We start from the raw sequence: 288,358 nt of genomic DNA, 5'->3' as shown, positions 1-288,358 counted from the left end.
TAAATACACAAAGCTCCAGGTGAGTTTATCTTTTCACACAGATTTGTCATGTTGCTCACCACTTGCCTGTTCCCACTGAAAGGAAGAAGTTAAAAGCCTGTGGCACGTTTCCTAATAAACGACTACATAGAGCTCTGCCCAGTCAAGGTGACTATTAGTTGTTTACCAGTTTTCAATGCCACATGAACAATTTTTCTACTAGTCCTTGTCTGACGTCATCCTTCTAGCCCCTGATGTCCAAAACGTCAGTAGAAAGGTGGTAGATTGGCTGCAGTGGGGAATATAGGGGATTACCTATCTAGGGGAAAATGGAAACCGGTGTCTCCAGGCTGAGGTAAGTTTTATAGGCACTCCACTATTTAGGGTCACAATTAGAGTGTCACTTGGATACTTTGCTGGTTGAATTCTAAAAAGTTTCTAGATATGAGGCAAAACGCTGAACAGTAGCTCCAGCACTGTAACCTCTTTTAGCTACATTTTCCTAGATTTGAAATTAAATCGGACTGTCATGGCAAACAAATTGTGCAGACTGTGTAATACTGGTGTCAGTGCTTCACTTGCTACCATAGGGATGAGATCTTGGGATTTTCCAATGTGCGGACATAATTCCAAAATCATTATACCATTGGTTTTCAAATTAAATTGGAGAGATTTTTCAAATGTTATTTTGTGCTGATATAAATGCCCTGATGATGAAATGTAATAGAACCATAGTTTCACTTTTTTGTTTTTATAGTTTATCCCCTGGTAATCCTGCCTGTGGCTCAGAAGTCCCTTTGATATGAAGCAGCGTACAAGCATGGAAGAGAGATCTGGTTGTTCGACCCAACATTTTGCGTGGTTTCCTACATTTGAAAAATGAGGAACATTAGCGGTTCTCTTTGCTAGAAGTTAAGGAGGAACTTTAGTGGCCTTTGGTAGTGAATGCTTGTTTTGGAAATAGCTCAGCCATCAGAGAGATCAAATGCATTATTATTGAAACCATGCTTTCCTCAAAAGTAGGAAAATGGAGCCTCCATTCGGAGGTATGTACATTTCTCTATACACACATTAATGTATAGACTGATAATGGACTCCGGTCCAAATAATGTAGATGACATTTCCTGTTAGACTGCTATATTGCATCTGTGTCTGAAGGATTAATTTTTATGACTTGTTCTCAAAAGTACATAAATCTCTTAAGCATGGCTTTCTCTCCAATTTTTTTCTAATTAATTAATCTATTCTACACTGCATTTCTAAGGTATTTAGTAGTGTGAGACTGGTGCACCAAACAAATGCAGATTTTTGTGACGCAGACAATACCAGACAAAAGGAGTGATAGGGATGGGCAGTGCCGCTTCCTGTAGCCCTGCACGACAGAGTGACTAGGCATTCCTGACAGCACTGCTACAGGCAATGGCTACCTGGTGTTTCATGGATGGAAATGCCGTACTTCTCACCAGGGCAGAACCTGGGCAGGGGGAGGGTCTATTTCTATCGGCCCCCATACATGTAACTGCATCTCCAGTGCTTAAAGACTGACCAGATGTTCTTTGTTTGGTAAATCAGGTGAAAACTGAAGACTTGAATGTTGCTTTGCATTGAAGCATATAATAAATTGTGTTTTAAAAATACCTCGAATAGCTCATCTTTTCCCCAGACCCTGACTCATTGCACAAGTTAGCACGATCAGGAGTTGTTTAATTCTTACTGGGTGCTGAGATTCTCCTGAATGGCACAGTCTTCCCTCTGCTTCTGGCCCAGCTTCCGTAGTTACAATCATTCCAGGTGTGCAAAATAACTGCTATTTCTCTTCCATGCTCTCCACCGCTGATCACTGAAGGCTGCCAGATTTTGTGCTTATAGTTTGGCTCACCTGACAACTTCCAAACAAGAACTGCTGGCATTAGACAGTGGTGTTCCAGACTGCAGTTTGATGGTGAGGATGGAGATGCATGGCTCGTTAATGAGGATTTTTCCCTTCTTCACAAACATGTGGGTGATCTCGACCAGCTACCATAGGGGGAGTTTCCTATTTTTTTTTCCTGGTGCCACATTTTTATTAGCTTTGCTTATAGAAATATAACAAAACAGAAAAGGCCACACTGGCTTTGCTCTCTAAATATTTAAGTATATACTGTGTGAACACATGGCAGGTATAAACCAGACTCAAGTGGTCTCCAGTTCAGTGATGGTCTGTCTAATCTAATCTAATCTAAGTATTACTGAATGTGGTACACGGTGCCTCTGAATTTATGTGTAGTCATGGCATGATGAGCCTCTCATGACACTATTTTCCTAGTTATACTGTAAAACAAGCTCACACTTGGCATAACAGAAATGCTTGGCGGGAATGCTGTAATATTCACGGTATATGAGACAATGACCGATACCTTGTTTAATCGTCTCACAGCATTAGCAAGGAGGCTGAATCGTATGCGCTCTCTCCACCCGCGGGCACACAAAGGGACAGACAGATTAACTCAGCCTGCTACGCTTCACTGTCTTTTCCCCCACTACCTGTAGCTGGCCCCTTACAGAGCTATTAAAACAGATTTTCTGATATGTTTTTTTTTTTCCTCTCACTCTCTTGAGCTTTTTGCCAGTCTGCCTCTCTCTGACTTGTGAATTTCTTTTGCGTGTAGCGTTATGCTGCCTTCACTTAGATGGTATCAAATTCTCTGCTGTGTAAATTGGCATGGCTATGCAGCGCTCAGAGGCGCTTTGCCAGCTTACACTGAGAATCTATCCCTAAACAATTATACTCAGCAGTACCAAAAAACCACTTAAATCAACAGAAAATGTAGGAGAACTTTTGGGCCCAAATCCCACTGCCTTCAGTTTCTTAAATTGGAGAAACGACAAGAAAACAAGGACACGGAAAGGAGCTGGGGGAGAACTCGGGGCACAGTCAGTCTGTTCTCTCAGCAATCAGCAGAAAAAATAACAATACAAGTCCCTTGCTATCAATTCCATCAGCAAGAAGTAACCAAGAATGAGCAAATCAGTTAGCAATTAAAATGAAAGTATTCTGAGTTTTTCTTTTTTTCTCACCTTGGTTGTAAATCATGTAACCCTGCAGATACTGTGCTTGACAGAAAGACAAACATAGATATCAACATTTTATCATAATTCCATAAAAATAGTAAAAATAAAGGGTTAGCAACTACATTAATGTGCACCTGACATAACATTCTTGAAGATGGTGAGTTATGCAGGTAGATGATGAAACATGTAGGTGTGCGAATCCATTAAAGGGAGGGTACGATGTCTGGCCTTTCATCTGAAAGTCCTGGGTTTGCTGGTTTGCAAAGCCAAAGCACAGGATATTGAGGACATGTTGCACAGCAGCTTTCTTCTTCTGCTCACCAGTCAAGTTCTGTTCATTGCATTCATGCAAATTGCCCCACTAACTTCAGCAGCTACATTAGCATGGTTATTGTGAGCAAGCTTTGGCTTCAACACTAACTGGGTCTTCAGCAAAACTAGACTTTTGTAGTCATGGAACAGGAAATGGTTCTGTGCAAATATTTACCAGTGCTAGAAACTATGAATTTCACATTTACAATTACACTAACGTCTGCCTAGGTTAGAATGAATCATGTCTTTTGCTAACAGAATGATTTATCCTATAAATATTTGTTGTAAAAGCAGGACACATTATGCAAGGGAGCAAGGAAATAATTTCATCTCTTCAACTAGCAGAAGTACTCTAATTGACTTTTGACCTTGATAGTCCTATAAGGACTAACAGAAACTCTCTTACCCACTTTACACTCTGTCTGTTGTGTAAAGTTTAAATAAGACTGTAATTCAGAGAGATGCTTCCCCTTGTTAAAGTGTCAATAAAGTTCTTATTGTTTAAGGAAACTCCTGGTAGAATGTCTTGTGCTTCAGCTGCGAATATTTCTTCTTTCAAAAAAAAGATCCTGCTGGCTCTCTTTTAATTTTTCTTCTTTCCTTGAATGTTCTGTACAAATCTAAATTGTACCTGGCTGACTGTTGCGTGTGCATGTGCATGTGCACACTGCAGACCAAATCATCATACCACGGCCAGATTCTCCTGCGGGATGTGACCTTGCGCTTACCCTATCTCTACCTTTTGCTGTTGCTGATGGAATTCTTCTTTAATGGTTTCCAGTTATTCCTTCCCATTTTGTGACTATACTGGGGCAATGTACAAAGAAACCAGAATATATACTTTCATTCTGGTTTCATGTTTATTCAGATTTATTTTCTATTGAGGAAGAAACACATAATCAAGACAAAGGTAAGAGTGACAAAAGACTTGTAATCTATGTAGCCCAATATACAGCAAACCGAGAACTGAACACTTGTCAATCTCTGCAGAGAAAGTCTTAAGTGATAATCAGTCTCACAGTGGCCCAGAGAATATTTTTTCCTACTGATTCATGCTGTTTGACTGTCCTGAATGTGAAGAAAACACACTTGTGTTTGCTACATTTCACAAGCTGACCAGCAACTGCCATGTGGCCATGTGGCCGTTTTCAGGGTTTTGGCCAGGTGAAGGAGACCCAGAGAGACACATTTCCTCTCTACACATATATGCCAAAAATATTTGTTTCACAAAGGTCATGTACAACTGTCTGCTGTGTTATGTTTAAATGAAGATGCTCAGAACTGTATTTATTGCAATTTTGATACAATTCTTTCCAGAAAGTACACTATACAGTTGTACGCTCAACTGTCTTTGCCTCAGTCGTGGAGATAACGTCATGAGATGGTTAGTTTTAGATGCTCTGTAATCCCAGGACCTGCCAGACTGAGAAATGGGAAGAATGCCAAACCCTGGAGTTTGCTGGGCTCTGCAGCAGCCAGGAGGAGCTGAGGGAGCTGAGCCTTTCCTGCGAGCATTCCTTGGGAATGGGAAAAATCCTTCCCCCTGTGTGTGGAGTCTGAGAGGCATCTGAAGCTCTCTGGATATGAAGAGTGAGGAGGAAAATGGCTAACGCATTCAGATCTCGACTGGAGAGAAAGGTAACAGCATGTATACGAGCTGGGTTGTGAAATCAGGTGAAGAAAGAAGAGCATCACATGCCACGAGTGAGAAACCATTACATGAAACTGGATACACTGGTGAAATCGGTTGAAGAAGGGAACTTAAGACAAAATCATGAAGTTACCACTTCAGGTCAATTGTACGCAGGCAAGCAGCAATCTCAGGAAGTAACTGTGTTACTGTGAGGGCAAATATATTAGCCCTATGTAAAAGGCTGCTGAATTAGTGCACATTTCCTTCACTTGTGAAATAATCTTACGACTTTTTCTCATGGGGCTAATGATCTTATGATCTTACAACTTCTTTTTCTCAAGGCTTCCTAACATAGCCAATTTTCATGTCTATGCATAAGATTAACTTTTCATTCCCTTAGCTCACCCATTTGCATATTATTTGTTTCTGTATTTTTTTATTTCAGTCCAAGATGAATTTTAGAAAAAAAAAGAACAACTTTTTTTTTTTTTTTTTTTTAAGGCTTGCACTTTGCTTGGTTTCATATTTCTGACTAGATCTATGCACGCAGGTCTATGCAATCAGTTCCGGTGTTATGCACAAGAAATTTAGGAAACAGGCTTGCAGTTAGATTGAGACAACAAATGTACAGAGCGTTGAGTATTACACAGTCAGGTCTCTGAGGTGCATGCAGTGAACTTAATCTGAAAAAGTATAGTTGTCACTAGTTGTAAAAGATTTTCCTGAGCTAATATAATAAAAATACTATGGATGAAGTGAATGAATGCAGGTACATCTTGCAGGGAAAGTCACCTCCAAGCTGTTAGCTTTCTACAGCCAAAGTTTTTCTGAGACCCACAGGAAAGTTCTGCCTGCACCAGGAAATCACCATTGCTGGCACCTCAACCAGTATCGACACAGATACTGAAGAATGTAATAAAGGAGATGGGTGTATCTAGGAGAAGACAATTCAAGAAGTAAAATCAGTATTTTGCATGAAATTCTATTGATTGCACAACTTTCCTATATCCATGGGGAGAGATGTAAAAGCAGACATACAATTCTTGATTGACAGTGCTTCCATTACTAATGCGAATGAATAAGCTATTACAAAATAGGATCAAAAGATTTTGGAGGCCTTCAGGGCAAAAACCTGCAGCAACAAGTATCAAGTCTGTGCTTTTTATTCATGAAAATAAAATATAGTAAATCTCCCTTCCTGCTGTGTTTCTTGCCTGCAGGATGGAGTGGGATGAAGGAGTCCTTTGGAACACAGGTTCATTTATGCACGTCTGGTCTGCCCGAGTCAGACAAGTGAGAGACACACTTACAGCAAAGCAAGATCTCCAGGTACCTATGTTTTGGGAAATTTTCTATTCTAGCTGGCTAAAATCAGTACCAAGCAACCCTGTCTGCTGCAAATGAGAAAGCTGTGGACAACCAGTGAGCAGTTCCTGATCTGCTACCCAAAAGGCAAAAACTCTGTTCTCCAGTTGGTAAGTCTGGAATCAATACAAATTTCTGATTGCATTATGTCCTGTTAAGAAATAATTAACCTGCTCTCATTTTAACCAGGTCAAAAATACACTTTCAGATTTTGACTGCTCACTTATTTTTGTTTGTTTTCATTTTATCTGTTCATGGCAAGTGTAATGGAGGCTTCTAAACTAAACTAGCAGCAGTCTGACATTATAATTAGCATGTTATATTCATTTCATAACCCATACCTTGCTTTTTTTTCTTCTTCTCCCCCCCCCCCCCCCCCCGAACAAAAAAGGAAACATTCCTGGACTTGCTTTCTTGTCTAGCATACATACTAGGGAAGAAATGCTCTGGTTTTCAAATTTTTCTCACTGTTACTTTAAGGGGCAAAAGTAGATGCATGTCCAAAACACTTTACTGCTTGTAAAGTCCTTCTGTATTTTAATGTGCCTCAGTATGACAAAATAAGAGGATATCTTTAAGTTTAGTAAGTCTCCTTTTCCTGTGTATTTTAATTTATTTTTCAGTCATTTCAAAGTGACTGTGTGGCACTCTATACATTGTAAAAAAATAAAAAAGCCTCTAGAAATGCTAGTCATGTCTAAAGTGAGAATAATTGGCCCTGACAGAGAGGAAAGTAGTAATTGGAATGAGACTTGTTTAAATAACAGTTTAAATTTTCTTTCCTTACTTTTCCGATTATATGCACTATAAAGCAGGATTTCTTTGCCTTGGGTGTTTCACAGAGTCGTTTCTGTATGCAGCATGCCCAGTAGTATAACTCAAGTAATAAGCCCAGCTATAATTTGGATTAGACTTTGAGTGTAGCTCCCTTACATACAAATGCACCATTCAATTGCTATTAACACTGTATCATCAAAATATTCGGCAGGCTGAAGCAGGACAGGCTAATTGCGTCCTCTAATTCTTCTAAGTTATCATCACTCCTTCATTCTGAATGGTTAAATGGAAATTCAGATGCAACACTACAGGAGGAAAAACATGCTTAAAAACTTGAGGTATGAATACACTTCATGTTCTGCTAAACACTCTCCTCACTGTTAGTATCCAAGGAAGAGTAAAGTTACTATGTTTTTCGGCCCTTCCTCTATGTGACTTGTGTTGTTCTTAAACATAGCTTTGCTCAGAGCTATGCAGAACAGGTGTTTTAGAAAGCTTTGGAGTATGTCAAGGTTTAGTACTGTAACATGGCTGAGATTATTTTCCTACTGAGCACATCTGTCTCCAGCAGTGGATGTAGCCCCCATCTAAATAGTAGTGGGGGTCTGTGTGGTCACATCTGCCCTCCTTCAAAATATTTATGGCACATATAAATCAAGGCAGGGATTGACTTGAGAATCTGGAAGGATCAAGTGACATCTGCAGTGGAACAAATGAAAATTAAATGTGTCCTGATTTGCAGAATAATAGTGAAAAATATTGTACGAACTGGGTAACTTCCCACTGCAGCTGTGACGGACGCAGCCAGCGTGTATCAGCCCTGCTAATCTCAGGGATCAGTTGTCCTTCCGACAACCTTTGATGTTTCTCTCCTGAACCTTTAGCTAAAACCTTCAAAGTGACTGAGATGATCTCAGTTTGGTATTTGTTTTTCTGTTTTTGTTTGGTTTGGTGGGTTGGGTTGTTTCGGTTTTTTTGTTTGTTTGTTTGTTTGTTTTGTTTTTTGTTGGTTGTACGGTTGTTGGGTTTTTTTGTTTAAAGGAAACAAGGTCACAGGTGAAATTTGGCTCCATTAAAGTGAATGATAAACTTCTACTTACTTCAGTAACAAAGAATTTAATTCTTCTAAAGCAGTGGCTGGTCTGTGTTTTGAACAGTGGATCTGAAGGGTCTGAAATTCAGGATTTAGAATCATTCGGATCCTTGATGCTGTCCGAGCTGTAAAATGGAGACCAATAGTTATAATAGTTTATGAATTATGAGGGCTGCTTTCCAGTTGCATCCATTTGACTAAAAAAATCTGAACTCTTAGCAGTTCTATCTGCATGAAAAATAAAACTACCTGGGAATTTCATAATACAGAGATAACAATATGACATCAGGCTTTTTGATTCATCAATATCCATATTTTGCTCTATCTACCTTTTGCAATATAGATGACGTTACATCACCCATTAGTGCTTTTTCACCTGATTTTCTTTCATCTTCCCAAAGGTATTCAGTTTTGGGTTTTTTTTTTAATATTTGGTTACCCAGAAACTATTTATATGTGGAAAATGCTAAAATTTCTGACTTCAGTAGCTAAATGAAAACTTTCGTCATAAAAAATGTTTCAATTTGATATCAATTTCTGTTCAGCTGTATTAACAATATGCCTTACAAGAGGCTTAGTTCAGCTGCTCATGTCTTTTTCTGTCTGACGAATCAGGCCTCTTCTGCTGAGCTGCAGCTCCCACGAGACACCAGTGGCTTTTCAGTCTCGGAGAGCTGCACGCTCTCTGCAGAGGTGCAGCGGGGTGGGACAAGCGCAAGAAGCACTCTGACTATAACTGCTGTGAGCATCGGCCTCTCGAGCATCACGATGCTTTTTTTGCAAGAAGCAGCTCTAGAGCTGGCAGTAATCTTGGACAAAGTCGGTGGTTTCAGTACGTTTGGAGGCTGAAGAGCCTTCATACACAAGGGCAAAACTGGGGTTGCATCAGACCGGTTCCTGTCTGGGTTAAATACGCCTGGCCCTTCTGTACTGCGGATCAAGAGTTCAAGTATAAAATGACACTATGTTTTAAATGAGTAGTTTCAGTGTAAGCAGCAGCTGTAAGTGCAAAAAGCAATGATATTGCCATCACACCCCTAACAGTCAAAACTGTTTGGAAATCTCATTTGTTTTTCATTAGTTACCGCAACAGTTTGAATAAAATCCTGTTCAATCTCAGCAAAGAGTACTTTGGAAATGTTAGTCTGTTATTCTTTAAACAAAGTTCAACAGCTATTAACAGAGTACTTGTTTATGATCTTCTATAAATATTATGTTTCTGTACTTCTTTGAAAATGTGGACTTTTTAATTTCATTTTTATTTTAGTAAAAACTGTAAAATTATGACTCACCAGCTGCAGAGTGCCAAGACAGGATATTTCCCAATATATGGGGCAAACAACATTTTTATGTATTTTTGTTACCAATCATATAAAACCCAGCTTATTTTTATAAATGGCTCCATAGGCCTGCACCATAAAAGTTGCATATAATTTTATCCAAGTTTTCAGGGATTTTGGTGGCCATTACCTAGGAAATGTAAACTCTCATGTTCCTGAGCAAAGTCGACATTTTAGTGATCAAGCCCACTCATTTTCATGTGGAAGCGGCCACCTTTCTTCTGCTCAGCCACGATCTCACAACCCAGACAGAGAGTTGAACTGGACAAAAAGAGAAGCACATGCTGCTATGAGGTTTCAATGCAACAGCTTAAAAGGAAGTTGCAAAATTAGCAAGGGATGAGTGGTGAAACTTTTTTCTTATTCCTTGAGTGCATATTCTCGTGGCATAGCCACACAGATATCACCACTTAACTGTAAATCATCCAGAAAAAAAATCATGTCTTAAATTAATGGAGTAAGCTTCATTATATTATGATGCTTATAAAGCTTGCTGTAATAATACCTGTAGTGGTTTACCTCCAGAGCACTGAATGTGCCTGACCAAAAGGAGTTCTATTGAGCTATTTGGATAATTAACGTGGGGACATTAGTGGGTAGTTTAATCCCCAGATGTATATTTTATAATAGCTTAACCTTCTCCCCTATGACTACTGCTATTAGAAGCAGTAGATTTAGATTTAAATCCAAATTGAATGGGTTGTGGCACTGCTTTCACTGGTGTCTAAACCTTCCAGTGGCTTTCCTCAAAACTAAGATAAAATTAGATGTAGCTTTGTGGTTTAGGACACAAAAATGCATTCTAATTTCACAGAACACCTTTGGTTTTATCACTACTTGAACTATTTGATTTTTAACCTAGGGCTAGATCCATGCTGTTAATTGGGGAAAAAAAAAAAAAAAAAGGACATGCCAGATTTTATCTAAAAGAATAAGCAATCAATTTAATTTTTGAAATTGAGTTTATGCTTTTTGTTCCAACTTGTTTTCAAGTGGTGTCAAGGCACAATATGAAAACCCCAAATCTAACCTGAGTAGAAGGCAAATGAAATCCCTAGGAAGTTTTTTCTTAAATGCTAAGAGCCTGAGGAATAAACAGGAAAAGCAGTAAGAGTAGTAAACAAACTCAGAGGAGAGCAGGTTAAGTAACTAACAAGCTAAACATGAATGTGGAATTTATCTCAGGAAAAAGGAAGGAGGCTTACTTTAAAGGTTGATTGACTTTTTATTATCTTCTGTAAGGAAATCCTTTGATGGCTCTGAAGAGGTGGTGTTTAAAGAAAATGAGACCTTCAAATACAGTAGCATGTGCAACATCACCACATGTTGTAGAACAGGAGTACATCTTTAACAGGCAATTAGCAGGGGCCAATGAGATGCAAAGAGTGATTTGGAAATTTACCTTGGGTATTAGCCAAAGAAAACCTAGCCAGAGGAAGGTAGGATGGCTGCTAAAGGCTTAACATTAGAAAGAGCCAGTATCTGATCAAAGGGACATGCAGACTTGGAAAGTGTTAGAAGCTTGGGCAGGCTTAGTAAGACAACGGAGTGGATTAGACTTGAAGACTCTGACAGTAAGTCATAAAAAGTTTACGGAAGGAAAAACTATGACCACCATTGCTTGTGACTTTTGTCACAAGCCGTTCCTTGGCTATGCACCTCCATAAAGAGCCTGACTCCCTCTCCCTGATGCCATCCTCGTAGATACTGGGTGCTGCTGTTGGGTCTCCCAAGCTGAACAAGCCAAGCTCCCCAGCCTCTCCTCTCAGGTCAAGTGCTCCAGCCCCGCTCCCCATTGTGGCTGTCCTCTCCAAAACACATCCTAGGGTTGCAACACCTTTCTTGTATTAGAGAAGCCATAACTGGAAGAGAACCCATAACTGGAAGCAGCATCGAGATGCAATCTAGTGAGTGCTGACTGAGCAGGGACAATCACTTCCCTTGACCTACTGGCTGTGCCCCTGTTGATACAGTCCTGTACCCTGCTGGCTTCACTGCTGCTTGTGTTTATCTGCTGCCCACCAGCACCCCCAGGTCTTTGCTAGCAGAGCTGCTCCCCAGCCAGTCAGTCCTCAGCCTGTCTCGGTGCAGGGATGCCGGTCTCTCCCAGCTCCAGGATGTTGCATTTGTCCTGGCTGGATTTGATGAAGTTCCTGTCGGCCCATTCCTCCAGCCTGGCTGGGTCCTTCTGGACGGCAGCCCTGCACGTCTCCTGCTCCCCCCTCTGCCTGGTGGTGTCCACAAAGGTGCTGAGGGCATGTTCAGTCTCCTGCTCATCGACACTGAGATTCAGCAAGGAAAGGGAGAAGGCAGAGAGCACTGCACACCCAGCAGTTTAGAGACTGGAACCAGGTAATTACTTTTTCAAGATCTTTTTAGACAAAATATATTCATAAAAAAAACATAGTGTCCTGAAATTATGTGAAATTGTATGGTGTAAGAAGCTGCTGAAAACCCACATTCAGTAGGACTGAGTGGTGTACAGGCTGTGCAGACTCTGTCCTTTTCAGCCACAAGTATTACAATAAACCAAGTTAATTTACTTCTGAAATGAAAATAATTCTCTGACATTCTTCTCACTTTCAGGATGCGGTATTTACCTAAATCTATTAGGTCTGTCATAAACTGTCTTTTCAAACAGCACCAAAGTGTTGCTGTATCTGGCAGCGCCTCTCGTGTGACGCTGGGTTATCATTCTCCAGGCCAGGTATGACAGAGTCATGGCCTCTCTGAAATACACAAGGTATAATTCTCCTTTTTTCCTTTTGCACAGATTAGAAAAACAGGATGTGAAAGGAAAGAAGTTCAGACACAAAACCAAAATGAAATAAAAAAAACCTCTTTGCAGTTCATGAAGTGACCATTCGCAGGCTCTCAGTAATTTATGGTTATTCCACAGTACTGTATAAGATTAGTTCAAGTTACATAAGGCTACAGTGCTTGACTCTCATTCTGGATAATTTGACATCCAGCTCTGGGACTAATCTTGGTGCGATAACAAATTAAATATGTTTTTTTCTTTCCCTATTTTTTTTTTTTTCCCTCTTGGATTAAGTTGTAGTGTTATCCTTTTAATAATGCTCAACATTACTTCCTGGGCACATGATGTTACTGAAGTTTTTGACTCTTTTTTTCCCCAGTTGCAAGCTTTTTATTTTGTTTCACTTTATGCATTGCATACTCCTATACTTGTCTTACATTATAAAACCCAATGTCAAAGCAAGATTTGAGCCAGTGGGAGCATGTAAAAGTCTGTTCACAATTAATTTGCTGAATTAGAAACCAGATTTTTATTCAGATTGTTTGGATTTATTAGTCAGACTTTGGGCAACAGCAGAAGTCAGGTTAGGTGAAATTCAGTGTGAATTGGGAAGGAGATACATACCTAAGCAAGACTTAAAATCACACAGAATGGGTTTAATTTTAATCACATTTATATCAGACCAGTTTATAACAGCTCTGTCCAATCAGGGAACTGAACTGTGGTATGTGATTCAATACATTAGTCATAAAACATGGAAAACAAACATCTCGTGAAACAATCAGCTAAAAATAACAGTTCATAGCTCAAATCAGATGTGAAAAATTAGCATTTGAACACAGAATTTATAAATTAAGGACTAAAATTACAAGTGAAGCTTGTAGAGAACATATATAGGAGACCAATAGTTTCTTTAAATATTAATATCCAGCTTTTAGGTTCCATCCCCATGAAGAATCCCCCATGCAGCTGCCCTCTTACTTTACAGAACCTGAAATATTTAATAATAAAGAGCCCCTATTCCTGCATTTCTGAAGGACTTTTGCACAATCACATCAGAGCCAAGAGCTGTTCGGTGTCAGTATATATTTTAAGCATATACTCTGACAGGATAAACAGTTTTTCTCTCACTTTGCTTGCCATGGTCCCTAATTTGATAGGTTGTTGGAGTGGCTCCTCTCAGCTTGGTGGCTGCTGAGGCACTTTGTTCTCGTCATGTGTTGTATGAGAGAGTCTGAGTAAGTCTATTAGGTGACGGGGTGCCTGAGGCTTTGTTACAAAACTCAGTATCCCTCTGTCTAAATCCCTGTTCTCAACCTAATGTTTTACTTTTGCGCTTGCTTTTATAAATGACTTTAAAATCCTGCTACAAGTTTCTCTAATAATAAATGCTGAATGGTCCACATATGGTAGACTTTCTCTTGTTTTTGTTTTTCTACTTAATATTTACTGAATACTTGAGGTATGTATGGTTTAAGAGATTTTTATTGTATGTGGCATAGTTTAAGCAGTAGTGGTAGTTTCCAAGTTGTTAGAGAAGGACGTTCTGTTTGATCAAGAACATCTGTTTGTTCACCAGCTGTGCAACTGCGGTCATCCAGAAACCCTGATTCAACTCATCATCTTTCTACTGACAATTAAAGGCGGAGAATCAGAAAGAGAGAGGAGGAAATACAGTCTGCTTGGAGAAGATATTAGGTCTTCTAAAAATGTTTCCTTTTCTAAGATGGGGAAAATCTTATGATCATTCTAGCAATTACCTCTCCACTTCACGAATGGAGGCTAAATCTTGCCATAAATTGAGAAATAAGTGATTTATTTTGTGCAGTCATACTTACCCTCAAGAAATGTCTTCCAGGTTCAAGGAAGTGACATGTTGCTGGTTCTGTCTCAAACTATAGAAACCAAATAATTTCCAGTGGAAAATGCATTTTCATGAGTGGTGACTGTTTTCCTGCCTGAGGACCCTCTGACCAGGTTGGTCAGCAAAGCATCGCTGCCTTGGACCTGTGAGCAGCACCCATGAAAGAATGAATGCCTTAAGAACAAGTCTCTATGCGCTCATTTGAAATACCATCTTTTAAAAGTGGAATTCCTCTCTGAGTTCAGCCTTAATCTGTGAGTTAATGGTTATTCTAAACTATTTGTTTCTCTCCATCTATGAGCCATGCATGCTTTACTCATCATTCTAGCTATACCTGGCTGGCCTGGAGGAAGGTATAAAAATGCCATATATCCATTTGTATATTGATGTAGCATTTCATTTTTTAAGTAAAAACTTTAGTTTGAATTCCAAAAGCTGAAATGACTGTTGATGGTCAGTAGTAGTAATTTGCAAGGCTCTGCTTCTGAAGACGCAGCTTTATGCTTGGAAATTATTTTTGGCTAAGTTCTGGTCTGAGTTGATACCTGATCTGTGATACAATGAAGTCCTAAGTGGTGGAATCCACTTCATAGATTCGCACCTTCTCAAGTCACCCACTTTCTTCTCTTCAACCTTCATTTCGGTCCTTCCTCAACAGTTTCTTATTCATTCTTTTATATATATATATATGTATATTTTTATTTTGTACTGAGTATAAAAAATAATATGTCATCCCTATGCTTCTCTTGGATGAAAATTCAGACTAGTGAGAATCAGCTATAAGAAACCAGAGTTATGTCTTCATTCTCTGCAATGAGAAAAATGCCACACTGTAAATCTTCCACCAAGTTTTACCACATCATAGTTCTAGAAGACCAATTTTGTTCCCAGATGATACTCCTCAGCAAATACTTCCCTTGAAATCAGAGGAAAATTAGAATGACATAAGTATTCCTGTAATATCAGAAAAGAAACAAAATAACTGACGTGGTTCAACCCTGGCCAGCAACTAAGTGCCACGCAGCCACTTGCTCATCCCTCCTCACAGTGGGATGGGGGAGAGAATCGGAAGAGTAAAAGGGAGAAAACTCGGGGGTTGAGATAAAGACAGTTTAACGGGTAAAGCAAAAGCCATGCACGCAAGCAAAGCAAACCAAGGAATTCATTCCCCACGTCCCATGGGCAGGCAGGTGTTCAGCCATCCCCAGGAAAGCAGGGCTCCATCACGGGTAACAGTGACTTGGGAAGACAAACGCCATCACTCCGAATGTGTCCCCCACTTCCTTCTTCTTCCCCCAGCTTTACATGCTGAGCATGACATCATATGGTATGGAATATCCCTTTGGTCAACTGGGGTCAGCTGTCGCGGCTGTGTCCCCTCCCAACTCCTTGTGCACCCCCAGCTACTCGCTGGTGGGGTGGGGTGAGAAGCAGAAAAGGCCTTGGCTCTGTGTGAGCACTGCTGAGCAATGGCTAAAACATCCCTGTGTTATCAACACTGTTTCCAGCACAAATCCAAACCACAGCCCCATACCAGCTACTATGAAGAAAATTAACTCTATCCCAGCCTAAACCATCTCAATAACAAACTCTGTAATTTTTCTGTTGCAGTTGCATGACTCTATTTATCCTTTCCATTGTAGCTTTGAATGAGTTTTCAAGACATCTTTTCACTCAAGCTTTTTCACCATCATCCTTCATTAGAAGTCCTCACAGGTCCTATTCTCTTTGAACAAATAGTCCACAGAAATGATTAGCCAAGTGTAATGTTGAGACAGTGTTGTTGTATCTTCTTCAGGTCCATGAGACCTAAGAAAACATATATCTATTAAGAAAACTCTTATGGGAAGATGTTTACCCATGGTTCCCTGTCAAAACTGATTTAGATATCAACTGGATTTCTGCACTTGCCTGTTTAGGGTCCAGGGTGTTCATCCTTTTCCTTAATGAATTGGAGGAAAAAATAGGCAATCATAGGGTTAGAATTAAAAAGCTAGTAGGTCCATTTGAAAAATGGTCTGATAATGTACACTGAAAATCATTAAGGGCAATACAAAGTATAGGGAAAACTAGCTGGAGAAACGTAGGATAGGGATGGACTGGGTTGACAGGGATACTGCAAAAGAGATGAGGATTTTAAAGAAGCCTAAAATGAGTCTGCAGAATCATCCAGTTGTGAAACAGTCAAGTTCACTCTGAAATATATGACCAGAAATGTTGTACACAAAATCTGTGATGTAAAACTTAAACTACTGGAACTGGTGTGTCCTCAGCTGGAGTACGGTAGCTTGGCTTTGGCACTACAATTCAAGAAGGATGTAGACCCATTAAGAAAACACAAAAAACAACAAGTAGAAACAGCACTAGGAAGGGTACAAGGAATTAGGATTGCTTCTTTAGGGAAGATAAAGCCGAGAGTAGATATAACAGGGGTATTTGAATATAAATGACAACTATAAAGAGCAAGTGATTAAACTCTGCTACATATTTGGTGTGGGTAGGACAAAAAACAATGGACTTAAATTACAGCACAGGAAGCTTAAAAGATGTATCAGGAGAAACTTTTCGATAGTAAAGGTACTGAAATACTGAAAAAGGTTGCCTGAGGAGATGAAACAGTACCTACTACTAATAAAAGTTTTTTTTCTGAAAGAGTAGATAAACATCTTCAGAAAATGGCACAGGCATAGTTGATACTGCCTCCTGAAATCTCTTTCAGGTCTTTTATATGATTTCAGATTATACAGTTAGTATTGGCTATACGACCTCTGCTGATATTTTAGCTTTTATAAGAGCCAGTGCTTTGCTGAGTGGAGAGCTATATTCTTTAATCAGGCATGAGGCTAACCTCCCATGTCTAGCAGAAACTACACAAGTCCACAGTTTTCCTTTTCTGGTTTCAGCTGCTTATCTTAGGTTTTAGAAAATATAATTATGGATGGTGATCATTTGTTTCCTGGAAAGCATAATTCTGCTACTGTATCAAAGCTGACTCAGCAACTCACATCTGGTTTTAATGTACTCATGCAAAACAAAGTGGCCACATAATGATTTATCTTAAAGCTTGCAAAGTCACGCAAACTGATTATGAACCTAAGATCCCTAATCTTCTGGAGAACATTTACTTTGACTAAGTTGCCCAATATTCAGAGGAGAGTATGATTGAGAAGTATTTTGACGACACCAAAAAGAAAAAAAAAAAGACGACTATTTTTTCTTAGAAAGAGAGACTTTCAATGATGTAAAACACTGGAATGAAAAATTATTTTCATGGGAAAACTTCCAAGAAAGAACTGTCCCTTAAATAAGAATACATATGACTTCATACATATTATTTCAGAACTCTTCAGATCTTCCAAAGTCCCCATGTCAAGAATGACAGTAGTCTGAAAAGTATCTCACTAAAAAGACCATTATGAGGTTCTATGTTTATTGTATTCTTATGCTTGTTCTACCTAATGTGCTCAGTTTAACTTGATGGATAACTCCCAAAATTCAGCCTCAAATCAGAGTTAAATTGGCAGGGCTGAATCAGACTCACAGAGTCAAAAGATAATGCAGGTGGGAAGGGATCTTGCAAGGTCTCTACTTCGCAGATCTCCAGTTCAACTTCCTGCTCAAAGCAGGGTCAGCTCCTGCTCAGGCAGACTGCTCAGGACTGCATCAGATGGGTCTTGAAAGCCTCCAAAGATAGGGCCTACACAACCTGTCTGAGCAACCTGCTCCACTGCTTAGCTGCTCTCATGTGGAAATATTTTTCCTCTTATCAAGTCTGAACCTGTCCTATTCCAGTTTATGACCTCTGTTTGTTGTTCCCCAGCTGTGCACCTCCATAAAGAGCCCAGCTCCATCTCCTTCAAGACCTCCCTGCAGGCACTGGTGGGGGCTGCTGTTGGGTCCCCCTGAAGCTGCCCTTCTCCAGGCTGAATAAGCCCAACTCCCTAGCTTCTCTTCCTAGGGCAAGTGCCCACCATTGTGGCTGTCTTCTGCTGGATGTTTCTCAGACTATCTACTTCTGCCTTGTATTGGGAGACCTAAAACTGCGTGCAGCATCCAGATTCAACCCAATGAGTGCTGAGCGAAAAGGGTTTCAGCAGGGTAAAGCCGGTAGCAATAACAGGTAGATAAAATAGGAAGAAAAAAAATTTGTCATTGAAATAAAGCACCTGCCACTGTCTAGACACAGTGATGGTATGTGTTCAGGCAAAATAAGGTTAGAGAAGTATCCCACTGCAGGTTTGCTTTGCTATTTGACAGACTGGATATGGGCTGAATCTTCTGATTAGCTGCTATATTTTAATGATGCTGCTAATTCCTTGTTCTCTGAAGTATTACCACGTGGAGAAGGTTAGAAGGAGTGTTTGAAGACAAAAGTGATGTTACTGTCACATAACTTGTCTAGAAATCCTGTAGCCATTCCCAAGAGCCAGTCAGTAAGTTAATCCCTCAAAACTGAAATAGCAAAAATGCAGCCTACACTTGGCCAGCCATTTTTATTTTAGAAGTTAACAGTCATAGAAAGAGTGAAAATACATCTACATATTCAAGGACAAAACCCATCAATAATTTTTTTTTTACTATTTTTTTTTAATAGAGCTGTCTCTGGAGCACTGTGGTTCAGAAGAGCACCTGAAAGTGGAAAGAATGTACATTATAAGTATGGTCTTTTGAGACAAATTCAGTGCTAACGATTCATTTCTAAAGAAACAAGTTATCGCTGCGGGAGGCAGTAAATACTTAAGAACACTGAGAAGGAGAGGAAGTAGAAAGCAAAAATTAGTCACTGCTTGTACCCAGTTTGCTTCAGTATACGTACTGTGATTTAGGCATATCTCTTGGTTGTTTAGTTTAAAAGAGACAGGCTCTGTGGTTTTGAATTTTGACTTAAGAGATTTAGCACTTGCTGAAAGGAGGGTGGAATTAAGTACTTGCATGAGAGGACAAGACATGATTGCATCCATCTGTCCTGTTTTCATGTATGTAAGCAAAGGGCGCAGGTGCCCAGACCGTCAGCCTGTGGCTGGGAGACTGAAGCAAAAGCAGGAGCATTTGTAAGGGTTTTGTACACGAAGCTTGGGCAGACAGCGAGTTGCTTACCGTGCCATAACAAACTACGCTCATATGCTTGTGTTTGGACAAATGGTTATGAGTGCTACTGTGTGTGTACAAATTTAGAAGCTGTTTTTTGAAACTTTGGTCCCAAATTGTTGTTTTAAATGTACCATATAGGTAATGGCAGCCTCACAAACCGTCAGCGATCATCACCGGCTAATCCATCTTGTCTACGTGCCAGCCGACCAGTAAGCAGCACCCATGACTGAAGCAGTTTTATTCCTTCCTTGCCTGCCAGTAAGGGTTTATGGGATGGAGAGAAAATAAGTAATGATCTTTACTTTGCATTTCATTTTAACCACAGAACGTTTTCTAGTGCTTTATTCAATCAGATTTTAAAATACTCCAGAGATAGGGCTACAACCAAAAATCCAAATCTAGCGGGTGGCTACTCCACAGCCTATTAGAACTTGCTATATTTTTTTTATTTTCTAGATTTTCAAGACTTTTTTTTTGAATTCTCTGAAGACTTCATTAGACCTAATTGTACCTTTCTCTCACTTGTAACTGTGGTTGAAGTTCAATTCCTTTGTAACATAAGAGAATCTGAGATGTATACTTACAACCCAATATTTAAATCAGAAAATATTAACTCACAGCAAAACATATCTAAAAGACTATGAACATGTACATTATATGTCAACTGTCAATGTAAGTCTCTCATTTCCCATTCGCAGTGTCAGAAGGCCATATCAATCAGTACTTCAAGTCTGTGGACAGTAGACATTTCTCTAAATATGGTATTTCAAGAAATATTAAGTATTAAAAGGTTAAAAACTAAGAAAACAGTAGCAAAAGAGAGAGAAAAAAGTTCTCCCATCAGGCCAATTGATTCTAAGGGCAGGGTCACTGAATGTAGCATTATTTCTCCTGGTCATGTTTCTTTCCTACCAGAGCTCCAAAGTAAGCTAACTGTGTAAGCAGGATTGAAATACACAACCCCCTTGTGACTGGAAGCAGTAAAGCATTCTCCACTTGCGGTTTTCTTCAAATGAGCCTGCATGGAATATGTGTTTGAAAACAGTGAAACTCTTTATTAATCAAGTACTTCACTTGCCATGCCAGCATAAAGTTTCATTTATGTCAAAACTCCCTTAAAATGGTTTGGAGTAGTGTCTTGTACACAGACCTTCAACAGAAGAAATATTTTTGGAATTGTAAATACAATAATCGAGGCAAATATTTGCACCGTTTGAGGAGCTGCTGTAAAATCTTCGATCATAGGTTACAATGCCGACATTTTGCTTTGGTTTCCTACTGTATGGAAATAAGGGTATTATATAGCTCTGCATCCAAAATACAATGTCAGAGAAGCTATCCTAATTACTAGAGAAGGGCTTTTGCTAACCATATCTTGTTTTCATAAGAAATACGTCACAATAAATGGAATAACACCCATAAGAAGTGGTATCTAAAAGGAAACTAAAATTTTAGTACGTGCTCAATGTTAACTCAAGGGTCTAAACTGTTATCTGGTGTGCAAAATATCTTTGAAACTATGGGTAACTACATAACCGAAGAGAGCTTTAAAAAGACATACTTTCTTGAAATAGAGACCCTTAACACTGTTGAGTTAGCAATCACAACACCCCACTTTCCAGAGCAAAGGCTCACACAATGCATATGCAAGTGAATGGTATTTTACTGGATGCTTTTTTTGTGATTCTGTGAGACAAATCCATGGGAGAAGCTGAAGAGGGCGTAAGGAGAGTACTGTGTCTATCCAGCACAGGTACACTGAGCAAGGAGAAAAGCCTGGAGAGAAAGGATTTAACATCTCTGTAAATAACACTGAATTAAAGAGATGCTTGACTTCATTACCTCCCATTTCTTCTCCTAAGTGGAAAAAACCTGAATGACCTTGTATATTTGGCCAAGCACTGGGATAAGAAGTGCTATTGACAGATAGCCCCACCAGACCCACTAGCGCGGACTCTGCTCTCAGTACCATCGCCTTCCTGTTCAGCACCCACAAGGGACCGTGAAGCTGCTCTGTCCTGTGAGACACCAGGGACTAAACTGTAATTCGGACAGTCGCAATCAGTCTGCTTTTTATGTAAAAGCAGCAGCAGTGGGGCATGCGTGTGTCAGCTAAGCCATGAAAGTTTGGTGCTAAAGTCATGAGCACTGAGCAGCTGTGGGGAGCCCAGCTCCATGGAGATGGAAAGGGTGCAAAAGCCTGTTCAGTTCTCTACGCACACACAATTTCATTGGGTCCTCAGCATGTTCTCTGTGAATATCCTATAGAAGAACCATGGCTCATATCTTCTGTAAAATGCTGTTTAGCTGGCATAAGGAGAGCAAAGTCTAGCCCTGTGTTATATAGATTTACTTGCATGAACTGTTTTCTTTCTTCAGTGGCTTAAAAAAGACCAGCCACTGCTCATTCATTCACTAGAAAAGACCCACTGATCCTTTGACAGGTACAGCAGAAGTTATTTTTCATCGTGGCATGAATAGTTTGTTTTGTTTTACAAAAAAGCACTTCACACCAAAGCACAGCCAGGAATTATCATTCTTCTTATGCTTGTACAGGTGCACTTTCTGAATTAGGCACACAGACCCAGGCGGGCTCCTAATGGAGTGATGACACTAACACTGCAACAATAGAAGGGGCCTCCAGGGATGCTGGTAGGAATGTGCTTGTTAAGAGGGCTACAACTTAAAGCATTCTGTGAAGCTGACAACACTTTATACCCTCTGTAGACTTCTCGCTGCGCAAATAAACACGAGTACAGTAAGCCATATCAGACTGTGGGATTTAAATCTCAGCAGCTTGTGTGGGAAGAGCTTGTAAGAAGTAAATTTTCAACACAGTTCACCTCAAGGTGTGTGCTGAGACATCCAATCCACGGCGCAGGTCTTCAGCTCATGTTCTGTATCACCGATTCTTTTGTTGTTTTCATCTATCCGTCTATACAGCTATTTATTTATTGAAGAAGGGATCTGGACTCTACACACAAGCTGTGTGTGTGTTTATGCATGCATGTGTTTGAACAGGGTCAAGTACAGCCATGTGAAAGAAGGAGTCATGGCAAAACTGTTTATTGTGACGTATGAACGAAAGAGTTGAAGTATAAATAGTAGCGTGAGTGGCAGGGGCAATGAAGCCTGGTTTCCTGCAGAGTTAATGCTGAAGGCTGAGATCCCGTGCGGATTCATTGGTGTCTAGCAAATGCCGAAGACAACATTGTGTTGTGTGAGTGGGATCAATCTGGTCTCTCTCTTCTACTCAGAAGCTTATTTTAGCAAAACTTTCAGGAACTGGAAAGCTTGGAGAAGAGAACCCCTCTGACGAATTTATATGGCTACTGCGTTCAAATGCTGTTAGGAGGAGCCCAGCAGCAGCAATACCATATATGGCTCATTTGTTTAGAAAACCAAAATAATTTAATATCTAATTTAATATCACAAAAGTTTACGGTAATAACGAAGATGAAAGTCTCTGTTAGAGTATCTGAAAGTTCACTGTTCACTGCTGATCCTGATGTCTGGGACTCATTTCTTGTTCATTGTTTCTGCTTATATTCCTGTAGAGCCAGGGGCCATGGCTGGTGCTCAAGTCTATTGTTGCACTGAAATGCCTCTGTAACATCAGTTTTTTATTCACGTCTTCAGCCCACTCAGCAGCCTGATCAACAAGCTACCTGTACTTCAATGTAACTGTGTAGGCCATTGACTTGCATAGAGCCACCAACATGCGTGGACTGCAGATTTTAGTAACTTGCAGAACTGCAGCCTTCAATAGGAAGTATGTGTGGAAGTACGTGGATCATGGCCATTTGAGGTTCAGAGGTACTGCACAGGAAAGTTTGGAGCTAGTTTAGGTTCTCCAGTGAAAATAAGGATTCGTACTTTTAGGATGAAACTTGTCTCTGGCATTTGTTATCTTTGCAGAACACTCTGTATGTTTGAAAGCATGGGAAAAAGGTCATCTACCAGATATTTCTGATATGGATTCCAGACAGGCAGATGGAAATTGCCATTACTGACCACATTCAGGTACTGTTTCTTAGACCGTTGTTCTTTGGGGGACATTTTGCCTAGCGCCAGTTACCAGAAAGATCTAGTTTTAAAATACTGCAGGACACACCATCCAAAACATCCATTTCCTCTGCAGCTTCTACATTGCATTTCCACTGATAATTGAGACTAGGGCACATTAATCATACAGAATGACAATTTGGTCTCCTGTGCTTTTAACTCCAGTCCCAGCAACCTATTTAGCAGTAAGCACCATTGGTTATGCTTTTGTGTGTCTCATGCCATTCAGGCATCTTCCTGCAGAGCAAAGATAGCAAGAGGTAGATGTATGTGGTAACGTGATGGTCCCCAGTGGGATTTCACCCAAAGTAAATGTCTTTTTGTTTCTTGCTGGAAAGTTCTGTGGGTAAGAGATTTTTACTCCATATGTATCTGCCTAGCTCTTGCATTTTTCTCTCTTTTCTTAATCCTTAATGTCCTCAGTTATTGCAGAGAAGATCATTTTATACATGTGGGGGAATGCCATTAGAGTGATGTGTTGAAAGCATGATTTGAGAGGAAGTTGCTCTTAGTAGTTTCTGAAAGAATGATTTGAGAGATTAAAAAAAAATATTTACAGCTAATCTGCACAGCTCAGTAGATCACTGAAGTGCTGCTTTGTTTGTCTGAGCTGATAGTCAGATGTCTGCAGCTAACTTTTTCACCATAGTTAAATGTTATGATTTGAAACATACAGCAGATCTTATCGCTGACAGGGTACGGCTGTTTTCAAGAGATAGTGCTAATGCAGTGACACAAGAGAGATTCTGTTTTAGAGCTATCCAGCATTTTGGCCAATAGTGGCATCATTTCATGGAGGATTCATGAGCTCCTCTCCTGGAATAGTCTGCCTTCCTTAAGATAAAATGACAATGTAGGGTCTTCAGTCTACGTCTTCTTTGAGACACAGAGCATTACCCATTCCTCCTTGCGTTGTACAGCCACCTTAGTTGAAACTGTCATGGGAAACCAAAGCAGCAAGTGGTCACCAGAATTCATGCTGCCAATCAGCAAATTGCAAAAATTAGTTTAAGTACTTCTGCTATGATGGCAAGGGAGTTTAAATGTCATCTCATGAAAGCCCAGATGTAACTTTTGAAAGAAAACAACATGATGACTTTGTTTTTCTGGGCCATCTCAAACTTAGTTCAGTCCAAAAGCAGCAAGTATAATTTTTTGGTGTGACTTCTTCCTTGAGGACCCACTCAAGGTATTCAGTGCGACACTGTGGGAATTCTTGTGTTCTTTACGTGTTCCACATATTAACATCTTAAAGTCAATTGTGTGGATCACTGGATTTCTTTGTTTTAATTGGTTCAATCCTCATAACTAACAGAAACCTCAATCCTGCTCTTTATAGTGATCAAGAAATGCAGTGTCCAACCAAGTCCACGGTAAATTCTCTATGAGCGTTGTGTATTCCCACGTGTCTGTCCTCAGTAGGGCAGCTCAGCGAATTGCCGGGCCAGATTCAGGTGAAGCTGGTCAGGCAGTGTGAGGTGTGTCAGCAGTTGTGTCACTCCCTGGAGCTTCAAGGGCAGATTTTGTTTTGGGGGTTCATAGTTACAATGGCTCTCCAGAAGCATTTTGAGAAGAGCAACTCTTTGCTCCAAACGCAGTATTTGGCACTCTGCCTGTGCTGTTTTACAGGGACAGATGTACAATGTTAGGGCTATGCTTATATTCCCAATGGCCATAAATCCCTGAGAAGAATATGCTGATACAATGGAAACACTGCAGATTTAATGGAATATGAATAGGAAATATATATAACATGTACACATATATACATACAAAGAGAGAGATTAATATAACTTTCATTAATATTTAACACTAATATGCAAATAAAGGAACACATATAAAGTAGACCTCTTGATTCTATGAACATTCTTGTGAATATATGTTAAGTTTAAATATATTTTAGAGGAGTCTGTAGGAGCAAAGTTCCTCCAGCACAAATTCAACTCTATTTTTAGTAGAGTTGAAAAATTTCCTGCGGCTGAAAATGACCTAAAATTTTTACAATACAAGTTTGAGGGCCTATGTGTGAGTTATTCAAAAGTGTCTGGGTGATTTTTGATTATAGATTCATTGAAAGTCACACAGAATTTTGCTCCTAAAATACTTTTGTATTTTCCAAAATTCTGCCATAAACCCCTAACTCTAATTTTTAAATTAAGCTGTAATGCATACTTTGCAAAAATAAGATTATGATGTCCTGTCCATTTTGCTGTCTCTTGAATCTACTTATTAAATGTGTTTAAAGATTTCTTTTTGAATTGCTGGTCCTGGAGGCTCATGAAGAAATCTGAAAATCAGCAAGTTTGTTTGGCTCAGTCACCACTAAAAAAGTGTATAGATCAGAACATAATGATTTTGTTGATGCACACAGGAAAGTATGGTAGACTCAACATAGCATCCATATGGAATGGCTTTCATGTCTCTCTATGAGATACAGCAATGGAGAGATATGACAGAGGTCAGCAGAATTGTAAGAGAAGAACCCTTTATGAAGCCAAAATCTTAAAACAAACAGAAGTATCCTTTTCACACATTAGTATAATTAGCCATCAGATTCAATGTCACATGACATTACAGTGGTCAAAAGCATAAGAGAGCTCCAAAAGGGATTAGAGCAATATGGAGGATGGTCTTATTGGTGACTGTTACAAACATTGAACCATCTAGAAGGATGTGCCCATTAAGATCCAGAGCTATGCCTTGCTGGAAGCCAGGAAAAGAAATGGTGGAGAGGACTAACTTATACAGGAAAGTTTTTAATACTTCTTTCACAGTCTGTACTAATGATCACAATGGAGAGAAGATTAGATGCAGTATAATTAGATGCAGTCCTTACTTGAACGCTATTGTTGCGTAGATATTCACGTGTAACAGAAGTGGAGAAGTGCAAACCTTTTCCATAGAGTTCTGATTCATGAATACTGACAAAGATAAAGGCTATTTAGGAATCTGAAATTATTGAATTTTGCAAGAGCAGAAATGTTGGCACCATGTGTTCTTCAGGAGCTTTTGGTCCATGGGAAGATGAAGAAGTATTTTGGGCTTTCTATGAAAAGTAGGGTATGTTCCTAAGGTTCAGTGTAGTATGACTGTCTCATCCCAAGGCCTCTGAGGTTTGTTGGAGTTATAAAACTGGTTTAGAGAACTCCTGCAAACTCCTCACTCCGTTTGGATTCCTATATATCAGCCTGGACAGGTGCACATATACATTTGCTGTGAGTGCACAGTGAATCCAAAGCCTCTGGATATATTGGACCTACTGTCTACCTACTGAACAGAGGTCGAGCCCATATAACATATGTAAAACATATTCCTGATGTGTCACAGGTGCAGAATGGTTTTGCTGCACACACAGTAAGCTCAGCCTACTTGGGATGCACTGACCTCACTGCCCCTGCATGTGTGGACTTGACCTGAGCATCTACAGCTCTGTCTGAGCTGTCAGATAACTATTGGCTGACCAGTTGGCCATTTAAAACTAGGACAAATGCATGAAACTCACTTTCACCCTAGACAGAACAGCAGGACAACAGAGATCATGGTTGGCCCCATGTTCTGACATTTCTGAAGCAGTCATGGCAGACATCTCATCTTCTTTCACCTAGCAACCCTCTTTGAAATAAATAGCATTTTTAGTTAACACATGTCTTGCTAAGGCGTAGTGCTTAGATGTTGAAATTAACGCTACAGACTCAATTTTACTTCTCATTTGGGAAATTACAGCTTTCTTCTTCACCTACCAGGCTTCTAGTGAGGCTTCCTGATATTTATAAAGTGCTGGGCGTGTAATTGATAAAACAAAGTTCAAAGTACTTTATCATCAGTGATAGAAAGGTAGCTTAGAGGAGCACTTTGTGGGTTTCTATCGTGACCTTGAGAAGCACAGGAAGGATCCATACTACTGTACATCCTCAGTAGCTGGGACACAACGGTCATCTCTCTGATCCTGTTCTTAACTCCTGAAACAAATTTCCTTGCTATTGTGTAGGGGCTGAAAATAGGACAAAACTCATTCTTTTGGTCTCAGTGAAGTGAAGAAAGTTGAAGCTGAAAGTTTCCAAGTGCAGAATGCTGATGTCATTTTCAACACCTCCTAGATGAGTTGGAACAGTCCTCTACCCAAGCACCATGTTGTTTGCTGATCATAATTCCTTTTTTTCCAGAGATTTTAGATGAGCTTCTCCATCTTAGCAGCTTGTACAGGTTGCAGAGGCATAATGATTCCTCTCCTGAAGCACTAGGACCATATTATGCCAGCCCCATGTTCGTTAATGGGCATGCATTTAACTCATTAAGGGCAGATCTTCAGTACATTTAAGACAAATCTTCTGTAGGCTATTGTACTTTACACTTGTGTAGAAAATGTCTAAAAAAAAGTCTTTGACAAACGCCTATTTTGAATGAAATTTAGCCATCCTAGATCATTACAATTAATTTTGAATCGGGCATGTCTTTACCTCCCCCAGAAAATCATGAATACACCATGGCCAGATTCATCACCACACAGACTGGCTTAACTTGAATGTGAGCTCTCTAACTTGAAGTGAATTACCGCTATTCTGTGTTATGAAAGGAAGGTAACTTTTCTAGTCATTTGTGCAATTGCTGAAGTTGTCAGCTACTCCTACGTATAATGAGATGTTAGCTTTTCTCCTTGGTTTGAGAACTTCAGGCAGGTTTTTTTTTTTTTTTTCCACTAGACTCTATAATTGATTTATATATTCCTATTTCTTCATATCCAGACACAGAGCTTATGAATGGATATACAAAAGGTAGGTGCACTCTGCGTGTTTCTCCTTCCAGGCAAAAGATTTCCTTCTGACCTCTCAGTCATACTGAAACAGAGTTTAAATTTTGCCTGTGGAGTACACCTGCATGGAACTTTAGGTGCGTAAGCTGCCTGGCATTTGGTCATCTTATGTTTTAAAACACTTGGCTTTTAAGGTTTTGGCTCAGAAGGAGGGATTTTGATCCCTACACATTTTATAACAGACTTCAAATATGGTCTAGGGAAAATTAAAATGTTACCCATATATGGAAGAAAGCTGTCAGTCTCAAAGCATGTTCTAGATGACTGCTTTGCAATGTCCAGGGAAAAGAGCTGGGAGTAGCTCATTTTATAGCTAAAGCGAAAAATGTGGGTTTTGTAATATGAACAGCCCACTGAAAACATGATCAAATATTCCCTTCGATGATATTACATTTTAGTTTATTTCCCATTGCCTAACACCAGGCATTTAGATGATGATGGCTGTCTTTCAGGGAACTAGTTGGATGGATCAAACTTATATTGAAAATTTTCAACAGGAAATCAGGTAGCATAATTTAATGCTGTGCACGGTACATTTTTGTTATCTCAAATATCCCAAGCTAAAGAACATAATTTTTGAATGTTTTCTTGTAAACAAACTGTTTACAACCTATTCTCAGTTGTTTAACTTAGTTTGCAATGTTAATTAAAACATGATCACTTCTGCTTATGCAGATATGGATACAGTGGAGACCAACCCATAAGTGGTTTGATTCACTGCCTGAGCCAACCCAGCATAGAAAGGTCCTTTTGAATTGGAGTGTTAACACAAAAATCTTGAAGTGTTAATCTGAACTATGTGTAGGAAGGAACAGTGTTCAAATGTTTGAACACATTTGAATACATCAGCTTCTGATAATGCTTGCTGTGTCATGCTACCTGTATGATTTACAAGATTCACTTCTTTTTTTCCCACTATTATTGCTATTTGGCAGTCTATCGGATATTATTTATGCACCAAGTAATACTATGTTGACTTCCTTCTTTCCCAAGAAAAAACAAAATGCCTCCTGTAGTCCGGATTTCCCAGCTGTATAAAGACTGTTAGATGACTTTATTCATAGAAATTCTCGAATATTAATTATTGTGTTTAGATTTCTTGATACAAAAAGTACACACTCTGTAGCTGAGCTTTAGACCAGAAACAAGCTTTACTGAATTTGTACTGAAAATTGTGCTTGTTTCTTGACAGAGATGTTAATACACCAGACCCATACAAGCAATAAATGACACAGATAAGAAGAAAAGTTTAGTAACAATATAGTTTTATTGTGGAACAAATTGAAGCTGTTATCCTTATAGCTATTTAAATAACACGCACTAGGAGTACTGCTTTTTAATCTGTCTGTCGATTTTAGTGTTTGTACTGTGCCCATCAGAACAGTGTAAAAAGTGTCTCCAGGGTATGTAAGTGCCTAAAAGCATTTAAGATCCAAACTCAGGAAATGAAAGACCAAACCCCCCCACTGTGATGGAGCCACTTATTTCAGTATGATTTTCTCCAGAAACTACCTGCAATGTGAATAATAAGCCTATGAAAATCAAGGTATTGACACTTCTCAAATATGCTGCAGAAGAGATTTATTTCGTCTCTTTAAAAGGACCGGTGTGGTCTGACTGTCCCCTGGACCTGGCAGCCTGATGGAAGCAAGGCAGGGGCTCACACAGGGTAGGAGAGGAGGCACCATCCAGAAAGCAGTTTTGATCGATGGTGTGAATTCCTGTGCTAACATTTAACTTTTCACTCCATCTCTCCTGGAAGATTGGTTAATCCTGCATATTCTTAAAACAAGTATTTATCATAGTGACCAGCAGTAACATTTTCAAGGTGAGAAGCAATGGAAATTTCATGCGGTTGTTATTTTGCATGCATATTCAGCCAATAATAAATATGAGCTATTCATCATATAAAACAAATTTAATAAAGCTCCTCCACCTTTTTTCGTTACAACTGATAATTAACAGCTTCCATCATCTCACATTAGTCGTTACTGAGTGATCAACACTTACTACTGTCTGTTATAACGATATTTACTTAGTGTTGGTAAACACTAAGTTTCATAAATTTTATTCAGTGGCATCTTGGATGAATCTGGCACAAAATACTGCAACAAATAAAATCTGGGCTTTCATAAGTTGTGGATGTTGCATCCAAAACGTCTCATTATACCTGGCAGTAACTTGGCATAACATAACCTAGGAAGGCTTTATTGTAGCATTAGGAAAGCTCAGAAATTGTGGCAAGATGATTTAGGGCTGTTGTCTGAGTGAGATCAGAAAACATACGAATGCCTTACAGGGGTCGACAAAACAGAAAATAATAAAAGCACAGTCTTAATTTAAAGTCAAACTAGAAAAAAAAAATTATATATAATAAGTATTAAAAACCCCCAACAACAAACCTTAAGCACTTTGAAGTTATCTGCTCGTGTTATGTTTACTCATTCTTTGTGTGATGACTAAGGCAACTCAATACTGTCTGTGAAAATGTTTTAAGAACAATAGTTTGTTCTGAAAAGCTTCTTCTCATTATGAAACACCTTGAATAATTTTCAGATCATATTTTTTTAAAAAGCCCAAAATATTAGCAGATACTTCTCTGTAGTCTTAGCACTTACCACTTATAAAAAATATTTACACAGACATTGCAATACAATCTCCTGATTGTATTTTGTGTTTCATGTGAAGGAACTCTTTTGTTAATGTCTTCGTCTTGTTTCTGGGATGCCTAATATTATTGCTGTTCTCTGGATACTTTATTGCTGACCATACTTTTTGTTAGAGTTTAGCCAATCCATCTCACTACTCTGGGCACTCAAACACGAGGTGCTTGCAGTACACAAGCAACAGGAGAATATAGGCATGTGTTTATTTAAAAATGTAGACACAGCATATCAGGAAGTCATGCACTCCAAAGTGCTTAATGACTGTATACACTGGAACATCATGGTATGATTTATTATTGTGGTATGATTTATTATTGTGGTATGATTCAATGAATAACTTAATGACTTAGAGACAGGGGCTGCAGCACTTAATAAAAACCCCCTATAATTTAATTAATGGAAGTCTTTCTCAGTCTGGGGCCATAACATTTTTACCTGGGAAAACAGGAAAGATAAGTATTTAATTACTTTCAACCTATCCAGAAGAGAGAGGGGTAACTGAACGTATATTCCTTTTGTAAACCTTTAGCAAAAAAACAAATCAGATTGCAAAAGGTGTTTAGTCATTACCTAGAGGGAAAAGACAGATTCATGCACTTTGGACAGTGAGCTTAATTCTAGTTTTACTCTCTCTGTTTTAAGAAAACGAATATTTAAGTCTGAATTTTTCTCTTATAAAAAGCACAGAACAAATGATTGAAAAGTAGAGCATACATTTTACATACTTCCTCTAAAAATAAATTTTTTTAAAAAATGGGTAAAAATGTGGTAAAATCACTCCCAAACGGTCTTGTTAACAGAGCAACATTTCCCTCTAGTGGTCACCCAAACGCGGTGAGCGATTCCTACGGTTATACCCCAGAACGAAGAGTAAAATGTGCGGTTGGCTTTCGGAGTGTACGTGCAGGTGGCCTTGCGTGTCTGCTTTCAGAGCCCCCCGCCCCGGAGGGAAGAGGCCATGAGCTGCGCCGGGCTCTCGCCTTCGGCCCCTCCTCGCCACCCTCTGCCACGGGCGAGCCCGTGGGTGCTGTCACTCGGGCCATGGCATGGTGGGAGCGGGGCACCTCTGGGCAGTCGCTGGAGATGTGAGCGATGGCCAGATGGAGATGTGGAGCAGTTGCACAGAAATGAAAGAACCTTCTGCCGTAATTTCTGCATGTATCCAGTTTCTACTTTTAATTCAAGATACATATATATATATATATTTAAAAATCCATATTTGAAATCATAGGGGTTTGTTGGTTTTGTTTTGTTTTGTTTTTTTATATTGTGGTTCAAGTTATTGAGGAGAAACTATACTGCTTTGGAACATTTATAAAGCATAATATCCAGCGTGCACCCAACTGGAAGGGGCAGAGAAGGACATAGTCATATTATAAAAAGCACTCAGGAGACAGAAGAAGCTGAAAAACAAGATAGACACCTTGAAGTCACAGGTCATGCAATGAAGGCACCTCAGCGTAATGCAGCCATGGTGGAAATAGCAGCAAACTCTAATTGTGATGAGTCCATATGGAACATTTTAGAGGTGTTAAGTTCCTAATTAGAGATATTCAGGCTTCAGCACGCTGTGGTGCACAGATGTACGGCTGCTCAGAACCAAATTGAAGCTAGGTAATGTGGGCGGTCATGATAAAAAGTAGAGTTGATTGAAAACATTTACAAATACCAGACAGCCAGGTCAAGGAGAGGCTGTGCCAAAGTAGGAAGGTTTCTTGTGTACTTTTAACTTCATATTTCCCTCCAGTCCTCCATTTCATTTAGACAACCGTTGCATTCCTGAACATTAGGTCCTGTATAGCATTCAGAATGGTGAGTTTTATTAATTTTATTCACAATGAGTTTACCTCAGAACTTTATGCTGAGAGGATTTTAAGTGAAAATGAGACGTGCTCATTTCTGAGATTTTTTTGTTCCTGAAGGCATAGGAAATGGTTGGAGAGAGAGTGGAAGAATGTTCATGTTTGCAAAGACACAGATAAATGTTCACACATTCCTGTTCTGATGGGGAAAGGAAGAGCCGGAAAGAGATTAAAGGAGCAGCGGAGCACAGAGGAGGAGGAGGAAGGAGATTAAAGGAGCCTGTAGATGGTGGTGGAAAAAGGAGGGAAACATCTCAAGCTTGGATATGTTCAGCTTTGTAATGAATCTGTAATATTTGGCAAATGTGCTATGCCAGGGTTTCAGTAAAGAATTTAAGAGCTTTTCAGTACCTCCAAAACTGATATGCAGACACACCTCCAGCTAATAAGATATATTCAGCAGACAGGAGCGAAGGCTGAGCATATATAACATGACATGATGAAAGGAGAAATTGCAAATATATTTTATCAGGCATAGTTTTACAAATATTTTTTCAGGCTTTTGTCTATTTATGAATTAAGAGTTAGACAAGAATTAACAAGTTAGACTGCACTCCATCTCCTTGTTGTAGACCTTGGCATTGGAAATAATATGTCTGGTCATGAGGCTGGAGAAGTTAGGTAATATCTCATTAAACTGAATCCTCCCTGGAAAGAAACACAAGTTACACTGCTTGAAAAATTGAAATTAAACATGATGAATTACTTCTTAAATATCTGCAGTTCTCAGATAGACAGGTCCAAGCCTCGAAAGCTGGTTCCAGATCCTGTAGGGGAGTTGGTTTAGCCAATTCCAGAGCTAAGCCAGGTGGGGCCTCTGTGAAGTTCACCAGTGGATCCACACTTTACTGGATTTTGGGTAGATTTTGTCAGGACATAAACATATAATGTATACACAATCCATCATGGGAGAGAGCAGATAACTACATGATTTTGTGACTCAGTGATGCATGCTGACATTTTTATATACTTTCTCTTAGCCACTGTAATTAAAGCTACTTTCTGTTAAACGCTGCTATGCACTTGTTTCGTAGACCATTGGCTAGTCTCAGGCTCCTAAACTATTTCTTCATCTATTCCTCTTACTCAAATATAAGACCCCGTAAATCTGTCATCTTTAATGTAGTCAGAACTTGTCAAACTTAGAGCTGCATATGCTTTTCCATATTTCTGAACAGTGCTATGATGAGGCTGAAGTTACGAGATTAACTGCTCATCGTCTTGACAAGCACTGATGCACACCTGGCCCGCACGCTGTAAGCACTGGAAAACCTACTGTATTTTTTGATGGGTTAATCATGGTAGCCTGCAGTCCACAAAGCAAAGATTTGGCTTGTAGACAGTGTTTGTGATCTGAGTTTTTTAGTTCTCAGATTTATGCCTCACTCTTTGCTAGAAGTGCTGGGAATCCTAGAGTGGTGTTTTTTTTCCCCCTTTCCTTTTTTTTTTTTCCTTTCGGCATTTGAATATTTTCATGACCCTTAAGTCATTAAATGGAGTTCATAGTTTTTCTTCAGAATTCAAGCCTGTTCAACAAAGATTGGGTATACTGAAAATCTCAAGAATATAGCACTGATTTTTCAAATTATTTGAACTGTAATAATAATTCATTCACTGCAAGATGATTATTATGAATGCATATCCCTTAAATGTGAACATTTCTATGCCTGTGAAGGCAGTGTCTTTAAACTTCTTATGTTATCTGCTTATTGTTTACAACAGTTAAAAACCCAGAAAATGAACCTTTTCTGGATTTTTCTGTCCTTTGATAAGCTATTTACTTTTTTACAGATTCTCTGTGTTGATTCCTGCCACATACAGTAAGTTCTCTTGTAAGTTGTTCTTCAGGGGCTCTGTTCCCTTTAGATCTGCAAGACAAAAGATGATACCGTGTATACCTAATGCTGGAAAAACACAGTGAAAGAATGCAGAAATGTGTGACCATCTGGCTGCTTGTCCACTTGAGCACAGGCTATAGGGGTCACTGAGACCCCTCAGAGTGCTATTGATACCGGACCCTGACAGGAAGCACTTCAGCTGGTCCCCACAGGACAGAGGCCAGGGCACTCAGAGGTGTGTTACATCTTCAAACGCTGGAGCTGGTGACAAACCAAAGGAAACTTCTAGCCATTTCCAAATGCTCTTCTCCTTGGTAATATGCTGAACGGTTCCTATCCCCTCCTGATAATCTGTGGCTTGGAGAAATAAGTACCTCTCAGAGGCTTTCTTCTTTGCCACACTAACTTCTTTGCCCATTAGTGTGAAAGGCAAGTAAAAGTATAACTTGGGGGAATAACTTGTTAAAAATGTTGAAGTCATGATGAAGCAGCGTAAGGAAAACATGAGCAGTGCAGGGACAAAATGAGCGCCGGGGATGGAGGCAGGAAAGGGACAGTGCAGCGATGCGGGTGCAAACCTCACGCTTGATGTGGACCACGCGCACTTTTGCTTGTGCTTATGACAACTTCAGGGGTAGTTTAAAGATCTTTACCCTCCTACCAGAAAACAAGTTCCCAGACGTTGCTAGGCCCAAATGAAGGACAAGACAATAATCTGGAGGGCAGAGAGAAAGGATTTGCAATGGAAAAATCCATTCCTGGGCCTCACTCGAGTGCCAGGGAAGTGATTATAGAAATAAGAGAATGGAAGATGCTGCCTGTAAGAATGTAAAGGTTTCCCAAAAGTTTTCCCAGTTTTATACTGTCACAATTGTGAACGCAAACAGACCTCATATAGGAGGTCAATAGGTCTTCCACAGTATTACGCATGCACTGCCAAGAAATGCCCTGAGGTATTGGTATCCAGACTGCCACTTATGGTCTATAAGTAATGCACATGTTCATAAAACCACAAAGGAAATACTGTACACACATAATAGTTTGAAGAGACAAAGATGCCAAGGCAAAAGACTTTGCTTCGTTGCTGGGTAGTTTGTTTGGCTTTACTTTTCATGCTAGTCCTTCCAAAAGGCAAAGTCTTTATCAATCTTGTTAGTCATTCTCTTCTGTACTTGCCTGTGCCTCAAAATCCCTTGTGCTTTTTTTTTCCTCTCTTCTGATTCTATACTAGTGTCATATATTCTTCTTATATATACCTATTGTCTATATAGGTGTATACAAATGTATATATATATGTGCCGTTGGAGGATTATTGTAAAAAATTTGAAAAATATTGCGTGGTATTCCTTTTATTACTTAGGATACTGCATTTAATTGCAAGTTGTTGAAGCAAAAATATTTTATAATTCTTATCATTTTAAGCATGACTGTAACTTGGGATTGTTAAAGAAGTGAAAATGGTAGGTAAAATCCTCTCAAACATGACAGGAGTTTAAACTTGCTTCTTATGTCCTTAGCAGAGCCCCAAAACTTTTGCAACATTGCGCAAAAGAGAAAACCCACAGTAATACTTCATCTTCTGCTGAGGCTTGTGAGAAGGGTTTGACATTTTATATGGGTTGAAGTTTTCATGTAGGTTCCTTGGAGGAACATGTGGCTGCCAGGTGAGGCTGTGCTACTTGATCCTTAATGGGACAGCGCTGCCACAAAGGTTCCTGGGTAAGCTGAGTCTTGGAGGAAATGGAGCTGTAAGTGCTGCTGAGTTGATGCAGCAGGCTAAGATAACCTGGACATCCCACCAAGACCAGTGGTGCTTCACAGCAGACCAGAGGGACTGGAGGAACCCAGTCACCTTCTGCCTATGAAATGGTCTAGGAGCTCCTTTGCCCCTCAGCTGTGCAGGTGTCAACAGCAGCAACTAGAACAACCACACAGCCGTTCACTCACTCCCCCTCCCTCCCCGCCGCAGTGGGATGGGGGAAAGAATCGAAAAAAAAAAAAAGGTAAAACTTGTGGGTTGAGATAAAGACAGTTTAATAGGACAGGAAAGGAAGACAACAACAACAATAATAAATAATAATAGAATATACAAAATATTCACAACACAACTGCTCACGAACCGAAGTCAATACTCAGCTAGTTCTTGAGCCGAACTGCCCCCCAGTTACATAGGGAGCATGATGTCATACGATATGGAATATCCCTTTGGCCAGTTTGGGTCAGCTGTCCTGGCTGTGCCCCCTCCCAGCTTCATAGGTGCCCCCCGCCTTCTCGTTGGCAGGGCAGTATGAGAAGCTGAAAAGTCCTTGACTGCTTGGCAGCAATTAAAATATCAGTGTGTTATCAACGTTATTCTCATCCTAAATCTAAAACACAGCACTATACCAGCTGCTAGGAAGAAAATGAACTCTCTCAGCCAAAACCAGGATGGCAGGGTAGGTGATTTGTGTCTCATGGCACTCAGCTGCACAATAACTTTAGTCTGTCATAGGTAAGATCAGGCAGCTTAAACACCCTCCATCTAGAACAGGAAGAAAAGCAAGGCAACAAACACTATGAATTTAAAATGAATCAACTACCATAGGTAAACTTGATATCCTTCTTTTTCATGATACAATAATCAACCAGTAGATAAAGTGGATGCAGCAGAAAGAGTCTGGATAGATGAAAATGACTAATGAAAGTATGCTACATTGGAAAGTAGTTTGGAGCAACAGTATAAAAATAGAAAAGAAAAAATATAGTCTGCATAGTATAAAAAGCACCTTTGCTTCCAGGTCTACTTAGCTGTGGAAGTGGTGTCAATGAAATAAAACATAACATTGCAAATTCTGCAGCTGTTTTTAAAAGGTAGATGGGCAAGGAATTAGGGTAAATTTGTCTGAACATTTTTTCACTGTGTGAAAAATTTTTTTTCATTGTTTCTAATTAATATAAGAGGTATCTCCTATTTAAAGTTAGTTTTAATATGAAAGGTGATTTCTACCAGCTATTTTAAGATCATAGAATCATAGAATGGTTTGGGTTGGAAGGGACCTCAAAGATCATCCAGTTCCACCCCCCCTGCCATGGGCAGGGACACGCTCCACTAGACCAGGTTGCCCAAAGCCCCATCCAACCTGGCCTTGAACACTTCCAGGGATGGGGCATCCACAGCTTCTCTGGGCAACCTGTTCCAGTGCCTCACCACCCTCACAGTGAAGAATTTCTTTCTAACATCTCATCTAAATCTACCCTCCTTCAGCTTAAGGCCATTACCCCTTGTCCTATCACTCCATGCCCTTGTAAACAGTCCCTCTGCAGCTTTCCTGTAGGCCCCTTCAGGCACTGGAAGGCTGCTATAAGGTCTCCCCGGAGCCTTCTCTTCTCCAGGCTGAACAACCCCAACTCTCTCAGCCTGTCCTCATAGGAGAGGTGCTCCAGCCCTCTGATCACCCCTGTGGCCCTCCTCTGGACTCACTCCAACAGCTCCATGTCTTTCTTGTACTGGGGCCCCCAGAGCTGGACGCAGTACTCCAGGTGGGGTCTCACGAGAGTGAAGTAGAGGGGCAGAATCACATCCCTCAATCTTTGTAAAATTATTATTATTAAATCATTGAGGACTCAATTAGTGTGAAAAGAAACAGAAGGGTTTTTTTTCTTTTGTCCTAACTGTTAATGCCATTTAACAAAAGTAGTCCATTTTCAATAGCATTATATCCTAAATTCATCTGAATGCTCTAAAATGTCATTTTTCTGGTGTAAATTTATGTATGGGCTTAGATTTAAAATATAATTCTAATACTTTAATTGCGGGAAGCAACTTTTCACCTATAAAGAAACATATTACAACTTTTCAGGTGTCAAAGATTTTATCCTGAACTATACCTCTAAGGCCTAAGCATGCAAGCAAGTAGTCCTGCATACAAAATATATAGGTGTAGTTATGGTTGCACTTTTAAAAATTTATTGTCCGTGTAATTGCACAGTTATTACAGTAAATCACGTAATGTTCAGTGTTACGGAATGGCTTGAGCCTCTCTCCCTGGCCCCTCAGCACCAAACAGATATCTGGAAGTTAATATGCATAATAATTTAGAGGAAAAATTGAACATGTACCAGAGTTCTCTTATTTAATTAAAAAAATGGATAATGAAAGAAAAAAGCAGCATACAAGAACAATGTTTTTTTCTGTGATAAGTTACATTCTGTTCAGATTGCTACAAATCACCAAGCGTATCCCAGCCAGCCTAGTGATGTGTTCAGACAAACTTCTCTGGCAAAGGTGATCCTAGATCCCTATCACCCCTTGTTAAAAAGGCATAAAAAGAAGATTAGCATACAGGCAGCAGGGCTCGTGCGGTGGATTCTCTTGGCTCATCTTGAAGTGCTCCAGTGAGGTCTGGCTTGTTTTGCACTGTTCAGGATCATTTCTTTTGCCACTCATGGAAGTCTCAATGATTTAAAAATAATAATAGCACAAATAGAACACATGACCTCTAACCCGTTCCTCTTTGATTAAGTCTCATTTTATAACAAAACTATGACTAATGTCTCTTCCTTTGCCTTCAATAAACTATCATATAATCTGTCTATTATTCTTAATATCCTCTTGCCCCAATAAGACATTTGTGTTTTGTTTGGATTCCCCTGAATGGGGTGAATATTATATCTATAACCTACTGGAAAGCATTTCTTCTTAGACATATTGGCAGGGCTAATTTTGTTTTTACAGGTGTTTGTACTTGGAAAGGGGTTAGCCACAGTCTTGAAGGCTCTACCGCACTGGTACATCACAGGAGCACAGTGTGCTGTGGGTCCTTGAGCTGTTAACGGGAGGCAGGGAGGGAAGGTTAAATTAATCATTTATGCTTTATTTATACTTTCTCTTACTTGTGGAGTTGGACAAGCGGATGCCAGTTTTCCTCAGCTAAGGGCTGTCTGTGTGACATGATGTTTGATATCTGGCAAAGCATAATTTATGCAATTTATATTATATTATAAATCAAAAAAGAAGGAAATACATAGGAATTACTGCTGTGCTGCACTGTTGTCCGTCAGCTGGACAAGCTAACAAAAGCCCCAAAACTTCTCTTGAGAAATTTTGCTTTGAATCAGACAGGAGTACCAGCTCAATACTCTTTTCTTCTTGCCTTTGCTAAGATTTCTCTTTTCATTGTGCTGTGAAAACTCACTCATGACTCAGTTTAGTAGATTTCTTGTGGAATAATCTGAGGGAGATCTTTCTGGAATGGATGATGCTTAACTTCTTGATCCAAGCCAGCAAGCAAGAGTAGACAAAATTTGCTTGCTTCCCCTCCCTCCCCTTTTATTTTTGGGGTTCTAAATATACAATTCCAAAATTCAAATTATCATAATTTAAAGAAAGCGTACCTATTCAACAAATTAAAAAAAAAAATAATCCCATGGACCTAAAAAATATGCTTACATTCCATCAAGGGAAATAGGCTCAATATTGTGCTGAATAGGAAAGCATTTAAACATAGGCTGAAGTGTTTGCCTGCACTGTGGTCCCAGGCTGATAACGCCTCCTGAAAACTCCGTACTTGAGTTAACTGAGCTCACCAAACAAACTCATCATGCCGAAGAGATTCATGAAACACTGCTGGATGAACAAAGTATCAGTCAAATATACTGCAACTGCACGAGAAATGCTTTTCTGGAGCAGGAGAGCAGAGACAAGCTGAGGCAGCCACAGGCTCAGCCACAACCTAAGTTCAAAAGGGAAGTATTTGCATAGCTCCTGCTAATCCTGTGAGATTTTTCTCACCAGAGGCTCTTCAACAAGGAGTTTATAATGATTTGTTTTGTCTTTTACTGACCACAGTACAATCAGCCATGGGCATGTACCAGAGTCTGGTCACTGAAGATGACAATCCTTTCTAAGAGGTCCTCCTGCTGATCTCGGACAAGGTGAGTGCAAAGCAAGACCGACTGCCCTGCAGTGTAATAGCACTGCAAAACTAGTGATATCACAGCCAGGAGTACTAAGCATGACTCCCAAAACGGATCTACGTGTGGAGCTAATGTGGATCCAGTTTTTGCCTGGCAGTGCTTTGATTAAGGCAGAAAGTACATGTGTTTATTAGTAAAATCATTGCTGTGGCAGAAGTAGAGTTCATTATCATCTCTTCATTCTTTTTTGGGGGGGATTTACGCTTTCCTTTGATACATCTAGTACCTATTTCAGGCATCAAATCTGACAAGATATTAGATTTGTATATCAATTCCCTTATTCCTTGGCAAGATACAATAGTAGAAAATCTTCATTTTCTTCATGTCCAGTGATTGGAGCACAAACCCACCGTATTTGCATGTATAATGACTATACTTTTAAGCTAAAACTGGTTTGTTGCATGTACTCAGAAGCCAATAAATGCTGAAGTAGCCATGTATATACCAGTGTGACTTAATTGCACAAATGTTATGAGAGGCACCTAAAAGGCATTTGATAGACAAAGAAGCAGTTAGCTGAATTTCAAGGGGTCTCACGCTGAAGACCTCTGGATTCCTCTGTTCTCTGACGGAAATGAATGGTCTTTGCGGGCCACGTGGGAGAAACATGTGGGCTTTATTGTACAGGTGTACAGGCTAAATGTAATATTTACAAAACAATTTCACAAAGGGAGTGATAGGCAATTCATAGGAATATACACCTGGGGTACAGAATATGTGGTGAACATATCTGCAGAAGGTGACACTGTGCATAGTGTGCACCACTTTCAGAGGCAGCTTTTCTAGGCTTCCTAATTATATCTGATCTATTAGTCTCAGAATCTATCAATGGTGGATGCTTCTGAGAGGTTAGATTGCATAAAAATATTGTTGCCTACCTGGAGAACAATGGGAAATATATAAATAAAAGCAAATCCAGAATTGTTCTGAGAAATCATTTCTCACAAACTCATTGTTTACCTATTCTGAATCAGCTCACGTTTAAGGAAGATTTAAGAGAAGATACTATTCCATTGCACGCCACCAAATATGTGTATTCTACATGACATTACTAAGAAAAATAATTGAATGATGTTAACAGATTTAAGTCTGCCATCAAGGACAACTTCTTACAGATGCTGATATAAAATCATGGAATAATATTTAAAGGTAAATAATGTAATCTACCAGGATTTCAGACTTTAAAATGAGTGTAAATAAAAGGAATGGGAAAGTCTTCTAAGGTGTCTTTTCACTTTGGCTTGGTCCGCAATGTGTTACTTTAGGCTATTAAACACAGTGATGTGGTGCATGTTACCCACCGATATGCTGAATTTGAGGGACACAGATGGGAAACAACACTTTATATTTATAATCACATTTCTTACGGTCTTTCCTTATTTCTCTATTGCTAGCCACGGTTAGAAGTAGCATACTGCAAAGTGTGTTTTGAAATGGCTGCATTCATGCTGTTACCCAAAAGCACATTTTTTCTAGATGAGAAACCCAATTTTTAATGTTCTCTTTTAATTTCCTTTCAACACATGTAAGTTAAGCCTCTCTCAAAATGTTCAAATTTACAGCAACTACAATTAAAATATTTCTACATAACTCCCTGCCTGGAGATTTCTACTGCTGATATTCAGCTGCTAAGGGATAAGGCTGCCCGGTGTTTTCTTAACAAAGTTATGCAGGGAACAAGAAATCTCTGTCCCTCTTAAAGCTGTTTCATCCTCATACTTGGTGTTTTTTCTTTGTTAATCTAAAATGCAACCTCAGGTGAAACTGGTGCAACCATTATGCGTATCTCCACCACCATCACCTTGCTCATGCACTCATACATCCTGCAAAGTCATGGATACACAGATCTGACAAATCATGGAGTACAAAAGTCATAGATATTTTAAAAGCAAACAAACAAGGGGATCAGAAACCCAGGACTCCAGTAACATCTGCAACACACATGCAGCCTTATTTTTATTCATCTCTTTTGACCCTACTTCCTGGATGTTCATCTGCAACACCATTCCCATTTCTCCATTGTCAAGGGGTGGTCAGACACAGATCCTGAGTGGGAAAATACCTTGGCATCTAACCTGCACTTGTAAAATGTTCAGATTTTGCCCTGCAGTACAAGTGACCAGCCATGTGTTCTTGAACAATGTTTGGTTTTGGTTTTTACCCTGTGTATCCTAATCACGTAGAAAAGAAGCATCCAGGTATGGATGCTGTTTTGTTTGTAAAATAAAGCTCTTCAACATAATTTTGCAAGAAGCTTTGACTCTGCTCTGCTGTGTGTCAGTCCCTTCTAGTGAATGTGGAGAGATCCCGTGGAGAAGCAGTCTGTGATCATGTATTGATATACCACAGCGTAATTGTGAGCTGCCATTTCCTAACTTCCAAGTACTTGATTTTTCCAGCTAAAACTCTTTTAACACAGGTTTCTGCTTGGTGGGTATCTTTTGTGATTTTTTTTCTTTAATTTCCTAGGTTTGTGGTGTTTGAGACTTTTTTTTTTTTTAAAGAACTGCAAGTATAACATGATCTTGGGCTACAACAGAGATTTTTGCCATTTACACTACAAAGCATATTACTACATCAGCTGGCAACAGATGGTCATTATCCTTAGAGTGAAAATGATCTGTTGGGGGTATGTACAGTTTGAGAGTGGCTGAAAATGGGATAGTTATGGGTTTTTTTCCTGAAGAATCCAAATAAAAGCAGGAAAATTGTAAATTTTTTTATTTTTTTTTTTAGAAACAATCTTTCACTGCAGTCAGGAATAGTCTGAATTTTGTCTGGTAAAGAGAAAACATCTTTAATCTAAGTTTAATCTCTGACAAATATCAAGAAGGGAAGGTGATGAGACCTCTTGAAAACCACTGGCAAGCATCTGACAATGGGAAATATCAGGCAAGCTAAAAGGTGAGGCCATCATCAGTAATCACTGACTTGAATTATTCTCCTGAAATCTGCTTGCTTGAGAAGAATGCAGATGATTGAAATGAGGGATGCACAGTGAAACTCCTACATTCAGAAAACGAGAAATGAGAGGGGGCCATGTAAATGAGATAGGCAAAATGCTCCAATAAAAAGCTTAAAAAAATAGTCATGTTTTCCTATGAACTCCTCTTGGGAGCTCTGTGCAAATCACAAAGGAGGACAGAGGATTGTAATCTAGAAATACGAAGCAGTTTTTTCAGACTTACAGGCTTCCTTTGATGCTGTGACTTACAGAATAGCAATAGAGCATCCCCTGCATAAGAGATGGAAGTACGTCTGTTTATCCCACTGAACTGCTACTATTTTCCCCACTGTTTGATTATTATGAATGTTCATTTTAGTGCTAGCGATATGTTTGACCCTGCATTAGACACAAGAATAAAAGGCAAAACCTATGTAATTTGCATTTTAAAAATATACTTTTAGGTCTGTGGGAACCAGAGATGGAGAGACATTATACAGTATGAAATTATTTGAAGTTGCAACTAAATCTCTGGGGCTCTTACAGGAGAAAATATATTGTTCAGACAGGTCTGAACATGAGATAAGTCTGTTATAACCTCATTTCTCGTTGTTACATGATGTAGTTCACTTCTTGCTATTTCCAGTAGTCTCACATGAAATGCAAAATATAATAGCTATACAGTGTAATTGCTCTGCAGTGTAACACATTGTTCATAATAATGTCCCAGACTACTTCTTTTAAAAACAACACTCAGCTTAGGGGGTCTACCAAATCAGAAATTAATTTAGTGTCCTCTCAAAATTTAAATAATATCCAAAATTTAAATAATATGCCGTCAAAACTGGCTACTCCGCTGGGTACAGTAGAATAACGCCGGATCCGCACTCTCCAGAGTAAGGCCTCCTATTGTCACAGTGAAAGTTATATGCACAGTGTGATTTTGCAGTACTTATAAAAGCCCATAAACTGGCCAAAACAAACGCACTAAACGAGAATGAGAATCAGCTTCTCAATGTGTAAGAACTATAATCCATTATATTTAAAGCCAAGATATAAAAAAAGATGCTTGGCCAGAAACTGTGCAGTTAAGAATCTGTCAGCATGTCCATTAGGAAGTCCTGCTATTGATCCTTAATAGAAAATTAATGTTAAGCACTTGGTACATGTGGCCAATAGCTGGTTTTACAGCTCCAGCATATATTACCAAACAGTAATCCCCCCCAATTAGGGGATGTTGTAGTCTTGTCCTTATTAACCAAATGCATCTACTAACTGCAGGAGCAGAAAAAAACACTTCAGTAAGATGTGTTTTTTTCCACCTGCAATGCAATCATTCCCAATTATGGTGTTACATCAATTAAAAATAAATTGCTGCTGTTTGAGTTCCTGAATACCAAGTCTCACATTGAAAGGTTTTTTTCTTTTTCTTATTTTCTAATGAATCATATTATAGAATAGAATCATAGAATGGTTTGGGTTGGAAGGGACCTCAAAGATCATCCAGTTCCAACCCCCCCTGCCATGGGCAGGGACACCCTCCACTAGACCAGGTTGCCCGAAGCCCCATCCAACCTGGCCTTGAACACTTCCAGGGAGGGGGCATCCACAACTTCTCTGGGCACCCTGTTCCAGTGCCTCACCACTCTAACAGTAAAGAATTTCTCCCTAATATCCAATCTAAATCTACCCTGTTTTAGTTTAAACCCATTACCCCTTGTCCTGTCACTACACTCCCTGATAAACAGTCCATCTCCATCTCTGAATGATTTAAAATCTCTGAAATCAGGAAGCTATGACAGAAACTCATGTTGATCCTTAACACCACTAGCAATAGTGGCTGAATTTCTATAAAATGTGCTGTTGCAAGTACTCCAGGGAAAAAAACAGGTGTGGGAAGGAATAAGGCCATGTTTCTGGTGATACAGAGAACGCCTGTAGGACAAGAACAGAAGACCATTGGCACAACTGCCCTGTGCTGCATGGTGGAGTCCAGCTCCAGCCATGGGCAGGGAGTCACCAGTGAAAGGCAATCGAGTGAGGCACAAGAAGGGTGAAAGCTGCCAAACAGCCTTTGGGTCTTATCCTAGCAGAGTGCTGCATATATGCCCGGAAAAGCCAACCGTGCCTCAGTCCTGTGGCTACACAGGTCCTCAGGCCATGGAAGTGGTGGGATTCATTGCTCAGATGAAGGAGGTGTGAGTCCTGCTGCAGAAGTCCCCAGGAAGGGCGGTGACACCCACGGAGCCGCTCCCAGCTTGCAGGCCTCCTCACTTGGCCCTGACTCACCCCAGACCAAGGGCTTGAGCCATTTCTTGGAGAAAGAGTAGGTGTCTGCCATTGCAGATTGGTGTCTCACGGCAGGATTGGAAAGCAAAGGAGAATTACTTATGAGAAGTTATATTGCCTTGAGTACGATCAGTCCCTTCATTTGCAGCCAGATTCAAAAATCTTTCAGCTAAAGACCAATTCACATTGGCATCAGAGGAGTTGAAAATTAATTATGTCCACAGTGAGAAACCGTAGAACTAGTGGGAAGAAAACCAGTAAAGTTGTTTTCCAAGTGGCCTTGGGGAAAACAGTGGGAAGTTGCTGGTGAGTGGAGCTTTTCAAGAATCAAAAGGACACTCAAAATCCCTAATTAGCTTTAAAGTGAATAGCCCTGCCAGTGCCACAGTTTCCTTCTAAAAAAATGAATGATCCAAACACTTTGTCAGGTACTTGCCATTGATTTTGTTAGGACACAGAAAATTTAATACAGGGACAGATGTGCTTCAGGGAGTTTTTACATCAGGCACACCTTTAATATGTTGATGGGAATTATTATTTACTTCCTGGGAATAAGAAGTGTAATAAAGTCTGATTTCTGCCTATAATGGGCATAGTGGCCCTTTACAGCCTGGCCCAGGCTCAGGTTTTCAATGCTCTTGGGCTGAGGCTAAGCCTGAGCTCGAAGAATTGCTGTCAGGCCTTGCAGGCACCAGAGCAAGAAATGCTGGGAAATACTTTCTCTTTTCTCCTTACTCCCAGTTAGGGAAGTGAAATATATTCAAAGGACACCATACGTAAGAATTTAAAAGACGTTTGAAAACTGAAGCTCTCTGCCTCCTCCTTAGCTTCAGTAAGCAGTAATTTCCCATGCCATCTTCTTTTGCAGATCAGATATTTTTATTATGAACTAACCTCATACACTGAAGGAAACTTCACACACGCAGTAGAAGAGGGAGATGTTAATCTGTGTCCTTTAATGTGTCTTGCTGAGAGCTGTTCCAGTTTGTGAAATCGAAGTTTCCCACAGCACTGGGAAGAGGGCAGAGTACAAACCTTTTGAAATTAAGAAGTCCTTGTTGTGCTGCTAATCAGTTTTCAAACTATTTTTGCTGCATGCAGGCATTATATTTAGCCATTCAACTTTGAACCTGAGGGATGAACAAATCTATGAAAGGTTAAAACAGTATAGCTTTACAGCCGTTTTATGTTTTTTTATAGTCCTGCTGCCAATGTTGGGTGTTACAGAGGCTACATCTTTGATCAACTGTGCAACAGGAACAAGCTGAGCTTTTGGAAAACTTTGCCTGACTTGTCTGAAAAGCTTTGGTTTCTTGTACTGTTTTGAAATGTATTTAGTATCACAGATACATCATTTTCAGCACATCTGCCATTTTGGAAATCTTACCTCAAATTCTCCAAAATATTCAAATGAGAACTGAAATTCCAGCCGAATTTAGTGGTAAGCCTCAAAACATACCTGAGTTCAGACACAGTAAAAACAGGAACCTCGTATGACAGTAAATCCTCAAACTAGGCTATAGCTCAGTGGGGCTTTATCTGTGCACGTAGGGTCTAGATGAATGTGTTTGCTCTTAAATGGCTCTTGCCAATTACAGAAGCTCTGGATTGGAAGTGCTAGGCTCTAGAAGTATCAAATGTCTGTGATACATTATCAAATTAATGACGCGCAATTAATGATGATGGGAGAAAGCTGTTTCAAGTATCCCTACTGGGAATTCTTATAGACTGCCAGGATCTGACAGGTATAAATTGACTTTAATAAAAGTCACAACAGGAGAGCCGAGACCTTAATTACCAACATGCCAATACTCAGTGAGTTTGAAAGATTTGGGTCTGAATACAATTATTATTAGCTTTCCTATTTTTAAAAATTAAAAAAAAAGAAAGGAAAAGGCATTAAAAATAGAAACAGAGACTGTGGGAAACAGAGATGGGCATTAATTCTAATATACATGTTTATGCTCTTATGTACATTTTTTTTGATAAATGCCTGAAGAACATGACCTCCTGTGACCATTTTAAAAGACTTTACAAATCTCTCTCGTCTAGTTTAGCCTCCCTTGCTCAGCTTTGCATCCCTGTCATGTTCCATCAATTCTATGAGATATGACAAACAAACAGCATCTTGCACTTTGACACTTCATTTCAAACTTACTGAGCTTAGCTTTGAACACATCCAGTTAACCTGAATTAAAATCACCTATGATTTTCATATTTTCATTTAGTTTTCTCCTGTTGTCTGGTCATCTATTCTCAGGTTGTGCTCCCTGCATAGGAAGGGCAGGCTTCCTGAGATGTTTGAGAAGTACCTGCCACAAATTCAGTCCTAAAAGAATGACTAGTGAGTTCAGGAATCTGTTAAACAAAACAACACAAGCAAGGGTTAAAACAGTTGTTCAGTACTGCATTTGTATGCTAAACGCATCATATATGAGCCAGGGAAGTGACTTGACCCAAGTGTTAGAGAGTTGTTGATTTTTTTCCTTGCTGCAGTTATTTTTAAAATTTCTGAATTGTAGAACCTGTAGATCTCTGAGTTACTCTAACTCTGGCTTTATAGGGTAGCATATTGCTACGAAATCTCTCTGTGGCTGGTAGCACCATTTCCCAAATCCTTAGCCCTGTGAGGATAAGAAATCTTATCTGAGTGCAGATGTCGAGTATGCTGGGATCCTGCCGCTTCGATGGGTTTTCTCCAGCTAATACAACCACATAGGAATAACACTGAGGTCTGAGTTTTTAAATAAATTAATTCCTTTTGTTGAACTGATTTCAAAAGGGCTTACAGAACTGTAGCACGTGCCTAGTGAGACTTGGGAAAATATTTATGGAGATAGAAGAGGTGGTGGTGACAGTCACTCAGCGGTCTGAACAGCTTCCACATCACAGTCCCAAGAAAATACGTAAAAGAGAACCACGAATATAGAAACTGTGATTACATAGCAAACTTCAGACACTTTTTTTCTGTTTTGTCATTTGCAATCTATACATGTAGTTATGTAACTATGCCATAATCAGTCCAAAGGCTTGTGTCCTTAATTCATATTAGCTCTTCATCATAGGTGTATGGACATGTTTGAAATGATAGAAAGACACTGCTGAAGGAATCTGGAGATACGACATAGTGTGGACAAGTACTGAAATTAGTATTTGTTAGAAAGGATGCTCATTCTTTAGCAATTAACAACATGAAGTCCTTTTGCATTCACCAAGATCTCTCTGAACACCTATGTAAAATTTCCATTTAAAAAGGCTTTCAATTGCCTGTTGTTTATGCTGTAAAGCACCGACAAATGAATTTTGGCCATGCCTTTGTGCCAAGAGTACAGACTTGTGGTTGGATTTTCCTTTTTCTAGCTAGAATTTTCATTACTGCTTCTATGCTGACTTCTGGTAGTCATTTTCCCCTGCTAATTTAAAGGCTCAAACACATCTAGGAGATGTTGTATTAAAGAGGGATTTTTTTTTTTTTTCTAGACAGCTACAGGATTTTCTTGATGAAGAGAAAAGTAAATCTGTATGTCATCAACCCAGAATAGCAATTTAATGAATGGCTTTCCCCAGTGGCAAGGTGCGCATGCTAAAAAATATACAAAGTACCAACCAACCTAGTTCAGGTCCCTTTGGGACTTCACAAAGCGTAAAGTGTAAAAGCTAAACAAGGACCCTGCTTGTACCAAAAAGTGTCTTGAAATAAATACCAATTTTTAAAAAGGCTTACAAAAGAGAAATTCATCTTTTCCTTTGTTTATACCCTTCTCTATACCCCCACCCCCAGCACTTTTATTCCGAGAGCAGGTTATACTTGCTATTGACAATGAGATAGATACTCTTTTAGACTTTTCTTCAGAGAAGCACTGAAAATCAGCCACTGATATGTTTATTTGAGAGCTGAGGCTGGGGCAGAGAAAATAAACACTGTCAATATGTTTGGTGTTAAGGTGAATGGCATCAGGTCCTCCCAGTTTGACTTGTAAAGTCTCAGCAACTACGTTGCTGTGCGCTGGCTTTTTAGCATGCCGTAGACTGGCCTCTAAAAGGAAGGGAAAAGTACATGATGTTTGTACAGCTGAAAACAAGATGAAAAACCACAGGCCCCCTCTCACACTCCATTAGACCCTAAAGTCCACGGAGTACTGCACTCAACACATAAACACTCAGTTTGTGGAAAACTTTCTCAATGTGTGAAAGAAGGGAACAAAGCCTGGAGTCAGAACAATGAACATCTATGTATGAAGTGAGCAGCCAGTGCAAAACGCAACGGCAATGCTCAGTTAAACAAACAGCTGATACAGGAACACATTAATCACATTAATAACTCCCAATAAGAACTCTTGGGAATGTGTCTTAATATTCCAAGTGGACTACTATGTGCACAGTCTGCAGATGATGCAGTTATTCTTTTCTTCTCACTTTTTATGAATGGAAATACGAAATAACGCCTCTGACCTATGGTGGCAGAGACCTTGGCACAGGCAAGAGGAGCGCCTGGTTGTACGTGTACTTTACTGGCAACTCTTCTGCTGCAATATTTTGTAAGAGTATAGTTAAAGAAAATCAATAAATAAACATGCAAACTTGATACACAGTTGTGTATACTGGAGCTCTGCTCCAAACTGTCTTCATTCCACTATCTTGTGCAATAACAAGACAGTACTGTCCTGTGTCACTACTTTGCAATAGGAAACATAGGATATGGGGAAAATGGTAAACAGGAGTGTTAACATTCTGCTGTAAAAACCTCTCCTATTTTGCAACAAGCAGTAAGAACTGTTTTTATCTTGCTCTTTGAATTCTCCGGTGATATCTAGCTACAAATTTCCAGAACCTCTGCAGGTTATGAGTCAGATGTGCAATCAAAATCATGATATTAAGAATTATGCTGTACAAAGCCTTGACCTTAGGACTAGCAGGAAGGTGACAGAAGCAGTGTTTGCAGTATTTGCAGCTGGATGAGCAGTCTGACCAAATTAGCTTTGCTTTTCCAGATTTCAGAAAAGATAAAAAACCTTATTTCTATTCAAGCATTTGGGTTCTTTCAATACTGTACTTGCCAGTACTCCAGAGCACTGTATGTCTGCAAACAAGTAAGATCAGCTGTTTAACTTGCATGGTTAGATTGTGTCAGCGGAGGGTTCCATAATGTATGGCCTCTTGTTCAATTACAGCACTTTGCCACTACTCTGTCGCCCTTTAATCTGGGTGTAAGAGTTAGAGCTGCGGCAAAGGCAGGGTGAAAGCAGCATGACAAAAGGGAGAAAATATGCCTAAGCCCTACCAGCTGCGGTGAAGAAAGAGGCGCTGAGGGTTAATGGGAGTAGACAGGGCAGGAAGCAGCCACAGTTGGGAGGAATCTGAGAAAGAGATCCAAGGAAGAGATCACTTTGGGTTTCAAAATGCTTCTCTATTACCCCCCCGGGCTCCATTAATAACAGTATAGCTTCTGATTAGTTTGTGACCAATTAAAACCTATACGGAGAGAGAATGGGACTTTTAAACCTGCCTGTTTGTAGTCAATCAGAGAGGAAATTGAATTGTAGGTCATGAGCTGAACTTCAGCTGAGATTTTTCAAAGATCAATGATTACTTTGCTGGTATCTTGAATCAGTTTTTCAAAGCTGTACAGTACCTCCTTTTAACAGGATAATTTCATGAATGGTTTAAGGTTTGCTCTTGAATACAACATGACTCGGTCTTCCAATGATTAACTCCAAAAGTCAGATATCTAAATATATTTCCTGACTTCCAGAAGTACTGAAACACACATATTCCAGAGACTTTAGTAAGCTTTGCAGAGTGCTACCATGAACTCTCAAAATCAAGCTGATTTTCACTGCCGTGTGTGTGGAGAGGAGGATTTAAAGACCCTGACTGTAGAAAATCAAATGTGCTTCTATGACTCCTGGTCATGATCTTCATGCAGGTCTTCTAATTTCTAAGGCTGAATTAATTTTGGTTTGGACTTGATTCTGGAGGTGAGCTTGTCTACACCCCTTTCTTCAGTTTCACACATCAAAAAAGCCAACATGCAAAAATGCACATTTTTAAAATTTTACACTTTTCCCTGGCTGGAAGCTCAGCTCAGCCTTTCATTAATATCAAACAGGGAAATACAAAATTACTATTGTTGTGTCCTACTGCATTAATTTAGGATCGATGTTATTGTAGACCAGTTAGAATTATCTTTTTACAGACATCCCTTTCTTGAAACGCTCCAGTGAGCCATCCCCGAGGAAAATCCTAAGCATGATTCAGGGGATAGTTCACCCTAAAAATCCATCCCAGGCAGCAGTATGGACAAGGCTGCATCAGGATTAGTTTCCTCCATCTCACACATTAGGCTATGTACCCTAAACAGCCTAACACTTCTGGGCATATGGCACATACCTTGAGTTTTATGTCATGCAAGCACCACGTTGGTGGGCTGCAGCCTGACCCTCACGTTATTTCAGATGCACTGAAATAGGACCGCCTCCCCCATCCTGCCAACAAATCAGGTAAGTACCGCGTAGGGCCAGATGGGCCCAGGGGAACCCAAGGGCCAAGTAATAGGTAGTGAGGACATGGCCAGTGAGCACTGGAGGGATCCTGCGCTAAGCAACGCGAGCATGGGCCACTCGTGCCACCCATCACACCAGCTAATGATCGCTCCCTGGGTACCCTGCCTATCGAGACAGAGATGTTGCTTTATGGGCCAGTGACCACTGGAAATGACCATTTGAATGGCCCTTAGAGCAGGCAAGGTCCAGCATGCTCCCGTCCCGCCCCAAGCCTGCTCTGGCGCGGGGCTCTGCTTCACTGTCTTACGGAGCTGCTAATTTTTGTGACTTTATTGCAAGTCTATTCATATCGTTTGTTTTGTTAATATTGCAGCAACTGCAATTATGACAGGGTTTCTAGCTGTCAGGTTTTCAGAGAAGTTTTAAAGCATGAGAATTTAATGCTTAAAGATGCAAAACCCAAATGTGAAGTATATTCATTTTGATGCTGAAATCTCATGATTTAAAAACCAGTCTCCCTATTTGGAGATGACTCCAGAAACAAAGCATTATAAATGTAATAAAAAGAAGAACATTACAAAGGTTTTACATAGCCCTTTGGTTTTTTCTCTTCTATTTAGTACTTCCAGTTCATTATGTAAAAGACAAATTAGCAGCAGACCTCTGAAAGGTTACCTTAATTTCCTAAGGTACTACAAGTCTTGAAACAGAGAAAGATGTAAAACAAATATTATCTGAGATAATATACGTGAATTCACATCTCAACCTCTATTTTTACATTTTGCAATTTAAGATACATATTTTTGTTTAGGTTCTCTGTAGAAAAAATGTAAAGAAATGAGTGGCATTTGCTGAATAATGTTTAAACATTTTTGTAACGTACCTCCCTTGCCGCTCCCCCCCACTTCTTTCCCTGACAGTATTAAGTCTGTAACACAGAAATCCTCACATTCTCCAGATGGTAGCATAAATTTTCAGGTCAAGTGATATTAAAAATAGATAATAACCCAGACCTCATGAGTCTCTACAGAAAGACTAAACAGTCACAATAGGGAATATCATTGTTTTGGTTTTCTTTATGAGGTTTTATGTACTCAGCTGTTTCTTCGCTGTGCTCTCAGTGCAGAGAGGCCCTGATCATTCTGAATTCCAGTTCCACCTCACTTCCTACCCTTTATACTTTCTAAGCCCCATGCCACACAAGTCAAGGGAAATATATCCACACAACTGCACCATCAGCTCCTAATGTGCTCTCCACTGCTGATACTCCCGCTCTGCACTTCAGAGTATTTATAACCAGCAAATGAGTTCTTGAATAACCTGCTCTTACAGCTCCTTTGGAGGAATAGGGTCCACTCCGGGGCATTTCACTGTTCTGATTAATGGATGGGACCTCTCTAAAAATCCATTGACAATAAACTGGTTTAAGCACAGGAAGTTTTGAAAGTGTGTCATAATAAAATGTATTTTGAATAATTGTAACTCGTAGGCAGACAGTAGCTGCCAGCTAAGGGATTGAGCTTGTCCCAGATGGTTCCCTAGCAAGTCTGTGAGGGACTATTGAAAAATGAAAGTAGCTTCAGGGGTGACACAGAACCCCACCAGCTATTTCGTCTTTTATGTCTGGTTCTACTTGGGCCAGATCTTAAATAGATGTCTCTCACATGGCCATGGCCATTTGCGGTTCAGAAAAATAGCTTTTCAATCATGAAGGCTGCTTTTCACACCCAAGTGGAACTGGCAAATAGCCAAACCATGTGCATGGTTCATATTTACACAGTAATAACATTTTGGGAGAGAAAGAAGCTCTGTGGCTTATCAGTTTCCTTTGACCTGTATGCCTAGTACTTAGATTTTTTTTTGTCAGTCCACATTTGGTGCTTTTTACTTTTTCTTCAAAAGAGAAAAGATAATGAAGATAATGGTCATTCTTCCATAATGTCCCCCTCCAGTCGGATGGATATGCCATTCATAGCTCAACCTTGATGTCTACTTCGTAGTTATGGCCACTCCAGGAGATAAACACTGCTGGGCAAAACACCAAAGTGTGCTCAGGAATTGCAGCGAGGAGCTGTTTTTAAGAAATAGAGATAGGCTGTGTCTACATTAGCAACCACTGTAGCCCAGCAGGAGCAAATCTGGTGAGCAAAACGGTGGGTGCTTGAGGCCTGACATCCATACTGTTCTCATTTCAGGGGGTTTTACTTCAGCTTCAGTAAAGGCTCTGACCCCTGGAACAAAAGCCTGTGAGCAGTTGGAGATTTGATATCGGTCTCAACATTTAATTTCATCTGAAAGGAATTCAGTTTGTGTGCCTGAGGTTGCTCCACAATGTGACCCATGTGTGGTAAGTGGGGCCATTAGATGATTCCCTTCTAAAATATTCTCCTGATCTAAACCACGACGGTAATATAGACATGGCCAGCATGTAACAGAATCGAAGCAGAGTTCCCTCCTGAAATATTGCTTTTCCAATTTCAATATTACATGCAGAAATTTTAAAATACCCAATCTGCAACTTCCAGGGAGTGGGTGAGGGAGAGCACGTGAGCCTTCAGAGGCGCAGGTGCAGGCTTTGAACAGCAGAAAGTTACCCGCAATGCATCCGAACTGGCTCGGCAAGGGCAGGACTACACCTCTGAGCAGTGGTAGGTGCTGTGGCCCCGTAGGCATGGCGTACAATTTCACATCCATGAGCCACATGGTAATGCCAAAATGCTCTCAATAAATTATGCCGTGCTCCCAGCCACAGTATTAGCTGCAGCTCTGCAGAAATGCAGTTGCAGGATTTGTCTGTATACGTTCTATATGTTACCACGGTATAGCACTGTGTCACCTATGCTGAATTGTCTTGTGTTCCCTTAAATTTCCCTCCATTTAAAGCTATTCGAGTTGGTATTTGCCCTTAAATGCTTTTTTTGCCGGGCAGCTTTTCTTTACTGTTGGTTTTCCTGTATCGGTGATGCTCCCAGTTGTAAGGGCCTGCTCCTAATCTCATGTTTTCGTTCGCTTCCTTTGTACCTACAGTGTAGTTCCTGTTAGGCGATGCCCAAAGCAGCATGCAGTGCTCCAGGTGTGGTCACAGCAGCCCTTTGTGCCAGGATGCAGTTATCTGTTGAGATCTGTGCTCTGTTCCTCTATTTACACTTCCCCATGTTTTGTTTGCTTTCCTAACTGCTACCAGACATCAGGTTGCTGTTTTTAAGTGTCTGTCAACAGTCATCACCAAATCCTTTCCCTGATCAGTGTTTTGCAGTCTGTGACTGCAGAACATACTTTCTACTGTTTTTGTCAACACTCCTCTTGTTATATTCTGTTTATTTAATAGCCTCGTTAATCTCCTGTATCCATGCCCGCCTTTTATTCTAGGTTTGATTCATATCCTTCCCCAGGGTAGAAGCAGCCCTTCCTGTCTGATAGCTGTCTTATATACCTAACTAGTTCATCTGTTCATCCTTTTAGGATATACAGACTAGGCTTAACGTTGAAATGCAGTGTCAGTGACTATTATACAAATAACCTCTGTCTTATCAATACTATTTTCATCTTATTTTAAGTTTTCATTAACCCGAGTTGGATATTTCTATGCCTGCTGGTACTATTTTTTGCTATCCAATCAAATGTTTGAAATCACCTTTGGCATATTTAGTGCTTTGTTATCTCTTGCTCTTAAGTAATGGGATTAGCAAAGGAAAATAGCTCCAGGTGACCTCTATACAGGGGTAGAGAAAAGGCATCTGAAAAAGGATTTGATTTGTGTGGTGCTGAGGAAACACAAGGTTTGGTGAGAGCCTCTGTAGCATTAAGAGGTTTTGAGACGCACCTAAGGTTTCTCATTACAGCTGCTTCAAGTTCTTTAGTAATTAAATTTTGCATAGATTAACAGTTCAGGACCAATTGGAGTCTTCTCAGAAAATAGCAGAACTGTTTACAAGTGGACATCAATATTTTCTCTGTAAAAGAAAATTGTATGTGGGAGGCAGCTGGAAATTTGTAACAGAAGTTTATCATTAGCATAGTATATATATCTCTTGATCATTATACTTCTTGTTACATGGAAATGAATAAATCAGAATTCATCATATGGCAAATAAGCTACCTTAAAGATTCTCTCTCGGACTCTTCCCTTAATGACATCGGAAGTTTAGTGCATGTCTGAGAAGCTGCTGGAGGAGCAATTTGAGTAAAGGAGGAAGAAAAATGCAGATATTCAGTTTAGGATGGACTTTCAAATGTGAGTAGTACCCAGTTTTGAAAACAGACTCCTTTATCAGTATTAAGCTCAGCATTTAGAGCAATGTGGTTCCCCTACTAACCAGGCCTCATGTTTTTGTAATCTCCAGTTACTTGATTTTGTTGCAAAGAAACAGAATTTTGTTTTGCAAAGGGGTTTGACATTTAGTTGTGTATTAAACTGGCACAAAACATGGAACATTTAACATTTTCCAGAAACCAGACTTCCCAAATATCTTCTTGTTTTGGATTGATGGTTCTTCATTTGACAAAATGGAAACATTTAATTTTCTTATGGTTTTTGTGGGCTGGATTTTGATCATATGTTATATGAGTATGAGGTAAACTAAGAAAAAAGTAAATGAAAAGTTATTTCAGAATAAAAATTGAAATATTAAATTGTGAATATATCCTCCAGGCATGTTTTGAAATTGTCAGAAGTCCTGTTTTCTTCAGAGTGAAATTCCAGTAAAACAAGCTGTTTCTGTCAAAATTGCATATTCTTACAAACAGGATTTACATCAGAGTTTTTACTAATAAGCTTTGCAAGCTTTAAGTAATTTTCATTCATCCTGAACCTTAGGCGAAAAAAGGCAGTCTGGCTTTTGAGACAGCCCCTAAACACAATGCCCCCCCCTTGCATGCCTTGCATAATTATTTCTTCTGATTGTGTTAGTATCCAAATAAAAAAAAAAAACAAACAACAAACAACAAACAAAAAAACCCCAAAGAAACCCCAAAACAAGTTGCTTTTCCATATGCTTGACAATTTGGTCAAACAGACTCAGACAGACAGACATGCAAAACAGAAATAACCTGGTAAGGAAGGCAGGAGAAAAAAAAAGTGGAAAAGTTTGGTTTGTTTTTTTTTTTCTTCTGTCTGAGCCTTTCCCTTTTTGTTTATGTGTATCTCATCTCTCATAATTGATGTCACCTGTCACTTTCATACCTTCTCTAAGCTTTATTTTCAGTCCCCTAAACATGGCCAGATTTTTCTTCTAACTTCACTAAGGTCTACAAGGTTATAATATTCAGGCTACTTAACTGGAAGCCTAAATATAGATTTAAAGGATTGTCTTTAAGTTGAAAATGCAGACTGCAGTGAGGAGAAACACAATAGTCATGTAGAGTTTAGGAAATACTTGCTGACCCTGACAGGTACAGCCCCACAGATAGGAAGAGAATGTCTTATGGCATATTCACAGAAAAGTCAGATGAACCTCAAGAAGACATAAGAATTTATTTCAGAAATGGATTTTAGTTGTTTAGTAACTAATAATTAATGCAAGAATTGATAGCCAGCTAGGAAAATGCCAACCATCATAAAAGTCTCAAAAATAAATTCTCAAAGTCCTGGGACCAAAGGATGACAGCAAAAGACAAAGAAAAGGATGGGGGGGAGGGCAAAAAGATGGAAAGCAGAAGCCCAGAAAGAGCCTGTGACTGGAGCAAGGCACAGCCCTGCAGTGACAGCACTTGGCACAGAGTGCTCCTGCACAGCTCCTTCAGAGCACGCTGCGTACGTCAAATTGAATTGAAAATACTTATCTGAGGACTGAACTTCTTAGAAAGACTGTGGTTTAACTTGGAATCATTTCCACTTGGAGCTTCATTTAGTCTAGTCCGCCCTGGTTCCTCGACGACTTCTGAGGATGGAGAGTTGAAGAGAAAGATTTAAGAGACTCCAGAGTGCAAACATCAGTTGCCGAATAGGACAGGACAAAATTTAGCACGCTCACAACACCTGAAATATAACCGTGCACTAGGGGGTGACCAATCATTTAAACAGTTACTCCCTATTAAATAAATGTGCACATTTCCCAGCCTAGCTTAACATTTTAAAAGCCTTGGCTGCCATACCAAGGCAGCTATGAAGCATGTACACCTCCCTTTAAAGACAGTGAACTACAGGCTTTGTATTATTCCATATGCACATGATCTATATACTTACATCTAGTTTAAAATAAAACAAAAAAAAAGGAAGGAAAAAAAAAGCTGTGGTACAAGCAAATACCACCTACAATATATACACGGAAAAAGTTTTCATCTGCTTTATGTTTTGATACGATAGTCTATATTTTGACTCCAGAGTGTGATGACTGTATAACTTTTCACGTGAATTTCATTTTTCCTGTCAAGGTACATTATTTTAAGGGTGACAATGACTTGGCTTCAAATGAGGTGAAACCATCACAGTGATAAATGAGTTTCTTGAGGAGGGAGGTTATACCCTGGGAATACACTTTGAAAGACCACACACCTCTGCTTAACCAAGCTTGTTAGCTTTACAACACATTACAAATACTCCTTCTAATACGCATGGCAGTGAAGAGACCTGAGCACTTGACTTCTGAAAATACAGTGTATGTTGCATGGGGAGATTAGTCTTGGTTTTCACACTGGCCTTTTGTGCAAGTCTGTTGTTTAACAGCTGAACGCTGCCTTTGGTCCCTTCCTTGTTCTCTGGATATTTTTTTAGGTTTTCATTATTATTTTTTTATATGTTAGATTCAGAAAGATAGGTCAGGCTTTGACACGCAACTTCTAGCTGCAGCCATGAGGGACAGCCTCACTTAATTGCTGTGTAATTCATATTGTGATGCAGGGGAAAAACAGTCATGCCAAATAGCATCAAATTTTTAGAAGCATTTCTAGGCATTATTTTAATAGTTAATGAAACAAGCTGCTGAACTTCACGGGGTGTGTGATTATCTTGCTAAGTCATTTTTGTATTGCTACCCTGACGTTGTATGTAATATAACTGAAACAGAGAGAAAAAAGCCCTGGCATAAGCCCTGGATGTTCAAGAACACAACTGCCATCCACCATGGAAAATACACATCATGCTGCAAAGTTTACTTCTGCTCTCCGGCAGCTTTTTTGCACTTGTCAAAGTAATGGCTCGGGAATCTTTGAGAGTTGCATCAAAGAATACCTATGTGACGCTTTACTCCATTATACGCTTCACGCAATGACTTTAAATAAGTAACAGCCTAGCCAAAAAATAGATTAATTTTTTTTAACATTAATTTTCTTCTTCAAGGACTTGACTGAGAGACAAACAGACTTGATTTTTCTTGTGATTAGATGCTGAAAGGATGTCAGAGCTGGTGTGTTTGGTAATGTATTTTCTGTACTGTTCTTCTAGACAGAAATACTGAAGTAACTGACTTGACTGAGATACCCAAATCCCTATTCCCACAGTGCAACCTCTGATAAATATCTTTCTTCTTTTCTTGTTCACTTAGTCTCTATTTTCCTGTCTTAGGAGAGTGCTTTCAGGGCTAAGCAGACCTAAATATAATGTAAATGGAACTCAACTGTCAGGTGTGGTTTTTCAGTGAAACTCAGTCTCCTGAGCTGCTCAAAAACTTTTTCAAATATTAACTACGGTGGAGCCAGAGCCTCACAGGTACTCACTTCTCCATGGCAAATGAATATGTTAACCCAGCATTGAGGCACCGGAGCTGTCTCTGTGCTAGCCAGCGTGAGCCCGAGGGACTCGCCAGCCTGACCCTGTAGCGCTGGGACCCTGGACACGCTGCCAGCCTGCGATGGGAGCTGCGGGGGCACCCAGCTCTTGCATGGCGGAGCTGTGAGGCCTGTCCAGGAGCATCAGGAGTCAGCTGGGATCTGGAGGCAGTTGCATCATCAGAGGTTTGTCTCTGTCTGGTCCCAAACCCCCATTATCCTGGATGGTAGTGAACCGGTCATATTGGGAACAGGGGTCCCACTGCTGGGGGGCGGGAAGGTGAGGAGGAGCAGTTTTCTCAGTGGGGCCTCTCCCTTCTGAATTGGAGTATGTCACCACTTCCAGGAGTAAATGCAAACCCTCTCGGCTACACAGGTCACCCCAAACCCTTCCCGTACGTTTTGACAGATATTTGGGAAACTGATGGCATTGAGAGAAGGGCAAGGAAAAGAAACCGATCTCACACAAAATCTTGGACTGAACGAGATCATCCTCCCCTGCGTGCCTTCCCTCCGTGACGGGCCCTCCCCGGCACCCCCTGAAGTCGGTGCGGGCCGGGGAAGGCTCCCCGCGGGCCGGTGAAGGCTCCCCGCGTCCCGGCTCAGCGCGGCCGGCGGTGCGGGCGTTTCCCGGCCTGGCCTGCCCCCTCCCGGCCGCGAGGAACAGCCGGGCTGTGCCTCGTCAGCTGGAAGTGTGCACCGGCGGCTTCAGGCACCCGCCCCCACTGCGGCTCGGGCTTGCTGGGCCGAGCGGCAGAGCCCTGCCTGCCCGCAGGAGGGAGGAGACACTTTCGAGGAGGCAGAAGTGGGAAGTCAGGATTAGCCCAAACTCTTGCTTCTCCTTTTACACAAGCTATATATATATATAAATTAATTTCTTTTTTTTTTTTCCTGTGAAAGATGGGGCCTACCCGTGGCAATGCGTGCCAGATACAACACATGCAGGTGCTGTGCAAACTTCCCTCTGCGGCTCAGTCAATGCCCCTCAGTCCAGGCTGGTTATAATCTCGGGGCTCTCATGATGGACGGAGTGGTGTTTTTATGAAGTGCATAAATGCCGACTGCCGCTCGCTCCTGCTCTCTGTACGCCAGGAGGTGGGAGAGCAGAACACTGAGCCATTCTGCCCTGAGCGTCTGCACTAACCCCAATCAATTAGCACCTGCTTTTCGGGGCCCGGCCTCTCTTGCTGCCCAGATGTACCTACGCAAGCACTTCTGGGCCACTCACACCTGCTAATGCATGCCCCGCGTGCCACACACAGGCAGCGGGTGAAGCTGGGTCGAAAGTTAATTGTAAATCAGGCCCTTATTTTACTTAGTTTCATCCCACTCTTGCTGAATAACAATTTTTACATTGGCAGGAAAGGTGGGCTGATGGCCGCCAATATTTGGACTGAAGGTGGCATTCATAAGGGCTGAGCTCCTGGTCGGAAAGGCTGCTCCAGCACCGCAGCCGGCTGCTGCGAGGGAAATGCTGCCGCCTCTGCCAGGATGCGCTGGGCTCAGAATGAAAGCTGAAATCTAGAGCTGCTCTGCAACTATTTGCTCTTTAAGTGTTGGATTTTTTTTTTTTTTGGTAAAGATGTGACAGGTGTCTTTTTTAGAGTGATGCCATCAATACTGACTGGAAAGCATCCAGATGTTTTCAGGATGAGGACTTTTCCAGGAGTTAGGTCTCAATCTTTTTTGCAACAGCACATCCCAAGGTGCAGCGGTGCCTGGAGCATATGTTCAGTTAGTTCATCCAAAAGAAATGCAGTTTGTGTGCTCTGATGCTGCTCCGTAATGTGAACCGAAGTGCAGTTAATGGGTAGCACCAAAAGATTTGCTTCAAAAATGTACATTCCTGACCTGAACTAAACCACCCTTCAGAATATCTCTAAGGCTCTTAGGAAGATTAACTTTCTATATTTAGGTCATGTTGAGTACCCCATCTGTGCCTCAGTTTGGCCTGTTTGTGCTTTGAACACCTTGAGCTTTCCATTATAGCCTAAAAATTCTTAAATGTATATGATGTGCCCTTTATCCAACCTTCAGTGGTCGTGCCAACACTCCGTCCTCCTTTGGTGGGATGACTTTGCCGCTCTATCCATCTTCTTTTTTCAACTGATCTACGTCTTTTCCTCCCCTTCCATATTTTCCTTATTTCTCCCTTTCCATTCTCTTGATCACTTTTTCCTTGTCCTTCCTGATCTTCAATCTAACCTTTTGTTCAGGACTGACCTTTCCAGGTACATAAAGGATATATCCATGCCTGATGTAAGCGGCCTTAATATTAACTTCCTACTATTTATCACAGCTGCTTTTTTGAGGTGTTCTTAATTTTTTTTTTAACCCATGCTTAAATAATTTAATTTTTTGCACAGATTTGTCATTTTATTTTACTTTTTTTTAAAGTGCTTGGACTGACAATAAATGCAAAATACTATGCTGGCAGTAATATACCTGAAACTGTGAGTTTATATTTGCAAGTCTAGTTCAAGAGAACGCTTGGAAATATTGAATGAAGACACTTAGTTGCATCTGGTCAGGAAATATTTTTTTTTTGCTCTTTCAGGAGAGAGCTAAAAACAATAAGGCTTTTTAATCATCTAAGTACTTCTTTGGTTATGCTGGGAAAAAAAAAATCAAGACCTCATCAAAACAACATGTTAGCATTTACAGGTGTTGTTTTCATAGAGAACTTCCTCAATAATTTTGTCAAAATGGATACTATTCATGGAGGTTTCCATTTCAGCAAAAAGCTCCTTTCCATTAAAACCTCTGGTGGAAATTCTTGACCAGCTTCAGCCAAAAAGTTCAGCCCTTTTTAACACAGCTGCCAATGTGCTGCTTCGTCATTGTGATTTTACAATTTGGTCATTAGATGGTGCTCAAGAGATTAAATTCAGTCTTTAGATTGTCTTTTCAGTTTTTATTTTAAGAAGCTGCAGACTAGACATAGTTTCTGTTTCCTTCTTAACAAAATATGTAACATGTAGCTCTGTTCTAAGTATTGGAAGATTTACTATTCATTTTGATGGGAACAAGGTCTTTACCGCCTAACTGGTATGATGGACAACAGGTACTGAGACTTACTATATTGTTAAATCCAAACTGAAAATGTAGCCACTGTTTTGGCAATATTAATAAATCTGTAAACTTTCAGTGTTAACACTACTGAGCTATTGACAAAGATTTAGCGAGTGCTTTTGTAATGAAGTAATTAAAGTTGTGAGACACGTCTGAGGCTTACTTCTATTGTGTTAAAAGCATAAAAGCGTTTAATGATAAGAAATTTTTCACTATGAACTGATGACTTCAATGAAGATTTTTATTGGAAGTAAAACTGGAAAAAGGGGTTATTTCTGAAAAGCTATCATATTTGTAATTAACACACAAAAGTGAATACACCATGAAGATGGGTCCCTTTGCATAATGTAACTAAGTACTCATACGTGGGTTTCATTACTATCAGTATGTGAGTGAATGGTTGTTTTCGCAGCCTTCGTTCTCAGTGCTGCTCGTAACCATGTTGTAGTGTGTTGCATGCAGACTTCGGATATCATTATGGCTCTTCCTTGAGCTGGAGATTCCCAAGGTGGGAGTGCACCATCTGCCACACAGACTCTGAAGGAGAAGGTATAGATGGGGAGTGTTAGAGTGGTACCACAAGGGTCTATGCAACCTCAGAATGTATTAAGATGGATATGCCAAGCAGGGAAATATATCCTGCTTATTTCCTCTTCGGATCTTGATTAAGCCGTTCTTGGACCAAAGGGCATTTTTCCCCCCAGTATAGTGTCATTGTCACTGTTCTGAACTGTGCCCATGAGGAGGAAAGCCAAATTCACCTGGTTTTTATTTCCCTTTTTCTGTACCTGTGAAGCCCAAGCTCTAGGCTGTGCATTTGAGCAGTACAATGCTGGAAGACGGCCGTATATGCATTTGTTTGCCATGTAGTTTGGTAGGTTTTGTTGAAAGTGTCAGTGCTTTCACTGCTGAATCAGCAGAGATTTGGCAGATTATTTCACTAGGAATCTCACACAGCAAATTACCACTGCTTTGCCAGGCTTTTTTTTTTTTTCAATTATTATTTTTTTTACTTTCACCTGTTTCATGTTATAGATCTAAAATAATGTTGGTATCAAAGTACCGATGACATAGTTGTCTTTGCAGTTGCCATGAAAAGGTGTTGAGGGGATATTGCCCATAGTCTTTTGTTAGCATCCATGAAAGATCAAAAAGTTACCTGATAAAGACCTTTCATGGCGCTAAATGAAGATTAGAAGGTAATTAACACCTGGTATGAGGATGCTTTACACTGTTGACCACCTTAATTTGCTGGCAGAAAAGATTAACAAGTCTTGAATGTGTTTTCATGCTGACGTGTTGAACACAAAGCTATCCAGATAAAACCTCAAATTACTGCTAAGGTAGAGTAATAGGAATGTGTTAGTGATTCTGTGGAGGATATATCTAACATTTCAGTGGACAAATATTCCATAGTGAAGCTTATCCTGAAACCACATCTGAACATTCCCAGTTAGTGCCATCAGTAAGCTGGCTGTTCCCTGTAGTGTTGTTTGCAAATTTAATGTTGGAGAGAACAAAAACTACAATGCTGGCATTTCTTATTTTGCCGCTTACCACGACTCTATCCGAGAAACTTCCAGGTAAAAATCAATGGAAGAAAGATGTGGCATGTTTCTTTAACTGGGAACTAGAACTGAGGTCACGTTTGGGGGTGAGGGATAGAGGTCTGTCAGATATCTGTAATGTTCTTATCATGTCTATTCATATTGTATACATTGGTTATGATGAAAAGGTTTTCCAAAAGAAGGCGTCTTTGAAACACTTCCTAAAGATGTTTAGATTCTCAACTAACCTTATTTCCTTCTGGAGACTGATTATGAACATGAATTTCATTATCTACATTATTCTAGATGAACCTAGTGGACTTGGTTCATAACTTGGTGTTCAGCTTCTAGTGTCACTGGGGCTTAGTCCATTAATGGCCTTGAAACTTAGGACAAAAGCCTAAAGAAAATGTGTTCATGGTTTCTGACTGTGGTTGTTTAAGCCATGGCGAAGGCAGGCAGATGTATTACATATTAGCTAGAACCTGCAGCTCCTCTTCACGTTCAACATCAACTGGTGTGAATAACTGTAATCCAGACTGGCAATGATAAATGTAAGAGTTAGACTGACTTGTCCTAACTTGGAAATGAAGATGAACATTTCTTAGGGGTCTAAAGGTGAAGTGCTTTTTCATCCTGATCAGCACTCATTTCCAGCTTCTTGTGGTTTGTCATCCAGAAGTGTATGTAGATATTCTGACATTTGAAGAGTAACAGCTGCATAAACTGAGAAGAAAATATGTAACTGAGTGCAGAAGACGTGTGTTTGGCAACTAAATCCACACTCTCATTCCCTCTCCCTTGGGTATTAAAGACCAAAAGGTGCAATGAGCATCTCTGTGGGAACTCTACAGATGAAGATACTTGTAGGGAAGGATTTGTAATTCATCTCTGCTCTCAGCTCTGTTGGCGAAAGGAAAGACTGCTTATTAAGAGGCCTATCCTGATCCATCAGTCGCTCCCACTGCGTCACACAAGCATGTTAGCAAAACCTTATGGCTCACTGTCAAACGATACAGAGAAGGCAGGATTTCTGGACTCATGTTCTTAGGGTTCAATCACTTCTTGTATTCATCCACTCCAACTTTAGCCCCTTATCTGAACTGTCTGATTCCCCAAGGCAGCCTGTGGAATTGCAAGGAACAGTTACCTCCAGGTGACAGCTCAAAGGACAGATATGTAGTCAGGCAAATTAACCCAAAAGTAATCAGTGTCTGTTTCTATCCATGATGCAAGATGGTTGCTGTTGAATATCATTACTTAGTGTCAAACCCTGCTATGTCTGCAGCCCATTATACCAAGAACAAGTTATTAAACTAAAGGCTTAGGGAAAGGACTGTGTTTATATAGACATGGGTGAAAGACCACAGTTCCAATATATGCAAGAATAAGAAATTGCTCAATAATATTAAAGAGAAGGTGGCTGCGTTTTGTTTGCAGCCTTCACAAGGAAATTAAATCAAAAAGGTCTGGGTAATGGAGAAGTCAATGAGAGTTTTACCATAGTTGTTATTGTTGAGAGGATGATATATATTCGTGTTGCCAGATATGGATTTACAGAAGGTGTTAGGAAACATTAAAATTGTTGCTTTTTCTCTCCTCTCCTGCACTTCTGTCATTAAATGAGCACTGTCCATTGTGGAACATAAAGCCCAGGACCCTGCTGCAGTTGCAGCTACACTTGTACAATAGCACAGCTGTGTGTGACCTTATGTTTCAAGGTCATTCACAAGTAATTACAATATCATATTGACAGAACTTTTTTCTTTTTTTTTGGAGGGTGAGGAAGGAACAGAATAACTTGAGAAAGTCAAATTACATAAATCACCAGGAACCAGCAACTCTCATTTGAGGGATTTTGGAGGAAATGTAATGCCAAGGAAAAGAAATAGTGGTGAGAACTTGCAATAAATAATTGAAAGTGGAAAGTTTTTCTGTAGTCTAGAAAGATAACTAGTTGAGCAAATATAAAATAATGCTAAGGGGAATTTTGGAAGTTATAGGCTGAATGCCTTACTGCTGTGTATGCAGTATATAGACGTTACTGTAAATAAAGTCAAGGTAATGCCAAGACAAATCCTGCCTTGCGAGCTTTTAGATTTTTCACATTATAAGAGAACAATATTAGGTTCCACTTCCAAAAAATATTCCCATTCTTATTTGCTGACAGACACTGGACAAACTCTCTTGTGGTTCATATTCCTCCATTCCTGTAAAAGTACTCACAGGCAGGAATGACCTTTTCCTAGATCAAAACGTACTGACACGGGAAGCTAGCACACAACAGCAAAAAGCCTCTCAGCCAACCATCACTTGGAAAGACAGTACTGTCAATTCCACATCTATCTACAATGTCTTCATATCAAAATGCTTCCAGACTTGGATTGTCTTTATTAAATGATAACTCAGAAGGAGTAAAAGACTTACATTATTTCTCAGCAGACTATATCCAATTGTGTGTTCAGAGTAACCCAAACCAAGTGAACTACTATTAAAAATGCAAGCCAAGCTGATCTAAATGCAGGGGGTTTGGAACAGATGAAAGAAGGACATGAAAATAAGATCCTTTCAAAGGAAACAAGACAATCGAAATGTACCCTGCCAATTAAAACACCTTGTCCTGATCCAAAACAAATTAAAGAAAACACCCAATTAAGCATTGTACATTAATGCTTGTTTAGCTCTATCAAGATGCGTTGTCTCTCAACTCCTGGTCAACATCCAGTCAGAACAGGCGTGGCAGCACAGATTCCTGGATTAATTTTTAAAGAATGAACTGGCACTTAATTTGAACTGGCACTAAAGATTGGCCCAGAAAAATGCTTCTCTGTGGCATGTTGGAAAGGAGAACAAGAAAACAATAGTTGAAAGAAAGTGTGGGAAAAGAGCAAAAGTATCACTTTCAGCTTTAGTGTTTAATGGCAGTTGGTGGTAAAGTCAGCATGGATGATAAAACACCAAGTTGAGCTTTTCAGACGTGGAAGCTGGAGTCTGTTCTGTCCCCCTTCAGACGCCTTTTGGGTTCTTGCTTCTTAGGTGGTTCCAGTTGTACTTTATTGTCCCTTACATGCTTACTGTTACCCATTTCAGTTTACTGCTGCAGCGACCTTTGTTTTTATTTTTTTGACAGTCTGCCATTTATGATAATGAAACAGTTCACTTTCTCCCCTGAAATTTTATAAATTCAGTTTTGCCTGCAAAATGTGTAGCTCCTTTTTTTAAATAAAATACCACAAATACTTTTGCTCTTGCTTTGATACTTCTTACTTGCCATTTTTATAAATGCTTCCAAAAAGACTACTGATGCAATGTAGGTCTTCATTTTTTTTTTACAGGAGCAAAACAAAAATCCTACTGTTTGTGTGTGAAACATTTCTACATTCCATGCAAGGTGCCCCAGATCGTATTTTTGAAGTCTTTCACTAATGAAAGAGAGTAACTTTTTTTTTCTTTTTCAGACTAAAGTCTGACCTTGCCTTTCAACCAATAAAGTACATATAGCTAACTCTGCTTCTGTTGACTCTCTACTTCACACGCTGTGCTGTATTGATTTTTTTTGAATGACAGTGGAATGCGTACATTGCTCTGGTATATCTGGCAAGATGTAAATGGTGTGCTAGGAAGTAGACCTGCTAAAATTGTCAGGATTTCTCAGAGTTAGCAGCTGAAAAGGAGTCTAGAGATCTCTAATGAAATCTTGCTTGGGTAGAAATAGGTGGAACAATTGCACTTTATGTTGACATTTCTGATTTCTTTTCAGCGTTAGAAAGCAGCACTTTTAAAGTGACAACTTCAGATCTGTCTCATTTTCTGGTCTCCCACGATAACTGCCCTTGAGATATGGAAATGCATGTTTTTCCCATCTTGATTGTTTAATGAAAGGAACAACATCAGTGTTACCTGTGTTGGGAATGGGCTTGCTTTGTTTCATCTAGCCAGCAGGATCCCACACCTCAGCTTGCTTTTCCCAGGCAACTGGTGAGTTTGAGGGACTCCCCCTTTTTTCAGTCTTGCTGCAGTTGTTTAATTCTGCTCAATTTTTTTCCTGTTCTGGTAACTAAAAGGCAGCTTTTGGGTTGCCTGGAGATGTTGGCATGACTCTTAAAACTGATAGTTGAGAGTTTTAACAAGAGAATGCCAGAAGAGTATTTTGAGAGGGGGCAAATTAACAATTTCTTTTCTTTCCTGTTTCGCCAAGTTGGCCCCATAGTGACTTCACCATCATAGCAGTTCATAAATTATCATATTGTCATTCCAAATCCATCAGAGCAGGCTCCTTAGAATTATTTCCTTTGACATTATAGATTTCTGTATCAGGAAAAGCTTGTTAACACTCAGAGTGATTGCCCATGTCAAACAGGCTATCTACAAATGAAGAAGGACTACTATAATCAAAATGACTGAAAAATTAAATGTGTCAAAATAGGTGAGGATAATATCAGATGATCATTCTCCTTGCTAAAAAGGCATTTGATGCAAATATTTAGAAAACATTCCTGTTTCATCTTGGATTTAGATTAGCATTTGCAATCATGTAGACACTGTCATTGAGATAGAGATTATTTTCTTCTTCTTGTGGCTTTTTTAACTTTAGATTATCATAAACTGATGAAAGCAAAGAATATTAAAGCTATACATTATAAACTTAGTGCTCCATTTTACAAATACATAGGAACCTTCATACCCCAAATTCTCTGTAGGCACGTGACAAAAAATTAATACATTGTATTAGATAAGTGTCTATTATTCATTTAGTTATTGCTGTCAGGGCTGAATTAAAAGAACTTACATTGACTTTTCAGGGAAATAACATCCTTGGAATATTTTCTTTACATATAAGAAATAAAGTTTCTTTGTCAGTTCTGTGACTGATGATCTTTTAAAAGATGAACTATGCATGTTCCAGACAGAAAAGTCTAGTAAATATTTCTGGGAATTATGAGACTTAGTTTAAAACAAAAGAAATTGTAAAATGGCAAAACACCTTGAAAATTACTAATATCCTTAAAGTGATAATTTATTTTTGGCTTACAATGCCTTTTTTATTTATTTTGAATATTCTTTTTCATGGGGAAAGCTGGCAAATGGATCCCTTTTACCCTTTGACTGTGTGATATGTTGCAAGACTACAGTATATGGAGAACACTGCCATTGAACAAGGTACAGAACACAATTGGTCTCTGCCTGCACCTAAAAGAAAGGGAAATAAAGAATAATGGGGAGTTAGGGATTATGATGTGGCTTTGGCCTTATTATTTTACAGAGTGATTTACAGAACAGAAAAAATTCTGTGGAGTTTGTGTGTCTGTGTGGTCCAGCTCCCAGCTGTGGTCTGAGTCAACTGGTTTCATGCTGGAATGAGCTGCCTGTTTCATGTTCATGCAAGAGGAAAAAAGCCCAACCCAGAAATATGGCACAACATTGTGTTGTGACATCTCTCAGGTCGCACCAGCTGTGTTTTCAGGCAAGTGAAATAGCATAAATTTCTTACAATGAAGGAATATTTTGACTTGTGGAAGGAAGAATTTGTAGTTGAAATGAGCTGAAAAGGCCTGTTTGAATGAATGTTTCAGAGTATCTGTTTCTTCCTGAAACTATTGACATTGAAGAAATTTCCACAGACTCTACCCACTAGGTTCTGACATACTGTACTCCACATTCAGCTTTTTTTGCAGGAATTGCTTCAAATCCACATGAATTGTTTAGGTCAAAGGTACTTACCTGGGACAAAACTTTGCCATCATTAACAGCAGTGCAACTTCCACTGAAGCCACGGTGGTGTGGAAACAATTATTTTGCACTAATGAAATATCACTTGCAAATTTCTGAGGTTCTACCCTCCTTCCTGATTGCTCCCCAACCAAGCCTTACATGCTTGATTTGGCATGTGGGAGACACTTAGCAGCATGTGTTCCGCTCTCCAAGAACCCAAATGCACATGCAATTTGTTGTCAGGAATAGCTCTTGTTGTCACCTCTTGCAAAGAGGTGTGAACTACTTTGATCCTCTCTGAAAAAAAATAAAATAATAGAATTTGAGGGAAACTGTGCTTGCTTCCCATACAGTTGTCTATGGTTTTGTCCCTTTAAAATAATCTAGGAATGTAGTAATGCTCCATATGACTTGCAGTGACCGTCATGAAGGCTTGATTCAAGGAGCTGCCTGTGACTCCATTAATTTTTATCCACCATTTACTTAGACGAAAGATCCACCGTTAATCACTGACCCTTAACAGCCCCTATTGCTCTGATTTAACCTGTTGGATTTCACAATATGCCTAGTCTACTAGCAATAAGAAACTGCCAAGTCGCCAGTCAGTCTGGCTTTTGCCTCGATCTTTCTCTCTAGAGTTTTCCTCTATATAAAAAAAAAAAAAAAAAAATTTCTTACTAAAAAGCTAGCAATGCATATAGCTTCTGTAATAACTCTAGGGAATGCTGGGTATCAAGGACTGCCATTTTTGTAGCTTGTCTCCAGTATTCTGTTTCATATCTGTTTTACAGCCACAGAGTTGGAAATCCAGAGGCTGTGGCTGAAAAAAGGTGATGAAAGCTTGGGCTTAAGATAAAAGCCAAAAATTAAACAAAAGGAATAGCTCCTTACCACAAGTAGCTTTTCAGCTTAGAAATAAGGAGGTGCTGACCAGGGATACTGCTTACCCAGCTCCTCACGTTGCTCAGGAATTAGGTGGTTTGTGCTGCATGAGCCATCTATGTCTGGTCTCCCCAGGCTTTCTTACGGTACTCACTATAGTAATAGTTGGGAACTGGAAGAGGTTGGTGGTTCATTTCTGTGGCTAGATAAAAGCTGGATCAAGCCTTTCCTGTGCTGTAAGCAAACATGAGTTTGGTTATGGCCAAGATGAGGAAAAAGTCCCATGAAAGGAAAACTCAGTGTTGCATCAAAGTGAGATCTCAGCAGAAGATGGTAGGGAGGGATGGGAACGGTTGATTGGGACATCATCTGGGAAGAATTAGCAGAGGTGGACTTGGAGGATGGCCCTGGGCTCTTGGAGGTGGAGGGCTGTAACTTTTCTTGGAATAATTTCCTTTTTTTACTTCCTTCTTGCCCACCAGTGAGTTCAGCCATCCCTTCTTTACCCTGTGATAGTAGGACAAGAGGGTGCTGATGTACACCTGCCACCCATCAAGGTGCTAGTGTGTATCTCCAGCTTATGGGCCCTATTCCACTGCTTTCAACACCATCTTCTTCAAGCAGGTGTGGCCTTTTTTGAGCCAGTAGCTGTGGATGAGGGCAACGTGGTCTAGTGGAGGGTGTCCCTGCCTGCAGCAGGGGGGTTGCAACTAGATGATCTTTGAGGTCCCTTCCAACCCAAACCATTCTATGATTCTATGATTCTATGATTCTTTTTCTTCCTCTGTCTTCCCCTGTTCCCTCCCCAGCTGGCTTGTATTCCCAGTGATGGCAGAGGTAGACAGAGCAGATCTGGCCCAGAGGTAAACTCCAGGATTTAAACTGCTCTGCCTCTGTCCAGAACTGGTCTTACAGAAATGGCACAAACGGCTGCACTGAAATGCAATTCAGATTTAATTTAATGCCGGGCTCCTGTTGCTCTTTGAAGGAACTGTCTGCAAAAGTCTGTTTACTACATTTTTGAAGGTAAAGGCACAGAGCCAAATTTGTGTGTGGCTTTTATTATCAATTATATTTTATTATTTTTTTTTAAATATTTAAGTTTTTTCTCATAGCCTGCTAATATCCAGTTGAGAGCTGACTGAATTAAAAAAAAATATAATAATTGATCATTAGATACAATGAGAGAGGAAAGCAGTTGACTAGTAAGAAAATCAACTTTGGCAGGGTTTACAAAGGCAAAAAAAGTCAGGACTGTAAATCAGAAGTGCTACTCAACAAGGCCAAGCGCAAGGTCCTGCACATGGGTTGGGGTAATCTCAATCACAACTACAGGCTGGGAGGAGAATGGATTGAGAGCAGCCCTGAGGAGAAGGACTTGGGGGTGTTGGTGGATGAGAAGCTCAACATCACCCGGCAATGTGCGCTTGCAGCCCAGAAAGCCAACCATGTCCTGGTTGCATCAAAAAAAGCGCGACTAGCAGGACAGGGGAGGGGATTCTGACCCTCTACTCTGCTCTCATGAGACCCCACCTGGGGTACTGCGTCCAGCTCTGGGGGCCCCAGTACAGGAGAGACATGGAGCTGTTGGAGCGAGTCCAGAGGAGGGCCACGAAGATGATCAGAGGGCTGGAGCACCTCTCCTGTGAAGACAGGCTGGGGGAGTTGGGGTTGTTCAGCCTGGAGAAGAGAAGGCTCCAGGGAGACCTTATAGCAGCCTTCCAGTACCTAAAGGGGCCTACAGGAAAGCTGCAGAGGGACTGTTTACAAGGGCATGGAGTGATAGGACAAGGGGTAATGGCTTTAAACTGAAAAAGGGTAGATTTAGATTCAATATTAGGAAGAAATTATTCACTGTGATGGTAGTGAAGCACTGGAACAGGTTGCCCAGAGAAATTGATCTTTGAGGTCCCTTCCAACCCAAACCATTCTATGGTTCTATGATTCTATGATACTCAACCCACAGTAGGTCCCAAAGGGACTGGTAGGAAGGAGATTAAAATGGATGCCCTGAAAAAGGAGAGACAAATGGAGCACGGAAAATATAAAACACAGTAATTAAGAATAAAAAGAGTACCCTGAAGACCAAAATAAAAAGCTCGAATGTATTGGGGAATGGAAGGTGGTGGAGAAATCTGAGATCAGTCAAATAACCTTTCTGCGAAGTCTTTTCAATTTGACAATGCTGTCATTCCTTGCCTATTGTGAGAAGCTGTCTGTGGTAATCTAAGGGAGAATACATGTGAGGAAACTGTGCATCTGGTGTGTAAAAGCCTGCTTTTCTCAAGAAGCTTCTTTGTTAAATAATGTGTTAAATAATGTATCGCTGTGAGCAGCAGGAGGAGCTGTGGAATTCCACTGAGTGCAGCTGGGAAGATTTTTATGCTTCTAAAATCCAAAACCTTCTGAGCCTTGTAAACCCTCTTAAAGATTTATTTTTTCTTTTTTTTTTTTTTTTCCTAAAATCATCCACACCAGGCTATTTATCCATCACTGTCTCATGAACTAGTTACAACTACCGTGTAGCAACTGCTCTGGGAACTGCCAGATACAGCTGGATTTACTAGCTTTGTTTTCAAACACAGAGGCGACTGAACTCAGGAAAAATGCTTTTTGCTTTCTGTGATGCAATTCTTTCATAAGCTAATCGTAGTACTGGGACATACTTTCATGATGTAGTGTCTTCTAACTATTTGATACCGACGAGCTGTACCTCAGATAGAAACAAACCATTGCATGGTGCTAAAATGTGATTTTCTGATTTTTATATATATATATATAAAAGGATGACCTTTAGGCATAGTCACTACATAGAGCAGGGCAGTAGTTTTCAAAGCCAGCAGCCGTTACACACTATTTCAGTAGGCTCAGGGTTAAGTCAATGGTACATGTAGGAACTTTTTGAAAATTCTGTTCTTTGTTTTTCTATGGGTGAAATAGTTGGTAAATGCTTAGCTATTGAGATGTCTGTGGCAGATTTTGTTTCAATATTTTGTAGTGATTTTTTTAGCCCATGTTGCTTTGTGTAGAAGGATGAGAGTGCAGAAAGATTAGACAGTGCATGATCATGTTATTGTCTGACACAATCAGTATATGTGTTTTCTGTAGTCATTGCTTCTTTTGAGCTTGCCAGCACTTATTATGCCTCAGGAAACATCATCTTGCTAAAGAGTACCCTTGTGTCAGTGAATATAAAGCAGCAGAAAATATTCAAGAGAATATGCCTTTCAAGTCTGGTATATTTTAGAATTAGTTGGACAGGTTAGATTTGGATCTTTATCCATAACCATACTTTCTGTTAAGAGTCTTTTATCTTTTTTTCATTTTAAAAATATGCCTGAGAATGCAGATTTGTTTAAGATTTAATTGGAGAGATGAGAAAACTAATTTTACTTTGAGATAATATATTAGATAAAAGTTATGAACATTTGAAATGAGAAGGTTATGTTTGGAGTGCTTTCTTTATCCTAAATTAAATTAGCATCCAATATCCTTGACAGTACAATTACTGTAAGGTCTAATCCAAGCATAGCTGAGTCTAAAATTTATCAGGGAAAAACTATTTCCTTGCAGTAATTCATATATTCAGTCAAATATTTTTAAGAGTAACAGCTATCAGACTAACATAGGTTTCATCCCCTGATAGTCAGTAGTTTTTGCAAAAATTCCGTGTGAAGTTCTGTGTGTGTACAAATGTAGCAATTACAGGGATGGAGGCTTGTTTGGAGGGAGAGGATGGAAATGCACTTAGGTTGACAGGCATACAAATGTGTGCACACTTCACAAATACTTTAGTGTAAGACTCCAAGAAGCTTATCCGTTTGTCCATTACCCTAGAAGATGCTGAGATTTTCACCCAACTAAAAATAAAATTTGTCCTCAAACGACAGTGTTCATGTGAGAAAAGCAGCTATGCAGAAGGATGATACTCTGGAGATTATGACCCATGAGATATTGTTATCCCTTGATTTGCTTTAAAATATTTTTAAAGAAAATAAAAAAATCCTACAGAACACTGTGATCATTAAAAATATAAATGCCCTTACAGTTAATTACTTTGCTGGCTATTCCATAGTTTTACACTAAGATGAAACTGCACCATAAAAATATTTTAATACATTTATCATTGAAATATGATTACGGGTTTTTTTTTTTAAGAAAACAACAACAGAAGCACAAAGCTATATTTAAAACAGGCTTTGCTTGTCACCCAGAAATTTTCCCTGTTTCTCATAATTTTACTTGAAGACCTCTTAAATAATGAACCATTTCTAGCAATTAATGATTCCCTGAGGTGAGTGAAAATGTAAATCATAGCCTGCTCAAACTTCTGTGTTCTATAATTTGTCTCAGAGCTAAAGAATATTTCTTCTCTGTAAATATTTCAAAAGATTTAATGTTACAATAAAATCTACACTGCAATATTATTGGCTTAGAGATCTCATTTTAATCCTCTTGGTATTCCCTGCATTTACTTAAATTACTGTTTTACAGCTTCATTCTTATACCTGATGAATTCCAAGAGATCTATTGCTAATCCATTTGGAAAATGTAAATCCATAGAGTATTCTCTTTAATCATGTTAAATTACTTGTATGTGAAAGAAGTTAATGATAATTTAATTTAAATTAAAAAAAAAGACCAGAATATTTTTTAACTTTGTATTAATTTTCTGTACATGAAGAATGAGATACTTTAAGATCAGATGCAAATGGATGTTTCTACCTTAACTAAAATATTGAATTTTCTTTATCTGCATTTGTGACTTAAATACTGAATTTGTTTTCCAGTGAATGAGTTGATGGCTAGTGATGTTCTCAAACATACATTATAAGCAGGAATATATACAGAAAATATAATTGATGTATAAGAAAAATAATTTGCATAAAAAACCTGATTCAACAAAGTATATGAGTATATAGAGTCAGGCAGCAAAGACTGGATATACCAAAAATAACCAATTCATTAAATTTCATGTAATAAATATTCTGAATAAACTTTCCATGAACAGCCCATAAACCAATAAATATTTATGGGAATTATTTAACCAGTGTAGAATAACAAGTAACTCAGAAAAAAAAATTATACATTGTGGGTGAATAACATTCAAAGGGAAAGGAGTTCATGTCACTGCATAAATTATTCATCGTGAATTATTCTCTTGACTGTAAATGCTAGGAAAGAAAAAATTTCGGCTTATTTTGCATATTTTCTTCACTGTTTTTAGAAGTGTTTTACAGTCATTAAAGTAGTGTTATCCCCGTTTCATAGGTGGATAAAACTGAGCCACTTGGAATTTGTGATTTAGCTAAAGCCACAGATTAAGTCAAATGCCAGGATTAGGAACAGAAACGTGATTTGCTGACTTAATTTTTTTAATCTCTGCTCAGTAAATTCTTCCAAATTGATCATCCACTGTAAGAAACAGGAAGACAAGGAGGCAAAGATTTTGGCTCAAGCACCAGGAATAAGAATGGGGTCAGCTCATACCTTGTTCCTGGCCTTGCCACCGAGTCGTAAGGAGATTTCATTTCAGACTGATTAAACCTATCTTTGGGCTACCTCTCTCCTCATGAATGGCATTCACAACCCATGTTGGTGGGTTTAGGATGCTGAGAGTATCCTAAACCCCTTGGTGATGGGATATGGTGGAGACCATCATAGTCTTTCTGTTTATTCTCCTTCCTCCACCACCATAGCTCTCTCATTTCTCCTGAGGAAGTGTGAGGAAGTGCTGCTGATGGTGGCATCCCCCGGCCTACAGTGGCCATGAAGGGCAGCCTTGCAGTGAGTGGGGAATTACAGGTGCCAGTGGCCAGCGGGGTCGCCTCCTGTTCTGTAGGTGCATCTGATGGTGAAGCCAGTAGAGTCACTGCAGGAGGAAGGGGAGAGCTTTGTAATCTCAGTACAGGATCCATTGCCTCTAGTCCCCAGCACCCAATTAAAAGGATTGCTTTTGAGCCTGGGGGCTCAGTTGTACCAGACAGGCTGTTTTATATTCTTCAAGAGAACGACTATTACTTTCCTTAAGGCCTTGAGGCCATAGATATCCTAGAAGTCAACTCCTAGAGAGTATTTAGTATGGCATGCTATAGAAACTCACTTCATTCCTGCTCCATCATTTACATTCATGTGCTGCCTGCTCATCCATTCCACAGTGCAATGCTTGCTGGTCTGAATTCACATGCCTCGTCCCCATCTTTCTTCAGGACTTCTTTAACTGGCACACTCTTCCAACCCATCTCCCTCTGTTTTGTCCTGGTGCCTACTCTAGCCTAACCTGAATGGCCCCAGGCAGACAAAGAAATCTCACTTGCCTCTTTGCTCAGACACGTGACCAACTTCTAGGCCAGGAGAGGTGTGAAACATCTTCGTGCTTCCCTACTTGTGAAAGACCCTTGATGCTCATATGAGAACTATTTGGTTCAGACCCACCTAACCACGCAAGCCTTGGTCTTAGGTATGACCACAGTGAGTCTTCTCCTTTGCCTGTGCAGGACTCCTACAGCTAACAAGAAATGGGTGAATCTTGATAGCTCTTGAGCAAAGGTTTAGACAGCCATGTTGTTAGTGAGGTGAATTTTGAGCAGGATATGATCACATTTAGACATCTAGGTATGGACTGGTGTGTTTAGGTGTGTGGTTAGTAGGTAGGCAGCAGCTCAGAGCAAGACTTAGGTCCATAATGCTCCCCTCATAACCTTTTCCTTCTGTGTTTGTATGGGTAATTTGGAACTTGTAGAGCACTCTGTCTTACAACTGGTGGATTCAAAGCCCATGTGTGATGCAGTGATTGGAGCTGGTGGCCATAGAGCATGTGAGTGCTTTAAACTCTAGGGTTTTTTGATTAAATGGTGTGCAGCTCACCCCTGCTTAGCTGTGTTTTCTTTGAAGCTGGGTGTGATCAATCATATGAAGATACTCAGGATATGCCTTCCAGTGAATTAAAAGCAGAGTTTTCTCAGTTGCTAAGACCTGAGCGGTCCTACACAGAAGCAGAGGTGGCTATAAAATCCTCCTATTCACTGCAAAGTTGGTATTTAGGGGACACAAAATGAGGTAAGAGATTAAGAATCAATAAGTTACTATAATTATTTTTCTTAAAAGGCTGCTCTCAAATTCTATATAATTTGCTTATTTGTCTCTATTATTTTTTCTAATTGCTATGAGTAAATGTAGCTTTATTTTTTTGTGATTATATTCACTTTCACTTTCCAATTTGGATAAACAGCCCTAGTTTTCTAATAATATGTTTTAAGAAGATTTAAGAAAATGTAAAGAAAATTCAGGGGAAGTTGTGCCTTCTTGCCTCAAAGACAGACATTATCAACCTGAAATCTTGCAAATTTTAAGATTAAACACTGAAAAAGCAGTATAGTATGGCATTCCTACCTTTTACTAAGCTTGTGAGATCGCATTAAATGTGTTTTCTCTTCTGTTTTGCTCTTGAAAGATCCCCCCAGACATCAGGAAAACCCGACCAACTCGGAGACGCTCTGGGTGAAAGTTTAAAGGAGTATATGTAAAGAACTGTCAAACCCCAAAAAGTAAATAGAGAAAGTAGTTTGCTGTCCTGCTGAGTGTAGTCCAGAAAGAATTTTCTTCCATGTAACTGCTTCTGTTTGATCACATATATTCCAGTCTGGATAAAATGAAGAGAAGGGAATGATCCATAGCTAATTAATTGAATCTGATCTTAAACTGTTCTATTTTCTCCAGTGCACCTTCTACTTTGCTTCTTATATCTTGCCTATTGCTGTGGCATCTGAGTACATTTGTTAAGCCATTAAAATAAATAAATAACCGAAAACCCACAAAGCCCTGAGGAGCCATGGAGAAATTGCTTTTCATGGAGCACTTGTTTATACAATGATGTGGAGTTTTGCTGCATAGTTGTGGGTGGTTTGGATACTAGTTATACTGAGCTGCCTAGAAAAATCTGTGTATGAGTAAACCATGTAGACTTCTGTTGTGGTAAGTATTTAGATACTTAAATACCTCTAAGTAATATATGAAGCTTATATATCCCTCAACGGCCCCAGGTGAGCATGATTCAGAAGGGTACTTTGCTTGTAACTATTTGTTTTCCCTGTTTTACTGCAAAGAGTGATGCAGATTCTCTTGTACCTAACAACCGCAGAGAAAGCGCAGATGTCTGGAGAAAAAAAGAGAACTGGGAATTGAAGAATGCAAAAGAAAAGGAAAAAAATGGTAAAGCAGAACATCTGAAGATGAATGAGAAAAGAAGGGTGTAATAATGCAAGGTATTTATTACAGTCCTGTTCCTCTGACTGCTGTAGCTTTGAGGGTTATTTGCATTTGCAGAGAGGTCATTGTACCACTCATCCTGTCTGGGATCTTTTAGTTGATTTTGAAACTTAGGAGAACCCCAGGGTTGTTGAGAAAAGAGGTGGTAGAGATAAAAATGGATTGAACAATAGTCTTGCCCTCAACTTCAGTTTAAATAAAGATGAGATTGTAACTAGAGGCTTTAAAGACTGTAGGAATTTACCCCATTGTAATGCCTATATTCTTTCCATGTTCGGAGCTCCAGGGGCTCCAGACCCCGTATCTTACTCCTGAGAGCGTGCAGAAGGGAGACTGGCCAAATACTTGAGTCTCAGTTATTAACTGCAAGTCTTTAGCACTTTACAGCACTGAACCTCATGGAGTTAATTTCCCTCTCCCTCTAGCCTCTTCATTTAAGTTTGGGGGTAGGGGGGGAAGTATCACTTTTGATAATTTACTTTGTTTGCACACCCAGACACAATGAAATGTTCCTAAGGACACATTGAAGGAGAATTTTTAAAGTAGAGTTACAGGTAGCTGTAAATGTAAAAGTTTGTGTAAATATACCTGATATTTCTATAAGGACAGCCTTTTTCTCTCTCTTTCATCAAAGAGCAGGAGGAAGGAAGCCCATGAACTCCTGTACTAGAGGAGGAAACTTCTGCTCGGCTCACCGGCAGCGAGCGCTCCCTCGGCGATGCCTCCCGTCCCGTCCCTGCTGGTTGCCAGCTCCCTGTTGCTCTGCGGGACAGCAGCTCCCAGCTTTGAACCATGCTGCTGCAGCCCGACAGTGTTTCTTAGGAAATATCTGTTTTGGTGTAAAGCACATTTTGGTAGGTTTTTAAGGATAGGAAAGATTTTGGTGCCCTTTCCCATAGCACTGCTTCTATGATTCACCAGGCGCCTCCCTCCTCAGGACTGTAACCAGAGCCAGAGTACAGCGTATCTTCTAGGAAGACATCAAGTTTCATGTCAAGATTCCTCATGATGGAGAATCAATAATATCCCTATGTAAATGGTGTCTGTGTTTAACTACCGTTTTTCTCAAAAAAAAAAAATAAAATTCACACATCTTCTTGGGAGACAGGATATTAATGTATGCATTCTCCCGTCAAAAGCAGTGTAGAGAATTTGGGAATTAGAAGAAAACTAGCTACCCTGAAGCCCCCAACCATATTAACAGCACTTTTCTCACTCAGACAGTTTTTATTTAAGAGACCTCAGAATATCTCAATGGCAAGTTTCCCAACAGAGGTTGCTGTCAGCCTATAATTTTTACTTTATGGACCCATTAACAAAACCTGACAGATAAATTATAGGTTCCACCTCTGGTCACCCCAATAGTGTTTGTGAGTGGGCATGAATGACTGCAGGCATTTTATTTGTGGATCCAGATGATCTCTTTGGCTTCAAATACATATTGAAATGAATATGCACAGCAAACAGAAACGTCTGCTTTTTAAACAGACATCCAGAAAATGGAGAGTCTGTGCAGCCACAACAGAATTTCAAAGCACAGTGTCCCAGCATGAAAAACATATTTTGCGAATCAGTACAGTTTGGTTTTAATTCACTTGAATCCACAGAGCTATCCAGTTTACAGTGACTGGTGGTCTGGCCTCTTTTGCTATCCGTCCTTCATCAAGTTTTTTAGGGGCATTGAAAAATATATAAACCAGACGAGGCACTTTTACTTACTAATGTAAAGTAAGACAGCCAGGGACTGCTGCAGCCATAAACAAAATAGCTGAGTGCCCAGAGCATAACAGGGAGGGACAAAATAGCTAAGAGACTGCTGAGAAGAGAGGAGAGGGAAATTGCTGCTGCATCAAGAATTTACCCAGTATCTGAGATGCAAAAGGGAGTGACCCTGCTTTCACTCAGGTAGGTGTCTAGGTTAGGTTCATCAGAATACATGGTGAATTCTCTTTTACATTAGAGTGATGCAGTCAATAGTGGATACAGCTTAAGTGGCCGTATTTGAGTGTGAAAGCAGATCCCTAAATGATTACATAGATCTCCTAAATAAAACTTACTTTCAGAAATAGAGAGCAACTCTGCCTTCTGTTGATTTTCCAGATGAGCTACAGAGCTCAGTACTTTTAATAATCAACCCTGCTAGCATGTGAATAAAAGAATATGGCTTTGGTTGTCAATGCTTAGGGAGCTAAGCTTTAATATGTTTGTTTTTATTCTCAGAGTAGAATCAAAATCATCCAGACAACAGTATTGTTACTCCTGTAAAGTGTTAGACAGAAAGTTGCAACCCTTTATGTATAGTGAGATTTGTCTTTAGTTAACTGACAGTAATCAGATTGACCCATCTCTTCTAACGTTGCAGTAGAGCGCTTGTGTATAAGAGTATGGGTTTTGTTTCCAGTCTGTCTTCTACGCACTAGAAATTTGGTAAATAATTTGGTACAGATACTGGGTCTTCTAAACTAGCTATAATTAATCATTTAAAGGACATCTGTCTTTCTCTGTTTAATTCACAATCTTGAACTTAATGATGACTTCAAAACAGTAATTACATGATTTGCAAACAGATTAGTCATCCTTCAACTTGGCCCTAAATTGTTTATCATGTTCCATTTTCCTAAGCAGTCTTCTCTGTCGTGGGAAAAAATTACTGTCTTGTGATAACAAAAGACATTACAGCTAATTGAGTCCCCCTCATCTTTTTTCCTCAAGAGATGGCTTCTCCACAGTAATTATGAATCCACTTTGGTTTGATAACATGGCATTACAAAAGATTATCTTTGGTAGGATTACTCTCAATTTCCAGCAGCAGAACTGAGTTCAGCAGCCAAACCCAGTGGAGTATTTACCACTAGTAAACTTGGCCGAGGACTTTCCATCGGTCCTGGGTTTGGCCCTGCCAGTGCTGCAGACTGTGTCCTTCTGAAGGGTAGTGGTATGCACTGTCCAGAACATGGCTGGTCTTTAAAACAGAAGCCATATCGTGGCGTATTATAAAAAAGAGCAAATGAGAAGCAATCTTTGGGAGGCTCAGTGCTGGTGACTGCACATCAAAACAATTCTATTATAAAAAAATGCAATATGCTTATATAATAAAAGTAGAAAAATAGTTATTTCCACTTACTTCAATAAGTGTCTGAATGTAAAATTTTGTCTGATAAGTATCGATGTTTTATATTCTTGTCTTGAAAAATGTCCTCTCCTACTATTAGTCATCACATGGACTGTTTTCTTCATATTTAAACTGAGAAATGAATTACTGCTTTAGCTGTACTTTTATAAGCAGCATCAGTAATTGTTAGCACTCCTGTAGATGGTTTCCTTCTTGCAGAGTTCTACGACACAGAACGGTATTTCAATTATTTGTTTTGGAAATTGTTTAGCTATTCAATTTTTTTCATTTTTCAAGTGGGCTGACCAGGAAATTTCTTTGTAGGGTCTCATTTCTCCTGCCCACAGGTGAGCTGCTGTTCTCCGGTATGGGTAAAAGAATCAGTCACTTAGAGCCGCTGCTGCACTGACACACTGGCCTGAATTCTCCTATGGCAGAATTACAGCTGTGTGGAGTTTGACCCAGTTAACATCCAATTTACCTCTAGATAATGTAATACCTCCAGACAGATTCGCTTCCATCCTGCACCTCCAGCAAAGCTCTTTCATGTAAGGGATGCAGAATAATCCTTAATCTCTCTCCGTCACTTTGCCTTTTCAAATTCTCTCAAACTTCCCTTTACATGAATTTACAGAGCCTGAAAGTAGGATATTTTCGTCTTGAGTAAAGTCTACAGCATGTGCTGTAAAAAAAGACTGACTGAATCCATGTCCCTGGGAAAGTATGTATCCAGTAGTAAATCATTTCACATTATACTGTTCTCTCTATCAATTCCTTTACTTTCCGGTAAGAAAGAACCCAAGTTTTCATAGATTGACAGTAAAAATAACTAGTCTGTGTTTTTGAAGTAGAACAAGACTGTGGTTGATGACTTTTTCTTTTTTTATATAGCTTCTCAATATTCTATAAGCATCTATCTCCAAGTGGAGGCAGAGTACATGAAGAAAAAAAGTTCTTTCTAGGCCTCAGGGCAAACCCAAAGCATTCAGGTTGGATTTGGCTTCATATTCATCCTCTAAAGCTCAGTGCATACTAAAATCTCCCAAAGACACCAAGATTTTTGGGGTTTTTTTTCTGCTCTATTTTCCTTGGCAACTAAAACACATTTTACATAACCACATTATGTGCTTCACAGTAATATATGAGATTTCATAAATGATACAAATGGCCTCATACAAATTCAAAACAGCACAAGAGTCAATAAACTTATATTGCAAGAACTCCAGACCGCAGCAGAGAAATATCTGAGCCTTTCAAAATTGGTTCATTTTTTCCTTTAAAAAAACCCCTTCCCTCTAACTCCCCTAAAACATTGAAATTTGGGTGTACTCAATTTCTTCACTGAATGAGTTTCCTAGCTTTTTTTTTTTTTTGATATCTTAATCAAATTATTTTTTCCCTCGTTTAACATTATTACTTATACACATACATATCCAAATAGATCTCAAATTGGTTTTATAGGGCAAGAGATATGCTATAAAGCATATTATTAAGGAAGGTACAAGCTTTGGCTCTACTGGTCTGCAGATAATTTATGGGGAAATATTCAAACCTAATTAATGTAATTCAAGTGGTGCTGAAAGAAAATCTTTGTACCATGATCATATTTATTATAAGTATACATTACGGAATTATCTTCACGTTTATCTTTGATGGCCCAGTTGCCAATAAGGTATTGGGTGGTCTGTTTATTACAACTTCTGTTTTAAAAAATACAAATTCAATTATAATTTATAATACATATGAACTATGGTTGAAAACTTTTTAGTGCTTTGTTTTTCTGAAAGTTTTTTGTAACTCTCATCCAGAAGCTGGTTCATTTGAGATTTATCCTCTTCTGTGTTCCTTGGCTCTCCTGCTATTCATTGTATTCCAAGTGATTGTGTTCTTAGAAAAGGCCTCCTGAATATGAGAAAACTAGATTTTTTTTCTTACTGACTCCCTTTAGAACTGTACATAAGAAACATGTGACATTTTGTGGCCTGATTCCGTGCCCAAAGTGGTAATGAAAAGACTCTTATTAGCCTCAACAAGCGTTGGATCATGGTCTTCAGTTTCTTGGTTTTAGACTTCATGAAGCAGCCTGAAGTCAAGCTGTAATTTTACTTAATTGAGCAATTTAAAAACTGATAAGCCTCACATTTTTCCTTTTCTTCAAGATCCCACATGCATGTAATTCGATAATTTGTTCCTTTCCTAATAAATAATTGAGTAATAATAATATTTTTTAACAAAACCACACTGAAAAGTTATCTATCATTTTTCATTTGAAAGGAAATGGAAGTAAACATTGGTGAGCAGTACTCTCACTGGGAATCAGTGCTGTACATGAAAAAGAAAGGGGCGGAAGTAACTTATATCAGCTTCAGATTTTCAGATCTGATGAAAATATGTGAAAATTTTTTGACAAATATTCTTTACCTGTGAATCAACCAGACTTGAATAAAGGAGAGGCAAAAGAAATGTATGGAACCAGTTGTCTAAACCATCCAGGTAGTATTTGGTTTGTCTTTGACTTTTTATTTGAGGCAGAAGGGTTGTAAAAGCACCAGGACTTCTGTTATTTTTTCAAAATTCTCCTTAAAGAGAGCTGCAGAGTGAGGGGTAAACCAGGCATTTCTTTGTCTGGAAGCAACAAGTGTATCAGGCGTTGTCCATTGTTTTCATTTGCTCATCAGGCTGCCCCAAATTCCAGCTAGGCCTCTTCACTTCAGGTGTACTGTCTCTTTAAGATATATTTTCTGAAGCAGCTGGAAAATAAAGATTGTTTATGAATTTACCAAAAGGAAGGTGCAGATGCAGGTGAACATCATAAAAACTTTGGACAAAATATTAGATAAAATTATCAGATTCTCAGGAGATTCTGTTTCTTTTTGGCACTACCTTTAGCTTCACCTGTAATTACTGCCTTACTCATCCTTCTTTGCTAATCTCCGACTTGCTGAGCTTTGTCACAATAGATGTATGGCTCTGCAGCACGTGCCTTTGCTAACATCCAAGGAGACGGTGTGACATTTTCTTTGACTAGCATAAGATGAAGAAAATTCAAAGGCTAGTACTTTTGTAGAAAAATCTGCCTTTTGGTTTGGTTTGTGGAGAATTAAATTTGTATAGGCACTTGGAAGAAATGGAAAGAGAGAGAGAGAGAGAGAGAGAGAGAATATATAAGCTTGACATTCAAACAAATTCAAGCAACCTAATTCCTTTTAGAAACTCCTTACCACAAGTTGCAATTGTGCTGAACTGGAGAGAAGGAAAACTCTTTGTGAAATTATTTTGCCTCTGCTGAAGAATTTCAATGTGTGCTGTAATGCTTCATATTTTACTAGCATACTCATTTTTGTTATAACAGCAAAAATACAGACATTTCAAAGCAATTTTATTCCTAACATTTTATATATATTTATATCTGTATGTGTATGGATGTGTGTATTCAATGCAGTATTGAAATGCTGCTAAGAGACCAGGAATGGAATTGAATGCACTAATATACAGGCATGCCCTTTGAAGGTGTCAAAGTTAATTTAGCAATACCATACAACTTTGGCATAGTAGTGCAATTACATGATAACTTTTTAAAAAGTAAGTCTCTATCTTTTATTACCTCAAGATATTTGATTTTTCCATTGAAAACATGCAGTTTTCTGACTGAATCTGCCATTTAGATATTTCTTGTGATGTATTCTATGCAGTTAGGGAGCTGGCAGTTGCTACTTTCCAAACGCCACAGAGCATTTTGCGTGCTGGGTTCCTGCTTGCCCTGTGGCTGCTCTGCACATCTCTGATACGAGTGCAGAATCCTCCACCAGGTGTTTGCAGCCCCATGCTCCTCTTCACTCTCGGGATAGAAATAGAGATTTAATGAAAGGAAGTTGCCCAAAAGGGCTTGGAGGGGTCGGTCCTTTGACAATAATGACAGTATTGATCTTTTAGGGTTAATAACAGCAGTGTTTTTTCCTCTGTATAGCTTCAAGAAATTGCATCCCAGTTTTATTTCTGGCACTATGGCATTATTTTTGATTTGAAACCTAATTTAATTAAAAGCCAAAAGGGTGCTTCTTGGAAAGCTGGATTGGACTCACAAACCTGTTTTTACTGAGATGAAAACTAAGCGAAGATGGATTTATGCATGCATTTAGACCACCCTAATATACAGATTAAGGTATTTAATATGGTTTACAAAGTACCATTCTGCTGGTAATTTTCTAATTCTTATCAGGTACTTATGTGGATTTTTAGTTACCAGCATGCCTTTTTATTTATTTTGTAATACTATTTTTACATTGAATATATATGATTTTTAAGTCTCATGGTAAACCAGGAGAGAAGCTTTGCAGTTAAAGGAAACAAGATGCATAACAACAGACAATTTTGTAATCTATAAGCATGTTCCTGCAAGACAAAGCGTGTGAATAACTTCTGAAGTTAATTGGCTTATTCGCATAATTAAAGTGACTTAGGTGCTTAAGCTTTGCAAGATTAGATTTGCCACTGGTGATAGTCATTATAATAACTATTGAAGGCAGCTCAGTTGAGAAGTTAAACAATAAAAAGTGAAATGACTCAGTAATGGTGTTTGTTATGCAGTGTGTTAAACCAATGACCACTGCTGGGTTACTTTAAACAAGGGTGTACTAAAGTCAGTTCACAGGATTACTGAAAGGAATATTAAATTGCTCTGTTATAGGTTAAAGTCTTCATTTGTGCTAAATTGTTTCTTAGAAAAGCTGGGAGAGAATGAGCAGATCTGAGTAATTTTTTCTATTATTTTTTCTATTTTTTAGATTCATATTTTCTACAGGGACATGTAGTGACAGGACAAGGGGTAATGGGTTTAAACTAAAACAGGGTAGATTTAGATTAGATATTAGGGAGAAATTCTTCCCTGTGAGGGTGGTGAGGCAGTGGAACAGGTTGCCCAGAGAAGCTGTGGATGCCCCATCCCTGGAAGTGTTCAAGGCCAGGTTGGATGGGGCTTTGGGCAACCTGGTCTAGTGGAGGATGTCCCTGCCCGCAGCAGGGGGGTTGGAACTAGATGGTCTTTAAGGTCCCTTCCAACCTAAACCATTCTATGATTCTGTGATACTGTAGGTTGGCCTTTGCTTTGTTTGATATCTTTGGTTTGATGAGCCTATGTTATTTTTCCTATTATTTTTCAATATTAAATTCTGTCTATAGATGGCACTAACTTCTTGCTGTTTCAGAGAATCCAGGAAAGAGCTTCTTGACATACCCAAAACGTTTCTTGGCAGTTTGTATCCCATAATCCAGCAGTAAGAGCATAAAATCAGTGGTTTGTAATTTGCTCTAAAAACATAAAAAAGAGCATGTTTCCTTTTATTTTATTTAAGATTATAATGACTGTCAATGGAAAAGAGGATCAGAATGTCAGCTGTAGATATGTAAAAAAAAATTTTGAATATCTTTCATACATTTAAAGACTCAACCTTTTGAAAATAAGTGAAATCCACTTACAGAATGCTGTAAAATACCGTCTTGTGCTCGCAGTGTGAATGTAATAATAGAAAATGTTAATTCAAATACCTCCTTTTCAAAATTTAGATTACATCATCATATATCTCTTCTGTTTCTATTTCTGCATCCATTAGATGAAAAAAGCAGTATGGTTTCTGTATTTGTCTGGAAAATGGTATTTAGATGCTTACTTCAGTACAGTTCTACTGAAGTTAGTGTGTTTATGTATGTAAAACTAAACATATATATAAGCATTAAAATATGTCCTTTATAAATTATATGCAATAAATAACAAATACCAGGCATTTAAAATATTTTTCACAGTTATGAAGCATTATGACACTGTAATTCACATCATTAGCACACTGATTTCCGATATTAATCCCGATTTAATTTAAGACTGTTTACGTGAATCACAGTAGAATGAGGCACAGAGCTCTCAAGTTATCATCTTTTTATTGTAAAAACAGTTATTGATTCAGAAATAATCTGTCTTGTTTTGGAAATTATTAATAATAAACAAGAATGTTATTTATTTCTTGACATTTGATAAAATCCTTACGTATCATTCCTTTTATCTAATCTGGAAAGATCACAAACTGGTCAATAACATTGAATTTAAGCATGTGCTGCCCATGTTAGATTGTTACCTTAAGTAAAAAGTTTCTTATGAAAACAAAGAAAACAGAGAAAAGAAAAAGTAATTTCCTTTGTGTCTCTAGAATTATCCTAGCACTGACTTTTATTTGCAAAAAAGACTGTTTAATTCAGTATTCTACCACCACTTTCTGTGTGAGGTAGCTAAACCAATCCTCCCTGAACTCTTGTAAAATATAGTGTAGAAAACTTGTTATAGTTAATATTCAACAAAAAAGACCTCACTACTCACACATTATTAACCTCGTGTGGTCTGAATTGCAATAAACAGCTGTGGTTGGGAATATAAGACCCAGGCTTCTTCAGCATAGACTAGAGGGTATTTCTGGCAAAGCAAAGCTATTAGGGCTAAGACAAATTAAAATATATTGAAAGTATTCATTTGTGTGCTGATGTAGAGACCTCCAAGACATATCACGAATACAACGAAAGTGCATGTCATACATATTTTTTTCAGATTTTAACCAAAATATCTGCTTCTGCAACCTTTTCATCTTTATTAGGAATACAGCCTCCAAACCAGCCCACACGCAAGCCACACCGAAATTTCAAATCCAGATTTGTACACAAAATTTGGAGATCATGTCTAGCCCTTCTGCCTTCAGCTATGGTTTATGGTTTAAGGAAACATACTGTGGTAGAATTTCCATTGAAAGCCTATTGCTTCCTGAGTAAGCTTTTTTAGAACTCGTTCAATACGATATTACATTATTTAATATTTCATTTTCAGGTCAGAAACTTCAATAATGCCATTTGCTTTAATATTCCAGTAGGAAGAACTAAAACAAATGAATAATGTATTACTATAACTAAGACAAATGAAATAATTCAAATGATATGGAGCCAGAGAATAAAGGGGAATAGAGATGATTAGCAAAGAAGGTCTTTGGGATCAGGAAGTACTGGGCTACCTCAAGAACTGTTTAAAGCAAAAAACAAACAAAAGCTTATTTAGACTTTTCCAGGAAATGAACATGAGCATCAAGAGATCCTTTGTCCACTGAAGTAAAAAGAGAACAAGAAAAGAAGTGGGACAACTGATCAATGAAGATGGAGTCAAGATTGAAAAGAACCTAATGCTGACCCCAGAAGTGGAGAAATTCTGCCTCAAATTAATGATGATGATAGAAACGGTGCAAGGGCAGAATGGCTGATGGAAATAAAAACTTTGGTGAGGAACTAAGGTGCAAAGTTTAAGGCACTTAAACAAGGAAGTGGTGAGCAGGTATCTCCATCCTAGAAGACTGAAAGATTTAGCACGTGAAACCACAAGTCAGGCTGCAAGGGTTTTAAATAACTCCAGTCATTTATTTAAATTGGTACCATATGACTGAAGTGTGACAAATAGAGCATTTGTGTTAAAAGCAAGGTAAGGAAGCCATCAAGGCACTACAGACCCATTAGTCTAAACTCAGTAGATACAGGCTACTGTTTAAATGAAAGAATCTTTAGGGATATGGATATAAATGAAAATATGGAGACAAAATGCATTATGGATTTACCAGGTTAAGCTGATGAGTATCCTTAGCAAAAATGACCTTCTGCTTTACAGAAATGCTGATCTGAACCTAAGCCTGAACTTTATATAATAAAAAGAAATAACTTCATACAATAATAAGAAATAAATGATTAAGAACAGCATGGAGGTTAGATGACAAACCAGGACAATTGTGACACTGAGGAACTATTAGGCTCATGGAGTTCCTTGAAGTTAATTTTTGATGCTGATCTTATGCAATATTTTCAAAAGTGAAATTGGTATGAGGAGTAAGTTTAAACCTGATGTTCAGGAACACATCTAAGTTACAAACAGGACTGGAATATTGATGATGGTAAAGACTGGAGAGATGAAGACCAGCATTGTGAGACAAGGTATTTGGAGAGCAGTTTGTGATATAAACTGAGGGCTCCTGAGTGATATAAGACAGAGAAGAACCTTGCTGTAGTAGTTTTTAAATGGATGGAGGTAATTTTTTAATGTCCTATGGACACAAAAAGAGATTTGATGCTACAAAATATCAGGTAAAGTATGTTTAGTATTCAGTGTATGAGGCCTTGGATATGACATCTATAATACTGTATAGTGTTCTTTTCATACTGAGATATATGCACTAAATGGGAACAAATACTGGGAGGGACCACTAGAGAACTCTGGGGAATGGAGTAACTATCATTAGTTACTATCTAATTAGTTACTAACTATATTAGTTAACTATCTAACTTCATTGCCTTAGCATAGGATACCAGAAATTATAAAGCTGTTCCTGATAACATGTTTAGGACAAAAAATAAGAGAAATGGTGATTTAAAAAAGAGGACATATTAGCATAAAACCTAACAGAATTTAATTTGCCATTGTATGTTTATTGTGGAAATTATAAGAAGGTTTTTAATCATAGTTGCAGAGAAATTATAGATCAACTTTTTAATAGATACTGTGTACAAAAATCCTAAATCACTTTAGGATGGACCTTTGAAGGTTTATAAGAGGTTATATTACAAGTAATTAACCATGGTGGACTGAGCTCGATGACCCAGGAAGCTGCTTCTCTCTGTGTACACTAATACTTTGAGGAATCTATACGTGCTACTTTTCCTCCAGGTCCACTGAACTTAGTCATGTGTATTCATTGGAGTACCCCCGCTCTGTTCAGCAAAGCACAAAAGACTGTTATCTTCTGATGTATGACAAATCTAATTAATTTCAAATGCTTTTCGACAGAACTTACAGCGAGGTTTCAATGCCAGCTCCTTCTGTGCCTGTATGTGTGCACACTAAATGCACGCAAACATCATTCTTGCAAATTCTGAAAAAAAATATAGATGATGCTACTAAAATAAACTACCAACTTGTGAAAATGATTGTGATGTTCTTCAATGGTTATGGTATTAGACATATTTGGTCAAAAAAGTCATTTTAAACTATCTTCAAAACAATGAGAAATAGCAATGAGTGTGAGTGATATACCAAAAGTATTTATTGAAAGTGTAAAGTAAATATTCAAAAAGTTTTGCAGTGCTGTAAACACAATTCAGCTGATCTTGATATCTTGATGAATTTTCATTTTCAAGAGATAGGAACACTGTGTTCCAGGCCACTTTCTTTCATGTTTCTTTGGGTGTAATTAGATAGTTCTCTTTTTCAGAAGAAAATAATAATTTGAAATAATGTCCGTGAAAGACACAATGCTCCTAATGTGTTCTCAGAATCTGAAGCATGTATTGATAAAATGGAAATGCTCTGGGGAAAATTTATTTCACTTGCAATTCATTTGGTTCCTGCCATAATTGGACAAAGGAGTTGAGTAGCTGCCAGAGAAAATGAGAAGTTGAGCACTCAATCACCACCTCTGCAATTCCAAAATTTTAATTGCATCGTTCACTGCGAGACTTTGGGGGGAAAAGTTCTGAAGATGGAACATGTCATGAGTATTGTATTGCTGACAGAGTCTTTTTTTCTTATTCCAAACGTCTCAATCACTGCCAAACAGCGCAATCCAGCTCCGAGGAACGTGCCTGTGGTACGGACAGCTCCTGCGTCAGTCACTGGGGAAATGCGGGCAAATTATGCAGATGAAGAATGTGATCATGTGGATCTTCAGGGGAAAAGTAGAACAATAACATTTCTGAGTTATGTTTTAGTATTTAAATGGAGCTGAACCTTTCATGTGCACAAATTGCAGTAGCGGTGTCCTACTGTCTCATTTGTAAGTACTTGATTGAGATGTTGGGAGCCAGATTGACAAGGCAGCTAGTTAATTTTGTAGACACCCACTGTTGTGAACAAGATTTGTGCCTAACTCTCCCTGCAGGTGCCTAAAACTTCCTCTGCATCAGCTTTCCTGTGGGAAAGCTGTTGGTGCATTGTTATAGCCGCCGAAGTCTTCACAGCATTGAGATACTTGGCAGGTGACTAAGGCCTAAGCCCTGCCAAGGTTCACAAAATATTCACCTACTTTACCTGGAAGTCCCAAGCCAACAGATGTGCTCAGGCATGAAATAATTAACAGTGCATTGGCCTAGAAAAAGAAAATGAAAATGCACATGAGTCTATGGCTTTCAGCTCAGGATAATCACTTGGAGGTGCGAAAGCTGGCTTCCCGCCTCTGTGCCAATTAATTTTCTAATCACTAAATCAGTATTTTCCAAACTGGCAGGGAATATCAGGAGGGTATAGGCAGGAAGGGGAAAGGCGCAAATGAGGAAAATGTATTATTTCCATTTGTGATGACGAAGGAGGGCTAGCTGGGTTGTTTCCATTTGCGATGATGGAGGAGGGCTAGCCGGCTTAGGGCTCACCTGCGAGAGGTCAGCATTTTAAAGGAGAAAGGTACTCCACAGAAGTAATTTCTGCATGTCTGCCTTTCTGGCGAGTCCTTAGCCTGTGTTCTGGGTGCAGTGGAATACCTCTGAAAAGCGCGAGTGAGAAATTGCCCCCAGTGCTGCTTGGCTCGGTTTGCAGCATTCTGCTCCTGCGCTCCTGGCGAGTCATCCCAGTGCTGAACTATTGACTATCAGCTCCTCTTGTGTTTGAAACAGCTTGACGGGTTCCTGGCATTTGAAAGAAAGAGCTTAGTGTTGTGAATCTCTGACAACATTAGGATACTGACAAGAAATGCAGCTTAAATTACCCTCTCCTTCAGCGATATCTACCACACTGACAATCTAAATCCCTGTTCAAGGAATTTTGAGCCCTCAGTTGTTGAGCACTTAACTGTCCTCACGCTGAGGTGGCTAATTTGAATGGTCAGCATTTCACAACGCGGAAGATCATCTAAAATTTAGGTCTCTGAAATCCCCAAGGTTCTCCTATGAATTTATTCTTCTGTGGTATTTTAGGAATGGCACTCAGCACACTGAGAATGTTAACAGATGCAAATTTAAGTGCCACTGAGTAAATTTTTTAAGCCAAATGAGTGTTCTTCAGAATAATTTTCAGTCGAAGTTGGAGAAGTTCCGCAACAAACTGAGATGAAATTTAGTGAGCTGCAGCATGACAGACACAGAAGCATCCTAGAATTTTGCTAGCACATGACAGATGTGTTAAACCTTCCACGGTCTAGTCGGTGCTTGTAACAACTTAGCAAAGAGCCATTCCTATTAGTGCTGTGCAAAACCCCACATTTAGATTCAAAGCTGATGAATACCTGTGATAATTATTACATCAAACAGACATTCAGAGGCACTTGAATCAGCTATCAGTACTCAGTGCTGAAATGGTAAGGTAGAAAACTACTTCGAGGTTTGTTAAAAATAAGCAATCGAATTGGGCACATTGCCTTACAAGAGCAGCTATCAACAGGAATGTGTATTTTTCAAATAAACAATTCTTACCTCAAAATTCAGCATTATAGTTACATTAGAACTTTATTACCGTTGCTGCCTTCCCATTATTGTCTTAGAACACTGGTTTTTAAATAAATGCAATGACAGACCTGCTTGAGAATGTTCCTTAGGTTTATAAAAGAAGGAGCATGGAAAAAAATCTGTTTAAAGTGAATAGCAAAGCAATAAACTGGTCTGTGAAGTAGCAGCTTCTAAATTTCTCATGAAATGCTTCCTCTGTTTTTCTGATAGTTCAGATTTGAAGGCATTTGGCAACAGACTCAACAGCTTAGAGCTGCATTGTAATCTGGACACAATATGTAGCTTTTATTTCCATCTTTTCCCCCTGAAAGATGATGTACAGTTGGTATGAAATCTCACAGGGAATTAATTTGTGTAAAGTGCTTAATCTGAAGTTCAGTTGTGTAAAGTCCTTATTCTCTGGTCAGTCTTTGTTTGACTTCTCTTATTTTTTAATGGAAGATCTTGGAATTAAGACCTTAGCTGAAATATTTGGGTGTCGGTCCTACTTCTTGCTTGTAGTTGTCATTTGGCTGACATTATGAGGGTCTATGACAGGTGATAAAGAGGTGGTGCCTGATGCAAACTAGTAGAGCACAGCGATTTACTTTTTTAATTGCTGGCATAGAACCATTTTTAGCTGTTGTGTGTATTATAAGTAGAAGGCCATGTATTCTGCATGCCTCTACATGTAATTTGATGAATGTGGAACTCTTACTAAAACCCCTGATTAGCTGAAAGATCTGTGATTTATCTCATTCAGTAAATGAATGAGGTGGGCTCATTTGAGCCTGCCGAACTGTCATTCTACCATGTTTAAATACTCCTTTTGTAGGTGAAAGAGGAAATAGTATGAACTATCATGTGGACTGATGTTTTCTTTCACTGCAGCTTTGTTTTGTGCAGCAAAACTAACTGCTTCCCATTTGAGTAATGATAAGTAACAAAGGACAAAGTTTTGGTGTAATTAGAGTTTAAATGGACTGTAATAAATTATTTCCTTGTTAGTCTGATTTAATCTATATTACTTTTTTTTTTTTTGTAATTGGCTTGCTTCTAATGGTTTGTTGCCATGCTTTGAAATACTATGCAAAGTATATTCAGCCCTCTAGTCAACAGAAGTGAATAAAATTTAAAAATATACTTCATATTTAAAATGTATGGCCTGTCTATTGTTCCTCAGAAAGCTGGAAAAGCTTTATTTTTTCTGCGTATGTTTTGTATATAAATATAGAGGAGGGAGTCACACAAATGGCATATGAAACACACAGCTTATGAAACTTGCTAAAATGATCAATGCTTTTTATCCCACAGGATTAGGGTTTTTTCTGTTCTCTTGGGTGAACATTGCAAAAGTAATTTTGTCAACATGAATTCTTATCTGTCATAAAGTTACTTATTCTGTTAGTCTGTGTTTTACTTAAGAAATGTGACTGTGGTCTGCATTACAAGTGTTTTCCCTCAAGCTCATTTCAAACAGGTTTTGGTACTGGGGATGGCTGATGCATGGTTCTTCCAGTTTTACAAGTCTGCTCTTACTGGTGGCATAGTGTTGTTACAAAGCTCTTAAGAATAAAGAAAAGGTAAGCCATAGGGTTAAAAATGACCAAGACCTCAGTGAGGTCACACATATCTCTTTTTTTTTATTATTTATTCATTCTAGCAGCCTTTGTTGGGGGGTGTGTGTGTGCAATTGCATAAATAACGTATGGATTTAATCATTCACCTGGATGCTCAGCTTGACATTTGGGTCTCAGCAATTTGCTTTCCTCATGCAGTTCTATCAGGATATTGAAAGAGTTAAATACACAAAAAGGGGGGGGGGTGGGGATCGGGACAGACACACGGACAGACTATTGCTGTAGCATTTAAAGTCTGGCAAAAAGGAGGAGAATGAAGAAGTAAGGCTTCTTCTAGGTCCTTTTTACTGCATATTTTCTTGAGGATTGCCTCCTCCTACCTGCCTTTTGTGATGGTTGCTCCCCCATCTGACCTTATTCCCTGAATGCGGCCGGTCGGATGTAGGCTGTTGGCTCTGTGGTCAATCTGTGTGGTGCGAGGGGAGAGACGCTTAAGAATACCTGCAACTGCTGAGTCAGCTAATGGAGAGCTAAAAGTACAACGGGGACCGAGTTCCTCATGCCTTGCCTAGCCAGTCTTTGCCCGAGCAAGTTCAGTGATGCTGGAAGCTGTGCCCTCCTGGGAGAATGGCAGTGCTATGGCAGCCGCCCCTGTCCTGGCAGTGCCTCCATGGGGCAGGTAAGACTTTTTGGCTCCCAAAATCTATTCCTAAGCCTTGGTTATAACACCAGTGATACACAAACAAGTTATTCTACCCATAACATGGATGTAGGTATTGGTACCCTGTTGGTCTTCGGCTGGTCAGCAATTCTTGGGGATTTGCCTCGTGGCAGAACAATTGAAGTTATTGTGGATTTGCTGTACACCCCAAGAAACAGGTTGTGGCTATTAACCAGTGAGAATATCTTAGTGTTTTAGTGCTGTACAGGAAAGTTCCCTGGCTGTTCTGGGCAGTAACAGAAGATCTTTGTTGTGAAATCACAAGAAACCTCTTTCTGGCACCCAAGAATCTTGTGCTGCAACTGCTTTACATGCCAAATATGTCTCCCATGTGAACATATTATAAATCATCTGTGTTTTATTAGAAAAGCACTACCAAGCTCTGACAAAGGGTACTCTCAGTAGGTTCAGTTGTTTGTTCCCGTCTTAAAAGAGGAATGTTGAAATCCGTTGTGTGTGCAGGAATTCTTGGCAAAACAAACCCCCGAGAATGCTGGAGACATGACTGTTTCTCTCGGCTAATAAACACTGCGGGCTCTTATTAAACTAGTCCAGCCAGCACCAGGGCAACTGCCCCAAACTTTGCCCTAATTGCCAAAAAGGAAGAATAGATGCACTTCATGCAGAAGGGGTAGCACAGCGCTTTCTCTCTGAGATGCACGTATCTGCAGGGAGATGGGCTGTGCCCAGCACTCATGGGAGCCAGGAGAAAGGCTGCTCTTGGATTCAGCGGTTTTGGAGAGGCTCCCTTATCCCCTCAACAGTTCTTTACTGTAATGAAAATATTGGACTCCCACAACACTGGCATTACTTTGGAGAAAGTCTCTAAAGTAGCACCTAATCCTGAGCTGTTTGGAAGTTAAGTGTCTCATGGAAATAGGTACTTAGCACCTAGGGAGTGCAGAAGGCTGGTCTTTGCTCTGAGTTAGTCTGGACTAATTTATATTGGTGTTCGTGAGCTCAGTGTCTGCATTTTTTTTTTTTTAACCTTTTTTTCCCTGCCCCTTAACCTGAACACTTTGTTCAGAAACTAGATCTATTCGAACTACTGGCAGATGCACACAGCTGTCAGAGGGACTGAAGTCAATGGAAGAGGTAGAAGCAATCTGCTCAATGCCAGTGCAGCCTTTAATCACAGTTATGGAAAAATTTGGTTATATTTTGGCAGTATAGATCTAGGCTGATTCCATTGAATCCAGGGAGATTACACTGAATCCTTGAGCTCAGCAGTGGTGCTGTGAATTTATGAGGGAGATGTCAAGCGAGAAGCCTGTACCACAGGATTTGAGAGCGCCTTTGGTTTGAAAAGGACCAAAGATACTGAGGAGATGCTGAGATTAAAAAGGGGGATTTTTTTTTCTTCTTTTTTTTCAGATAAGACTGCACAGTGAATTCGAATGGAATTTTTCATAGTAAAAATGACTTTCGAGGGGCAGATATTGTATAAATCCCAACACACTCTCCTAAAAATCACTTGTGAGAAATAGGAGTCCTCGTCTTTCAGTGAAGCATGTGGCTTTCTGGCTTTAATGCATTTAGTAGGTAAGATGAAAGAGCAATTCCACTGCAAAATACAGGAAAAACAAGGGGCTTTCAGTTTACAATGTACAGTAGGTGCAGTCAATTCTTACTGGAGTACAGAACTAACCTTTGCAAGACCATCTTATTGGGTTGCTACAATGGCTTTTTTTTTTTTTTAAACTGGAACTGTCCAGAGAACAGTTATTCTTTCAACAAAAAAGCAAATATTTTAGAAAATTGTTTTCATTTTGCAAAAAAAAAGTTAAAATAATTTTGGGAAAAATTTCTGTAAACAAAGCTGGAAGGTACTTCCTAGGTTAAAGCATAAGATGCTGAGGTGGGAAATTTGGCCTCAAAGTCTTGTTCTGAACCAAACAAAGCGGGGCTTTTGGATACAGTTTTCTACCTACTTCTATGTGATGCAAAAATTTGGCAACAGACTTCCTGATTTTTTATAAGAAACTTCATTCCGGATCTGATAATATCACTTTTGCAAATGTTTTCTTGTACTTGATTTATTTAGGCTGAGAGAAAAAATTTTAAGAAATGACGTTTTCCAATGGAAAATTGCTTCCAAAATATCTCAGGAAAGGTCTTACCTGAGTTAAAAAGCTATAATCAAAAAACGCAGGTATCTAGCAGTTGAAGGCAAATCTTTCGTTTAAAATATAGTGCATGTTGTTTTTTATTGCCAGGAGTTGTGTGTATAAATCATATGTGAGTAGAAAGCCATAAATGCAACTACTTCATCAACATGTAAAAGTTAGAAATCTAAAATTGCCTTGGGAAAGCAGAGCAGTGTTTGGAAAAAAAAGAAAAAAGAAAACAAACACTTATTTTTACTTCTGAAAGTATGAATAAAACCCTTTTAGATTTGCTGGACTAAATCACTGCCCATGGCCTTATGCTCCATGGAGCAGAGTTTACACCAGAACCCCAAGAAGCATAGAGATGTCAAATTCTATTTTTCCAGAGGAAAAGGATGTTTTTGTGGAGTGTTTAAATTTTCACAGCCTGTCACTCAAACGATGCTATTGGCAAGCTTGGCCTGCTTTTCCAGTGCTAACGGAAGAGTGCCAGGTGGCAGCTAAGGATGGGAAAGAGCTAGAAGAAACTTAAAAAGACCACTAGAGAAGGTAACTAGAGAAGCCTGTGGCTGAAATTCTTCCATTGTGCACATTATTTTCCATAGCACTTAAAACTCTGATAGTTGTTAGTGGATGGAAGAAAAGATCTTTTTAAAAAATGTGACTTAATAGAGGAACACATACATGCAACATATCCTCTAATTTGCACTTAGTTTGCAGCTTGGCATGGAATTTCTGCAGGGGAAGTGTATACTTTACTGTCACATGTTTAAATTTTGTTTCTAAAAATGTTTTTACACATGGTTTAAGCTCTCTCTGAAACTGGGAATCATGCTATTTTGAAATTATGAGATACTCACAATGTGTTTTTGAAATTTCCTTAGCCGGCTTCTTAGTTTTTGATATGGTAACTCTAGTAACATGTTTTGTACAAGAATAAAAATGAAGGTATCAAGATGCTGCTACAAAGGGGAAAGAGTCAACAAAGCCAGTAGCGATGTTTCCCCTGAGTAAGCAGACATGGGGAATATCCTGCTGTCCCTGCTTGACATATAGCTTTTTGCTTATTAAATGAAGGATGCTCCTGGTAGCAAGTGACAGGACTGTCACAGAATATCTCATGTCGGAGCAAGGTAGTGGTAGTAATATCTCAAGTCCAAGTTAGCTCTTTGGACAGTGTGTCTACACACGTGCTCACGGTCATGGCAAATCTACAGCTGCGCCAAAGTCAGGAAAAATTAAGCAAATAGTAGACTGTTTAAACAGTCTGTGAAATATATGTGTCCATAGTGCTTCTCTGTGGTGTTTTTTTTTTTTTTTTTTTAACTCAGCTAAGAACATTTTATTGGCAAGAATGTTCAAAGAGATAAAGTGTTTTGGCTACATCTGTGAATAGCCACTTGCTAAGAGTCATTCCAGAAATGTTTGCACAGGCATCTTCAGTGCCTCTTACATGTTCAGAAGTTGGTTATTCAGAGAGGATAAGCAGATTGGTGAGAAATATATAAACAAGAAGTACTGGCTTTTCTGAATACATTGTGAAGAAACTGTAGGTTGAAATTTCCTTGCTTTTTTTTTTTTTTTTTTTTTAATATTTCAACAGTTTCATTCAGGAAATGACCTGACAATAGGTAATTTAAAAATAGGTATAATATCTCCAACATAAAGCTTAGGGTCTAAAAGTTTAATATAATTATAGAAAAAGGCCTAAAAAGAGCTGAAGATTCAATGTTGATGCTGCATAAATTCAGCTGAGAAATCAAGGACATAATTTAGCCGTGGGAACAAGTCATAAGTGGAATACATATCAAGTGAAGTTGTAGCTCTTCTGTCTATGGATGTTTTCAGCTCCAGAAAGGATTTCCCCCCCACTCCCCCCCCCAGATATTTATTCACAAAGCACAAACTATTGAGCTTACTGGGGGAGTTACTAGATGAAGTTTTATAGCTGGTATAATACAAGTGGACAGGCTAGATGATCTAATGGTCCATAGTCTTAAAAGATATTAATGCAGAGGTCTGAACTTACTGAATACATTTATTAAATAAATAGTTTTCAAAGACACCTATGGGAATTAGGCACCTAAATCCCCATAAAAATAAATCTAATTCAGAGTATTTTCCAGTCACTTCTGTCCAACTTCTCTGTCTCTTCTTGCTATAAATGCAGTATAAAAGTCTCCTGAGAAAAAACAGAATAACATTCTAAGTATTTTACACTTTCTGAAAGTCAGTGAATTTCTTTATGAACTCAAAAATAAATGCTTCTTAATAGAGGATCAGCAAAGTGAAATCTGGTCATGTTTCCTGACATACAATGTAAAACATATTTGGTTTGTAAATATTAGAGTATCTTTTCTTCAGCTTTCAATCTAATCAAATCCTGACACTATTTACAGAAAAAGACATTACTGATTCCCTTGTTTCTTTTCCTGTTTTTTTTTTTCTTGAGACTTGACAATTTGGTGAAAATGCTGTAAAATCACAACCTGCAAGTAGCATACTCCATCATTTCTCTGCAGCTAGATAATATTTCTGCATCAATGTATTTGAAGTGAGGGAGAGATTTTTTCATATCATTTCACCTGATATGACTGGTGTCACCTGGATGTCACCTTTTGTCCATTCAGCCACCATAGGGTATCATTTAATGGAACAAGTGTGAGGCTAGAGCAACCAGAGATTCTTTAATAAGTGGTTTAAATGCTCTGACTGAAAAAGAAGCTTATATGCTGGGATTTTGACCAAAAGATTCAGTTCTGAAATTATCTTCTGTACTAATACCTACTCCTGAAAGCTTTTGTCCCTCAGCTCCTCAGGTTCTTAAATATCTGCTTTGGCCCATACCCAGGAACGCCTCCGTCAGAGTATTTAGCTCACGTAAAAGCACTCTCACAATTCATGCACTAAGGTCCATCCTTATCTGTCTGTCCTGCTTCCAGAGCTTGACTCTGCAGATGTTCTCAGAGCGCATTAGCTAGACTGGGCTCTGAAAAAAACCAACCAAGCAAACCCCAAACCCCCAAAGCAGTGGGACTTACCACCTTTCTGAAAGACATCAGGTAGAAGTGCTTTGCTGTGAGGTATGGTCAGTAGGGTCAGGGCAGTACACTGTCTATTGCTGAGCCTAAATTGACTGAATGGACATTGACTGCTACAGACAACATGGGCTTAGACACATACCACAAGGTCTTAATGACTTACCAATGCAATGTTTTGGAAAATATTTCCTTCCTTAAGAGCCCAGCTGCTGAGCATGCACCTGCTGCCTAGGAGGCAACGCTTCAATTTTATCAGCTATTCTAGCTATTCTACCTCTGTTTTTAAGCGAAGTGAGAAGATTTAGATACCACAACTCGTAAAACTTCTTGAAGAGCATGTCATCGCCTGTAAAGGGAAGTTTCCATGCCATTTTACTCTGGACTTTAACTGTGATTCCCCAGTTAAAGACTGAATGGGTTTCTCGGCACTCTGCCTTTCACATCATCATTATTTGCCGGTTTGGTTCTTTCTTGAGGGTTTTGCTTCCCAGCCACACAGCTAGGATCACGTCTCTGAAGACTGCACACCTGCTCAGGCTGTAGCCACCTGAACTGAAGGTATTGTGCTAGTGTATTGTCACCTCTATGGCCCAGGACAAATCCCTGGAGCATTATGGCGAGACAAATTACACAGGGGCTGTGTAAAATTAGCTGGTGAGGTTTCAGTGAAGAGTTTTGTAGTACAAAAAGTAGTAACAATGATTCAATTGGTAGCACTGCTCCCTCCGTCACAAGTCCAACACGACATTGAGAGCATTGTACTATTGGAGAGTTTTCTGTGTTGTTAAATGGACACCCGCATCGTACGCATGCATGGGAGCTCAAATGTCTGAAGGAATATTTTTCAGACATAGTAGAGGGTGGTGTTCTTCCTAAATTCCAGTGTGAATAATTACCTTCTACTAATGTAAAATGCCTTATGCTTTCATTCAGATGTGGTTTGCCACTTTTTCCCCCATGCTACATGTTTCTAGAGCATTGCCCTTTGATCAAGAAGTTGGAAGTACTGTCTCTTAGTATCTGTAAAGTTTTTACCTCAGTTTGTAAGGCCACTTTATTAATGTAAATTATAATTACCACTAAATTAAAGAAAAATCAGCATTCTATTTATGCCAAAGATAATCAGTTAAAAATAAACATCTGAGCGCCTCCATTCAGTTTTTCTCCTGACCTTATTAGGTCAGACCTGAAACAAATTCAATGATTCATGAGTTCATCCTGGCTGGATATCAGTATTTTTTCTGATACAAAAAGGTTAATGAGCTGGAAAGTGGTGATGAAAATATTCTAAATGCTAAGTCTGTTTCCAGCAGAAGTAACTTACGTGCTGGTAATTTCCCTTCAGAGCCGCTGCACTCTATGGTGTCAACTGTTACGCAGGGACTGATTAGCACATGGATTATCGACACAACAGGCTGTGTTGTAATGCTCTTTCAAGGGTATTATTAGGACTTTCCAGAGCATACATTTCCACATACTTTGCCTAAAAAAGACCTTTTGGGTTTTTCAAGTGTCTCTGGTGTCACAATTCCTCTTTACAGCAGAGCTAAGACAAGTACAGAGACTCAAAGGGTAACAACTTTGGCCAACTAGGAATTAAATAGTAGAGAAAGCCTACAGCAGTTGGCACAGCCTGCCTGTCCCAAGTGTGTGAACAACACCTGAATCCAAGACAATTCCTGCTACAGGGGTAGTTCCAGAATAGTCCTCACAGGTGCTTTCTGGTCTTTTGTGAGAGATGCTACTGGGCGCCGAAATGCTTCGGCTGAGACTGTGGGATGCTTCATGCACTCCTGAACTACCCTTCAATGCCTTGCTTCAACTGCTAAGATAGTAATCGGTGTGGTTTTCCATGAATGTTATTTTTTTATAATATAGCTGTGGTTACAATATTGTAATATGTGGGTCTCTATTTTAACGTCACCTTCTCATGCTGTGAATGTGCAGGAGAAGAGAAGAAAATTACTGCTAGAAGAGATTTCATGGTTGGTTTTGTGTTTTTTTTTCCTTCTCAAATTGAATACAAGAGATAACATTTCAATGCTAAACAATGTCTTAAATCAGATACAATTTTGTGCATAAGTATATGAAAATCAGTAACAGCTGACCAAGTGTAATGTTTGACTTTCATACTATATTACTCTTGTATTACTATTTCTTGAGCACTGAAGTGTGTAAGGCACCTCTGAAAACAAAAGAACAAACTTATAGTGAGTAATTATGCCATTTATGACTTCCACTGGGTATCATGGCTGAAAATAACTGTTATGAAACACCTTTGAAGATTGTACTGTAAGTGTGAGTGTAAAGACATGAGATTGAAAATGTTTGAAATGTAGGTGACTGTTGCCTAGGCAATAAGAAGGCCTTTTTCCATCTTCCTTATGTAGCTTTGCCTACAGAATCTCTTTCTTCTCACAAAAGTCCAACCATGCCAGAATGAGAAAATGGCAGTGAAAAATAGATGTTCTCTCAAGGCAGAGTGATCAGTTACAAGTTTAGCTTTTAGAGGAGAAATATTAGATATGGATCCCAAACCAGCTCTCTCAGACCCTGGCACACTGGGATGCACGTCTAGAGGGAATACGCTGCAAGAGGAAACAGCACCTGCACAGAGACCTTATTATAAACCAGTGGTGTCTGAGCTGTTGTCAGGAAAGGACTAAAAGTCCTTGATCAATACTTTAATCCCGTTAGTTCCAGAAGAGCCATCAGACACAATTTCTCTCTCTCTCTTTTTTTTCCCTCTCCCTGGCCCAAGTAAGGAGAAAAGAGCAACCTGAACTGTGTTTTCCTCTTACACTGGCATTTCTGAAGCGTGCTTAAAATTAGCTCAGCACCTGCAATGTAGTAATAGCTTTGTGTCACTAGCTCCTTGTAGAGGAATCATAGACCATCCTCATGATAAGACCTGGATACATATAAATATTCTTCTTAGTTCCCTGAGAAGGACAGACATTTATGCAGGCCAGAAATGATCTGTGGGCTATTCCAGCTGTGTTCCTCATCTGGATTCTTACAGGATCAGGACTCCTTAGAAGCCCTCATGGAGTTCAGTTGCCCTTTAGCTTAAATACAATTTTACAAAATTTGTCATTATCCTGCAGTAACAAATATCCTCTCTTCCCCATAGCATTGTTTTACCTGAGTGCTCTACTATTAATAGCTTATCATAGTTGCAAGGACTTTACGCTAATTAGTGACAAAGATTACGCAGCATGGGTATAAAGTGCGAGGCACACACAGTGAACTCAGTCCTGCAAACATTTCAGGCAGGGTTTGGATCTGACAATATTGATCATTAGCTGTGACTCTGTCTGCAGGCTTGCGGACATCTTCATTATTTAACACTTATTACTGCACTTGATAACAAGTCTTTTGTTCATTTCAAGATGTTAATAATTCATTTCACATGTCCTAACCCTTAAAGAATTCACCACCTTTGAGGATCAGTTTCAGTATTCACATAGCAATACGTGGGTTCACTGTGGAGCCACCTATGGAATATTTAGATCCAAAAGAACAGGAACAACAACAAAAGCAGCTTAGTTTGTCAACTTCTTTTTCATCACTCCCTATCATCCCTTACAAAAATTACCTGCCAGTGTCACAGGGCTCTCCTTTGATAGACACAATTTATAAAATAACAGCAATTAAGCATCACCTGGGACATTAAGTGAATTCTTCAGTTTTTGTATTGTAAGCAATACTGCAGGCAGTACGTAAAAAATGCATAATTCAATCGTATCTGTTGTCATTGGATGTAAAGAAAAATAAGTAAGAAGCGGAGTTGTGTATATCATTATCAGAAGACTGAAAGGAATCACAGTATAATGTCACCTGCATCTAAGTTCATATATTCCACATTTACAGTAGCTGCATATAGTGAGTTCTTATGATATGGCGAACTTTCAGCTAACTTGGCAGAATATATTTTCTTTGCCATAATTGAAAAATAAAACAAAATTTGCAGTAATTTTACTTTGACATCAGTATCCAGTTCCCTCCCAAATGTCTGCATCGTGGGATTAATAGATGAGTAACACGTGAAGATTATAAAGTGTTTATCGATGTGTCTGTTAGTATCAAAATTTAAGATTCTCAGAGGATGGAAATACAAAATACTTTCCGATTGATTGAGAGACAGCTGTGAAGCAGAAAATATCTTAAACAGTGACAAAATGAAGAGCCCAATACTAAAAGTGGGTCTCAAGTGGCCAAATTGTTGCCACTGTGAAATAGCATGGCTGCTTTTTTCTTGTTCTTTTACTAATGGCATTAGCAACAAGAATACATTGACCTTATAATCATGTATTGACTTTCCTTGTGTCAATATTTGGAGAGAAAAGAAAAACAGTAATCAAGGGCTCACTCCCGTGAGGTGCTAAGCGCTCGGGGTCTGACGATGCAGAACCCTGAAGGCTGGTGGTTTAACATCAGCTGTCCCTGTGACTGTCATGGTAACAAAACAGGACTATGACATTCCTTTCAATTAAGCGTGTGCTTTCCTGTTTGTCTGGATTATAGAAAACAGTTCTAGAAACCAAACCCTAAATGCATAAATTGATTGGATTTATAAGCCTGCATCCCTTTGACCTGTTGTCAGTAATATTAATGTATTAATTTAAATTTCTATCTGTGTGATTTTGTTGGCAACAGCTTTTTTTTTTTCTCTCTCTCTATATTTATATACATTATTAATAAAGGAATTATATGTTAATTAGGCAGTTGCCGGTTACCTAGGCTTGCGTATAGGCTATATCAGTCCTGGGAACTTCAGTGCACATCTAATTTAGTTGGTTTCATACTGCTGTTCACTATGAGACTTTAAAAGTATAAATTATGTCCTTGGAGAGATTAGACTGTTACTGTTGATGCCTCAAGGGTTTGGCTTGAATAGACATTCTAAAAAACAAACGCACACCAAACAATAAACAAATTATTCAAATTAATGAGCAGCAATCATGGTGGAGACTGTTGTCAATTTATATTACGTTTGTCCTTGACTTTCAACATGAATTTGCAATTTGCCAATGACACAGCTTTTAAAAGAGAGATCTCATTTAGAAATTTCACGTTAATAATGGAGCATTGCCAGGTTCCCACAGTGCAGGAGGGTGTCTTGAAATGCACCTGTTTCTTTTGATCAATTGTACAACAACTTGCAGGTGCAGGGAGGTGTGCGTGTGTTTTAGGAGGATGCTGAGCATTTGTGGTTAATCCTCTACCTTGTAATTAGGGTCATGCATCCAACTAGTGGAAGATGTGATATAAAATCAAACCTTACCTACTCCATCGTATGAACCAAAATTCTTCCTTTTACATGTTTTGATTCTTTGCTCCATAATTGTAGCTAGAATTAGAAAATAATATCATGGAATTTTCACAGAAATGATTGTTGATATGTTTGTATACTGCACTTTTGTGCAAACAATTAATAAACCTATGAAAAATTTGTCATATAATGATGGTACTTTTTATTAGCTCTAATAGTCCTTACTTAATGTTTTGCATCTGCATGTATCCTCCTTAAACATAGGGAGGCTGAGACGCAGAGAAATTAGAATAAAAATTTCTAAGTCAGCACAACCTGAATGCATACGAGAGACTTGATTACAGGAGGAACCTTTGATAATATCTGTCTCGGTGATTTGTTCAGTGCTACTGTCAGCTGTGCCACATTGTCATAAAAGGCAGGAGCCTTTCAAATTCTTCCTGTGGCAGCTCAGGCAGGATTTCAGGGCACCCCAGGAAGGGTATCTTAAGCACAGGAGGTCCTTGCACCAAGGCCAGAGCTCTCATGCATGTGGCAGGGAACTTGAAGTTTTTTTCAGTAAGAATTTTCAACAAAAGCAGAAGCTACAGGACCTTAAAAAATTAAAATAAAGAAGGCTTACAACCTCTGAAACTAAATGGAGTGGTAAAGGCAGTCTGGCTGTTCCATCTGGAAGAGGTAATGTTGAAGGCTGAAGTGCCTTTATCACAGTCTTCCCCGCATCTCCCAGGTGTCTCTGGAGGAGCTCTCAAAGTCTCAGAGGAAAGTGTCAATGTAGACGATGGCACTCTGAAGTGCTATTGCGCGAGATCAATTCTGTGACACTTTCCATATAAAATATTCTGTCTTTGTTGTATCATATGGTAAAATAGCAGGGGAAAATGTCCTTGCTCTAGGAAGGCATCTTATCAGGAGAAGTGATTCAGTCAAGAGGTTAGCAGGGAACAGAAAACTGTGGCATTAGCTCCTGTGGATCTGTCAGTCTGCAGAGGATTGGAGAACTGAAAGGGGGAATTTCATGTCTAAAAATGTGTGTTGTTTCTCTGCCCTCAGGGTTTGATGAGGTAGTTGGAACAGCATACCGTATTCACAGAAAAGTCAGCTAAACTGATATTTTATGAAGATATGACATAGCTTTAGACAAAACTGGAGCAGATTATGTGCGCAGAGTGTGGACCCCATACCAAGAACGGATTTCTGAATCGGTATTTGTCACTACTGGTGATACAATGGCAAAAAAAATGGTTTTCTTTCCAAGTGGTATCCCATTCTTTCATGTAATGTTTCCTCCCAAAGGTATAGTTAGCTAATCACGTGAATGTCATTTCTTGAAGTGTGAGTAATAAAGCCCCTAATGAGATACTTCATTGCAAAGCGTGGCTGCTACAACATGAAAGTTTTATGAGTGGTATAGCACTGGGCACGTTGCCCACATGAAAAGTCACCAAAGGGGTAAAAGAAAGTTCTTTAACAGGTTGTTAACTTGTTCCTTAAGTGAGTGAATCATTAAATGGTGGAAACTTTGGCCTCTGCAGGAGTTCAGTCATTTTGATGACCATTAGAAATATGCTGGTTTAGCTGAGATTTAAGGTGTCTTCCAGGAAATAACAAAAATAAAGTAAACAAACAAACATTTTCAAAGTGTAGTTTTAATTAGCAGTAAGATCTCTTTCTAAAGTCTTATCTTGACTAGACTTTATGTTAGCTAACATACTGACTTACACGCTTTAGCAATCTGAAGAAAAGATACTCAGCCTCGTGCATCTGTTAAGTTGGACCAGAAGTCTCTCATCAAGCAGATTCATCAAAACCTAATTAACATAATACTGTCATCACACTTTAAACTTAATTTAGCAAGACCAAAGAGTTCATAAGATTTTCATATAGAATATATCGTTCACATGTTTGTTCTTCAAAAGCTATTAGTGTTTCTACTAGAAAACAGCATAGTAAATTTTCAATCCTTACATGTCTTTCTCTAGCAGAAGCAACCGTAGCAATGCAGGGCAGAAGAAGGAGCAGAGCAAAAGGGGCTGACAGTGGCATGCACTTCTGCTTTAGACCTGGAGAGTGTAACAGGGTTCTGCAATGTCGTTTATGTAAACTTCACAGACAGGTACGGGGCTGCAAGTCTGTCAGCTTGCTCCTGATTGAATCCCTTCCAGTCCGGGCTTGGATGTAGCTGAGCAGGGTTGCCACCACACGTGATATGCCATGTGCTCCACCAAGCTCTGGTAATGAACAGGCATTTCTGCATTTCTGTCAGCTCCTCTTCTCCCTCTGCCACACTCCTTTACGTAACTCAGAGGAAGATTTAGCTGGAAGCCACTTGAAACACCACATCGACAGAAAGTTTCACACTTTACCATGAATGCCATAACATCAGCACAGCAATGGCATCGCGCTTTCTGCTGTCATCTCTCACCTACTCCTCCACCTGCTGCAAACAGCAGACTGAAGTAATTTGTGAAGAAAAACTTTTGCTTGCTGCATAGAAATCTATTGCATTTTTCAGGCTGGTGCAGCCAGTCCTATTGCAATGCCGTTACGAGCTACGATTTTCACGTGATGGGCAAGGGTGAGTCACAGTGTCTTACACCTGCCCTCAGGCACTTTCTCAAGAAAAAAAATAAATCATCTAACAGTACTTTTCTCTGGCATTTTGATACACTCCTCTCATACACATCACACTAATGAGTGATTAGTTCCCACTGAATGAACAGTCTGTTGTTACTTGTCTTTTAAAAATGGTATACATGGATAAAATGATGTTTAAAACACAAATAAAGGGATATTATTATTTGAAATACTTTTATTTGCCAAGTTATGGTGTTAGATATTATACCTACTTTATGTCTTTTTTTATTTCATTTTATGTAAATGTTTCTCTCCCCTGCCGCTGTATTACACATATCATAGAGCAAGGTGACTGAATACAGTGGGAAAATGCTTGGGAAAATCAGGGAAACGGCAAAAACTTTCTTCCTTCCTCTCACCTCTCCACAGACCTCTAAATATAGGCAGCTTCATGGCTTGTTAGGAGGAAACTTGACAGACTTAAAGACAGGGAAGGGAAAGAGAGAAGAAAAGGAGTAGCATACTCTCACATTAGAAAAAGCGATGCATATTTTCATGCCCCGTCATGTCAGGCCTACATCAAAACCGCTGTCCACTCATTTGAGATGAACATGATCTCTACCCCAACGTACAAGCAGGAGCTGTAGAGTAATTGGAGTGGCCAAAAATCTTGGGCTGTGTGAACATAGTAGCTGATCCTCAGCAGTGTGGTACAAGCCACTGTGATGTTCAAGGTTGGACATCACCTGCTTAAATTAGCGGTTTATCTGAGTCTAAAAGGATGGAAACAGCTGCAGGGATAAGGATGATGAATCACATGACACAGAGCAAATGTAGCTGTGATTAATGGGACATCACAAAACAAAAAAGAGAACCAACTGTGGAAAGAGATAACTACCACCACAAAGAGCAAATTATTGTCTAAGGTGATGCAATTAACTCCAAGCCTCCTCATGGCTTGGATGGCCAATTCCAATGAGGCTCGCTATTGTGCCCACGATAATGACAAGGCTGTAGGTTCTTAGTTTAAACACTGGGCTATTAAGCTTCATTTTTACCCATTGCAGGGAACTGATAGAGTGTCAAAGTTGAAGATGCGGCAATTTGTAATAGTACAGTTACAATATACTGTTGTGACTCATTCAACTAACATTCCCTGTGAGAGGACAATTGGAAGAAAAGCTTAAACATGTTGCACCGTGATTTATGGGGTCCTTTAAATGTTTAAATTCAAGACTTACCCATTGATTATACTTTTTGTCACTGGATGAAGTCAAAGCATCTCCCCAAAAGTGTTTTGTTATAGTAGGTGTGATTAAAAGTGGGTTTTGTTCTTTATCCTTATTAGTTATGTTCTGGATGGACAAGCGGTATTTTTCTTGTTCTTTCCAAAGAACAGTTTTAGCCCTGGGAATCTGTCACTGGATTACTTGCTCAAAGATACATTGATTCACAGTATATCATTTTCATCTATTTAGCAGGACAAAAGCTTTATTCAGATCATTTGCTAGCAATTCCTGCTGCTTCCTTTCTTCAACTTAGAAATGAAGATTTATACACACCTGAAGGGAATTTGCTGACAACCTAAAAAATGGAAGTATTTCTAAAAACTTAATACCTGAAAACTGGAAAGTGGAGCCAGAATTTTAATTTTCTCCACTGGCTGTGACACTTCAATGGTTATTCTAAGCTGTCCTAAAGATAAATAAGTTAAATAAATAAGGCACTCCCTATAATTTGCCATCCTAGTGTAGAAAGGAGAAGGTTTAAATTGTTTGTAATTTTACCATAAAATATATGTTGGACTCGATTCACTAGAATCTTGCATTAAATCCTGCTGTGGTGACAGATTAACTTCATGCTGGCAGCTGTGTCTATTCATGTCTGAGAACTGTAGAATGATCACTGAACTGTAGATCAAAACTGCCAAAATTGGAAAGATTTCTAGATCAAAACCGAGAGAGTCCAAACTACTTGATGGTTGCATGCTTTCTGGATACTTTGGTTTCTCACTGTATTTTCCTTCTGACTTGTTATTCCTTTGTGTCTAATTAAGCATATATACGTGTCTATTGTGGCTCTACCGACAGAGTGCTTGCTGTGCCCTGCACGAAACCTTCTAAAAGTCTCTTGATCTCTAAAAACATAACTTTGATTAGTTTTATTAAACTTCCTGGTTTCAAAATAAGACTTCCTGGTTTATTTAATATTAATTTCTTCTAAATGTTTTGCAGCTTTTACAAATCTGAGATGCACTTGGGATAGGCTAAAAGATGATGCATAGGCATTTCTGCAGTCTTTGCTCAGATAGCTTTGAAATAACACTGTGGGCTACTGGTTACACACAGCTTTCTGACCACCAGAGCCGACAATTTACTGTCAGCTGTCAAGGTTCAAGATCGTGAGAGTCTTGAGACAGATCTGTCATGGTTCCATTTGTTTATCAAATATGTTGCACAGCAGAGCCCAATCTCTTATTTGACCTATAGGTATTATAGCTGTATAAACAGAAAATAAGGTGCAATCGGTCTGTGTAATCAAAACTATGAACTGATGTAGCTTTTAAAACAATTCTTAGGGAAGGGAAGGTTTCATTCTTGCCATTCATATCATTCTTTCCTTTCTCTACTTCATGCCACATATGTAGTATTAGTATATTGTTTAAACTGTAGTATACACAAGAAGATATTTTATTGTTAAAATAACTAAGAAAAGCTGACAATTGCTACTGGTTTTAGAGCCACTACCGCATGATTATTTTTATATGATATTATATATTACCTGTTTCAGTGAAACAGATACTGATAGAAATCAGGCTGGGATTTTACTGGTATTCAGGCATATTCGTGCAAGCCAGAATCAGAAATATCCCAATATCTGTTTTGCAGAAGTAGAAAACTGATAGCTCAATACTCACACTTTTAAAATTATTCATGTAAAAATTCTGGTGGTGTAAGAAATCATTACATAACATTTGAGCGAAGCTTTTACATTGCAAAATTAAATGTGGACATTCTGAAGGTAAATATTTCTGATTTGTGCTTTACACAAACTTTTGAACCAGCTAAACTTGATACAAATGCCAAGTTTTCAAAAGCTCTTAGGATTGTATCAGTGAAACTGCAGTCATCCATGGTGAACTTGAGTTTGGTGTCCAGTGTTGAATGGGAAGGAAGTGCTTACACAGGCCATTGTTTAGTTTTGCTTATAGTTGCAGGATTCTCATTAGGAGAAAAATCCATTACAGTAAACAGTTTACTTGCACTGGTTCTTCACTTTAGTTTTCTGAATTATTAATAAGCAGTAGATAATAAATGTGATTTATGAAGGACTAAAACAGCAAGTCCGTAGCAAAATGGTGTAGGTAATATTATGGCAGGTAGCCATCAAGTTTAGAATATGGAACTGTGATAAGTATTCTTCCTTAAGTAAAAGTGAAATATGATTTCCCATTACAGGATTAACCTGGTACAGATACTTAAAGGAATTAAAAGGAAACAATGCTAGCTGCAAGTCCAGTGCACTATTAGCTGGTGAAAACCCAGCAAGCTCAATGATTCATCATGGAAAAAAAGTTAAGAAGGCTTCTTTATTTTTCAAATGATGGATTGGATGGTTTAATAAATTCCTGTGTTTCATACAGTACTTGCCTAACAGAAAGACAAATTGTGGCAGGTCCATATAGGAAGCAGGCAGAAGAGAGAAAAAATGTGCAGATACAGATGCTGCAGTCCACATTAAAAGCTGAGAACAAAATCATTCTTGGAGCAAAATCTGTACCCTGCTGAAGGCAGAGACAAACACCCCATTGCCTTTAATGTGGCCAGTATTGCACCTCCTGCATTTGGAAGCTTTCATGGATAGTTGCTTCACTTTCTTCGGGCATATTAGCATCCTTGACTACGTATACCGAGCAGACCAGTGTGTGGCTTTGTTATTGATTTTACAGGACTTCTGATGGTTATTTCCTACAGATTATGTTATCTGGGAAAGGTTGGAGGCAGTGTGAAGTATAAGCTGCTCCCTTCCTCCTCAATTTAGGGTTATTATTGCCATAAATTATCTTTCAAACATCTTTAAAAATAGGTTCCAGACACCATTCTTCAAAGCTTTCCCAGTGTTAAGTCCCCAAACTAAAACCCTGGCTCAGTGGTAATTACTATTTAGCATCCATTCTGTGTTTTGCAAGAAATACTGACAACCTGCTAAAAGTGCTCTTAATTTTCTCCTCTGGAGGAAATACACTGTGTAAATTAATCTTACAGAATGACCTCTGAACAAGCCCTGACTTCATGACCCCAGCAGTACAAAGCTGCATGTTTGTATCCGATCAAGTTAATAACAAGGTAGACAGGGTGAAATCTGCAGCTCCCTTCTCTGTAGACAGAGCTGTTTGTTACCCTGGGATTCACTCAAGGCATGGAAGCGATGCACGTATCACCCATAGTCCTTGTAAGACCAGCATCCTCAAATTTTCTTTCCCAACACGATGGTTTCTGCAGTCAGGGCTCTGTCAGCATGGCACTTCAGAAACATTTTAGGAGAGGAAGAAAACGGCTTCTGGACCACATCCATCTATAGATGGTATTTCAGCATCCTAGCAATTCTGCATGGGTTATCAAAGTTTTCAGAAGGGAACCTAATCTTACGCTCATCAGCATGTGTGACTGACACATGTTTTCTAAGTAGTTAGATGTGGAGATCTCACTTGTGAAGCTTCCTCCTGTCCCCCGCAGATAGTGCCCATTGCAGCCAGAGATCACGCAGAAGGTCATGCAGGAGGTCTGGGACAGCTGTACCAGAGATAGGATGTAACAGCAGTACGTTTGTCACCTAGCTTAATCCCCAAGCAATTTTTCTCTAACTGAAGCTGTTTGGCTGCTTATCTAGTAATTTCCCATTCCCAGAGTAGTGGAACCTAATTAATTTTTTTTTAACATTAGGAAAACGGCAGAACTTTGTATTTTTTTTTCTTTTATATTAGAGCTAGTAACAAAACATAAAAAAAAATCAGACAGTAGTTATCTTCAGATGAAAGACACAACTCACTTGGATATCGGCTGTGTCTCAGAGAAAGTGTTCTTTTTTTTAACCCCAAAAAGGAGTACTAACCCTTTTAATCTTATTTAATCTAAAACCATTCAAAGCCTTCTCAGTTCTCTCACTGGTGTCACTTGTAGTCTTACATATGACTCATTAGCTTTTGTACTACAAATATTTCTGGTTAAAAGATGTAGAAGGTTTTTTTTAGTTGGTTTTCTTTTTTTTTTTTTTCAAATAGACAGTAATGCTGAGTGCTTCTCACAACAGCACGCCAGGCTTGTATGTCACGTCTAATGAATGGTGGTGTTAATCCTTAATTGTGTATTTATAGTTTAGTTTATGGTTAAACGGGAAGAAAATAATTTGAAAGTACTTACAGGAATGACAGTAGCTTTCCTCAGGGATTGAAAGTTGCCAAGATTAATGTCTCTTACAGAAATGGATTGTTGGAAAAAAGAGCTACCAGATCAAGGTTTAGTCTATATATACATATAGTTGTTCTTGGTTTAGTTATTACTGAATAAGCTATTGCCATCCTCATTGTGTGACCAATCTTATTCAAGAAGAAAAGTGATTTGTTCCTGTTTATTTTAAACCATTTTGGGAATTCATTTCACTTGTTCTAAAATATGAACATGAACAACAAAGTTGTTCGGCTGTCATTATTCAGATTAAATCGGGGCATTATATTAAATTATCTTTCAAATACAGAAATATATATCGACTGTAGATTCCCTTTTTTCCACAAGTGCACTGAATGTCAACTGCCAGCTTCCACTTTTGTCAGGGAATGATTACGGATAGGAATACTAGAATAACTAGTGATTTAACGCCTTAGAGAGCACATGGTGTTGTGCCCCTAATAAACAGGGAAATCCACAGCGCGACAGTCTGTCCTTTGTTCGGTGCCTTGTTTTCTGGTAGGTCTGTGCCGTCTGCAGCGACCCTTAGGTCGCTTTCAAGTTTATTGCGTTTGGTTTAGAGCCTAGCAACATGAAAGGATATTTCATTTTTTTTTATTCCCGTATATATCAGCTTGTGGTTCTCCATCACTAATTTAATTTATGGATAGAACTGTCCAATTAGGACCGGAGGTACACATTTCATAAGTACAGCAATATGGTTATTGGATTTAAGAAGCACGGAATGAAAGGTACATAACCTGTGGCATTCACATTTTTCCAATGTTGTTGCTTTCATAACATATTGCAGGAAAACAGTAAATAAATTGAATGAAAAATAAAAAGAAAAAAAAAAGACCTTCAGTTCCCCCTCTCTTGTACTGGCCTTAGAAATCACTGCAGAGCTGGCATTCCTTCATCCACGAGCCTTTTGCAGGTCATGCCTTGTGCCTTAGCACATTACACGCTTTAGGAGTCCCATCTGAAATTGATTTATCTCTTTATTTTCAGTTTTTCACACGTTCTCCTGCAGTCAGAGTTTCTAAGACTCTAACTGAATGATGGTAAAATTATAATTTGAAGTGGGGTAACACATCACAGGGCTGAAGTTCAAAGCCACTGTGCTGGGTGAAAATCGCTTCTCTGCGTTCCTGCTTTAAAAATGTTTTCAGTGGTTCTAGAAGGCTGTGCCACAGTTGAGGGGAGCTAACAGTGAGCGCCAAGCAAAGCAAGCAGCAATTTCACCTTTCTGGAATTGTTGGCCATTTGTGATATGTCCAAGACGTGGGTTTAGGTTTTCATCTACTGACTGTATTCTAGACCCTTTTAGAATTTAGAAGTTTTGATTTGATGGAAAACAAAAATATTTTTTAATATACCAATTGCCAGCTCAATTTTAGTTCCCACAAATACAAATTCTTAATGGGGAATGCCCTTAGTAGGCAGCACACAGGTAGTTTACCAAGCTGCAGCTACTCAAGATCTTCTTTAGTAATTGGATTGAAAGGTGTCCAGTTACAATTAAGTGCAATCTACTTGTGTGTTGTCCCCACTAGGATTTTACCACCCTAGTATATAAACAAACGTTTCTGCAGCAATAACCCAAGCCCAGAGGATGTCTTTTTTATACCCACATACTTTGTCCTCAAGTTTTGCAACAGAATAGTGATTGCATCTCAGTAATGTGCAGTGTGTTTAGCAGGTAAGCGGTGTGCTGGAGCTGGGGAGTTAAGGACCACTATCTGATAAAGCTTCTGGGACTCGCTTAGTAGGTGAGATTGGACAAGTTATTTCCTTTTTTTTCTTTTTTTTTTTTTTTTTTTCTCCCCCTTGTATGCTTCAGGTGCTTTATCTTTCTGCTGGGACTAACAATAGTGTCTTCTGTTGTACCGTGCTTTCACAGCAGCTCCTAAGTAGCACTATAAATAAAGAAGGTTATTATTATTTCCTAGAGGAGGCACAGACTTTGAAGCTTAAGTTCAAAGCCTCTGTATTGAGGTGAAAAAATCACTTTCTGTGCATTGCTTTCCCTTTCTTGTCCGAAAAGGTGGTTCCAACAACGGGATGGAGAACATCTCAAAAGGCTGAGGCATGTATTTTCTTGACCAGCAAGATGTACTAAAATGGATTTAACCTATCTCCTAAGAAAGCGGTTTTATGAACAACCAGCAGAGCATTACAATTAAGCATTATAAGCAGCAGCAAGCTTGTAGTTCAGCCAAACATTGTGGAACTTGAGGTAAGCATATCATAAATAGTTTCAACAATCAGTGGGAAAAACAAGTTACCATCCACGTCCTAGAAAAACAAAGCAGAATAATGGAAGGGGAATAGAGAATAATTTATCAGAAGCTTTAAAGAAGGAGGTGGAGTCTTGCTCTTCATGCTGAGATAGTTTTCATTAATTTCTTCACACCGACATACTTTACAGACAGTCACAGTTGTGTCAGGTTGTTCCCACCTTTACCTGCTCAAACATACTGTTAAATTCTTATGACTCATATGCTGTATGGGGTGTCTTTTTTCTTCTTGCATCAAATTTGTCGAGATTGTCTAGCCTGAAGAAAACAGGATTTATTGATTTATTTCCACATGGGCTTGGAGTGCCTCAACATCACAGTTTTGCTTCATTTCTCATAGGGTTTTTTTTTAAGCTCTGGTCATTTGGAGCAAATTAAATGTTGCTTTAGTTTATTTCAGCTGTCAGGCACACCTAGAAGCTGAAATTCCCTCCATGTGAAGATGGCCTGGGAACGTCTTAGGCACTGAAAGCTTAGGAAGGCATTTTTTTGTAAGAGTTGCTGTGTCAGCTCTCTGCTGCCTGTTTGACAAATCTCTTGTGTAAGGACATTCTCAGAAGGCTGGTTAAGCTAGTTTACAGCTGTTTTGTGCCACTGGAGAGGGCCTAAGGATTTCTGGGATTAGCTCCAAGTGGACTTGAATGTAAACATGTGCAATGCTCTTCCTTGCCCCCCCCCCCCCCCCCAGTTTCTAACTATGTTAATGAAGACTAAATAACTTTTAGAAAACAAAACAATATTTCAGTAATGCATAAATATACAATGATAGCTCTGAATGCTTTCTTGAACACCTAAAATGGAGAAAATAAATGCCACATCCATGCCCAGAGCTTAAATCCCCAATAAGCTGTCACGCAGCATTGCATCACAATCCATGTTGTCACCTACTTTGCCCACTGACTTCAAACAAATAACTGTATGGTCCAAAAATGTGCTATTACAGTACTCAAGCAAAGTTGAAAGCTCGTCAGGATGGATTTGATTTTTCTCCCTCCTTAAAATTTGGGCACTAAAAGCAGAGCAAACGTTGTCCTATGTAACTGCTGTCCTGTCCTAATTATTTCTTGATCTTCCTCCCAGTGTTTGTCCACCCTAACAATTAACTTTTCTCCCTAATGTTTATCCTAAACCCTTTTTCCTGTTAATTAAGCTGGCTGTCTTGTTGTCTTATACATAGTGAATAAGGCAAAATGATCTTTCACAAGTGCTCCCCATGCAGAGCCCCCCTTTTTGTCACTTACAGCCTGGTGTTGAGAGTGACTTTCTGCACTGGTGAATATTCTTTATAATCTGGCTCACAGTCCCTGTGTGAGGCAACTGTTGATTGACAATTTAAGAATGAGTGAAGCAAAGTATTAGAAAAAAATGTGTACAGATAGAATTGTTTTAAAAGGAAAGATGAATTTGCAAAAGCTTTGTCTCCTTGCACAGATGCTGAGGCTATCCTATACAACAGAAACGCTTTTTCAAAGGTGCGGTTTGCAGGCTATTCTACACTGTCCCTTTTCATTGCAGAAAATTATGGCTATCCTGGGCAGTGTATTAAAAGAGAACGGTGTTCTGAATGTTGTTCCTTTTATGGGACTAATTGATACCATTGTTAGTCATCCACCTCGTTAAAATATCTGCTGTATCGGAACTCAATGTATATTCACAGGACTGGAAAATTAAACATGACATATTATTAATGTCATAAACAATAAAAATGTGGGAATAATTTAATTGTCACTAGCTGCCCAAGTATAAAATTTAAATCCTCAGAATCTCCGGTGGGTTTTTAGACCTGGGAGGACACACGTGTTCCCCATGGGCCAAGTATGCAAACACAAAAATCCCGACTCTGCCAGGCTAGGATTTGACCCTGGTTAGTGAGACTGGCCATCGAGGGACTTGCTGGAAAACATAATACAACATTGGCTAATCGATTTAAGGTAGCCATCCTCCTTCACATGTGGAAAGGAGTTTGTATTTATCACTAGAGAAATGTATTCCAGGAGATGAAGTGTTTTTCAGAGCTCAGCACTGGTGGGTGGTTCAAGATGGGCTGGCTGGAATGGTCCTCTGGCAATGTCTTACCCTACCTAGGTCACGGCGGCAAAATGAGCTGCCCTGTTCCCTGTGTAGTCTTGGACATCAAAGGAGGAAGAATTGCACAAATGAGACAGAGACTTGCAAAGGAGTAGGATGGGCAGCTGAGGCATGCCACATTTTCAACGTCCCAGCTAAATCTTATTGAGCTTCTGTCAGGATTTTCAGCAATCATCTGAGTCATTCCCCTTGTGGATCTAGTCTGAGACCTTCAGCATTTCATCTGCTCCAGTGCAGAAAACTGAGTGAGGTGGGTTTGTCGTGAATCCAGCTTCACAGATTTCAGGAGAATTACCTCAGGTCAGGATCAGAGCAGCGCAGGAGTGAGGCTTAGTGAGGGGATCACAGGTCGCAATACGCAGTGATGCGATTTCGGTAGGCACGGCATTTATGTCAGTGTGCTGCATTAGAACTACATGCAGGATCAGATTAAAAAGTTTACACTTCATTTCCCTGTTAAAATTTAATAGAAAATCACAGACTGCAGAAAGCCAGCATGGAAACTCAGACTCTCATAACTTTACTGCTGTAGAAAAGTTGCCTATTTTAAATAAAACCTTGTTGATCGTAACAGATAACTAGACATCTAGAAATGTTTTGTACACTTAGCAATGGCCAAAATGTTCTTCTAGCTGGGTGCATCTGGGTCACCAAATCTCATCTGAATTTGTCCTTCTCTGCTTATATCATCCACATGCTCTCGAGACATTTGCAGACACATGCAGACAAGTATTTTGACTGTTTAATGCTCATTTCACAAACAAGTCCTTTAATTTATCATGCACATCAATGTGTTTATTCCTCTAAGCAGTTAGAATCCCTCATGCATTTTCTTCTCCATGTTCTTCTCTTAAAAATGTCCCTTTTGTGCTTTTTGAAACAGTTCGACTTGCACACTACCTGTATGAAGAAACTCATCTGACGTGATGAGTGAAGTGAATGTGAGGTGAAAATAAGCTTGCCAACATGATGCATTTAATAAATACTAATTTTTTACTGTTGTAAAGTGTTTTCATGGCTACTTGCACGTAATATTGAAGAGGACAATTGAGAAGCAGTGGCGTTTAGCAGTTAGCACTGTCACTTCAAAAAAGTCTCATTTTTAACACAGCTGTCTGAAGTAGGTATCCTGTAACACTCCCTCACATATCCATTTCTTAAGTGTATTTACTTGAACCTCAACCTCAGGGAGAAGAAAAGACTCATATGTAAAAGACTAGCTAATCACAGAATTTCAATTAGCTGAAAAGTCTGTAAAATCCATAAACAAACATTTAACAGTACAATGAACGTTTAACTGAACAGTGGTTTTCCTTGAACACAGGGTATATCGAGAACCCAAACACAAACCAAAAATACTCAGTCTGGGTAAGAAGGCTTCGTCTCTGAGGGCTGTGAGTCAGGGAACTGAACAGCACTCATTTTACAGCAGCTGAAATATTGGTGAATTTTTTTTTGATTTTGGTGTTCAAAAATAGTTGCAGCATTTGTACAAAGACTGAAGTTACTAAACAACATTTCTTCGTTACATTTGCTAACTTAAAGGTCAACTGGCACATGCCATTGATTTCTTTTTTTTAGATACTGTAGTTAAACAAGTTCTACAAACAAATTTATTACAGGTGATTCATTGAATGCTTGCAGCAGCACTGTAGAGTTTAATTTTGAATGCAATCAATAGGCCTCCATATTTCCAAAACAATGCACAGCTAAAATAGCTTTGATACATACAGAGTGAGACTCATGGTCACTGACATTTTCAGTCAATAATGTTTTTGAAAAACAACAAACAATGTGTTTTAAATAAACTACAAAGTCATTGTTCTTGTGGTACAAAGGTAGCTACTTCAGAAATGAAAAACATGCAGGAAAACAAACGCTCCTACCTTACCCTCATAACAAAAAAAGCTGTTACAATAATGTTTATTTCTTGTGGAGGAAGTAATTATCAGCAGTAAAAAGCAGCAAAGGATGATGGCCAAAATCTCTTATGATATATCTTGAAAGCACTCTGCTCATTTCCTTTCTGGTTTTCTTCAGCTACATAGGATTTTTTCCCTTGTTACAAAAGTTATTCAAGGGTCAATCAACTGAGTAAATTTTAAAAAACTGTTCCTTGAAAAAAACCATATATATATATAGTATGAGTATTTTTCTTCTAATTGAAGGAAGTTGATATAATACCGTTATTTTAGCTTCTACTTTGATCTTCTACTGCAAGGCTGCAAACCAGAGCTGCCTTTTTATAGAAATTGGTTTAAAGGGGAAAGGTAAAAAACTTCTGAATACACCATTGAAAATATTTAGGGATTCCTTGAAGTTTGATCTAACTTAAAAGTTGGCTTTGCTTCAAGTAAGAGGTTGGACTAGATGATCTCCAAAGCTTCCTTCTAGCCTAAATTATTTTATGATTCTGAATTATGCTCTTCAGCTGAAGGTCTCCAATACTCTAAAGTAAAGGTGATATCAAAGAAGGACCAGGAGTGCAGTATTTAAAAGTTAATCTTGTTTCTCCAGATATTATTTAAAAGACAGTAGCTGACTCTTTAGTTGCCTTTATGCATAAAAAAGGGACATAATACCAAATCCCTCTGGCTCTTTTACAAGTGAAGAAAGGAAAGTTGGTTTCAATTTAATAAAACTATTGGAAAACCTCCCCCTCCAGCTCTGCTCTCATGACACCCCACCTGGAGCACCGCATCCAGCTCTGGGGCCCCCAACATCAGAAGGACATGGAGCTGTTGGAGCAAGTCCAGAAGAAGGCCATGAAGATGATGAGCAGGCTGGAGCACCTCTCCTATGAAGACAGGCTGAGAGAGTTGGGGTTGTTCAGCCTGGAGAAGAGAAGGCTCCAGGGAGACCTTATAGCAGCCTTCCAGTGCCTGAAGGGGCCTACAGGAAAGCTGGAGAGGGACTGTTTACAAGGGCATGGAGTGATAGGACAAGGGGGAATGGCTTTAGTCTGAAAGACAGTAGATTTAGGTTAGGAAGAAATTCTTCATGATAAGTGTGGTGAGGCACTGGAACAGGTTGCCCAGAGAGGTTGTGGATGCCCCCTCCCTGGAAGTGTTCAAGGCCAGGTTGGATGGGGCTTTGGGCTGCCTGGTCTAGTGGAGGGTGTCCCTGCCCATGGCAGGGGGGTTGGAGCTAGATGATCTTTAAAGTGCCTTCCAGCAAAAACTGGTCTAGGATTCTATGATTCTATGCAGAATACACCTGAAAACTCCAGTTTTGCTTTAATACCATGGTCTGTCCTTGCCATATAAATTTTAATATAGGAAATATCAACAATTTCCACTGTTTGTTAATCTCATGGGGAATGCTACAGAGGGCTTTCTTCCAGATCTCATCACCTACTGTGAGTTCTGCGACTTCAGATATGAAATGTTTCTTGTCATAAATTGTCAGTTCTTGTTCTACCCTAATCCCATGAGGCTCTTCTAAAGAAAAAGGAAATGTAACAATCAAATTGCATGATAGGAAGTGACAGGTTGATTTGTAGCATTTAAAAGACGGCTCTATTGTTATTAGACAATTTGATAGAATGGAAAAATGTAATTCTCTATTCTACAAACACTTTAGTGCAGTTTCAGTAACCCAGTTGTATTTTACTTATCTTTTATTCATTGAGAATTTTGTCCCTACTTCCAGGAAAATAACAAATGCCTTATGTCAGAATATTTTTGTAGCTTTTTCTTACAACCCTCCAAATTTTCATACTATGTTGCCATTCAGGCAAATATGTGGGGAAGCCCTGTTTTAGATTAAATGTTAAATGGTGTATACTTAATTACTGTCCTCTCAAATCCATGTGCCTGTGTCACAACTCATTCAGTTCCATTCATCATAATCTAACGCCTTTCCCATTATGAGGTGTTTGGTCCCCTGAGCCTGCATAAGTAGATGAAAAGTGTCTCCTTGGCATATTCTGCAGATAACCAGGTGAAGAATTTCAGTGCTAAATTAACCTTCTGATTTTAACTTTTTTTTTTTTTCCCCCCAATTCCTAGGAAACACCCTTTCAATTTTTAGTACTTAGAGACAACAGATGGCATGAGGACAACTCCTGAATTTCCATGATTTTGGGGAACTGACCTGCTGCCAGCTGTGGGATAAGACACATCAACAAAAGAAGATATGGGCCATTCAGCACATGCAACATCCTCCTAAATGCTTTCCCTAAAAAGATTAAACTGAATCTATTTAAAATCTATTTAAATAAGTTACTTGTGATCCGTGAATCAGTCCAAGCCACCCACAGCAGTGATGGATGCCACCTCCACTTCACTAAAGTCAGTAAAGAAAACAAATCAGGAAGAACGAACCACCTGGCTTTATGTGCTGTGCATCTCTTTCCTCAGAAATTAGAGTTATTAATATACAGTGAATTGAATTCACGTTTATGGACATCTTTCTTGACTGCAGTTGAAGTCTGAGTTTATGGTTTACTTACACTTTGTTTAATTGATTTAATTAGAATTACATTGAGTTAGCCTTGAATGCAGTTTCCATCAAAATATATCTGGTTTACCCTCGTTGGTTAAGTACAGACAACTTAATGGTGAGCAAGGGGCACCAAGGTGCACGGCTGGTCCTCTAGTTTCTCTGCTCTTCTGATTCTGCCTTCATCAGACCCTTTTAGAATAAACTGAACTGCACAAAAACAACGTGGACAGTCAGTTCTCAGGCTTCAATTTCACTTTAAAAAATGAGCAAAAAATGCCAAAAGATATGACAAATAGAGGGAACAAGCTTTTAGCCATTTTTAATACAATAGAGGACTTTGAATCACCACATAACTAAAATCGTGAAGGATGACTGAAGTTACATTTTCCAAATCAATCATTTTCCTGTATAGGTTAAAAAAGACAATCTCTTGTCTCACTGATAAATGGCCAAATATCACCCAGAACTTATAACATTTCCCAATGTTCAATTAATCTTCTTGTACTGAATGTATTTACTCTAATGGACAGCAAAAGAGAAAGAAGCAAGACCTGGGAACAGAAAAATATAAAACACTATCATTTGAAGAAAGGGCACATTCCTGCAAAGTGCAACATCCGCCAAAAGTAACATGCTGTCACATTTCCACGACATGAAAAACTGCAGTTTTGGAGTCGCCAAATAGATTTTTCCACATTTCTTCAAATGAATTAACTCGTATTCCATATGTACATAATAAATACATGTCAGTTATCAGTCTGTAGAATCTGTTGTTACCAATTACTACACAAAACCAACCAAGAGCTGAGGCCCCAAATCCATATGCAATGTATGTGCACATTATCTCTCCGCTTATGACCTGGAGAGACAGCACACCTTGAGAAAGCAAGCCCCTAAGAAAGGGAACCTCGACAGCAGACCAACTATTGCCAGCAGCTGGCTTGGATGTCGTAACTACCTCTCTTCTTTGACTGTACAACGTGTCTGGGGACCCTGGAGAGTAGGTGGCTTGAATTTCTCATTAATCCATTGTACGCGGGACAACAGTAAGAGTTAAGCCGCAGCTAGCTGAATGTGGCTCTTCATCTCTTCCTGCCATCCACAGGCAGTCTGCAGGAAAGCTGAGAACTGCATTCACTTCTCCTAAGTGCTAATTACATTTCTCAGTTGCAAGGCAAATGTCTTGCAAAACCCAAATAAACTTATTTGTGATGCTTTCCAAATGTGTAGTATAAATGCCCAATAAATCAGGGAACTTTTAGATATATTCGCAGAAGTCTGCAAAGTTTGACTATGAAAAAATACATTATTCAACAGCTGTGGCTGTAAACTCTGCAGTCACTTTGTTATAATGTACAGTTCTCTAAGCTATTAATATGAGTGGTGCAATCACAATGAAGGTAAATGGTTAGACATGAGACATGAGAGAAAAAGCATGACAATAGCTCCAGTTCAAAGATGATCACAGAGATATTTTGCAACATTTTTTTGTCTGTCTGTCTGGTTGGTTGTTTTTTTAATTAGACTAATAATATAGGTATCATGAAAGTAGGCTTTGTTTGAAAAGAGCCACAGTGCATGATAAAATGTGCTAATTCCTGGCCAGAGATGTGCATATGTGTTGTAACCCTTTCAGTTCTGATCCATTCTTCCTCCAGGAATTTTCATCTGATCTCTAGAGCTAATACCAGAAAAGTGAGGTCTGTGTGCCATGTATATGCCATCTGTGAACTAAAATTATTTCAGAGGTAATTTTTCTAGGAAGAAAAATGATAAAAGTTAATGTGTGGGAACATTAGTAAAGGATGTGCAGAAGAAAAGCTGGCCTGATATAAGAATTCCTGTTTTTTTTTACCCTGGGCCACAATCTTACTATCATATGTTATTCTTCTCTTCTTGAATCTCTCAATTTCCACTGCAGCAACACAACCCAATTACAATATATTTTGTTGTGAACACTGCAGAAAATGTTGTGAAGAATGAAGTTTTAGGATAAAAGATTTCCACAAAGACTTTTGAATTGTTGGGATCTGGAAATTATAAATCTGTTTTAAACTCTGTAAGTCCCTACCAGCTGCATGACAGGAGTGTTTGGTGAGAAAGAATGTTTAAGTGGGTAAAACTGAATTTCCCTCTCATCTCTGTCCCTCTGCTGCTAACTCAGTTGGGCTACAATGCAGTTGCTACTGCATTACCCACTTAAATGGAAGAGGAGAATTCCCTTAACTGGCGTAATTAGTGCAGTAAGTAAAGGCAGACTGCAAAGCAGAAATGAGACTGGATGTTCACAGTGTTACCCCTAGCCCTCCTGGGCCTGAATTTGGTTTCATTTCAAGATGGTAAAATACCGCCTCGGCTCTTCAGGGACAGAGCATAGCCAAAACATTCAAATGCAAAAAAATGAAACTGTTCTGCATCCAGATATAAAGATTTCTAAAGTCTAGAAAGACATAAGGCAAAATTAACTGTAATTTCATAATAGTCCATAGAGTCAGTAAAAGCAGAATGATTGAGAACCATACAAGTAACACTATAATTTCAGCTAATGTTTCCACCCCAAAGTGCCATTTTCAGAGCTAAAACACCAGCCACCTGAGAAACATGAAATTGTTCTTGCACAAGAATATTCTCTAACTCAGAATGAAACACAACAAACTACCTAATTATATTCAGATCAGGCACTCTGAACAGATGTTACACATAGGATCAATATCAAAGTGTAGTTACCCTGATACCCCACAACTGTAATTATGATCTAAAAAAGCAAAGAATAAAATAAAGCAGAGGACCAGATGGACAGTTCTGTAGAAAAGCAATTTCAGATACTGTAACGTGACAATGATGATAAGCCCACTGCACTTAAACAGGTTTTGCCAGATATTTGGGCACCCACAGCATATGTTTGAAATAACAATCAGGAATCATAATTATTGTCTAGAAAGCACAGCAGTGTGACACAGTGCTTTGTGCTACATAGCATTCTTGATTAGGATGAATATTATGTCTTTAAGTAGTTCGAACCCAAGAAGCTAAGGGACTAAAGATATGAAATTCTTTAGTATTACTCTTCTGCAGCCACACATATCTGTGGCAGATTTTAACCCACCTACCACAACAAAATATCTACTGAAACCAATCTTTGCTAAAAGCTCCTAAAATTCATAGGAGACGTTTCTTTGGTGTTTGGCGTTAGCGCCAATTGTATGGATAAGTGGAGACATAGGCATAAGAAGACAGAGAAAGGTATCAAATAGTAAATATTAGACTAAAAATGAGGATGAGTGATCCAATTGGTTATTAAAATTTATTTTCTAGTGAAATGAAATTTTATGAATTGCAATGTAGGTCATAGAATATTTCTCAAAATGGCATTCTTTTTATTCTGTTTTATGTACAATCTAGCACAATGAGCATGACCTGTGGGGTACCCTAGCATGCCTAGCTATGAAATCTGAACATTGCAAAGGGAGTTGCCTATTGGCAGATATTTCAAAATACTCCAGAGGAGGATGTGTCTTACACTCTCTTCTCTTCAAGGCAGTTGCCCACAGTGTTATTAACCCAATATGACTTTTCTTAATATATGTTATTGAGTTTGCAGGTTGCGTACAAGGGGCATACTTAGGCTGTTTTCCATAGCCAGCTCACTGTTTCTATTATGATATATTGCTCTAAATCACTTGTTACATAGTTATAAGAAAATAAGACCTTGCAAATGACAACAGTAAATCTACCTTTATTTAGGGTGAGATAATCCTTGATTTAGGAAAGTGGTCTGAATTCAGAACAGAATAAAAGTGCTTTCGGTTCTCTCCTGCCCCTCCTATACAGCACAGAGTGAGCCAGGCACCTCCACGCGACCATTCCCTGGACTTCAACAGAGTAGGAAGTTTGTGTCAGGCAATTTGAAGTGCTGCAAAACAGAACATGCCTAAAACCTCACCAGCTCTTCAAGATAGACAGCTGCCTTAGGAAACCTCAAATGAATGAGCAAACTTTGCTCATGACAGCAGTGCCCACAGTTTCTGTGATTTAGACAAGAGTTTAGTGGTTAAAGCATTTGCTCAGGGATCAGGAAAGTTGAGTCCTGCTCCTGCCATGATTGATTTACATATCACCCTCTAAAAGTGCTCATATAGAGAACCATTATTCCAGCTTTCCAAAGACCAAAGGAATTAGTCCAAGCTAGAAAACAGCAAGCAAAAAAATGGGACAAAACCAAGTAAACAGCTATTTAAAGGTATGCTTGAGGACACTACTTTTTCAGTAATTGCTCTTGATATAAGTATGCTGCAATCTGCAGTGTTATGTAGAGAGACCTGAGCTAGCTGTAAAAGAGTTCCTCTACCACAAACAGTCTGATCACAACAGCATGGAGCTCTTGGCAGCTCAAGTTGTCCTGCCTTTTGCTACTAAGAAAAAATTTTGCTGGAATGTGAAATTGTTCTTTTTCATAAGAAGGATTTTTCTGTCTAAAAGCCTGACAAGAACACTGGTAATGCTTTTCCCCTAGTGTTTTATTTAGCCCTACTGCAAGCAAATCTAAAATCAAGGGAAATGTAGTTCATAGCACTTCCTAGCGTGGGGCTTGAGGCAAGGAGGTGTCAGTTCTGGTCCCAGCTATTCATATGTCACAGATGAGAGAGCCTTCACATAGGGGTCTGCTGCGTTTTAACTGAACTTTTCTGAGTGTCCTAATGTCAACAATCCCTCAGCTAGACACAAGATTCCATGCAGAGAGAAATGTCACCGGGCTGGCGAAGGAAGGCAGAGCCATGCCTAGCACAGCACAGAGCAAGTCTGCTGACACTACACAGGCATGATGCACTCCGCGTCTGATTACACTGCAGCATTCCTGCTGTTTTAATAAGACTTTTCCTCATAGAAGAAATAACTAACAGTGTCAGGTTGTGGGGTAGCTTTCTCACAGCTCTCAACAGTTGATACTTGTAAATGACTTTCACCAGTCACCTAAATTAAACTCACACACAACTTCAGAGGCCCCCTCTGTGCATGTACAGCTTCACCTGCATCATCTGGGGCAAGTCATTTGACTCACCTGAACGTAGAAGTGCCAGCGCTGAATTAATTCCTGCAAATACACATGTATATGGATGCCACTCTTTGAATGTCGGGCTCTGGCCATCCTCACTGCTTCTTTGCCACCCTCATTCCTGAATAGCACACGTGATGGAACTGCATATCAGTGATGTCAAAACCATTTATGTAAAGCAGCATATTTATTTAAAGGCACAATCATTTATTCAAATAAGATCAGGGTAGAAGAATTATATATTGCACTTAGAGCACAAGTGGCCTGGAAAACCTCATGAAAACATATTAATATTACTATTTTATAGTTGGAAAATTGAAATGTAGAGTTTGTCTTCCCCTGTTCCCATCCTAAGATAATTGTGATACCATTCTGAAGTCCTCCAAAACTCCTCTTTTCAGTGTAGCCTTTCACTTACCCTCCTCTGTTTTCCTCTAGCTTATGTCCTGTCTGCAGATCCCTTCCCTTCCCTTCCCTTCCCTTCCCTTCCCTTCCCTTCCCTTCCCTTCCCTTCCCTTCCCTTCCCTTCCCTTCCCTTCCCTTCCCTTCCCTTCCCTTCCCTTCCCTTCCCTTCCCTTCCCTTCCCTTCCCTTCCCTTCCCTTCCCTTCTGCATTCCTTTCCCCCTCCCTTCACTTCTCTTGTTCTACTCTACTTTCAAGAGCCTTTTACCTTATGTCACTGCCAATCTGTCTCCCAAGGCACTAAATCAGCACTTGTGGAAGGCGATCCTCCCCTGACTGACTGCTGCTTCTGTAAGTGCCAATTCGGCTCAGCGGGAGGCTGGCGGCCAGATGGCAGCAGCAGGACACTTTTAAAAACTGTGATTCTTCACTGTCCCCCTGGAAAGGGTGGGCTTACAAGACCCAGAGTAGGTGGTTCTGTTTATGTTCTTGTATTAAAAATTAATGCTGGGCAGATTTGTTTATTTGTACTGTTATCAGTACAGTTTGCCCAAGTCCCGAGTATATTGATTCATAATATGCTTATCAGAGCTAAAAGTAGTTTTCAGTAGAAACTGACACCATGTGAAATTTTCTTAGCTTTGTGTTTTGTCAGAAATTCCAATCTCAGACCGTGGCTAAATAGTGTGAACCTGTGAATAATCTGGAGAGAAGTGCAGGTTCACCTGTGCTTTGATGTTAGCAAGTCACGGGTTCGCCAGTGTTTGCCTGGGGATGAAAGGCAACGCAACAAGCTGCGACGGCGAACCCGGGCTTGTTCAGACCCAGGACACCAAAGTGAAACCTGGAGGTGGAGGCTGCAGGCAGGGTGTAGATAAACCCCAGTGGAAAAATCAGCTCCACCATCAGGGCTCTGTAAAGAAATCGCACACAGGGTTAGAAATCTTGAATCCTTCCAACCACATGGAATCTGAGCATACCCCGCAAAGTGAAAGCACAGTCCGGTGCTATTCTTATTGGAAAGGTTTTCATCCATTGTCCCTATGGAGAAAATCTGCCCTACTCTTGAAATTATTTAGTCTTGTTAAAAAGGACACTGGAATTCTGCAGGCTTATTAGTTTATTCACAGGGAAGTATTTAAATATTGCAAAAAATATCCACTACTTAAGAGTAAATTCTTAGTCCTCTGGTGAGTTCTTTCCAGAGAAGAGAAATATGTGCTCTGAGAAGTTGTTAGTGGCATTACCATGAGAAGGAAATTTCTGATCTCAGGTCTACAAATATAAGACCTTCTACAAGGTTTTAATAGCGTTACAGTGATACTAATCTCGGTTTTATTTCTTGCATGGAAAAAACTGGAAGGCCTTGTAGAACAGAAATGAATGGATTATTTTAGACTGCAATAATGAGTTAACTTAATCTGCCTTTATCTAGATTTTGCATATTTTTTATTGTTAGAGCTTTCAACAGAAATGATGATTAAATATTCAAAACAGCATAGTGTACTCCAGGCATATTTCAGCCAAGAGCTCATGTAAGTGGATACTTAGAATTACTCTTTATTCTATTTCCTGCCAACACAGTTTCCCTGATCCGTTGCTCAATCTGCCTTTGCTTACTTTTGTTCACAATCTTTTTGCTATTGTAAAAAGCTTCCTGGAATTAGATACAAGCTCTGTTGTCCCAAGGCCTCTTTTGAATACCAAATGCACTTTGGCTCCAAGTTTCGGATGATTAGGTAAGATCCATCTTGCCTCTTTGAGTTCCTGTGGACTCATTTCAACACCAAAGAACATAAAATTCTTACCAGAGGTAACTCTGAGATACTTGGTGGTTAGAAAAAAATATGGTGAAAACAGTGAAAAGAAGACACTGCAGTCTTGCGAGGTGGTGATTCACCAGGGTCAGCTCTTCACTCCTTCCTAATCTATGTTATAGTAAAATTGACCTCCTTTATCTTCATTCACACGTAGAGTAACACTCATTTTTTAGCCCAAAGGAAAAAGAAAAAAAATGCATAGCTTTGGGTCAGTGAAGACAAGATCTAAAGTGGTTTGCCTAACCTTTCTGAAGTTTGAATTTTTTTGACACTAAAAAGAAACAGTTTAAAAGACAAGAAGTCAAGTACATTTTGACCTTTGAAATTTCAAGATGCTATTACATCTGACTAGCCATCAACTGCAAATTAAATTCAATTTATTATTTAATAAATCCCATTTTTCTATGACTTTAACATGGATGAAAATTATCTTAGTTCTTTGAGCTGTAGGCCTTTCTGTAATACTGTATTTAGTTTGTCCTGTACCCCTTGATGTCCATTCAACAATACTGTTACCCTTACCCTTTTCCTCTTCTCCAGCTGACCACATTTTTGCATCACCATGTCTGAAAAACAAAGTTTCCTGGCACAATCCCTTCGAAGACCTCAGCAACAGACTCAACTGCAAGTTAAGCAGCTGGCATCCAATAACCACGGTCAGACTTTTTAAGCCATCTGAAGTTTTATCAGTAGATGCCTAATATCAAGCAACAGTCATTGTAGAAATACCCTTCAAAATCTGTTTCTGTTCTCATTTCAGCCTTTTTAAAATGCATTTCCCCTGTGCTCCCTGAATTCAGCTCTCAGTCAAGAATGTTTTAGTATTTTGTAGAAAGTATAAAGTTTAAGGCAGATTTCCTATAAGGAATGAATATAAGCCAGTCCAATGGCAAGTCAGTAAGTGAAGCTTTTCCATCTCCATCTCCCTAGATAGTTCTAGTGCTCTTATCACTTAAATATCAAAGTGCTTTATAGTAAGTCCTTGATCATCTTCTAGTTTGATCAAAACAAATGTGGCTTTGATCCTCTTCCCCATGTGTGAGTGGAAATGAGGAGGTCTGTACAAAAAGGATTTAAATATTTCATCAGTGGGAAAAATTATTGGTTTTGTCAGTGTCCTTTCCACACCTGGGCAGCATGTGAATTTTTACTGATTCTATTCAATCAAAAATATAATTCCTTTTTTCTACAATTTAAGCTTTGCAAAATGGCTTCCAGCTGAGACAAACTTATGACAGCTTTCCTGGCTTGGAAGTTCATTTGGTAGTATTAGCTTATGCACACAAATAGCTATCTAGACAGCAATTCCAGAGACTGGATTGACAAAATCAACACTTCATGTATGAGTCATATCCTAGGCTGTTGAAGTCAATGGAAATTCTTCCTATTAAATTTATGTGAAGGAGTCAGTATTTCACTCTATACAAACATCTAATATTTTTAAAATTTAATTTAAATATAGGAAAGCCATTCCAACAGATAATATTTATGTTGACACAGGAGTAGCCAGAAAAAGAATAGAGATTTTGTCACATACAGGATAGAATTAAATCTATTATCAGGAAACGAAAATAGCAAAAGACCACTTTTGACTCAACACTAAACTTTCTTAAATAGTTCACTTTTGTCACTGGACTAAAATGTCATCTAAAAGATAAGACTGTAGGACTTATTAGGTGTTCTATAGAGGCCAGAGTAACTTAGATTAAAATTATATACATTTCTGTTTTCACTGAAGTTTCATCTGAAAGTTTCCGCTTGTCATCAACAAAATAAACTTTTAAACCAAAATATTTTAGCAGAAAAAAAAAATCTATGGAAAGAAGCCAACTTTTCCAAGGAAAAGTATTTTGTCAGAAAGCTGATATTATATTGAAAAATGATTTTGAGTAAATGTTTCTGAGGAAAGCTTTTTTTTAACTATTCTTGAGTTGGAGACATTAACTAATAAATAGAAGTGAGTAGAGAATGATAACCTTCCTATTGCCACTTTAAACCAACCTTTAAATTTTATAGCAGGAGTATAATTAAGTTCCACAGAATTATTTAAAACCTCTATAACAAGGATATCATTGTCTATCAAGCTCTAAAGACTTGTAGAGTAATTTCTTTGCCATATGTTTCAGTTTCATAGGAACGCTCTTGCTTTCATCCTAAGTTGTACTGTCGTGGCTTGCATTACACTGAACTTTTTTTTTGAAGTTAGGGTATCTTCCATTCTGTTAGCAGAATGCAAACTATTGAAATAAATTCATTTTCAGGAAGTCTTGCCTCCAGATGAAACTATTAGAAAAAAACCAGATTGCAGCTTTCAAAATGAACTGCAAGTAGGCTGTAGATACCCTCATCCAAAATCCCAAAGTCATCCTACAGTGTGGCTACAATCCAGAGGCAAACTTTGATCCAAGCTTTCCTCAGCCACCTGCATGCACATGGGTGTCTGTGCCCAAACATCCTGGAGCCTTGCTTAGCTGGGGCTCTGGTGTTGTGCCAAGTGCCACCTCCACTGGGCATGGACACCCATGGGAAACTGAAACACAGCAGTCAACATCCAGGTGTTCGAAAAGAAACACACATTTGCCCCCCCCCCCCCCCCCAAAAAAAAGTGTAATTGTTTTGTGAGGAATAGAACCAGTAATGAATTGCTGTCTTGTGAACAGATTTTTCAAGTCCAAGCTGCACCAGGTCCTTTCCCCGTGCTCCAAGCTTCTACACGAGCTCTTGCATCTCTGGGTTCTTCAGTGCCACATTAGAGATGAGTCCCACCCTCAAGGGAAATTCATGGGCACTCTCTGTTCTCTGCTTCACTGCCTACTTTCAGTACGCTGCTAGGAATTAATGTCTTTAAAATCTTCACCTCTGTCAGATTTGGTTAAAAGCTGCTAACGTGTAATTTGTTGGAAAACGCGCAGACAAGCCCGCACGCACACACAGAGGCACAGAACGGGGCCTTGATTTCCTAAGTCTTGTTTCCACTGTCAGTCAGGTTGTAGGTATCTATGACATAATAAATATATTTATTTTCTATGATGACTTATATGGAATCTTTTTATGTAAAGTAGCATGCAACTTGGTGCTGTAATGCCGTAAGTTTCTCATGCTGCAAGGGATGGCTGGGGTCATCTCTCCACTTTTATTTTTACTGTCCGTCATCTTAGACTGCTACAAAGTCAACAACCTTGTCAGCTCCGGTTAAATGCAACTCTTTGCTAAACTCTGTGTTTTCTGTGGAGACCAGCATCTCTAAATGTTTGAGAAAAAGGGCACAGAAATCTTAAAAAAAATACTTTGATGTTTATTGACAGATGTTTATTAAAATGTCTCTGTCATCTTCTCAAACAGCAATCATAAATACAGTTTGTAATCTCCAGCGTGTTAAGCCAGCATAGTAGTTTCTCCTTCTTCTTTCTTCCAAATGTCATATTACGATTAATTCAGTATTGAGGTTTTGTACCCGTGTGGGATGTGATAAGATAATGGTAGTACAGACAGACCTAGTTAGGCTGAATCGGTTTGCAGATAATTTTAATAAATATTAAAAAGAATCCCCTCCAGACTAAGAAAGCAGTGGCACATACAGTGCTTGTCATCTGCACTGCCTGCCAGTGAAATGTTTTGGTTGCTTAGGCACAGCCAGGCACAAATTAATCAGGTTTGACTGAGCTACATCCTAGCTAAATCCTTATCTTCTGCAACATTGATTTCAAAGCCTACAGTAGTTATTTCATATATATTATCATTATTCAAGGCCCTTTGGGGAAGTACCCTAATTTCATAAACATATCATGCTTTTTTGAAAGGAAAAGTGAAACACGTGCTGCAGGGGGAACCTTTGTAATTTGTTTTGCTTACAGATATGCTAAGCTACTTGTACTTCATAAGCTAAAAAAAAAAAAAGAAATTAAAAAAATTCCCAATGTGCACAATTATTTCCTGGCAAGCAACTGTTATTTTTATTCAAGTAGATAGCCCAGATCTAGATCTGATCTGTTGAAACCATGGGCCATTTCCTCCCAAGTTTATTTACCATATAGCTGAGACCTGGGCTGGCTCTCACTCTCTACCCAAATTCCACCCATGATACCCAGACAAAGGGACAAACTGATGTTGGAAAGTTATTTTCATTAAAAATGGACATGAAGTTCTTTGAGCACTGGTGTGTGTAACAAACCATGATGCTGTGTGGGTTCACGTGTCGGGTTTGATTGACCTGGACGTTTTAAGAAAGCACCAGTTCTAATTCAAGCTTCTCTGCAGCTCCTCTGTTTATTAAGCCATCTTGTGTAGATTCTCCAGCGTGCAGCAGCAAGCAGGGTCACACTGAGGAATTTCCTTCAGCTGAGGCATCTGTAAGATTTTCTTTGCCTCCCCAAATTCCTGTTGTCATAAAACTTGGGAAAACCTAATTTTTTTTTTTTTTAAATGCATCTACCCTGTGTCAGATTTGATTGAAATAGGCAATTTGACTGAAATAAGCACACTGATTCAAAAGGTGGGGGGAAGGTATGACTCTGACAGATGCAGACAACATAATAACATAATAACATAAGCCCTGTTCCCTTAGGAAGAAGAGTCTAATAAAGAAATCCTGTTCTTTCCCAAACCGAGGAGAGGGCTGTCAGTTCTTCTGTTGAGGTCAGAAACCGCAAGCCCAGGATGAGCTGCCAGATAAGCACAGTTGCAAGAGGGAAGGACCCAAGCACTAGATATCCCTCGACCAGGAGAATATTTTCAAAACAGAAGGAGAAGATGCAGGGAACCTGGGACAAGAAAATCACTCAAAGGTCTGAGATTAGGGGAGACAGCAGGTAGAAATTCAGGAAGGCTGAAGTTAAGATATTAAAAAGACAAGGAGCTGTGGACAAGGCAAAAATGCTATGTCTGAGAGAGCAGATAAACTGGAGATCACAGCAACATTTGGAAGTAATTATATTGAATTTATATGGGACGGAATTCTTGTTATAGCACAACATTGTGACAATAGAGAAAAAATAGAAAATAACAACATGGCTAGATGGAGTAAGCAGATGGATGAGCACACTGCTGAAACACTGTCTGCGTTAGAGAGTGCTACCTGTTTAAAACTGAAGATTAGTTTTGTCATATGGGGCTAGGGAACCTGTTGCATGGATTTTTGAATGGTATAAAGAAAGGGTCATGGCTTTCCTGCTGTGTCTTCTGTATATTACCGTGTAATATCTCTTTCATTTTGTTTCATTTCTTATTTATGGATTTTTACTCCTTGCCTTTCAAAATCTTTCCCACTGTTCTGTTTCTCTCATTTTGGCTTGTTTTTCAATACCTACTGCAATCTGTTACCCATCCTCCCTGTTCATTTCATGCAAAACCAAACTGAAATGCCACTGAAAATGGAAAAGCAAGGTAAAAGCGTTATTTGATATTATCTTCACTTTTCAGAGGTTTTTTTCCCCTCACATTTTGATTATCAATTCATTGATTACCATCTCCTGCCTTGCCTGCAGCCCCTGATGCGTATTTGATCATTGCTGTTCATGTGATTAATATTTAGATTAAATGAGACAGCACTAGGAATTCGCCTCGGTTTCAAAAATCTTGTTGCCATATGACTCACAGGAGGAGTCACATCGATGGCCTCGAGGGTCAGTCATCTCCTTATGCACAGGCCAGGTGCTCAACAGGCAGTAGAAGTAAAATCTTCCCAAGGTGTGTTACTGCTGGTTTAAATAGTAACAGGCAAAGGCCCAACAACAGGATTCCAAGGAAAACAAAAAAGAAAAAAAAGACAAATAAAAACCCCAACAACAACCTAAAACTCCTCTCTCCCATATTCCTTAATAAATCTTTACCATTGTTATTTGACCTTCTACAGGAAACATGCACAAAATGGGTTCTACTTTTTTAAATCAAGACTACGCTAGGCCTCTTGGTCTTGGTTTGATCTCATAACTCTCCCTCTCTTTGTTTACTGATCACTTGAATAAGGAATCTGGATGTTCTTACAGCAGTCTCCTGGGTGGCTGGTATTTGTATTGCTCATTGAACCTAAATAGCAAACACCCACCAAAACCTCAAACAAAAGGCTGGTTGCAGATGCTTGTACTAAGGCAAACTCCTACTTTAATAAAGGGAGGATTTGCTTAGGAGAAGGCAGCAAGCTTTAAAAGGAGTGATATTAGGATAGGGACAAAGCAATTCAGAGTGTTGGGCATTCACAGTTCAGCAAAAGCAGGACAGCTAGGAAAAAACCTGTGATTTTTTTTGGTCTAGCCTGTTCCCTGGGAAGAAGAAAAATGCACTGCCTGTTATTGCAAGTTGATCATCTGTTCTTCTGAACAGAGGCATTTGGTTGGCTTATGAAGGTTGAGTTTTAAGATGCCCAGCAAATGCACAAAGGTCATAACTCATTATCCATGCTCCCCTGAGAAATCACTCATCTCATCTCTACAGGAAAAATAGTAAGATGGTATCTTACTTAAAAAAAAAAAAAAAAAAAAAGACTTTTCTTAAATAAAAAAGGGAAATCTTAAAAATGCAATGAAAATAAAGGCAAAGGGCTTAAAATATTAATTGCAGAATCATTTCCTCTTGCTTTATTTTTATAGATCAGACTCTGCTCCTGAGGAAACAGGAGAAGAAAGGCAGCAGGTAGCCAGCAGCAGAGTCAGTGCTCTCACTTGTCACTGTCAGTGCCTGCTGCGCAGGGAAAATGCCAGTCTGCCAAGAGCCAGCAGAAGCCTCAAGGGGGCAAACTATTCCTAATGGCTGTGAAACTTTGGAAGCAAACAAAAATACGAAAGGGCAAAAGCCTTGCATTGTGCTTGTGCTCTCAGAAGGACTTTTCTCGAACGTCTTTGAAACTCTTTTGTTTCAAAATAATGTTTAAAGCAGTTTGTACACTACTGCTGTGAAGTCTAGAGGATGCAGAATATACCTGGTTTTTGCTTGGATTTTGCAAAGCAGCAAGTGTTCATAGGGCCCTGATCCTGCTCCTGGCAATATCAGTGGCTCACACACAGTGTGTGCAGAAGCCTGGCCTCCGAGAGTAACTGCAGTCATTCTTAAAGAGGTTTCTGCTGTTGTTCAGTGCTTTATGTGGTATAATTAACAGAGCTGAAGTGTCCTAATGAAAGAACTTCAAAAAGTTTAAGGTTTGGGCTTTGTTCAAGGAAGATCCAATATGGGTGCCTAGAACACTGGAGGCATGTTAAATCTTGTTCAGTATCCTAAGTGTGACAGTAATCCACAAGATAACAAGCACTGCTGTAAGGAACCCCCCAGCAGGCACACACTGCGCAACCCTTCCCTCACATCAGTCTGCTCCTGGTCTTCCATCATTGGAAACGTAATCAAACCAGTGAAGAGTTACATGTCATTTTCAGTCCTTTCCAGTGTTAACCTGCTAAGTACACCAAAAGATAAGACTTCCCAGCACCTCTAGACATAATCTTTTATTTTAGGGGTTTCCTCCCTCAGTCTCCACAGACCCTGTGGATAAACTACCAGGGGCTCCCTGATCACATAAGGTTGTCTCCCCTCTTTCCTCCAACACCAAGTTTCTAAGAGAAGGTGAAAGTACATGGAGGCAAACAGTAGCATCTCTTACTACGTATTAGTGGTATTTTGCTATAATGTTAAGTACATAGCTGATTGTGTGGTGGGAGGCCTCCAGGAAAAAAAAGCAAACCAAAAACAAACAGTATGGCAAGGAATGAGTTGCATATGAGATAAACTGCTCTGGCGGTCTCTGAAGTTTCACCAAAACTTCACTGGGATTTTTGCCATGGTTGTATGAATCATCATTAGTGGTGAGGTACTGGAACAGGTTGCCCAGAGAAGCTGTGGATGCCCCATCCCTGGAAGTGTTCAAGACCAGGTTGGATGGGGCTTTGGGCAATGTGGTCTAGTGGAGGGTGTCCCTGCCCACAGCAAGGGGGTTGGAACTAGATGATCTTTAAGGTCCCTTCCAACCCAAACCATTCTACAATTCTACGATTCTATCCCAACTGCACTCAAGTAGGTCCACAATTTACCCCAGCATGCGAGCAGAATCCATGCTTCATCACTGAAAACAAATGAGAAAGCAGTGGGCAGAAATATCTCTCTGAAACACTGATATTTAACTAAGTTGAGGCATGCTTGTCTTATTTGAGTGCACCAAGCTTTGAGTCATTTCCTCATTTTCCCAACACTATGGCTCACATTTATCACTTCTCACAAACACTGGCACCCTCTCCTCTAAATTCCAATATATGATTTTACTTTTCATGCCTCTTAGCTAGTTTCCTTGGAAGAGTGGCCAACTGCTTTCTTCCTCAGCCAAGCAAGCACTGCAACTTTCTAGCATGTTCAGGAAACAGTAGATCCACCTTTTTGTCATCATTCTTCTCAAAAGGCCATCAATTAGATTTCATGCCCTTCAGAATTTTGTAAAATGTTTGTGATATGCCTCCAAGACACTTTCAGCTCATTTTTTTTATCATAAATTTCATTCTTACCTACACTGGCTATCAGGGATATTACTCAGCTCCTCTGACAGACCAGGAATTCTAATTCTAATTCTAATTCTAATTCTAACTTCAGTGCATGTCTGAAACTTTAAGTAGCCGCATTCAGCAGCACAGCGGCAGATTGGGAAGCTCCCTAGGTGCAGATTTGACACAGCATTACAAATCTTGCAAAGTTCCAGTTTAATAACGTGATTTGATAAGACACAAGAAGTGGCTAGAATCATGAGGAAAGAGGGGAAGGAGATGTGGGACTGCAAAGAGGAATCTAAATGAGATGGAGGTCTCCTGTCTGACAGTGGGTTGGTTGCTACAATCTTTATTTTTGGTGTCCAGCATGCTCTGCAAGGGGTGATAACAGCCAGCATTTAGATTACAGAAAACAGAACTGGCTGAAAATTGAAAGAGCTTTTTCACTAAAATATTGATGAAAACTTGTTTTCTGATTTTCTGTGCTAAAAACTTGTTTCAATAAAAATTTTCCAACCAGCTCTAATAGCAGACAATAAAGCCAAGTGTATTGAACTAGAACAATGGAATTGTTTTTATGATACATGTTATCTAAGTATGAAGGAAAAGTACTGGAGTGCACTTGCAGACTGACAATGACTTCAGAACTAATAATGTCACCGAGAAATATTTAGATAGATTGGAGTTAATTAACACAGCCAGACAGGACAGCGCAAAATAGACAAAATATATTCTATAACAGAGACAGATACAGAGCATGCAAGCAAGTCTTTGTTTTCTAGACAAGGACATAACTTTTAACTTCCTTATTATTTTCTCAAGGCTATTTCTTCCATGTATAATCAAGAAGTTTCTTGAAGTGACAGCTGCCCATCAGATGTAACAAATTCCTCCACTAAAGGCCATATTGTGGCAGCAATTTTAAGCAGTGATATTCCTTGATGTTAAGACAACATGATTTATCTTTTTTTTTAACATATTTCAGAGGAAACCCACCATTTTGTCACATTTCCATCAGCCAGCACAATCTTCAAATTTCTAAACAGGTTTGCGGGAGACTGCCAGCATGAATTTAAAAATAGAGTGACTAGAATGTGTGAAGTATATACCACGTGTAGCCTACTCTTCTTCTAAGGAACGATTACGTGTCAATTAGCTAAATTCTTTCACGTCCATGAGACATTTCAAGTGTGATCAATGGACAATTCTTTTTGACCAAAAAGTGAAAAGAATAATATGTAGATTTATTTTTTTTGAAGCATGGGTAGATGAATATGGAGTTAACTTGTATTTCTAAACAATTATAATATTCAGAATACTCAGATTACAGATTATAAGTAAAAATTAATTAATTAAAAATAGGCTGAATTAACAAGGGTTTGATTTTCAAAAAGTAATTCATTCCTTTTGCAGCTGATATTCTATAAGGTTTAGCCATCAAAATAGCTAAGTAATTTTTAAAATCAGCATTTAAATCACTCAATCGCTTTTAGGACATTTCCGTTCTAGCTACTCAGTCTAAAAGATAATAATAAAGTGGACACTGGGAATGGTTCATATTGCTCCTCTTCTACAGTTATGGTTGTAGAAACTAAGATTAATATTCTATAAATAATACAACACATCCAATATAATATTTGCATTCTTTAAAAACGTTGATGTATGATGTTGACATTGTCAGTAACCTATTTATTTATTTGTTGAGCTTGACATCAGATCTTGATTGCGTATGAAATGATGGGGAAATAAATCAGAGTTGTTAAAAATTCTGTTTGAAGCAAAGAAAATGAGCGTTCAGTGCTGGAAACTGACTGATCGGCACTTATTAAGATCAATAGCAATCACAAGAAATGTTGATCATGAAATGATTTTCTCTCTCAATGAAAATGTCAGTGAAAACCAAACTTTGATTCATTTTCTACTACATTAATTTAATCTAATTCATTTCCAAATGCATTTTTAGATTGTAAAGGAAAAAAAAATCAATTTTGCAAAATTTTAAACTATCGCTAGATACAAGTGATTCATAATCATTTTATGAAAGTTACAATGAGTTCAAACTTAGCATGGTCTTTTTCTTATGCCATTTATGAATTGTAATGTTGATGACCTCTCTGATGTTTATCCACTGAACATTTTGAAATATTGTGGCTGCAATCCAAGTAACAGGAGAATCTGCAGAAAACATTTGGTTTAGGATTTTGAAGCCACAGAATATTACAAAGTATCACATGCCACTATTAATGGAAACAAGCATATTTTTAAAAATACCTTCACAAAAATTTTATTTGTGATTGTGAAAAGCCGGAGACTGAAGAATAATCTGAAAGCCCTTGTTTTTAAACTGAGCACTTCTGAAAGGTTTTCATGAGATCAAATGCCCTTCAATCCTTGCTTGTGCAGTAGCAATAGCTCACTGGTTCTCTACCTGTGGTGTGAAAGAAGCACTTAAGGAACATGGCTTCAAGCATAAGTAAGCTTGTTTTATCCTCACCATCTGACCTTGCCCTTTCGGAGGTGTTTTCAACCATTCAACTTTCATACCATTACAGACCAGTTTGCAGCAATGTTTGTATATGTTTTTGAAAACTGTTGGTAGTGTTTCTAAAAACAGCAAACGCTTTCTCTGAGATACCACTATTATTTCAGCTGATTTTTCTTTGCAGCTGTAGGACAACCTAGTTCAACTTCTCTTTTCTATAAGCAACTTTCAGACTGTTTTTGCCAAGCAAAAGGCTATGACTTCGACACCCTTTTACACTCAAGCGGCTGAATTTTTTTTTTTTTTGGTCAAGTTTAACCTTGTTTTTCCCATTTCTCTATTTAAAGATTTCCATTGGAGCAGCACATATTCATCTGTGGTTCATTAGATTATATAACTTGATCACTTGTTTGCAAGCCAGTTCAATCCACCGCCTGAGGTTCAGTGTAAGACATGTTTGAGTTTTTACAAGTAACTGTCTCTCAAGAGTTCAGTCCTTGCTGTTCTTTGCTACGGCAGTGGATGCCTTACACTCAGTTTGTTTTTTCTTACAGTGACATCAGCAATATCACATCTCTTTAAATTGTTTGTGATTTTTCAGGATCTGCCGCTGCTTCAGTTCTGCTTTTTGCACTTGATTGATTGCCTCGGTAGGTCTCTTTGGCAATATGCTGCATATTGTTTTGTTGTCATTTTCCTGGTTTGCTTAGGCACTCAAAGCTGCTGGCATATTTCCTTCAGACTTGCTGTCTTGAAAAGAAAAATATTACTTTGTTTTCTGAGGTCAGAATTCAGTTTCCTTCCTTTCCCTTTTTTGCCCAGTGGGAAATGCACTTTACTCTCCTGCTTTTCTCGTTCTTTTATTGCAGTACAGAATGCCCCAAAGTATGTGCTAATACAACTGTTTCCCTTCTTGAACTGCTGAAAATATCTGCCTAAGGTATGTCTCTTTTAACTGTTCAGCTTGTCCATTGCAGTTGGGAAGTACAATACCTGGCTTTCTGGAGTTTCTTCCCTGCTTTTGCCCACTGCCCGCGTGTATTACAGCACGGTACAGCTTCCAGCCAGCTTTTCACACCCTGTAGCTGTCCAGCAAAGGAGAAACCACCTTTGTTTTCATAAACTTCATAATATTCTTAGATGGGCAACAGTAAATTGCTCTAAACAAGTAAAGAATGTGATAGAAACTATTTGATATGTTTGAGATGCCCCAAGAGGGAAACATCCCGCACAGAAATGAACAGGTAAGTCTGTAAGTACTGCACAAACAAAAGACCTGATATTTTAAGATACTCCACATGCTTACCTTCTGCTGATGGTGAGGATATTTTCCATCTCACCACGTCTCAGTTTTGAACCCATACTTTGAAACAGTTTTAGAGGTCATATGCAATGCATAGTGGAGAATACACTTTAACGACTATTTGTTTAATGACTATAATGGTTAATTATAACTTTGGAAACCTATTTTTCACAACACACTTTTTGTGAGGATTTTCTGGTGTTAAATATAATGTGCCAGTCATTTTTTTATCAACTATAACATTTGTCATATTTCTAACTCATGTCATTAGTATGTCATTGGTACAATAAATAGATTTTAAAATAGCTTTCTAACAGCAGGGTTCTAATGAGTTTCAAAAGCAAAACCTCAAGTTTTCAGATAGAGGTCAAATTCCTCTGAAACCCATTGAGGAAGTGAAACCTGGTGTTGTAGAAAAAGCATAAAATAAATCCATGAATGAATTAAGAATCATTTTTCTGCATTCATGAACTTGAATTCATTAAATGACTTTCTGTGTTACCATATATGAAATATTTTTAGGAAAAATGTAGTATTTATAAAATGTATCAAGAGAAAAGTAAGTTTGAATGATATTTTAATGCACAAACTTATATTATTAACCTCCTGGTATACAGCAAAGCCACAGATGAAGAGTGGCAACACTGGTTCATATTGGGCATCCATTCTTCCCATAACTCCTTTCCTTCTTTCCCAAACAACAGTGAGAGTAATGTTTATGGAAAGTGAATGGAAAACAACTTCTCGCTGTTTACTTCCCAGTTGTGGCATGGGAAAAGTGAAAACCCAGTTCTGGCTAGGCCACTGCTCAGTTGAGTTAGCAAACTGGCAAATTCCGGCTCTGGGTCCCCACTGCAGCCCTGAAGGCGGTGGGATAGCCACCCCCGCCAGCCGCCTTGCGGTTTGTTGCAGTTTCCTTCTACGACGCCCTGCTGTGTCCACACAACCGCCAGGTTTTGGGGCTCTGAGTGCTACAAAAACACTTGAGATGTCCTTTCAAAGAGTCTTTTGAGGTGAGTGGGCACCTCACCTCTGTCACCTTTCATGTGCTCTTTTCCTTCATCCCACACGCTCAGGGCAGCTATTCCTTCATTAAACCTGTTGTGCCGTTGCCCGACTTAACCTAGTCCGTGGCGTGCCAGAGTGAGACAGGGTCCACGATACGGGGCTTTGGTGGGGGTACCAAATACCAAACAAGAGAACACATTTCCTAGGCGCAGCCTCCGACTGTGGTCCCTCTCCCATCACGTCTCCTGTTGAACTACCCAAGAGAGCATCACTGCAACCAGACCCTGCCTTTGGAGAGCGACTTGGGCCACACAGCTCTGCCGCTTCACTACAGTGAAAAGGTTAGAGTGCGCTTTCGTGGGGGAGTATCAGGGAATTTACAGAAGCAGAACAAATGTAAAGCTCTATAAAATACCGAGTTTAGTTAGAGACAATTAGCAGATGTTGAATAACAAGCACAAAATGGTACAGGTTACAGTTTGTATTGGTTTTGAATATGCTCTCACCTTGCTCTCAACTGACTTATGTTGCTATGATGATAAAGGCTGTGGACCAGACAGACACAGACATCAAGAAACAAACACAGTATATTTTTATAAAGCATTGTTTTCCATTATTTTCACAAATCTTTTGGCTGCTTTTTTCCCATTTAAGAATTACACCTACTGAATGTCTTCTGTTTCTTTTATTATCTTTGGATCTGTCTACTTAATCGTGTTCCTATGATTAGCATTATTTTTTTATTTTTTTTCCCCCAGATTTTAGTGATTTTATACAGGTTAGATTCAACTCATAGGTTCAAATTTCAAGCCTTGCTTCTTTTGGACATTAAAAATAGCTATGTTTATTCCCTGAAGTTAAAATTTTCATACAGTAATTTATAATAAATGCTATTAAATAAATATGGTGAATTGCAAGGTTTTAACTAGCTGGGAAAAGTCCTATAAGATATTATGGCATGTTTAACATATCATATTATCCAGTAGGAAAATAGTTTTGGGGTTTTTGTTCATTATTACATTATTTATTTTTAAGTAAGATCTCAAGTCAGGCCTATGGATTAGGTGTTTAGTGCTGCAATTCTGATTGTATTACTAATAGGCTACAGTCAAAAGAAAAATGGTCAAAGAAGTTCTCTCCTAATAAGGTAAATACGTGGGATTACCTGTTCACACATGGGAGGGTTGTTCTTCAGGGTAGGTTCAGAATATATATAATCTAGAAGCAGATGCAGGTTTTAGATATGTGCAGGTAAAGACAAAATTGTATTTGATTTATAATTCTTAACTCATGTTTCATATGGATCATATTAGTTTCGGTCACTTGAAGTGGTTATACAAAAAGCTACTTAAGGTGTGTTTTCAGTTGTAGGGAATATATATGAAATTCAGCAATAACTTTTAAATTCTGAATAATTTTAATTTACTGTTAACAATGTCTGCAATTTCACTAAAGGGCTCTGAAAAAATTTAGTATGGTCAATTGTTCTGTTTAACTGGATGTAATAAAAAATTCTGCCAGTTGTTAACTGAATACCGCAACAAATTATGAAAATATTTTTGACAGTTAACACTTATAAATTACTGATTATTTACATAATGTTTCCTCTACTTGAGTGTTTAATTTGATTGGCTTCACAAGATGTCTTTTACCTTACAAATGGAAGTGTTTGACTCAGAAATGATATACCTTCTTACATATAACTTTTCTCCCTGTTGAGAGCAACAAAGGATGAGTCTCCAAACGGAAATAATTTTACAATATCTTGTACAGAGAGGCATCCCACTGCAGCTTTTCAATTACTGTCTTTCAGGTGACTCATTGAGTGAGTTAATAACAGCTGAGTGGAAACAACAGCCCCTGGGTCAAACGTTGACAATGAGACTTTGAATTACACTTAACATGAAATATACTACCGTGAGCCTCTTGTGAGCTAGTTTTTCTTAGTCATATACTTTTACACACATGAAAACAGCCATTTTCTTTCCTTAACTTAAAAGGGAAGTTCAGCAATCTTCTCTCGATTCCATTGAAAAATGGAATGACCTTTCTGAAAGAATTATAGAGGTAGTTTACATAGTTGTACAAAGTAGCTTAAATAACTTGATAGTGATTTGTTGATGAAATTCAGTTATCTCGAAGTACCATTTAATAACAAATTGTAACTTCCATAAATTATGTCAAATGCACACAGCTCCACCAGATTATTTATATTTTGCTTATAAGTATTTTCTACATTACAGCATTATTTGACTTGTCTAGTTTCAATCAAGTATTCACATACATGTATATATAAAATCTGTATGTATCCTTATCCTTTTTGTAACAAAATTAAGAGATCCTATAAATCAAACCAAGATGGCAAAAGCATCCTAAATCTAGTTCAGGAATCATCTCTGTTTTCTGGATTATCTCTATTTCATGACGATTCTTCAGTGATCTATAAAAGTTAATAGACAGGAAAATGAGCTGTGCCATCTGCTCCAGTTGTGATGAGTTCATTAGTCTTTACCTGAAAATTTGAGTGTAGTTCTTAAACAGCTTCACTGTTGTCTGTGAATATATCAGGCTCATCTGTGTGAAAACTGTTTTCAGTTTTGAACCAGTCTAACCAGTATTTCACCTTCTTGTAAAGAAAGCAATATAAAAATTGTTATACTGAAAATAATCAAGGACATTATGAAGAAAGATGAGCACCTGCATTAAACCAAACTCACTGTGTGCAGGTTGTCTCTCAGGTATTTCAAACAGGCTTTGAACACTCGTCTACTGAGATGAGTTCCTCAGACTTCTCCTTGGTGGTAAATCTCCAGGGAAGAAACACTGCTCTACAGATATAGTGATATAGTTTTTTCCTTACAATTGGGAAAAAGTCAGCCATAACCAGAAAGGACACAGTACTTTGAGTTTTAATTAGGGGATGACTTTGAGGGAAGAGAGGTATCCTTTTGTGAAGTAGATGAATTACTTGGAGGCACAAGACACAAATTCCAAAAAAACTTCTCAATACCTTCTTTTTAAAAATCACTGGCCATCCATGAAAGGGAGATTCTGAATGGTTTTTTTTTTAAGTCAACTCAGTCAGCTTCAAAAGGAATAACATAAATAAACATTTTATTTTCTTAACAGAGAAGAAATTATACTTGTGAACTAGGAGCTCTTCCCTTGAGTAATAGGTTAATATATTATTGGTCATTTTTTGTACTTCTAATGAGGAAAGTCCTTCTCTCTCTCTCTCTCTTTCTCTGGTGAAGATATTTCAGCATATGAATATTTTTTATAATTTCTCTTCTTCATTGCTGGCAGACAAGGCATGCCTTCCCTCATTACTCACAGTAAGAATAGAGGCTATCGCTCCCAGAACCATGATGTCTCCATAAGTTTTATAAAATATTAGAGCTGGTCAAATATCTTCAACTGAAATATAGTTCACTAAAACTTGTATTTTGTCTAACCTGAATTATTTGATTTTCATAGAATCTTCTTTTGGGGAAGTAAAAAGAAATTGTTGGATTTCAGGTCAGCATCACGTTAATCTCTAGTCATACTCAAACTTTATATCTCTATGAAGCTATATCATAAAGCTCTTCTTATTCAACTTCCCCATGGGTCTGTGGTCTGCTACTTAGACCTCATTCCCTGTGAGTCTTCTCAGACCTAAGTTCATGACGTGGTCTCCCAGCCACAGCCATTCTCTTGTGCTCCTGTCTATCTGACACAAAGGCATGAATGTATGTTTTTCAAAGGACACTGGTGCAAAGATGCCTCAGCTAGGACATAACTGAGTTGGCACTGTACTCAGCAAAATGATAGGCAGACGTGTGAATTGAGTCCTGAAAGCACTTCAGTCACACAGGATGGAATAGTCTGACCAAGCACTCTGCTATACCAGCACTTGTACTGCGGCTTATTATAAAATGTTATTTCCACCATATGATGTAGACATATTCTGGGAATCAAAGTCTGGATAATAAGTACTAAGCTGCTTTTAGGATTTTTTCTGGTATATGCCTTGTTAATTGAAAATCACTATTTCAAACCAGAAGATAAACGTTGAATTGATTTGCCATAAACTAGTACAACAAGAGAAAAAACCCAGTTTGTTTTACTTGCACTAAACTTTGCTATTTGCTTTTCATAATTTAAAGCAACTCCCCAGAGTTATTGCTGATGTATCTTTTATTTATCATCTCTCATATTATACACATTTTAGGAAGCTAGATTTTCTTCATTATTTTTGAGTCCTTTAGTATTAGGGAGGACAGGTTAAAAACTTCCAACGAGCATGGAAATCAAAGCAAAACACCTAATCATACCTGTGTAGGATCACATCACCTTTTCCTTTAGAGGCAGAAAACATCCCCTCTCATAGCCAGTATCTCTTCATACCAAAGAGGCAGTAGTGAGAGATCAACAAGTTAGAGAAGTCTGAAGAGAATGGAGATATTTCAAAACATAACCTTCTTCTTCTAGGTCAGTGTTTTCCGATTTTCAGTGGCAATGAGGATGGTATGTAACATATTGTGAACAACATCAAGATTTGTTTTCCCTGTGAATCTGGACCAAGGTTTCCTGTGGGGCTAGGAAAGGAGATGACAAAGAAGCAGCAATACCAAGCCTTTTCCTTCTCACTGCTCTCACCTTATTATCTTATTTTAGGGGCTTGCTTGTATTTTCGATGTTAAGCATCACATTGGAGCTTTAAACAGGTTCCTGACTCAGCTTTCTCTATGGGCAAAGAATTCTTCAAGGTTCAGATTGATGCCTTCGGTCTGCTGAAATGCACAGCCAGGCTGTGGGGGGAACATCATTATCCTTGGATCAGAGGTCCTGATGCTGTGGGACTTGAAAGGAAGTTCCTTTGAGGTTTAAAGCTAAGTCAAAACACCCCCAGCAATAAAAATACCTAGAATACTTTAAAATGAACTTTTGCCAGCTGAACTCAGAATGTGTTTAAGGGTCTCAACTCAAGATTCAAGCTAAAATGGAAAATCTAAAGGAAAGGTTGAAATGGAGAGGACGGAGAGTAAGACAGTGAATATGGTAGTAAAGAAAGGATTTCAAGGAGATTTGGGAAGAAGGAACATAGACACAGGCATGGCCTTTTTTTATATTAAGACAAACATAATTGGATTATGCTTATTCATAGAATCATAGACCACAGAAAGGTTTAGGTTGAAAGGGACGTCAATGATCACCTAGTTCCACCCTCCCTGCCATGGACCGGGTTGCCCAAAGCCCCATCCAACCTGGCCTTGAACACTTCCAGGGAGGGGACATCCACAACTTCTCTGGGCAACCTGTGCCAGTGCCTCACCACCCTCACAGTAAAAAATGTCTTCCTTATATCTAATCGAAATCTACCCTTCTTCAGTTTAAAGCCGTTACCTCTTATCTTGTCACTCCACGCCTTTGTAAACAATCCCTCTCCAGCTTTCTTGTAGGCCCGCTTCAGATATTCCTTCTGGGCTTTGCCTCTTGGAACTGTGTTACCAGCTAAGGGCCATCAGGACAGAATTAGGCATCAAGTCAGAAGACCCAGCCAGCCTTTTAGAAAATGGCTTTGAATAAACACTCTTCTTAACTGAGCTTGGATATTGTTTATTATCACGAAAGCAACAATCATAAACAAATACCATGTCATGATCACTTAGTTCATCAGCTTTGTCATTTTTTATAAAATAATGCCTGTTTTTCATGAAGTGGGTCATCTGTAATTCTTCTGGAACTCAGATCCCTTGCCATTTCTGTATTTTTAGCAAAGAATAATGAATAACTGATAGGATGAAATATAGTGCTACATAATTGGCAAATGGAGAACGTTTTGCAGAAATCACTCAAACTATTTTGAATTTCATTTCAAGTCATGGTTTATTTAACACTAGCAGAATACTGGAAGAGTTTCACAAAAGATTGATGATCCTCTAGAGCAATTCCTAAGCGTAATATTATGTCTTAAAGAATTATGTCACTTTCTTTAAGGGTGCTGAGAAAGATATTACTATGCATCAATAAAAATTCAAGTTTTACCAACCATCTGTATTGCATAAATCAAGTAGAGGGTAAGGGTTTCCCCAGAAAACAATTATGGAATAGAATGAGATGGCCCAAAAGGCATTTACTCTACTAAAGTGTGTTGGTACATGCATTATGCTGCAGCTACAATGAACTTCAGAATAAATTTTTAGGACAACATTTTCAAGGATTTGTGCCCAGGGCCCTGTTTACATGGAAAATGGTGTTTCTTATCCTTTGAGTTGGGACTTGTCTACAAGGAAGAGGTGCACCTGCTCAGTTTGAAACTGTCATTATTAAACTGTATTTATCTCAACCCACAAGTTTTTTTACTTTTACTCTTCTGATTCTCTCCCCCATCCCACCGGCTGTGTGGTACTTAGTTGCTGTCTAGGGTTAAACCATGACAGTGGGAAACACTTTTCAGCTCAGTTTGGCCATTTTATTTCAAATAAATTGTTTGGAAATGTTTCAGCTGAACTGAAATAAAATAACTTGAAAAGCATTTGTGTGTGTGTGTATCCCTATATATATATGCATACATAGGAAATTGTCACAACTAAATTAAGGGAAAAAAATCGTTTAGTTAAAACTAGTACTTTTTTTTTAAGTTTAGAAAAGAATGCATTCAAATTAGCTCAATGCTGTTAATTTAACATTTACCATCTTGCTGGGAATCTAGGCCACTGTACAACCACTTTACATGTTTTGGAGGTGTTCAAGGAGATTAGACAATGACTATGTAAACACTTCAAAGCTGGTTACATGTATGCTGTGTTCAACGTCCTGCGCTGAAGATGCCAGTACATCCATGTGCAAGTAAAATCACATCTAATATATGCAACATGGATAGCTAAGCATGAACATATCTATTATGTAAAGAGAAGTTCTGCTTGTCAGTTCCTGGATTATTTCTGAGATTTCTTTACTAGCTACACAAATGTGAGACAAAGGTGCACTCGAGTGTATTAGAGTTGTTCACAGACAACTGGAGTTAGATCTCTGTTTGTTGTTTAGGAAATACAGAATTTTTTGTTTCATAAAGACAAGACAGTAATTTTAAGGTGAGAAGGTTTGTCAAATTTGAACTTCCTTCAGAAATATTTACTTTGACACTAAAGAAAACCCATTTAAAGTAAGGATTTAAAACATAAAATATTTCTGAATCTTTTAAATACAGTGAAGAAGGAATAGCATGGGATTGTTGTCTAAATTCTGGTGTAGTTTATATTTGCAAATGTAAATTTTGACTAGAGTTTGTTTTGTAAAATTCAATGAGCAGTATGGGGTTAGACTGTGCAGTAAACAAAATTGCATGTTTTGGAAGGAGAGGAATGTTTCCTTGAAGTACATATCACTTGGATTGATCAAGAGTACTGATATCTCTCAAGGGATTGCTGAAATACCTTAAATGAAGGATTGACAAAGACTGTAAAAGGTAATAATACATTTATTATCTTCTCAGCCATCAGTGGCCCTTGGGACCTGCTCCACCTTGAGGAGCTGTGTCACCCCAAGACAGTGCCATACATGCCTGTAGGGAAGGTGGACTCTGACCACCACACTGACACTGGGAGGTGCGCTAAGACCACCATATAATTTCATAGGCATTTCAGAGCTACTATTTTCCATCACGAATGAGTTGGGGTGCTACTGGAACAGCTTATAAGTGGTAATGGGGTGTCTTTAATCAGTTACCCCAAATTATGCCATTCCCTCTTGGGTTTGGTATAAGCGTGATTGTCAAGCTGCGATGGCTGTACCTCACTGTTATTACAAGTGCTTTGACGTATCAGTCTTTCTCACAGCCATCTACAAAAACTTATCAATCTCATTTAATTTCTTCAAAACTCAAGGCCACTCTACAGCCTGTTGAAGCACTCAGTGATATTAAGCAATGTTTATTCAGGAAGGATTACAAAACTGATCACCCTAGGTGGCCTGTTTTAAAATTTCAGAGAGTAGCTCTTGTGAATAAAGCTCATTCTCAAGTATTGTGCTTTTAAAATAATAACAGTCATCAAAAGCATGCCTTTCTCAAACTGGTGCTTCATTACGGTTGTTAACGACCCCAAATTCCCTTGTGCAGTCTCAGCCTCAGCCCTGCTGCCAAAGCTAGATTCCAATTTTCGGTTTTTGTTCTTCTTTGTGTGTGGGCTTGGCTTGCAGAAAAGTTTATAGATGGTTCTTTCAAGAACACATGGTTTTGGTAAGAGCTAGTAGAGAAGTCCTTGATGTGATGATAGTTTCTTAACGAGATACAGGTATTCAGTGTGTTAAAGTAGAGGCAGTTTGTAACTTTACAAAGTGATTGGGAAACAGTTTTAATGTTAGTAAATGTCCTGATTCATAAACAACAGGGAAATATTACTATATGTTTGAGAAGTCCATGCTGACATCTTCCAATGAAATGATGCAACTCTTTACTGGAAAATTACTTCAGCTTCAACATGTTAGTAACTGAAATATTAATAATTTATATTTAAAAGTCAAAATCAAAATATAACTCTCAAAATCACTATGATGTATTATGAACCAAACAGATCCATTTTCACAATAAGACTTTTTTTATTATCATTTTGACATTTCTTCCAAAATCTCAAATATTCTTACAAACCAAGAAACAACATTTTTCATCTCACATTTCTATTGTAAACTTGCTACATCAGCCTCTCTTAGCAAGGGTCTGTACAATTCCTACCATAAAAGGACTCTGACATGGGCCTTCTTCAGGCAGCAAATGGTATCACTGCACAAGAGCTTCTGACCCAAAACCTAGAAAATTCTTAAATATGAGAGGTGAAGTGACTTGCAGGTATAGAGTTTAGTGCTCTGTGTTTTAGTAGTCTAATTCTGTGGCCTAAAGGCCCTCAGCTAGGTTAGCAAAATCGATGATCCCTGTAGTGTAGGTTGCCAGTGTGTTTTAGGTAGTTCTTGAAATAAAAAATCCAGGAATGATGTGGTGATATAGACTCAAAGTTCTCCAGTGAATGTTGTAAAAGATAGATTATAGCGCTGCGCTGAGCTGTCTTTGTTAGCTTCAGCCTCTTTCACGCCTGACTTTGCAGTCACCCAGATTCAAGTGGAAGATGTTCTTTGTCTCCCTGGCACTGAGTTACTAAATAATAGCAGTAAAAATCTTGTGAGCCAGAAACCCTACTTTTCAGTAGCTCTAACATTATTCCCAGACAACATGATACATACTCTCCATTATTCATTTAAACTCAGTCCAAATGTAACTGTAATCTTAACCATGAAGGCCTCCCTCCACTTCGATATTTTGGAAAAAAGATTAATATTGAGAACAGACTATAATAGTAAAGTTTCTCCATACAGCACATTTAGAAAAAATAACTGTAAATTTATGCCAAGACACTGGTCTTCCTATGGACTATAACTTTAAGTAATACATTTCAGCCAGGACACATTGCAACCCTTGAACTAACAAATACAGCAGAGCTCTCATGGTGGGGAGTGTTACATTTTTTGTCCTACAAAATGACTGCAAACAAGCATATAACAAAGAGGCTTGGACTGCTTTACAACCTGGAGGAAACTATAGGTTTTCCTGAGGCCAACAGAAATCATAGTGCCTTGGGTGAACCAGAGCAATTCCTAGTTTTCCAGCCACCTAATACAACCTTGCATGGATGCAAAATGTTCCTTTTCCTATTTCTGCTTTCAGCTTGTTGCCACTTGTTGCACTACGGGTCATATCCAAAATCAGAACACATCCAAGCATTTGGCTGAGCATTTGGGTAAGTTTGGGAAGTACTTTTGCAGCCTTTTCTCCTGATATATCTGGTGGTTTGAGCAAAGCTGAAGAAAGTAGGACTGAGTTTCTAGGTTAGTATGCAAGGTACCTTTTTGTGTTCTGGTTGCTCTACTGCTGTCTCCCTCAGCCCACACCGAATTGTCCCATGACAGGACCAGAAAGACTAGGTGAGTCACAGACTTGCGGTGCTTTCTCCTTAGGTTTGCCATCTGATGCTCTTGCCTGATTGCTTCATAACCCATGTTAGGAAGAAACAGACAAAGAGAGAGGAATTATCCTAGACCTGTTATTTCAAACCATTTAAGGAAACCAGCTCATTTTAATTGACCTGAGTTAGACATCAATCACAACAGCAGCTCTAAAAGATGGCAGGGAGCAGTGAGATCTAACGAGGGAGGGGGGAGAGCCAGAGGATGGCATGCATTCACAACCAACTACATAGCAGGACTGGGGAGTGTATGTTTAGACTGAGGAGGACAAGGTGGGATTTGCAGCCCCGTATCTTCCTGCACACAGGGCAAGCTTGTCTGGGAAGCCTTTAGAGAAAGGTAAGAGCAACTTTTTCAGAGCGCGGTTTCCCCTGCAGCTTGTTGTATGCCCTGCAGCACAAGGGAGATGTGCTTTGCAAATGTTTCCCATATTCCATGTTTTGGCTATTCAGCCTTCCCTTGTTCCCAGTGCAACTTTCGAGGAATATCACTGAACCCACAGAGCATCATTTTTTATCAAAAGGATATGAAATCATATGCAGTGATGAATAGGCAGAATAAAACTGGCATTCTGCTGCAGTATATTCATTTTGGCACATTTGTATTCTCTTTCCTGCAAGACTTTTTCTAAAATATGTGCTAGGGTTCTTATCAATGCCTACTGGATTGTTCTTTTTCCTTTCTTTCTGTGTTCTCATTTATTACAGTATTTATTTATATAGCTTTTCTTCTGAGCCTCTGTAAGAATCTATCCCTTGTCTCCCTCTTCTGCACAGCCTCGGCATCCCTCCTCCCCACTGCCGAAACCACACAGCTAGTTTCCTGCAGACAGCTGGTGCTTGTCTTATGGCAAGCTACAACAGGCCTGTTCTCAGTTTTTGCATTTGTGATAGAAAGCCTCAGTCTCTGAAAAACTTAATCGGCAAAAAATATCTGTATACTCCTATAGTATTAGTAACATCTTTCAGTGGCATAAGATTGTTAAAAGTACTTATCCCACTCTACTCCACTCTCATGAGACCCCACCTGGAATACTGCATTCAACTCAGGGGCCCTCAACATAAGAAGGACATGGAGCTGCTGGAGCGAGTCCAGAGGAGGGCCATGAAGGTGATCAGAGGGCTGGAGCACCTCTACTATGAAGACGGGCTGAGAGAGTTGGGGTTGCTCAGCCTGGAAAAGAGAAGGCTCCAGGGAGACCTCATAGCAGCCTTCCAGTACCTAAAGGGGCCTACAGGAAAGCTGGAGAGGGACTGTTTACATGGACATGTAGTGATAGGACAAGGGGTGACAACTTTAAGCTGAAGGAGGTTAGATTTAGATTAGATATTAGGAAGAAATTCTTCACTATGAGGGTGTTGAGGCACTGAAAGAGGTTACCCAGAGAGGTTGTGGATGCCCCCTCCCTGGAAGTGTTCAAGGCCAGGTTGGATGGGGCTTTGAGCAACCTGGTCTAGTGGAGGGTGTCCCTGCTTATGGGAACTAGATGATCTTTAAGGTCCCTTCCTACTCAAACCATTCTATGATTCTTTGATACTGTGATCTCTGAGGTGGTTCAATAACACAAAAAAGATTTTTCAGGAGTGTCTTCCCTGAGCTTCCAACTTTCTAATGGTTAACTGTGCTGTAAATTTGAGCATAGCCAGAAAAGGAAGAATAATAAGGGAAGATTTTAGTGTCCATTGTTTCTGTGTTTAAGCACTATCCAGATTCTGAGGTTTACAATGTCCTATTGGGAGTGGTATTGTATTGCTTAAACCAATAGCCAGGCACTCGGGATTTTATGGGAGTCATCTTATGATGACATTCTTGTAATGGGAGAGAAAAAAAGCTTATTACATAAGCTTTTAAAGTTGGATTTTAAAAGTATTAACATAGTAATATTTTGAGAGTTTTATTCAACATTTTATGGATATGAATATTGCCCAAGTTTGCCACAAAGAGATCTGAAGGGATTTGGTAGGTGAGTTGTGATGAAACTTGCTGAATGATGCAAAAAGCTACTCCTTTCAAAAATCTGCCCCATATTCTGCTAGAGATTACTGCTGGATTTATTGGCCTCCAAGCATAGCTCATTTTTTTTTTTTTAAACTAAGCTCCCGATGAAGGTAGGTTTGGCCTACATGATGAATGGTCAATTGGACTGGCCGAGGACCATTTTGTCTTCTGCTGACTTTTCTAAGGGCAGAACTTGAACAGAGGCAAACGGAAGACAATGTCTTAAAATGACACAGTAAGATTTGCTAGAGCTTTGCTGTCAAAGCCCTCAAACTGGTGCCCAAGAGCATATACCTCTAAAGGTCCCAAGTATATGTGAGATCAGAATCAGAGAATCATTTAGGTTGGAAGGGACCTCCTCAGATCATGTTGTCCAACCCATGTGCTCAAGCAGAATCAGCTAGTGAAGGCTGCACAGGATCACATGCAGTCAGGTTTTGACATGTCCAAGGATGGAGATTCCACAACCTCTCTGGGCAACCTGTGCCAGTGCTTGATTACCTGATTCCATACAGATGCTGAACAGCCTTATGTCCATATTTTCCCAGTCGCATACCTTGAATTTGTAGTCATTTCCAAATAGGTTTTTACTAAGCCATGTGTATGCCTTGCCAAGGCAATTAGGTTGAAAGATTCATGAAGAGCATAGCTGAGCTCAGCATGTTTCTCTGCAACAAGTGCCCCAGACTAGGCAGTTCGCAAGACAATGTTCTCACTGTAGCACTTCTCCCAAAGCAAGTTCGGAGCAGGAGTCTGATCAGAAGCCTCTCTGATCGTCTCTGAAGAAATATTTTTCTTCAGTACTGCAGCAATCAGATGACCCACTGCCTGCAACTGAATAACTGCATTAGGAAATTCAAACTGCTTCTTGATGTCATCAAAGCTCATTTTATCTGTCTACTACACACACACAGATGATTTAATTAGTCTCAATATTAAATAGCCAAGTAAACAGCTGTGTAATCCAAATGTCCCAATCTGATAGATCTAATAACAATGATAGATCATCATCATCAAAGTTACACATTCAACATCTGTATTTCAGCTAAAAGCCTGCCAGTCAAAACGGTTTAGCAAATAGGTAGGATTTACCAGAAAAACAGACAGGAAATTAAATGAGTTTATAAGGCAGCAAAATACCATAGATGGACTAGATTCATTCAAAGCTTCATGAGTGCTGAGTAATTATAATTATAAGCTGCATCTCTTCAGTAACTTCAAGAATAAGAAAAATATCGTATGGTTGATATTTATATATACTTTTACCATGATTATAACAAAATATCCTCAGTCTCAAACCAATAAAATATTTTACCACCCCCAGAATAGCACATTTTCTGACTATACAGTTTCCTGCAATAATAACTGCTATGTGGTTTATATTGCCACATGGTATGTTTCACCCATACATCCCAAAGCACTTTCCTCAGGAAGATGAGCATTGTCAACCTCCCTTTAAATCAGAGGGATCTCAGAACATATTCACTTTATGTCATGAAGTGTGATGAAGAGAGCTTCAAGCAAGGAAAGACCCAAACTGGCAGAGTGCATAGTGCAGTACCATACCTGAATATCAGTAGCTCAGGTTTGCCCTAGCAACACAGGTGTGTAGCCCAAGGCTGAGCCCGAGCTAAGAAACTGTCTTCCTCGGGAGGTCTAATTAGCAGTTTGCAAGGTGATAGTGGTGCTGTCTTATTGCCTCTTGGTGTACAGCCAGTTCAGTACACATCACCCTCAGGAACTCTGCACAATCTTTTATCCCAGTGCTGATATGCCAGAGGTAGTTTGGAGGAGATATTGTGCAGTCTAGGAATTGCAGTAAGGCCAGTACTGAACCCACATGTTCTGACTGATTCTCTGTATGGTTTCAGTTATACTATCTGCAATCTTCAGTTTGCAAAAACCCCAAATATGCCAAGTAAAAGGTTCAAAATACAGTTTATGAAATCCAAGATGACTTTTGGACTTGTATCAGAGGTTCCTAAAATGATTCAAAAATTAAGATATAGACATTTCATCATCTTATTGTATAAATTTTTAAAGCAAAACCCTCACACTTCTGCTTCTAATTACTGATTTATTGGTAGTAAGCACATGCACAGTCTTTTCCCCTCCCATACTTTTAGTCCTGTAGATGGTTACTAGTGATGAAGATAGTTGGTACACTGTTAATTTTCCATAACAATGTATGAGTAGAGAATATTGCCAGCTCAGTCCAAATGCAAGATGTTCCCAACAGGCTGTGAGCCTTCTCAGCATAGTTTCTAACCCAGGAGCAATAACAGCATTTCCCTTGCTGCCTAAATTTTCCAAGGAGATCCAATCTCTTCTTTCCTCTACAACAGTTTTGAAATTCAATGTTAATGCCTTCAAGAGAGTTTTAGGAGTTCAGTCCAAAGTCAACATTATATAATGGAAGTGTGCCAGTTAAAATTAATGTGAGAAAGCAGGTTACCCATGAACTAACATTATGGTATACTAAAGCTGGAGACTTTATTTCTAGCTGTGTTTTAGTAAGAAAAATGTGTATTGCATCATCCATCGAAGCTTGTTAACCATATCCACATGACTTACATTCTTATCCTGGAGAACACTCTCAATCAGTCAATCTATTTTTCATGTTGGAAGAAGGTAAGACAGGCAATATTATAGCTTGAGATCTCAGTAACATCATTTTGCTTCATAAATACAAAGATAATTCTTCCTTTTAACAAAAAACAAACAAAACCATCTAGCTAACTGAAACAGCCTTTAAAGCTTTTATTCCAGAAGACAGATACACATATTTTTTTACATAAATTCATGTGATTTTTTTTTTATTGCATCAAAAACCCAAAAAAAGTGGAAATGTAAAAGTTCAACAGTAACAACTCCAAGCTTCTTAATTTTGGAAGGAGTAAAAAGTACACGCAAGATTCTTGGTCCTTGCTCCATGTTGGAGGTTAAGACTGCAAAAAATGAACAATGAGCAGGTGTTCTCTAACTAACAATGAAACCAAATCAGATGAAACCTAGTTTTCACATGAAGCATTCCTACGAAGGAGCCCTTTCTGATTAAGCCAGTCCTGTGATGCTGACAAGCTGAGGCAGGGACACCTGCAACCTTGCAACCTACAAAAGGACTCCTGGGTTGGGCTTATGGTACAAAGCCTGGTGTATTCTGTCTTCAGAGGGGTAATCAGGAGGTCATTCATGGCTGAAATACATACAGAGTATCTACTTGTTGCTCAGTTATTTACTCTGAAAACAGCTATGGCTTTCACCCTAATCTCACTGAACGTAGTATTCAGGCCAACGTGTTTAAGGCTGAGGAGATCACAGAGTTATTGCCTCTGGAGACAGAACTGTCAACACGTGCTGAAAGAAGCTGAGATTTTCCTGTGGAAATTAATGAGGGGAACTTCAAAACCTGAAGAAACAGCTATAGTCTCCCAACGTAAATATCCTACTGTATTGATGAGAAAAAAGGTCCCAGATGATAGGGGACCTTTTCTGAAGGCTTTCTGAAGGCCTTTTCTGAAAGGCACTTTACTATCAGGACATTGCCTCTTGAGCCATTTTGTGGTAGTCTCAAGGTTTGCTATGAAAACACACAGAAGTGCACACTGCTCACATGACACTGTAGGAGAATTTAGTTACAGAGCTCTCCAAGAAATAAAGTACGTTGCTCTTCCTTCTTGCTTTTTATTCCTGCTAAAAAGGTTTGAACTGACCAACAGGTTACACAAATACTGTAACTAAGGTAAATATTGAGATATATAGCAACTTACCTGACTACACAATCAGGTAAAAACTGTAACTTAATTCCCTTCACTGACCCTTGTATTTAAAATGTGATTCATCCTTTCTATGTTGTACAACAGAAATTCCTTTTGATGCTTTCTTGAGTTACTGATGGACTCTGATTATTAACCATGATAAGGTCCCTCTGTACTTCTCTGGAAATGTAAAGCTGCTGAAGTGACCAGCTGAGATCCTGCATGGTATGAGATAATACATGGTGTGCATAAAACCAGCCATGTCACCTTTATGTGGCCATATCTTAACTTTGAGGGGAAGCCAGGGCATGAATAGCTGTCTCTGGAGTGCATACAAGTGCATTGGGGTGATGTTAACACCCCAAGCTTTCTGAGCAGAGCTACAGTTTCAACTCTTAGTTGGAAAAAAGAAAAAGAAAAAAAAGAAAAAAAAAGAAAAATAAAGAAGAAGAAGAAAGAAAAGAGAATATACTAACTAGAATGTACAGATGAGCTAGTCCTACCTCTCTGTGGCACAAAGGTGAGACTGAAGGACACCTGCGTGGAAAACTCACACCGTTTCCCTTGGGAAAAGTGCTTGGGACCAAATTCTACTGGCTCTTAATCAGATGAAATTTCATCTCAAGGAGTGTGTAGCATAAGATCTAGTCGTCTTTTTGATGAGTAATAGGTTTTCATTTCCATGGCGCTCAATCTGTTGTGTATACAGTAACCACATTAACAAGAACTAAAGCAGTGGAGAAATACAAAAGAAACATGGATGACATCCGGCTGTCTCCTGCTTATGTATCCACATTGAGTTTTCTGTTTCAGCTTTGGCATTTGAAACCTGTTTTGCAGTGTCAAAAGATATGCAGGATGCAGCAGTATTTGAAGAGTAACAATAAACATAATTCATATCTATGTTAAACAAACAATTGAAAGAACCCACTCATCTCCCTGTGAAGATTCCATATGGACATGCAGAAAATAATTTTGATATTTTCTTCATGGAACCAGGTTTTCACCTGGGACAGTGTCACTGCCCCCCTTTTGTAGAACAGTCATACTATTTGGATGTCTCTTACTCCTGTTCTTGAAATTACTTTTTCCCATTCCCCTCTCCTGAAATGTATTCTCATGTTCACTACGGGTTTAGCTTTGAAGGACTTGCCCTTGCTTAGAACCTGATTCAGCACAGTTTTACTCACATTTATCCATGCCAAAGAACTGTGCCATTGTGACACTGCTGAATAAAGTCAGGACTAAGATTTTCTGTAAAATAAAGGAAGAGGGTAAAACTAGTATATGAGATGGGACAAGATAAAATTTAAATGAAACAGAATGTAGCAATGTGTCAATATGCTAGTGGCGTTAAGAAGTAAAAAAAGAAAAAAAAGTAAAATACACATATGCAATATATGACTAGGTGTGAATGGAGCAGTAGGCAAAAGAATGGAAATTAGAAAAAAAGACCTGGAGAGCACATTCATAAAAGAAAAAGAACAGACGCTGGAACAAAGTATTTTGCAAATTTTACTATTTTGCAAATAGTAAATTTCTGGTATTTTAGTTTGTTTAGATCTGCCTATCTGTTGACTAGGACTGTGTGAATAATTAATTCTTTAGTTCAACAGTATAGATCAGTCTAGGTGAAAATGCCTTTAAAATCTTGATTTACTTTTGACTGCAGCAGGCGTTCATGTAGTTCAACGCTGAAGAAGTGTTCCTTCCTTAGAAGGTAGAATGAAATAAAATGGGGGGACAAGTAAAAAACAAACAAACAAACAAACAAACAAACTCCCAAAACCAATGAAGGAAGTAAGAATATGTTATTTCCTTCCTTCCCTTCCCTGAGGTGTGTTCCCTCCCATGACAAAAGACAGTCATATGCTTTTTCCAAGCTAAATGTCCCGGGATGGAGGCAGATCCTGCTGCTGGAACACAGGCTGGCAGGAAGTTCTCACCCATCTTGGGTGACCATTCTGACCACAAAGCTCTTCAACCACACTTATTCACTAACAATAGTTTGTGTTTTAAGCAAAGTGGAACAAAGATCTCCAAAGGCTTTAAAGTATGTCAAATGCTCCAAAGCATGATGGTTTAGGCACATGACTGGAAGATGAAGGTTCAAGTGCTTTCAGTAGAGAACAGAACTGAGCTCAGATTCTTCATCTCCTGAGGGAACTCTGAGCATCCATGAGTATTCCCAACAATGATATACCTGTTTGAGAACAGAGAGTAGACTCTTGGCTGAATCCAGAATTCTTCCCCCACCAGCCCTCCAAAACAGACAACACAGCAGGGCACAAGCAATCCAGGAAGTTCCTGGAATGTGTGAATGATAACTCCCTTCCCCAAGTGACAGAGGAGCCAACGAGGAGAGGTGCCATGCTGGACCTTGTTCTTACGAACAAGGTAGTGGGGAATGTTAAGCTCAAGGGCAGCCTTGGCTGCAGTGACCATGAAATGGTGGAGTTCAAGATCCTCAGGGCAGCAAGGAGGACACACAGCAAGTGCCGGTCCAGAGAATGGATTGAGAGCAGCCCTGAGAAGGACTCGAGGGTGTTGGTGGATGAGAAGCTCAACATGACCTGACAATGTGTGCTTGCAGCCCAGAAAGCCAACCGTATCCTGGGGTGCATCAAAAGAAGCATGACCAGCAGGTCAAGGGAGGTGATTCTTACCCTCTACCATGCTCTTGTGAGACATCACCTGGAGTACTGTGTTCAGCTCTGGGGTCCCCAGTACAAGAAAAACATGGAGCTGTTGGAGCGAGTCCAGAGGAGGGCCACAAAGCTGACTGGAGGGCTGGAGCACCTCTCCTATGAAGACAGGCTGAGAGTGTTGGGGTTGTTTAGCCTGCAGAAGGGACACCTTATAGCAGCCTTCCAGTACCTGAAGGGGCCTACAAGCAAGCTGGAGAGGGACTGTTTACAAGGGTATGTAGTGATACAACAAGGGGTAATGGCTTTAAACTGAAGGAGGGTAGATTTAAGGTGTTTAAGACCAGGTTGGATGAGGCTTTGGGCAATGTGGTCTAGTGGAGGGTGTCCCTGCCCGCAGCAGGGGGGTTGGAACTAGATGATCTTTGAGGTCCCTTCCAACCCTAGCCATTCTATGATTCTATGATTCTGTTAATACTGGTGGAGAAGAATCTTTCCTCACACAACATTTTTAGATGGATGGAACTTGCTGTTAGAACAGGGCAATGGAAGGACAATAACTTTAGTATGTTAAAATAGAAAAGGCACTTTCTGGTATAATTTGTTTAGAATAAAGCACTTATTGAATAAGGATTGTAATTCATATTTAATTTTTACTTTTAAGCTTTTTTAATGCATTTGTGGAGATGGAAACAATTTACTGATTTATTACATTTCTAAGATTAGTTTAATAGAGTTATTTACCATATGTAATAACAGTATAAAAACAACTGTGGTATTTTCCATCTCTTTAATACTAAAAGGGATCAGTTCAACTTTTTTTTAGCATTAATATTGGTTGTTTTACATAGAAAGCTGAGTTTTAAGCTGTGAGGAACTGTTCCCCCAGAAGAAACCACGCTTCTGAGTATGTATTTGCTCCATCTTGTTTCTACCATGTGAACACACGCTTATCCCACCTCCTCCACAGGATGCTGACTCAAAGGAAGAAGACGTAAAGGGGCAGAGATTACAGGGACTGGCACGGGTCTGTGGGAGGTCAGTGGTACCCTTTATTCACAGCCATGAGTACAGTTATCATTTCTAGAAAAAAATTCCTCTAGTGATTCAAACCAGACAGAAAGATATTCTTTACCACTTGAATTACAGTCCTAGTTTTTCTCAAATTTCATTTGATAAGGTTACTAAGCAAGTTCCTAGGAAGCCTCTGGAGTTTGATATATGAGGATCTGCCAACCCTATTTAGCTATAAGAAGGAGATTCCTGCTCAGCGGCTCAGTGTTTTTCATCACCTTAACCCATTCATATGGTATCAGAGTAGAAAAGAGCTTTGGCCAGGGACACATCGCAGTCATGTATAAACTCTGGCAAGCTTGCTCCTCCATAGGTCCACAGCAAGGTAGATTAGATTCCACACAGTACTTACATGTCATCTGACACTTGCTTTTGTCAATGGTCTCGCTTAATTTTTTGCTTAAAGTTTTACTGAATCAGGAACTTAGTAATTCTTGGAACTGCCCAGTATTTGACTCTTTCTGAGGGCGTTTCTATACTGCAGTATGGAGTCCAGTGCATTGTGGGCACACCCAAGCTGCATTTATTCTAGCAAAATTTCAGTACCAGCAACGTCCTGTTGTGGATATATGGTGTGACATGAGTGTGGACCAGGTTTCTTGCTAATTTACCTTGCTTCTCCTATAGGCTTATAGTGCATACAGAGATCCAGCTGTGTCTACTGTCTCCTACAGCTGGTCTACTACAAGTCCTTTTACATGATATTTTAAAGCTGGCTCAGATGTACCTGCATAGCAATGATTGCAGTACATATATTGCTAAGGATTTAAATTTCAAAAAGAAAAAATAGAGTCTGTCATGTAGATCATTGATGCTGAAGGTTACAGAAATGGCAGGCATTTTCCCTGCCCCAAGTGTTGGTAATGATTCCAACTTGGAATACCGGCGAGTGTAGGAGCAATTTCCAGCTTTGGCACTTAGCCTGGAGTTATCTGGAGTTAAGATTGACAGCTAATTTTGGCACTTCTTGGTGACTACTTTGATGATATTCTTTTCACTGATATGCCTGTTTCCTTTAGTTTCTATTTGCTACGTTCCATATATTATTCATTAATAAAAATTTCACACATTCTCTCCCAATAAATAAATAAATAAGATAAATATACAGCTGGCAACAGGCTATAAACCAATATCAAAATGATATATTGTGCCTGAGTCCAACCTAGGGACTACTGTGAAATATATTGCAAAGGCTGAACCCTCTGATGGATAGTATCACTAAACCATTTGAACTGAAGTCTATGCCTTAAGGAAGACTGGAGGTATTGTAGAATCAGCACAAAAGTTCACTTTATATACCTTTCACCTTGAAAAATAAACTTTATTTTAGGCCAGTTTCACACACTGTAAAAGCTGATTTGGAGGAGGTAATACTCTCGGCCTTTGCCATATGCCATCTCCTCTCTCACTGTTGTCAGCACAGGGCGTGTTTACACTGAAATCCAAAGGTGTGACTGCCATCCTGCAGTTATACCCTGGGTAGCTGTAAACTAGTTAGGTCTGATACCAGTGCAGCTGCTGGCACTATGGGGTTCAACATGTAGTGTGCAAAACCTGCCAGCAACACTGAGTAAACATTTAGGGCAGAGGTATAGACGGAAATGTTGAGACGCAGTCAACTCCTCTGGCTGTAAGGAGCAAGCTTTGAACTGAAAACTGGATAGCTGTATTAGCACAGCATTGATTCTGCACTAATTGCACAGTACCTCTCAGGAGAATTTAGGATTTAGGCACAATACAGTGCTAACAATGCTATATTATCCACCTCAGAGCCAGCCGGTGTCCAGTGGTGAGGAGAATGAGAGAGGGAGTTGAGGTATGCACGCAGATGTACAGACCTGTCCTAAGATACCCGGCTGGCCACGCTTTTGAGACTGTGCTGCAGCTACACAGTTGCTTGCATTCAAAGCGGTTTGTGGAAAGCTGACTTGGGGTCATGTAAACTGGCTGCAGTCACACATCTCACTGCAGTGTGGATGCTTATTTTGCACATAAATACCAAGGAGCTGAGTTTTGACTGAAAAGAAACATACTCTTTTGGAGCTTCAGAAGTCTGGTAACAGTGGGGGGAAAAATCTATGTCAATTAGGTATGTCAATTAAATGCAAGAAATACGGTTGTTGAAAGAAAACCTCCAGATATTAACATGCCTAGATCAATGTGCTGAGTGATATCTAGAGTTATTTACTGACCAGTTGTGCTGCAGTATCAGTCAGGGGCTGTGGCAAGGATTGCTGACTTGCTGTGGTAGAGGTTTGTTAGATAATTGAACCACTGCTGCTGAAGGGGGTAAGAATTCAAGAAGTGTTTGAAAGAAATTGCATTTGGTCTATGCTGATATAACCTTCAGAGTGGAGCATGTATAACCCCCCCTTTAATATACATAGGAGCTACTGTTTCTTTTTTTCTGCAGGCCAGACCACTGCACAATGTGCACATCCAATGCAAACAGCTGGTCCTTGGGAAATAGAAAAACCTGGTGCTTCCGAATTTTGCTGTAATTCTCAACCTTTGCTCTGTATGAAGCAGCTGAGGGAGGAGGAGAGTGGTTTGGTATCTAAAAATCCTCATTTTGCTTTAATCCTAAAGCTAATATATGCTTATGTGCTTTAGTCCTAAAAGGAGGATCCTTGTATGAAGAGGATCCTTAGATCTTTTTAATCCTAGAGCAAATATAACCTTATATCCTTTGGTATCTAAAAGTCCTAATTTTGCCTTAATTCTCAACCATTGCTCTATATGAAGGGCTGAGGGAGGAAGAGAGTGATTTCGTTTTGGTATATAAAAAGAAAGGAAGGAGAGGAAGAAAGCACAGTTCCCCCAGCAACTTTTTCAGGCCAGTCAGGAGAAGATGGCCTCATAGGATCATAGCCTCATAGAATGGTTTGCATTGGAAGGGATCTTAAAGCCCATCTAGTCCCACTCCCCTGCCACGGGCAGGGACACCCTCCACTAGCCCAGCTTGCCCAAAGCCCCATCCAACCTGGCCTTGAACACTTCCAGGGAGGGGACACCCACAACCTCTCTGGTCACGTGCTCCAGGGTCCCCCCACCCCCATGAGCAGATGCAGTCCCCTTGGCCGGTCCTCGTGTCCCCGGCCCCTCGCCATCCTGAAGGCCCAGGGCTGGGCCCACACCCCACACACCCCTGTCTTTCCTGGGCCGGGGGGACCAGGAGGGGAAAGAGGAGCCCAGATGCAGTTGCCAAATTACCAAATAAGAGAGAGGGAAAGCATTTTTACTGTTACTTTCTTCATTTATTTTGTGGGGTTTTTTAATTTTTAATTGCCCAATCCTGAAAAGAACTAATGAAACAGCTAGAAGGGGCCTTAATGCTGAAGGCCAGCACTACTTCCTGGCAGACCTGTGGTGGTCTGCTTCTCCAGAGGAGCGTCTGTCTCTTACGCCTTTGCTTGACCTGCTGCTGTTATTCGTGTGCCGTCATGGAGCATCTGGCTTCCTCTCCAACCTCCTGTTGGGCAGCCTTTTCGTCTCCAGGCCCCAGGGACCTCAGTGGCCCGCTGAGGGACTTCTCCCAGCACAGCGGCCGAAGCCATGTTGTCTTGTCCCCTTTTCTTGGGGCTCAGAGCAGAGGAGATGGCACCCCTTCAGAAGGGGTGAGGGTAGGGCAGAGGATGGAGGACAGGAAGGAAGGGCTCACAAGACCCACGGCCATCAACAAAATAATTGTTGATGCTGGGTAGATGGCATACGTGAGCCTGCAGGCCAGCTGGGCGCGGACGGTAGGCCTCCCAGCTAGTGCCAGGAGCGGAGGCAGGGCCGGAGGTAGGGCACTGGCCGGATGATCCTACAGCACCACATCGATGGTGGTGTGGAGGGGAGCCCTGGCACGATGTAGTGGTGCCAGGGGAGCCATCCTGGAGGTGGATCCACCTCCGTCGGCTCCTCCTCGTCTTCACATGGATCCACCTCCATGGGCTCCACATCATCCTCTACGGGAGCAATGACCATGTAGCTGATGGTGCCTCCCCTCCGACACAGCCTCTTCCTCCGTGCCTCCTGCAATCGCTTCTGTGAGCGCCCACACAGAGGTGGGCATCCGTTTGCTTTGCTGCTTGGGTTCCTCTTTCTTCCATCCATTGTGGAATTCGAAGGCCCGGAAGCTCAACGAATGTGGGACAACTGCTGGGAGGCCAGTATTTATAGGGTCCGGAACAGAACGTGGTGAAGTAGCTTGTGACATCAGGAGGCCACTGTGATGGCTATGCAAATAGCCCTAAATGGTTCTTCTGGCAGTTGGGGAGCCTGTGGCCTTGAAGGTACCCTACTGGGGGGGGGGGGGGGGGCCTTTTCCTGAGGATCGCTCCCCTGTGTCCATTTCTATTGGAGGGACTTTTCAGGGATTAAAAAAAAAATTTTTCTGTGAGGACGCCGCAGGGCCAAGTGCTGGGCTCTGCACTTCAGTCACAACAACCCCATGAAACACTACAAGCTTGGGGAAGACTGGCTGGAAAGCTGCCTGGCAGAAAAAGACCTGGGAGTGCTGGTTGACAACTGGCTGAACATAAACCAGCAGTATGCCCAGGTGGCCAAGGCGGCCAACAGCATCCTGGCTTGTATCAGGAATAGTGTGACCAGCAGGACTAGGGAAGTGATTGTGCCCCTGTACTCGGCTCTGGTGAGGCCGCACCTCGAATACTGTGTTCAGTTTTGGAGCCCTCAGTACAAGACAGACATTGAGGTACTGGAGCACGTCCAGAGAAGGGCAACAAAGCTGGTGAAGGGTCTAGAGCACGTGTCTTATGAGGAGCAGCTGAGGTAACTGGGGTTATTTAGCCTGGAGAAGAGGAGGCTGAGGGGAGACCTTATCGCTATCTACAGCTACCTCAAAGGAGATTGTAGTGAGGTGGGTGTTGGTCTCTTCTCCCAAGTAACTAGCAAAAGGACAAGAGGAAATGGTCTCAAGTTGCATCAGGGGAGGTTTAGATTAGATATTAGGAAAAAATTCTTCACCAAAAGAGTGGTCAGGCATTGAAACAGGCTGCCCAGAGAGGTGGTAGAGTCACCATCCCTGGAGGTGTTTAAAAAACATGTAGACGTGGCACTTTGAGACATGGTTTAGTAGACACGTGGTGTTGGGTTGATGGTTGGACTTGATGATATTAGAGGTCTTTTCCAACCTTAAGATTCTATGATTCTTGTTGTTTTTGTTTTTCTCCTTCTGGCTCCTGTGTCTCTAAGTCTCTACATGTAGGACAATGTTAAAGCTCACCTTGAAAAAAATTAAAATCTGCCTGAAAGTAGAAAGGACAAAGAAACTAGAAAAGTTAAGTGCAATTCTGGGGCAGAAGAAAAGAAGGAAGGAAGGAAGGAAGGAAGGAAGGAAGGAAGGAAGGAAGGAAGGAAAGGTAGATTGAAAATAAAGAAGATTGAGCTCAAAGACTAGAAGTTGGGAATGAGAGAAAGGAAAAGAGCCACTGGGCAGCTCCAGGAATGCTTTGTTTGGAGACCTGGCATGACATGAAAGCAGAAATTGACTCTGCAGTCCCCAGGACCTCCTTCCTCTTCCCATTAGAGCTATGTACATAGAAGGATTGCAAATTGTGTTTTTACGACTCAGTGGGTATGACCTCGTTCCTCCTACACCACAGAGGTTGCTCGTGGGGAATGGGGGAATTGAATAAGCGACGTAACATACACAAGTTTATTTGTACAGAACTCATCTGTTTTTTTTTCTTCACATGCATAGACACATTTGACCTCAATAAGATTGGAAAAGTAGCATTAATCATTTTGAAAAACTAATTTAAAATACTTCTCTCATTGCTAATGGGCTTGTGTTGTTCTAGTTATAAGTATCCATAAAAATGTATGTAATGTCATGTTAGGCAATAATTGAATATCTGTGAATTATTATTATTGTTTTCATTCTACTGCATTCTGTTTAGGTAGTACCTGCAATGTGTTAAGCTCTCCTCAGTCTACATACAAATGCAGACATTTCCCCGAGTTGACAATGTGCTAATGAGTATGATCAAAATGTTCATGGCAAATGTCAATCTATGAACCTGATCTTCATTGAAAATACAAAAAAGTTTGGCTGTATGCAAATGAACATCACATGCAAACAGTGCTTTCCAGATTTTTTTTTTTTTTTATTTTGGAAAGTGAGGTTGATATAAATGATGCAAACCTGTGAGCAAATGGAATTAAACTGTCAGAAAAATCATCTTAATCTTATGTCCTCAAGTCATGCCCTCTGTTCAGCATTGTTTTACAAACCTTCCTAAAACAGACTTTAAATCCCACTGAAGTCAAGATTATGCAAATAGCTAGGGGGTTTCCTAAACTGGTGCATAGATTGACAGCAATATACTTTTTTTTAAATATATTTGCAAGCTCTTCTCCATTATTTTGGAACAATATAAGAAAGTAAACTTATGTGACACAGACAAAAGATAAACTTTCCTTTTTCAGTATGGAGATATAGTATTTGAGGTTAACAACACCCATTACCTCACTTAAATGATCCATAGTTCTGTTGCATGGATACTCAAACCCGTCCACTCTCTTATGTAAATGTGTGATATTAATCAGTACTCCAGCAAATCAATGCCTCCCTGTTAAGCATTAATAATACAAAATGCACTTAATGAAAATATGTTTAGAAGTAACTGATCTAAATGAATCCCAATTAAGAAACTGGCCATTACTGTGAACCGTGTTCTGTACTGAGAAATCAGTCTTTTTTTCAATCCCGTCTTCCAAAGCTCATCAGATATTTCAAGTATCAAATGAGCTGTCTGGCTTTCACCATTCTAAGCAATTTATGCACTTTCATAGTAGATCAAAAGGCATTAGTGCAATTATTATAGAGATTAAGACTAGAAACACATTGAAATAACTGTTATGTTTCTTTAAATGTAATCTTTCTCTCCTCATTAAAATGGTTATTGGTAAAACCATTTTCGTTCTCCTGGAACTTACAGAGTAAAGCTAGTAAAAGAAACTAAGTACCATTCATTATTGCCAGCATCTGTAATTGTTTGTATTATACTTTATGAAAAAAATATATAAAATGCCACATTTGAACTCTAGACTATTAAAAGTGTCAGCTCTATTATATCATTTCTGAAGATCAATTTGCCTTTTTTTTTTTTTTTCAGAAGGTTGTAATGAGCCAGGTTCATTTTGCTTTCTACCATTTATCTTTTCAGCGGTAATGGAAAATTTCCCCCTCAGGCACAGCAAGCTATTCTTATCTTAGACAATTAGACAGAAATGAAAGGGATCGTAAAGGTGAGTTTTCTTCACAAACAATGCGACGTACTTTATACCATTTAACACTGAGGAATATCTGACAAATAAATTCTGAGTGGTTTATGAAGGTAGTGTGGCTAATAGCCAACTCCAAATAATGCTTCAGCCTCTTAGCACATGAGAAAGACCGTAGGCAACCAGGGTGACTTAAAGATATAGTCTCTAGCTCTGCTGTTGGCTATAGTTTTGTTTTAGCAGAACTTGGAGAACTTAAACTGACACTGAAAATAAAAAGAAACAAGCCTGTGTGAAGCAATTAATTCATTATAATTCACTATAAGAGGAAAAACACACATTTGGATGGCTTCCTTTACTAACACAACTCACCTGCAAGGTTTTGCAGAGATCAAGGTTTTGTTTTTTTTTTCCTTATACTTTCTTTAAATTTGGTTTCTGATTTAAAATTCTGTGATAAAACAATTACTTAACATTTATAAGGCCCATTGGAAAGAACAGATGAATAAATTAATGAGAAAAAGTACTTGCAGCATACTATGCATTGTACCCAACAAACAGCGAGGTACAGTACCTATATGCTGATTCCTTTTATGGATCCTTTTGGTGGCTGCATGTCCCTGTTTAGGTGCTGGTGGCTGGGGATGCCAGAAAACTCTTACAGGTCTCCTTTCTAGAAATTCTCTCCTAGTAGGTACTAGCTACAGACTGGTTCCATCTCTGACATTTCCATCAGGAAATGATGGATGAAAGAGAACAATTGATTGATAAGGTTCAGTTATGGATTTCTAGTACTGATGTTTTGGGCGCTGATTCTCCATCCTCTCTGCTCTATCCTTTAAAGGATCATTGAGCTATTTTGAGGCTAGAGACCTATCATACAGCCAGCCCTTGGTTCAGGATAAAACCTTTCTCCATAGTTTCTTTTAACCTATGTGAAGTGACATTACCATGTGATGTGACATTACCAGGTGGTACCAGTGTAGCTAAGTGTAGCTAATTCCCAATTAGTTTAAGTGTACACACCTGCTATAATTAACCTACCTTCTCAAATGCAGAGAATGAGGATAATGATATGAGTCTGTGACAAAGTCCATAGAGAAGCAATGGCAAGAATTCACTCTGCAATAGATGCTTAGTGATGTCTGAGAGCAGTGTTATCCCTCAGGAGACATGAGGATTTGTAACTCTTCATGCAAGAAGGGGGAGATAACTCCCATTTACTGTATGTAGCACAGGATTAACATGATATGCATATAATAAATAATAATTTAAATTATTTACATCTGTTATTCTTTCTTTTTGGATGGCAGCATTTTTAATTTACCTTGTGCCCTATAAATGCAACAAAGTTATTGCTTTCTCTGTAAGAGAGAATAATTGCCGCTGATTATCCCACTTCAATGCAGAAATAGCGGCAGGTAAAGCACTGCAAAAAATGTTGCATAGTACAATGCAATAGCACATGCATATTAAAATAATACAGTCATACAATATAATAGTATTCTACATGCTACGTATGCAAATAATACAGTGCATAGTAGGTGTCTAAATGCATGTTGACGCTGTTACACCAAGGAGAAGATTCTACCAACGAGAGTAAGAAGGGATGAAGCTTCAATAGGAACAGAACTGTGCCCCAGTCCATTTTAGCATTGCAGGTCTCCAAAGAAGAGAAAGTATAGGCACTGTACTTAGAGCAAATAGCTACAATTAAATTCATTACGTAGACAAAATGACTTCTTTCATAGAGAAAATCTCTAAGTCTAAAATGTTCTAGCTGAAGTTATAGAGTTGGAAAAGATCATGATCCCCAATGCTTACTAGTACTCCTTACTGCCCTTCAGATTTGCTGGGAAACTGCTTGGGTGAGCGCTTTGTAACTCAGTTCCTTCAAATCAAACTTAAATAGTTCAAACAGATATTTGGTATTCTAGCTCATTTTCACCAAAAGGGAGCAGAAAGTGCCCACCTAAGCAGTGAACGTGGAGAACCTGATGGGACAGCAGTACCTAGCAAAGGGGACAGGAAAAATTAGAGAGAAGGGGGCCCCTGGGTGAGCTGGTGGTTTTTCAGCTATAGCAGCTGCAGCCAAATGGTGACGTGTGTTTTCTCCATACATGCTCCAGCCTGTTTTCCTGCTGGCTCTAGGATCTCCCCATGCATTTTCAGTCATAATAGTGAGAATGTCCCTGGGCTCCAGGGTGTGAGTGTGTGATGAGATCGTTTCAATGATTGTGGCCGTTCTAGATTGGCTTGTATAGTACAATCTGAGTAACAGCATGTATATGCATATATGCACTGTGTATGACTGTCTGGACATTGTTTTGCAGCACCTCCACAATGAATCCAGTTTGCCATTTAGAAAATTATGTTCTGATGATGACCTCTGTTTCATGTGTAGAGACATCTTTTCTCTTTCTGAGAATTGCTGAACTAGGAGATGGTGTTAGTTTTACTCTACACTCAGTATTTTCTGATATATAATTTTTTTATGTTAGCATATTCCTCACTTTTGTCAAGAGTACCAATTAAGAAATGGGAGCTCATGACTCAGGTTTCTCGAAATAAAGAAATCCTTCTACTCTTAGATGAATCAAAAGTCTACATGTACATTATTTGACATACTTAATTTACAGGATTATTACCGTTGCCAGTTTGACATTTTACACTTCAAATAAATTCACCCATAGGCACAAAGACACTTTACACAGATTTTCTTATTTAAACAAAATGTCACCATGAGAAGGAGACAAGCTTAGTAAAAATTACCACTATACTGTAACAAAAGGGTGCTGAATTTCGAAATAGGAAGAACAAGTTTTGACATGAATAACACTGGCTGTCATCTGTAGAAGTGGATCAATTTGGGAAAACTTGTACAGGAACAAACTTATATTGAATGAAATGTGTCCTCTAATTTTTCTGCATGCATTCTCTCTCCATAAGATTAAGATGAATTAATATCGGCAAAAAACTGAAGTTAGAAAAATATAACGAAACACATAATAAGGAATTTCTTAATTATGCTGCAGACTTTTGTTGTAATGAATGTTCCCCCATCCATCCTAAAATTAAAATAATAAGTATATAATAGGTTCTACTAATATATTTGCAACAATTCTTATTGCTCTGCACACATGGCCCACAGCTGCTTGATCACAGGATTATGATGATGCTTGGTGAGCAGAGGATAATCAAACAGCAGGGAAGAAGGCATGGAGGTGTGCAGAGAAAGGAGAAAGAAAGTTGATGTGATCTAGTGTAGTTAATAAGCCTTCTCTGTAAGAGATTCAGATAATGAAAGTGTTTCAGAATTTTTTTTCCTTCCACCACTGTGCCTTTGCCAAAGCAGAGACACAGTTTTGGGACAGAGACTAATGTGACTGGAATGAGAAAACCATATCTCGTTGGCACCTACTTCAGGTCGCACACTGTGATGGTTCAGAGGTTGTTCTGTGGGCATGTTTGTATGCTAATTATATGATGTGAAAATACAGGACTGTGTTTAAAAAGCATCCAGTATGTTCTTTGAGAATTCTCAACAAGTGATCCTTATATGTTTGCAGAAAACCTAAAGATCATCAAATATGCTGACTTCACACTATACAATGATTTTGTGACAAAAATACTTGTGAAGATAAACATGATCTGAGCTCATATACAGAAATATTTATTCATATGTGATTCCTTCAAGAATGTGTCCCAAAAGATTGAGCAAGTAACCCTTCTAAAAACTGTTTTCTTTTAGTCCCATAATTATTTATGGCCTGTCAGAAGGTGACTTACAAGAGTTCTTTCATCATGAAAACCAATGTTATCCTCCATCTCTCTCTAAAAATAACAAGCTATCATCAGGCAAGTTAACCACACTGATAAAATACCTTGGAAATAAAGTGAACTTTGCCTCATGGTGTGATCTTCCTGATGTTCCTGTTGAAGTCTTGATGGATATCAATACTTTATGCCTAGACATCAATATGACTTTCAGAGATTATGCATCAAACAAGATTATCCTCTACATCAGTGAACAGTTTAAAATGTGTTAAGGCTTGATATTGCATCTGCTGTTCCTATGGTAGATGGTTTCAGAGACACTTCCAGAACACATCATGCGCAGGGCAGAGATCTTGAAAGTATATATAGGATATTCGTAATGTACCAAGTAACTAGTAATTGGTAGCAAGCCCTTTTTTTATTTAATAACTTTTATACCTAGGAACTTTTCATCACCAGAAATTATAACAATCAATCATCTAACAATTAGTAAAAGCACGTTGGAAGAAATCCCTAGAACTGTGGAGAAGGACAAGGACATTTTCAAACAGATCAAAAGAGGAGTTTAGTCATACTTACGCACAAACTTCTGATACTTATGCAAGGATTTGGGGAATTACAGCATTCATTAGCTTGGAAAACTTAGAGTTTTCCACTTCATTTGACAAATATGAGAATTTCTAGTCTGCTAAACCTAAGCAACATGCTTACAATATCCCTGAATCTCCAAATACTACTGAGGCCATTTCATTTTTTTGCAGGAAAGGATAAAGAAGGTTCTGTACATGTGCAAAATATACCTTACAGTATTATCTGAAATATTTACAGCGGCTAAACACTGCATGTTTCTACAGCTACACTAGCAATGTCCTATTACTGGTCATGCCACCAGTGTAGAACTGTTTGTCCAGAATGCCACACCTGGAAGGAGTTTCCTTCTCAAGTTAATGCAACAGCTATAGTAGCCAACAGAAGATGTTTGCTATAAAACCACAACCCTTAGCATGAGCAAAACAGTATGAATGGAAAAAAGTGCACAGGGACATGCAGACAGTTAAAGACAGTTAAAGCACTTGTGAAACAGGCTGCAGAGAAGGAAGACTAGAAGCTGCAGGTGACCGAAGTGCGCCACTATAGAAGCAAATGGCTTAGCTGAGAAATGTAAAGGCTAAATATCAATAGCAAAAAATGCAAAAGACTCATGTGCACACATAAATATGGGACTGGTATATCCCAATGTCATAAAATTCATTTGTATGCTGTAATTATTCCTTAAAAGTGCACTTCAGCTGAAGGTCTTGTAATACATGTTACAAGATTTAAAGTAAAATCCATATCAACTGATGGATAAAACTGCACACAGAAAGAAAGTTTTGAGAGTAAACATTAAAAGTTTGTGGTGGTGATAAAGACTTGTAGCATTTATTGGTTTTTTACATTGCTTTTCCAGTTAATGTGACAGCCATTTGAGTCAAACCAGATGTAGATGAGATACTGTAGAAACTGTACAGATGCCATTAAGAATAAAATGACATAAACTCTCAGCAACAAAGAAGCTCTTAGGCTGATGTCCTTATGAAACTCTGAATCATTTCAAAATAGTTCCACATCTCAAATTAATCAGGACGTGAACATCTATGACAACTTTTGTGCTCTCAACATGAGTCCCACAGCTTTGATATATATTGACTTGAGCAGTGTGGCTGAACTACAACAAACCTTTCCACAGCCAAATACAGATCAGAGCTGCTCTGAAGTTACTCTTGGTTGTCCTGAAGGTTCACTGTGCCCCAGTCAGCCTTAACCTCTGGAAAGCACAATGAAGGGAGAATTTAGCAGAATCAGAAAGCAAATACATGATCTTATGGTATATTTTTTCTTTTAGGCAATGCAGTCCCCATTAAAGAGTTTGTCTTCCTCTTTCTTGCCTCAGCAAATGTGGTGGCAAAATGTCTCTTAAAGCATAACTGTCTTCATAGGGGCATAAATTCTTAAAGACAACTCATAATGCTATTATAATTATAATGTTAATAGCTCATTGACCATGTAATTAAACAGAATCATTTCACTATCAGGCAAAAAAAAGCAGAATTATTAAATAGAAATCAGTGTTCAATCAGCAGATGCAGGACTGCTGTGCAGGGTCACTAGGACAGTCCTTCAAGTCGCAGAATTGTTTTTGACTGTGGAAGCCTTCTGGTCTTTTCTGGCTGGTCAGCAACTTTCCATATGGAGTTGTTGGAGGGTAACCACTCAAGTCAGAAAAAGGAGAAAGACGGAGTCCCTTGGTTGAAATTAAAACACTTCAGAGATTGCTCAAAGAAAGATCAGTAATTGCCATTCTGCATTCTCTATTACTTCATGTGTGCTTTGATTTTACATGTTTAGTCTATTCAAATTGTAAATTCATTAGGGGCAACAGCTGTTGCTTAATAACATACACAGTTTCACTATAGGATCCTCATCAGATCACTAACAATATATTTATATAATAAATAATAATTTGGAGATACTGTAGATCCAGAGAAGTATTCACAGGTACCTGTGGTGAGATACATCTAAACATTTCAGTTCTTTTTTATAGTGTTATTACCTCTTATTTTTAAGTCTGCTATTTAGAAAGTGTCTAAACAGCTCAAGATGACCTTACTGCTTTGACACTAAATCACAGGAAAGAGCTTCTAGTGTCAAAATAGTAAAAAGAAATGCCAAGAAATCTATGGATACGTCATTGCAGAATAAAGCCATCAGCTCCTGCTTAGAGAAACATCAGATTTACATTTACTTCAACAAGTAGTAAACAGTCCTGACAAGTGGAAGGTTTATATTTCATCCCTGAGAGGATTTAGAGGAAGACAAATGCTGCTGTTTCTGAGAGGTTCAAATGCAGGTCATGATGTCACTAGGAGGACAAGCCTGTTCAGCAGAAGCAAGCACACTGCCCTCACCGCGGTGCTTTCCACGGAGACCCGGGCGAGGTCTCAATGGCTCTACTCATACAAACTGCTTCCGTTCACCCTCCTCTCCCACAGATAGCCTCAGGGACAGGGCCCCCTTGAAGGCCTGGTCAAACCCAAGAGGGTACAAGAGTCATAGGCAGCCACCGCCGCTTGCTACCAACATGCAACCTGGCTTTCCTTGAAGTATGCTGTCAGGACATCTTTTTGCTCTATAGGATAAATAGTTTGTGACTCCTCAGAGGCTGTTTCCCACAGAGCTGCATACAGAATTTCATATATGGCACAAATAATACAAATATAAAAATCCCTTTCTGTCCTCATGTGGGTCTTTTCGGTTGTTTGTTTCCAGAAAGAAGTGCTAGTAATGCCTTTTGCTGTTAATTATGTTTAGTCAAAATTAGTTTTCAGGAGGGTGTGAGGTACTCAGCAGAAAATAAAGATTTAAATAAAATGTATCTGAAAAATACACTAAATAAATTAAAGCTTAACTTTTAAAGGCTGCCACTGGATTGGTTTGCTGCTGCGGCCAGTGGGAAGGTTAACCTTTAAAGGGTATCCACAGCTTGGTTTGGTACTTTGGTCAGTGGAACAGTGGCCTTGGCCCTGCTAACAGTGTTTAGCATGAGATCACAGTTCACATCTCATACTGTGGTGATTTATATTTGAATTTGGAGTAGTAATGGTCTCAGGTTCTTTAAATCTGTTTTACCGCTTGATGTTATGATACAAATTATACTGAAGACTTATTCTCTGCAACGTATCCTATTATTCTTAATTTAACTTCATAATTATAGCTAAATCATTCTATATATGCTTGGCTAAATACGTTTGGATTTCTCTTGAATGCAGAGGCCAAAGTCTAACATTACCATTGACGTCTAAGCAGCACAGGGAGTGCTGCAGGAAGCCAGAAGGAAAAATGATCCCTTTACAAATGTTCGGTCTTCTAGTACTTTCTCTCCTTTTTGAACTACTCCTGACTTTGGGATAGGCATAGTTCCTTTTGTTTTTTATTCCCCGCGGGCTGTATTCATTTGTGGCTTTTTCCTTCAAACTAAAACATGCTCTTTTGATTGCAACATCCATTTCTTTACCGTAAATCCAACATTTATAGTTCAAGATTATGATGTACACAAGTGTAAACTGCATATAAACATGAACTAATGTTTCTGGTCACAATTCATGCTCACTATTGGAAAAAATAGCTCTAGAAATCTCAGTCAAAGGAGGTTTGTGCAGACAGCTTGGCACCAGCTGAAGTGGTGTCTCTTTTGGTCTCTTGTCAGATACAAAAACCTTTGAATCAGTTAATCTTGACACTATCAAGAATTGTGATGTCCATAATGCCATTCTTTAATAAAGAATTTTACCGTATGTTCAGCTTCCTAGGTATCTGCTACTCCTACCAAGTAACACTGAACGAACAGAGACATCAGATGTTCTGGCCTTTCACTGCAAATACTCTAGCAGATATCTTTTATTTTTCCTTTTTGTTTACAAAATGTCTGTAGAAATGTAACAAAATGGTTGGGTTAGCATATATGTACACAACTTTTTTCTCCTTGTAGTCATGAAGTTTTCAAGGAGTTTTTAAGTTTTACTGTAGCTCGGTGCAAGGTTCTGTTTCGTGAATTTTAACTGGAGTGTATGAACAGACAAATCCCCAGAGGCTCCTTTTATGTTGCTCAGAAACAGAACTGCATGGAGTTACGGAGATTTGTATTGTTCTGCGTAAAAATCAAACTTGAAACACATTATTACAAAGAAGAAAACCAATTTTGCTGAAAAGTTTATTCAGAAATTAGTCCAAATTCTGAATAGAAATTTGCAAAAAGCAACAGCTCTGTGTGTCAGAGTACACGTTTCACACAGGTTTGGCATTTAGCATAGATACAGACCACGAAGGTCTATAGGAGACAAGAACACAGATGTGCAATGACATAGTTTGCTCATTGTCTGTATAAGACTTCATTAAAACATCACATAATACCAGAAACAAACTTAAAGATATAAAATATAGTTGTGACAAATGAAGTAAGTTTAAATCTCAATTTCTAGTAAAAATTCAGGGGTAACTAATCCAATGATAACGTTATCATTGAAATTCATCTACCTCCCACAAAAGCATCAGAAGAAAACAGCGTTTCTGCTACAGAAAAATGTGACCATTCTAGTTCTCATGAATATCCTTTGGCTGTACTTCATTACCTGAGACTGGTTTAGAAGACACTTGATAAATCTTTTGGTTTTAATATTGTGAAGTTGATGCTGCCTGTTTTGTAGTTTTGCCGGTTGTGCCCCACCCTGACCATGTTGTTGATAAGCAGCAGTGTTTGCACGAGTTCCCTTGTATTTGCTTGTCTCAACACTCTGCTCTCAATTTGTTGAAAGAAAAAAATACCTCAGTTTCAGATGCACAGAAAATGGATTTTCGTCCTACACAAATGACACTGTCCTGGCACTATGAACTCAAGAACTATTTGTTACCTTATCCAGGAAAGCTGATGAATCGATGAATTTGGACCTCAGTCATGGGACAATTATTTTCCTTAAGAGTAGTGCTAATGTTTTGAAAGTAAACCTTGGAACAGTGTCACAGAACAGCTGAGGAGGGAGGGCACCCCTGAGGATCCTCTGGTCCAACCCCTGGCTCAAAGCAGGGTCAGTGAGAGCTGGTTGCTCAGAGCTGTGTCCAGTCGTGTTTTGAATATCTGCAAGGACAGATACACTACAACACCTCTGAGCAACCGGTTCAACCACCCTTACAGTAAAAAGGTGTTTTCTTATGTTTAAACAGAATTTCCTGTATTTCAGTTTGTGCCCATTGCCTCTTGTCCTGTCACTGGATAGCAATGAGAAAAGCCTGGCTCCTTTGTGTTTACCCCTTCCTTTCAGGTATTTATATACATGGACAAGGTCCCTCTGAGCCTTCTTGTCTCCAGGCTGAGCGGTCCCAGCTCTCTGAGGTTGTCCTTGTATGAAAGATGCTTCACTCCTTTAAACACCTTCGTGGCCCGTCACTGGACTCACTTCAGCAAGCCCATGCCTTTCTTCTACTGGTTAGCCCAAAAGTCCACACCCCAGGTGTGGCCTCACCAGTGTAGAGAATTGTCGCCATCACCTCCTTCAATCTGCTGGCAACTCTACTCCTCACATAGCCCAGGATGCAGCTGGTTGCCTTTGCTGCAAAGGCACATTGCTGGCTCGTAATCGACTTTTTGCCCACCAGGACACTCAGGTCCTTCTCTGCCAAGCTGCTGTCCAGCCCCAGCGTAGACTGGTGCCTGGGGTTAGTCCTCCCCTGCTGAGCTTCATGAGGTTCCTCTCTGCCCATTTCTCCAACTTGTCAAGGTGCCTCTGGATGGCAGCACATTCAAGCAGTGTATCAGCTACTCCTCCTTGGTTTGTACCATTAGCAAACTTGCTGATGGTGCACTCTGTCTCATTGTCCATGTCATTAACAAAGATGCTAAACATTATTAGCTGCAGTACTGACCCGTGGAGCTCACCGCTAGTGGCTGGCCTCCAGCTGGATGTGGTGCTGCTGATCACAACCCTCTGGGCTGGCTGTTCAGCCAGTTTTCAATCCACCTCACTGACCACTTACATAGTTTGTACTTCATTTACCTAGCTTTGCAATGCGGATATTAGGTGAGAAAGTGTCAAAAGTCTTGCATTTTATTTCATTTTTGTCTACTTTTGCCAAGGAGCACCTTAGACATATTCAAGAAGTTTTTAGTCACATTTTCTTATTGCATAATTTTTCAAAGAGAATATTTTTGAGGAGTTTGCTGAATTTCTTCCTCATTTTAAGGAAACTTATGACATTTTAAAGTTTGACATTTAGAGAAATATGGTGTGCTTAGATCAACATGCTCTTTAATTTCAACATTTCAGCTAGTTTGTCAGATATAAGAATTTTGAATTAATGTTTACAAAAAAAGTGTTTTTGCAGGCCCAAGTAATTTTGTTTTTTCAAATTCTTTATTCATGAGAATTGTTGGGATTTTGACTCTCAATTTGCACCGTGTTTTGCTAAAAATCAAAAATATTGCAGGGCTGGGAAAAGCATGTGTTGTTCAGCTCCAGTAGCTGTATATGACAGCCTTTGTCTTCCCAGAAACCCAGATATAATCTATCATGTGTATGATTACATAAAGGATTACCATTCTATATTCATTCTTCTCATCTCACTTGGAAGTTGTGCTGTGTACTCTATTTATGCAATCCAATTAAAATGCCTTCATGCTTTAAAGTGGCAGTACTCATAATATTTATAAGAGTAGTCCATTGTCGAAAAATCATAAATTACAATATTTCTAAGTCAGTGATAAAATGCTATTATAGATGAGGAATTTTAATACAAAAGAATGTAAATCAGAAAGAAATAATTGCATTGTGTTGTTGATGAATATAATGGATGAAATCCTGGACCCACTGAAGTTTAAGAGAGAAGTTCTCATTGCCTTGAGCAGAGCCAGGGTATTATCCAATACATCTGATTCTGTCTTTCACATGCATTCCTAAAGAGTCAATTATGTCCTTACTTCATATTAGTATTGTGGTAGTGTCAAGAAGCATCAGTGAAGACTGCATTCTGATAGGTATTACACTTTCATGTGGCTTATTAGTCTTACACATGTCACTCCACAGACTGCAGAAGGATCATGGCAGCCTTATATACTTATATATTAGCACAGAATCAGTGCCTTTCTCCCGTTTTGATTCTGCAATTGAGTTTAAGGCTTGATCTGTAAAGTAAAATCCTTTTTAAAATGACGTGCTGGGTTTCTTCCTTTCAGGGCAGCTACATTAGGTTCAAAAGCTCCTTTCAGGAGATGTTCTAGCCTTTTCTGAGACTGCCAGTTCTCACACTGGATTTTGCTCCTAGATGAGCACACATGCACATTCCCATGCAAGTTAGAGATGTGCCAGGGAACACAGGAAAGAAAATTTTCTTGCCTTAAAGTTCTTAATAGCCATGAGCCCTTGTTACTGTTAAATTTGAGGGTTTAATTTGAACAGCAGTTTCTAAGTAGCTTTAAAGATCACTTTGAGCAGATTTCTACATAGAAACTCTTTTCTCTAACTAAAGAACCTAAAAAAACCCCCTCTACCCAGGTGGCCTCTTTCATTGCCTGAAGATGTCAGATAAAAGCTTTCCAAATTGAAGAATGGCTTCTGCTTCTGTATAGGTGGAGTGCAGAGCTCTCAGGTGAGTGACAGAAGCCACAGCCTGTGCCCATGACCAATGCCACCACAGCTGCTGTCGTGTGTATCTATAAGCCTAGTACAAAATAACATGCAATCAAACTTCTCAAAGTACTGCACTCAGGTTCTCTTGATTGGAGATATGCAATCTCACACCAAAATCTAAGCTTGCTTTTATTAGATGGTTATATTGCTATATGCAGCTAAGGAGATTTCAGAGATTCCACAGTGTAATAAAAAAAAAAAAAGCCTCCAAAACCTGTATTGTGATTAGGATCACTTTTCTCAGTAAAATAACTCCTCTGTAAGTTTCCAATTGAAACTCAGGTCTCAGAATCTGTGCCAAATTAGGTGTCCTGGACCTTCAGGTTCTTGATTTTTTTCACTGCATGGTCCCGCTACAAAGGACACCAGTCTTTACTTGTCGTTCCTTAAATTAGGGCATGTCAATACCTGACATTTCAGGATGGTGAAATGCAAATTTAAAGTGGAATAGATATTCTTGAATAATCCCATGCTCAGACATGCTTTTGCACTATGAACGAAGTCCATGTCTCCTCAGGCATTCACTTCCTTCTTAACAAATGCAATGGCATGATCTGTGTTTTGTTGGTCTGGAATTTGGATTATTAGTTGTCAAATGTTACCTAAGATCCTACTCCTTATAAATCCCTGTGTTAAACTTGAGAAGGTAAGAACATTAAGTCATTATTAACTTTCCCAATGGGAACTTAAGTGTGTCCTGTTATATATGTGGGTAGTGATGATTTCGCTTTCATTCAGCTCTGTGTTCCTTGCGGACAATACTTCTGTCCATCTGTATCATGCCCATTGTAAAGATGATGCATACCAGCAATATACAAACCAAGATTTCTGTTCTGGATTCTACTTAGTCATGTCCAGATTAAAGACATTTTTTAAAGCAGAACAAACATGGAACAAACATAGAGCACAGAAATTTTAGCCATTATATATGAAGCCGATATTCATGTATTTTGTGTCCAAATCACAGAGCAGACCCATCACACCTGTGTCACTAATATTAATGCCATAGGACAGCCAGCATGCTATGAAACATCACCACTTGTGAGCTTGTTGTAACACTCTGATCAATGTGTGATGCGAAAGTGAAACATGACGCTCGATGGGGTGATCTGACCAGGGTGTCCCACTGATGCACTTCATAAATGACCTGGAGACCATGCTCACTTTATAGGTATGAAAGCTTACTGGAAATGTTAACATGGTATTCAAAACAATTTGAGTTTATGCAAATTTATTCTACAAGTTAATTTCTATGGATAGCTATATCTTGAATGTAGTTGCTTGGCACATTTTTTTAATTTTTCTTAGATTTCGAGTCAGTCTGAGTAGGTTTGCAGAAGCAGAACAGTCCTCCAAGCACCAAAAATTCTTACTCTAGCACACTACCAGTACAAAGTCGCTAGCACAGTAGAGTTCCAGAAAATCCATTTGATAATCTTAGACCTCATATGTAATCTGCTAAAAGTTTAATCATCTTCAGGCAGTCTGCAAGTAAATTGTGATGCTAGTCTTTATGTTGCAGCTCACCTTGCCTGGCTTTGGTGTGTAAAACAGAATAAACAGGATAGGACTTAAGACCCTTCTGACTGCTACAGGGAAGTTTGATAGACTCTCATGGACCTTTACTCACTTTCCATTGTGGGTGCTTGTCAAAATTGACAGAAACTACTTAGACAGCCAAGTCTTTTCCGTACATCTCTAAATTACCTTGCCATGCCAAAGGTTTTTATCAAATTAAATAAACCTGCATAAAGGTCAAGATTTGCTCTTGACAGCATTGATTTTTGAAGCAGTGAAAACTACTTCAAGTCTTTCACAGCTTGCTTTGAACCCACAGTTGTGATCCATCTGAACTACAAAATGTCACAACAGTCACTTGAGGAAAACCTGCAGAAGGATTTTGCCCAACACGATCAGCATAAGTATGCCCTTTGAGTTGGTATGTACTGAAACTCATAACTATTTAATAAAACTGAAGAGTTAGAAATGCGACCAGTGAGACATAAATCATAAGGCACCTTCTTTCATTAAATAGCAGAATCAAGGTTATTCTATTTTTAAATAGCAACCTTTTCTTATTTGCAGAGACTTATATTTTAAATTCAGTATATTTTTGACATAACCAAGGACTGTTGTCCAGTAGATACACCCTGGGCTACATTTGAGAGATTTGATTGCTAGCCTTTAGTTACTCTCTCTTTTTGCAGTTGCACCAATTTTCAAAAAATAATGTGAACTGGTCACCATTTTCACCTTCTTTTAGAGAGGCCAAAAGGTTTGAGTAGATTTGAAGGAAAGTGAAGCTGCTTAGCAAATTGCCTCTAGCTGATTTGTCACGCTTATATAACCTAGGGAGTAGCATTAAACAATTTGAGCATATGTAAAGTGACATATCAGTTCCAAGCTTTAGAAATGAACCTACTTTAGGGAAAGGTAATATGAAGACCATGATAATAGTTTCTTATTTAAAGGTGTGCAAAACTTAGTTCAGATAAAGGACAGTTATATAAATCTGTCTCTAAATGAAGTAATCAGCTTAATCAATTGCTTGCCTTTAACATAGGCATAATTCTATTGAGCTGAAGGGGATCATGAAATATGTGAAAGATGCAAAAAGTATTAATATTCCAAAAAGAAGTAGGGAGACTGGTGCTGTAGCCTGTCAAGCTATGTGTCTGCTGAAGGGGAGACAAAATTCTAGTCTATGCTCCAAAATTTCACTGCAGGCTGATCTCCCCCTCCTACATAAGTGTGTTCTGGGCCACAGAACCAGTCTTTCTCTGTGCTCTTCATCAGCAATTATTTGCTCCTTCCATGTAAAATATAACAGTGTCAACAGAAGGGGTTGAAATAAACTCATACATAGAATAGACTAAGAATCATTCGGGGTCTTTCGTGAGTTTAAATCCTTTTGGATATTCACTGTGCTACTGGTTATAGGTGGGAGAAGAGTGCAGCCCTGCAGCCATTATCATTCTTGTGAAGTTCAGGCAACTGAGAATTTTATGGGCAAGTTCCTGACTGCTGATGGCTCGTTGTGTCTCCCCAGACTAGACTTTAGAGCTGGACCTCCTCAGCAGGGTCAGAATGAATCCCTATTCCTCTCCTCAGCCTTTGCTACCAGGTAATTTAGGTGGTTTGTTGTTTAGTGATACTTGGTACAGTTTTAGTTCTTCCCTTTCCTCAGAAAGGAGACTAACTGAAGACTGAGTTGGAAAGCAAGGTGACTAAAGTGAAAAGCTAATCACAGTGGATATAACCCATTGGCACTGGGCCATTGAGAGGCAGATGCGTTAGACGTCCCTGATGCTGAGCTTCATACCCACAGCAAAGGGACCATTAGCCCTGTCTACCTTGCTAAGTCACCTCCTGTAGAACAAGCCCGAGCGTGACCAATGTTGTCAGCATCAGATCTTCAGTCTGTGAGCTGACTCCTCTTGAACTATGGTGCAGTATACACCTACAACAGAGTCAGTATGCACCATAAATATCACAGCCATAAAAGCAGTCTTGGCTGAGTCCAGTTATGGCGTGTCAGGCACAGAAAGTATGCAGGATTCAACAAAGCATGTTCCCACTTGCCCCAAGAGTTAATTTGGCCTGTTATCTTTCTTGTCCTGTTAACATTTATTTGCACCCAATAAGGCATGAAATCATTACTTTGGTATATGTCCTAACATTTAATCCCATAGTGTCATATTTTAATTGGACAGAAAGTATCTAAATGGTTCTAATTCCCCAAGGATGTGGCTATTCAGTAATAATCACAACCCTTGAAGCTCCCTTATTACTTTTATTAAAATAAAATCCTTCATGACTGAAATACTACATATTTTCTAAATTGCATCAAAATGAATTTGATGGTTTAAAAGAACAGATTGCAAATTTAGTTCATACAAGACTGCCCATAAGTAATAGCTTATAGAACACCTTTCACATACCAAATCCCCCAGCTATAAAATTAAAACACTTCAAACACTCAAGAAATGTGGCTGAGGGCATCACATCTTTATAGACCCCATGAGGGGTCTGTTAGGCTCAGAACAATAAATATGGTTTAAGGCTTCAGTTTTTGTTATGTATATTACATAGCTTGTGATCAGCTGGAAATGAAGCACCATTTGCTGTCACCTACTGGGCCCTAGCTGATTAAGTCACTCCATGCAAATCACAAAGCAAAGAAGTTGCAGAAGAGAAGCTATCACTCCAGTTTCAGCTTAGTCCTTTGGGCTACATCTGTGCCAGTCAATGAAACAGAGCAGGACTCATTTTCTGAATCAGAGGGTAAGAGGCAAATCACAGCAAAATGCACAGAGCTAAATCCTCTCCTCCCTTCCCCTTATGCCCAAACAGGGAAGGTACAGTCCCTCCTGACCCCAGCGGAGGCATCACCTAGGAGCACCCTGGGTGCACACCAAGGAGGCACCCTCGATCCAGCCATGAGCAAGAGCATGCCGGTGCCTGGGCCATTCCTGCTTACTTGAGTGGACGTCACACGGACCATGCGTGAGAGAGCACAGGGAGTTTTCGTGTCACTAGGAATGAAGTTAGCTCTGGTTTGAAGCCTGCTGCAAAAGGAGGTGAAAAAGCAAAGCATTTAAGAGTGAAGTCTGATGTAATTGAAATTATGGAAAGTATTTAAGTAGATGGAAAATAATGAACTTTTCTAGAATGTGTGAGGACATCAACACTAACTCATAATGGTCTCCTTGAGGTAAAGAAGAAACATCAGGAGACCTTTTAAGACCCCAGTGTTCTTGTTTTTCTGTTTTAGTGAAGATACTATGAATGCAAATGGACACACCCCACCCCCCCGAAAAGCCTGGCCAGCAGAAAGCACCCCCTCCCAGCAGCTGCATCACCCCTTGGTGTTAATTGCAGTGTACCAACTCCTGACAGCCTTTTAATAGGCAAGGCAGGAGGGAAGGTGGTATTTTGTTATAGGTCTTTATAAAGTACTAAAAGGCAAATTTAAAATGCTCATTACACTTGAGTAGCTCCACTCTACTTAAATATTGGCTCCAGGTTTACTTCATTATCCTCTTACCAGTAATTAAGCTACCTAGGGACAATCAGCAAATAATAAAATGCTGTGGTGGAGGAAATTAGTTTAGACTACAAAGCATTGAATGAAATGATTGTGCAAAATAGACGAAGGCAACAGCATATAAAAGATATTTAGCTATCTATACATAAATAAATTCCAAGGACCATAATATTTACTCTACATGAAATATATAAATTGAGGGTTTGGAGAAGTTTCCACTTATTTCTCCTCAATGCAGTTTATTAGGTAAATATGGCTTTTTGTTTCCATTAATGTCTGATCAATGGATTGGTCATTTTCCTAGACTTTCAGCTGTCCTCCAACCAAAGGATAAAGGCAATGCTTGAATGAAGGCTAAGTCCTCTGTTCTACCTCATTGACTGAAGAATACAAAGACATAAATGCATGGAATAAGCTGATTTCTCCTACTTCAAGCTGGAAACGAGTAGAGCGTTGGAGTCGGGTCATCCTGGAAATGAGGCCAGGAGCTTGGCTAGACATGTTTGTGCTCTCTTTTTCCCATCTCCTGCTCCTACTATAGCTCGTGTAGTGAGACTGTAACTTTCTTTACTTGTCCTAGGGAAACTTTCCTGACCCTGGGCCCTAGACAGAGCAGGGCAGGACTTGTTAACAACTGGGTTGAGAAAAAGTGAAATTGTTTGAACATTTGTGTTGATTTTTTTAGCATATAGTCCAAAAAAGCAGTAAGGTATGACCATTTGAGAGAAGGAAAATCAGAAGTAGGGGAGGAGATTTTATTTCATGCAGCAGCAGTAGCTCCTAGTTAAATGATCTCAGTTCATTTGTCTGAACTAGATTAGAGGACGAGTGACACACAAGGGGTGTAAAACCTAGCACTTGACTGCTCCTTCTCATCCACCCTGCAAACACTGATATAAAGTCTGTGGGGGTTAATTGATTCCTACAGATGTGAGAGAAAAATCAGCCATCAGAAGGCAGGTAAATTTCCAGAGGCAAAAGCCTTACACCACTACATTAAAGGAACAACAACTCATGCCCTTTTAAAACTCAATGGGTGACAAACCACAAAAGAAACTGAGTACCTTCATGACGCACTTTAAAGAAAATCATGCCCAGGACCTCCAATGCTGTCAGGTGTTTTCATCAATTCATCACTTACAGAAAGTGGCTGTGCAGGATTGCTGTTTGTAAACATGATGGACACCTTTGATACCACAGGAGAAAAAGACACGGTCTCTTCTCTGTAAGAGTCCTAAGCATTTAATATGGTAATACAGTGTTTTTTCCACAGAACACAGCTCCCCCTCAGAAAGCTGAATTTGTTCAATTGCACACTGCAACGGGCAAATTGAAGACAGCTGGCTTTACTCATCTGTGGTTTTTTAGGTTTTGATTGATTAGTTTCTCTGCTTCAGGTTTTAATGGAAAGAGAAGCAAATAATGCAGCCAAAGTGCTAACAGTATAATTAAGATTTTGTTATTGTGCCAGTACTGTATAACCTTAAATTTTTAAGACATAACTGAAGTAAGCTTCAGTGAAAACAGATGTATCCATGGCAGGGCATGAAGACCCACCTGGGTTTAGTAGCTCTCTGATTTAATATATTAGGGCTTTAAAACAGAAAAGAACTAAAAAGGAAGTCAGGTCATTCCCTGTATTTATATCTCTATTTATAGTCTCTGTTGTCCTGATGGTATTGCCATCAATCCAATTCTATTGTAAGGTAAAGATATTTGATGTATTTCTAAAATCTAAGGCTCCTGAAGTCATGTTGATTATAACTCCTTCTTTTTAGCTTTAGTAAGTTCTCTGTCCTCAGTGGTACAGTGAAAACTTTGTGAATTCTAAAAGGTCAAAACCCAAAAGGCAAATGCAAAATCTTAAAATGTGTGTGGGTCTTTGAAATATACTGTTAGTCCTTCCTTACGATACTCACAGAGTCTGGCTTTATAATTCTGAGTACGCAGTGTAGGTAAGGCTGAACACTTAAGTTCCATTCACAGCCACAGAAAAATGAAAATCTGTCTATGTCTGGGATATATTCCCTTTGAAAAAGGCTTGTGTCCTATGAACACCATCAATGCACTTAATTGCAAACAAGCTTTTCACAGGCTATTTCAAGAATATAAACAGGTTCGTATACGCTGTAGAGAGACTGACTTGAATGATGCTTATTTCATTAACAAGACTTAAGAATAATGGCAGCCTGTTTTAAAGTATTCTGTTGGACAGTTTACAGAGTTTTCCTTATCTGTTTTATCAGGGCTATGTATGTATAAAGAAATCTGCTTGGTTTTGTTTTGTTTTGGTTTTTTTTTAATTAATGGCATGCTGAAATTGATGGATTTTGGTGATATAAAGGAAAAGAAATATAGGTTGAGTTGTTTTTAAACTGAGAGGAAAGGAAGACATTTTCCAATACTGGATAATAAAATTGTGATGTACATATGATGATCTGCATGATCTATATTTTGGAATTTAAAAAGTGACATTTAATGTGGTGTATGAATTGTTAAATATATATTAGTAATGATGTGGTTATTTTTCTCAGTCAACTATCATAAGTAGAAATTTAATAAAAAAATTAAATACACTTTCATAGAACCATAGAATGTTTTGGACTGGAAGGGACCTTAAAGATCATCCAGTTCCAACCCCCCTGCCATGGGCAGGGACACCCTCCACCAGACCAGGTTGCCCAAAGCCCCATCCAACCTGGCCTTGAACACTTCCAGGGATGGGGCATCCACAGCTTCTCTGGGCAACCTCTTCCAGTGCCTCACCACTCTCCTAGTAAAGAATGTTTTCTTAATATGTAATTTAAATCTACCCTCCTTCAGCTGAAAGCCATTCCCCCTTGTCCTATCACTACATGCCCTTGTAAACAGTGCCTCTCCAGCGTTCAGAAATGATCTCTCGTAAAACTACTAGAAGGCTGTAAGCAGAATCCTTGTGGTTATAAGCAGAATCCTTGCATTATATGAGTTGAAATACTATTTCAGGTAATGATGTAATAGTAAATATTTTCTCTAAGAAAGCATGATTAACAAATATGTTCCAAAGTGGATCAGTTTAAATTCTCCCAAGAAGTGACGTGTATTATGAAAACTCACTAGGTAGGAGCTGTTCTCCACTTGACAATATAAACAAAAATTCTTTTCCTGGCACTAAAAATGGAGGAAAATCAAAGTTGAAATATGGTACCTTGCTAATCTTGATGCAACCTTTCCTGGGATAAAATATTAATATTGCTTTGTCCAACTAATACATCATAAATTATAATTCTATCAAAGTCTGTTAGGTGGCTTACTGAAAGACTGCTATTCATAGCATGCAAAGTCACTTCTGCAGGAAGAACATAATTTTTTCACAAAGGGGTTTTTATTTTTTCTTCCAGTGCACTGTATTTGAAATTCTTTTATATTGATTTCTTTTTTAATTGTTAATGTAAACAGAATATGGAAGGCATGATGATAATAAAGATCTATTATAGCACTATATTTAGTTTAGAAATAATAAAAAAGATAAATAATGAATAGGTGGCAAAAGCTTATCTTCCTCCCCAGACTGCTCCATGTAGTGCTTTGTTCCCTAGTTATTGGCATTTTCAGTAAAATGTATCAGTAAATTCAGTCAATTAAAACTTTATTGTGATTCAATAACAAGATTTATCCTACCTGTGGAACTCATGGGAACTTGGAAACTTCATTAATCTTAAAAACTCACGTTTCTTTTCTTTACTAGGCTTCACATTCATAAATGTAAAGCACGTGGTTGTGGCTACCATTTCTTAGCCCTTTCACTGCCAGCAGGCTGTGATTGTGTCCTGTAAGCATTTTTAAGGGATTGTTCATTCAGAAGAACAGAACACGTGTGGCGTTCCTGCAACCTGCAGCTATTCAAGAAGACTACCAGGCATTACTGAGACATGGAAGTAAACACACCCTCGAGCCCTAGCGCTTGATTTTCAGCCACTAGCATGAGTGCAAATACACTGATAGCACTATAGAAATTGTTTCATTGTTACTCAGAAGGAATAAATCTAGTCCAAGCTGCTGGATGTCATTCCGAGATCAGAAGACATAACAGGCAGAGCAATATCAGTGACATGATTGAAAATAATAAAGCCTTGTGCTATCTTTTCTCCATGTAGATTTATGTCCCCACTGCACAGCGAAGGTGGCATCAACTGATGTCCCTCCTGGAGATCATAGAATCATAGAATCTTTAAGGTTGGAAAAGACCTCTGAGATCATCAAGTCCAACTGTCAACTCAACACCACCATGTCTACTAAACCATGTCCCGAAGTGCCACGTCTACGCGCTTTTTGAACACCTCCAGGGATGGTGACTGCACCACCTCTCTGGGCAGCTTGTTCCAATGCCTGAAGATGCAGGTAATGCTGTGGGCCCTAAGCTGGGGAAAACCTAAGGAAATCTCGCAGCTACCCCATACACTAAATGTGAGGTTTGTTTGTGGGGAGTCAGGTGTTTGGCATTGCTTCTGCAGGAGAAGAGCCCAGACACAGCTGTCACAGCAGGATGTGTGCATTCACATCCTCACCTATTTCACTGTGAGGGTTGGTGTCCCTTACTCTCCTGCCAGTGCCTCCAGAACAAAGAGTCATGTTAGCAGGGCAGCCCAGGAGGGGTTGCACTATTGCTAGCTGTGCTCTGAGGACTTTTGGTCCCTCCTGTTAGCAACATTTTAAAGGAATTATGCAAGGTCTTGTTTTGGCAACTTCATCTAGCATGTGCTGTATTAAAAGGAGGGGATCCTCTGCTTTAACTATTTAAATGTATGTCTGCATAGTGGTTTGCTTGCCTAATTCCCACTTAGAATATTTAAATCTGATTTTAGGTGCATCTGAGGTCTTTAAAAATCTTGTTTATTTCCTACTTAAAGTTGAAGGTGTCCAATGGCATTTTGTATCTGCATTTTTGCTCCAGGGTGCATGTGAAACAGCGAAAGACTTGGCAGCATAAGGCCTTTACACCTTGCACATACTTATGAATTGGGACAGGTACTCTTGGTATGTCCCACAAGAATTCACTCAGTAAGTATTCTCAAGACTCATTTGTCCAACGCATAAGAAAAGGTCACATTTGTACCCATGGTTTTTATCTTTCTCAGAGCACTCACCTGGAATGTGTAATACCCAGTTTCAAATCTCTTTCTAATTTCTCCCTTTACTGCTGTGATTGTTAAGCACCAATATATTCCTGGATTGGAAACATCTCTTCAGGTTGAGCTGCTACACTTCTACCTGCGTAAAGAAATAGACTTTAGTCCTAGGGCCACAGGAATAAGGGCAGCTGGAGATGATTGCTATGGGGCCCAGGCTCCCACTCCTGAGCTCATCACATCTTTTGGTTCATGTGGTTGGTGCTGAGCTCCTGTTGGACCTGCCAACAGAGAACAGCCTTGCCGCAGTTTATTTCGGGCAGTTCTCTACACACACTTAATAACAAGGGCTGAAGTGGAGGCATTTGAGCAATTTTACATCTGGAAGGGAAGGCAGGGGTTCAGGACCCATTTCTGAGCCCTCTGGGGACCCTCGCACCCCCATGGAACAAAGAGAGGTTAATGCCACAGAGAAAGAGATCCCTTATGTACGCTTACGTACATGTAGGTTACTCACACCAGTGTTCGTCACAGCCAAAAGTGCCTTTGTGCTTGGAGCTGGCAAATGAAAGTGCATCTGTGTAAGTCTTAGGAGAAAGATACTTCTAAATAGAAGAAAGGAGAAGAAAGAGAGTGAAGAAATAATATTTAGAAACCAAATGTCACTTTTTCCTTTTTATTTTTTTTTTTTAGGAACCAAGAACCTTCTAGATATTGCCTCTTTATTTGTTATTTTGATATTTCTATAAATTCTCTGTTGGCAACAGTCTCACTCATGACTACGTTCAGGGGCTTTCTCCACTAAATTTTACATCTCTCTTACAGATATAGATGTTTTTCTGCCCATCGGCAATTTTTGATGCTGCTGTTAGAGGAAAGTCATTCAAGGTGGAGGAACTTCTTTGGCTGAGTTTTGTGGGGGACTCCAGCAGAGAGGATAATTAAGTGGGAGCTTTATTGCACTGCTTCCTTCTTGCCTCAGAGATCTCTTCCTTCAGTGCCCGCTTCCTCAGGGATGTCATTGCATCATTATTTATGTACCGACAGGGAAGTAAAAGTTGTGGGGACACAAGGTTTTTCTTTCCATTTTGAATGTAGGAAGCCTCTGAACTCTGAAGTTGTTTTCTCTCTTTGGTGAAAATGTCACACGTCATTGGATTCCTTAAATTCAATTTCACCTCCATGAAGAAGAGATCCCTGCAATGCTTGCAGAGGTTCTGCACTCTAAGCAGAGAGAATTGATTTTAAATCTTCCTATAAAGACTATTACTAAGCAAAGAAGATCTTCTAAAGTACAGTGCATAATATGCTGTCTCTCCGTCGTGTAGCTTGAGAACGGTTTTATTATGTATTATTAAAGCTGGCTGGAAATTTTCAGCTGTTTTGAAGTCTGCTGTCAGAGCGTGGATTCTCGTCTGAAATTGGAACACCACCAAATTCAAACAAATATTAGAACCCTACATGCGGTGGAGGAGTTGTTAGTATAGCTCCATGTGTCACAAGCCATATCTATATCTAGCACATACTGCAGTTCTTTTAAAGCAAAAATGACAGAGGTCTGCAATTTTACAGGCAGATTGGTCTTCTTGCTGACAACATCAGTTGAGGATTCACCTCCTCTTTTTCAGTTCATAACGTTGCAGAAATTTGTTTGTTGCAGATTTAATTATTCTTCATAGGAGTGGCGAAGACAAACAAATGTTTGGTACCTTCTTTCTACCCAGGTCTCCTTAGGTCCTTGATTTCTCTTCTTTTTTCCTTTTCATTTGTTGAGACAGAGTTTTGGCAAAGCATTTATTCCTTCTGTTTGTTTCAACAGAGCTAAAAAATTTAAATTTTTCTGCTTATATACCCTTGCTTATGACGAGCAGTTTTAGGTAGTAGGATGTGGTTCCTTGATAAATAAATAAATAAATTGCAGCATTTGCGATGGGCTGTGTTTGCTGCCAGTCCCCACACTGCTGCAAGGAAACATGAGGCTGGCAGCGGTGGCTGGGCTGATCCCTGCTGAGAGGAGCTGCTGCAGCCGGCAAGGGGGGTTCAGCAGCAGCAGCAGCAGCGCTGCTGTAGTGAAGCTGGAGCCTGCAGGCAGATGGCAGGGAAGAGCGACGGAATGGGGTCAGCGATCCTCTCCAGGGCTGCCGGGCTGCAATGTGGGGGAACAGAGATGGTAGAGGGCTGGTGCTGGGTCCCACACAACCTACCCTGCCGCGGACCTGGCACTTGCTCATTCTTCGTCCAACTCAATGCCCTGATGTGCCTCAGGCTGCTTTCCTGTGCCGCGGCTCTGTCTGTCAGTGAAAAGCTTTGACCAGCTCCTAAGTACAGAGGAACGAAGTCAGCTGTCAAATTAAGTGGCTGTAAAAGGAGTTTGTGCCAAATTGTGTCTCTGGCTCTGTATTTTCCCAGCAAGAGACCTTTGACTTTACAACACACCTACTCAGGGACTCTTCTTATTCTTTCCTATGCTTATGCCAGTCTGGGGCATCACTGTGGGAGGAGCACTGTAGTGAATAGGTGAATAAACGATGTCCATCTCCAGTCTGAACTCAATGTGCTCATCTCCAAAACTGAATTTACTCACCTCTTGCTGCCTTTTCATAACACCAAACAGGTGGCCAAATCTATTTTGAATTTCTCACTACACTGCTTGTGCCAGCAAACAAAAAATACACTTCACAAAGACTGGTATCTAGGGAAAAACCCCCACGTCATTTACAGTTATTTCCATTAAATTACATGCTTCATTACTGGTAATGACATTCTGTGGTCTCCATCTTGATGTTGACCATATTTCAAAGATGAAACAAAGATTCTGAGAAAATCAAATAATTTTCTCTTGGAAATGCCTGTTGGTGACTGTGTGTGGGAGTAACCGATGAAGGACAGATCTTGCTGTGAAGGCGCATTTTTACTGTGCTGAAGAAGAGCAATGAGCTGTCCCCAAAATCCTACCACCACCATAGTAAGAGACATCCATTGAAAATTTTCTTAGCTCCAGCCACTGGTGGGCTACACCATACTATGCATGGAATATACCACTTGGAATTTGTTTTTCCTAGGGAATCTTGACAGGGACAGGAGAGGACATGCATACATCATCCCAGTCTTTCGTCTCCTTCCCCTGTCTTCCTGCTGGAGAGTCACCAGATAGAAGGAACCTGTTTCCATGCGGGCTTAGAAAAGGAACAGCATTGCAAGAGCAGCCAAAACCCACTTCTACATTCAAACACAGCAACCACTATGGGAAGGACTTTGATCAGGTCTAGAGAGGGGAAAATGCTATCAGCATTTCTAAAGGATGGCATGGCTTCCCAGAGTGAAAGAAAGATAATTAAAAAAAGGGAAGGGAAGGGAAGGGAAGGGAAGGGAAGGGAAGGGAAGGGGGAAGGGAAAGGGAAAGGGAAAGGGAAAGGGAAAGGGAAAGGGAAAGGGAAAGGGAAAGGGAAAGGGAAAGGGAAAGAAAGGAAAGGAAAACCTTTGGGGAATTAAGTATATAAAATGTCTGAGCATGGGTTCCCTCAGTAAATAAATTGGAAATGCTATTATTCATAAGTGTGCAATCTTAAATCATCTGGTGCCTGAACCACATCCAGAATTTAGATACCAAAAATTAGTCTGCCCCACTCCCCTGCTCCCCACAGCCCTTGCAGAATTATCATGTAATATCTTTGTATTAAGAATTGAAGGGGAAAAAATCTACTTGAAAAAATAATGAAAGGAGAGAAGAGAGGGGAGAATGATTACCTTTTTTTAAAAAAAAAAAATATATGTAAGAAAAGAGTCTATTCTCTTTTTCTCTCATGGATACTATAAAAATTTACCACCACTAAACATCTTCTCTAGGGTGCTGAAATCTTGTGTTCTCATGTGTCCTTCTCAAGACCCATGGCTTGTTAGTCACCTAACAGTGCTTTTTCAATGCCTCTATATAGCCTCGAGCCCTGCCTGAAGCCACAGCAGACAATTCCTTTGACATTGCTTCTTGCCAGCTTCCCTTGCTCTATTTGTGTTTTAAATGAAGCTCCCAGTTCTGATATAATACAGAATCTGGGAGGCTGCTGCTTGATGCTCAGTTAGCCAACTAATGACCTGCAAAATGGGTGTATATAGACAAAAATTGGTTGCAGAGAAAAGACCTCTTTTATCTTTCTTATGAAATTATATTTAGAAAACTGACAAGATCTAAGATTTCTTCTTCCATCAGAGTGGAAAAGCTTTTCACAATCAGGATCCCACACTTCCAGCCAGGACAATATTGCTCTTTAAAAACATTCTTATGATTGTGTACTATACACTGGATATGTTTCAGGCAACTTTTCCCATCCATCTGGAATGTCCAATGTAGATGTCCAATGTTCTTCTGCCGTATAGGGAAAGATTGCATATTCCCAAGGTAGATTCCAGAATAGGAGTAGTGATCGATCTTGTGGAGACTCCCTCTGCTTCCCTGTCAGATGGTGTGACTCCAGGGGTCTCCTGCTCCCCAAAGAAGCCACCAAGCAAGGACAAGGGTTTCTGTGACATGGACCTGCTTCATTATAAATAACTGAAAGTACTCACTTTTAATGCATGGGTTTGCATGAGCTGTTTGCATGCTGGTCTCCCAGTCAAGTCCAAAGATCCTGGCTGAAGCTGTGTAGGGTTGAAGATTAATCCTTTATTTTCTCACAAAAGTAAAGGAAGTGCACACAGAGATGGTCCTCTCCATTCACAAACTACATAAGCTGTTGCACCATAGTCACCTCTCTGGCACTGCTGTATGTGTAATGAATGTACTGGTTATGTTAACAGGAGCTATGGTGTTTTCATTGGTGTTGCAGAGGCTTTTAAAGAGATGAAAGGTCTGGGATCCAGTTCAAATCTTTTGAAGCGCTTGAGAAGATGTTGGTGGACAAGTGATAGACTCTGGATCAGGCCCCACATTGCAGTGTGTTTCTCTTACATACGAGCCCAAAACAGTTATCTCTCTTTTCAAGGGTAAGCTTGAAACAGGTCATTAATGCAGTGACTGATGGAAATGAATTGCTTTGAAAGCAGAAGACTGAGATGATTATGGCAGGTCACAGCAAGATCAAGAAGCAAATTTCTCAGTAAGAATCTCCTTACTGGGAAGAGAAAAGAGCCAGGGGGAGAAAAAACCCTTGCCTGTTAATATTTAAGAGTTATTTAAGTTCTCTGCTCATCTTGTGACAGAAAAGTGTGGCAAATATCTGAAAGAATTTATGAAGATTTTATGATAAAATAGTAGAAAGGTATGGAGATTTCTATCAGTGTCTTCCTTTTCTTGCATGCTACTTACTAAGGTGCATGATTATCTTGAAGTAATGCTGATAATCTGGGTGTGTTGGGTAAGGTAATATTCATTATGCAGTAATATTTATATGCTAAGGAAATGCAAATGTTCAGGGAAAACCAGATGAGTGAATGACAGATTTAATTCTTGGTTTGTGATAGTCCTCTAACCAAGTGACTGAAGTGCTGTGTTTTGTAGCACGTGACATTTGCTGAAGAGGAAAAGGATATGATTCAAATGTTCAGTCTTGGGATGAAGATATTCCTTATATAAAATATTCCTGCAATCTGGAAGATGCACAAAGGCTTAGCTGATACTAGCAGTAATATCAAGTGAATTCAAATTAGATATGCTTATTGCAGATCAAAGACACTGCTTAATAGCGTCAGGCTGTTATGGCTGGGAAAACAGAGGATTCTGTTTCATAGAGCTCAAAGATTTTTCTTCTCATTCCTCTGAATTTCAATGTCTTTCCCAGACAGGATCCTTGACCTCCAAAGTTAAATCTGTAAGCAAAAACTTGAACTCCAGATAAATTGAGCTCCAAAGTTTTTTCTGTCAGCTGCCTATAATTCTCTTATGCAACGAATAATGCATTTTAGACAGAAGCCCTAGCCTGTACATGGAACCAAGACAGATTAATTAATTTATAATGCATTCCTGAAAAAGGGCTTGCCATCAAACTTGATTTTGTTGGAAAACATTGCCAGGAAGTTCAAAATGTAAATTCCTTATCTGTTTATAAAGGAGTTGAAAAAAAATCGACTGTAAGGCATTGCTAGAGTGAAGTAGAAATCAGTAAAACAGGATACGATGGGCAAGCAAATCAAGTGCTATTTCCTGATGATGTAGTTTGCAACATACTGATACATGGAAACACTGCATTATAAAATAAGCTGTTTTTCCTTTTTTAAAAAAGTAAATCTAATATACAGTGATCATATCATATCAACAAATTTCCTTTTAGAAGACTTCTATAACAACAAAAAAGCCATGAGCTTACTCAGAAATAAACCCCATGTTTTATTCCCCATTTCATCTTGTAGGCACCCTGTTTAGCTACTGCTCACATTTTAATGACCAGGTACTACATATTACCATCAAATCAATGAGAATTGTTTTCAGCGCTGACATTGATTTTACATATTTCAGACTAATATAATTATATATTGAAAAGTGTAGTTAAAATATGCTGAAGAATAGCTACATTTCTTACAAACAATAATGCAAACAATAATGGTAATATTAAAGAAATTTCACTGCTGTTAAAGCTGACTAGGTTATTTGGGATGAAATTAATTTGATTGACAGCATGTTTTTGCTAAATCTGAAACTGGAGATCTTCCAGTCAGCCAAGTACTAAGGGAAAAACCAGAGAAATGAAAAAGCCTGGGAGAGGTCATCCTGTGTATTAGCTCTGTTCCTGTACGGAGGTGGAAAAGGTTTAAATCCTTCACCTGCATGATCACCAATGACATGGTAGGAATACCTCCAGTGAAGCAAAATTGCAACAGGTAAGATCATCCCTTGTTTTGAAATGTTTCATTTGAGGCATTTTGGTTTGAAAAACTTCCTTCAAATTCAAGACCCATCTTTTTTTGTATCTAAACTTTTTCAAATGCCAAAAGAAACCTGCGTTCATTCTTGCTGGCATGGCTTTGGCCAGGGGCAGTCCAGATAAAGTTGTCTATGAACCCTGTGTTTTATTTTTGGCATTTGTGCTCAGTTACCTCAAACAAGAGTGCTCCACACTAGGCATGAATTAGTTCTCCCTCATACAGCTCTGTGCCTTGTACAATTGCACATATTGAAACCAGCAACCCTCACACCAGATGTCTCAACTCACTTCTGCTTTTGTGGAAAGGTTTTCAGAGTATTGCTTTGAGGGTCAACACAAAGCAAGAACCCAGATCTGAAATATCGGATGTTGCTACCCAGAACTGTTGTTCAGTTATTCATTGTAGATGTCATGACTTCTTGGCAGCGTTTGGGGAACCACAAATGAGCAGTGCAGTTGGTTTCTTATATATTTAATTCAGTTATCCAAACTGCTGGTGCCAGAACTCTCTAGGTATAAACTGGAAACTAATTTACTGGTGTGAGCTGAGTGTGGAAATCACACACGGGCAGAAAAGTCCGTATAGGCCTGACCTGGCATGTAGAGTGCCACTTGGACCACCACTGTGACCAACACTCCTTGAGAAGACACATTCTCTTCCTTGCTTGCTTGTGGACATCATGAGAGCTGGCACAGTTAAACTATTCATCCATCCAGGCAGTACCTGGACAAAAAGTTGTTTATAAAATGTGCGTGTATTTGTAAAAATGCCCATAAGCCTTTGCACCTTTGTCTCTGCTTAAGGACCCCTGTGGTCCTTCAGTATAGAAAAGCCACCACAGTTTTTCTGAAAAACATCATCCATTTATTTTTGGCAAGATTTTCCCTTCCTCCTGTTGCTAAGCATTTATACAAAGAGTCATGCTGATTTCACTAAAACTACTCACTGGATTATGAACTTCTCAGTTCAACCACAAGTTTTACAAGAAAATCCTTATAGACCAGGAGGTTCCTAAGATGATTAATGTGGTGAAGAGTTTTCTTCCTTTCTTCCTAATGGAGCTCTAACACAAACTCTAGTATACAGAAAATTTGACTTGAGTTTTTATGGCTGTGAGTCAACGTGAAGTACTCCTGTCTTCGAGGACCTCTCTGCTTAATTGATGAGCTTCATTTGTTCAAGACAGATTGGGAGCAGATGGCGTATCTAGTTGTGAAAGGGATATGCATGTCTGCTGAGAGTTTTGCCCTGTTTTGTTTACAATATTATGATATTGTTTGGTGGGTTTTTTCCCTATAGTTCTCCTGAGACCAGCTCTACGAAGGGCTGCACCATGCCGACTACTCTGCAGCCAACAGAAGCTGTAAGAGGCTTAGCATCTTCCAAGATTTGGCCTTGCCAGTTACTAGCCCTTTGAAACCAGCACTTTACATGTATTGTCTCTAAAGTAGCGTTCTTTCTTTACACTGAATAAACAGTAGGAGAAAAGTAATCATTGCTCCCTCTTTCCAGTCCTCTCCCTCCCTCCCCCTCCCACACCCCATTCTGGCCTGCACAATCAAGTATAAGGTCATCTGCAGGATGCTTTCCTTCTTCTGTGGAATAGTTCCTCTTACTATTTCCCAGACATTAGTGTTTCCTGTTCAGATTGCTTGCTTTTGTGTTACTTTCCAAAGTCTACTTTTTAAAGAGATTTATGTGTTTTGTACTTGTATTCTATTCTTAGGCTAGGGAATGGAGTGAATAGGAAATTAATTCAACCCTGTCATTCCTTCAGCTCCTTCACAGCTCCCAAACATACACAAACTGCTCACCTCCTGCTCACCATTTACTTTCTTCACATTTTACCCTGTTGTTTGCATTACTTACTCAAAAAATATTTTAATATAAATAAGCTGTGCGTTTTTACAGCTTTGTCTGGTACAGCTCAGAGCCTAACTCATGTGCCTCTGCTGATTCCTCTTGTTCTGACAGGATGCAAGTGCAAGGCACTGGACTCACTTTCCAAATACCAAAGATAATGTGTCTTGTTCATAATGAGATTACAATCAAGGCCTGAAATTCCCTTGTCTCAGCAGCTCTGGGGGCTCACTCTTTCAGAGGTGATTACATTTCCTACTGGTGAAGGATTTTTTAGCACTATTTCTGCAGACCTTGATAGATTTAGCTTTGAAATGAGGCATGTTACTGCTCTAATATTATGCTCTTTGGGTAGACTGTTTGTGTGCTCTGCAGACAGCTCACTGCATTTTAAAAGCACTATTAATTCCTGCTGCATAAAGCATCTAAAACTGTATCAAGCAAGTCTGTTCTTTTAAAGGTTTCAAGTTTAGTGGCGGGCTAAAAAACATGTTGGAACAGGCGTGAGATGAGTGGATTTCAATTCTATGTGATCTTTTTTCAGGAGAGATGTGTCCATGTGTGCTCCAGGCATCAGATTATGTAATGAAAGTTAAACTTCTGGAAGTCTTGACTATTACTTACACATCTGCAGTGCACCAGTAGTAGAAATGGCACATAAAAAGAAACCCCAAAACAAAACACAAGGTTTCCCACAGTCTATAAAGTATACCATCACTGTAAAACATTTTTAAGCGAGTCATACATAGCCTAGCCTGACTTCTGGAATGTATATATTTACCTGGGAATTTCTGCTTAATTTTAGACTTTTATTAATCTATGGCGTATTTTATCACTGGACCTACTCTAAATTTTTATGGATGCCAAAAAGATAATTTATCTCCTTTCTTCATATGCATGATACTCTGAACACAGATACTTTTATAATAACTGTTATTATGAGAACTCTTACTTTTCAAATAGATAAAGAGTTCATTACAGGTGCTTCACAGAAACCTTTGTGAAACAGTAAATATCAAGAGTCATTATATGGCCTTTACACAAAGGTTCATGTTTGCACCTAACAAAAGAGTGACTGATAAACACACACCCTTAAAGGCCATTACAGAAAATTTCTCAGCAGAGTAGAAACTCTGTAAACACTAACCTTTTCCGAGGTCAGTGAAGACCTTTCTTAAGAAAGGTCTAGATCATCTAGAGCTAGATCATTTTTAGCAAGTAAGTTTTTCTCCTCGCATTGTGGAATTACTGTTGGAGTGGATTTGTGGGCTTGGGTGGTACATGCCAAGCTACCCATAGCTTAAGCTCTTCAGTCAAAAACTGTGATCCTCAGAATGCCAACTTAGTTACGGCACTGACTGTGAAAGAGCCAAAGCCCACAGCCACCTCTGTCTAACACCTCACTGTTAATAAAGTACCTGCTTGTGCAGGTGCTCAAGAGCGGATTTATCTGCCTATGAGGAGCAATAGGCATCTAGCTCTTGCTAGAGCTCTGCTGGGCTGCTGCTGACTCGGGGCTGTCCATGCAGGAGCCCACCAACCTCTGCTGCCAAGAGTCCCTCTTATCTTCATGATGGGTAGTCATGATCATGACTCTGTAGTCAGTACAGTCATGCAGGAAGAGACAGACCTGGGTGTAATCTCTTCCTCTGCTTCTGAGCTGTGTGTCTCTTGAGAATGTGCCTCACTTCACGCCCAGACACCAGGGGACACGTCCTAATACCCCAGCTAGGCACTACTGGAATGGGAGGAGCAGAATAGGGAATGGGAATCAGTGGAACAGGGAAGAGGGGAACACAGCTCTTGGCTCCTTTCACTGAAGTGTCTGTTTGGCACAGAAATTTAGTATTTAAATGAGAACTATGCTCTTCGTCTAGCAGTAGTAAGCTTGCCAGCAGTAAATGTGAATGATGTCCTAGTCCTTGTTCCACTGAGTGTTTGCTTATCTCATTATATACATTCCTTACATAAAATCTGTAAATAGTCAATGGGACAGAAGTCCACAATGTACTTCTTTTCTACCAGGGGCTTTTTCAAGTGTGGCTTAACTGATTGCCTCGGGAGAGATGGTACAATCAGCCAGAGTTTAAAAAGTGATCCAGGTGAAAACTCATGTCAAGAAGTGCCAGGCATGTCAAAACCAGGGAATGAGCAGTATTGAGGAGCTCTGGCTAAAATGCTGTGGTTTCTTAAATACATAATATAGAATTAACATATATTTTTAATAGGAACTGAACAAAGAATAAAACATGGAATTTCCCCAGTTAAATTTAAAAATTATTTTGTTATAGAATTCTTATATTAATCAAGACTCATTTTTAAGCCCTCTTTACTGATCTGAGAACTGTCTTTTGACCTAAGTGTTTATCAAATATATAAGGAAAATTTTTCATTGACCTTAATGGAAACTCCTTGGATTTTTTGTGAGCAGTGACATTTCATGCCACAATAAACAAAATATGACCACAGCTGAAGACAGCCTAATATAAGTCCATTATGAAGAGAAGGGATAAAAATCTTCATTTTTTTAAAGGACACATCTACAGTGTGTGTTTCGGGCAAAGACTTGCTGCTGGCATGCAATTCAATTCCAATCTAAAACCAGTGTGTCCTTGTTAGCCTTTAGATTTGGGACTATGTTAACCATTGTCAGCTGATGTTTGGTCAGTTCTGAGGAGGGGCAGAGCAAGTTTATCTCTTCTGTCTTTCAGATATCATGGTAATAGGAAACACCAGGCCAAGATAAAGCCTCATGCAAGTAAGTGTTCATTCATCATAGGAATTTCTCTCAGCAATTTTCTTCTTGTGATTATTTAGATTGTCCCATCTTTGACACGTATTTCCACATCATAGTGGGACAGGAATGATAATTTCAGTGGTGCATGAGACATTCAGACATGATGAAAATGGCCATCTATTTATATGTCTGGAAAAGGAAGTAACTAATCAAGAAAGCTTTGAGGACACCATTGATCTTATCTAATAACGCTGATGATGAAAGCAATGTGATCAAATTGTTTTATGAATGAAACTTGGGCAGACTTTGGGCTTGTTAAATCACAGTGTGGCTTTATGCTCTTTTGACTGCAAGTTAATTGAATCTGACCTACGAGGAAGTATGTTACAGCTTGTCTCCACAGAACTATAGCCAATCTTGTTGTTTTCCTAATTAAAACCCTGATTAATGTTAAATTCCCTGAAATTAATGAGACAAATGTTGTCATTTTCAGCATTTATTGGCATAAACCCAAATTAGATTTCAGCTCTTTCTAACTTTAAGTAGTTTTCAAAGTGACATCATATACAAACAATAGCTAATCTCTCTGAGAATAATTCTCATATTCTTAACAAAAATACTTCAGTTATTCACCTAAGAATAATTTTTATCCCTTGTGTACTCCTACCTATTATCTGACACCACAACTTTTCCCATAGGAAATGGAGTATATTTTAACCTTTTAATTTTTGATAGGTTTTGTACGACTTTTCCTTGAGAAAAGATTTTTTCTTCAATATGACTTAAAGCTCACATTGATCTCTTAAAAAAACCCCTCAGGTGACACCACAGGATGAACTTAAATCACATTAAAACTTGTTGGAAATTGTAGTTACTGTAACTGTGCAAATAAGAAACATGTACTTTGGAAGAAACCAAAAACAAAGGAAAGTGAGTTTTGATTTATAATATAGTCAACATAATGTGTCTTAGCTTAGTTGTATTATTTGCCTTGTGAAACCAGAAAAACTATAAATTAACTCTTTTTACCTGAAACGTTCCGGTTTTGATGCAACACCCGCTTTGATTTTTAGATATTATTCATTTTATTTCTTCCTCCTCCAGTCATGTAAACATTTACAAAATTTGAGCAAGTAGAAATTTCTAAGTGAATATGCTCTTTGAAAACCAACAGTCAATGTGTATCCTTCTGGAAATGTTGAAATAAAGTATTTTAGCTGTTATATTTTTTCCCCTGAATAATGTCAGTCTCTCTGAAGTGCCAGCTTTTGATAATTTTTCTCTTCATCAAAAGATATTTAGTCAGTCCTACTGTAAATAGAAAATACTGTGAAAGTACTTAAAAATGTGAGCTTCGTAATTTGGGGCAAATCTGAATAAAACATTCTTTGAGAAACCAAGGAGGCCGAGGTGTTCTTTCCATTGGAGGTGATGTAGAAAATAGGACAGACAGAAAACACGTTGAGTTTTTCTCTCTTCTGAACTAACCTGTAACCAGAAGAGCCGATGCAGCAGTTCCGTGTGATACACTTCTGTATAGGCTTTAGCACCATCTAGCAACCCTCCGAGATACTGCACGGCACCACCTACTTTCCTTTATGCAAATGTCTTTAAGGAGAAACCTAGGCTATTGATTTTAATTTCCCCAACTATAGTCGTAGGTGTTGTCAGATAATATGCTTTAACATCCAATACTACTGGGGCAAGTCAGGATAGGATTTCCTAAGTACGTAATGCTTGCAAACTGCTTGCAAACTGCACCACGGGGGGCCTGGCAAGCCCTGTCTACAGAACTGTTTGTATATGGGCTATGACTCACCTTTTGCTGATACATACACGCATTTGTTAGGTATGTGCTGATATGGTACCACGCAAGGTCCTCTTATCTGGTAATAAGAGGTAGAAGAGAACGTCAACATTACAACTGGATAACCTTTATGTGAATTGTACTAAGCTCATTCTTTCGCTGGATGTCTGCTAGTGCAAATCAGACATAAAATCTTAATATTGTGTATAGTTCTGCGTCACCTATTTTTACCACTATTCCTCTGAAACAGGCATTAGTCAGCGATGATGTGTGGGACATTTCCTTCTAGGTACATACGTCCAAGCTCTGGTGTAGACACCAACCTGTGGATAAGACAACACAGTTTTGAGAACTGCTCCAGCAGAGGAAGTTTTTTCAGGTAGTAGCACTGATGTATAGTAACTTTTTTTTTTTTTTACTTCTCTTTAAGGAGATGAATAAGAACTGAACACTAACACAGTTCAAAATGTCTTTCCGTACAAATGCACACACACACACAAAAAAAAAAGAAAAAAGGACAAAACCAGTTTTCTTTTGCTCCTTCAAAATTACAACTACATTTGTCCAAGAGAAGGAAAGAAACTATCCAATAGTGACAAAATATGTCCTGGAATACAAGATAAAATAACTTATAATGCTTGTATGCATAGTGAAATTCTTGTGGCAATATGTTCAGAGTTGGGCTTACCTTACCTCTTAAATTGAGCTGTGTGTATACAAAGATTCACAGACGGACAAAATCCCCCAAACCAACAAATTCAAAACTACTTTATCATACACTCAAGCACAACTTTCAGATTTTTGTCTGGAGGATGTCACTGCTAATCTACTGCATGATCTATAATGCCAAACCCCTTACTGATGATTAAAGCAAATGGTTCAGACCCTTCCAGCAATGAGAGTCTTCAGTTGGTTATGAGGATTTTTCTGAACAAAAAAAAATAAACCCTAAAATATGACAAAAATGAAACTTTCTACTAGAATCAGACCTTTTTTGATTAAACTTTCATTGGGAAGATATTTTTTGGTTCCCCGGTGTATTTCTTTGATAAAATTCTAGTAAAAAAGATCTAGGAGAGCTTGATGAAGCCACATCCCCCAAGGCAAGAACCATTATGTCTAAATCACCTCTGAGAAGTGATAGTCCAAATGACACTAGACAGCCTCCAATCTAGTGCATTGCTTTGTTATTTTTTTTAGAAATCTTTTCCTTATTTCTGAATAAAACCTTGCTTTTTGCAACATAATCCCATTATTTCTTGTCCTATCTACCCTGGGCATAGAGAATTAGCTCTCTCCAGGGCTATCTTTTACCTAGGCAAAGTTGCTACCATGTCCCTTCTTCAATCTTCTTCTCTTTAGGCTAAAAGTCCCAATTCCTTCAATCTGTACTTATAGGTTTTTAGACATCTGATCACTCCTGACGTGCTCTTGTCACCTGGGGCTTAAGGCACTCATGCGGAGAATGTGAGCCCTTGCTTTGCCAAAATCAGATACAACAAAACCAAAAGCAAATAATAGGGCTGTAAGAGACAGCATTGCAAAGCAGTACCTCTGACCTAAGTTTTATGCATACTCTCATTAGTGGATGACTTTGAAAGTACACAGTGATGTTGGCCTAGTTTAAGTTGAGCATAGACCCTCAAATCTGTTAACAGTTTTATTTTACATCACTCTATGTTCTGATAAGAAGCCATGAAATATGCATAATATTTTGATGTCTGTAACTTGTCTTCTCTTTAGCAATGCTTGCAGGCTACCAAGAAAATTGTCAGTCTGAATTTGTTTAAGAAACAAATTTAATTCACTCAGGGTTTTTAACGCATCCTGTTTGTAAATAAAGGAAAAAAGGAAGCCATTTCTCCTGAGAAGGCCTATGTCCTCCATATCATGTTAAATAATTAACAGCACTCACCACGCCAGCAATTATTAGGAGACGTCTCCTGGAGATGGCCTCTTGCTCTCAGCAAACACATTGACTAATTTTGACAAATGTCATTGGTCTCAGAAGCGTGCTTATTCCTGGTAGCACATTTAATGATCTGCAGAGCATGTCCCCTTCTAATACTTAGCAGTTATAGAAAGTACCTCCTACACCCTGCAATTAAAGCATAGTCTGTAAAATAATTAGTCACAGGGAATGAATGTCAGACAGGAACAAGGGTTCCTAAGATCACAATCATTTCAGCAATAATTGTTGAGCAAACTAGGGATCTATTCAGAAAGCTGATCAAAGACATAATTTCAACGCTAACATCATTTTATAAGGAGAGTTTCTAAGAAATATTCCAAGTGGGTGAATTTCATAGAAATAAAGCATGCTGCTCAGATACTTATAAAAAAAATTGCTAAATTAGGATTCCAGTCCTTTTCCAAAATATGTCAGAGGTATAAACTCCTATGTAAGAACCAGTTAGCTAATATGAAATCTCATTAATATCAATTTCACAGGCTGTTTCAGCAACAACATTCCTACCTTCCTTCTAGGAGAAAATATAGAGGAAGCATTTAGGAGAAAATAAACTTCAATGGAACAATAATGTATTTAATTAGGAGCAGAACTGATACTGTTACCAGATCCTGTGATAGGATGAATTCAAGCCCTGGGCCAAACTCATGCCAAAGGCATTGCCCATTCAGTGCCCCTGCGAAGGGGTGCCTGCTCATTGGAGTTGCTTAGAACACTGCTCATGTCCCTTCTTTGCACGTCACTGGCCACAGGCATTACCCAAACCGTGGTAGCCCCATGGGTCTGCTGGACAGGGGCAGGTATTTGACTACGCTTGCATTCAGCAGTCAAGTTTTCTTCTTCCTGAGTCTTCAGTGGGTACTGTCCAGCATTATAATCCACAATTATTTTCAGTGATCTTTTGGGAAATCCTGTAGGAAGCTTCAGCAAAGTTGTCTCCAATAAGAAGGGTATAATGTATCCCATATCTCTTGACAATGGAAATCGACCTTGTATCAGATCCATCTTTTATTACAGACAGCTTCCTTTGACCTTGGAGTCTTTGCTCAATATAACAGGCTTTTCTGTGTCTTTTCAGTGGTTAAAGTGACATTGGACTTTTCTACCACACTAGCTTTTGGCTTTTGGCTTCTAGTTCACAGATGATCATTGTTATTATAATTCTATTTTACTTTTACTAAAAGGGATTTCCCCATTTTTAAAAGTGTTTGATCTAATGGAAGGCAAGCAGCAGATGGTTCGTACAAAATCTTATTAGTCTATCTGAAAGAATGTTTCATTACTGTGTGGGTGGACTCTGTTTTCAAAGTAATTGTAATACAGAAACTGCAATGTGCAGAGCCCAATATTCCAGGCTTTATATTGTAATTGCCTTAGATAAGACTCAAGAAGAGAGACAGTGAAGTCTAGAGAACCATTTTTGACCTTGGGTATGGCAATTTACTTCTATTTCCTTTTTACTTGCTGTTTCCATCTTACCTTATAGCACAAGTTCTTTGACACAGAGATTATCTTTCACATATGGTCATACAACAAGATACAGATGCCTCTGTGCAGCCGGCACTTCTGTGCTTAGTGTAATAAAAATAAACAGTAACAAGAAATGAAATACTGTAGGCCTTTATCCTGCTGTGGTATTACTGCGTGGGAAAAGGAGTCTGAGGGTGCCATCCATGACGATCTGAGCTACAGACTCATGAGTGGAGAGATTAAATTCAAGGCATGAAGGCAGGGCAATTCACGCTGTAGTCACTGCATACAGAGAAGTAGGCTTTGGCTTTGTCCATAGCTTCGGTTCATAAAAAACTTTGAAGCAGAAGAGGAATAGGGAAATAATATCTGATGGCAATAGTAGCATAGAACAAATTAATGATTCACAATTAGGAGCTTATCTGGCTTGCTTGAGCAGATCATGCCATTCTGAGATCCATACTTTATTTTAAGCCAGTTTTGAATAACCCTCAGTCTGAAGACCATGGAAAGAGAGAACAGTGAAGATTTGCATGGTGGAGTTTATTGTTACACTGCATCAGTTACAGTAAGCACACCTTTGGGTTTCTGTTTGCTTAGTGGGTAACCTGTGTAAGAAGGGACAATAACTTAAATTCTCTTAAATGAACTATTCAAAAGTATACTACAAAAGAATATTGGGCTGTAATATTTCCCTGTTCTGAGTATTGATACTAGCTTGAACACTTCAATATTGATGAAAAGAGGACTTGATAAGACCACAAATGGTCCAATCAAATACATGAAATTTTCCCCCACTACTTCTTCAGTTCTAATTATGAACTTGCATGTATAATCACAGTAATACTGAGATGGCAGGTGTAACTGCTAGCACTGTTGCACAATCAAACTGCTTGTGTTACAACTGCCACTTAGTGCAGCAACACTGCATTTACTATGTTTAAGCACTGCTTTTGCTACTATCATTATTGACAGAGAGTACAAAAGCTGTCTGTTTCTCTGTGTAAAAAAATCTTTTTTTTCCATCAGAACTGACTACTTTTTGTGACTCCTGAGGGTAGAGTAGTCCTAATAAAGATCAATTTGATTCTGAGTTGTAATAGATTTATAATGTGGTTTTTCAGTATGTCAGGAAACCAGCATGTTCCTTCTGATTTGTTCTAATTTGCTTTCTTCTAGAAAGAAAACTGAATACATTTGGGCTGCAGACTCAAACCCACACAAAATGTAATCATTTACAGAAACGTCTCCTATGAAGCTTGCATGCAAACAAGAACCAAACACCCTTATCTGTGGTAGATGAAGGGAGGTAAGTAGTTGCCATGAGCCTGGTGTGAGGGTTTCTAGAACGGGTAGAACATGTCTACAAGAGGGACTGGGCAGGCGGACAACCATGTTACTAGCTGTGTGTACTGTTGCTACCTCTACATCTATCATTTACTAAATAAACTTGCATAGAGAGTGAACAATTTATATTACATCAGTCCAAAATTTTACAGTGAAAAGAATTCCCTTTTTTTTCAGTATGTTGTAATACGAAAAAGTTAAAACTTTTCAAGGGAGAATGTTGATTTCAGTGTAAATTTTTATGAAAATCTTCCAGCCGAACAACTGTCTGGGTCTAGGAATCAGGATTTTTATGCTGCCCACTATACATTTAGAAATATCAGGTCTCAGACCTCTGACACCCTGAGGTGGGATTTCATGTGGTCAGTTCTTGTCCTTCCCCACCAAAGAGCCACACCATTACCTCTCTTACTCTGGGCCAGACACAGCCAGCTGGCCATATCTTGGTGATAGACTCTTCTTCCCTTAGGAAGGCTTTCACATGCTAGAGGAGAACTGGACAACATTATGCCAGAGTTTTTATCCTGTAACGGGGAAACTTCAAGCACCTTCAGTGGAAGGTTTAGTGCTAGGGTGTTGCGTTAACTCCAAGAAATTTAGCTTTTGGTCAAAATATCTAAAGAAAATATTGTTTCTGGTCTGACCTCCTTGTTCTTCTCAGCCTGTGAGTTTTTAACATGGAAATCTGGGGTGCATTATTTTTTTGTGCATGTATTTTCTTTTTACTGTTGTAACAGCTGAAGCTTACCAGAATGCTTTGACTTATGGAGCAAAAGAGCTTAATGTTATGACTACATATTAGAAAGCTAGTTTTGATGCTACCCAATACATTGGAACAGTCTGTTAGTCCTTTCTCAGCCAAGTAAAATCTACTCACTTGTGTATTTTTGGCAGTCACATGTGTTTTGGAGGAAAGCTGCTATCGTTTTGGTGCCTGATATCATAACAGACTGTAACCCTTTTACATGCGTCTGCACTGGACAGTTACAGGTATTAGTTTCAGTGGTGTTTTACCTAAATTTTTGCAGCAACATCTACAAATCATATTCAGACAAAACTTGTATAAAATAAAGCTAAAAAATTCAAAGCAGTCAAGGCCTGTGAAAAACCTTTCTTTGAGAACTGCATTAGCATGAAATAAAAAAAAAAAATACCCTCTACCAAAACAAAGCAAACAAAACCCCCCACCAGTCATTCATCTCATTCATCCACTATTAATTTTCAACACAATTAAGAAATAAATGCAAGGAGAACAGTCTAGGAATTAACATGCAGATAAGAATATGGAGCTTTCTGCATTGTTTGAGTGTATCCACAGTCATTATAATGAGAAATAACCCTCTAAATTAAAATAGTCTAGGCCAGGTGTGCGGACAGAATCATATTTGTTGTACTCAGATAACAATTTAAAATGGAATAGTTTGCGTAAGGATGAATTCTGAGCATGTTAAAGCTTCCCAACTGACAAGACAGATAACAAAAAATGTCTAATAAGACAACACTTCCAGGCTTGTCATTGGCACTTTGCAAAGCATAAAGCACAGGCAATGGTTGCAGCAAGAAACTGTTATATCACCCACAAAATAGTTGTTCTTTACCCTCCTATAATACTGTCCAGGACTTTGACCACAAACACTTAAATTTTGTAGGAAATCAAACCCTCCTCTCCTAAAAAAAAAACCCTAATGTGGAGAATTTTAAACTACTACTTCCTAATTTTCATGATTTCATATTTCTGAGGGAAATAATTTTTAGGATTAAAGTTGACCAAATTCATGTAGAATTTAAGAAAAAATTGGGCAATGGATTGTAATCAAAATGAAAAGGTTGTTGTCTTCCACTGCTGCATCTCGAAGCAGCTCACCAACTCCAAGGCACTATAATGTAATGACTGACAAACTGAAGCTCAGCAGCTCACTCACTTCCTAGGAAAAAGAAGAAGGGAGCTTGTTTTGTCTCCCTAGCACATTAAATATTTAATCAGCCACAGCAACGTTAGGCACTGTGGATTATATTGTCCCTCACAGTCTGCTGTTCTGCAGAGGGCAGATGGCTCTGGATCACAGCAAGGAGTTACAGCAAGTCTCTGCATCCTGTTACCTACCATCCCATCCACTCACTTCTTTTTCTTCCTTTGGGTCAAAATCCCAGGCTCGTTTTAGGCAACACCAAAGCTCATGTTGAATGCAGCAGAGCCAATATGTTATCCTTTGCTTTAAAGTTCTGAAGAAAAAAAAAAAAAATCACATGAACCTTTTGATTTTTCTAAGGGAGAATACATCATTAATATCATGGTGGTAGACTACAGGACAGACATATTTAGAGGTTCTCCACACATAGGAGCACTTCAGTTGCCCAATATTTCAACTCCTTTGGACAAACAAACGTGGTAAAATAGAATACTGATATAATGAAATGTCATTCATCATTCAGTGTTACAGATGATGTTACAGAAAGCGCCAAGTATAGAAATCTGTGTACTGAAACCAACATTCATCTTCAAAAAATCAATGTGCTAAATAATAATAACTAACCTGAAAGAAAATATATTTGCAGAAGCTCAGCTATGCATGAAGAAAATGGATGCGAGTAAAGAACAAATGCTCAACAAGAAATAATACAGCAATTTTTTATCTGCTCAAGATTTATCTACAGAAAATTTTAGCAATTTTTTTTAAAATCATATATTATAAGTTACACTAAATTCACACAGATGTGTTTTCTATCCCAGAGGAGCTTCATTTTGGGAGCTCAAATGTTCACCTTTCTGTTAAAACCTAATAATAAAACTCCAACGGAGATATAAACAAAGAGAACCCTCCAAATTAGGGAGGGGGTTCACCAGAACAAAAGAGAATGCTTAAAGCGGTCACACTTCATATTTACTCCAACTGACTTAGAAGAACTCCATCCCTCAAGGCAGGATGTTCTGAACTGAGGCCTATGTGTAGAAGACTGAATGCCTCATAGCATTCTCACAGTTCTCAAAACCACAGCAAACTGAAAAGAAAAACAACTGTTCACACATGAAAAAGTCCAGAATTAGATAACCCACTAGAGAGGATAAGGCATCAAGGGTGGACATTCTTCAAGAAGGAAATCTTAAAGGTGCAGGGTCAGGCTGTCCTGCTGTGCTGAAAGATGAGCCAGCGGGGAAGAAGTCTCTTTCTCTCAAATAGAGAGCTTTGGCTGGAACTCAGGAAAAAAAGAAAGAGAGTTTTTGACCTTTGGAAGAAGAGGCAGGCAACTCAGGAGGACTACAAGGATGTTGTAAGGTTATGCAGGGAGAAAATTAGAAGGGCCGAAGCCCAACTAGAACTTAATCTGGTTACTGCAGTAAAAAACAATAAAAATAGTTTCTATAAATCCATGAACAACAAAAGGAGGGCTAAGGAGAATCTCCATACTTCATTGGGTGTTGGGGGAAACCAGTGACAAAGGATGAGGAAAAGGCTGAGGTAATTAAAAAACTGGCTGGATGGCTGGACCTAAAGGGTTGTGGTGAATGAAGTTAAATCCAGTTGGCGGCTGGTCACAAGTGGCGTTCCCCAGGGCTCAGTACTGGGGACAGTTCTGCTTAATATCTTTATCAATGATCTGGATGAGAGGATGGAGTGCACCCTCAGTAAGTTTGCAGATGACACCAAATTGGGTGGGAGTGTTGATCTGCTGGAGCGCAGGAAGGCTTTACAGAGGGATCTGGACAAGCTGGCTGGCTGGACCAAGGCCAACTGTATGAAGTTCAATAAGACTAAGTGCTGGGTCCTGCACTTGGGTACCAACAACCCCATGAAACACTACACGCTTGGGCAAGAGCAGAGTGGCTGGAAAGCTGCCTGGTGGAAAAGGAGCTGGAGGTACTGGTCAACAGCTGGCTGAACATGAATCAGCAGTGTGCCTGGGTGGCCAAGAAGGCCAATGGCATCCTGGCTTGTATCAGAAATAGTGTGGCCAGCAGGACTAGGGAAGTGATTGTGCCCCTGTACTCAGCACTGGTGAGGCTGCACCTCGAGTACTGTGTTCAGTTTTGGGCCCCTCAGTACAGGAAAGACATTGAGGTGCTGGAGTGTGTCCAGAGAAGGGCAACGAAGCTGGTGAAGGGTCTAGAGCACAAGTCTTATGAGGAGTGGCTGAGGGAACTGGGGTTGTTTAGTTTGGAGAAGAGGAGGCTGAGGAGAGACCTTATCACTCTCTACAACTACCTGGAAGGAGGTTGTAGCCAGGTGGGGGTTGATCTCTTTTCCCAAGTAACAAGTGAAAGGATGAAGGGAAATGGCCTCACGTTGTGTCAGGGGAGGTTTAGATTGAGTATTAGGAAAATTTTCTTCACTGAACCTGTCATCAGTCACTGGAACAGGCTGCCCAGGGAAGTGGTTGAGTCACCATCCCTGGAGGTATTTAAAAGATGTGTAGAGGTGGTGCTTAGGGATGTGGTTTAGTGGTGGACTTGGCAGTACTAGGTTGATGATCGGACTTGATGATCTTAAAGGTCTTTTCTAACCTAAAAGATTCTATGATTCTATGAAGGAAAGTCCCATAATTAAAATTATTACAATACTGAAGGGCTGAGCCTGAAGAAGTCACCAAGACCACCATATGTATTTTCTTGCAATATACATAAAATGAACTCCTACTGTACAGACCATGGAAGACTGCCCTGACACTTATCAATGTTTCATCCATGGGGGAGACTGCATTGCACATCAGAAATGCCATACATGCAGAGACCTTAGCCCACCGCACAGGAACATCTATAAAGTACTTGAATATATGCAGATCCCTATCTACCAGACCCCAAACAATATTCTTCATTTGGTTATCCTAGTGGGGGAGTAAAATACCAGGGCAGAGGACTTCCATGACATTGTCAGTATCCCTAATTCCTAGCCTGACTTCTGGGAAGACAGCAATGATTGACTGTAAAATGCTGGGGAAACACAGCAGTTACCAAGACGTGAACTCCTCAAAGCAAACCTGAAGGACCGGTGCAAACTCCTGGGCACTACAGACAAAAGGATTTTGTCAGTATCTCAGACATTCCTAGCAATGAAGATACTACCAAAAAGTGAAATTGTGTTTGAGCCAAAAACAATTTGAGGAATTATACCATAGTGACATTTTCCAGAATCTGGCATCTATTTAGTGCTCAGAGCAGCACGTAAAGGTGCCTGGTGGACTATCGAGCCTGTTTGTTGTGAAATGTCTTACCTAAAAAAGCACACGGCAGCCCCATTATAGAGGAGATTTGAGATAAATTATAGCTAAATCTAATAAGAGATATAAACCATTATTATAATGTTTTTCAAATTTGTTTACTGAATAACTGAATATCTTTAGTTCTGGATTAGGGACCACAAACTATAGATCTCAAGGGCTGTTGCAGTTACTTACACAGTCTTTAAAAGGAGATACTTTTTTTTTTTTCCATCTTAAATTTTTTACATCTAACAAGTTCAGAAAAAAGTCCTTTCTCACATAGCACATAACTTCAAATTCACTCAAATGTATAGACAATGCTTTTCTGATAAAAAGTTTGCATCCTAGAGTTTGATGAATAGAAAGTCTGCTCCTAAATTGTTTTAATTACAAATTCAGTCAAGAATGCCTCTCATTCTCTTCTAATGTAGTTCAGATTATAGAAAGTTAGAACATAAAAAAATGTTTTCTTTAGCCCCCAAGACATTTTTAAAAGCAAGATGTTCCTTTTTCCTTCACTCAAATCATTATGTTGTTTCTGCCTGAGAACAATGCCCAACTCATTTAAAGAAAGCTTTTTTCCCCCCTGTTGCTATGTAAGAGATGCAAGCTGCTTTCTTGTTTCGTTTTATGACAAATTATCTTTTCGGCACCAGCAGTTGGTTTCAGTGTCTGTCCACTCAATGTGAACTTCTTTCAATGTGAACTTCTCCATGCAAATTCAGAAACAAATTTGGACACACAGTTAGCACTGGTGTCTAAATGAGGTCCACTGAGAATTACCAGATCTTAAGAGAAATCAACAATCAACAAGGTCCAGAAATGCAGCCTAAGCACCATGTCAATGATGATTCTCTCAACAAAAATAACAGTATTTGTAACACTTGCTGTAAGCAAGCATGAAATTGGAGGCAGTCTTGAAAGAATAAATCCGTGGTTCTGTATATAGAAGTACTTCATGCTAGGAAATGGACTTTAATTAGAACATCACTGGTGTCAAATTTCTAATAAAATGTTTAAAGACAAATGGAGATAGCAGAACCTTGGGACCTCTGCTAATGCAAAAATGGCTGTTAATTGCTGCGGATTTACATTTTTACATTAGCACAAAGTCTGAGGCACAAAACTGATAAAGGGACACAAAGGCTTTTTATATGCCTAAGCTCTTTTCAGATTGCTACGTAAACGGCGTGTTCAGCCAGCGTGGAGCATCCGCGCGCTCACGGACTCCTCAGCGCGTGGGGATTAACTCCCACCTATACTCCCGGTCATGTTGTATTAGTACTTGCATGCACAGATTACCATGGACTACCTGCATCTGCATTTAGAGTAAACCCAGCTTTACTCAGTCTTTCCTAAAGCGACTGGAAGACAGTGAAGGATTGCCATTTTGATAGTTTCATTGCCTGCTTCCTTGAATCTCTCCCACTGCCACTGGAGCATGACATAACTATCCTCTGAAGCATAATATTCTGCTCAGCCCCATATGGATTTTCAATAAGAAATCTGATAACAGATTATTGCTTGTCTTCAGTGAGTGACCTGAGCTTCTCTCTGGGGTCCCTGAGGACCAAACCATTAAAAAGGTGATAAATTTAAAGCTGCACATAGCAATGCATGTTGACACTTGAGGGAGATGGATCCAAATTACTTTCGTCCCTCTTGAAGATGTCAGGTACAGTTGGCCAGTGAAAGCAATATGGACGCATGGCCAACCCAGCTTAGAATCTGGAAAAAACCCGACAGCCAAGCTCAGACTCAAACTCCCCCTACAAAAAACCCAAGTCAAAACCCCCCAGTAATAACAGATGTATGTTTTTATTTCCTTCTCAGAATACCAAAAGTGATCTTCAATTTGATGACTTTTCATAAAATGAATAATTTGAAGCATGTCTATTTCAAAATGTCTCTGTGTACTTTTGAAGTCATAAAAAATATCACAAACACAGAAATGGTCATTTGGAAGGTGTGGAGTGGAGAGAACCTGTTGAGAGAAACAGGCAGAAATGACCTGTACAATCAAAATCTATTCTGCACGCCGTTGCATCTCAATAGCAGAGGATGGCTGTGCAAAAAGCTGGGGGAAGCAGTGATATATATATATATATGTGCGCAAATATGCTCAGCAGATGGAGGTCTCTCACTCTTGCATTTCTGGCTAGGACATCAGAGCATTGAGGCAATGGTGTCAAAGGAAACGTGCTCCATGTTCATGGAGAAACTGGCACACCACAGAGAAAGATGGCGGTGAGCTCAGAGACGAGGAATGTGGAGGCTATTCCTGAGCACCTCTGTCCTGCCACATGCCGCTCTCTGCAGACATAACCTGCACACCAGAGGCAGGTTCTCAGTCTTGGCTCTAGCATTTATACTAGCCACCTCTCTTGTCCATCTCATCCTGCTCCAACAATCCCCAAGCTCTAGCTGTCACTTTTCATGTGACTCTTTGTAGGGGGACTGCTGTGACTGTGTGTGAAAAAGGCAAACATGGAGTCAAGAAACAGACCTGTAGGGGTGACATTGGTCTCAGGCTGGTTCTCTTTTGGAGGAGATGCTTGAAGATATGGAGGAATTGAATGGACCAGGTCTGAGAAATCTGAGTTTGGCTGTCTCTGCTCTGCGCTGGGTTTGAACACGTGGTCAAAGTCTCAGGCTCTATCTCAGCGGGACTTTGGGGAGGTTCACCTTTCACATCACTACCCTAAACCCCACTCCTTACTTGTTAAGGGCAGAAAAAGGAATGACACCAGGAATCTAAGCACTGTATTTGTACCTGCTAAAAAAAAAAAACCCAAACAACTCATGTTTTTCATGCAGTCATTTAAAGTAATTGGTTTACATAACATTCATGATGTTTCCATTTACAGAGAGGAAAACTACAGCACTGCTAGAGGTGAAGCGACCATGTAGGACACGTTTTTCTTTTGCTTGCACTGCCCGAGGAGAACAGCTTTTATAAGGCAGATGCAGTAGGGCTGGGTTGTTTTCATCTGCTGCAGTGATTTTTCAATTCTGTTGGCTAAGTAAAATCCGCTGTTCTGAATAGCAAAGAATTCACTTCTGTGTTCAACCGTCTTTAAGGGACTAATAGTTGTAAATCATCTTCAGTCCATCCAATGAAGGCCTATAATACAAAGCTGAATGTGCTTTCAAAGGCAGAGAGTGCCCAGAAACCCTGATATCTCACTCTGTTGTAAATAACAATTAGACATTTTTAACAAGTTCCGCTAATTCAGAACGAAATAATTAAAAGTTACACATTAAATTGCAAGAAACACTTCTGAGATGAAGTTCATTTTATTAAGCTATTTCAAATACTAAAGTTTATTACAACATAGAGGTTTTACTCCTTTAATTGAATTTCTGGCACTAAAAGCTTGGTAATTTGAATATCTAAATGATCTGTAAGGAAATAAGTGGAGGTATGTATATTTTTTAAGTGATAACAATCAATTATGTCACATAACTATGGGATGGCTTGTGGTGTTATCTCAGGCCTAACATAAGGAGATACATTTAGTGATTCTGTCCCAGAAGAGGCCAGGATTAAACTGCGGTTCATTAAGTCGTCCTTCCATCTCTATCAGGGCTTATTGCAGGGGCACAGGGAAGGAGGACAGATTTAGTCCTGATCCACAGTTTCTGAGCTATTCCTGCCTGCTCTCTGCTGCTGCCGGAGATCCTTCCCACCATCTGTCCCATGTAAGAGGTTGGCTGCCTTTACCCCAGGAATGTAACCCTGATGTAGGTGGTCTAGCCAGGGAAGCAAAATGTTTGCAGTTAGTCTCAAGACTCAGCAAGGGCAGAGGAATCATTTTAATCCTTAAAATCCTTAAAATAAATTGGAATAATTTTCAAATCACGTGTAAACACAGCCTGTGTTCTTGTTATCATGCATTATCTTTGAATTGTCAATACTTGGGCAAAACTGTAAGGACATATTGTCATGCACCCTTTTATTCAATCAATGAAAAAGAGTTTTCTTGCTCCAAGGATTCTTTGCCAAATGTATTATTAGGTATTACATAAATACTGAGATTAACCCCTCTGTACTTTGTTTATTCAGTATTAAAACCTATTGCGTTGACAGGCATGGTGATCATGCTGCAATGAACTGGAAAGATAAAAGCCAATCTAACTATATTTGTTATGCAAGAGCGGTCAACAGTCAAGTTAATAACATTTTTTACAATTAACTTTTGTAAGCATGAACTGAAAGGAGCTAGAGCAGGATGATTTTTTTTGCGTGTGCAGGTTACCATTTGATGAGAAAACATTGACAGATTTAATGGACACTGAGAAAGAAGAAAGCAAAGTAACAAGTTCTGAGGTTCTAACAACTCAGTCTTTTAAAAGGCAGCTTTTCTGGATTAAGGACAGCAGGATTTGGTTCTGAGCTTTTAAATGATGAAACTCATAAATAGTTTTGAAGATGCAAAGTCAAGAAAATAGTAAATAAAAGTCTTTGAAGGATTAACTGTAAAAAAGATTCCACTAATCACTGCTTATGAAGGGGTGACCTTCAACATAAATAGAGCTATTTTGTCAAACCAAAGTCCATTTGATGGAAACAGAACTAACAGGGAATAAAATCACAAATTGTCTGCAATCAAAATGCTTTGTGCAAGGTTATAAAAACATTCAGTACATCTATCAATGGTAGGGCACTCACATATTTTAGGTCTATGATGGCGAAGAGTGTGATATAATAGACTCATAGATGCTAAGGCCAAAAGGACTCTTAGATCATTTATCCGACCAACATCATAGGACATCACATCTCCCCTGTGCACCACTACGCTGACCCCAACAGTTCTTATGGGCTAGACCATGGCTTTGCTATAAACTCTAGGAAATGCATATTCTTGCACAGTCTGTGGACTCAGAGAGTGATCGGGTCACCTGTATTCCCACATGGGTCATGTGGGCCACTGCACAGCAGTGGTTTGAGTCTACCATGTATTGAGGAGGCAAGATGAGGCAGCTGTCTCCATTCCCCTCTACATGAGAGCCCCACCTGGCGTTACTGCCAAACAGGAGCTTGAGATATATGTTGGTAAGTCCTAGAGGATGGAGAGAGCCCCTTCCAGCCTCAGCCATGGACCCCACCTTCTCCATAAGACAGAGAAGCTTTTTGCCTGGCCCCATCACCCATCTTCAGATTTTTCCTCCATCTTTCCCTGTTCTGTGATGGGAATGAAACCTTCAGTCCCTGTTCTGGGGGAGAGGGGTCTGATGAAATTCAGTTGGCCTGTGCTGCAGAGAAGCTTTGAGAGGGCTCCAGGGTCCAACTGGCCTTTATTAACTACCTGGTGCATTGACAAGAGAGTGAGAGGAGATGGTGCCATAAAAGTATGAATTCAGCAGAGCTGTAAATACAGAATTCCCTTGTGAACACAGATCAGTATCCTATAGCCAATCACTGGGCACTACAGCTGCCTTTCCTTATACAGACTGTAGGAGATGCTTGGAGTCTACAGTCTTTATTTTAGCCATCAGACAACTTGCTTGCACAATGGCTTTACTCTAGCTGCTTTTTTTTTTTTTTTTTTTTTGGGGGGGGGGGGTGATTCCTTTTGATTTATTGGTTTTTTAATTGTTATTGCAAATGCCTGAATGGTCTAGTACACTATTTAAAGGGAAGATGCTTGTTATTAGCAACTTGACTGTAGAGCTGATGAAGCATAAAGAACACAAAACCAGATGAGAACAAAAAACAAAACAAAGCAAAACAAAAAAACCCTTGAAACAAACAAACGAAAAAGTGAGCTGAAAAGGAAACATAATCTCTCATCTAGATACATCCAGGTTTTAACTAGTTTTAACTAAATATATATACCATATCCTGTATATTTTGAGTTGCAAATTGTCAAGCAAATTAACCCATCGTTAATTAAGACCTGTTTTCTTCCTTTCCCTACTTCAAAAGAAAGAAGAATGGGAAATGGTCATATAAGCCTAAGTCCACTGAAGCATCGGCTTTACTGAGGTTTGGATCAAACCCCAAGATTTAGTGAGTTTTACAAATAGAAAAGTGATGAGCAGGGATCTGATTGCAATAGGCAGGCTGGAGGGTACAGTTCCCTATGGTGGGCAAAACAGCAGAGGAAAAAAAGAATGGATATTTCTTAGTTGTGACTTGAGTAAGGAAGACCACCTCAAATAATAATATACCAAGGTTTCCACATGCATTATCACAAAAAGGAGAAAGGAAATTCTGTTTTGAATGGTTAAGGAATGTGTGATCACTGGAAGGCATTTGTAACAGAGCATGTTCATCCAAGTGTTCAAGCAATCTGAAGATTAAGTGGATTATAAACCATCAAGACTCAAAATAGAAATCAGAGACTGTTAGATCTGGTGATAAGTGAAAAGGAACTAAGCATGCCCTGGCCTCAACTGGGATGGTTGAGTTTCTGTAATTTTTATATCTTTGGTTGTAATGAGAAGTATGACCCTGGAGAGGGAAGAAGAAAACTAACACAGCAGCAACCCAAAACATACAGCGTGTTTACTCGTTACATCATGCAAAGTATCAGTTCTTTTTGCCCCACAAGTTACAGTAAGAACTGGAGGTAGCAGGATATGGGAAAAGATGAAGGAAGTTTAATAGTTTTGACTGGAGATAAGAGAGAAACGGAACAAGTGACGATGGAGGATAACAGTTCTCTTGGATAAATAGAGGCATTTTAGGTTAAGAGCTGAAATACTGCCTTTCTATACAGAGTTTTCAGCAGCTCATAATCAAATCTGACAGTGTCCTGAGTATTGCTAGAATATTTCTACCTTTAAAAGATCACTCTACCAAATTTTTTTATTCATTTAGAATTTCTTTTTTAACATATTCTCCCATTTATTAGTGTTGTCTCTTCTCTCTGAACTACCCAGAGGCACAACTGCCATTTTTTTATTCCCTTTCCAGGCAACACCATGGTTATATCACAGCATTGGCTTATTCAACCCAAGCATCACCTATTGATGTGAAAAGGAAAAAGATGTAATTCATTCTACTGCTTGTGTTCGCTGAGAGACTTTCTTTACAGATCAAGCAAGTGCATGCCATAGCCAAACTATGGCGCAAGTGGACATCTTGTAAATGGGAACTTGCAAAGTTATTCATTTAATTTTCCTTTGACATTTCAAAGGAAATGGGGCAGATATCCTCAAATTAAGGTAAGGGCAGAGAAACCTTTACAAAGAATATTGTTAGGACTGTGAACGATAAGTGTTACTTTTCATACTCAGTGAGCAGGGAATTTTTATGTCTCAAAAAGAGAAAAAAAAAAGGAGTAATTAGACTCTTTAGTGGTGAAATACAGGTGTATGAATAGCTTGAGAGAACTGTATATCCACAAGGTCAGTTCAACATTCCTATTAATTTAGACCTGAGATTGTTTCCATTATGCACAACTAATACTGCCTTTCCAGAGACTCCCGAGTTGTAAATAAAGTGACGGACTTTCATGGCAGTAATTGGGTGGTATTGAGTTATTGAGAAGTGGGCTGAAGGGGCATGATAATGTTAATGAAAGCTCTTGCACAATGCATGTACTTGAAAGGAGTACAAAGGTATGACTTGTCTAGGATGGCCTATTTCAGTAGTCAGTGAGAAGATTAATACGATGGTGTCAAACAGAGATAATTGATACCAATTTTATATATTTAAGTTTCTATCAAGGAAGTGCACTGAAATCCATCATTCCATTTGCAGTGACAAGTTGGTGTAATAGCAGCAGAATTTTTAGGTTTAATTCTTTCATAACTTGTGATAAGCTGTTATTCTGAATTATCAAGATTATGAACTGGCAGATTTAAAGATCACACTTGGGGCCCAGTAATGCTTTCCATATGAAAAAGGTATTAAAAAAGATGGGAAAACATTTTCTAAGAACTGAGCTGCCAGGAAACACTGGAACTATATAAAAAGCTTTTCAGATATAAGGCTACCACATTTCTATCTTTTCTGATAGGAACCACACAGAAAGTCTGTTCAGGTAGTGATCCCAACACCACTTTATACTTTTGTGCACCTCTGCAGCAGTATCAAACCTTTCATCAGCACCTGCTGTACACCCAGAAATCCTCACTGTCCCTGGTGTGCCCTGAAGACCCAAAGAGCACTGAGGGCATTCGTCGAGCAAGCACTGTATGCTGACTTGCTATATAAACAGTCAGCATAACTGCTTGGGGAAATACCGGTTAACACTGGATGAGTAACACAACTGCTCTTCATGTGCACAGGTAATCCATTGCTTCCAAGGAACATCATCTTTTTGGGAAAGATGGAGGTCCATCAGGGAACTCCAGAAAGGCTTCTGTGTGTGCAGATAGCAGTCGTAGCAACTGGGAAGGGCACTAGCTTGACCATATGCAGAATCATGTGGGATCACACAATGCTTCCTATAGTCTGGCCTGACTACTATGCACCTATAACCACTTGTCCTGAAGGTTACTGCTCTTGACCTGTTACTGCTTGCTAACCACCATCCTGAGCCTATATCTGACCAATATAAACACAGCCAAATCTTCAGTAGCTGTCCTATTAGGCAACAAAGTTCCAACACATTTTCTTCTTCAGTCAGAGATGTTTCAATAGAACGTTTTATTCCAATTCAGGTTGAGTGGAAGCACTGCATTATCATTTTATTTACAGTTTTCTTACAGTCCATTTAGCCACAACCATCTTTGTGCTCACATGAAAATTTAAAAAATAAACAAACTTTAAATATAAATACTAAAGACCCTTCCCTCCAGCAGACTGACGTTTAAATAAATTCTTTGGCATTCCTTTCCTCCTTCAGCATTTTTATTTTATTTTCTGTTGCGCTGCACAAAAAATTGGTATATAAATACATCACCAACCTCCATATGGTTTCAATATTTCATTGGAAATTTATTAAAAGCTTTTACAAAAACTTTCTCTAACTTAGAGCATATACATGTCACTGGACTAAACTTCATGTACTGTTCATTTATAAATGAAACTGAGAATGCTACATGGCAATTTCAACTTTGCAATGATTTGTGTCAGGTTTTTTGCCTTAATTTTTTCATTTTGACACCCATTTATAGGGCCCATGTGGTGGGAGTGCATTTTACTTTGTGGTGTTCTGACATGCAAAGGCATGTGGATTTTTTTCAAGCAGATGAGCAACAGCCCTAATGTTTCCATATTCTTTTTATTTAAAGAACATAGACCTTACACTTGTGTTTGATTAGAATCAAGGCCTCTTACTTTCTTGTAAGAAAATAAGAAGAGATATTTAACACTACTTCTCTCCCACAGTTAGGGCAGATACGGGGCTCACTCATCCAGGCTGCAAAAGGCAAAGCAGCCTTTCATAACACAACCAAAATTCCTCAACATGCTTTACAGAAGGCCAGTCCAATGTGATAAGTTCTTCTCCTTCTCCTGGTCTCTGTGTTTTCCACAACTGATTACAAAATGGAAGACCAAGACCGCAGGCTCATTTCCCCTCAGTAAGCCTGCACCACCCCATGTCTTCCTCCCTAACGTCTGATGCATTGAGAACACTATGCTATTTGTCATGTAACATGATTTTCAGAGGAAAGTTTGGGATGGTGTTAAATTACTCTTGGTAACAATTCCTATTTATCCCAGAAAAATCTGGATGTGGGTGGAGGTGGGGGTTTGGTAAAAAAATTTCTCTAAATAAAATGTTCAGTTAGAAAAGGAAAATATTTCAATTCAGACGGGCTGCTGCTGTTTATCACAGGAGTTTTATTTTTGATGTGTTTCATCTCTGTTCCCTATGGGCTCATCTCTTTGTCTTGAACTTTTATTAACTCAAATATATTTTTTATGAAAACGCCTGGTTTTCTGAGCAAGTCCCAAGGCTTGGTGATTGTGGTAAGAGGTAGAAAAGAGTAGAGAGATTTCTAATTGCCTGCTTTGTACAGGGAATATCTGCATATTAATTATTTAATATTAATGTTATATATTATTAGTAGTACTATAATTGATGTAAAGTCTAATTTATGTGTAAAATTAGATGATGAATTGTATAATATACATCATAATATAACATACAGAAAATATGTATGTTTATTTTTATACTTACAATATAAACATCATAATATGTAAAATGTGCAATGATACATTGTTTTTTATATTAGTATAATTAATATGCATATTATGTATTTATGCAGCTGCACCTGCAATTTGGCCTTCCTCTGAGAGATCTGGAGGCCATTAGTCTTGTATAAACTGGGACATAATTTTCTAAAGCCTCGTGAAAGCAAAGAGAGGTTTCTTTTTTTCCATCTTCCTTCTTTAGATGACTATTAGCTATCTAAAAAAGCAAACGGGCAAAAAATTTCATCAACCAATTTAAGTATTTGATATTATAAGTCAGAAAAAACATAAGCATTTAAAAAACACTTAGTTGTCAAAAATCCCCAAAGACAGATATACTGCTTGTTGATGTTTACATGGTTTAAGAATTATTTGCAGTGCATGAACAGAGTTCTCCTGTTGTGTAAAAAACAGAGCATGACCAGGATGCTGCAATTCTCCAAGGATGACAGCTTTTTGTTGGATTGATTTTATATAAGAGCTCTTAAAACCTCCACGCAGGAGCAGGCCACTGATAATTTCATCTTCCAGTGTCCCTTATTGCAGTGCGCAGAAGCAGACCTGGGAGCAGGGACCAGCGCTTCGGACTCCAGCTCCTTCCTCACCAGGAGCCACCCCCGGAAAACTCCCGCAAAGCCACGCTCTGGCTTGCCGCTGTGGTGGCTGGGCATTGCACTTCTTGGACGATCTTCTTGTGAAGATCCATTTTGCATGGCAATTCCACAGATGCTAAATGAGCGCTGCTGCAGCAGGACTGTGCTTAACCAAATCTACTGCCGCGGCCCGCAGCTGAATGTGTGACTGCAGGAGCACCGTTGCCTGAACCAGATGGTCACCGATGAATGGCAGGGCTGGACCATGGCAGAGCTAATTTAGATCAGCATGTGATGATCTGAATATCATCAACCATCTTGTCCCAGCTTTTAATTTTTATTATGCCAGATGTAATTCCTATGAGAATTACATCAGTTACAATGAAGTGTAAGCAGCTCTGTAAGTTTTTTTTTTCTGGTTATACATATGCTAAGGCTGAAAATCAAAACTACGGAATCTTAGAATATGTTAGCATATTCATTATCACTTGAAAGCTAGTTAAAATAAGCCCCAACTAGGTAATTATATTTCTAGTCATAGATACACATTCTCGTGAAATAAATGTAAAAATGGCAAAAAGCCATCACATGAAATAATATGTAATTAATGTATCATTCTGTACTACAAACCAAAGCATGATTAGATTTAGTTAGGTAAAGAACAAGGAAGAAAAGAGTTTAAATTTGTTTTCTTTATGATGATATCTGGCCCTTTCCTGCTCAGATACAGGCTGTGTTTGCACTTCAGGCTGTTTGTTTCACATTTTTCTTTAGCAAGCCTGCTTAGCTACACTGTCTGTTCTTTGCCACCATATATCTGGGCTTTTTTTTTTTCCCTCTTCCATTATCCACTATAGAAAAACAAGAAAGCGTGAAGATACTTTATCTACACTGGGAGTGGAATATTTACATTTACTGATACAAGAATGCATTGTAAAGATATGAAGCTGAAAAGCTGCAGCAGATTCAAAGCTCAAACATCTGACCTATTGATTTCAACCCAATGTTGACAAGCTCTGCATTGCCTCATAGACCTGCTGCTTATGTCAAGAGCAACAGGCAGTGGTGAATCGATGTTGAATAGACTCCTACGGGATCCAATACAACTGCTTTCCTTATTTGGGGAATCATAAAGTAAAAAGCATGTCCCACATCATGTTATCATGAATATGCATCAGTTAGAGGACATTAATAGGAGAGACACAATCCCTGGGCATCTTCACTAAACCCGATCCTTTCTTATTTACCACTAAATTCTGAAAAATTGCATTTAAAGTCTTTCACAGACACTAAATATTTAAGTTCCCAAATGTACACACGAAAGGAAGTTGCTGCTTAATAGAAGCATTTTTTCTAGCCAACAAAAGAGGCTGAGGCTAAAGCCCCACTTGGCAAAGACTAGGGATGTACTAAATCCTAGACTTGGAAGCACCTTACCTAATGGATCCCAGCTCCTAGCAGGCTTTCATTTCAGACCTCTTTGTCAAACCTGCACATTTTCAAACTTCTGTATGGCTGACATTTGGATCCAAACTTTTTGCCATACTGCTTAGAAGTGGCAAAGTTTAAACAACCCCTAAAATCTGGGGTATTCTTTCCTGGTTCCTTAGAAAGTGACCACAAATATAAATTAGAAGTTGACAGTTCTCTATCCTGGAAATTAGCAAGGCTTGAAATTACAGTCATTTACTTAAAACCAAACAAACCCAAGCTAAACCCCAAAATCTTATTTTTTGCAGCTTGATGTGATGGTCACTGTCACTGGTCTCCTCCTACCAGATGATCCTACTTGCCCTCTACTTTGAAAATGTGTGTGTGTATTTAAATCACTAAAAGCGCTGCTAAAATAATTGGGGAATGAATTAACACTGATGTCGGCTGCCCTAATTAATGTAAAAGTCAGACACAGTCCTCAGAGAGGTGGTCATCTTTGCATTACACTTATGTTCATGTTAGAACTAGACCAGAAATCTTAGTGTAATCAGGCTTAAACAGATGGTATTTAGAACAAGGGGAAAATGTGCTCTGACATTACCTATGGCATATAAATGAGAGCAGTTAAAGACAGAGATGGATCAATTCTGATCCAATTCCTTGCGAGTGAAGCTCCACATCGGCATAGTCCCATGGTTTTAGTGAGGCTCTGTGAAGATGCATGTGTCAGTCTATGTATCTTGGATTTTGAAATAAAAGAAGGGAATGACTAAAGGTGAATGCTGTCTGACTATGAAATACCATTTGAATTTAAAAAGAAGGAAAACAGTTAAGTTCTCCATGGGGGTGAGCATCAGTAAAGCTTTCAGACTCTTGACAGCTACAGGGATCTTCAAATGTTTAAGGAAGTTGAAAGTACTTACAGAAACCCTAAATAATCAGGAGAGCAACTTTAATGAGGCTAACCTCAGGGAACACAAGGGGGTTTTTTCCCCCTACTGAGTGGGTATTCTGCTTTAGGAGAACAATCGCAATTGTTAAGGCAATTTGTTGAGATGACTTTTTACCATCTTTTTTTCCTTCAGTTATAATTAGAGGTGAGTTAAGATGGACAATAGTCATAAATTGCCACCAAATTTTGTTCCTGCCTTGGTTATTCAAAGCCAGCAAGCAAGTTGGATGCACCAATTAGAAAGGTTTGTTAAAATTATGCTGATATATCACAGCTGCTTCAGGTAAATGGAAGGATGCTAAGGCAGGTGACTCCAATGATATGTAACAGTGACATAAACATGAATCTTCATAAAGTGGACTACACCATGCTACAGAAGCTAGTTTTGGAACGGCTAAGCATTTTTGTCTTTTTTTTTTTTTTTCTGGAGGTCAGCATATTTAAAAAAGCTGAAAGGGAGAGTGTTTTTTCAGAAAGGAATAAGGTCATTGTGCTCATGTTTTAATCAGAATAAAAGAAACGTGTGCAATGTTCGGTGATAAACTGCCAACAGTAGCTGTAGGGCTACTACTGTGTGATGACAATGCAAGCAAAAGTGGTGAGAAATAGTGCAAATTTCTTAAATTGTAAAGTAAAGTGAAATGAATGATCTTTTTTACTGCCGAAAGATTTGATATGCCTACCCCATGTAACATCGGGCAGTTAACCAAGCAGCTGAGTTAGGGCAGTGGGCAACAGTGTCTCCTTCCTTTGTCAGTACAAAGGAGCAGCGCCAAAGGGTAATTCAGACCCTACACAGGATGAATCACTTTTCCCTCTCTTTACTGAGGTTTGAAAGAGCCAAAACTCTTATAAGTTGGATCCTCAGCGTAACAGTACGTGGGTTGCAGAGACCTACATGCATCGGCCAGGAGCAGCCACACGAACACTCGGAATAGTCCAGCCAAGCAGCTGGCACAGCAAAATGCTAGGAAAGTACAATGGCTATCATTAAAGAAAAAGCTCCTGCCTTGATTGGATAGGTTGCTCTTGCAAATCTACCATTTCCATATTTCAGTATACAACACACTGTTATGAGGTAATAAACCAGACTACAATTCCCCTCTCCAGCAAACTAGAGCTGACAGAAGACCTGATCCCAAGCCAGACGATGTTTTTCTACTGATTTCAGTGGACTTTAGATCATACCCATAAAATCAGTTCTAAATTCTCATCTAACCAGCCATGGGGTACAGCAAAGACATGCCTGATTTTATTGCACACATAAATGTAAGCAGGAACTCTTCTCCCCCACAATCCAGCTTGCTTACCCAATTGGTGTTAAATACCAGGCTTTGCTCATGTTCTGTATAACGTTACCCAGCTATAAAATCATGACTGACTTTTCTGCAAGAGAGGTGTTAGGTCTGGTATCTCAGCCAGCTCCAAATTTGGGTAATTACCTTCTGCCCCTGCAGTTTAAACAAGATACACCATTTGTCTTCATTACCTGCCCTAAAATTGCTGTTCCAATTTGTTGTGCTTTACTGCAATAGCTGCTGCATTGCACTGCAGAAGTAGTTGCTTTTAAGTGGTAGGTGAGCCGATTTTAGAAAGATAGATAGTTTGTATGAAATATTTTGGGATCCTTTGAAGTGAGCAGTGCTCAGAATTATTTTTGATTTTTACAATCCTTATGACTATGCCAGGATAGTCACATTAAATATGCTATTTGGCAGGTTTTATTTTTAAAGATTACCATATGGTATATGTTCATCACCCAAGCAACCTCATAGAACAATTCCATAAGAGTCTTTGATGTTAATTTTATTTGGGGCTGTACTGAGATCATCATGCCAGGTTAATTAAAGAACTACAAAGAATTCTGCACAATGAACTGATGCTAAAACAGAAGTGTCAGTTTTCAGTGAGTAAAATAGCAGCGCTAGAAGGTAATTATCTCCTCTTGGTAGCAGAAAGAAATTAAGAATATTGCAGAGCTCTGGAAAAAAAAAAAAAGAAAAAAAAAACCCCACACGAAAAGAAAACCCCATCAACAAAAACCTGTCCAGGACTTATAACAAAGATTAACTGCTTGGGTAAATTTATTCCTAACTTGGCAGCACTGAATGTAATATTCAGAACATTGTCATATAACATGTCATAAGGAAGAGCGTACGTGAGTGAATAGGGGTGGAAGTATATTTCAGTCTAGGTGTACCATTCTCTAACTTATGAGCATTGCCACTGATAACTTGAAATGTAAAATGCTTTCTCCTCTGTGAGTGTGACACAATCAACTCAAATAAAGCATTTAGAAGATGAAACCTATCTTTACTTTAAATGTGTGTCTGCCAACATTCCTGAACAAAAGTCCTTTCCACAGTCTTAAATTTGGCTTTCGTTGTAATTCAGTTGGTTTAATTAATCACTAGAGTGATTCAGTCTTATACCTGTGCAATTCCATAAATTTGAATTCAGGCACATCTATGGCAGCTGTAGTTAGGCAGTGGTGAATAAAATGTCATGTCAGAAGACCATCAAAACTACAGGAGGAGAGGAAAAGATTTTTGTTCCTCATATTTTTCTTAAAGTGAAATATATTTGTCCTGAATCAGAGAGAAACATAGTATCTTAAAATGTTAAACCCAAAAACTATTCTGAAAAAGCAAAATCTTTTAAAATCAAGAAAAAACACTGATGTTTCATTTTGACTATTTCAGCTATTTTTAGTGACGATGAACCTGTATTTCACAGCAAGAAATTCTGAATCAGTATATTGGCATTTTTCATTTAAAAGAAGACTAACCTGAATATTTATATCTTCTACAGCTACTGACACCTGTGTGCATGCTTTCACCCAGACTGATGAGCTGCAGGTCTGTTGCATTTATTACAAACGAGAAGCACAAAATTCTGGAAAACTGAAAACCTCATTTCTAGGACAGCAGGGCTAACTGAAACGGCAGTGTAATTAACCCGCACTATGATATTTCATGCTGCTCGTGGAAGAACCAACATTCCCTGCAGGAGAAGGCAGAACTCAGCAAATACTGTCTACTGCTAGAGCATCCCCTATACTGGAGAAGCCAGTTCCTAGCCTCGGGAGTACCATGAGAGGGGAAATGTGGGGAGCAATTGGCCTTCATAGCACTCATTTCCTCTTCCCTTTCCACGAGCACTTTTGATGATTTGGACCATAAAGTTCACATCATACAGTAATCTACATTATAGACTATATTGCCCCTACGGCATACTGCATAGGCTGTGCAGTCCTCTGCCTTTTATATCATGTCAAACGTTTCAAGGCACGGGCAGCAACAGTGCTATCAGATGTGGAGACCCTGCACAGCAAGTCAAGCCTGTCAACAGCCCTGATCACACCGGAACTCCTTGTCAGCATCCAGGGGATCAGGATAGGGCTGCAGACATCAGGGAAACATGGATTAAGTGTTTCCGGATGGCAACTTGATGCCCCCTTGTCCCACGGTATGCCAGAAAGGACAATATCCATAGTGAAAACATCCTCATCCTTAGGTTTTCAAAGAACAAAGTACACAGCTGTGTACTTTTACATCTTGATTTGCAGGCAGGTCAGAAGATCCAGCTAAAAAGTGGTCAGCCTGATATGGGAGTGTGAAGCCACACATGCAGCAAAAAGGAGATACTTTCTTTTTCTCTAAACACTAGTTCCTTTATGACATGCTGTGATAGACTGAAAAAAAAAATTTATGGCAAGGCAGTGATATTTTGAAGTATTCCTTTCCAAAACCCATTTCTGATCATGTGGCTGGGAAGCGTATTTCTTGCTTGTCCTATCAACCCAGTATGATCTTGCTAAAAGTGTGTCTGGGGCACACGTACTTGCACAAAATCCAGATGAGGTTTAGGAGACTAAGAATTTGATCTTACATTTTGAAAGGTAACAAAGATATTTTATATTAATAAAAGGGAAAGGCAGCTGGTGCTTTTTGAAGCTAAGCCTGACCTTTTCTGTAATACAAAACAACCACCTTTAATGCTTACAATGTACATTCTTGGCCCTAAAAGATTAGTGTATTTGTATTTAACTTTGTTTTCTGGAGAGGAAGGACAGCATTTTCAATTTAATTTAACATTTTCTTTATTGTTAAATAAAGGTCTAAATACACAACAGAGAAAACTTTGAGTGATATTTTCCGGGAAGTGTTCTTACCTTGCACTGCAGTCTGCTCATTCAAATGCTTAGAGAAATTAACGTCAAGTCATCAGACTTCATTCCATTTTTTAATCTGTCATTTTAGATCCTTTCAAAATTACATCTGGGTATTCACCCTGTAACAGCACTCCCATGAAGAATTTGCCAACCAAAGAGAAAGAAAAGCCTCTCTTGCAACACGGTCACAGCTCTCAGCTGAATTAACAGCGTCAGCCATGGTCTAAGCGGAGGTCTGGCTAACAGCTTCTGCAGCGATTTAGACCTATGTGTGCTGCAAGCCTGAGGCTTACCGTGGAGCTGCAAACTCAGTGTCAGATGGCATGTTTATTTTGGGCCCATATTGGGCCACATCATTATGTGTTCGTTTGGCACCAGACTTGGCAGGCATTGTTTGCAGAGGACTACCACTTTGTTCTGACTGGGCTCTCTGGGCATTTTATGCACTACTGGTCAAGGCTGCCAGTTCAAACGTGGAATACGCAATATAGAACACTTGCAGCTAGGCAAGTGAGCAGCAAACCAGCCACAGATATTCTGCCTAGACATTAGCCTTTACCTTACTGAAGTACTTTGCATCAAAACAAAGCAGAGCATGAACAAATTGCATCAACGGAGAATGGAGGAGAAGAGGGAGGAGGAGTTTTGTCTCTGCCCAAGGGCTCGTAGCTCTTCTTTTCAAGGCAAGGCAGAGTCAGACCACCTGGCCCAGAAAGCTCTGCCCCTCTCTACGTCAGTCAGGGACATCCAGCTACAGTCCCCGTTTTCATCTCCATGACGGTTTTGGGGGGCGTCTGCCCGCCTTGTCAAGAGAGCCCCCGGGAGCTGGCTCGTGCCAGGCGGGTTCGTCCTTGCTGTGATGCCCAGGACGCGCTGAGCCGGGCGATGGGGACGAAGGCCGGGGCTTGCCGGCTGGGTGATGCTGCTCTGGTGACTGTGACGTCAGAGAGGACAGGTCACAATGGGAGCTGTCCCAAGGGACAGCACCAGGCAGACCCGCTGCTGTTTGGCTCCGGCGACCGTGAGTGCAGCATGCAGGGGGAAGGCTGGGCTGGATGGGGGCCGGGGAGGATGGCCGGGGGGGTTTCTAACCCGGAGCGAGAGCCGAGCCCCTCAGAGCAGGGCACGGTACCGCCCTCGGGGCTGGGGGAAGAGGTGCTCAGAGCTCCCAGTGGTGCCAGGGACCCAGAGAGGCTTTGGGGATGTGCTGGTGGCCCGTGGCTCCACGGGACGCTGTTGTGGGGCAGGGAAAGGGCCTCGGCAGATTCTGCTCGGGTGTCGCTCGCCCTTTCACGGGGTACAGCCCAGACGGGGGCCGACCGTCAGGGCAGCTTGGGCAGGACGGGCCCCATGCTGTCTCCAGCCGGGGCCTGCGGCCTGTCGAGCCTGTCGACGGCAGTGCCCAAACGCTTTCCTGGGACAGCCCGTGGCTCCCACCCGTGCAGTGCTCACAAAGCCTGCCCTTGCTCCCTCACCCCGTCTCCCACCCAGCCCTGCTCAGCCCCCTTTTCTCCCACCCTCTCCAGGCCATGGCTATGGCAATCGCCCTCCTTCTGGCTGTGCTGGCCGTCCAGCACGGGCTGAAGCATGACCACCAGATAGATGTGGCCGCGACCGAGAGGATGCAGCAGCGTGAGGAGTATCTCCAGCAGGAGATGACTCGGCTGCTGCAGGAGGTTGAGCAGAGCAGGAGCGCCGAGGGAGCCACGCTCCTTTCCATCTTGCAGCAGTGGCCGTTGTGGACCGTCGCAGGAGCCCTGGTCCTGCTCGCTGAGGTCTGCTGGCTGGCCAGGGAAATGAAGCTTGCCTCTGGCAGCTGCAGTCAGGAGGACAGCTCCAGCAGTGAGGAGGAGGACGACGACGAGGATGAGGGAGACCGCCATGGCCTCAGGTCTTTGGCTGCGTCCACCCCGTTGCCGATGCAGGGCCTGCCCGACATGTGCAGGGTGCTGAAGGAGCTGGTGGGTGACCTCCTCGGTGTCTGCCGCGTGCTCTCCAAGAAGACCTTCATGCCGCAGATGCACCTGGCCATCGGGATGGACGGCGCCTATGAAACCTGGCACGTCCATGAGAACAGCATTGCCTACCGCCTGCTGGTGTTCCTGCGGCCACCCCCCGGGCACTCTTTCCACCTGGAGCTGGACACCACGGGGCAGCTGCCAGCAAGGCACTCCAGCATCCATGTGCTGCTGGAGTGCGTGTGCTCGAGGGAGCGGCTGCTGGGGGATATTTCGTGCTTTCTGCACCACCCCGACGACTGGCTGACGAGGGATCAGGACTCGTGCCTCCTACGCGCCCTCTGCACACACTCCTACTTGGACGTGGAGAAAATCGCCTGCTGGGTCCAACTGCTGGTGAGATCAGCCTGGCTGCTTTTGCCTCAGTCGCACCACTGCCAGCTGATGGTGCTGCCTTCCTCCCAGTCCTGCAAGTTCCAGCTGAGAACCACCTCCAGGATGAACATCTGCACTGAAATGATTTTTGCGGTGCAGCAAGGCAGCTCAGGTGCCTACCTAAGCCTTGAGTAGGCAGAGGCTGGCTTTACCAGCAGCGCAGCATGGCCGGAGAGCTGCGCTCTTGGCGAGATGCCGCTCTGCAGACGCAGGGCGAGGCACACCCAGCGGGACGATTGCCACCTCAGAGGTCTGCAGCTCAGCACCCATACCTCGTGGTCACACCCATGCCTGGGACCCTGAGGACCTACTTCCCTCTCACACTGGTGGGGCCCAGGCGACAATTTCGGACACGGGGACAGACCATCTGCTCATCCCAGAGACTGCCTGGGGGGTCGCTGCCACAGATTGGAGCAAAGTAGGCACGGAGGTGACACGGCTCAGTTGGAGCTCAGCATAAACGGAGCTTGGGGAACCTCCGCCGGTCCGGCTGAAGATGCCATTGCAACTGAGGCTCCTGTTGCCACCTGTAGCAGGATGGGACCACCCATCCTGCTGGAAAGAGTTGATCCCCTCTGGGACCTTTACGCAAAGCAAAGGCGACAATAAAGTAGCTTCTTTTAACCAACCCTCTGTCTCTGAGCGGCCGTGCAACACTTTGTTGGGGAACGTGGGCAGGGAGCAGGTTGGTACCTGCTCAGATGCAGAAGCAGCGGGGTGGCATTTTGAGGTAAGTAAGTAGTACCAAAAGAGAATGCTTCCCCTGACCCCCTTTTCCTTTCTTTTCCACTTTTCTGCTCTGCTTCCATTTGAAGGGGAAGACGCCTCTGTGCGTGTATGCCGGATGGGAGGGAACGAGGGCAAGGGAGCCAGACCTTTCTTACTGGTGACCACCGACAGGACAAGAACCAGTGGGCACCAAGGAAAAAACATGAAATTCCACCTGAACAGAAGAAAGCACGTCCTGGCTCTGAGGAGGGTGCTCAGACGTGGTGGGATGTGCCCCACGATCACAGTGCTGGGATGGACGGCTACCGGCTGTTCAGGAGGGATAGGCATGCCAGGCGAGGTGGAGGTTTTGTGCTGTATGCAAGGGAGAGCTTTGACTGTACAGCTCTTACAGTTAGCGACGACGTGGCTGAGAGCCTCTGGGTCAATTAAGAGAAATTTCTGGATCGGTAGCCCTTGTCCTTATGGGAGATTTCGCCTTCCCAGACATCAGCTGCAAATACCACGCTGCTGGGACGAGCAGGTCTTGGGAATTCCTGAGGGACAAGATGCCTTGCAGAGGGATCTAGATAGATTGGAGCACTGGGCAACGATTAATGGGATGAAATTTACCAAGTCCCAATGCCAGATTCTGCACCTAGGACAGAGTAATGCCAGGCACAAATATAAGCTGGGAGAGGAGTGTCTGGAGAGCAGCCCTGCAGAAAAGGATCTGGGGGTGCTGGGTGAGAGCAGGCTCAATATGAGTCAGCGGTGTGCCCTGGCAGCTGAGACTGCAACATTATATTGCATTGCATTGCATTGCATTGCACTGTGTTCCGTTCCATTCCATTCCGTTCCATTCCATTCTATGCAAAAGTAGACTAAAGAGATGGTAGTAAAACAACTAGGACTTTCAGCTCTCGGTTCTGTATTCACGACCAAAACCAATTAAGTAACTAAGAGTTTTGTTGTGGGGAAGAAACTGAGAAGTAGCTTTGAGGTGTAAGCTGCCAGTTTTGCACCCATACTCCCAGCAGGGCATAGGGGTGCAGTATGAGGCACTGAATTTGGGAGAAAAGCCACTTTAGAAAGGTGTCACATGCTGATCTTTGCTCATTCCTGCCTACTACAGATCAGGATGAAGTGAAGCATGGGCATGGGCTGGACGGGGACTGGCAAGCTTGCTGTGATGACTCCAGTGCCAAAAGCGAAGCACCTCACTCAGCTACCTCTCATATGCTGTTAGCATATTTTGAAAGCGGAGTATCTTATTTCACTCAAGGACAATTCTAATAATTCTTAAATGTGTATTGTGGTGTTTAATATGGCGTACTTTACAGCCCGTATTGCCATAAATTCTATGTGACTTTGAACAGCCACACACACATCCCTGATTTTGTAGACTGTCCTGAAAAATGACAGGACATAATATAATACAAATATTTGAATACACATGCTATTCTTCATATTTCCACTTGCTTTCTTTAGAGTGGCAGGTATCCAGTCACTGTTTTGTTCATAGCTTCTCAGACACTAAAGGAGAGCAAGGATCAAAAGACAGCATGAATCATATTTTTTTCTGACTTCTAAGCTGTTAAAAGCCATTTATTAACTATTGTTTTCATGATTGTTTGTTCCGTTACGAAGCTCACTTCAGTAAACTATGTATAATAAGTGAGGGCTGTATAAGTATTATAAGCTTGCTTGGTCAGAAAAACAGGCATGAATGAGTACAGTGATAGAACTTGCTGAATATATCTTGTATGTCTTGGGAATTGGCTGTCATTCATGTCTGCTACTTAACTAGGACAAAGATTTTTAATCGAGATTCTGCCTACAATCTTACTCTTACTTTCCTTGAAAAAAATAGTGCCAAATGTCACTGCTCTTCACTGGTAAATCCTCATTACTACAACCTCAGTCCAACAACAGATTTCTCTGATGTCAGCAATTCAGTTTTTCTCCAACTACGTGCTTCTTAAATGCATTTTGCTGTGGCCATATATGTGATTTTTATGAAGGTAGATGACAATATTGATAGCTAATGTTTCATATTGGGGACTCAAGAATATAGCTTTTTGTCACACCTGTACATAAAGCCACCAGAAGCTACCATTAGCTTATTTGATAACTGCTTATTTTAGAATAAAGTTACAAAACATGAGGACAAATTCCAGCTATAAACCAATAGCAGAAAATCACCCTCAGTGTTGACAAAATGGAAAACAAAGTCTCATTTCCTTAGAAAAAGCTTTAATTCCAGCTCAGCTGGTGGGTATTGAAGCAGGAAAATCTCATCTTGCAAACCAGATATTGTTTTGATGATAAGGTTTTTCAATCTCCTACCTTTTCCTAACATCTTTGGTAGAGACATCAGCAGAAGTTCTGAGTTTTCTCTTAGCATCAGTGAGGATGCCAAACCTTGTTGTTAAATTGCAGCTAGGTTTTGTTTCTTTGGAAAACCTGAGTTCAAATTAGCTAATTTGTATAACATTAATCAGCTAGTTTCAGGCACAAAACACTCAGGAAGGCCCGACATATTTCATTCTTAAACATTGATACTTTTTACTTCAAAGCAGTTAAGCTTTTTGGAGAGTTTAGCTAATTTTATCTTGAAGGAGTAAAACCAACCAACATAAATTAAAATAATATTTTAAATAAATTGTATTCAATCAGAAAATGAAGCAAATAATTTGAACTCCAAATTAATGAATTTTTCTGGCTTGATCCATTGTAGAAAATGCTAGTTTCAGATATGTGTACAAGTGTTTGTGTGAATCATGAAATGTTCCACATATTTATGTATATATTTATTGACGAGTGGCTGTGTTATTGCCAAGACTGCCTAAGAATATAAATGAAGCTATATTTGTAGGGAACTGTAATAAACTTTATTAGACCAACTGATACAGCTGGTAGGAAACAAATGAGCTCACAGACTTACAAGCCCTGCTCCAGATCTGGAACAGACGCAGCAACCTCAGGCTAAATACTCACTGCAGACAACTGCTCTGAGTTTCACTTGATTATGTTAAACAGTCAGACAATTTGAGACAAAATGTGATGGGCATGAGAAGAGCAGAAGGGCAGGTTAGCAAAAAGGGAGATGATAGGGTTGCTTCCCCCCATGGGACAAGCAGAAGTGGAGAGAGGGGGTAATTATCAGCTTGAACTGAGAGATACAAATGCCACTTTTTACTTCAGTTAGATAATGAGGGAATTAAATATCTTTTAGTTTCATGATAGCTAAAACAATGGAAGGCACTGCTAAAGGCATCAACCAGCGCAGAAAAGCCTAGCACAAAGCTGAAGGAATAGTCTGATACACATTTTTTGTCTGGTAGTCAGTCTCTGATTTCTTTGTCTTGAGGCCCAGACCCCAGCTCCTCGCTCATGCCAAGCTCTATCTGCAGGTGGCACAATGAACTGATGGGATTTCATTATATGAGGACATCAGTGGGAGCACTGGATTATATAGGCCTGCTCAGCAGCCTGGTTTGCCCTTGTCCTGGTCCAATTTATCGATCCCGTTTGTGGCATTTTCCCCTCCCTCCTCAAACAGTCCTACCGCAATGTTGCAGGTACAGCATGTGCGGTGATGTATATAACAATGGTAATTTTAATGAAGAAATATTTAATTTCAAATTTCTTAACACTTGGATAGATTTCACTTGTAAAGGCATTATACTAAATAAAAAGAATGGCCTTCTATTTAACTGGAAGCACTCTGAGGTATTTCAGCATTAAAATCTAGAGATGATTTTCATTCTCCTTTGAAGGGCAAGGTGTAAACATGTTCAATAGATTCATTATTTACAATGCTGCATCAAGCAGCAGATGTATTTGCTCCAGAAAATGTAGTCACCAGTAATTCACTCAGTCTTGGTTGTGTAAAAAACATTAGGCAGAGAGTGAAATGAGAATAATGCTTCTCCACATAAGATAGAAAGGAAGAACCGTTTAGACATAATTTTGAACATTTACCGCAAGGAAACACTTTCTTTTTCCAGCAGACCTAAGTTTAAATATTAAATACTAAACTATTATGAAGCTTAAATCTGATAAGGAAATGTGTAGTGTTGCAGAAAGCACCTTCTTTCAGGTCTGGCCACAGACAGGGGACTGTCCCCTGATGGAGCACGGGCAGCAATGGGGAGGGCAGTGCTTGCATCGCATGCTCCCGAGCAGCCTGCATGTGGCTGCGAGGATGCATCCGTAGAGATGGAGGTGAGGTACAGCACAGAATGGAGAGTTAACTCAGCTCCCTGCTTTGTTAAAGACTTCATATGTGAGTTCACTTAGGATCTATTCATAAACATCACAGAAAAACTCACATTTTAGATACTATTCTGCTAGTTTCGGGGGTAATTCTAGTCCAAGTCTCCCTACACAATGACAAGCAATAATTATTCACCTAAATAATGGGATTCAGTGGTGCCAGCATGCTAGGCAAAGAGCCTAAAAATACCCACAGCCATACCCTGTACCTCGTAAAGCTGATATAGCAAAGTACAGTACAGTATGCTATGAAGACTAGAGGAATATGAACAGCTAAGATAAATAGCAATCATCATCAAGCACAATATCAGTGATTCTTATTGTTCCTCTTTGACTTCCACGGAGTAGAAGGTGTAGGAGTGTTGGAGCAGAAGGAGAATACAGCATCAATCAGGTGGCTCACAAGCATGTCCCTGTGAAATGGATACTGGAGATATGCACGGATACATATATGTGTGTGTGTGTATGCAGGGAAGACTTTTCCATTGAATTCAGTTGTGTGGTGAATGTGATCTTCGAAACACAACTTGATGCACAGATGGTCCCTCCACTCACTCACCACACTAATACAATGAAGATGAAATGCCTGATTCAGAAATAAGCTTTTAACTGTAAACCTAACCCGCTTCCCTGTTCTAGGCATATTCTTATTTTGAAGCCCAGGGAAGTGCTATTTTCAGCATGGACATTTTAGTCCTAAATCAGGATTTTTTAAAAAAATAAAACAAAACAAAACAAAAAACCTTACATTTTCCTCATTTTTTCACAGCTTTCTTTAACATAACTGTTTCCCATCTGTGGCTTTTTCCCTTGAAAAGATGAGTTTTGCCCAGTAGTCACACATACATTTTAAAAATACTAGGATAACAAAAAAGATACATATTTTTCCCCAAAGACTTCTGCTTATGCTATGTAGTAACTTTCATTTTCCTTAGCTTGTTTTCTTATTCATCCCTTTACACCACATGCTCATCTGTAAAGTTCTGCCTCTTTCATTTTTATTTTCTAGGCTCAGATTTTCATCAGTAAACCAGAAAAGATTTGTTTTATGTCTTGATTTAATTTACTATTTCGGTAAATTTTTTCTGACAATGTTCATGCTGTAGTTAGTGTGTGTACCGATGATAACAGCTGCATTGATTACTTTACTGACAAGTAATATAAAAAGGAAGGAAACTAACTGCAATGCTTTCTCAAGGAATGAGAAATTTTTCTGTATTATAAATATAAAGGGAAAGGTGGAATGAAATAAGCTGCAGCAATAAAGAGGAAAATTAATTCCAAGCTTTTACAGATGGCTGCAGCCGTATTACTTAGCATGCATGTCAGCTATAGGAGAATGTTTAAAAAAGAAGATTCAGCTCTACAGTAACAAATCACAAAGTTTTCCAAATGGACCAAATTCAGCAGTGGAGTAAAACACTGAAGTCAGAGGACTTACAAAACCAATAAATTTAGCACCTTATGCTTTGAGTCTTTTAATACTTTTCCTAAAACAAAATCGAAGGGGAGATACCTGCTGTCTACTGTGTTGCTATTACAGACAGGTTATCAATAACATATTAAAATGAATGCTAAAGCAAGATAAAGTGATTTCCTTTCATTTTTTTTATTGCTCTAGAAATAAGAGTATCATGTGACTTCTCAATAAGAAACTCTTACACTGGAAGTAACAGACTTTGATAGCAATATTCATTGCAATACTTGTTTATTTCCATCTATAGGGAATGCAGATTATGGTATTAGATTGAGCAAAAGTTTAAAAATAGAAGCCCCATATTTATTAAAACAGAAGTCACCGTTTGAGCGTTCAACTCACCAAAAAGCCCAGTGCTGAAAAGCCATGCTGCATTCTGAAGGGTAAAGACACAACGAAATGAGACCTCTGGGCATTATCATGCTGTAAGGAGAGAACAGGTAGCGTAAAAAGGCATCTGTGAGCTGTAGTGACAATATATCTCCAGTTTTATAATAGTTATAATATTTCTCCCAATATATTTTTTGTTACTTTATATGATACAAAATATTTCTGATTTTCTTTACCAATAAAGAAGTTTACACATGTTCTAATGACATAATAAATGAATACATTTTTCTTATATCAGAAAATTGATTGTTACTGTGTTTCACACTGATCTTTTATTTATTCAGATTAATATTCAAGATTCTAAATGCAGAAGAATATTCAAAAATTACTGACAAAATTACATGGAGTTTTGAATGTTCTACTTTACAAGAGAAATATCATTTATTTATTATTTACAAGGGAAAATATCGTTCTGGCAGAAGAATGGGCCTGAAGTCTCTAGCACCACATACAACAGTTTCTGAAGTTAATTGACATCTACCAGTTTTGTCACAGGACAAGCTTTTCCCCTACCTGATCACATTCCTTGCAGCACTGGAAATAAAGACAACTTCTCCTGAAGAATTTAAACACCAGGTTAAAAAGCTGCAATTTATGTCCTTGGAGGCTGGACTAGTGACTTTCTGCTGTCCCTACCAACCTGAATTTTGTTATCATCCTATGACTACATGATTATTATGGAGTTCAACATATTGCACCACAACATGCCATCCCTTTCTAAGGTAGAGGTTACACAAATGAGTTCTCATTGCTTTTAGTTGTAGTTTATGTCTTTTTTCTTAGGGGAAACCGATTCTTAACAAACTCGTGGAAAACATAGTCACACTGACTTTTCTAACTACTGTGGAAGGGAATCAGCAAAAAGAGAGAACAGATAAGAATGAATAAAGAAGGGAGGTTTGCTACTACTATTCATTGTTTCCTCCTCTTCACCAGAACTGTGCAGTTCAAAACATTGGGCTGTCAATGCAGGACATGTGTTGATTTCAATAATTAAGCACTGTTGGGTTGCTGACACTATTAGTCAAGGGTCAGTAGACATTTTCATTACAATTGCCATTTTCCAAGACTTCATAACTGTCATTTTGATTCACGCTGGGCTGAGACTTAGCGTGTAGGTTATCAACTTCCTGGCATTTTTGCCTCACCATAATAATCTATTTTTAAGGTTTTCAAACTACAGCCAATGAAGATTGTTTCAGCCTGCTTCCATTAGGACTCTGTGAGCTGGGGGGACTGAAGAGAGCGGGAGGTTTGAAGCCTCATTTCTTCTCACTCTGTAACAAACACTCAAGCCTTGGATCTGGGGATGGAGTAGCAGGGCACAGTATAAATCCGTGGAGGACTGTGGGAGCTGTGGAGAGAGGGTTTTTCAAGTCTTGTAAGAGGTGTCTGAGGTGTGGGTAACTTTTCTTAGAATGTAGTGCCGCTCTCTAAGAGACACCAGTTTCGGAAGGAGAGATACCCTCCACAGTTCATCCAGTAGATGGAGAATATCTAATTGGTGAGTCAATACATGGCATGAAGAAGTTGGAAAACCTTCATTGTTGACCTCTTATTCCCTCTTCTCCTCTCCTGCCACACAGGGAAAGATGCTATTTACTGACCTCTGTTTCACTATCAGCTAATGGATATGCTCTAAGAAAGTATATGGCAAAAGTTTGTCAGCTAGACCTCCCTTCACACTAATCCCAAATTTAACACAATTTTCCCTCAGGAAGAGTGCTAAATATATTTGTCTTCAGTAGGGACAGAAAAAGGATGCAGTCCTTGCCACTATATATAGATGTCCTTGCAACATATAATAGTTGTATTATGAAGACCTACATAAGCTTGTCTATTTGGACTTCAGCTACTTGTTTTGCTTTGTGATATTTAGAAAACCTGAAGCACCTTGCTTTTTGTAGTAACTGTTTTTGCCTTTCTCACCCAGCTTTGCATTGGGTGGACATAACATTTCTGGAACACTAGAAAAACCTCCCATGTAGGCTCATGTCCTGAAGCTAGTAAATAATTTTCACTGTTAGGAATAGGTAACACCGGCCAAGGAGAGATGGCAATTGAAGTGGAGGGCCAGTTCGGTGAAACAACGATTTATGCTTCTGCAGTCTCTATTCTGGCTTATCCAGTTCTTACCAATCAGAAGTACCAAGCAGCACTTCAGCAGAAGCCATTTACACCTACTGCTTCAAAGAAACTTGCTCTTCTGTTTTATACGAATTATACAACACACTAGAAAAAAATACAGAATAAAGAAGAAACATTCCTCCTGTTACTCCTTCTAACAAAGTCCAATGAACAATAATTTAAATGGATACTACTACTCCATAATTCTCCTATTTATTAGTAATTTTTTATAACACGATTAAAATGATAGTATACTATGGACTAAGATGGGGAACTTGGCTTCAATGGCAATTGGGGATCTCAGTTCTTGAATTATATTATGCTAAAGCATATTATTCCCAGAGAGAAGTGTATGCTTACACTCACTTGAAGAATTCCAGTTACTTGGAAATCCATTCCCACTCATTCCCAAAAAGAAACTGCAGTCTTGACTATAGCCTGAATTCTGGGACAAACCGAAAAATATTTTGCATGTCTATTAATTTCTTAAAAAATACTACATAGAGCAAAGTTCATAGCCATCAGCAGAATAAATTTACTTCAAATTTATGGCTTGAAAACATAAATACTGGAGCAATGATATTGTTTGTTCAATTTTGACTAGATTGAAAATGTAAAGGTTCATGAAACATGAATCTGCATAGCATAAAAAAAGACAATTTTTTATGTAGTGATTTACCATAGCTCATTTTCTTCAAGTTTAGTCCTATACAGATATTATCAAAAAAGGGAACATCAAAATTTAGTAAACTTAAATTTTAACAGAAATATTTCTTTATTGTCTACGAACTGGTAAATAGCCTATCAATTTCTCTCACTGAGTTTCAGATTTAAGCAAAATGTCATCAAAGCAGTAAATATATATGTATTTATGTATACATAAAAAGAAAGACAGAGTCAAAAGAGTCAAAACCACAAAAGTAAACCTTTTTTGTTGTAAATACCTAGTGAACCCAATTATTAGAACAGAATTGTGCTCATATTTCTTAGTAGTCTCTTTGTGGTATTAAAAGCAAAATACAGAACAGTTTTGATACTTTTCATTTGATGAAAATTGTTTCAGTTTACCTTGAAAAGGTCAGAAATAAGTACGTATATAAACACATACTACAGCTTCCAATCACCTATTCAGCTTTTGGTTGTAAGTTTTACTGTATTGCATTCTTGTCTGTAGAGGCTTTGAAACTGCTCTGAAAAATCTTGTTTAAAGAGAAAGAACATCCCTCTACACAGTTATTACAATCACAAAGGAGTCGTGGATGAGACTGCATTCCATAACTAGATTACCCGCTCTACAATTTTCAGTGTGGCAATTATATTAATCAGAACCTGAGTCAGCATTCCAGTTCATGAGTCACAGCAAAGTTACCTGTATTTGGAAAGTTTTACAGAAATCCACTCATTGAATAAGTTCACATCGACCGTTAGAAAAAAAAAATTCTATCAAGAAAAAATAATTATATCTAGAATTTCCTGTGTAATTACTCTGATGAGATAAAAATACCCATAGGTTTATCAAGAGTTTGGTAAAGAGACAGCAAAATGGTAGATATCAGTTATGTGTGGAAGCAAACGTTTGAAATGTATTTTAGCATGTGGTGCTTTGAGTGACAGATTTCCTGAAAAGAAACGTTTGCCTGTAAGAACCGTTCTGAATTCATTCAAACCTCCAGGCAGACTAAGTCAGGGTAAGCTGGGACACCAGTGTGACACACAGTGCTCTGTCTGGATTATTTTATGTCACCTTAGCTGTACAGCTTCACAGATAATAACTTTCTTGTTCAAGCAGAGTTTTTGATATTTAAAAAAAACCCCAAACCAGGAAACACTGACACCAAAACAATACCCATCTTGAATATGGTAGAAAATTCAAAACCTTAAAAAAGTTAATTAAAAATTCAAAACATAACATTCAGCCAAGTGTATCAAGCAAAATTTCTTCTTTAATTTTTCATCTCTAAACATGGTTTTACATTTTTCAAAAGGGTAGTAATTTCAGAGAAAGATTGAAGCATTTTTCTTTCATTGCTTTGCTGCCTTGAGCACACCAATAGGCTCCAATGGCCTGAACCATCGTCATCTGCAATCCTCTTCTGCAGAGTGGTCTCCTCCCCGCCAAGGGCTGTAGCTGCCTGTGCTGGAGGTCAGCCCTGACGCCACAGCTGTGTGATCTTGGATCAGGCTGCTGTGAAGGGGCTGTGAGAGGGCTCCTCCTGGTCCCCCCTGTACAGCGGGGGCGGCACAAAAGCTCAGGACCTGCACCTTGCTGTAGGTATGTTTTGTGGTGCCTGGTCTTGCACCAACCTCACCCTGACCTTGACCCCATCTTTACATCCTTTCTTGATTTTGGTCCTGAACTGTTGCCGGTGCCTGGTGCTCCCTGTCCTGCTGTTTGACCCTGGTTTCCATCACTGGACCTTCCTTGCTCAGGCGTGGTGGGACAGCACCTGTGCCAGTGAGGACCCTGCCTGGCCACCCGGCTGTCACCTGCAGCTCCTGGCTCCCCTGCCCCTGGGGAGCAGCTCGTGATTGCAACATCCTGGCAATAGCGAGCCAAAGTGGAACATAAGAGCAAATTTAAAATGTGTAGGTATGAAAAAATGAAATGGGAACTTGTCACGATGGACACTTTCCTGCAAACACTTTTGACTCATAGCAGTTAACATTTGCTGATTAAAAAAGATACTGGGGGGCGGGGGGGGGAGAAAAATCCCAAATCTCAACCTGTTCTTGTGTTACTTAGCATTTACCATACTTGACTGTTTATATCTGCTACCTGGGAGGAATTGTGAGATGAACTTGATTGATGTTTCTAAAAATCAAAGCTGTGAAACCTGTGATGGGTTTCTCTACCTATAGAGAAGTGCAAGTAGTTTAGTCATCACGCATGTTAACAATGCTCTCAAAAGACTATGCATTTGGCGGATAGTCCTCTTACTGTTTTTCTGTCTCATCTTTTAGCCATTCTAAAGGAAGCATGAATATCTGGACAACTGATTAATTACCCTCATTCAGAAATGTTTTGATAGTCTGCACATTCTAGAGTGTGACATTTGGTTGTAATACTTAAAAGTAAAGTTTATACCTTAACTTTTTGAGGACTTGTATTAAATCTGTGTTACAGTTTGACCATGGAGGTATCATCTATTTCATCTTGTTCCATTCAATAAGCTTTTTTCAGAGACTGGCACTAATTAGTTACATGCAATTAGAAATGATAATGGGACTATAGAGGTGGGAAAAACAGTAACATGAGATTTAGTGATTGGGGTTTTTTCCCCCCTTAAATTCGAGATAGTAAACAATGATAGCAGCAGGTTCATTAAGGGAATCAGTACTTTTTATAGACAGTTAAATACTAATTGTAAAGATTGTTGGATTCAAGCTGAATTGTACCTTTTTTTTAATTAGAAGAACAGCCAAGGACATCAATTTTAGAGGAACCACATCCTTCAGCTAGGAACATCAATTTTAGAGGAACCACATAGTTTTATATAATCAGACATTTGAGACAGGATGCTTGCAATCAACTTCAGCATACTGGCATTACTTACATGCGACAAACCATAAGAAAACCTCCATTTTCTTATTTTTTTTTTCTTTGTTTATCTTGCAATTTCTAGCTGTCTGTCTTTTCCAGTATTGTTGAATTTAAAGCTTCATTTTAACTGTGTATCTGTATACAAGAAATGAGGATCCCTATTTTTCATAAAAAAAAATAAGTGGCTGTTGTGGGTGAACTGCTGCCTGTCCTTCTCCTCACCAATATTCTGAATCTCAACTTTAAGAAAATGACCCATTTTTCACTTTGTTTTTTGCTAGTTTTCCTCATTATCTCTAACTTTTTATCTGCACAAATAAGCTTAAGGCAAAGGACTTGAGGAATATTATTGCTGAGCAGAAAAGAACAAGTCAATTACATAAGCAATATTGTCTAGTTACTAAAGAAGGAATTGGAATTGGAACCCAATTCCAAATTGGAATTTCAACCCTATCATACATTCATGTATTTCTACGTTTGTTTTGACCCAAATAGGAATAAAAGTCAAAATATATCTGGGTTTTCACAGAATGGAAATTTTTTAAATACCTGCTTTTAATTGTTAAAACCTTATCTTCTGTTTAGGAAAAAAGTGTCAAATATTCCCACAGGAGCTCAAATGCATCAAAAGTTTGATCCTTCTTTTCCAAAACCCAAAATATAGTTTCTTTGACCTGCTTACTCTAATACAAACACAACATGAAATAGGCAATTAAATAAAGTAAATTAGCTAACTAAAAAAGAAGTCAAAACAAATCACTGCGTATACAGTTCTTTGCCTAAGGAGAAAATGACAGAGAAAATGGATAAGACCTGACTGAAATTAGTCAGAGTGCTTAATGCACTTCTGGAATCTGCTCTCACATGATAACAGTGGGGGCACTGTAGGAGCCTATAAAGCAAAGGCGGCTTTCACTTTGTATCGTTGCACCAAATTGAAACATTGCGTTTTGTTTTCATTTGTTATTGAGATTTCCCTGTGGCTATGTCTGTATAAGCAAGTAATTTGATGCAGAAAGATTGATAGATCAAAGCAGTTGGTACTCAGGACCTCGCATCCACACCATATGTGGCTGCAGAGTTCTACTATGGACTGAATTTCATCAAGTGTCCCCCCTCAGATATTCCCACTGTGCTTTTTTTTTTTTTTGAAGCTCTCTAAAGAACCAAACAGTGCTGCAGACCCCCAGAAGATGTTGGAGCACATCTGTGCACACCTGGAGCAGAGCTCTAACCTCTGGAAGGAGGCCACCTTCTGTGTACTGAAACCTTTCTCTGCCCCAAACCAATGTGTGGTAAGTACGGACAACTTACTACAGGGAGATGAACTTCAAAACTTCAGTATTCTTCTCTACCAAAATGTTAGTTTAAACATATCCTATGTCAGATGTAAGTGCCTACAAGTTGAATAGCTGTAGTTCATGTGCTCATGATCTCATTTGTAACAATGCACCACAAGCCTAAGACTTCTGTACTACAGCAGTTTGAGTATGGGACGTCCATAGTGGATCATGAGTGACACATCTTAATCCAGAAAGTAGCCCTCCAGCAGCTATCTGATCGCATATAAAACACTAAGCTTCAGAAAATCATAATGTTTCAGACGGCATCTATCATGGATTACTCCTGCTTGATTTCTTTATGGGAAATTAAAGAGCTCAAAAATTTACATTTTCAAAAGATGGTGTTTTAGGAAAAGTAGTATGCGTGAGGTCTAAAATGATGGTCTTTAGATTAGCTATTACTATTTTTGAAAGAGACCTTGGAGCTCAGTAGCACTAAGATAAACAGGAAGGTAGAGGAACAACAGATGTTTATCTTAGGTCAGATATACCAAAATTTTAGGTGGCTAAAGTGTGCTATGATTAATGCTATTTGTTAGAAAATGCACAGCATTGAAATCCAGAAGTTTGCTCAGCTATTAACTAAACCTGCAGGAGTTAAATAGGTGCAGCTTTTTAACCAGAACGTTTTCCATGCTTGTATTTGCTCTGCTAATTAAAGCATGGCCAAGGGCCACGTTTGACCCTAGGACTACTGATCACCCATACTACTTCACTGGCTTCATGCTGCAGGTTGTAGTGCTGGCCCATGCAGTCTCCCAGATAATGCCAGAACATGGCATATGCTTGGATATGGTACCTAACAGATATTATTCCCAACAGACAGTATAGAAAAGACTAGCCTAAGTTTGGGTATCTCCACCTTTCACTGTCCTCCAACACTATCCCATAATGGTTTGGCGTCCTTAAACTCCAATATCCTTCTATGTACAGAAAAAATCAGGGGAGAATCTTCATACACCACAGCAGGGCATGCAATAAATGTTCACAGTTTAAAACACCACTTGCCTGTGCTGTAACATGGCCCTCAAATTGTTTTAGATGTTTTGAACTAAAAAAAATCCTCCATATGAAATAGTAATTATGTCAAAACAGCATTGCTTAGATCCCAGAGCTAATTCTCAAGTAGGATGAATGCAAGTAGACTTTGGTACCTGGCCTGAGAGCTGGAGTGTCCTTACCTCTGTGTTATCTAGCGAGAGAGACACATCTTTTGTGTGTTCACACACACAGCTTCTGTGTATCACCAAAACTGCCCACCTCAGAGCAGCTGGAGACCATGTTCCTACTCATGCCCACCTGACAGCTGAAACATAGGGGAAGTGCTTCCACATACTGGATCCGAAACAGCAGCTGGCAAATGTGCTCTCACAGCAATTGCCAGCATCAGGCCACTAACAGAATGCGCATACACTTTTTAAGACGTAAAGAAGGGAGAATTGTGTTGGTACTAAGTGCATAGCTGCCTAATGATGAGGGCAATCACCTATGAAATGGGAGACCCAAAATCTATGCCCACCTAACTCAGAAGGGTTTCCAATGCTCAGCTCTCCCCAGAAGCATAGTTTGGCTTGGGAAAGAAGCATCCTCCAACTATCCTGTGAAAGTCACAGCAAAGAAAGCATGGGACAGAAAGAACCACACATGCAAGATATAAAGAAAAGGTATGATTTTGGAGCTTAGCACTAGGAAGGACATTCAGCTGGAAAAGCAGGAATCTGGGTTCCTTGTGTTAAATGAACCATGTACTGGATAAATTTGACAAGAAATAAGGCAAAACAGCAAAAGTCATACTCAATTCTTTGAAAAAATAGATGGAAAAGGAAAATCCAGACCCTGATTCAGAGTGGACAGAGTAGCTGTAGCTGTGGGTAACATAGCTTACCTCAGGGACAGGGACTGGATTTCATTGGTGTCCCTATGGGTCCTGTGACTGAGCAGCTCTCCCAAGAGAGAGAAAGGGATTTCCTGACAGAGATTCACTTGATCACATACAGACACCTATTATCATCCTGAAATAGATTACAGGGGTTGCATCCCACAACTGTCTTGATTATAGATGGACACTAGATCAGTTAAAGACATTTCAGGTAAGATGAGAGAAGTTACTTTGGTAACTAGCTGTCTCCAGGAAATTGTAGTCCCTAAATCCGGGGCTAACAATTGACATTTGGGTACTCAAATAAGTTACAATTACATTAGGCATCTTAGCCTTTTATTAGATCCAGGCCCTACTGATACAGGTAAGAACTAAATCCAATTTCTTCTTATCATTTTCTTCCTTTGTTAGCAATAGTCCAGCCTGCAAGAAACAAATGCACTTAGAAGCAGAACAAAGAAAATGAAACACAGCTTATGTGCAGAAATATTTTAAAGCGTTAAGCGATACGGTGCTGTGACTTGCAGAATAATTAGAATATAGCCACTTAATGGGACAGCAGTTCTGATTACGTACATCAACTACCTCTGTGCATTGCAAATCTGGAAATAAGTTAGAAATGCCAATTTATTTTAAAGGTGTTTCTATTTAAGTTAATGGTATGGAAAAATCTAAAAGATTTGTTCCATCAAAATAATCATGTTAGTTTACTAGCCATGAGGAACATTTTGCAAAAGGTTTTGAAAATGCCCCTTATAGTTTTAGATATATTTATGCTTATAGCAGCTGATTCATAAGTAGAAAACAGAATATTGTAAAGTTTTATTTATCTTACACTTTCAAATTTGCTAAATAGAGATAAACAGAATGGGCATGTTAAGATATCTTTTTTTCCTGATTAATTTTACGGTAATTCAAAGTGTTTCAGTTTTAAATGAATTGTTTGAATACTAAATTATGCAGCTTTATGATCCAGGAGATAAGCAGAGCTCTAAAGATGCCTCTGAGACTTGAAAGAGACAGCATTAGAAGCTCATTATTGCCGGCACATTTAACATGGTTAAAGTAGGGGAAAATAGCCATAAAGTTAATGTAATAGTTAAACTGCATTAATTTGAAAAACTACCCAATGAAATGCTTACAGTGAGGGTGTATTATTTGGGTTTTTTAAAAATTCTCTGGGATTTTTGAATATCAAAGAGTCAAAAACATTTGAAGAGTAGTCCTTTTCAAGCAAATTAACATAACGTTTACACTTGAAGAAATATTCAGTTTATCACTCAAATGCATGTCAGAGTATCAACATTTTCTAAAGAGAGAAGAGCAGATGTTAATATGCATAAAAGATGAGTTCAGGACTACTGGGTGGTAACAAATAAACAAAATAAGCTCCACCTCTCCTTTCCATTAGTCCCTTCCTCCTCTGGGTCCTTTCTTCCAAACACTGAAAAGTAACAATTGTGATTGTAAGTAACAGCACCTCTCTCCTGATTGCTTAAGAAGGCAAGAGGAAACATTAAAAACTGTCCAAAATGACAGGGAAAAGAGAAAAACTAAGTCTGGGCAAAGTCCACATCAAAGAAATGTAATGATTGTCAGCAGAGGATTGATTTAATATACTTCATGTTTGCAACAATGAAGTAATCAACCCCACAAAAGTAAAATGCAGGGTAATCTCCAACATCTATATATGAGTTACCACTTGCTCCAGAGTGGCTGTGGAATACAGCACAATATTTAATGACCATTCAAAAAAAATTATATTAATTATGCAAACTTCAAATAGTTCTTATTGCTGTTGTAATTTTGCAACTATTTTTCTTATCTTGTCACATTTTGGTCTCAATAATTTCATGAGAAACAAGAGTCCACGGCTCAACCACATTTGGAGGGGGAAAAAAAAAAGAAAAAAAGGTTTTTATTCCCTGTATTTTCACTTCAAATGACTTCTTGTGCTTTAGATTTGAGAAAATGATCTACTGAGGTTCTACTGCTCAAAATTCATTAAGTATCATTATAGATCTCATAAACACCCAGGGGTTCTGGTTGCAAGTGGTGGCGTTAGACAAAAGCAAGTCAGTACCCTTACCGATGAACAAGCTGAGGGATGCAATGTGGAGCCCAACTGTCTCAACAGAGAACATACAGAAAGAGTAGGCTTTCCAGAATTATATTCCCAGGGCATATTCCTAAAATGGGGCACTAACTGGGTAATATAAAGTTTGGAGCCACTTCCTATGAGCTGATGTATCCCAGCCTGACTTCACATCTGGTAGAGCCTGGACAGACAGTGTCATGGTCTGTATTGGGGGGGGGGGGGGGGTGAGGGGTGGGCTGAGACTGAGCAAACAAGAGCTGGGGGAAGAGGCTTATTGGGCTTTTCAAGAAGCTCATCACCCAGTGGTGCCTCAGGAGAGCTTCCCAGATCTCCTGCCAAATGAAGGAGTAAGGTTGCTCTGTGCCAGGTGAAAAAAACTTGTGGGGGAAGTTTGGCACCTGCTTTGCACCCCATCTTACAGGGAGTTCTCACACTGTGTGCACTGCTTCTGCCCAACTGATTCTTAAGGTGCTCTTGGTGGCAGAGGAGGACAACGAAAGGCAAAGGATTTATCTCTCTGTTCTTAATCTCAGACATGGAATGAGCACATATGAAGTCCTAAACCACGAACCAGACCAGTGCTTGTGGGTGTAGAAAGCTGATGCAGATCTAGAGCAGGGCAGCAGACTCAGTACCACTCATTACTTCACTGCCGAGAAGCTTTCAAGCAGCCCAGGACATACCTAGTTTGCTCTTTGCAGCTAGGAAGAATGTGCCTGTTATGAGGATCTTCTTCGTGGCTCCACACCATTGTGTTTGGGGAAGGAGGAATTCAGAGAAACTACTCTTCATTTTTCTTTGGTTCCTTTTCCTTCCCATTAGCTATGACTACAGGATTACAGGGCTCATTCTTCCTCCACCCTCTCTCTAAGCAGTGGTGGAAGGCTCAAGAGCTGCAGGTATTGCTTCTTTGCAAAAATAATTAGAAGTCTGTGTTGCTTATGGAGATCAAATATCTATCTGAGGAAGAGGTTGCAGCTCTCTGCTGTCAGTGTTACTAATCAGGCTTTGGTAGCACTGGAAATGAAAGGTCTGGATGCCAGAACCCGAGTACTTCAATTTTAACATGGAGAGATAGAAGCACAAGATGGAGAAAGACAACAGGAGTATTGTCCACCTTTAAAGTAAAATAAGCCTTAGACTTCTTGAATCCCTAGCAGAAATTACAAGTCTCACAGAGGGGCTATGTTATGATTTAGCACCAAAACCACACCTGCTAAAATAAACTCAACAGGAATTTTAGCTAAAGTGGGTGTAGTTACCCCAACTGCTGTTCCACTATTACCTATCAGAGATTGTAAGTGAGCATAAAGATAAATTAAGAACTCAGTAACTTTAGATTCCATTCAAGGATAACTTTTCTACTACTATATCAACTGAAAATCGATTGAGATAAGAACATGCTATAAATTAACATTCCCAATATCTGCACTGTTCATTGTTTTTCTTCTTGTCTTGGCTGCCTTACACACTACTGAACTTTACTGCCTTTAAGTAAAGCTGTCTTAAAAAAATTAGGAAAGAAACAAAGCAATACAAAAATGTTTTATTTATTTTGTGTGTATTTTCCCCTGATACTCCAATATGTTCAAATATTTGCTTAAACAATTTCACCAGGAGATCTGGTAATACCTCGTTTCCTTTTAAGAAACCTCCAGACTACACCAAACCACTTTTTTTTTTTTTTCTAGGAAGATATTTTCTGAGACCAGTTTAACAATTTTCCAAAACGGAGAAAGTGCTACCCAATATTCCATGTCAGTGGAGTGACTGTATGAACAAATAAAAGCTATTTTCTTCCCTTCCCACTGTAATTTCTCTTCTCTCCTCAATTCACTACATTGCTTATATCATATGACCTTCACTGACATTAAATTTGACCAAATTTTAAAAGAAAGAGGAATTACACTGGAAAGAGTAGCAAATAGTTTTTCATTTGTTGGCAGTCACTTTGCTATCTCCAAAAGCAACTTTAAATAGATGATTCTCTGACATTCTTTACAATGAAATTTGATCAAATTTTATGCCCCTCCAAACAGCAATAGAGCATTATTGCTATGTAAAATGTGTGTTCCTAAATCCTTATACTTACACATAGCATAAAAGTTTCATGTTTACATACAAGTAACTAATGGATATGTCTTGAAGGAATTTGTCTGTCCAATCTAGCCTTGAATCTTTGGAATTAAAAAGTGTCCAAACAGGCATCTTCTTTTTAGGTTTCATTCCCTTTTGGACACAGATCCATAAAAGATGCCTTTCAGGGTTCTGTGCCACTATAATAATACTGTGTATACCTACTGCACTGCAGATGCTTCTAGTTTGTTCCAGTGGTACTAATATGAATTTGAATTAGTTAGTCTATTTTTCCTCTGACATTTTTTATTCCCCTTTCTTATTTATTTTCTGTCCATACAATCAGCCATTATGACCAAGCAGTGCCCACTTTGTGAGTTTATTCCATGAAATCTAAGCAACTTTCCATTTAATATGGAAATAGAGCTTCGATTTCAGTTACAACCTCAAGAGAGCTTAGACTGGGATTTTGGGTTGTGAAATTCAGATCTTTGGACTCCATATTTCTTTGTTCCATACTTCCATACTTCTTCCATACTAATTAATTCTCCACAGACTGTAAAGTGGAGGAAAACTCTTGTGCAGTCTGTTCTACAAGAGTTCATTTTGTTCACTCCCTCTTTCCCCAAAGTGATATTCTATCAGTACCCATTCTCTTTTAGCAATGACTAACAACGCTGAAATGATGACATTATGTGAAAATATATTCCATATTTTCAAATCTTACAGCACGCATAAGAATTTTCTCACAATTGTTCTACTCAGTTTGCAAGATGATGTTACACAGATCAGATGACATACCATCAAAGATGACGGTCAGTCTTTTGAAGGAGGCTCCAAAGTATAAATTGTAATTAAACTTGAAAATAAAAAATCCATTCTATAATTTAAACATACTGCTAATTGCTTCTTACCTTACAAAAGGTTATATTCTTCTCTCTTCAATTAATGCAATTTCCATTAACCGAGAATATAAGGCTCCCAAAGAGTTGGACAGAGCAAAATGAATATGGATCTCTTTAAACTTAAGTACCTGCAAAATACCATTAACTGATGTAAATTTGACAGTCAATTAGCCTCTCTTATGTTGTAAGTGCTTTTAGTATTTGGAAGAAAAACATCTCAGCCATTAATTTTGAATTGAAAATAAGCTTCTGTTCATTGATTCTAAACTTTTTCTGCCATAGTAGAAAGGTTTTTATAATGAACAATAGGGATTCTGAAAACAGTTATCATAAATTAGACTGGGGCTGTGTCACCTTTTCTTAAGCATGGTTAACACTTCCCACTCATACAAAGACTGGGTTTTTACTTTCATATAATTTTACCAAATTTCAACAATTTATCATGAAAGATTTTACTCCAGGTGTCTGTCTACGGCTCATCATTTCCTTACCCCTGAAAAATTCAGTGAAGTAGTTCAATATATGGCTTTACAATGTTAAAAATGCATTTCAACTTAGAATTATAGAGCATTTCATGTGTTCACACCACAGCTTTCATTGACTTCACTTGCAGCTGTGTGCACTCTGCACCTGTGCAAATCAGACTCCAGAGTTTCACACTGTGTGCCCAGAAAAATGAGGAAAACATGCAATTCAACCACCTGTGAAAAGTTTAACAGTTTGATCCCTGAAAAAGTTAAAAAAATAACATAGTGCTTTCCATGCCTTCCCGTTGATGCATCTCTTCCAGTGCACATTAGAAATGAGAGACGGGCATCTGTACACTTAATGATTTGAGTATTATTCTGGGATGATACAAGGGGTCTGTGACTGGAACAAGAAATGAGTTAATACCTCTGCATTTACGCTGACTTCGAAGGTGACTTGTTTCCTCTGGATACACTTCTGTGACACACCTATATTTTCACCATAGCTATCTGGGAAGAACCCTCCACTGGGATACAGCAGGTATGTTTACACTATGCTACATGACCTGAGTTCCGTGAATTTATCAGTATTTTCAGCTGAGGGCTTAATGCAGGGGAGCCACATCAGTCTGCCCCCACTAAACCCCACTGCCAGAGGGTTTATTCTACTTGCCATAACTGCCTCTTTCTGAGATTCTGCAGGCATTACTGCATTGGCGTGTCTGACTCATCACGAACTGACAAAGTCGGACCAACAGAACTTTATAACGGAGACAAAGCATTTGAAGGACTTAGTCTCACTCGTGTAGTCATTTAAATGAGACTTGTTTTCTCCAAGGCTGCAAGCTTTTCCTTTTGTGATATACAATTTCAAGGGATCAATGGAGTGCTTGCTTTATGAAGAGAGGCAGCTCCTTTCTTACTGATATTTCAGTTCAAACTATTCCATCCATTTCTGTGATTGCTCCTTATATGGCATCAGAACAAAACAGAATTTTGCTTGTCTTGTGAATAACTTTCAGTTCTCACCACTATTTTGGTCACAAGAATGCATTAATTTGGTGCAATTTTCCACTTTTAAAAAAAATTTATTATTTTGGCCCAGAGAGTAACAAGCACTCATGATTACCCATTGAAATTGCACAACATTGATGATGATAATGCACATAATTTGCACAGAAACCCCAACATTGTAGTTGCAAAATAGTAACCCTCAACTTCTATTTCTAGTCCTTCTTTGTTTGCTCTAAAACATCGAGTGCTACAAGAGTTCGCCACAGCGGACTACTACATACGGACAAAGCACTGTATAGCCTAGAAGAAAGATAGTTTTCTATTTGCTGATAATACAGGCTTTGTTCCTTCCTAGAAAATGCATTGCTTTTGATCTCATGTGCCAATTTAACATTCATTAGAGAGCCAGGAGAATTTATATATTGTGTCTCAGTGGGACAGTATAATATATCACTCTTTCTTTTATTTTGATTTTTATTTTGTTCCAGAACTATCTTAGTTAAACTTGGCCAATACCCACTTGAAGTAATCTATAATGGTCTCAGAGGCACTGAACTTCTTAGCAGTAAAGCTCTTTTTAGTTGCTTGTCAGCTTCAGACATTAGGACTTGCCAAATCCAGCAGCCCAACAGTGGCGAGGATGCCGTGGCTCTGTGCCCCCATGTGCAGCCATAGTGAGGCTGAGCATGTACACGTACGCACATATGCACGTGGCCAGCCACACAGGTCAACAAGGACAGAAAACTTAGGACTCGTGCAAACACAAACAGCACCAGTGTTTACCCCTGGCTGGTCAGGATGAAAGCCTATTAGTAGAAATTACATATATATATATATATATATATATGTACATGTAGACATACACAATGTGGATCCCTCCGGTAGCCGGTCTTAGACACACAGTCCATCCAGTAGCTGTCCCTGGATCCCAGGTCTCCCTAGTTGTTGGCACCTGGAAACAAGAGTCCCGGAAGTCTGCAGTAGCACTGCAGTTATTGATACAGAAAGGCCCCTGCCTTTGCACAGCCATAATGGCAATCACCTCCACCACACATAAGCAATATAGATACCTCCAGTAAGTGTCCTTAGATGTTCTACCCATTAGCTGGCTCCTGGAGCCCATGGTCTCCTGGTCGCCTCATGCATACAGACACATACGTACAAATGGGTCTTCCCAGTAGCTGGTTCAGTCTTAGGACCTCACTAGTAGCCATCTGCCAGTCCCCAAGATCTGTCCAGTGGCTGGCTTTGGTCCCCCCTGCTCCCTCCAGTAGCCAACTCTCAGCTACTCATCTCCCTGCTAATTGGCCCAGCCCTATGGCCACTCCAAAACTGGGGTACCAAACCTCTTACCCTATCCACCAGCTCATCCAGCTTGATGTTTGCTAGCAGCCACACACCAGCAAAGACACCCACGCAAGATGCATGTGCTCTGCTCTCTCCAGTTGTTTCTCCCCAGACACACGGGACCTCTGACCTGTGGTCTGACTCAATGTGCTGGTACCCAGACATCCCTCCCACACATATGTGCACAGAATATAGAGTCCCTTATCCAGGAAAATAGTCAGCAATGGAGTTTGATGAGAATGCAGGACAGACTGCAGTGATCAGGCGCAGGGCATGGCCAGACAAGTGTACTGACCAGCTAACATGCAGCTGGCCTCTTTTATCCTTATCTTTCCGTTTCCATGCTTGTTCCTCTGCAAAGCATGCTGATCCCTCCATTTCTCTGCCTTTGGTTCCTCCCCTAAACATCTCATATTGAAGTCTTGTATAATCCCAAGACGCTCTTCCCCAGCACCCCAAAATGACCAGAAAAGCTGGCAGACACTAATCTCCCTCAGCCTGTGAGGTGATCCAGAAAACCTCTCCCACTGACTAATGGAGATGGGTGTCACCCACAGAGCACTGATGGCTGTCCTCTGACAGCCCTGGGAAGAGCCAGGGCAGGGGCTCGTTTCTCTGATAAGGTTATTGGGATTCCCTCACTTTACATCGCGCCTCTCTGTGCCTTAGTGTTTGTGGAGATGAGCCTTTAATCACATACCCTAACACACACTGCTACCTCTTTCATAAAAAGTGAATGACTTCTTGGCAGTGATCAGTTTGGGAAGTTCAAAGTAATTTCTTTTTTGGCTTAAATGCAATCTTGGCACTAATGACATGTTAGAAGTCATTTGTGTCCGATTAACCTTTGGTGGCTGCAAGGATTACTGTGCCATTTCAGACAGGATACATAGCAACATCTGAACAGACTCCGTTTACGGTGTAGCATGTTAAAATAGACCAGTGACAATTTTGTTTTACTTGATATGGTGGTGTCTAAACTCAGTATGTGGGAACTTATTCATGTCCCATTAGTTGCTCATGCAAAAAGGAGACAAAGCCTGGGGCAGAGAAGACTGGATGTCTGAAGCCATTAATCATTTCACCCCTTCCAGTTTGATTTGCCATGAAGTAGGATTCAATGTACTTAATTCCTAATTCTTAATAGATTCCTCTGTAAGTGTATATATATAGAGAGAGAGTTTGTATTTCTTACAATTCCATTGTCTTCAGTTGAACTTTGCTAAAAAGCTGTGCAAACAGCGTTGTTGTGTCAACAGGGGAAGAATCTGCGTCAAGTGGGAAGAGCTTTCAGCATAGCACTAGGATTTCAGAGGAGCCTCAGGAGCAGATGCTGGTGATACATAGCATGCCCCAGCCTCTGGACCATCCAGAATATCCTCTTCCCTTGTTCTCAACATGGCGTGCTTGATAACATGTCGGGTTCAGCTTCTTTCCTCACTATCCTGCCATGTTTAACGTCTGTCAGGAAGATGTCTTCCTGAGACTGACGCCTCTGATTGATAGGCACTGGACGTTAAGAGGCAAATGCCAAATCTTCAGGGTCAGTCCTCATCACCATGCACAGACGTAGTTTGCAGCATCTCTAAAATAATTCAATAACATTTAAATCACAAGATGGAAAAGAGAAAACAGAATTTCTTAACAAATTCCTAACTATATTTGGAAACAGGTACAGATAAACCAAACAATAATGTGATCATGACATAAAGTCATCAGCTTCGCTTCCTGGGATTTTTGGGTTAGCAACAGTCATGTTAAACTATCTTCTGGCATGTTTTCTCTAAGTGGACCCCAATCATAGACATATCCTGTCCTTGTCTTCCCCTCTCTGAAGTAAATACAGACTGAAATGACTGTATTGATTTTACATCTTCTTTCTTGGGTAGAATTACACCAGTAAGTGCATATTCTCCCCCAAAGCTTTCTACAATCTCCAGTCCTGATGACTGATTTAATTAAGCCAACTGCTCATTTCTTGTCTCCTACAGGAACATAGTTTTGTTTCACAGAAGTTCCCTTTTTTTCATTCCATTTAAAGATGCCTTTGAAATGCTCCACTCTACCAGTGAGGCTTCACCAGTCTGAATGCATTTTTGACTGTAAATCTGCCTAGTTACAGATGCAGTACAGCATATCCTGGCAGATAAATGGATCTTTCCAGATTGCATCTGCTCATCACAGATTTAAGCACCTAACTTTTTTCAGAAAGCAGCATGTTCATCATGCAAACTCATAAACGAAGACAATCAATATGCCTCTTTACCAGGCCTTGACAGAGACTAGATGTGATGTTATATTAAAAAAAGTCAGTTGGGGTGATAGTGTGTTTGGCTGAGCTGACCCTTGGAGACGGCCTGCTGAGATCTGGAGAAACGCTGGCAATAGTCTGAGGTAGTCCTGCAACGTAACAAAGTTCTGCTGCTGGAACCTACTGCACTTTTGTAGGGCTGCTCATTGCTGGATCTTTGCTGACTTTAGGACTGTGCTGCACGCGCAAGAAACTTGCAGAATAAATCAGGCACACAGATGAAGCCTGATTAGATAATTTATTCCTTTTAATCCTTTATAAAATTAGAAAGTCCAGTGTTACAATTTTAGAATACTATGTATTCCGTTAAAATGCAGGTTTCTGTGTCAGGCCCAAACTAGTAAAAAAAATTAAAATTAGAAGTGTTTATGCAAGGTCATGTATTGGCAATTATGGAGAAAGATGTTCCAGAGGGAATATAGAAGTATCTACCAGGAAGAGGATTTTGCTACTTTATTCCAAAACTGGTTTTGCAGAGGATCCCTATTGCACTGGCCAGTGCTGGGTGACACACAGTGTGGGTGACATGATCCCCTATTGCAACATTTTTGGTGTTCCAGCATGGAGGAGAATGATGCAAAATTCCCCCAGTACCCAGCAGGTCAAACGAGGAAGGAGTTTGGGAGAATAAGTGTTTCTGTACTGCTTCTGCCAGGTCACTTCTCCCCCATTTTGCTGGCACTGCCAGCAGTATGTTTGTGTGACTATTTCTGTTTTGTTTACAATGCAGGTCCCTGTCTAGTCAGTTCTGAAAGGAAAACATCAGTCCCTTCCATGCAGAACACTGCACTACCTTCAGGGAGAGCCTAGGAAGGTCAAGGATGAACTTTTTAATCTTTTACCTCTGGTCTAACATTATGTATTATTATCATAATAATCTTTCAATTGCCTTGACAAAGGAAGAAGGTATTTTCTACACAAAACTTATAGCCTTTTTTTTTTTTTTTTTTTGCAGAGAGATGTGTTCTCCTTTTCTGCTAATATCAGAAAGTGTGATCCATCCATCAAATTGTCAGACACAACCTACAAGGCAGATTGACAGATTTTGTTCAAATGAATTTTAGGAAAGCTGAATAAATCCCTTAAAAAAAAAGATAGTGACACCTGCCCACAATACCATGTGGTCCAATTCCTAATCCGATACAGCTATTTGAAGCTTTTCCTAAGTTGGCTGGAACAATATGGAGAGTTGAATTTGGCCCTATCTATAGAAAATCACTTGCTACTTTACTAACTTTGACAATTTGGGTAAAGTGCATATCTATCCTCCTACTGTGGGAGATGCAGACTGTATTTGAACTAGGTGACTCTGCTGGCAGTACACCTGATATTACAGCTTTTACTATAAAGTCATGCTTAAATTATTAATAATTGCATTATTGCCTTAATAAACGCTGAAGGTACAATAAAACTATGATTAAAGGTGCTTTATGAGAAGAAAATTATAGTGTCTTTTAAGCCCTGTTGTTTACTGTTAGGCAATAATATTACTGTGCTGTGACACATTTACAGCACTTTCAACCTTCAGCATTAAGCTACCTTATAGCCAATTCCCAGTTTATTTAGAGATAGTCCTCCATCGTTAAGCAGAAAGTAGGATCAATGCGCACAACTTAGTGCTTTGTACGTAGGAAAGCTCTCCGCCTGGGCTTCTCAAATATCATGGCAAACAGGAATGTTTCTTTGAGCTGATGTAATAGTCAAAATAACATAGGAGGAAGAGGAATAACTCTTCCGTAGGTGAAGATAGAGATCTGCCATCAGAGGATTCTGCCTCCAGATGAAGAGTCTTGAGCTGGTGGACAGAAATCAGGTAGGCAGCATTGGCTGAAGTATTTCTACTTTAATAGTAGCATTATTAAAACCACAAATATTTAACACACTACTTATCTGGAGTTCCCCACTGTAAGAAGAGACTACAAGACTTCCTCTTTCAGGTGTTGTCGCCAAATATGTTTTTGTCACAGTATATTCCTGGTCAAATTCAAGCAGAGAGAGACGTTCTAATAGAACACAGTGATGAGCACAATTGCCAGTGTAATTGAGCTGGTATAGCTCTGGTAGCTCTCATAACAAGTTTTCCAGCACCTTCAAAATTTTTTGGTAAACTTTGTTTTGTTAGTAAAAAAAAAAAAAAAAAGACCTGCTATGTCCACACACAGAAGAGGAAGCCTCTTTATTACTCTTCCGTCATAATATATCAGCACTGACACTTACCTGATTCCTGACAATTCTGCAAAGGACCACTGAAAATGACTTAAAAGTCAAGTTTGCTGGTTTTTGAAAGTTCATAATTTTGATGAAAAAAAAAAGGTTATTACAGTTCCACCAGTGGTTTCTATGTACAGGATATTCACATCTGACCTGACAGTGCAGAACACAATGTACAGCATGGAGGCTTTTGCTAGCTCTCAGCAAGCTAAAACAACCCTGTGAAGTGAACAATCCAACTGTGTCACCTTAGAGCTCTAAACACCAATTAACCCTGGTTTTTAGCTCATATTTCTCCCTTCTACATTTTAGTTTATATTGCAGTTACAAACTTAATTAGATAATCTATCTGGATATGTCACGTTTCTATTTAAAATGACAGCTTCTCTTAGATAAGGTTATAAAAAAGTCATATATGTGGGAACTGTAATGACAAAGATGTGGAATTTCTTTTAGCTTTGAGTGATGGTGAGAATTTATCATTTAAGAGACAGGTATAATTTTCTAGCAGCAGTTTGTTTTCTGCGTTACACATCAACATTTGCAGCTAAGTCCTGCATTTCTCTTCTCCATATGCCAAGAATAAGGTCCTTTTGCATCAACATGTCACACTTGCTCAATATATTTATGATTAGCTCAGAATTGATGAGCTTGACGTATGTTGCCACATTTTGTCTTTTCTCTTTCTAATATTTCTCAAGTGCATAAACTAGACAGGTTTGATGGGAGCTATGAAGTTACTCTATGTTAGAGTGGAAGCAATGCCTCCCAACCAAGATAAGAGTAAGAACAAACATAGAGGAACTGCACTCATGTCTTACATGCACAGAAAGTGCAAGGCAAGCTAGGTGGTAAATTTACATAGCTGGCATTCACCTGCAGAACTTTCCCTTGACTTGCCCCAAATCTTGGTCCTTGTCCACCAAGGAAGGACCCACCACTGCCTTCTGATCCAGAGAATGCTCCAGTCTCCTGGAGATTGCACCTTCACTGAATTTGCTTGAGATTTTTGATTTATCCTCCAACTGGACTCAATACCTATATAGAAAGGTCCTGTAACACAGACATGGAGAGATAATGCCACGAGGAAAATAAATCATACAGATAAACTAGCACAACTTGAATCTAGACTCAGTACTCTTTTGCAATAAAACCTGGAAATGAACTAATGCTTTCATCCATGTGTCCTGAGTTATCTATTAAAAGTTACACACGCACACCTCAGTTACATGCTGTTCACGAGAAGAAAGGTGTATTGTTAACCAGGAACGATACCACATATTTTCATTTCCTGACACCTAGTACACAGACTATGTAATTAATCAGATTCCTGTTACATAGAGCAGTCCTTGAACACAAGCATTTAGGAAATGACAAAATATTAATGATTATTATCTCAAATGCATGAATTATCTGAACAGATGAGAATTCGTATTGACATCAAACTAGCAAAGTGGTGCTGAATGGCCCTGCCCTTCCTTTCCCTTCCCTTCCCTTCCCTTCCCTTCCCTTTCCCTTTCCCTTCCCTTCCCTTCCCTTCCCTTCCCTTCCCTTCCCTTCCCTTCCCTTCCCTTCCCTTCCCTTCCCTTCCCTTCCCTTCCCTTCCCTTCCCTTCCCTTCCCTTCCCACCCTAAACTGTCCTAAACTATGTTTCTTTTCATAGCCCAGACACCTTGTTCTGGGTGAGGATAATAAAAGGTCAAGTGCTGCATGGAATGCAAATTTTTTTGCTTGTTGCACATAACTTGCAGGTGTACAGAAATATATAGAAGGAGAAATCAGTCAGATGCATTTTTTTATGCTGAATATAGCCAAGTTTTTCTAAGTGGGAGCCAGCTACTGGGATGCTCAGACACCTCCAGTTTCAGAAGAGCCAAAAATCACCAGGTTTCCCTGCTTTCTCACATACCTCCATTGCTCAGCCTCAGCTGAGCTGATTGGAACCTTTCTAGCAAAATGAAAATACACCGACATAGTCATTAGAGCCAAAATGTTTCTATAACCCACAGCTAAGACACTAGTCTGATACATGGGGACAAAAGTAAAGGCTTATTCTGCCTTCTCCAGAAAAATACTGCATGAAAAATTTAGGAATTAATCGCAGCAGATGGCTTCCATGACTAAGGCCAGCTCTCTAAGCATCGTGGGTTATAAATACACTTATTAAACAGAACTACTTGAGTTTTGGAGCCAAAGCCAGATACTTTGATATATTTCCATTCCCATGTAAATGTTTGAAAGATTTTATTTTTGTTCCAGAGCAGAACAAAAATATATTTCAAAAGTTCTCCTGATACAAAATTTTCATCCTCCACAGTCTAGTGCCAGCTTCTCCCTGAGAATATGTGCTTTTAAGCTTTCTACATCAGTTGAATTAACTTTGACACATAACAATCTGTGGCTTTCAGAAATAACACCTAAAGAATAAATCTTTTACATGGGTCCAAATGTTTAAGAATTTGGAAGGGAGTAATTGCCTAGGTAATTTCACTAAGCAACTGAACAGACTGAACTGCAGAAATTTCCTCTGCAGCTCACAAAGCAGTCAAGGTACGCAGAATGTCAAGAAACACCTCTCCTGTTTTCACTGCTGCATAAAATGAGGAGGCAATTGAAAGGAGTAATTTTAGTAAATCTCGGAAGATTAAATGGAGGCAATCATAGAATAAGTAGTGCTCCTTTGTATATAAAACACTAACAACAATCTGCTGTCAAAGATGTAATGTTTTCTTATGAACATACTTCTTTGGCTCCAAGAGCTGAATAGTTTACTAAGAAGTCTGCAGATCAGCATCTCTGTAGCCCTCCGACAGCTGTAGCATTGAAATATGTCTATAAAAGGGATCATGTGTAAATAATGAAACGGGACTTACCCATGACCTTCTGCAGATATTGAAAAGTGTAAGGAAATATTACTTTAAGCCATAAATGTACAGTAAGGATAATGCCAAGAGAATTAAACAACCATCTGGTGTAATTATTCATGTTCTCTAAAAATAGTTTGCATGTGAATGTGGCACCATATTTCCCTATGTAATTTAGAGGTTTGAATCTAAAGGAAAATTGCAGAAAATGACAGGAAATAAAGGCTACTCTTTTTTTAATGCAGATTAATGCATTCTCTTCTAAATAAGAAGGCATGGCGGAAAGTGCAGAGAGTGAAGGGCATCTGAGGGTGAGAGAGGAGCACAGTATAGGTACTTTTAAAGCAAACATGCATGTGACAATGAAAACTCATCTGAATTCATAATAATCCTTACTTCATATGCTGGTGTTTTCATGATACTTCGTAAAATGTCTTCAGATCATACAGTCATCAGGTAAGGAATCATGTGAGGATTTTGGTTGCTGTTATATTGTAAATAAATGATGTAAAGGAAAAAAAAATAGGTATGGAGTAATACAAATATTGATAAAAGAGCTTTTTATGACAGAAATAAATCATTCATCTCTGATGAGGGGTACTTTGTGCATACAAGGCCATTTGCTGTCCCTGCTGCAGGAACCTACCCATGTTTCTAGGAGGATCAGGTGGTGAGTTAGAGCAGAAACACTGCACGGCTTCAGCAGCCACTCAAAAACTGTCCCAACGTTTTTGAGCAAGCCACAAACTGAGCTGTGTTTGAATACTGTATTCCAACGACTGCAATAACAAATTAAATGCGTCGAAACCTGTCCAAGGATAAGCTGCAGAAATTGTCCTCCCCACTCTTAATTACATGTTTGCCTTCTGTTACATTAGGAAACAAAATACCCATTTATAACAGAGGCAGCACTCTGAAATCGAAAATACTGGTGGGCAACTTGAAAAAAATACAGCAGAGTTATTTTTGAATAATGAGTGACTAATGCACGTAAGTAATGAATTTACAAAGAATGTGAAATTATTCCTCTCTATTCACATGCGATGACCAGTATTACTGCAAACAAGAACACTAAAATGTGTGACAAGAGTTAATGGATATTGATTGCGAAATAAATACCTGCAGTAGGTGTTGTTTGACGCATCATTTCCCAGGACTGCGTACGTGGAGGAGACTATACATACCATTCTGTACTCTGAGGGCCAAGTTTCCTATACAAATACGAGTAACAACAACGTGAGCTAGCTATAACTCCCCCATATCAGACGGAGGTACCACCTCTGTGTGTCAAAAAACAGCAAAACATTATCTCAGTAAAAAATGTTCAGAATGAAAACTACCACAGGAGCCAGGAGTGGATAGGAAAACAACAGGCTGAGGTTCTCTTGCTGCACTTTAGTGTATGAAAGCACCATTTGCTCCATTTATGCCCCAGGAGATGCAAGTGTACTCGATGTCAATTCTCAGTTTGATCTTCTATTTTTCAGTTACCATCTAAAGCTTTAGCAGTTTGGGTTTAATACTCTCAGAGTCCTAGTCGATAGAGAACCATAATATTCCTTCTAAATCAATTAAGTAGCAACGATGAGCAGGTAGGCAGCCTTGTAATAAGGTTAGGGGAAGGAAGACCTTAGCATGTCAAAGTCATGTCCTTCTCCAGACTGCTCCTAGGAATTTGTTTGGCTGTCAGTACAATCTTTACATGGTACTAGAAAGAGGAGGAGACACAAGATTGACACAAAAATGGTTAATAATAATATTTTTATGATTTATTCTCAGAAAGTCAGGTTGCTATAAATGTACCTCCACGCCTATTTATTTCAAGACAATATTTTTGTACCAAAGTGCTCTTGGTTTTGTCTGCTTTTTTTTTTTGCTAAGGAATGAATTCAAACTAATTAAAGAAATTCCATCAGGTTTTTGTTTTCTGTCATCTGCTTGGCTAAGACCAGTGCCCAGGAGATAGCACTTCTGTGGGATAATACAAAGTCTACACAGATGTGTCAAATGACTAAAATGAAGTCATTTCTCTCGTCTTCACTTTTTACAATGTTTTATATTATGTTCTTATAAATATATTCATTAGCTGCTGAAAGTAGCATTTTAACATATGATGTATATACTAGAAATCTTTAGATAAAAGGTATAAGACTATTGTAGAAGGCTTACATCAACTTCACTAACATTTGAAACAGCTTCTTTAGCCAGCAGCATTCCTTCCCCTAGTACCAAACATGTGTTTTTAAGACATGATTGTTATCTCAGAAAAAAGGCTTCGAAAGCAATGTATGTTTTAGAAAGATATGGTGCTGTATCAAAAGTAATGTCAGGGCATTATGTCTGAAGCGCAAAGAGCAATGCAGGGGTGTGTTATCAGAACAATAAAATGAAGCAGTAAACAGCATCCTTTCCACATCCCTGTTTTCAAGGAGAAAAGAAATCTTAGGTTAAGTCTTTGAAAAGGTTTTTATATATATATGTATAAAATCTACATATACTAATAGTTCTCTAGAGACTTAGAAGAAACCAGTAATGGTGGGAAAACATTCTGCACAACTTGGTGCTTGCTTTCAGCTAGCTCCTGTTTCAATTCAGTCCATTAATCATGCCTTTTTCTTGAAATCTTTAAGATGACAAATCCTTTTTCAGAACTGTGATTGCCAATACTACTTATATTAATAAATCTGGAAATAACAACTTCCAGATACCCATGTTGGATGATTAGTAAAATGTTTCATGTATCCAAAAAATCAAATGACCTTGGTGGGTTCCTCGCTAGGAACAATAGCCATTTGAGCATATGCTATTTATGTTAATTGGGGAAGTTGTTATCTGACAATACGTACACCATTTCTGTGCCAAATTCCAAGAGACGAGAGGCGTCTCTCCAAGAGTTATTAATAGGATGTGGTGTCTTTTGGGATGCCTGCTTAAATTTAAGGACACTTTTAAAATAAGGTATGTTTAGAAAGGCTATTTTGAAAACAGAGAAGCTTCATAAGAAGTGAGATTTGAATCAGAACTGAAACTCTTATTGCTTGGTGAAACCAAAGAAATCTGACATAAGGCAGGTGAAGCAGGAGACAGTTTAAAACTCAGAAGATGTTGAGAACTTTTTACCACAAAGGCAGTATAATCATCAAGTTGACAAAAATTACAACCCTGCATGTGTAATATCAGGCCCCCTTCATGATGTGAAACTGCTAACAAGAAAGAGCTGAGCTAATGAAAGAATAACAACAGCTAATTTTGAATCCAGCCAAGCCTGAAGGAGGCATATTTTCCTCTTTCCATGAAACTATTGAAACGGTGGGGTGCTATAAAAGCTAGCTGCAGTAAACAAGGAATAACAGATGCCACTCCCTTCCCTGGCTTTACAGAACTCATGAGAGCTTCCCTCTATAAAAACGCCAGCTACAAACACAGCATGCAGAAGTCTAAAATTCAGCTTGGAAGCAACTGCCCATGTCACGTGCTATCTGCAGGATGGTGACCTCATGGGGATTACATCAATATGGATGAGACAAAGTTATTAATTATTACACCAAGTTGAAATTTTCTCTTGAAGTAATTGCAATTGTATTGAAATAACACCAAAATTCAAAATAATGTTAAGTTCTCCTGTAAAATGCCAAGATGTCTTAATGCTGTATATCTAGAAGAAGTATTTGAAGTAATGGTTGTAAACAGGAGAAAAGGGACTTAACTGATTTGAAGAATTCTCTATATGCATTGATTTGCCTACATAAAGTATTATCCTTGAACTATTTTCCTAAATAAGGGATAGGTCATATAAAGAACTTGGGAAACCATTCTCAATAGCTGGCAAATAAACTGGCAAACACCCTCTCATCAGTATCTAGGCTCACTGCACTGTACTCCTAATATATTAGGAGCGCAATCCCCTCAAAATGGTATTTAGAGGACACAACATGCCAATAAATGCTTCATGCTGCCCAGCGGAAAACAATAAGGACACTGGGGTCTTCATTCCACATCTTTATTGCCCCAGTGTTTCTGCCCACAACCATTTTTTCAGAGTTAATTTTTGTGGTCATGTCACTACAGCCCTTCGATACAATTTTAAGGGGAGCAGGAGATTTGAATTTTTTTAAGAAGAGTTAAAATTAGGACCTGGCCCTGCCATAGACAGAGATTAAGGCTTCAGAGATTAATTCTTTCCTTTCAGCATGGGCCACAGTTTCATGATTTGGATAGATTTTTAACGAACTTCACCTCCTTTATTTGGAGATCATTAAAATTACAGCCTACTTCAACGCTCCATGGTGCTTAGCTGTAGTTCACCATAGGAATGCGCCTGTGAAGTGACACGTTCTCATTCTGCTCTGACAGACACCTCCTTCTGTGGTTGCATAAACAATTTTTCAGGGATGTACCATACTAGGAGAACCCCAAGCTACCTGCCTCATGGATAATGTAGTGCCAGCCCAGGGGATTGCACTGAGCCCTAGTTCTGAGGCTGTGATGAGCTGCGTTCTCGCTGACAGCAGTTCAGTAGCGTGCTTTATTATACATCAGCCACTGAACTACATGACAATCATTGAAGAATAGCAAAACTCAGGCATGCTCTAATTATAATTTTGTATAGAAAGGTCATGTTGTTCTTTAGTTTGCCGTGGGCATGTCTCCTCAAATACACACAATACAAGAGATGTAGCACTATTGTTTCTTCTATGAGATCATAGTAAATCAGAATTTTGCTGTATTCAAAGAATATTATGTTAAATTATACCTCCTCCCTTAATTTCAAAAGCTCATTAAGTGGTTACTTACATAACGCTGTCTATGCTAGATTACAGATGCAGTCTTTCAAACCAACAATACTGCCAATTATATTACCTAAACAGCTGAAAATATATTATGGAGAAAATCCACAGATGTCCGTAAGAGCCTGAAGGAGAACTGCCATCATGTTTTAAATATTGTAATCTTTATGTATAGATAGTATTGGACAACTCAACTACATGTCACCAGCCTCATAATTGAGACATTGTCAGTAACTAGTTAGTAGTGACTAAGACATTAACCAAAACTACATTTGGGCCTGGATTCATCCTGCCTAACTTTAGTCACTTAAGTGAGATATTTAAGTTAGAAAATTAGACATAAGAGGTAATCTCTACAGTTAATGGAAAGAGCTCAGCAATCCAGAGCTTTAAGTGGCTATTTCACCATTAAGAGGTGCCAACGCTCTTCCATCACCTCCTGAGGAGAAGAAACTCGCGCAGGTGACTAAGCTTCAGATGTGGGTGCTACGTGGAATGCAAGCACCTCTGCCAAAGTAAGTGATAACTAAAAACTCTACATAAAGCAGTTGGGCACCTAACTAAACTTAAATATCAGACGTTGAACACATAGATAGACATCACTGCATCAACTGAAATGAATTCATCATACGCTTAAACAATTTGGGTGTAAAAATCTGAGAGTTCAAGCATTTAGGAGTTTTGAAGAGCCTATGCAGCAAATGTGCTCTGGCCACGTGAAACATTTGCTCCAACCACACAAAGCTCAGCAATGACACAGCTGAAGAGAATGCGTTTGAGGTGGTTTGTACCCTGTGTATAGCATCCTTGTTATTAACTGCAATGATTATTCTGTTATCATTTTGCAGAGCTAGCAATGACTTAGTAACCGACATCACAATCTGTGGACAGATTCTCGGGCTAGTTTGCAAAAGAAGGCCGCTGTTACTAGGCTGTCCTTCCTACCACTTTGTGATTGTGAGATTTGGACAGCCTATTCCTCGTTTATCAGATACTTCTGTCACTGCCTCAGTGGTCTCTGTGGTGAATACCTGACATTGGAAAGCAAGATATTATTGTCCTCTGGTGCTGCAAATTGCTGGTCATAGCGGTCACAGAGTTCATATAAACTATAAGGAAGTCCTCACAGATTATGTAAATCTTTAAATAGAAACTTGTCTGAGAAGAGGTGAGCTAACGTGTTATGAAGACAACTTTATGCTAGTTTTAACTGTTAAGAGCTTTGACTTAACACCAGGAGCATATTGCCCAACATAGATTTTGATGTGACAGCAAGTTCTGAATAGCTTTGGGTATACATGTAATGCTAAAATGCAGAAGCCAGAGTACAGCTTAGTACATACCGATGAGAAAAAGTAAATTAGCTACTGGTTGCGCTATCTTGATCTCATAGCTTTTGTCTGGCTTACACTGTAGGCAGGCCATATTGATTTCAGCACACAATATACCATGTAGACTTAATGGCTGGAGAAAGAACACAAGATTCAGAAGCCGTGGAAACAGTAAACAAAGGGAACACAAAGAGCTTCTTCAGTGATCTGATGTGGTCCCTCCCATGGGCTCTGCTCCCTGCCTCAAGGATTGTTTATGCATTTTTGCATTGAAGAATCCATGAATAAAATACAGAACTGGTATGTGAACTGACCTCTTCCTGGGCAAGAGGGGTTGTTATGGGGCTGGGAGTTACATTCCCAGTTGTTTCTTGTTCTTCTTTGGCCCTCTCAGTCTTGTTTTTCTTTCTGCACAATGGCACAGCTTCAACAGAAAGGCAGTGAATACGCTTCTATTACCCTTGCCTTAAACCAGGAAGTGAAGGCACAACATCTGGGATATGTGAGATGTAGGTTTGACCCTTCTCCAGATAAAGAGGGCAGAGAAACAAGTTTTGTGCCTCCTCTGAAAGTCATTTGTTAAAGAAGAGGTGGACAGCAACACTGATACCTTCCTTTTCAGGTGAATTTTAAGAGAACTACAGGGCAGTATATAAACCCAAGTAGCAGGTAGAGCACTGAAGCCCTTCAGGTTGTGAATGCCAGTCTTTCATAAACACCAGCTTTAGCAGTTTTCTGAGCTGCTGAAAGCTGGAAGAGAAGTAAGAATTCTTTTCCACCTCAGCCTTTTCTCCTTGCTGGCTGGCTGGCTGAGGCATCCTCAGTTACACAGTTCGGATGAAATTTCACAAAGCCAGCTCATAGTTGTAAATCCCCGCCAGCAGTCTAACTCTTTCCACCCGTGATGCCCAGAACAGACAGCTTCTGGAACATGTCAAACCAAGCTGTAGCTGCCTAAGACCTTGCTCCCTGAGATGTCTGCCCTCCCTTTTCTCTGTAATTCAGTTATCCCTGTGTTAGGGTGGCAGAATCAAAGCTCCAGTCCGCTGTGTTAGTGTGGTTTGAGGGGTTTTGTACAGCTCCCCACCAGCGGCTTAAGCTAATACCCTGAAACTGGAACTGGAGCAGTGAGGTGCAAATCTAAGCTCTGTCCTACTGCCTCTACCTTTGGGGGCAATAACCATAGCAGAGAGGGAGGACAGCCAGCTGCCGAAAGAAGTGTTTTAATTTACTACAGCTATACTTACCTTGACTATCGATGTTTTCAGGCTCTGGCTTGTGCACAGACACTGCTGCCACGGGATGCAAAAATTCAGCTTCCTACAGTGAACCTATGGCTTGGAGAAGTAAAAGAAACAGAACTCTACCACCACTGCAAAGTTTTGAATGACCAAAATTTTCGGTAGATTGTCAAATGTCAGGTGCTAGATGGCTGCAAATTTGTTACCATTGACTAATACTATGTTTCTCCAACAGTACAGTCAGCACATTTAAAGAATGCCATCAGAAGTGGCCATTCTCCTCTGCGTTACTGTCATTGTCACAGCTTTTGGCCTGAGCTGCTGCTGCCAGTTAGGGAAGGAAAATTCCACGATACGAGATGAAGCAGCCCTCTGTTACAGAATAAGGAAAATAACAGCTTTGATTGTTGTTATTGCAGATAAATTGTATAGCTGGAATACCCTGCTGTTTTCCACAGAATCAGATTAAAAGAAAGATCATCTGGCAAAAAAGTACTAGACTGGCAACTCCTGAGTAGATGGTGTTGATTTAATGCTGTTAAAAGTCACTCAAGAGAATAGAAACTTCAGATAAGACAGAAAAGTGACAAGTGCTTGTAATGAGTTGCTGCTTCATTTCTGAGTGGTTTGGAGCTTGAAGGTCACAAACCATTAAACTTCCAGGAGCCTTTCAAAGACAACTTCTTTCCCCAGAATTTAACATAAATTATAGAAGAAAAGGAGTTCTCAGTAATAAGTATGTGAAGTCAATAAAAGGACTATGTGAACTTGTATACATAGGATTTATTAAAAAAATAACAGACTACTCTTAAACTAAAAATTTACAATATATAACCTCTCCACTGGCCTTGTATCTCATTCTGCCTGATACAATTCTGCTTTAGCAGAGTTATTCAGGAAATAACAGCACTGAAAAAAGAAAGTGATGTATTGGTCTGTGAGTCATATAAAATGCAATTTTGGCTTCAACATCTGAAGCTTTTAGACACTTAAAAACCCTCTGTAGCTTTATGGTAGCATTAGACCTGGCACAGGAACCTGAATAAGGACTTTCTGTGACATTGTTTCTCTAAACAGGCTGAAGACTTTGTGAGTGATTAAGGGAATATTGATCATGGCTCAAATCCTCAGCGGTATTTAGGTGCCAAATCCTCATCAAGTACAATTTAAACAAAAAGCCTAAATACCTTTGAAGACCTGAGATCATATTTTTATAAAGGTAGCCCCAACTTCTGCTCCCTGCTTCTACCCAAATTTTTAACCATAATTTAATATTTCTTTCTGTGTGAGAAAGCATTTCACAATCACTTTGGTCTGCTTAGCATGACATCAGCTTGACCATTTTATTCATTTACATGTGTCCTTGCAGGGTTTTGTGTTTTTTAATGTCATGCAGAATACCAGAGTGGCCACAGATATCTCGGTCAGAAACAGAAAACCAGAAAAGCCTTGGTCCACCTTTCCCAGTTAAGATGAGTTCTGCATGTTGAGTTTCCTTTGCATTTCCTTGGTGCTGGGCTGGCCCCCGCGGAGCCGGTGTGCGTGGTGCGGGACTGCGGGCGGTGCTGGGGGCGGGTGCTCGGTCAGCGCTGCGAGCTTCTCCCCGGGGAAGGCTGCCCATGGGCAAACTTCGGAGCGCGGTGATTTGTGAGTGGATTGCACCACTGGACCAAGGATCGAGCTACTGTTTTTAATTCAGTAATGCACTACTTATGTCTGTATTAATAGTGATCATTTTAATTAATGGTAATATTTTAATCCTTTGATATTAGCTAAGATTTAAGAAACCATGTGAGAACAATGCAGGCGGAATACAGATGAAGGAAGAAGGGAAAAGCACAGTGTTGCATAAAGCTTACAGGGGAAACAGAATAATGCTCTGAAGCTGATTCAGCAGGTGTTTTGGCTTCAGAACATGTTTTGGCAGGCAGCTTGTGCAACTAACAATCCTAAACCAATAAGTCCTGTTCCATTAAAGGGTGCCTCATGCCATCAGAGACAAGGAAGTTGCAATACTGAGCACTGGAGGAACTGAACTTTCACTGGGGAAACCGAACTTTGAAAAGTAGGAAATTCAGTCCTCAGCTATACCAAGCCGCAGAGCCAGTTTCTGCAGGTGTGGGCAACAAATCCCTGCTTCTTCAGGAAACCTCTCATCCTGCTTGGTATAGCCTCTCAGAAACTCCTGAAATATTATTTCCTTTTCTAAGCCTTTGGAACAGCCAAAAAAAATAATCACCAGCTCTTTTTTACCTTATCTCAGCACACTGACAATAGCTTTTCAACAATAAAATGTTAGTGGAAACTGCAAACAAAAATAATGTACTCAAAAACGTGTTCAGTTAGCTTTATAATAAAAATAAACATTCAGAAAACTTTGAAGTACATGACATTTTTCTTTCTCATTCACTTACAGATGTGACTTCATCTGCTAATAAAAGAAAAAATTTATCCCCACAAAATGCGACAGAAATTTTCTCAAGTGTACAATATTTGCAGTCATCATTTTTCAGCAATATTATATCTGCTATCTTGACCATTCTTTGTTTGAATTCTCAAGTACTTTTTTTTTTTTTTTACAAAAAGCAGTAGGAAACTATGAATTCTTGCCATAAGAACTGGTATCGGCACTCAGAATTCCATTATAAATTTCTGAAGATTGAAAATGTTGACAATTTCAAAATGTTTTGGGGTTTTGTAAAGGATTGTTTTTCACTGAAAAACAATTGTGTGTGAAATGTTTGGCCATCCTCATAGTGTTCCTAATGATACAGCTGTGTGCTGATCTGGGATTCTTGAAGAATTACTTTGTATGCCACAAAGCATTTACAGGAAATTTATCCCAAAATGAGACAAAACACCTGTTGATGAAAGCAGAAGTGAGATGCGATGCGTCCAGTAAGTTTGTAAGTTTCTTAAGTAACACAAAAATAGCATTATCTCTGCATTGAACATCTTTAAGGTAAAGGTTTGTAGGGAGGGACAATGCCATTTATTCAAGTAATTAGTAAGAAAAAAATGACAAACGCTCATAAGCCCTTCTTCATGTCTGTAAAAGAACTAGCATATTCCTTAGCTAAGTATAATTCTGAAGAATGCTTGTGTGTCTTTTTCCCCAGCTATATCCATTTGTCAAACCTCAGTCAAAGCTTCCTAAACTCTCTCATGCATTGAACCATCCCAGCTATAAAAAAAGAAAAGCAGTACTCCTGAAAATCTGTACTATAATACAGAAAAACAAGAGAGGACATAAATGAGAATAGAGAGGTGCTAATTTTAAGCAAACAAGCATAGGACCAGTTTTGTAAGGGAGTTTTAAGGAGTAAATTTACAAAGCTTAAAAAAACCTGTCATGGCCAACGTAGAGCTTCTCCAGGTATCAAAGGCAGCATCAGTGGAAGCACAAAGCTGAGAAAGGAGAAACCTAGTAGATCTGAATGTGCTTGTGGAGCTAGTAGGGATTGTGCTCAAGGAGAGCATGAAGTGAAAAGACAAAGTAAAAAATGTCACCAAGCCCACAGAAGCAAATGCGAAGCTGAGTCTGCAGAAAGCCAGGTGAGGATCTAAATTAGGCAAGTACTTTATTCAGGGAAGCAGGTCAGTATGAAAGTATATTTATGCATTAAGTGTAATAAGTGGTAGGCGTTTGCACTGAATTGAGTGAAATATCTTCCAGTGCCACGTGCTTTCCTAAATAGAGTTGTACTCAAATCAAATGTTATGGACCCGCTAAGGCTGTGCTTGTCACTGTGCTTGTGGATGCACTTCTGGTCCTAACAACAACTGCACCAGATGAAGCGTCACTGTTCCCAAATCACTTCTAGTATTACCTAACTTAGGTCAGTCAAAAGAACCTTGATGACAGACCTCCTCTAGCAGTTCAACTTCATATGGTGATGGACCTCCTCTAGCAGTTCAACAGCACACGCAGGAAGATGTTATGCAGCACAGGCATGCACCTCCAGGCAGGAGAAAAACAGAAGAGTACAATGGTGCAAGCACCAGGAAGGTCAGACCTAATTCATTGGGCCAGAAGAAACACCGAGATCAAGAAATGCAAAAAGCAGAGTGTACTTTGCTGTGGTAAATATATAACAACCTGGCTAGCTACTGAAATTATTGTGGTTTTTTAGACATGGGGACGGAGAGTGGACAAATGGAAGATCTAGGAGAGGCTGGGAAGCAGAGGATGCTGGTTAGGCTGTAGGACTGTCTGCCTCTAGGCACTTGTGTAACTGTTTTACCCCGCTGGCTGCTCATCACCACTGGGTTACTCATCGCCCAGTGCTGCCGCTGCGATGCGCTGCATGAATGCCATGCTGCTCTCTGGACATGCTCTGTAGCCATGGGCCTCTGGTGTTCTGCAGATGTGTCATTTGATTTAATTTTCCTTTTATCTCTTGGCTCCATGTTTGGGGGAAAAAAAAAATGTTCCTTTTCACCAACTTCTCTAATTATTTATGGAAATTCTGTGGTCTCAAGTCATAATATTTGTGTTATCAAAAGCAGGTCCACAGGAAATAATGCAAAATCACAGAGCAGGTTTTTTAATGAAAAGGTAGCTGAACAAATTTAACTGTGAAAGAAATCATGCCTAGGCCCAGAATATAAATAAACACTCCAAAACATATAAACTGACCTCACAGAACCACAGCACAACATTTTCCAAACAAAAAAAAGATGCACTGGTCTAATTAAAAATATGAATTCTGTTCTCATATTGGTATTTGACTACAGTTCCCAGAGAAAGGAGACATAACAACAGACTTTGTAGCCCTTTCATACCTATTTTCTCTCTAATTCATATGAAAGATGTATGATGACTACAGACAGTAAGATCACATATAGCCCTGTAATAAAAACTCTTTTGATACAGTTTCTGTGCTTCACCTGCATGTTAAATTTCAGGTTCTGTACCAAGGATGCAGGATCTATATGCTTGCTTGAAGAAGTATTAGCTATTAAAAACAAACAAAGCAGCACACTGAACACCACAAAATTTTTAGAAATATCAGACTTCGGTATGCCTAAAGATTTCAGAGTTTGTTCCAGTTTCAGCTGTCTGCTCTTTTTAACAGAGGAAATTGCCATGAAGACATTCACACATACTCTTACTCAAATGCAAAGTTGAACAAATTTTTAAAAACAAGGACCCCGATTGCGACAAGCTTACTGTGGGTTATTTTTTATTCGCACTAGGGATTATGCCGATAAAGGACTCCTGCCCCTCTGCCCTGCTGCCCTGGGCACTGCATTGGCCTTAGCCAGGAGAGTCCGGTGAGACAGGTACACGAGGAGGTTTGCAGCAGGATCCGTTGGCAGGGCAGGGCAGGGCAGGGCAGGACGTGCAAAAGTGCCGGAGTGTCTTGTCCAGCCCTTTCCTTGGCATTCACATACAGCTTGGGGGAAAACCAAAATTCACATGTAGATAAGCAGTAGGTCATAAAAACCATTTACCTTTCTCTTCATAATCGCTTCTTTGCCAGTATCATCTGCTCCCCTGCCTGTGCGTTCCGGTCTCATGATGTCACTTGTCCTGTGAGCAGACCACAGATCTCCTGGAGTAGGGACTATCAGTTTACTGTCTGAACAACAGAGTGGTCTTCTGGCACTTCCCAGTGTAAAAGTTGTGACTGTAAATAACTGAAATTTCCCTAATGTTACAACAAGTTGAGAACACACTAGTACATTTCTTTTCCAATGTCACATGGAGAATTAATAAGATGAAAAGAACAACCTAAGCTCTCTGTTTTTAGAGGGATACAAAAAGCAATGAGAACAAGACCTGAGTCAAACTATCATGGGGAGAAGAATAATAAATATATTCACAAGGACTCCCCACTAAGTCACTGAAAACGTAGCTCCATCTTACACCAACAGAATTGTAAACCACCATAAAAAGTGCTGTAGTAAAACGCATCCTCATAACTTTTCAAAGGAGAAGAAAAGAGACAGAACAAACATAAATGTCTTCATTATTAGGTGTTGAGTGACTTGAGTATGTTGTTTAGAGAAACCTGTTTGGAGAAAGAGAGAAATTTGAGTAGGGAAATGCTTGTGATAGCAATAAAAACACAACAATTTGAATTCGGTTACAGCAAACAGAACAACCAAGCAGGCAGGGCAGGACTTGAAGTGTCAAGGGACTGTGTTAATGTAAGACATCTATCGTTGATGTTTTACCCTGGATGTTTTGGAAGCCGAGAAGCTCGTTGTGACTATTTTTTCAGGCTAAAGAGAGCACTTGCACACATAATACTGTCTTCACCTAAACAAATAGAAGTGTTTTCATTTGTCTGTCCATTTTTTCATGATACAAAAAGAAACAAAAGTGTAAAGTCTTGGATGTGTTAAAGCCCAATTCTTCTGGGCTACCTTTAACAGTTGAGATATTTGGTGCATTCAGGTGGTACTTCTGTGTTTCAGAAGAGAATTTTTCAAATAACAGCAGCATTTGAAAGCAGATGCTTCATGTCCTGGCTAATCAAAACTAGATTATATCATCAGAGTTAATGAAGCATTAAAGCATATTACTGAATAATGGAAAATTAAAAAAAAAAACAAAACACCACAAACATTTTATTCATTTTACATTTATTCATGTAATAATTACAGCTATCACTGCTGGGTAGATGAAAGAAGGGTTTTGTTGCTGGCTATTTTACTTAGGGAATTCAATTAGCTATTCCAATAAGCCTACATCACTTTTCATGGCCCTATCTTCTCCCTTTCTCCCAGTCTACTATTTTATTTTTCTTACAATCCTTTATCTTAAGTACACTTTTTTTGGTATGTAATTCCAGTGATGGAAATTCTAACTGATTCTTCAAATGTTCAAACAAAAACAAAACTGCTTACTAGACAAGCAAATAAAACAATACCTTCATTCAGTAGAAACTCCCTCTATGATCACAAACAAGCATGTGATAGGGGTATGATAAACGAGGACTGGTAAAAAACTTTATCAATTTCTTTGCGTCAGTTCTGTTACTGAGGTCATTGGTACAAAAGGTTGTCGTTCTGTCATATAACACTGCCCAGTATTTATTCAGTCATTGAACAGATACAGTTACATTCTGCTTTCATGGAATGCTTACATTATAAATTATGGGAACGACATACAAGCAGATTCAGCTATTAATTCCCTGAACAAATCTGCCTCTATTTCTTTCCATCAAGCCTTTTTAACATTCTGCAGAGGCATCTCTAATTTTCTATGTTGTTAGTTTCTTAAAAATGGAGTCATATTTTTTGTAAGGCATTTATTGATCTTCAGAGGGGCTTATTGACCCTTCAGAGAGTCTTGGTGACTTAGGAGGGAAAATAACATTGAAAGAAAACAAAGCTAAAGCCAAATGCCCCCAAATAAAAGAGAGTAAAGAGAGAGAGAAATGGACAGCCGCAGTGATTACAGATGTCAGCAATAAAAATCTCCACTCTGTTGAATGTGGGATTGGCTCCTCCTTTTCACTGAGTTTGATAGGCAGAAGAGCCTTGATTTAACACAAATCAGACTTGTCTTCCAGATAAAAACAAAGAACAAGAAATAAAAATAATAACAGAAAAGTGAAAAACAAGCAAACAAAAATAAAACAGTGGCAGCAGCACAGCAGCATGACTTTTGTTTCCAGAGGAGGTAGGGAAGTGTTCATGTAAAACTTTCTCTCGCATTTGCCTTTGCACAGAGAGCCAGGAAAAGCAGCAGGGAGTCAGCCACAGGAGCCTGCCTAAGTCAGCACAGATCACCCTGTCCTGGTTTCAACTGAGATAATGTTTTCTTTCTGGTAGCCAGTACAGTGCCGTGTTTTGAATTTAGTATGAGAAGAATATTGATAACACACTGGTGTTCAGTTGTTGCTAGGTAGTTGTAGTGCCTACACTAAGTCAAGGACTTTTCAGCTTCCCACGCCCTGCCAGGTGCACAAGGAGCTGGGAGAGCACAGCCAGGACAGCTGGCCCAGGCTGGCCAAAGGGATATTCCATACCATATAGCATCGTGCTCCGTATATAACAGGGGAGGCTAGCTGGGAGGTGGGATTGCTGCTCAGAAACAGGCTGGGTGTCAGATTGTTTTATTTTTCTTCCACATGTGGCGAGCAATTGCATTTGTGCATATTATTATTATTATTATCATCATCATCATCATCTTCCTTTGTTATCCTCTTAAACGGTCTTTATCTCAACCCATGAGGGTTTTCTCCCTTGTGTCCCCCATCCCACCAGGGGGTAGTGAGCGAGCAGCTGCATGGTGCTCAGCTGCCAGCTGGGGCAAAACCGTGACACACCTTATTACCAATTCGGCCTCCTCATCCTGAGGCAATAGACATGAGAAAAGATGCTGCACTTGTCTTCTGGCATCTCTTTGGTGAGATGATCGAAACGGAAATGGATACAGACATATCTGAGGGAGGAAAATAAATATGCTTTTTCCACTTGTAAGGACTATTTCCAGTACAAAGGATCTAAAGAACAAGCTAGATAACTTCAACTGTTAACACAGAAAGTCAAATTTACATAGCCATGTAAACAAGAAATCTAAAACCTGAAATCTAAAACCAATGGTAGTAACACACTGAGTGCTGTTTTGCTCTGTTGGTCAAATTCTTGCACATTCTATTTTCTCTTTTGCTTTTTAATAACATTATAGAACACTAGATGAAACCACTAGGAAGAGCTCCAGTACCATGAAAAATGGTGTGGAAAATAAAAGACAAAACAAAATTACAGGTTATGGAGCTAATATCCTACTGATCATCTTCAAAAGCTGTGTTCTTCACATATCAATTTAAGACATACAGATATATAAGTCCACTGTTTCTTTTGGCATTTCTCACATTACAATTGCTATCAATTGTTCTCAGTCACTCTGAATAATTGTCTCTAGGCAAGAGTATTTATTTCCATAACATTACATCATGTTGCAAACACCACCCTTCCCATACAACAAACTGCAAAAGACAAGAACTAAGTCACAAGCCTTTTCCCCAGCGGGTAAAACTTGCATTACAAATGTGGAGATCAGGTTTTCACAACTAGTGACCTATAAGCAAATTAAATTTTAAAAGCCTCAACACTCAGATTTTATGTGATCACTAGGGCTAAGACAGAGTCTTACTTCAAAATAAATGTTCCTCCTGAATTTGGTCTCTACTTCACATACTCCTCATTTGCTTCCTCATTTTATTCTACGGAAGAAATATTTCTAGTTCTGTGGAATTAAGGAAAAATTAACATAAATGCTCAAATAATCATGAAAAACAAAGACAAATGAAGGATTACCTTCTTAAATAAGAGGCACTTAAATGTGACTTGCACATTACCTAAAGACACTGTTCATTGTCAGGAAAAGAATCAGATTCTTTAAACTTTAAGGCTCAAATATATGCCCTTTTTTTGATTTAGAGTCAAATAAGGACATGGGAATATAGAATAGGATTTAGGAGGACAGTAGGAGTCCTAAATACAAAACGACAAGCTAAAAAGGTCTGTTCACACTCACGTAGATGGGGCTGGTGATGGGCTGTCCTTGGAAGGGCAGGTACAGGAGGCCGAGGGACGGCAGTGCAGTGCTTGCCCACAGCAGGGACATGAGAAATCAGCCCTCTGCGTGGCCAGAGGCTTACAGAAAATAAAAAAGGGAAATTTGAACTCACAAGCTAAAGAACTCTTGGCCTAAGCTCACTCTGCCTCTGTTCTGGATGGAAAATTCACTACACGCCCAGAGCGCAGCATTGCAGCCAAGGAAATGCCTTGCCTAAAGACCTGCATGGCCTCATCCTGCCCTGTGCCTGGAGGGACCATCAGTGCTGTGGACATGCTCTAATTACCCTGAGGAATCACCTCCAGTCTTAGGGTCCTCAGAAACACTTCTTTTTTGAAACAAAGCCTATAAAATGGGTAGGGTTGCTGAATCTATCTCTGACTTAATGTCGAGTTAGAGAAGAGTAAATGAGAAATCAGGGCTCCCCGCCTTCATCTGGAGCCCAGACGGGGTGTTCAAACCCACAGTTCTCATCTCTGAAGAGCAGCAAACCACTTCTTTTCAAAAACATGTCTCCATAGTATGTAAAGCAAGATCCAGGAGGTGAAGAAGCGGGAGCACAGTGGTTAAAACATACTTTTTGGGGAATCCCAAGATTCCTGCTTTCAGCACTGAAGCAGCTCTGCCATGGTAATAAAGCTTCCACCTTAATGGGAAAGGTGCTTTGGAGACCATGTAACACCAATCGATACCATCTTTGTTTTCATTTTTCCTAACTCTGCAAGATCACACTGAAAGAGCTTACAAATACGGAAGTGTGTCGCTGCATCAGGATCTTACTTAAAGTACCTACAGGTATGACTAAACCCAGGCAAATGCATAATTCTAATGAATTCAGGGTCACACTGTTGTTGTTTTCATTAGAGACTTCATTTCTGATGCATTTACCAGGTACAGTCAGAACACATGTACTAAATATAATGCCATAGTACTTATTAGGACCATCTACAGTAATTATTCGTTTGTTTCACTAGTTTTTCATCAAATGCCTGTGTCATTCACAGCAGTTCCTGCCATTTTCTGATACTTTTCATATGTTGTACACTGACACAGGTCAGCAGATGTTCTTGTAATCCAGATGAAACTTCAGCTGAAGTCTGAGGTTGCCAGTGCTCTCTGAGCACACCAACGGCTTCAAAACTGGAGAATTTCAGAAACTACAGAGCACACAAAGCTCGATTTCTATCAGCAACAATACTTGTATATTTTCACTTATTTTCTCCTTTGAAATATCAAAGCAGGTGCTCCGGTTCAGCAAATGGTGGCAAAGGTAGCTAATAACACACACTGCAAAATTGTCATGACTCAGTGGTGAAATGAGACCAGGTCCACAAATTCCAAGTTGTGAAGGTGTTGCAGTGAATTTTAAGCTGCAAAACAGTATACCAAGAGATAGTATAGTGATAAGAAAGCAATATCCTGGGATCTTCAGAGCTGGCAAATTTATTAAAAAAAAAAAAAAAAAAAGCAATTCTTAGTCTGCATCTCTCTGTCATTAGATTAATTTATAATTTGGCTTTCTGGGCATCAGTTTGAAGTATGTTTTTTAATGAGCCCACATCTATTCTAATACAGAGAAAGGATTGGGTGTGGTTTTTTTTATACTGGTTTCTCTTAACAATGAAAAGCTGGATTTCTTTATTGAAAGAGCTATTCTGATTGTACATAAGCTGAAATCAATCACAAGGGACCGGCAGAGATCAGTCCCCTGCTCCAGGAGACCTGTTGGTCTGGGACTGGAGCCCGCTCCTTATCCCTCTCCTTTTGGTTCCTTTAGAGAAAAAGCTGGAAATTAATAGGACCTAACAATATTAAGGGCATCGTTCCAAGACAAAATTTAAGGTGACTGAAGCCCAGAGGAGTGCCTTCCCTCAATGACACCATGTGTTCCCAATAGCAGCCAAGCTTGCTAGGAACACTGTAAAAGGACAGAAAAGGTTTATAGATTTATAAATTTGCAGCTTTATGTTCACATCCTCTTAATCTCTCAAAATTCTGAAGTACTTCCCATGTAGAAATTCATTGAAAGTTTCAAATATTCTGTTTTCACTCTCCTAAGCACCAGTATCACCTAGACTGTAAGCTGTAGGATGCCAATTTTTTCTGCATCAAGGCTGAAGTGATGATTTTTGCTGGTTCATCACAGTATCTCTTCATGCCATGTTTGTTATATGAATGCCTTCAATTTTCAGGTTGTTAGAAAAAACAACAGTAAAGCCCCATTAGTTGTCTTCATAAAAAATAATGAAAAATTCTATTTTATTCCACCCTAAGTGAAACATTTCGGCTTCAATAACTTCTAAAGAAAATCTATAAACATTTACTCTATATTTATTTAGATTTAGAATGTTGATTCAAAACAAAAAATCAAAATACCTAGTTTATAAACTGTCAAAATGAACTATTTCCTTTTAGAAAATAATATTTATGGTGGGGTGGAGCTATTTGCCAAACTTGGCATAACATCACAAATAGCTGCAGTCAATCAAAAAATGCAATTTTGGATAAATGAGCTATTTGTCTTTTTAAAAAAATGTACCCATTGCTGTTCTCTACTGATTATTTAAGCCTGAGGGTTAGAGGAGGGGTTTTTTTTATTTTTTTTTTTTGCTTTTAAGTGATACTGTTACTTGTGATATTGGCTCTCGGAATTGCTTTGGAGTCTGAAGATCTGTGTTGTGGGCAGGTTTTGCTTGAGTTTTATACCCTATTTGTGCTTCAGAAAGTTGCAATGAAAGCATGTCTAAACAAAGACTTTTATAAAGTTATAAAGTTTAAACACAAAGATTAATAGATTTAGGTATGATTTTATACGCTATAGTTATTCTCAGAGAGTACATTTCCCATCCTATATGAATCGCAGAGACCTGTTCCTCATTCAGATAGGCTTTTGCTCTCCTCAGGGTTCAAATCCCAGTGTCTTTTGTGGTTGCTGCCCACAAGCTTATGCATATCATAATTATGGTGGATGGGATGAACCCAAATAACCTCCCTTTAAGTAGATCAACTATTGATGACTTCCTGGAGATTCCAAATACATTCCCATTAAATATTAATTATAAAACAACTTATTACCTTACTGAGAGCAAGAGTAATACCTCCTCAGTGACCTCATGGATTCTGACAATAGCTAATTCAAGACTGATGGGAAACAGAGAAGCTCAATGGAGAACAAAGGAGCACAGTGAGGCACCACACAGAAATCCCCACAGCTGCAATTTACTTTGCTGCTGTCAGCTGAGACCACTCTCCGCTGATGCATGTAAAGTCACACATATGCAAAGTCACTTACATATGTTAAAGTTAAGGACCCAAATATTTCCAAAGGGCTGAACATTGGACTTCTGGATGCTTAGTCAGTTATTCAATATTTAAATTGTGTTCCTTTCCTCTGTTCTCCAACCTTTACCAAGACCCAGTCTTTTATTTTTCATATACAGTAGAAAAATGCAGCCCTGGGTACCTCATGCCGTACAGCTGGAGAGAGTCCAGATTTTGCTGTGAAATCTGCTTCTTTGCCAAGAAGCAAAACGAATCAACTGCCCACAAAATGGCAGTCTAAAAGCTTGTCCTGCTCCCTGTCCTAGAGGTAAAGGCTGCATTGCCGTGGGTGCAGCCTCACACTCAAGCCCACCTTCACCAGGTGGGGATGCAGCACTGAGACCATGCGCAGGGCTGGTCAGCCCCTCGTCCCGTAGCATCTCCTGCATTTCCTCCTGGGGCTCAAGTCAAACCTCCCTCAGGCTTTTCCAGGTACAACAGCATCAGCGAGTTTGCTCACAAACTCTGATTAACACTTAGATGCCCCACTGCTCTTGTTTGATGAGATATGGATGCTTCTTGTATGTGCCTCCTAGACACAGCAGAGGGATCTGTAACGTTACGTTTGCCATGTCAAGGAGAGTGCTCCCACTGTGGGAGGAGACCAGGGTGCAGTGATCCCTGCTCAGCAAAAAAGGGACAAAGTGAAAATGAAAAATAGAAGAGGGGTGATAAATAAGCATTAGACCTGAAACGAGTTTAATTGAGAGAAAATACAAAACACAGCAGCATATCCATGTAGAGATGGTCCTGTATTTTCCTTATACCCTCACTGAATGTATAGAGGGGGAAGTCAAGGGTTTGAGGAAGACAGAAGTCTGCCAGCAATTGAAGAGTGATCTGCTATAACAACTCTTCTCTGAACTAGCAGAATTAGCCTCATGACTACCTTAAGGGCTGCAGCACTACAGTTGAGAAACAGTGCAGTTGGATATTTTAAGTTGCTAAGCTTTTGTGGAACCTGGAGGTTGACTCCTCAGCAGTGATGCCAAATGCAGCAGCACTTAACCGTGGGTGCTTCCGACCCACTGGCACCAAGAGATTATGGCTGAAATTTTTATAGTGTGTTTTCCAAGCCTGCTATTTGATTAATGAACTGGCCTAGCAATATTGAATGAAGCTTTAAGTGAACTTAAGATCCACTGTCTCAAACAACAGAGTCAAGCTATTCCAAAGTTATTTCCAATAAATAAATAAATAAATACCCAAAGATGTTTCCTCATCTTTGAAAAAGTCAGGACCAAGTTTTCCTCAGAGATTCTAAACCCAAGCATTTTTGT

This window comes from Grus americana, chromosome 4 (genome assembly GCF_028858705.1).
Source record: "Grus americana isolate bGruAme1 chromosome 4, bGruAme1.mat, whole genome shotgun sequence".
Classification (NCBI taxonomy): domain Eukaryota; kingdom Metazoa; phylum Chordata; class Aves; order Gruiformes; family Gruidae; genus Grus; species Grus americana.
Note: the sequence above shows the minus strand (reverse complement) of the source record.